At 48.7% G+C, this 221,976-nt stretch overlaps 9 protein-coding genes and 1 long non-coding RNA gene across 29 annotated transcripts; 5 read left to right on the top strand and 5 right to left on the bottom strand.

Annotated features, from left to right (window-relative positions):
* Nucleotides 1-4,198: 4,198 nt before the first annotated feature.
* Nucleotides 4,199-21,076, bottom strand: GMEB2 (glucocorticoid modulatory element binding protein 2). 4 transcript variants are annotated; one of them, XM_032704823.1, is made up of 10 exons: nt 20,989-21,076; nt 18,122-18,289; nt 13,223-13,320; nt 12,302-12,432; nt 10,746-10,849; nt 9,348-9,505; nt 7,605-7,676; nt 6,902-7,039; nt 6,246-6,368; nt 4,199-6,062 (listed from the first exon to the last, which is right to left on the bottom strand). In XM_032704823.1, the coding sequence occupies exons 2-10, from the start codon at nt 18,250-18,252 to the stop codon at nt 5,416-5,418; spliced, it is 1,602 nt and encodes a 533-aa protein (XP_032560714.1). In that variant the 5' UTR covers nt 18,253-18,289; nt 20,989-21,076; the 3' UTR covers nt 4,199-5,415. The 4 variants fall into 4 exon arrangements, with proteins under 4 accessions (XP_032560714.1, XP_032560713.1, XP_032560710.1 ...); XM_032704822.1 differs by lacking the exon at nt 20,989-21,076 and adding an exon at nt 19,669-20,555; XM_032704819.1 differs by lacking the exon at nt 20,989-21,076 and adding an exon at nt 18,618-19,168.
* Nucleotides 21,077-25,628: 4,552 nt separating this feature from the next.
* Nucleotides 25,629-41,237, bottom strand: STMN3 (stathmin 3). The gene is made up of 5 exons (XM_032704824.1): nt 40,875-41,237; nt 31,799-31,894; nt 31,277-31,452; nt 30,598-30,789; nt 25,629-30,082 (listed from the first exon to the last, which is right to left on the bottom strand). The coding sequence occupies exons 1-5, from the start codon at nt 40,891-40,893 to the stop codon at nt 30,023-30,025; spliced, it is 543 nt and encodes a 180-aa protein (XP_032560715.1). The 5' UTR covers nt 40,894-41,237; the 3' UTR covers nt 25,629-30,022.
* Nucleotides 41,238-43,625: 2,388 nt separating this feature from the next.
* Nucleotides 43,626-45,035, bottom strand: LOC116795408. Its single transcript, XR_004360044.1, has 2 exons — nt 44,848-45,035; nt 43,626-44,473 (listed from the first exon to the last, which is right to left on the bottom strand). It is a non-coding gene; the product is annotated as an uncharacterized LOC116795408 (long non-coding RNA).
* Nucleotides 45,036-45,082: 47 nt separating this feature from the next.
* RTEL1 (regulator of telomere elongation helicase 1) lies at nt 45,083-90,568 on the top strand. 7 transcript variants are annotated; one of them, XM_032705104.1, is made up of 36 exons: nt 45,083-45,154; nt 45,883-45,998; nt 46,539-46,737; nt 47,095-47,188; nt 48,128-48,209; nt 48,822-48,882; nt 49,120-49,195; nt 49,362-49,446; nt 50,545-50,610; nt 52,339-52,492; nt 52,818-52,856; nt 53,497-53,575; nt 54,221-54,318; nt 55,583-55,638; nt 58,286-58,363; nt 59,185-59,266; nt 62,456-62,588; nt 62,905-63,018; nt 64,477-64,517; nt 64,978-65,063; nt 65,875-65,952; nt 66,670-66,747; nt 67,959-68,102; nt 68,860-68,975; nt 69,940-70,063; nt 71,228-71,381; nt 72,933-73,087; nt 75,803-75,898; nt 77,030-77,240; nt 78,483-78,620; nt 79,291-79,410; nt 81,255-81,497; nt 82,851-83,024; nt 83,813-83,998; nt 84,503-84,606; nt 89,164-90,557. In XM_032705104.1, the coding sequence occupies exons 2-36, from the start codon at nt 45,897-45,899 to the stop codon at nt 89,233-89,235; spliced, it is 3,918 nt and encodes a 1,305-aa protein (XP_032560995.1). In that variant the 5' UTR covers nt 45,083-45,154; nt 45,883-45,896; the 3' UTR covers nt 89,236-90,557. The 7 variants fall into 7 exon arrangements, with proteins under 7 accessions (XP_032560995.1, XP_032561000.1, XP_032560998.1 ...); XM_032705107.1 differs by having other exon boundaries at nt 45,152-45,210; nt 77,033-77,240; nt 79,294-79,410; XM_032705106.1 differs by having other exon boundaries at nt 45,152-45,210; nt 77,033-77,240.
* Nucleotides 90,569-92,438: 1,870 nt separating this feature from the next.
* TNFRSF6B (TNF receptor superfamily member 6b) lies at nt 92,439-99,434 on the top strand. Of its 4 annotated transcripts, XM_032704938.1 has the most exons (6): nt 92,439-92,593; nt 93,068-93,195; nt 93,728-93,805; nt 94,343-94,721; nt 96,828-97,022; nt 98,809-99,434. In XM_032704938.1, exons 3-6 carry the CDS (start codon nt 93,764-93,766, stop codon nt 99,084-99,086), a joined length of 894 nt encoding a protein of 297 aa, XP_032560829.1. In that variant the 5' UTR covers nt 92,439-92,593; nt 93,068-93,195; nt 93,728-93,763; the 3' UTR covers nt 99,087-99,434. The 4 variants fall into 4 exon arrangements, with proteins under 4 accessions (XP_032560829.1, XP_032560828.1, XP_032560830.1 ...); XM_032704937.1 differs by lacking the exon at nt 93,068-93,195; XM_032704939.1 differs by lacking the exons at nt 92,439-92,593; nt 93,068-93,195 and adding an exon at nt 93,226-93,244.
* An 11,198-nt stretch (nt 99,435-110,632) lies between these two features.
* ARFRP1 (ADP ribosylation factor related protein 1) lies at nt 110,633-121,922 on the bottom strand. Of its 2 annotated transcripts, XM_032705202.1 has the most exons (8): nt 121,836-121,895; nt 120,443-120,543; nt 119,971-120,058; nt 119,419-119,501; nt 118,685-118,766; nt 118,451-118,521; nt 113,041-113,141; nt 110,633-111,599 (listed from the first exon to the last, which is right to left on the bottom strand). In XM_032705202.1, exons 2-8 carry the CDS (start codon nt 120,533-120,535, stop codon nt 111,512-111,514), a joined length of 606 nt encoding a protein of 201 aa, XP_032561093.1. In that variant the 5' UTR covers nt 120,536-120,543; nt 121,836-121,895; the 3' UTR covers nt 110,633-111,511. The 2 variants fall into 2 exon arrangements, with proteins under 2 accessions (XP_032561093.1, XP_032561094.1); XM_032705203.1 differs by lacking the exon at nt 110,633-111,599 and having other exon boundaries at nt 113,037-113,141; nt 120,443-120,545; nt 121,838-121,922.
* A 211-nt stretch (nt 121,923-122,133) lies between these two features.
* On the top strand, nt 122,134-129,522 carry ZGPAT (zinc finger CCCH-type and G-patch domain containing). The gene is made up of 6 exons (XM_032705129.1): nt 122,134-123,044; nt 123,686-123,819; nt 124,568-124,726; nt 125,661-125,792; nt 126,522-126,933; nt 127,369-129,522. Exons 1-6 carry the CDS (start codon nt 122,401-122,403, stop codon nt 127,505-127,507), a joined length of 1,620 nt encoding a protein of 539 aa, XP_032561020.1. The 5' UTR covers nt 122,134-122,400; the 3' UTR covers nt 127,508-129,522.
* Nucleotides 129,523-133,975: 4,453 nt separating this feature from the next.
* LIME1 (Lck interacting transmembrane adaptor 1) lies at nt 133,976-136,609 on the top strand. Its single transcript, XM_032705131.1, has 5 exons — nt 133,976-134,091; nt 134,576-134,624; nt 134,723-134,810; nt 134,997-135,409; nt 135,772-136,609. The coding sequence occupies exons 1-5, from the start codon at nt 133,976-133,978 to the stop codon at nt 136,174-136,176; spliced, it is 1,071 nt and encodes a 356-aa protein (XP_032561022.1). The 3' UTR covers nt 136,177-136,609.
* Nucleotides 136,610-141,712: 5,103 nt separating this feature from the next.
* Nucleotides 141,713-145,640, top strand: SLC2A4RG (SLC2A4 regulator). The gene is made up of 8 exons (XM_032705130.1): nt 141,713-141,950; nt 142,244-142,395; nt 143,116-143,225; nt 143,308-143,552; nt 143,950-144,050; nt 144,158-144,425; nt 144,513-144,592; nt 144,680-145,640. The coding sequence occupies exons 1-8, from the start codon at nt 141,846-141,848 to the stop codon at nt 144,789-144,791; spliced, it is 1,173 nt and encodes a 390-aa protein (XP_032561021.1). The 5' UTR covers nt 141,713-141,845; the 3' UTR covers nt 144,792-145,640.
* A 723-nt stretch (nt 145,641-146,363) lies between these two features.
* On the bottom strand, nt 146,364-199,432 carry ZBTB46 (zinc finger and BTB domain containing 46). Of its 7 annotated transcripts, none has more exons than XM_032704914.1 (11): nt 199,314-199,432; nt 198,663-198,843; nt 192,275-192,402; nt 190,409-190,548; nt 183,331-184,300; nt 168,253-168,534; nt 162,197-162,369; nt 161,002-161,053; nt 160,599-160,910; nt 154,621-154,796; nt 146,364-151,297 (listed from the first exon to the last, which is right to left on the bottom strand). In XM_032704914.1, exons 4-11 carry the CDS (start codon nt 190,460-190,462, stop codon nt 150,911-150,913), a joined length of 2,406 nt encoding a protein of 801 aa, XP_032560805.1. In that variant the 5' UTR covers nt 190,463-190,548; nt 192,275-192,402; nt 198,663-198,843; nt 199,314-199,432; the 3' UTR covers nt 146,364-150,910. The 7 variants fall into 7 exon arrangements, with proteins under 7 accessions (XP_032560805.1, XP_032560806.1, XP_032560804.1 ...); XM_032704915.1 differs by lacking the exon at nt 199,314-199,432 and adding an exon at nt 199,003-199,286 and having other exon boundaries at nt 198,663-198,872; XM_032704913.1 differs by lacking the exon at nt 199,314-199,432 and adding an exon at nt 199,003-199,286.
* Between the last annotated feature and the right edge of the window lie 22,544 nt (nt 199,433-221,976).

The following is a 221,976-nucleotide window of genomic DNA, read 5'->3' as shown; positions in this document are numbered from 1 at the left end:
CGCACCCCGGGTTGTGGGCACATGCCACTGCACAAGCACCATCGCCTGATGCTCAGCACCCAGGTGTGGGGCTCCTCAGAACCTGAGGAGCGGGGGATCCTCAGCACTCGGGATGTGGAGGTTCCTCAGCCCCCCAGCATTGCCCCCTGCCACCTCACCAAACCTACCCCACAGCAGCTCAGCACCTCATCCCACCATGAGGCAGCATCCTCCCCTTGTGTGTTCTGGTGCTGCTGTGAATTTGCGGGTGGTACTCACACATAACTGACAACCCCCTCAAAACACAAACACACACACCCAAGCAAAAACCCCAGGAAGTCCCTGTAACCCACCTCCAGCCCCAGGAACCCACCACAGCAGCAGCATCTCACCAGCCTGGGCATGAGGCTTCAGAAATCCTCAGCCCGCGAAGCAGGTGTTGCGCTGGGCCCAGCGCTACAATTGTGCTTCAGCATTCCCACCTAATGGAATTATCTTCATGCCAGAAGCCAGCTGCAAGCCCTGGAAACAACCAGGGAAAACGAACACACCTCCAGCTACAGGTGGCTGTAAAGATAGCAGGCACCAGAGGCAAAGTCTCCCTGCTGACAGCACCGCTGTTCAATCCCTCTGTCAAGCGATGGGCACGTCGTGCTTGGTGGTGCCACCTCAACACAAAGCCAGCCTCAGGCACAGAAAGAGAAGTTTTTCCTCAACCAAGTGGGAGGAGGAAACACAGCCCGTGGGTCACGCTGGTGGCAGCAGAGCAGGGAGGAAGGAGGGACAGGGACTGTTTTCTGGCGTGTTTGTCAACACAGATGGAAGGAGGAAGAAAAACAATGGTTTTGACCTTCCAGCCACTGGGGGCCTCAGGGAGAACCCCTGCCCTGCTCCCATCCAGCAGCACCCTGTGGAGCCCTGAGGGAAAGGGGCTTTCCCACCACTGAGGGGAGTGGGACAGCCCAGGCCTGTGGGCTCTGAACAGATCCCACTGGAACAGTGGGCTGCCATGGGAACGGGGCATTCCTGGGTGGCAAACCCACCCAGTCCGTGCACCAATGCTCTGGTCACTGCTGGACCCGTGGTGGGACAGCCACTCGAACAATGCCAGGCTCTGCTCCATGTACTGTCAGCAGGGAGCACTGGGTGGCACAGCCCCGCAGCAGGAACTGACCCCCACGGAGCCCCCACACTCTGTGTTCCTGCCCAGGAAAGGGCTTCCCAGCTGACATGAGACTGTTACAGTTTGGGCAGCATCAGGGCTCCATCCCTGGCTGGGAAGGAGCAATCCTTTCCCCTGTGAGGAGGCATTCCTGGAGCCAAGCGAGGCCCAGCCCCGGTATCAGGGTGTTCCACAGAGATACAGCCTGTCCCTGCTTGGTATTACTTGTGGGTGGAAATCGTCCCCCTCTGCAGCCCTGACTCTAAACCACAACAAGGGGCTGTACCACAGCTCAGGCGGGATCAGTGAAAAACAAACAAAACACCTGAAACAACCCTCCCAGTGTGCCCGATCCAGGACAGGCAGTGCCCAGCTCACCCAGGTGGAGCAGCCTTGGCACTGGGGCTTCACTCTGGTTTTACAGGTGGGAACAAACAGTTCTCACTCTGTTACATAAAGCTTCCGGCCCTGCTCAACACATGCAAAGGCGCGAGAAGCCGCGGAGCAGCGCGGGCAGAAGCCGGGTCTGCTGCCCCTCCATCGCTGGCCGCGGGGCGCAGGAAGCCACCGCCGGAGCAGGGAGGAGGCAAAGCTGCGTCACCACATCCACAGCATTAGGGCGGGGGAGAACCGAAACCCAGGATTTGCCGATTTTAGACAAACAAACACCCAACCCGAAAGCGCTGAGTTTCGGTTTCCATTCCTGCGGCGGCACGGCTGACTGTCACGGAGTGGTTTCTCCACGAAGTCATCGCTGCTGCCCCCTCCGCCCCAGATACGCTGCCCTTTGTGTGCTGCACACACAGGGCTTGTCCGAGGACAATCTGGGAGGTGGGAGAGCCTTCCCGCGAGGATGCTGGAGCACCTCCTACCCTGGTAACAGCCCGCACCAGCCCAGAGAGACGCAGTGACTGAGTGGACACTGGTGATTTCTCACAGCCCTCCACTCCCTGGCACCCCCCAAGCATCTGCTAGGCAGGACCACGGCACAGCTCTGCTCCCAACGCTGCCGGTCGGATACCTGGGAAGCAGGAGACTCTGCTTTTTCCCAAATATTACAGGCTGCTTCCGTGGATACCTGGAGGAGGAAACGCAAGCAGCCGAGTCTCCATCACCACACAATCCAGGAAAAAACAGGGACTTGGCATGAGTCATCCGCAGCTCTTATGTAATTTGTCTCTGGATGCGAGTAGTCCACAGCCGGCTGTGAGTGGAGCAGCCCCGGGCTCCCAACGGGAGGAGAGGGGAGCACGGCTGAGCACCCAAGGACCCCAGGAAGGCAGCTGCTGGCAGCAGCAGGCTGGCAGGGTGGGTTCTGAGGGGTCCAGCCCTGCTGCAGGGACCCCAGGCTCCCACCACAGGTGGACACACTGGGATCCACTGCAATGATCCAGCTGTGGAGTGCACGACACTCACTGCAGCCCTGGGAGCCCCCTCTGGTGAGTGCAGCCCCCCTGGAGAGGGCAGGGCTTGAGGGCTCCCCACTGCAGAGCCTCAGATCTCAGTGCTGTGGGAAGAGCTGATCCACAGGTGGGACGGGCCCCCCACGGCCGATGCTTTACTGCCCCTGCTGAAACCAGAGCTGCAGGACCAGGAGCTACTGCCACACTCGCACGGGACTGTCCCCACGGCCAGGGCATGTTGCTCAAGTCCCCACGGCCGCATCCAGCCCAAGGCCACTCATCCGGACACTAATTTATAATCTCTGCTTACAGCTTGCTGCAGACAACTTCCTTCTTTGCCTTTCCTTTTCAGCCCTCATCCTCCCACGAGTTTCTGACTCTGCAAGCCCCCAGCTGCCCTCGGCAGGGCGAGGAAGCACCACGGCACTCCCAGGAGCAGCACAACCATCCCGGGAGTGGAGCACGTCACCAGGGCATCCCTCAACACCCCAGGTAGTCTCTCGAGAAAAACAGGGCTGCCCCACCAGCACCTTTCTGACTGGCTGCCCCGAGAGCTGCTCAAAGGGAGGGGAGGATTGCACCAGCCCAAATCTGCCTGCAGAGCTCTTATTGCTTGGGGAGCTGTTTACATCCCAAGGAAGTGCCGCTTAGCAGAGCAAAGTACGCCCACGCTGGGAATGCTTTGCCGGTGAGGTGATCTATAGTCTCTAGGGCAGGTAAAGGTGCACGTAGCCAGGGAGGAGCTGCTGCCTCCTGCCTGCTCTGCCCTGGCACTTGCTGCCCGCTGCCACATCCCCAGCACTGTCATACCAACACAGAGCTGCCACAAACCCTGTCCCACTCCCCAGTCTGATGCCACCTCTCAGATACCATTAAAGAGGAGCCAGGAGATCCCTCCAGCTGTCCCCTTTCTGCCTGGATGTCCCCTCTCCCTCAGTCCCTGAATAACCTGGATGAGTTTGTCCAAAGCACAGATGGCTGGAGCAGGATGCTCAGCCCACAGCTCTTCATGGCTGGACAAAGGCACCATGGCTTTCCAGCCCCAGCACTGCTGGAGAAAGTTGTCCCTGTGGTGCAGATGGACCTTCACTCACCATCACAGCACGGGAGCAGGAGGATTTGGGCTGGAAACACACCCCAGGTGTGGCTCAGCAATGCTGCTCACGCTGGAGAGGCAAAAGGCAGCTCAGGGTGATCACAAACCTTTATATTTCCTTGGTCTGACATGCTACTGCTGTCCCAAGTACACAGATAAGACTTCAATATCTTAACAGCAGGCAGCTGGGAGGGAAAAGCCTCTGATAAGGCAGGACTCCTCCTCAGTTGCAGCCTCTGCTGAAACGAAACAAAATCTAATGCCTCAGAGGAATAGATCACTTTTCCCCATGATTACGTGTCAGAACTCTTCTAAACACAGCTTGGGGACCAGTGATTATCAGCACTGGGTGCAGCCAGTCCGGCCCAGCCATGCCATGGACAACCAGACTTTGGAGCCACGTTTCAGGCTCCTTACACACCCACAGCCAGAGAGAGCACAGAGGACACATACACTTATATCTAATAAAGAGTGTTCCTGTCCTGCCTTAGCCCCCGCTTTGCAACCCCAGCTGTCACACCCAGACGCAGAAACACAATAAACCAGCAACACTCTTTCAAAAAAATATTTATTAACTCATTAAAGTGACCTGTCGCTGCTGCTGTTGCCAGATAAAGTTTGGAGAAACCCCAGCACTCCAAGCACCCGACTCCTTCCAGCTGGAGACAGCTCGAGCATCACTGCGGCCACAGGGCACACGGGGCCCTGGGATGGGACCTGGTGGGAGCCGCAGCGGGTAGGGCAGCTGAAGGAATCCTGGGGGGAAGGGGCTTGAACACCCCACCACGGAACAGCTGCTCAGATTCGGCAGGGAGGGACCGGCAGCGCCCGCCTCCCGCGGGATGAGGCGCCCGGCGGGACGTGGGGACCGGGGACACCGGGGTCCCCCCTCGTGAGGAAGTGTGAGCTCCTTGGAGCGTGGCTGCTGGGCTCAGCTCTGCACGTTCAGCAGTACGGCTCTGCCATGCAGAATGAGCTTCCCAACCAGGGCTTTGCTTAAAAATCGCCGTTGGCTTAAAAAAAAAATCCCAAAGAATGGATTTTTTTTTTTTTTTTTTGAGAAAACTAAAAAAGGACCCTAAATCCTCAGAAGTCACAGCTCTTCCTGGCCCTCTGGGTTTCTCTCTTCCCACTCCTTCCCCCAGCAGACCTGGGCAACCACCATGACTGCTGTCACAACAGCTCCTACTTGTTTCTGCCACCCAAAAATGCCAGTGTCACACACAGAACCCAACCTCCCGGGGCCTGCACCCGCACTGCCACAGAGCCCTTCCTGGTGTCGATGATTGTACATATCCATGGAATTCTTGCTCTTGGCATCCCCTCTCCATCCCTGCAGCCCCTGGGGATGGGGAGCAGCAAGCTCCCCTTATGCCAGACCGCTTGGCAGCTTCACTTGCTCTTCCTCTTGCTCCTGCCCACTCCTCCAGCGGACATTGCTCTGGCTGAGCCTGCCTATGAGGCAGGGTTGATGAGCCAGAGCAGGATAACTATTCCAAGAGAACAGGGGAGGAAAGCTTTATAAAAAAATAAGCTCTTTTTTTCTTCTCTCCTCCATACAGGGCAGAGCACTTTTGCCTTTCCCTTCTCTGGGCATCCTTCCTCCCCCTTCCTTTCCTCTGACCTGAACCTCCTCACTCCCAACACGAGCCGTTCTGAGTCTTGTCAGCCCGTGCCCCTCATGACACCACTCTTTGTCCCACAGTGCAGCCAGAGAAGAGGCAGTTCCCCCCAGAGTGGCACAGCCAGCGTCCCTCCAGGCAAGTCCCCCCCTCTCACTTCTGCTCCGCCTCGTCAGCCACTGCAGTCACCTCGATGGCGGCGGCAGCGTGCTCGTCCCCGGTGGCCTCGGCGGCACCAGACGGGACAGTCACAACCGTGCTCCCACCAGGAGCTATTTGTGTCACATTCTGGATGGTCGTGCCGAGTCCTGGCAGCGTCAGGAGCTGGAAGGGGCTCACCACCTTCACCACTGTGCTGCCGTCCTGGACCGCGGCCGTGCTCAGCACCGTCAGGTTGGAAGCGTCCGGGTGGATCTCCACCGTGCTGGGGAAGGTGGAGCCGGCGGAGGCCAGCACCGTGTACCCCCCCAGCAGTGGGGAGGCCGGGGAGCTGGCAGCAGGGGGCTGGGTCGGGCTCTTCCCCAGCACTGAGGGCGGGAGGGCCGAGACCACTTTGCCGAGAGGGAGGTTGGCAATCTGGGAGACTGGCACGCCAGGGGTGACGGCGAGCTGTGCTGGCTGGGACAGGACCTGGGAGGTGATGGCAGCTGGTCCGGAGGTGGCCCTGGTCAGCCTGGGACGTTTCAGAGGTGTGGGGACGGAGACAGGAGTGAGGGTCATCAGGACGTTGTTGAGATGCTGCGATTTGTGCTTCAGCTCCTTCGCTCGCTTGCGGTGCTCGTCACACTGCTGCTCCAGAGCTGGAGAGAGAAGAGGTTTGGCTCAGCCTGGATCCTGGACAAGCTTCCCAGGGACTGTGGCAATGCCTGGAGCCAGTCCCACCATGGCTGGTTTAGCAAATACCAGCTTTAAGATAAACCCCACTTTCTTAGCCCAAAAGAGAAGGCAGTGATGACCAGTGTCACACTGGTCTGAGGACATACCTGCCAAATCCCGTGTGTACTGCTCCCTCGAGCGATCCATCTGGCACTTGTGGCTGGCCAGGACCTTCTTGACCAGATCCAGCATACCAAAGTTCTGGACTACGTTGTTGAGTAAAACAGCATCTTAAAAAACAAGACACAGACCTTTGAGGAAGCAAAATTCCCCATGCAAGCTACTTACGGCTTGGAAAAAGCCACACGACAGCAAACGCGTCCAGCTGAGACAGCCAAAATCTGCAGGAGGGTAACCCAAGAGGCTGGGGAAGAGGAGAAGGCAGAAGCCATGAGAAAGGGCAAGAGGTCTCCAGCAAGTAAACAGTCCTCTCCTGCCTAGCAGGGGTGATAAGAAATCTGCTGGCACAGTAGTTGCTTGCTGTATCGTTATTCCAATGGCCCAGATTCCACCTCAGTTCCCAAGCCAAGCATTTGTCCAGACCCAAAGCCAGCAGAGAGGAAGCCCCAGGCACAGGGAATTGGAGAACTGAGGTCACCTGAAGTGTCCCTGAGCACAGCCAAGAGCCTGCCCAGGGAGCAGCCAGAAATAGGATTTTTTATGATGAGCTATGTTCCTATAGTGCCACCCATATACCCCCGAGGAGAAATAAACCCACAAGCCCCTCTCCCAAGATGACTGAGCCCTGTGCCCAGGTCCTTACCCCCGAGCTGCAGTGGGGGATCCTGCGCTCGCTGCTGCAAGCCCTTCATGGTCTCCACCAACTCCTGGTGGAACTCATGGATCACTTCTTCCAGGAGACCTGTGTCCTTCAGACCTTGCCAAAAAGCAAAGGTGTCATCTGCAGGAAGAGAAAGCAAGGAGAACCTCAAAATCCTCGGCAGGGATTTAATGGCCATCTGCTGTGGGTTCACTGCAGACACCTCCTGCAGGGGTGCAGTCCTGCTGGGCTGGAGGTCAGGGGGCTGGGGCAAGGCCCCTGGGCCCAAAGGAAGGGCAGCCAGGGAAGGACATGCTCTCTCAATCTCTGTCCCACACAAACAGGTCACTGATGCTACAGAAAAGCCCAGTGCTCAGAGCACACCGAGGAAAAAATGATTTTATGACCACTCTGATAGATTTTTATTTTTTTCTTAACCCCTAGAGCCACATTTGGCCGTGGCTTTGACATCTTAATGCTTGGAAACAACTTCTTCCCCAGGTGATGCTGTAGCCAAGGCCACACACCGGTGGGATATAACACCACGCTTTGCTCCATAAGCAGCAAAGGAATAATCCCAGTGGAGATTCATGCAAGGCTGATCTGGCAAGAGGGTCCTTCCTGCTCCTCATCCCTCCTATTTCCCTGTTTCCCCATACCTCCTTCACCCAGCTGGGCCAAGCCTGGCAGGATTCTCAAGCCATACCTCCGATGCTGGTGCTCCAATCACTGGCATCCTCACATGTTTCTATGGTTATTGTAGCCGGGGATCCGTTCACTGCAACCAATAGCAAAAAAGAAAAGAAAAAAAAATTCCCAAGTCCTGATTTTTCCCTGTATTTTCACGGGCTGTTTCCAAGGGAAGCACTCCCTTGCTGCACTTCCGTGACTGCTCCTTTTTATTGGACGGGATCACTTTTGTTTGAATCCAACACCAAACAGAGGGAGACGCCCAAGTGGTTGCTGTGCCAGCTGTACTTATTTTTCCAAATTGGAGTGCAATCCCCAGGGATTACTCCTGCAACTCTTGCAGCACAAGAACACATGCTCAAGAGCAGCATTTCCCTCCCACTTTCCCCTGCAAACACACCAGTACCGCTAAGGGCAAAAGTCAAACAGATTTAGTCTGATTTTTCTGGCAGCCCTTTTTACCCAGCCACCGTTTGTCTGGAGGGTTTCTAAAGCCTCGAAGGGGAGAGCAGCCCCCCAGCTGTGCAGGGATGCAGGAGGGCTCCCTCCCTCCCTCCAGTTCTGCCAAATCTCAGCGGTTTTGTTACCATAGAGCCAAGGAACCGGCGTCATTCAAGCCGTGCGCAGGAGCAGGATGGATGGGAATCTGGCCAGAGCCCCACGGAGCTGTGCAGAGTGTTTGGAATGCTCAGCTGCTGCCATTAAATCCAATCACTCTGCTCCTTTACTCCACAGCCCTCAGGGCTCTGGTTATTCCAGCACAGCTCAGTGGCGTGGGAAGTGTCTCCCATCGGTGAGCTGATGTCCATGTTTATCAGGAGGGCTTGGAGCAGGCTGTGCTGTGCATTGGCATCACCTTCCCCACCTCAACACCACGATGTGGTGCCATGGGAACTCTGAAGAGCCAGACAAGGGGCTTATCCTGTCCCACAGCACCACTAGGAGCTTGAGATGTGGGGAAATTTGGGGGCTGTTCTTCATGCTCAGATGGAAAAGTTGTTATAAAATACAGAAGTATTTCAAAATTAGAAAGCTTTCCAATAAAACAGCCTCCTGTAACTACAGGTCAAGTTCATAAAACCAGGGAATGGTTTGGGTTGGGAGTGACCTCAAAGCTCATCTCATTCCACCTCTCTGCCATGGGCAGGGACACCTTCCACTAGACCAGGTTGCTCCAAGCCCCGTCCAACTTGGCCTTGAACACTTCCAGGGACAGGGCACCCACAGCTTCTCTGGCCAACCTGTGCCAGGGCCTCACCACCCTCACGGGGAAGAATTTCTTCCCAACAGCCAATCTAAACCTACCCTCTTTCAGCTCAAAGCCATTAAGTTCAGGGCTACAGCTATATAGCCCCATCACTTTTAAGATCTACATTCACAAGTGCAGATAAAAACGTCATCTGCTGTGTCCCCCAGTTCTCTTTAATCTTTCATCAGACCAACCTGATAAGTGAGCCTTAAATAAAATCCCCTAAATTATTCCAGAAGAAGTCAGGTTAGAGCTGAGAGGAGAAGGGACTCCTACCCAGGCACCCTGTGCAGCAGAAGAAGCCAAGCTGATCCCTATGGACACAGCCCGACCAGCAGTGAGGACAGAAGGGAACTTCATCAAGCAACAACTACAGATTAATTGCAGTCCTCTGCTTCAGCTGCCTGGTTTTGGGAAAGGCAGGAGGTCAGAAGGGAAGCTCCAGCCCTAAGGGACCTTGGTTACGCAGCACGGTTCCTGTGCTTTGATGTGAGGAATGGCTGGACGTACCATCGGCAGAGGCGGGAGTCAGAGGGATGTATTCCGTCGATGTCTGGCTGGTCAGGGACACCCTGGCTCCAGTCAGGTCGATTTTGGTGCTCCGGCACGTGTTGGAACACACCTTCGTGTGCTGGTAGAAATCCAGCTCTCCTGAGTCCATGATCTTCCTGAAAGAGGGGGAGCAAGCACAGGGACAGGCACGTCAGCAAGAGCCAAGAGCTCCGAGATGCAGCTCCTGGCAGCCTTCACACCAAACTTCTCAGAGGCAACAGGAGCCCTTACTGGAGCTGATGAACTCGTTTGTTGTGGGAGGAAGGGGAGGAGAAAGTCCCTCTCTGGTTGCACCAGCACATCCCCTCAGAAGCTGCAGCTTCCAGCAGAAGGGTCAGCTTGAGTCTCAGTTCAGGGTGAGACCGCAGGGAGCCTCTTCCTTCCTTCCCTTTCTGACTCTACACCTCAAAAAAAGATGGGGCATAACCCTATTCATAAACTAAAATCAGATCTCAAGCAAAGGGGATGGCAACACTGGCGTTTGGGATCTTCCCAGTCTAAGCACATTGTCTCCGAAGCATCCCCAGGCCTTGCTGGCCAACAATCCCCTGAGATTCCCAAGGATTCTCAGCTCCCATGGGCTGCTGGGCTTGCCTTCACACATTCCTCCTGAAGTTGGTTTTTTTTTTCCCCCCCTCAAAGCCCTGCCTTGTCATAGCCTAAGCCTATTATGCAAAATCTACGTGGAGGAAAAGCTGCTTAAGAGGAATATGGGAGAGGCCTGCATTGAAGCAGAAGAATACAGGGAGAGGCAATGTCACCCTGTGAAAAGAGCACAAAGCCACTGACAATTCCTGGAGAAAGAGGTGATGCTTTTTTATCCTGCCCAAAGGCATAGACAGACTTTAATTAAATCACAGTCTCAGGCTGGTGTTCAGGAAGACCATAGAAGAATTGAATTACTGTAGTTAAGACTAGACAAGATAAATGCTTGCATAAAGAATCTCTTTTTTTTTTTTTTTGCCAAGTGATGTCAAGCAGACGTGCTGCAGCCAGAGCATTAGTGATGACCAGACCAATTCCATCTGGTGGGTCATACTGGGAACCCACAGACAGCATGGCCTGACCACCAGTGACCATTAAAATTTCCAGTGTCCTTACACCAGCTGGGATCTCAGTGTGGTTCAAGTCCTAAAATGACCAGAGAAATATTTCTTGCCCCAAATTATTCCCTAGGCACAAGGACAGAGCAAAGCCATTGGACTGACCACATTTGGGGCCAGGCTGTCATTAAAACAAATGTTTAGTGGTTCATTTGCTCCCTCAGCAGGAAAACAACTGTGCCAAAGGCTCTGTTCTGCCCCGCCACTATTCCCCGAGAAAGAAGAGTCCACAGATAAAAAGGAAGAGACTCACCGGAGCATGATCCCGTTCATCCGGATCGCCCGCTTCCAATCCTTCAGGGTGGACTTGCCTGCCAAGTGGACAAACTCCTTGGGGCTAATTAGGTGGTCATCGAACTGCAGAAGGCAGAGGTGCAACATCACTGCCACAAGCTGTAAATAACCCAGGGGTGCCCTGCCAGCAGGGTTCAGCCGTGGAGCCCGGCGGCATTTCCCGGCGCCCAGCAGTGGGTGCAGCTGCACCGCAGCCTCCACGTGCCATTTAACACCACCAAACCAGATGGCTGGCACATACTTCCCACCCCAGAGAACCCTGGCCAAGTTAAAAAGATTAAAGCCAAACATGGATGGTTAGTTAACAGCTGCTCAGAGCCAAGGGCTTGGGGTCTGTGTGAGTTCGGAAGTGCCCAGCCCAGGCAGGACAGCTGGGAAAAAACACCCGGAGCTTGTGCAAAGTATCATTAACAGCAGGGAGCTGCTCACACTCCCACTAACGGTGGACTCAGTAAAAACTGGGCTGCACCAGTAACATTTGGGTCCAGGGACATGTTAAGGCCCACAGGAGAGAGGGAAGAAGCCCATTTGTGGGATCAAAGACCATCTGGTCTTTGGACCTCCTGCTCCCGAGTCCAACCATTGGTATCAGTGGAACCTCTGGCCTCTCTCGCAGCACACGCCCACTCCTACTGAAAACCAGCTTCAGGCAGCTGGCACACACCTTGCCAACTCTTTCCCTTTCTTTTATTGCCCTACACACCCAGCCATGACTGAACACACATGCTGACCTAACAGCAAACTGCAGAATCACAGAATTATAAAATCGTTAAGGTTGGCAAAGACCTCCAAGTTCCTCAAGTCCAGCTGTGAACAGGCAGCTCTCTAAAACATTACCTTACAGCCCATCTCAAAGGATTTCCCAAACCCAGGGCTCGTCCTCTCCATGCCCACATTGACCAACACAGAGCAACACTACCATGAGTGCATGAGAAACTGCTTCTCTTAACAAGGACATGGGTTTCAGTGCAGAGGATGGATTTTAGGTGGCAGCAACATTACTTGCAGCAGTAGCTGTCCTCTGCCTTGGGGATGGAGAAGACCATCTCTCCTAGGAAAGGCAAGGACCATCCTTTGGGAGCCCTCTTGCAGCAGAGCCCAAGGACACTCTCCCTTAGCAGGGTATTGTTTAGGCCATGTACAAATGCCAGCAATGACTCACTCACAGTGCATTAGTGAATTCATGCAAATTTTAACCATGAGCTACCCAGGACACAGTAGCAGCTCTTCAGTAGGTCCCCACTTCTCAAACTATCAACTTTCCAACTGAGCAGATACTGGAAGTGTCCAAGTTTCTCAAAATTTTCAATAACACATTTAGTTGAGGCAGGGTCTCTCCAGCCAGAACTGCTCGACTTGGCCAAGACAAATATCAGGTACCACAGTACCAGGAAAATTTCCTCCTTTCCCAGCATGATGTGTTCTGATGCAGCTACCACAGCTCATCACAACCAGGACAGGCCAGATGAGCCCACAACACGGGCATGAGCCCAGAGCTGGGCTCTCTGCTCTCACCTGCACACACTTCACATTGATCCCAGGGCACACAAACTTCCTCCAGATGAGGTTGGCTTTGCTGTCCCCGCAGGTGATGGGGTAGACAATCTCTGCCTCCAAACTGTCCTCATCTTCAGCCATCTTCACTTCTCACAGGGATCAGAGGAAGGGACAGATCAAAAAGAAACATGAGCCACAGCCCTCCATTCACCTCCCTGAGGCACACATGCAGTGAAAGGCAGTTTTGAAACTCAGGAATGAAAAAAGAGTAGATGTTGCATGGTGGAGTGTATTGGGGTTTGTGGCCACCACTCACTTGCACTTTGCTACTAAAGCATCCAACCACCCAAACTTCTCAGGCAAAACAGCCCAGGTAGATTTATGCCAACTGAGCTGCAGCTGAACACATGGAATCTAAGAAGTCAGTGGTCTCACTCTTGATAAAAAAGAAAGGAATGATGCTATTTGGGTGGAGACACCCTTAGTTTTAGACTAAACCTGGCTTTAAGTCAACTCCAGCCCAGCTGGTCACAGTTTTTGCTCCCCAAATTCACTTTTACCTGTAACCAAAGCCAGTGAGTTTGCTGCAAAACTGACATCCCCATGGCAGGCTGGAAGGGCAGAAGCCAGGGATGGCCAGGCACAGGGACTCATCCCGCACCAGGAGAGGGCAGCAGCAGCCCAGCCAGGCACTGCCAGCTCCCTCCTGATCACCCAACCCCCTGATGCCCACTGAGCTCCCCTGGGTGCTGTGAGAGCATCCCTGGTACCCCTGGGAGAGCATCCCCAAGGCCAACAGGAGAACATCCCTGGTACCTCGGTGGCTCTGCACAGCAGTGCCCGGACTTTCTCAGCCAGCACCAGAGCAGGGTTGTGCCACATTTGGGGTAGTGGAGCTGGCACAGCTCAACCAAGGGGATATGGAAGGAGCTGACCTACCTAGAACTGCTTCCTTCAGGTGTGTGGAGGCCGTGAAAGCAGCAGCAGCTGCAGCAGCTGCATTTTCAGTCTCCAGAGTGTCTTCGTTTATGTCACCACTGGAAAGGGAATCAGAGACATCCTTAAGCCATGTGGCTGTGCCACCCCCACACCCAATGCCCCGTGGAGACATTGCCTCAGAAGTCCCTCGGACCACATTTTCCCACAAGAGCTAAAAGGCAGCTCTGGGTTTGGGAGGCTCAACTCCGTTTTTCCATGTGGAGATGAAGAGCCCCACAGCAGGCAGGCCCCTGTCAGCAGCCTGGCTGGCTCTGCCTTGCCTCTCCTTTAATCCCAGCCCCATGGAGTTGCCTCTGGCCCAGCCCATGCTGGAGAGCTGGCGTGGAGGGATGCTGTCAGCACAGCCCCTTGCTCAGAAGTCACTGCCAGCTTCTGGCAGCTCTGCCTGAGATTTCCCCAGGAAAAACATGTGTGAAACATGCTGCTGCTGTCTGGGCAAAGGACGGCTGAATCCCTTGGTACGCAGGATGCTCGGGGGAGCAGAGCCTCAAGGAGCCACAGAGACACTGTAAAGAAGTTTGACAAATCCCAACAGCAGATCTGTGAGCAGAGATGACATGAGCTACAGACCCTCACAATCCGATCTCTGAGCCTCTTAGAACCTGATATACCCATGATATCCACTAATAGCTAGATATCCAGCTGCTTCCAACCTTCTCACACTGGAGATCTCTGCCTTCTCTTAGTGTTTTGCCCGCAGAGTCACAAAGTGGGTCCTGCACAACACCCACATCCTCGTTGTTCTCATGTCCCAGCTCTCACTGTGGCATACAGAGCCTCAAGCCCCTTCAGTGAGCTTTGGTGCACACTCTCAGGGAACAGGCATTTGGAGCTGTGATCAGGGACATGTTCCTCACCCCCTCAACTGGTACCCCCATCTAGTACCCCTACAGATCTGACCTGTGCATCACAGCCAGTGCTCAGCAGGGACCATTCCTAATGGGTTTTCATTAAACCACAAAATGGTTTGGGTTGGAAGACATCTTAAAGACCATCTCATTCCAACCTCCCTGCCACGGGCAGGGACACCTTCCACTAGACCAAGTTGCTCCAAGCCTTGTCTGACCTGTGCTTGGACACTTCCAAGGATGGGGCAGCCACAGCTTCTCTGGGCAACCTGAGCCAGTGCCTCACCACCTTCACAGGGCAGGATTTCTTCCTAAAATCCCATCTAAATCTACCTTCCTTTTAAGATGTATGTTTGGTAGTGTTATTGAAGATGAGTATCAAGCATCAAGCTTGTCCTGCAGGGGAAGGCGGGGGGAAAATACAATTAGCTTTTCACTTAGGCATATAAATTTTCTAGGAAGACTGTATGGAGAAAACAAACTTGAAATCTACCCAGTTTGGTATCATGGGTGAATTAAAAGATGATCCTAATGACTCACTGCCAACCGCGTTTTCTACCTGCTGTGCCACGGGGACAAGGAAATTCAAGAGCAACTGGTTTTTCTATCCTGACTCCTAACACACAGCTCCAGGGTGGAACTGCAGCTTCAAAGCATCCCTCCCCTTGGCAGCTGCAGGGCAGGTACCTGTGGGGAGCAGCACAGAGATAAGGAAGGTGTGGTGCTCGGCCTCACCAGGTGAGTAACTTGGAGATGCTGCTCCAAAGAGAGAGATGGAGGCAGATCCAGCTGTGACAGAAAGGGGATGGATGTCACACTGCCTCTGCACCTCCCAGAGACCAACAGCCCAGAGTCCTGGGAGGGGAAGGAGATGGGTAACACTCGAAAAGGACTCGAAAAGGTAAACTCTTTGCTAAGGCATCTGCACACAGGTGAGTATTAGAGAAGTGGCAGTCTGACAGAAGAACAGAAGAACCGTAACCTGTTTATTTTTCATGAGTTTGCTGCTGGGTTCTTGCATTTCTCCAGGTACATTTGGAGAAAAGTATGTACCACTTCAGCAGGGTGCCAGAGGCAGCAGCCACCTCAGCCCAGCACCCCACAGCCCTGCCCTGCCTCCACCTGCCACCAGATCAATAACCAACACCAACTTACCCAGAAGAAACCCCTGCAGCAGAAAGTCAGCACCTGAAACAGAGCTTCCTCCTGGACTCCATCGCATTCGCACCACTCCGAAAAATGACCGAAAGGCACGACTGGATGGGGAGGAATAACCCAGCCCACGCCTTAAACCTCCAGAGGAAAACAAACCAACTCCAAGCTTGTACTAAAACTTCAAGCCACTAAAGTCTGTGTCTGCCATGGAGATACAACTGGGGAGGAGATAAAACCACAAGAAAAGGTGAGCGTCTCCACACTGCTTCTCCCATCCCATTCCAGGGGCAGATGCAAGAGAAAACACAAACACCTTCCAAGCCCCAGCAGTGCAACCCCCCAAGCCAGTCCTGCCTTTGCTGGTTGCCATGACGAAGCCCAGGGAGGATGGTTCTCATCTTCCTCCCCAGGAGGATCCATAAACCAGATGGGACGAAGAGAAGAAAGCACGTGTGGATAACACACCACGCTGGCGTCTCCTTTCTCCTCCCTCCTGCCTCGCCTGGAAACTTGAGAGAGAAAAGTCTCCCCCCAAAAACCTTGAGCTGGGGCTGCTGATCAGAAATACAAGTACCTTGTCAGAGCACCAAGCATAGACCCCTTCTAATCGCAGACCAAAGTGAAAAGCTTCTTGCTCATTATTATTTTCTCATTTCCCTCTGCCTTTTCCTTAAGAACACATGGACTAATTAAGCTCTTAACAATTGGTTGCATAGGGAGTTTTTTTAATAGCAAATCCATACCCAAAGGAGCACTAGAAAAAGGCACCAGCCCCCAAGCTGAGCTTGGTTTAAGTGCCACACAAGGCAAGTTGAAAGCTCCCTGTGTGAGCGGTGACCGAGCCAACACCGAGGGATCTCAGCCCATGCCTGCAGTCACTCTCCTGATGCCAACTGGGGCTACAGAGGGAAAGGGAGAGGAAGCCAGCACCCCTGTGGGAGTAGAGCCCCATGAAGGCAACCATCCAAAGCCATGAAGAGACTGTGGGTGGCTCATGCTGCCACCCTCCACCAGCCCCACTGCCCTGCTCGGCAAGGAGAGTCAGGCAGGTTTTGCTCCGTGACCCCAAAATCCACATCCTTTCCATGGACCCACTACCATCTCGAAGCAGGGGGGAGTCAGGAGCCTGCTCAGCAGCCCTTTTCCAGAGAGCTGCATGGAAAACCCTCAGGGAATCTTTTTGTGCCTGCCAAGGTATCTCTGCTCAGAGCTGCAACTAAATGAAAATGTTCCTCCCTCTGCTGTGCAGAGCTGTCCCACTCCTGACCATCCAGGGGACACTGGGAGGGTGAGAAAAGGTTTCCAAGCTAAAACAGGAGGGGAATTAAGAGCAAAAAGAAACCAAACTGACTGAGCCAAACTCTGCTGTGATCCATGTTCCCAGACAACATGCACGTGGATCTGCAGAGGCTCAGAGCCACTTTACAACCAGGAACCGTCCTGCATCCAAGAGCAGACATATCCCAGGTTTCACATCTGGCTGCTTCTCCACTGAGGGAGCCAAGGAAGTCACCATGGGACAGAAAGCAAGAGGAGTGGAACCCTTCTTCCCCACCATCACCCACTCTTCGGGGAATGGAGAAGGTTTTTGGAAGCACTCACAGACTCAGGATGTGGAGGAGCTGGGCAGATCCTGCCCATCCAAGCACTGACAGCTCTTGCCTCTGCCTGTGTCCCTGTCCATTGTCTACCAGAAATCATCTGTTAATGGGTTTTATCCCACTGGATTGGAGCAGCACAAAGGGAATGCACTGTCCCCTTCTGTCCTGCCCAAAGCCCCAGGGCACTGACATAAAGACATGTTTGAGAAAAGGAGACAAACACCTCCTTCTTATGGAGAGGAATAAACAGCCACTCACCACCTACTTATTTCAGGTACAAGGACTTCTGGATCAGACAAACCTGCCTGGATCCAGCTCCAGGTGTTAATCTGGATTTTCTGCCCACCAAAAGAGCAAAGCACAAAAATGGCTCTGGGCACCATCCCATGAAAAACATAAAGAAATAAAGCAAAGAGCCCATCACCACATGGGCCTTCAAGGTACCAGCCAGGCTCCTTGGCCATGGCCCACCTGCCACTGAATAGGCCAGATCTGAACCAACAGCCTCAAATTTGAAATTCCAACAAAAAAGGCAGAAATTAGGCAAAGCAACAGCACTTGGACAATCAGACACATTCACTCTGGGTTTTTTGAGCAGTGCCTCCCCATTCAGCACTGTGTGGTTTCAAGGCCACCTCTCTCACTCCCATTGCTGGCAGTGCAGGTTCCTGCAGAGCTTGGCTGAAAAACAGCCCCAAACCCACCCACCCTCAGGGAAGGGGAGCCCAGCTGCATCACCCTCACTGTGCTGCAGCCAGACTCATCCCTTGAAGGTATGCAGCTTAGTGAGGCAATAGTGAAATAAATAGCAGAAAAACATTGATTTAGCTACTGGTGTCCTGTTCCAACCGGATTTGTGCCCATTCCAACATCCACATCCACTCAGAAAAGGATATTTTGGGTTGGGGTTTTGGGGTTTTTTTTAGTTTTTTAATAAATAAATAAATAAATAAATAAAAAGGCTTTATTGCTTTTCACTCTGGGTAGCACCAGCTCAAAATCACCAGTGGTAACTCAGCTTTAACAGAAAAACAGTGGAGCCTGTTCTGCAAGTTCAGAGCTGCAGAGCCCTGGGTATGGTCCTGGAGTGTCAGCAAGGCCCTAACGAGGCACCGGGGACTCCCCAGTGAGCCGTGACGCAGGAGGGAGCAGTGGGGGATTAAATCCCAGGGCAGCTGACTACAGCCACAGGTTTCCAGCACATTCCCTCGGTGTGCACCAACCCCATCTCTTACCCGTGCTGGGACAGGTTGGTGGTGACCAGCACTGTCTTCACCTCCTCCATGCCCCCGCTGTCCACGGCGCCGTCGGGCGTCGTCACCACCACCACCTCCTCCATGTGGACGCTGACGTCCGGCGTCGCCATCCCAGCAGGAGTGGGAGAGCCCTGGGTCACCAGCTGCCTGTGAAGAAACGAGGGGAAGTCCTGTGTCAGAAGGTCTCCCTGATAGCCTTGGTCATGGAAGGAACATTGGTGTGGTGGGAAGAGGGGCTGCAAGGACCGCGCGTTCCTACAGAGAGTGGACGAGCAAATCCCCAAGTGATCCTTCCCAGGAGGAGGGATGAGGGGAGGCTCAACCCAACACACACCCTGCAGGCTGGGTGAGAGTGATGGGCATGGGTGGGACTGAGGTGCAGGAGATGAAGGGCAGAGTATGAGAGTGGTCAAAAAAAAAAAAAGCGGTCCTGGCATTCTCCGAAAACTCTATGAAGATACATTTAGCAACACACCTTAACATTGAGTATTTCAAACTATCTCAGAAGGATCTCATGCTGCCAGAGGAGATCATCACTGTCTCCTTCATGGCAATAACAGGGACTCTTCCTTCCTCCAAAGTCACACACACAAAATTCAAATTAAAAAAGCATGTCAAGCCCGCAGAAACAAAGTGACATCTGGAAACTATTTAAAAGTGTGCATTTCTAATAAATCAGCAATAGATGTAAGACAGCACTCCCTCTCCAGCTCTCTTGGAGCCCCTTTAGGCACTGGAAGGTTCTCTAAGGTCTCCCCAGAGCCTTCTCTTCTTCAAGCCAAACACTCCCAGCTCTCCCAGCTTGTCTCCATAACAGAGATGCTCCGGCACTCAGAGCATGTCCATGGCCTCCTGCGGACTCACTCCAGCAGCTCCACATCCTTCTGATGTTGGGGGCCCTAGAGCTGGAGGCAGCACTGCAGGAGAGGTCACAGCAGAGCAGAGGGAGAGAATCCCCTCCGTTGCCCTGCTGCCCACAGTGCTGGAGATCAGCCCACGTCCAGGTATGGAGAAGTCAGTGCCAACAAAGCATTTCCCATAGCACTAGTGCAGCCCACACAGAGACAGGTAAGGGTACACCTTATCCAGGCCTGGCTGTTCAAGCTCAGACCCCCATGAAGTCCTTCAAGTAGTGGCAGAGAGCACGGCAGAGATGCCACTTGGCTCCCACCACTTCCCCAGGACGTGGCCGGAGCAGTGCCCCGACCCAACGCGTCCGATGTGACTTCACAACCAGGTTCACACCCTGCAGAAACACCTGCCTGACCCACAGAGACCCCACAACTTGATCTTCACCTCCACGGAGCCCTTGGATTCATCCAAGGTAGACTGGCCCTTCCATGCCAGTCCAGCACAAAGCCACCGACAGAAGCACTTTAATTTTCACAGCAGTGCAATCGCTCAGCTGCATTCGGCTCGACTATTCCCATTTTTGTTGTCACTCTATCTCCACACTTGTCCTTCATTTCAGGGTAAAACCCCTCCTGCAGCATTAGCATCACCCACAATGGCCTCTGCACCAGCACGTGGCTTTGGGATGCTCCAGACATCCTGCCCAGCATCATGGGATTGAACTCCACATGTGCTTCTCAAATGCCTTCAGGGAGGAACCAGCATGGAATGGAGAAAAACTGAGCTGAAAACACAATTAATCTAAAAAGTGACTAAAATCACAGCAGCAGTGGGGTGCAGTGGGGTGGTGGAGGGGGATGAGTGGCATAGGGGAGCACCCCAGCTCTGCCAGGGCTCAGGGTGCCCATGGACATCCCTCCTGGTGCACCTCACAGGGTGATGAGGGTGCATCAAGGGCTGCGGGAAAGATTTGGGGTGAGGTGGGGAAAAAAATACAAAAAGGAAAAAGAAAAAAGCATTGCACAACTGGGAGGGCAGGAAAGGATTTTTTAGGTGCAGCATCGGGACGGTAGAGAGCAGGGAGAGGGTTGCACGGGGGGAGACCACTGGGGACAGCAATCAAGGGGGTGCACAGAGAGAGGGGGTGAAGGTGGGGATGCAGGGAGGGTACTTGGGGGTGCACAGTGAGGGAGGTGCATGAGGTGGGCTGCAGGAGAGCACAGAGAGAGGGGGAGCACGGGGAGGGGGCTTCAAGGGGGTTGCAAAAGGGTACGCGAGGGGTGCACGGAGAGGTGGCTTCAGGGAGGGGCGATATGCAATGAGGCACCAGGGGTACTACGGGAGGTGGGCTGCATGGAGACGGGGGCACAGGGGGCTGCGGCTGCAGGGGGTTGGGGGGTACACGCGGGAGGGGGGGCTGCGCAGAGGAGGTGCACGGAGAGGGGCTGCCCGGAAGAGGGTTGCAGGAGGGTGGAGAGCGGCTTCCCAGAAAGCAGGGGAGACACTGAACGCAGCACGGGGGGGGGGGGGGGGAAAGAGGGGGCTGGAGAGGGGGTGCAGGGAGGGGGCTGCGGCTGCACAGCGTGGGGGGACAGGATGCACGCGGGGGAGGCTGTGCCGAGTGGGGTGCACCGGGGAGGCGCTGCCGGGGGGTGCACGGGGTCCCCCTGCAGCGGGTCGGGCGGGGGGTCACGGGCGGGCAGGGGGTGCCCCGTGTGTCCCGCCCCAACCCCCCGATGCGGGCGCGGGGCGGGGGGGGGGGCGGGGGGGCGCGTGGGCGCGCTCCCGCTGGCAGGGAGGAGGAGGAGGAGGAGGAAGAGGAGGAGGAGGAGGAGGAGGAGGAGGCGGGGGGGCCGCGGGGCGGGCGGGCGGCCGGGCGCTGCCGCCGCCGCCGCCGCTGCCGTAACGTCCTGACGCTCCGCAGGGACCCGGGCGGCGCGTGCGGCGGAGGCCCCGCGGCGGGCGAGGGCGGAGGCCGCGCCGGGGCCGCTTACCTCGGGCCGGGGGTGCCGCGGCCCCCCCCGGTGGGGCTCGGGGCGCGGGCGGTGCGGGGCGCGGCGGTGGGCGCGGGCAGGGCGGCGGCGGGGCCGGGGGGGAGCGGGGTCCGCCGCGCGGCTCCGGGGCCCGCGCGCAGGCGCACGGCCCGCACCGGCTGCCGAGACTTATTTGGCGCGGGCGCCGCGGCCCGCGCTCCCCGTGAAATAGGGACCGGGCGAGGCGCCCGTGCGCCTGCGCGGCCGACCGGGCCCGGGGGGAGGGAGGGAAGGAAGGCGGGGGGAGGTCGGTGCGCGCCACCGGTGGGGCCCGTGCGCGTGGGGTCCTGAGGGGGATCCCCCGTGTGTCCTCTGTGCCCCTGTCCCCCCCGGGTGACCCCAGTGCCCCGTGTGCCTCCGCGTGTGTCCCCTGTGTGTCCCCTGTGACCCCTGCGTCCTCCGTGTGACCCCAGTGACCCGTGTCCCACCTGTGTGTCCCCTCTGTATGTCCCCTGTGCCTGGTGACCCCAGTGACTTGTGTTCCCCTGTGTGTCCCCCGTGTGTCCCCTGTGTGTCCCCCGCGTGTCCCCAGTGCCCCATGTCCCCTGTGTGTGTGCGCCCTGTGTGCCCCTCCGTGTCTCCTGTCTGTCCCCTGCCCCATACCCTGCATGTCCTTTTCCCAGATCCTGTGTGTTCCCCCAACCATGCCTCCTGTGTATGCTCCTTGTCCCCTGAGTGTCCCCCTCCGGGGCCCTGCATGACCGACCCCTTGTCTCCTGCATGTCCTTTTCTCAGGTCCTGCGTCCCCCCTGTGTCCTCTGTGCCCTGCTTAGCCCCTGTGTCCCCTGTCTGTCCCCTGCCCCATGCCCTGCGTGTCCCCCTCTGAGGTCCTGTGTGCCCCCCGTGTCCCCTCTCAAGCCCTGCATGCCCTCCATGCCTCCTCCATGTCCCCTCTGGGTTTTGTGCCCCCCGAGTGTCCCCCCACCATGCCTCATGTGTGTGTCCCTTATGCCTCCTGCGTGCCACCCGTATCTCCTGTGTCCTCCCCGAGCCCTTTGTCCCTCTCCTGGCTCCCCACGTGCATTCCAGGGTTTGTGCAAGCCCTCAGCTGTTCATGGCTGGTTTTCATGCACCTCAGGAACACTCTGCACAGGTTTGCTCCATCATGGCAGAGGCCTCCACCTACCTGAGGTGTCTCCGAGCTCTTCGGTGGTGTCCTGTGCAAAGGCCATTCACAGAATCACAGAATGGTTTGGATTGGAAGGAACCTTAAAGATCATCTCGTTCCAAACCCCATGCCATGGGCAGAGACACTTTCCACCACACCAGGTTGCTCCAGGCCCTGTCCAACCAGGCCCTGAACACTTCCAAGGATGGGGCAACCGCAGCTTCTCTGGGCAACCTGTAGGGGTTCACCACCCCCACAGGGAAGAATTCCTTCCTAATATCCAATCTAACCCTGCCCTCTGGCAGTGTGAAGCCATTCCCCCTTGTCCTATCACTCCATACCCTCGTCCAAGGTCTCTCTCCAGCTCTCCTGGAGCCCCTTTAGGTGCTGGAAGGGGCTCTAAGGTCTCCCTGGATCCTTCTCCAGTGTTTGAGAAGTGCCCTTGTCCTTGCCAGTGATTTTCTGTCCGTTGCCCAGGAGCCATCCCTGAGCTGCTGATGGTCCATATGAACACTAAGGATTGTGCTGTAACTCTGCTCTCTGTGTTTCCCTGGCCACCACAAGCTTTCACAGATTTTGGTGTCATTTCTGCTGTTTCTGTGCCCGTGCTGCCCAGGGTTTGGGAGGCACAAGGGATTTCTCAGGGAGGGCTTTTCACATGATCTTGCCACATTGTACTTTTTCCACAAGTAGGTGGTTAATGCACTCTGAAAAGGGACGAACCAGGCCAGAGGCCCCAAAAGATGTGAACCCCTTTTGGAAACACTTACTATGTTTCCATTTGTTGCATTTTCACAGCAGCCGGGTGAGTGGCTTTTCCTGCCAGGTGTTCAGGTGGTGTTTAGCCTGTTTAATATTTTTTACACGAATTTCTAATGCACCTGCCAGATACATTTGTGGTGGTTTATTTAATGCTTTTTTTTTCCCCCAAGGCTCTTCCTTTTTCTGTCCTCCCCATCCAAACCAACCATGCCCAATAACCAGCTGCCAGCTCTATTTCCCTCATGTTCTTTCTCATCAGTTTACCCAAGCTAATACAATTAAAGTGACATTTTGCAAGGAATTGTATTTCTTTTCCTTCTCCAAGATAACCAGCAGTAACCAGCAAGGTTAAATCACCCACTGGAAATGGTGACTCCATTTTCCTTGGAAGCCTGTCTATATCTCTACAGGTGCTGCTGCTGATGTCTCCTCTGGCATTGGCATCCTCAGAATCACACTGGGGCTGGATGGGGCAGAAAAAAGGTCCCTTTTCTCACTACAACCAGCTCCTGGCAGTGCCCAAGGGCAGAGGCCTTATAAAGAGGGTAAGAAGGCAGCAAACCCCCAGCAATGCTGCCCTGTGCCAGTTTTCCCAGCAGTCAGTGGCCTCTTAAAAAGCAAAACCTGACTTTTGCTGTCAGATCCCAGGACCTGGGAAGATCTTTGGGCTCCTCTTAGCACCCAGGGTGGGATGATTTCACCTCCTGGCACCTTATCTGCTCCCTGCTCTGCCCCTTTATCAGTGGGCAGACTCACTCCAGCCACGGTGCCAAGAGAGGCTGCTGAGAAAGGATGAGCTGTTATTTTTCAAACCCAATTACTCTGCAAAATCTCTATTTTTTGGTTGCCCAGGTGAGCTTCTGCATTTACGGTGGCAGGGTTGGTGTTCCCTTCCCCTCACTCAGGCACAGCTTGAACACTTTGTAGGGATCCCTCCAAGAATTATGTAGATATTTTGCTTTCTTGACCTGCTGTTGATTTTTTCAGAAGGGACTTTTGACATGGGCGTGGAGTGACAGGACAAGGGTGAATGGTTTAAAACTGACAGAGGGCAGGGTTAGCTTGGATATTGGGAAGAAATTCTTCCCTGTGAGGGTGGTGAGGCCCTGGCACGGGTTGCCCAGAGAAGCTGTGGCTGCCCAACCCTTGGAAGTGTCCACAGCCAGGTTGGACAGGGCTTGGAGCGACCTGTTCTAGTGGAAGGTGCCCCTGCCACAGCAGGGGGGTTGTTAAGGAGAAGAGCCTTAAGGTCCCTTCCAATCCCAAACATTCCTTGATACTATGATTTTGTGGGTGCTACAGTCTGGTCCAAGACTTCAGTATCGTATCTTCAGCACTCAGCCCTGGAGGGCTCCATGGTGGGCAGGGCAGGAGGGTGGTGGGAGCCTCTCCACGATGCCTCCTGCTCCTCCCACCCCCCTGCCCCAATTGATCCCATCCCTCCACAATTTCCTCCTTCAGATGACAAAAGGATGAAGGATGTGACTTGAATTAACTAGTTAGAGGGTGGCCATGCTTGGTCTCTAATATATCTTGAATTGTGTGGCACTAAGGACTGCTCCTGTTTTCCCAAGACTACTGCAGAGGTTTACTTTTCTACATCCACATTTTTTAAGAGCCCGTGTTAGTGATCTGTAGGAAACCTCAGAGGAGAAGTGAGCAATGCTGTGTTTGCAGCCAGGTCATTATCTCCAAAACCAGGAAGGTCACGCTGCAAAAATAGAATTCCTGTTTGTGCAGGAGGCAGCATCCTGAGCACACATGGGAAGAGCATCAAGCATGGGCTGCTCAGCCACTGCCACTGCTGTGATGGCCCCAGCACTGCCCTGGCACTGTCCTCCCTGCTCTTACAGAACACTGCCCTGTGAATTAAATTTAACCCCCTCTGCCTTCCCTCAGTTTCCTGTACACAGGGTTCTGCTGAGATCTGTGGGAAGACTCCCACATTGGTTATTTTGATGGGAACACAAGATGTGGGACAGCCCATGAGGGTGCTGCTGTTTCAATATCACTTCAAAGACAGGGAAGGCAGTGGGCAGTGATGTTGGGCACCCCTCATGTGGCAAAAGCCTCCCCCAAAAAGGCGAGTGGGGGATACTTTCCTCAGCAGCTGGAACAGTGGCCAGGCACCCTCCCTGCCCCATGTCCCTGTGGATTACAAACTTCCCTGTTTTCAGTTGCAGCTTTGGGGGCATTTTTGTGTACCTGGCCCCAGGGGTGGGTTTTGGAGTGTTGGCCATGCAGGGTCCCATGGGTTAGGGTCCCCTCTCCCTGGTAACCATGGTCCTGCTCCCTTCCACTGTGTCCAGTCCAAGCTAGATCCTTTCCCAGGAAAAGCTCATGAAGGAAGCATTGGATTTTTTAATAAAGAAGCTCGTGTGTTTTCCAGAGCTGCATTTATTGTATTTTTTTTTTATTGTATATTTATTGTATTGTATTGTATCTTTTTCGATCTTCCTCTGTGCACACCCTCACTCCCAGCCACAGGGGGTATCAGCAGGACCCTCATTCAAGCATTTATTACTTTTTCCCTCTGACAATTGCCATAAACTGTCGTTTTCTGCCTCTTCTGTGCTGGATGCAAAGTACTTGTTGGGCATTCAGATGCTTAGAGTCTATTTCGTTAAATCTTTAGGTCAATTTTCTGTTTAATGCAATTTATTAGTATTCTCACAATACAAAGAGAAGCCTTAGAACTGAACCAACCCGTTTATGGGGAGAGACGGACACATACAGTTTCATACCAACTTTATTTCTTTTTTTTTCCTTTATTATTTTTTTTTTCATAATCACTTCTTTTGCACAACAACAACCTCAAGTTGACAATGAAATGCACGTGGTAGACCGAAGGGAACCGGACAAGGCTCTGTTAGGGATGGAAAGTCCTTCCATGACACTGCACCAGCTTCCCACCCGGCGCCAGGGACGGTGGCCCCGGCTGCAGCGGGAGGAGCGGATCCTGCCCGGGGAGCAGCCGGGATGCTGAGCCCTGGGGTCACGGCTCAGCCCCGTGCCCACACAGTCATCTTCCAACCCTCTGCCTGCAGCCACGGGCCGGGCTGTTCCTCCCGGGATGCACAGCTGCCTATCCCAACTCGATGCTTTGGTACTTTCCATTTCAGAGCGCTTTGGAGGCGTGGAGTTGTTGGCTCTCCTGCGGTCCCTGTGGGCAGGGAGTGTCCGTGTCCCCTTGTTTCGGGGTGTGGGAAACTGAGGTACAGGGGATGCTGGGGCAGGGATCCCCTGCACTCAGGTCCCATGCCCCCCAGGCTGTATCCCTGCACCCCGGGGACCACGGAGCGCCCACACTCAGGCGTGGGCCAGTGCCCCTCTTCTGCTTTACTTAACGACAATTGACTACAAAGGTGGAGTTTATTGGTCTTGCTATGTCATCTTGTCCCTAGCATGGAGAGTAAGAAATCTCTAGCACCGTAAACAGCCATTCCCTGACTCATTTCAAGTGGTATCAGAGTGTATGTGCATATATTGTTTCCACGGATGCATTTCTGTGCGCGTGTGCACAGCCGAGTGCACAGCCACTGCAAGGAGGACAGGAATGCCATGGCAGGGATATAACGGACCCCATGAGACAGGATTGCAGAGCCAGGGCCAGAGAGCCACGCCGGGCTAAGCTAAAGCAAGCAAGCTGAAGTTTACATTTGAAAAGGGACCAGCAAGACCGACCTACCCCCGAGGTAGGATGCATGCAATCGTGAACTCCCACCGGCCCTGGAAGGTCAACTCAAAGGGGACCCCACATCTGGGTTAGAGCAAGATTTTTTAATGACTCAGAAATAGTAAGACAAGGAACAGGCTCAGTCCAGAAGAAGTTGGAAGCGCCTATTTACGGACAGAGCTGAGCTCTGCTGGGAGGGATAACATGGGCACAGAGCTGTAATTTGGGCTACAAGGCCAGTTTTCCCAGCTCTTCTGCGGCTTCACCCAGCACCCAGCTGTTGGTGCCAGCTGGGAGCTCATTTCGCTTCAGCTCCTAGATCTTGCCCAAGTCAGAGGCCCTTCCCCAGGAGGGCTCTTTGGGAGGCATATACATGCACAGAATAATGTCACCATCTCGTCCTTCCTTCCTCACACAGCTGCCACACTCATGGTCTGGGCAGGGGTGCTGTGTGTGCCCTGAGGATGCTCTCCCTACCAGGCACAGTCCTGTGTCCTTGTGCTGCTGCAAAAATGGGGCTGAAAACTGTCTGTACAGAGCTTGATTCATACACACCCACAGGAATCAATGGACCTCAAGCCCCACCAGAAGGAAGGTGACCGCGGGAGTTGGGAGTTGCATGCCATGTCCATGACTGCAGTACATGGGAACAGTCCAGGAATGAGGGAGGCTGGAGCAATATGGATGTTAATGAGGGTACTTGATTAGTCTCAATTGAGGCATGAAATATGCAGCTGCACACAGCCATTAGCATGAAGGGACATGGAAAGGCATGGAATAACCACGATCCCGGCCCGTGCCACGTGCTGCCGGTCGGGCATGGCTCCTGGCCACGATGGGTTTGGAGCAGTGGGTGGACGCCCCTCATCCAGCCAACACCGCGCAGCCAAAGCAATCACACATTTCCCTGATAGTGCCCAGTGGCACTGGACAAGCATCGAGCTCCTGAACATCCCTACTACATCCATCCGCACCAGGCAAACACGGCTCTGCGACACCTGAAGCCTCCGGCCCCACCAACGAGGCTGTTTCCTTGGCAGAACGTGTCTTGGCAGCAGCTGCCTGATGTTACTGATGCAAAACTCCCCCTGCACATCCCTGGTCCTCTGAGGCAGGAGCTCACCCTGCAGTAACACATTTTCCAGCCACATCCACTGTCCCTCACCTCACTGGCCCGACGGAGGGAAGAAAAATGAGTTTCCCAGTGCTCACACCTGCACAAGCACCATCTGCCAGGCCATTCTGTGTTTCCCAGGGGATGTTTTTGCCAGGGAAAGATATTGCAAGAGTAAGTCCCCACCTGAGACCCAGCTGGGCTACAGAGAGGGGGAGGAGAGAGGCGCAAGGCAGCACAAGGGACTGAGAGGGAAGATTCAGGCAGGAACTGAGCCCAGAGACTCAGGAGCTGTCTGGGAGGATGAATCTGGCACAATCTGCCACTGACCACCTCTCCTCCAGCACACGCCAAACCTGACGGTCCTCTGGCTTCCCTGGGGCTGCAGGGAGTCACCTGGAACCCCCACACAGGGAGGTTTGGGTCAACACTAAATAATATGTACTAGAACTGAAGCATCACCTCTATTTCACCTCTCAGCCCTTCCTTCTCCTCCCAGCACGAGGAGCAGCCGTCCCTGCTCTCACTGCCCTGCCTGCAGGACTCAGCTGCCTCCAGCTCCCAATTCCATAATTTTCCAGCTGCTCCCTGGTCCAGCATCCCACCAACAGCCTGCCTTCACTTGGCCCAGCCTCCTGACTCCTTCTGAGCCCCCAGGAGAGAGTGAAAATGGCCATTTCTCTTGTTTTCAACTCCTGCTCATGAGCACAACGTTTCTGATAATAATAATCATAATAATCATAGTACTAAAAACAGTATTTACAACAAGCTCCAGGTCAGAATTACACACCAAGCAAACACTCAGCACCACAGAGAGTAGGACAGGGTTAATATCTCGCAGATACCTTCTCAGATCCCACCAACGCGGGACACAGACATTTGACAGTTTCAACCATTTCTTACACACAAACATTTCATTTAAATTACTTTTTAAATTTTTTTTTTTTTAAACTTTTTAAAATTTCTCGCCACTATATGGATGAGGTGATGCTGGCGGTGATGCCGCGCTCTACACAGATGCTTATCTAAGACAGCTGCTACTATAAACTGATCATTAGCTACTGGTAAGAAATTCAACCCTCAGTTTCCTTCTTTGCCCTAAATCTTATTTTATTTTTGTTGCTGACAGCACAGGAGCTTTCTAACAGCCCTGTCCTGCCCCCAGCCCAGGTCGAGGGGTTCGGGAGTAAGGTAGCCCTTTCTTTTAGGAGCAGAGTCCCCTGATGTCAAGACACGGCCATTGAGAGATCCCTCCCATATCCAGCTGGGACTTTTGGGGAGATCAACAAAGAGCTCCAGGATTTCATCTCCAGCAGTTTGCTCTGTAATGGCGCCGAAGAGCCACATCCACCTCTGGAAAGAGGGAAGGGTGATTATTCTGTTCACTAAGAGGTTATTTCACAACGATGCCCCGTCTCTACTGGATCTGCTTTCCTAACAGAGTGAAATCCTGTGTTGTGGGAGTGCTGGAGAGCCTGCAGACCAAGTGCCCTCTCCCAGGGCTCCCACAGAGCCAGGGGTGCAATCACCATCCATGGTTCTCCTGGGCTGAATGTCCAAGACCTTTCAGTCCCTGCTTGGGTAGGGAGAGGGCTCCTTCAGTCCACAGGTAACCAGGGTGTCAGGCAGTGCACGATGGGGCACCCAGCACCAAGCTTGGGGTGAAAACCCTCACCTGCTTCCAAAGGATCACTCTACTCTCAAAGAATCACCCAAAGATGAGGACTTTGGGTCACTGCCTGCCTGGACTGGCCCTGGATACAGCCAAGAGATGGGAGTTCTGCATGCTGCGACTTCTGAGCCACCCATCCCTCTGCTTCCTCTTCCCTACCACTGGAAAACAAGGGGTTGCTCCCTATTTAACTTCACATACAGAAATAATCACTTTCTTCCCATTATTCTGAAGCTGATTTTTGGCTCGGAGCAAAAACCAAGAGGAGGAAAAGCCCCGGATAAGAAATCTGTACCTCCGTGACACTGCTGGTTGAATTTATTAATACCTTAATTTTTTTTTTTTACATCGGTTTAAGAAATATTTTTTTTTAAAAAAGGACAAAACCCTCCAAAGAAGCTGTTTGATTGACTGATCGACTGATTGATTCTCTATTTCATGTGAACTAGTTGCTATTCTGCTTAGAGGTCCCTATGATCTGTGAATCCCCACAAGCACTGACGATTAGGGATGCAGAGAGAAGCGTGTAGCTGGGGGACGAACACCAGGGAATGGGGATGGAGAACTGAATGCTGCATCTAGACAAACAAAATGAAATGTGTTGGTCGGTCGATTGGTTGGTTTGTTAACAGGAATCAGGTGCTAGATGTGTAGAAAAGCCCTTTATCCAGAGATCTCCTCCCGCTGTTCCTTGTTCCTGCGGACTTCGGCTGCGTGCAGCTCCTGCAAAAATGGGAGAGGTGACACCAGGCTAACACTGCCTGCTCTTGTGCTCTCTATTTTCCTCCTGCACCCAGGATTTACATCAGACATAAAAAAAGAGACCAGTTTCCCATCCAACACCCCCTGAGGACAGAGAGTTACACCTGCAAGGAGTGAAGCATCATTTGTGGGAGCCCGGAGGTGACAGAACCCACAGGGAACTCATGGATCCCCTCTCATGCAAAGCCCTTTGGCCATGCAGCCCATGGACATGGGGTGGGCCTGATCCTGCGGCTCTGAACTTGCACTTATCAAGATTACCCAGACAATGCTCTCTACTGACCTTTAAGGACACATTTCCCCTCCTCGTGCTGCTCCAGAGAAGAGCTGCTTCACAGCCCCATTTTCACCAGCAATAAAACACCCGCTCCCCAGTGTCCATCTCACTGGGATGACCCCACAGGGGCCAGACCCCAACCCCTCCACGAGGATCAGCACTCCGAGCCCTCAGCCCTTTCCCGGGGCTCTGCACTCGCCTTCTCGCGCAGCCGCTCCCTCAAGGCAGCGAGATGTGCTTCACGGATCTCCCTGCTCAGCTCCATCTTGTAGTTGAGCTTCTCCTCAGCCAGGCGGCTGAAGTTGTTGTTCTCCTCCAGCGCCTTGTGCAGCACCTCCCGCTCGTGTTCCCGCTTCTCCGCCAGCTGCTTCAGCACCTGCGCCTCCTGGGTCTGCCGAGGGAGAGGTGGGAGGTGACTGGAGAGAGAGGCTCTTCCAGCCCTCAGCTCCCCAGAGGGGCTTTATGACCATCTCCTCTGGTCAAGCCTCTCTGTCACCACCCTACATCCCGTAACGCTCTTGCTCAGAAGATGTTTTGGCGCCTTTTTTCTGCTATCATAGAATCACTTAGGTTGGAAAAGCCCTCTGAGATCATTGAATCCAACAGTTCCCCCAGCACTGCCAAGCCCACCACTAACCCCTGTCCCCAAGCGCCACATCTACATGGTGATGATGATGGAATCCAATTCCCTGGCTAAATCAGGCTGCAGAACCTCACTCCGTGGTATCTCACCTGACAATTTACAGTGGAATATAATAACAAGTGCCAGAATGCTCTTCCCAGCTGTTGCAGATTGCTGCTGCTAAGCCAGTTTTAGAGTTTGGTGCAATTAGTGCCTGTCACAAAAAAGTCACTGCTTCTATAGGACATTTCCTTACCTTCCTCCTCTCTTCTGCAGCCTCCAGCCTCCTCTGCAGCTCCTCCAGGGACAGATCCTTCTTCTTGGGAGGGGAGGAAAGGATTGGGCTCTCAGGAGATAAATCTGAAGGGGACTTCAGAATTACTTCAAAGCTCTGGCCTGATGCCCTCTTATCCAGCTGCTTCACCTCCATATCTTTGTGAGGGGAAAAAAAAAAAGTGACTCTGTGGACCTGTCACTCAGGAGAGTGTTCACCTGAGAGTACCAAGCTCTTCACACAGGAATTAGGGTCCTGTGTGTCCTGACCTGGGTGATTTTGTTTTATCTCCAGAATTTTGCAATTAGTGATCACCTCCATCCCTCCCCCACGTCAATGCAATTAATTTAAAGTCACAGCATAATTACAGAAAGGCCACATTGCTGCTAATGTATTGTATGTCACCCTGACACAAAGCAGAGAGACTGACTCTCAAGCTCCCATGTTGCCAGTGGGAGCATCATCCAAACACTGCTGGAGCTCCTGTGGGAGCAGGTTACCTACCTCCATACTGGTAGATGGTATTGGGATGGGGCTGGGTGTGGAAACAGGAGCAGATGAGGGAGAGCAGAGACAGCTCCTTCATTTTCTCCTTGTAGGCTGAAAAATATGAAATAGAAGTAAGAAGAGATTATAATAACAATGGCAGCTCTTTTTTCACAGAGAAATGAAGCAAGTACACAAGGAACCCCTTTTGCAGCTACCAGAGACTTCATGGAGGCTTTTCCAGACTCCCATGGCCTGCCAAAAGGTCCCCAAGGAGTGTCTGCCCTAGAGCAAGCTAAATTAGATGCCCGTGTGGCAAATGTCATGGGAAGACACAGAGCAGGAATTTACCACATCTAGAGGTATAAGTTTCTGTGCAGGATTTTCCCTCCAAAGGAGCTGGGACACTGCAGCCCGTGTCATTAACCATGTTGGGACAGCTGCCCACACCCTTTCTCCACTGGAATGATAATTTCCAGTCTGGAGGATGCACTGCAGAGTCCTCGGTGATCACAAGGGCACGAGCTGCTGCCCTCGTGACAGATTGCAGCAGGTCTGTTTCTGGGGCAATCTGCACCTGTATTTTTGGAGTTTAGCACATTTAAGGCAGTGAACTGTTAGCACACTCTTGACAAAGGGCCTCAGAATAGATGGACTTGAAACCAGGGAGGTGCTCTGTCAGGCTGTCAGGCTCTTGATCACATCAGTGTAACCCTCACAGCATCACTCCCATGTCTCAGATCAGCAGCTGGGGCTCAGCTCCCAGGTCTCACAGGTGCTTTGAGGCTTTGCCCTGGACTGGTTCCTCAGGGGACACCCAGGCATGTGGGGACAGAGTCTTCATGGCTGCATGTGCTGCCAAACCTGCCCTGAACCTCCTTGTGCTGCCCTTGCTCCTGCCTCTGCCACAGGCACAGACATTCTGGTGTCCTGCCTTGACTCTGCCTCTGGATTTCCCACATGCCCTGGTGCTTCTGGCCTTGGTTTGTCCCTTCTCTACTGAGCTCACATTTTGACCTCCAGCCAGAGGCGACTCTGCAGCTCAGCTGCCAATGCCACCTTCAGAGTAAGACCCTCCCCTGGGCCAGGACAGGAGAACCCCCAGAACTCTGTGATATGAAGAAGCACTAGATGCAGAACAATTTTGAGAAAGGTAGCATCTTGTGTACCACATGTTCTCAGGAACATCTTTCAGGTCTTCTCCTCTGCCTTCCCAGAGCTAATTGAGTGGGAAAACTTATGCCTGCTTCATATACGCACTTATTTTTTCTCCTAGGTACAGAACTTCATCCTAATTAGCACCCTCCTTTGCTAACCAACCATCCCTGAAGCTCAGATATTTATTGAACAATTTCTTAGCTTGCTCCATATTTTGATTTGAACACCCTGCCCAGTCCTGCTGTTAAATGTAAACCAAATAGGAACAGTTCACATCAGCAGTGCCAGCCAGACATCTTTGATTTTGTTTTAAATGAAAAAAACCTCTGGAAAGCCTCTGAGAGGCCAGAAGTCATGGCATGCAGCAGTAAGCTAATTCATCTCCTAATGTGCTGTCAAGAGCCCTGAGGAAGCTCCCCGGGAATAAACGAGAGACATTATCATTTATTATCATTTAGACATTATCATTTAATACAAACAAACCAGGCAACGAGGTCGTTGCTCCACCATTATGTCTGGGCCGGGGTGAAACCAAGACATGAAGCAGATGTGCCACACCCCCGACCCGCTCATTTAATTCAATTTAACGGTCTCCCAGCACTTGTTACAGAGCACAGGGCTTTGTGTTTCATTGCTTGAGCTTCAGTGCTGGCACTCTGTGCAGATGATTCCATGCTGCACTCCCTGCCTTTCAGGAGGTTTGTCGTGGTGGTTTCACAGCTGCCTCCATTCCACCGGGATCTTCCCTGTCCCGTTTTCCCCGCTGTAGAGCAAACTGACCGTCAATTAAAATGAAGAGGAGGGAGAAGACAAAAGGGCCCTGGGCTGCGGCAGGGCTGTGATGAGCGCTGGAAGTGCTCCGCGTCCTTCTCCCGTCCCGGACGCTGCAGCTGCAGCCCGGCGCCAGCCGTCATGTGCAATTAGCGGCACACGGGTCGGGGGAGCGGGGCTGGAGCTGCCGCGGCCCCGGGGACCGGCGGGGGGACGGTCCCGATGGGCCCCGATCGGCCCCTGCTGCCGGGGTGGAGCGGGGGAAGCAGCGGGAAGGGGGCAGCGGACCGAGCCCCCCTCCCGGACCTTTCCCGGAGCGGCAGCACCGCCCCCCGCCCGGAGCTGTCCCTTCAGGACCATCGCCACCCCCGGGACCCCGCGCCGGGAGCTGTCCGCCCAGCACCGCCCGCGGGGCCGGGGGCTTCGGCGTGGCGAGGGGGAAGGACCGACTCCCGAAGGAATTACAGGATCATGGGTTTACTAAATCGTTTGGGTTGGAAAAGCCCTCTAAGATCATCGAGCCCAGCCGTTCCCCCAGCACTGCCACGCCCACCACTAACCCATGTCCCCAAGAGTCACATCCACATGGAATTTAAATCCCTTCAAGGACGGGGACTCCATCACTTCTCTGGACACCGTGTGCCAAGGCTGGACAATCCTTTCAGTGAAAAATTTTTCCCTAATGTCCAATCTAAACCTCCCCTGGCTCAGCTTGAGGCAGTTTCCTCTTGCCCTGTCATTTGTTATTTGGGAGAAAAGACTGACTCCTGCCTCACTACACCCTCCTTTCAGGGAGTTGTAGAGAGCAAGAAGGTCCCCCCTGAGCCTCCTTTTCTCCAGACTGAGCCCCCCCAGCTCCCTCAGCCGCTCCTCATCACACTTGTGCTCCAGACCTTCCCCAGCTCCGTTGCCGCAGCTGCATCAGAAAGGACATGCCCAGAACTCAGCGGTAAAAGATCAGCATTTCAAACCTCAGGACTCAAATTTGCTTCAGAAGTATCTGCACTCCCATCTTCCAGTAGATATAAGGGTTTGAGAACATATTTATGCCGGTGTCCCTTGAACCAGGATAAAACACCTGGCTGGCCACAATATGACATGGCCAATGAGCCCCTTCCCAGAAAGGCTGCATCCAGTGCACAAATGTACATGTTTTAAGAACAATTAGACAGGAAATGCTGAACATTTTATTTGAGGATCTATTAGCATTTTTACTTCTGCTAAGTCAGCAAAAATAAATTCAGCTTACCCTGAAAAAATATTTCATTTCTGCATAGATTAATCTGACTCACGTCCTCAGAGACTTCATCCCAAAGCATCACTTCAGTCTCAGAGGCGAAGCAAGAGCTCTGTCTCACTGGTGGGTAGAGGATTAGGACAGGCTGCTCACTCAGGTATGAATTACTGATATTTTATATCTCTTTTTAGGCAAACCCTGCAGTAGAAAGATCAGCAGCAAATTCATTCACTCTGGTATATCTTCAACACTAAGTCATAACACTTCACTGCTGTCAGAACTGGGGTGAAACATAGCAAATAACTGAGTTGTGTAAACTAACAAGTGAATAAACTGTAGAAGTAATAAAAAATATATCAGAGTCCCATCCTGTAAAGTGGGGTAAACTCGTGTTTTGTTTGCTTCAGAGGGCCCTGGGTAGTGATTAAGCTACAATGTAAAAAGGTGCAGTCAGTTCCTCAATGCCTCTGAACATCTATTCCCTGCCATCAACACAGGCTGACTCTGGTTTGGTTGTATTCCCTCGGACACCCCATGAAGCAATCAATATTTATTAAAATTTTTCATCTACATGTATACAATGCCTGGGGAAAATTACTTTCTCCTTGCTGTAAGGAGAAGAAGGGAGATGACCTGGGCCTTCACCAAGGCACCAGGAGGCTCAGGAGGCTCCCAGCTGCCTCTGGCGACTCCTTCCCTGTGCTCCCTCTAGTGCCGTAGGGAACATCCTGCAGTTCCAAATCCCCTCTGCTTTGCATGAGCAGGAGCGCTACATGCACCATCGATCCTTGTAAAGTGTTTATCTCCAACTCAACCCCCGGAGACATTATCCAGCTGCTCCCCGAGTGGCTGCAGCGCCGGAGATGGAGGAACAGCTGGGGATGGTGCTGTGCACGAGCAATGGGAACTGTCTTCCTGCTCGACACGTGCCTGGAGGGTGGGGTTCAACACCTATTATTCATCAAAAACTTTTGCTCTTGGCTTGCTAACCAGGTTTTGGTTTGGTGTTTAAATGACATCCAGCAAAACAGAGCGAGACCATCTATGCACAACACTGATATGGCGCCATTCATAATGAACCAGAGGCACGGCAAGGCTAATTTATGTGGATTCAGGCAATTTAAATGGATGAAACTGGATGTGCTCTGTCTGATAGCAAGGTCAAAGGAAGGTTATTACAAGAAAATAATTTGGTTTGTGAAGATAACTTCGGAGAAGTAAAAATTGCTTCCATAAAGAATATTATCTCATGCAAAAAAATGAGAACAGGCCAATTATAAACATAGTCAAAGCTTAAACAGAAGGTAGAGAAGCCAGAGAGCAGGTTACCAAGACCTCCAGCACAAAGACTGCAATGCCACACACACAACAAAGCAACCACAGTCCTTGATAAGCCTTGAGAGTACAGCAGGCTCCAGATATTCTCCCCCACTATGAATCCTGTCATAAAAATCATGGCCAGACCTTCACTTCAGTCTAACTCATTTCCATCTTCTTGGTCCCCAGCTTCCACAAACAGGTCAGCAGCAGATCTCACACAATGAGAAGCATTTTGTTTGTTTGTTTGGGGTTTTGTTTGGGTTTTTCTGGTTGTTTTATTTTTTGTCAGCTCAGCAGCTGCACCCCACACTGACACCCTACACCATCTCAGCTGCTCACCATGAGACTTCACGCCCAGGAGTTACCATGGGCTCATGTGGGATCATCCATGAGAACAGGCAGATGTGAGGGTTACTCTGCCTTCTGTCAAACATCTGCCAAACACTCACCCAGGGATGGTTTCTCATCACCTGGCTCCTTCCCCCCAGGTTTTATTGGCAGCTCATGAATGTCACATCAACCCACGGCCAATGGATCAGCAAATCACTCGAGCTGTAGAACTGGAACATGTGGGTTGCTCCCAGGAAAATAACCAGGGGAATCTCCTCTTCTATGGGCTCAGCAGGAGAGAAGGGCCAAAGCTGTGCAGCAGAGCCCTGGCAGCCTGAGATGGGAGTGACTGACTGTCAGGGAGGAGAGAACCATGGCCTGGGCTGCTCGATAAAGCAAAGGAAGGAGCCAAATAGAAGCAGCTGACTCAGAATGTTTGTGGATTTGGGGCAAACACAGGTTTGGATGGTCAGGTTTGGGTGAGACAAAGGGCTACAAAGGAGTTGGGGACCTGATGAGGCAGCAGCTCATGAGACAAAGACAGGAACCCAGTGCCATGATGGGTCAGGTACAGACATACTGTGTGACCACAGACAGTCATTTGGCCTCTTTGCATCTTGGTTTCCCGTGCATCGACCAAGGATTACTGTACTTGCCCATTATACAGTGTTATTATTCGTATAAACACATTCAGAGGGTATAAGATTCTCTAGTAAGGCACTAAAAATGTAGAGGTACCTTTAAAGAACAAAAGAATTTTTTGGAAATACGCTGAGCAGCTCTTTACCAGTTGGGATGTACCAAAGTGCCTTAGCACAAGCCCATGGTCTTTGGTTGCTCTCTGGCTCTTTTTTATTTCTAAATCACAGATTTGGCCATTGGTTTAACTCCCCTCTGGATAGGAGATTTTTGGTTTTGAAACATAAACTCCCACCTGGAAGAGTAAAGCCCATGTCACTAGGACAACTGGGAGGGATTAGCCAGGTGTGTTGTTTCCAGTTAATTTAGGGGTACAGAAGTTTCAGTGAGCTTCAGGTCCCTCCAAGGATTATCACCAAGAATCATCAGCCCTGTTCACCCTAATAAAGCTTGAAGTTGCAATCCCCCCTGCTGCCCACACTGCTGTCACAACAGGCTTATCCACAGCCTTCTGGTTGCCACATCCAGCCTCTGAATCCCAACTTTTCCTTTGCAGAAGGAAAACATGTTCATTGGATAAAACAGTGCCTTTACCAAATCTGAACAAACATTGACAGGCTCTCTTGAGATATCTAAGGCAATCTCCGAGAGCCTACGTGGTGCCATTAAATAAGATATGATTTGTATTTTATATTTTAGAAAGAACAAATATTTTCCAATGATTTAGGTCCCTCAATTCCTCATTTGGATACACTGGTAAAAAAAAAAAGAACATATATATATATATGTAAACACACACACACATATATATATAAATGCCTACAGTAGATTCTTTTGGCTTGTAAACCTTAAGTCCCAATAAAAGTATCATACATTTCTAAGGCCATGTAGACTCCATCAACACCTGAAGAAAAAGCAAATGGTGATTTCTTGAGAACACAGAGAGATGGAGAGCTTGACAGAAAGGCCTCTGAGCAGTGGGCAGTAAAAGTGTCAGGACAGGGTAACACCATATGGTGTCCACCAATACCATCCAGAAAAGGGGATAACCTGGAGCTACATGAAGTCACACAGCTCTCACATTTCAATACAGGAGGGGAAAACCTCGGGGTCTGCCAAGGCCCTTTTACCATGCCCAGTCATGACAACCTGGTGTTTCCTCTTGGCTCCACCTTCTCAGACACGCTGAGAGAAAAGCCAGCGAGGCTGTCACCTCACTGCATCATTTCATAACCTCAGGTCCCTTTATTCAACCCAGGTGCTGCAAACGGCGGGGGGATCTTCCGTAAGCCCTGCAGAGCCCAGCCAGACCCCCCGTCCGCGGTGCACAAAAGCACAAAGCCCTGCGCGGATGCTGCGGGAGGAGGTGCGGGGGCTCTGCCCCTGCAAGGGCTGCCCGGCAGCGGGGCCGGCACCGCAGCTGAGCCGGCACTGAGCATGTGCCGCCCATCCCGCGGCTCCAGCTCCGAAAACAACCCCCGGGGCCGGGGAAAAACGCCTGGGGTGGCAGGGAGAAAAGAGAGAGGGCTGCCGGGCTGGGGGAAGCGAGCCCTGTTTCTTTTCATCCCAAGGATTTGGTTGTTTGTTTAATCTTCCCAAGGGGGGCGATGAGCCCCCGGGGCATCAGCTGCAGAGGATGCAGCTGCTCTGCCTTCAGCACGGATCGGCTTTTGCTGAGAATAAAGAAGGAAATAATGAAGGAAGCAATCAAGACTCATTCCTGAATTAAAGGATTTACTTGTCCTTTTCCTCCTGCCTTTCCAGGCTACTCTCCGTTCCTGCTGCACGTGCTGTAGGCGATGGGGAGATGAGGAGCTCCTCCTGCACAGGCGGCTGGGCGAGGCTCAGCCCCGACCATCCCTTGGCACACAGCGCCCTGTTCTCCTCCCTCCTGCCACAGCACTGCTTTCCCGTGACTTTTTACCCCCCGAAATCGTTTCTCTGCTTGATCTGAGCCACAAGGAAGCACGGTTTCACGCTTCTTCACGATCCCAATCCTCCCTTGACAGCAAAACCGCATCTTTGGGAAGAGGAAATATGCTACGGGCATGTGGTGGGTTGGGAGGGCGAGAATGCACCAGCTGGAAAACGCATGTTCTGCCCACGCGTGTTTCATGCTCGTCCATCTCAAGTTCGATGCAACCTTGGTTTAGATGGCCGGTAAGTCTGAGCCTCCCCTCCCACCCCCACTCTGCAAACGAGGTCCAATCCTGCTCAGTAGGGAAGGCAGGAGATGGGTGGCACCTCCCAGGAGTGCACTGCTGCAGACGTTCATTGAGACAGGGATACTCACAGGAATATACACAATAGCTGGAGGTTTTTCTGTCACAGAGACACATTTTTACAATGCTGCTTGACTTCTTTAATTGCATGCAAAGCCCACTCAGGATCAGCTGCGCCCTCATGGTCTCCCCCCACACACACCCCTCCATCTCTCTGCCCTTCTCCCCCCTGCATCTACTGGTCTTTTAAAAGGAGAAAGGAATAGAAAATGCACAGCAGAAAACCCAGGCAAAGGACAGCAAAAGCAGCAAGAAGTGTTTTGCCTGGTCTCCTTCGGGCTGGTTCCTTGCCTGGGGGGCACAAAGCACTGCCTGCTCTTTTTTTGTCTGTCGCTCCTGCTCAGCCCTCCATCCCAGCCCTCCAGGCTCTCGCTTTCCCCACCCAAGCCCCTCTTTATGGGCTGCAGAATCCAGAGCCATTTCGAGAGAAAACTTGTTTTTCTAAAAGCAAAAGACTCCCTAAACACACCCACTGTTCATTGTACCATTTCAGGCTTTTCTCCTTCACCCACGCTCCCGGTTTCAGCCATTAGAATCCCTCCTCCCGAGAAAAAAAGGGGAGACAAGTCTTTAGGAAGCTGGACCGAGGCAGCACAGCATCCTCGGGGCAGGCTGCCATCCTGCAGCCAAACCCGACCAGGCTCCCGGGATGTGATTCCCGGCACTGCTGCAGGAGGGAGGAAGGGCTTCCCTTGCAGCATCTCATTTCACCCAACGCCATCAAAGGGCCGCTCCCTTGTACCATCTTCTAACCAAGAAATGCGAGCTGTGGAAGAAATCCAGGGCTGGGAAGCCCTGAGAATACACAGAAACCCCTCCAGGTCCTTTTGGTTGGCATTGGGGGATTTTATAGGGCATTACTGTCTCTCATCCCTGTCTCCCTTTCCACTACCCATTTAGCCAATGCATGATCTCCACAAAACAAAATGTAATTCCTGATTTCTTTACATCCTGCTACACAGCATGCACATTTTTCTTAGGGGGAAAAAACCCCCTGTAACATATTACAAAAACAATATTTAATTGGCATGTAGCAGAATCTTCTAATGGCACAAGGTAACGGCAGCAATATTTTAAATTGGCAAGTTTATCACCTGTGTATTCATATTAAAATAAAAAGCCCACCTGCTATCTTGCATCAGAAGGGTGTGTGTACGGGGGAGGAAGGGGAAGGAAGGGGAACAATGCTGCCATACCAACTGCCTCCTCAGCGCAGAACTCCCCTGAAACCCACGAAGTAAAAAGAAAAAATGGAAAAAACCAACCCAAACCTTCAGAATAATGATAAAAAAAATAAACCCCGATGGTTTTAGGAGTGCGTTGATGTCGAGCCCCCCCCAGAAGGCGCCTGTCCTACCTGAGACGGTGCTGGCCATGCTGCGGCGGGAGCGGAGCGGGTGCTGCAGGAGCGCAGGAGCTGCGGAGGTGCTGCAATGCTGCGGGGAGGGAGGACTGACTCAGCTGGAGGGGGCTGCAGCCATCCGCGGCGGGGAGAGGCTGGAGCGCCCAGAGAAAGGCGAGGGGTGGAAAGAAAGAGAAGGGTCACTAGTTCAGAATATTAATGAGCGAATCAGGCCTCCTTTCCTGGGTGGCTTTGACGGCAGATCCCTCCCAGGCAAGCCTGGCTGCCAGGAACACAGCCCCACGGGGGAGGGGGGGAGACACACCCAGCCGGGCGCTGGCAAAAGAGGATTTTTCCTCCTCTTCCTCCCTTTCTTGTCTGATTGAGGTGGGCTAAACTGCTTTTTCTCTCCTTGCTGAAAGCAGAGATAAGCAAATTCATTGTTTGTTCCAAGGCAGCCTCACCTGCAGGGCCAGGTCAGGGGGTCGGGCTTAGCTGGGCTGAGATGTAAAACCCAGACCCCAACCCTTGCAGCAGCTTTAGGCAAACAGCAAAGGGAGGAAGGATCCCAGATAGGTCTTTAGGAATGGGTTTAGCTTTTTTATTTTTGCACCAGCACTGAGGCACTAAAGGAGCTGCAGTTTGGGGAAGAAACTGCTGTAAAAGTAGAGGAGGAAGAGCAGAATGGAGCCTTCTCACTTCAGTGAGAATTCTCCAGGTTTCTCCCCCACCCCAGGCAACAGGACCTCTCTTCTTGTCATTTGCTCTCTGTTCTCTATCATTTCTTTCATTTCCATTTGTGGCTCTTGTTAGGGGCCAATGCTTCTGTGATTTTAGAGCATCACACACACATTTGGGAGCAGGGAACCCTCCCAAACCCACACATCTCCCAGCACGCTGCAATGCAGACACTCCCAAACAATTCCAGCTGCTGCAGGGAACTACAGGTTGTTGGAGTAGCTGCCAGTGCTATGGCTTGGTCAGGGGCAGAAGCCACACGCAGTGCCTATTAAATTCAGATAAAAAACCCAGAGATTTTCCTTTTTTCCTAATTTTTTCCCCCCAATCTCCAAGTGTCCTATTCCTTCAGCATTACATTTAAAAACAAAAACAAAAATTATAGAAAATAAGTCTAATTCAGAATAAAATTAACACTACCCACACATTTTCAAAGCGTGTTTGCAACAGGAGCTTTTTTATGACCTTTAACTGCTTCTTGTTCTGTCCAAGGCTTGTTTTGTAGTTTCAACTCCCTCTACTTTCTCCTTGGATTGAATCTCTAGGACTTTATCTGTTATCCTGTGTGTGTTTCAAAAACATCTCTGCCATGATCAGAGGAAGGCAGCCATCCCAGGCACCTGACTGCTGGAATAAGTTCCCAGCTCTGTTCAGGATGAGCTCTGGCTTTGATGTACCCAGCAGTCCCAAGAGGGTTTGGCTACCTCTTGTGACATTCTGCATCTTCTGGACATCAACCCTGTACACATTTTATTCCTTTTATTGAAGAAAGGGAAGAGAAGGCTTTCAAGGTGCCATGGCACGTGTCCCACTGGAATACACTGCGTGAGAAATGGGGAACAAACGATTTGGAGGATCAGGGTGGAAAGCTATTTCCCAACAGCAAGGAGACAGAAAGGCTCTGGATTACCAGGATTTAAATGAATCAAATAATTTTGGGACAAACAAAAATTTTAGCCTGTTGTTATGGGAACCATCACATCTCAGGACAACGACTGGTAACTTAATCCTCTCCTGTCTGAAAGGATGAAAATAACCTTCATGCCAACCACAGGAGTTTCACAGCAGGTCCTCATGGCTCTACGAATTCTTTTGTCCCATTCCCAAAGATTCCTGCTCATCTGGAAGCATCTGGATCTCATCTGGGAAGAGAGATCCTGCCTGGGCAGCCTCTGAACAAACAGGACCATTATTCCTTTTGCATTTCTTCACAGCACCAGTGTCCTCCTTTCCAGGTCTCCATGACGTGGTTCAGCTACTTCCCCACAGAGGTTAAGGATCATCTTTTCCAAGGTTTATATTTTGCACATTTTTTTTTTCCCTGAAAATGAAAAATAGTTCAGCCAAGATCTTCCCCATCCACTAATGAGAGGAGAAGGGCTGGTTCCCTCTGACTGAGCTGGCAGGGAGAGGCTGTTCCAGGTGAAGGTCTGGACTGTCACACAACCCACATTTTGCAAACCTCTCCTCCCTCTCCAAACTCCTGCTTTATAAGAACTCAGGGTTTACCCCAGGGAGCCAAACACCAGGATGATGATCCAGTGTAAGATAACACCTTTATTTACCATCCCTGTACCCCGACACAGGCACTGCAGCTGCACCAAACCCTCGCAATCCCTCCGCAACCTGAACAAGAAATAAATGTTTCTCTTTAAAATTACAAACCACCGCTCCCCCCCCTCCCCCCTCCGTTTCCTCTGCTCTGTTTTTAGAAGAACCTGGTGCAGCAGTGCTGGAGGCAGCCTGGCTGCAGCCTGGTCAGGTGGGGTCACTGGTGCAGAGGAGCAGCCCCAGGAGATGCGGAGCCAGCGCCAGCGGGAGCTGAGTCATGTTTGCTGTGGACACGGGCACCTGCTGACTCACACTCCTCCTCTGGGCTGGGAGCCTTCCAGCCCTTCTCTCCCAGCAGGTAACACTGCTGCAACCAACAGCTCTTAAACAAGGGAAAATAATCTCATTTGGCACACAGTTGACACTGCTCTTCCACGTAGGAAAGATGTGTTTACAGGAAATAATGATGACACGGTATTCCATGTATTTATGAAGAGACCTGAACCTTTATTGTCCCCACAGGTTATCCAACACTCTCATTTTACAATCTCTACAAAGTAATTTCTTTTGCAGCTTAACCTTGCATGACTGGTATCACGTTGAAGAGCTCACAGTCAGAAACAGGAGCAAAAACAGCTGTTACATTTTGTATGGGGTGCCATGAAGATCCAAAGGAATAACTCCGTGCTCTCCAGCCCATTCTCCACAAAGACAATTTATAATCCAGCCCACTCCCTACAATCAAAGACAGTTTATAATCCAGGGAAGTTCAGCTCATGGAGTTTAAAGGCTGGTGACCAAAACAGCAACACCCACGAGCTCCCCTAACCCAACACCAAGACAGAGAAGGTAACACATTTTGAGAACAGCACAGATAACACAATGTTTAATTCACAACAAGTTTTCCGTTCCTTTTAAAATCAGAACTTCTGCACACAAACCAATTGTGCAGCTGGCTAAGGATAGATAATTTTAAAGTTACAACAAAAGAAGACATATCCTGTTCTACATCTACACAGTGACCATCTGACAGCGTGAGATGCAGCAAAAAAGCAGAGAGATATGTGTAAAATATTTCGTTCCTGCCTTCTCCCTCATGTAACCGCATAAAACATTTTTTGCAAAATTTGGAGGTCCAGGTAAACCATGCCTTGTTAAAACACCTGGGTCTTAGAAACTGAGTAATTCATCAATCCAGAGCAGTTCGCTGCAATCACACACGTGTGGAACCAACCCTCGGCCTGAGCACCTGGAATGCTGATGGAGCCGTTCCATGAATACACTGACAGGGGGCTGAAGGGTGGGAGCATCGCGCCGAAGAAAAGCTGGGAACAAAGGAGCGGCACGTTCACCCCAAACAAAAGAGACCCGTCAGAATTCATTACTGCTCCTAAGGCAGGAGCCACAAGGCTCGACACAGAGCGGCAGAACCCCTCCCACCTTAAAGGCTGAGGGTTTCACAAAGCCTCCTGCCGTGTTCTGCCCTCTCCCTGCAGCACCGCCCAGCACAAAGCCCAGCGGGGTCCCGGACACCGCCCGGCCAAGGGCAGCGCTCATCACACGCTCCCGAATCCTTAAAAAGGGGAGAAACGCCAGTCCCGGGCGGCCCCGGCGCGGGGCACCCGCACACGGCTGGGAGGCCTTGGAAATGCAGTTTTTAGCGACCGGAGAGCCGATTTCTGCCTCTTCGGGGCCCCACCTCGGCCAACGCCCCGAGGGAAGCGGCTGCGGGACCCTCCGGCTGAACCACCTGTCGGAGGAGCGGGGCCTGCTTCCCTCAGGTGCGGCAGGGCCCAAACCCCACCGGGCTTGGACCGCTCCTGCCCGGGGCCCCTTAGAAGACACGGCACCAGCCCCCGGGCCGCGCTCGCTCCCCGAGCCCGGAATCCCCCGGGACCCGCCCCACGCCCGAGTCCGGGGCCGCCATGGCCACCGCCTCCCCTGGCCGTTACCAGGGCAACAGCGCCGCTCTCGCGAGAGCGCCCGCCGGAAGTCACGCGCGGAGCGTGAGTGGGGCGGCTACGTTACACGGGCGCGGGGATTGCGAACGGCGGAGCCGGAGGTGCGGGAATAGGGGAAGACCGGGACTCGGGAATGGGGGAGTGTGGGAATACCGGGACACGGGAGTACGGGAATGGGGAAGTGTGGGAATACCGGGACACGGGAGTATGGGAATGGGGGAATGTGTGAATACCAGGACTCGGGAATAGGGGGATATGGGAATACCGGAACGTGCGCCAGAGCGGGTGGAGGGGACCGGGAACATGGAAACCCGGGCCCCGAGTGCCCCTGAGCCTCCTGCCCGGCCCGCCGGTACCGCCCCGTCCCAGATTGCGTGTGACCTGATTGTCCCTTCGGTGCCAGGAGGGGCCGACAAGAAAGGTGGAGGGAGCCTGTTTAGAGGGGTCTGGAGTGACAGGACAAGGGGGAATGGATTCACACTGACAAAGAGTAGGGTTAGATTGGGTGTTAGGAAGGAATTCTTCCCTGTGAGGGTGGTGAGGCCCGAGCCCAGGTTGGCCAGGGAAGCTGTGGCTGCTCCATCCCTGGAAGTGTTCAACCAGGTTGGATGGGACTTGGAGCAACCTGGTCTAGTGGAAGGTGTCCCTACCCATGGCCGGGGGTTGAAACAAGATGATCTTTAAGGTCCCTTCCAACCCAAAACAGTCTGTGATTCTGTCACTCCGATAACACCGTGGCAACAGGATCAGTCACAGCCTGTGTTTCCTTGCAGGCACTGACAGGACCATGCCCAGGATCACTCTGAACGGCATCACAGTGGATTTTCCCTTCCAACCCTACCCATGCCAGGAAGCCTACATGGCCAAGGTGCTGGAGTGCCTGCAGAAGGTGGGTCCGTGCTGCCTCCCTGGGGGCAATTTGGCTCATTTGCCCACTGTACAAAATGATTTCTCTAAGAAGAAGTTGTCACAATTCAAGTTTCCTTTATGTTGTCTGTTTGCTACCTTTTCCAAGTTTTCTGTGACCTTTTGCTTCTATTTTTATTTTACTCTATGGTTATTGAAAACCGAGGTGGCAAGTGACAGTCAGTTGAAATATATATAGGATGTCCCTCCCTAATTAGGGAAAAGGAAATAAAACTGAGCAAGTAGTACTTGTATTCGTGCAGTCTGTCCTTGGCTGTCTGGGCTGTCATGGAATTGTGGATGATTTGGGTTGGAAGGGCCTCATTAAGTTGGTTAGAGGGTCCTACAGGTCGTGCATGGATGATGACCTCGTGTGTGTGTGTGTGTGTGTGTTCCTTGGCAGGGGCTGCCAGCTGGTGTTTGCTTTTTGCAGAGGACGTGCAGTACCGCACCAAGACCTGTTCTAGCTGAACCTCCAAATTACTCACTTATTCCCTTATTATTTTATTTCTGTCCAATAAAGAAGGTGAATGGCATTTTGGAGAGCCCTACAGGCACGGGGAAGACCCTCTGCCTGCTGTGTTCCACCCTGGCTTGGCGGGAGCACTTCAAGGACACCATCTCAGCCCGGAAAATCGCTCAGCGTCTGCACGGGGCGGAGCTGTTTCTCGACAGACCCCTGTCCTCCTGGGGCACTGCTGCCACAGATGGCGAGGTCCCGAGTGAGTACCACCACCTTTACCCTCAGGGATGTCAGTCAACACTTGCTTTTGTCTATCTTTTATGATAAATACATGATTATAGAAGTTACGGAGCTGTTGTTGAGCGGCTGAAGCACAGTTTCACCACTTTGTAGGTTTTTCAGGGGTGTTTCACATGGTTTTAATTTTTTCTTACAACGTTAGAAACTCATTTAGCTCGTCTGGTGGGTGTGAGTTGTTAGATGACAGAATTTCCTGCTGTCTCTACAAGGCAAACTGTTACCATAGTACCAGCTGGGAAAAGAGGCTAAGAATATCCCTAGTTCTTCTGTCCCTGCTCCTAATGTTTTTCTGCTTTTTTCCTCTTCTGTTTGGCAGCTTATTACACTGACATTCCGAAAATAATTTATGCCTCCAGAACTCACTCCCAACTTACACAAGTCATTAATGAGTTGAAGAACACAGTCTACAGGCAAGTATGATTTACAGTAGTGTTGCTATTCAAAGAAAAGGTGGACAAACCCATCTGATGTAGTTATCATTTGAAATTCTGTGGATGGATATAAAAAGCTATATCCAGAGAAATGTCATTCCCTTACTGTGCATGAATAGAACCTGGATTTCATTGTTGTTGGGTCTGGTTTATTTTAATACTCCACAGCTTCTCTTATCTTCTTCAATCATAGAATTTTCTGAATTTAGTATGGTTTTGGTTCTTCACTTGGCACATTTACTTACAGAATTACCTTTTTTAATTCCCTTTCTTTATATTCTCCCGGGGGCATTTCTTTAAGGCAGCAGGAAGCTGTTACCAAGCTGAATTCCTCAGGCTGATGTAAATCTATGAAGAACTTTGTGGGTTTGTTGTACCAATGCCTGTCACAGTTTTCAGCTGTTGACCTGCCAGTGTGTGGCCGAGCTCTTTGGACAGGCAGTAGTTATTTGTTTATATAGTTCTTGTAAAGATACAACCTTGTGATAAGCAAAAAAAAAAAAATATTGTGAATGTTTGTAGAGCATCAGTTCTGTCACAAGCTTACTCTGAACATCTCCACTAGCTCAAATTGTCTTGTAATGGATGACAGGCCCAGCTGACTGGGCTGAACTGTAATAACAGAACCCAGACTTTGTGGTGGATGGTGTAAAATACTGCTGTTACTCCTGCTGTGAGCTGCTGCTGCTGCTTATTAACGCGCTCTGCTGCCACAGAAATGCAGTGCCAGAAAGCCAAATAACATGTACAGCAGTTACAGACAGACTAATTTACTTGTTCTGGTTTTTACCCTTGTTTTGGGCTCATCTGTTTCTCCTGAATCTTTCGCTTTTGATACTTTGAATCTAGACACTTGCAACTCTGTTCTTCTTTCTTGCCTTGTTTTTAACATCGGGTTTGTGTATCCTGTTTGAACAGGCCGAAGATATGTGTGTTGGGATCCAGAGAGCAGCTTTGCATCAATCCTGAAGTGAAGAGACAGGAGAACAAACACATGCAGGTGAGATCAGAGCCTAGAGAGGATGTACAGGGAGAACACGGAGGCTTTTGTGTCACTTGTGTGTCATTCTTCACTCTGGCGTTGTTTAAACTACTGGGGGCAGTAGGGAAACACAAGATTTGTAAATGTGGTTCAAGGAACTTCTAGTTTCTAGTTTTGTGAGTGCAAAATATGATTCTGAGTCTCTGGTGACATTTTCCGTCCAGAGAAGGATCACAGAATCACAGATGTTGCTGTGTAGAACATGACAGTTAATATTTTGTGCTTCACTTTCTGACCTGCCTTTTAAGTGTTTGTCAAGAGCGATAATAATTTAAAAAGAAGTGCTTCAGTTATTGATTTACCTGTTATTAAGGATTAACAGTTTTGAAAAGTACTAATGACAAAACAGCAAAATTGTCTCAGAGCATCTGAGTGTTCTGTGCTGCAAAAAAGAGGGCCTGACTTGCAATGTGGACGGAGGGACACGTGATTTTAAAACTGAAGAATTGTAATTAGCCTTATTAATTATCTGGTACTAGAGAAAATTGGTATCTCCTCACCCCTTAACCTGCTTCTCTCAGTGCTTGACAAGCTGTGCCACTGTGGGCTAAACCAGACTTTGTTTTGCAGATCCACATGTGCCGAATGAAAGTGATGGCTCGTGCTTGTCACTTCTATAACAATGTGGAAGGTGAGTTGGGCTCACCTTTACTTCACCAGGAAGCAAAGCCACATTTTCTGGGGAGGGAGAGGTTTGCTAGGCACATAGAAAAGTTTGGAAGAGTTGGCAGAATCTATCTGTGTTTTGCTCTGTGTTACTGTCTTTCAAGAATGAGATGTTAGTGGGTGAGTGTGATGATCAGAGTAACAACAAGTCTTTGTGTGATACCTTTACCTAAGCTGATGGCTTTAATGTCATGTTTTACAGAAAAGAGTACAGAGAAAGAACTGATTGAACCAATCATGGATATTGAAGACTTGGTTAAAAATGGAAACAAGCACAGGTGAAGGATCCCCTCTGACCTTCCTCCCCATGACTTGTGAAAATAATGAACACTACTTTTCTGCTCGCTCTTATTATTACCTTTGTATATCATAGTTCATGAATGTTGAATGCAATCTTAATATTTCTGCAAGTATTATAGTTTGTATTACTTTTTTTTTCAACAGAGCTTGTCCTTATTATCTCTCTCGAAGCCTGAAGCAGCAAGCAGACATTATTTTTATGCCTTACAACTATTTACTAGACTCAAAGGTAATATATGTATTTGCTTTTAAATACAATTGTACTTCTGTTTGTTTTATATTAGCTTTTAGTGCATAAGCTATGAAGAATGATGCCTAGCAAGTGGATGCATTACGTGGATACTTCAAAACTGATCAAACCTCAGTTCAAGTTCAGAACCACAGAGAGTGACATTTTGAGGGTTCTCTGTAAATTCTTTCCTACAGTTAAGAAATTTTTTGTTTGTTTGAGATGTTTAGATTTCTGTAGAATTAGCTTTGTAGAATGTGGTGCCCTTCTGGTTGGGGATATTCACCTTCTGGACACAAACCTTCAGTCACACACTATGCAGTATTTTTGCATGTATCCTGAGACATTTTTGTTTCTGCAGCAGCTGCATGATTTCTAGAATAAGGAAACTTCAGTAGAGATTGGACATATCCCTTGGAAGTAATTATTTTTTACTACAACAAAAGTATTGTAGTAAGTTGTCCATATTTCATGGAAAATGAAACCTCTGAAAACTCTGTTGAGGAAACTAATGTGCTGACATCTTCATGCAACTTGGAGTAATTTATGAATTATAGCAAAATCCAGATTACGTTCCACTGCTGCAGAGGGACCAAATGTTTAATAAATTAAAAACTAAATTTAAAAAATATCCTAAACACCCTAAGCAAAGAAGCACTGTGAAATGAGGTGACATGGTGTGTGGTACTGGTGGGGATGTTTTCAGAGTATCCACTTCTTGCAAAGGCAACAAAATTTGTCAATACAAGGCAAATACCCTGCTTCCCACTCCACTCCTGTTGCCAAAAATAGTAGCTGAAATGAATTCTGTTAAACTTGTACATTCCAGTATGGTACATCTGAGTTTTTTTGTTTATAACAAGTCATAACCTCTGTAAACTTTCACATGATGCATTTTTAACAGAGAAAGTGATTCTGTGGTTTCTATATTGATTAGCCACAACCTTTACTTGCTGTTTTTTCAAAGGGAAAAACCAACCCAGCTTCAAAGTAGATGAAAACCCAAATGTATCTCATCATCCAATTTCCCAACCAATCAAATCCATACTTCTCAATGGCCTTTTTGTCCAGTCCCTTGTTCTCTTTTTTTGTCTTTAGAGTCGGAAAGCTCACAACTTAGACCTGAAGGGGGCTGTGGTAATACTTGATGAAGCTCACAATGTGGTAAGTTGTTCTGGTCTGTTGCCATTTTTCATCCACAGAGAAAATAGACTTGTGTCCAATTACAAACAGTCTGTAAAATCTGTACTCATATATATGGTTTTGATATTCATTATCACAAACATTTCTTGTTTCCATGACAGTTAAAGGTTTGTGATTTAAGTTACAGTCCTTTGACACTGCTTTTTTTTGACACTGATTTTTTTACAAGGTGATAGTTTCTTTCTGAAAGGTGCATCTCCAAATTTATGAGGTGCTTATTTTCTTGGAGACTTCTCTTCCAGGGTCTAAGAAATCATGAAAAATCCATTCTTGAAGCTCAGCTGCGTCAGCTCCCCCAAGTGCAATAGATGGCAAACATGGCTCTTGTAATATTTCCAAGTCTTCACTCATAGAGGAAAACAAGAAAAAACAAATAGTGCAGCGTTGTGAGTTCTTCTTTTAACTGGCTCAAAACTGCAGCCCTTTGCCTAAATGATGAATTGCAAAGGAACTTGAAATATGTCCCTTTTTTCTGCCACATGAAGAACCTCCTAGTGGGATTTCTGCTGAACAGCTGTGGTTTCTGGTCTGATTGCATGTGTCCTTTCAGTAAACAGCCACACCAAGGTCTATTGTGCTTCACTAGAAAGTGAAGTTGAATGCATGATTGCATTCAGTATTTGCTCCTTTCACCAGAATATCTGTTTTTCTGTTGAAAAATGAATGGAAATCCAGACATAGTTGTTTGGGGTTTGGATTTTTTTTTTTTTCCCTTTGTAGTGTTTAAAAAGTACTAGTTGATGTGCCTGCATGCAGAAGTTAACTAGAACAGCTGCTCTTTTTGCAATAGTTCTCTGATGGTATTGCCTGTTCCAGGTTAATATGTGGAAACTTAGTGATTACCCCAAAATAAAATGGATTTATTTCTGATTAGATTGTTTACATATGCAGCTAGCTCAGCTTTTTTTTTTTCTTTATAACTTGTTTCTTCATAGCTATTGCAGTCAAATTTTTGTGTAGGTTAGACCTTACAATTTATCTTTGTTCCTTGGGGAAAATGATTCTTTTTGTGAATGAAAATTTCTGGCAGAACTGTATGTGAATTAATTTTTCAAAGTCAGACAGAGTTTTGTCAAATTTGTTGGTTATGAGTGTTTAAACCATTGCTTCTTTTTTAATAGAAAGTTAGTGTGTTTCCTTCCTTTTCTTTAATAGTATTTATTTATCCTACCATATGTTTTGGCCCAAGTTTTACATAGGAATAATAAACATTTTACTGTGGTTTTTTGTTTTTGTTTTCTTTTTCACGCTGTCCTTTCCCTTTATTCTCCACATCCTCATCTCTGCAAAATGAAGAGGGGCAAGGATCATGTCTTCCTATGAGCGAATATAGGGATTACAAGTATTTTTTAAGAGTGTGAGAGGGACCAGAAGTAGCTTTTTTGAAGGATGAACTGATTCTCTAAGTAAAAAAATTTCCTGTTTGAACAGTTTGTCATCAAACAATTACTGTCTGTACTCTGTAGAATATTAATAATATGGATGAGGCAAAATCTGTTCTGCATTTCAGAAAAAAAGGATACTTAGTAAAAGTCAGAGTCTTCAGGTGCTTATAAAATGTCCTCTGGCCTGAGCTGGAGATCAGAAATGAAATCAAGCCCAGTCATCTGGACTTCATCATCTCTGAAGTTGCCCGAGCAAACAGCACACAGAGCAGTCAGAAAAATTCTTCCATGGCTTATGTTTTAGGAGAAGTTGTGTGAGGAGTCCTCTTCTTTTGACCTGACTCCCTGTGATTTGGCTTCGGCGATGGATGTGATAAACATCATCCTGGAGGAACAAGCCAAAGTCGTTCAACAGAATGAAATCAATGCTGAATTCAACATGGAGTTGGCCAGTTCAGGTTTGTTGGCAACCACAAATCGCTGTTCCTCTGGGATTATAGGGTGCCACTGGAAAATACTTCTAGGGAAAGTTTCTGGGAAGTTTACACTCTCGTTAGTAGATAAATTATTGTTAATTAGTAATTGCTGCCAGACACGGAAAGGTTTGATGAAACCAATGTGGCATGAGGGGTCATGGGAAATAAGAGGGAGGGGAACACAGAAGATGTCTTTCCATACACACAGTTCTAACCTTCATAGTTGTAATTTGTGAAAAGGCACAAAGAAACTGGGAATGAAATAGGTGTGAAACAACCTCTTTGAAATCTTTCCTTTCTTCAACAGGACTGAACATGGAACTCGAAGATATAGCAAAGATCAAGAGTAAGCTTCTGTCTTGTGTTGTTGAAAACCATTGTTGAAACAGGCTCAAAAAGTCAGGAACTATAAATCAAACTCATGTAGCATTTCTGTAGACCTTGCTTGTAACGCTGACATTCATGGAAGCTTAAGTTGTCTGGCTTCTTCCAAGAATTTTGTGAAGTGTTTAGTTAATTTTTTCTCAAGAAGAGAGATTTGGCAGATAAATGCATTGCTTCCTTCTTTGCTAGAAATTCCCTTGTTTTCCGATCTTGGAATTACATTAGTTGCATCATTCTGCTGGAACAGCATGATGCTACCTGAAGTTAACAGAAAGAGCTTGAGATGTCTCATGTTTACAAAGCATTTCCAAACCTAACTTTCCCTGTCTATAAAGAAGAGTTTAACATTTATCTTGTGACTTAAGCTTCATCTAGGAATTGAGATCATGGAAGTTCTTAGAGTCGAATATGAATATTTAAAGACGATACCTAGGAAATTGGTTCTGATCATTTTGATTTGTTTACAGACTGAAGAGAACAGCTGGGCTGCTGTCTTTGGTAACAGCCTTTGTAATAAAGTACATTTGAAAAAGAGGCTTAGATATGTACCAGAAGTTAGTTTCTGTGCACCCTGACTTTTTCCCCTCTCGATTCTCTTGAAGAAATTCTTCTTCAACTAGAAAGTGCTATTGATGCAGTGGAGCTGCCACTGAATGGTAATGGAGTCACCAAAGAGGGAAGGTAAATTTCTTCTCATTAATAAGTTTACATGTTAAATGTACAGCGAATTCTAGACCCAGGTGGAGCTGGGTGAGCTGTTGGGCTCTAGCACTATTCTAGTGTCTGGAAATAGTATTTATTCACAGCTTTGGGTTTCTTTAAATCCCCTGTCTGTGGTAATCATCATTTCTGGTGGATCTTACTGGTGTTTCAGGAGTGGATGTGTGTGTATGCCTTGGGTATTCTGAGCTGGAAGAAAGCTCCTTTCAATCTTGTGTCATGATTTAGGCACAGGTACCAATGCTGCAGTGAGCTGTTTGAGGCACCTCAGAGCTCTGCAAGTCTGTTCCCACCTAAACTAATGCCTGTTGCACATTGTAAAAATAATCACGGAAATTGCATGCAAATCTGCTTCTAAATTAATATGTTGGAGAGAAATCATGGAAAATGGGAGTGTTGTAATCAATGTGCTTTCTGTCATGTCAATATTATCCGCTCTATTTATAAGCAAACACTTAATCCCTGTAAAATTTTCTTTCTCATGGAGACAGAAACATGTTTTGCTGCTTGATGGTGAAATTGTTGTTATGAAAGAGTAACAGTAATTGTGTCCATGTGATTCTCTACAGTGTTTACCCATTTCTTCTTTTTCTTTGTAAATTGCAGCTACATCTTTGATCTGTTTGCAGAGGCTCAAATAACATTCCAGACCAAATCCTCCCTCTTGGAGTCACTGGAGCAAATTTTACAGTATCTTTCAGGCCGTAAGTGTATAAACTTGTTAGTTGTTTCACTCAGGCTTTTCTCTTTAGTGCAGGTGACTGGAAGTTTGCATTGTTAAGGGAGAGGAGGAGAAAGGCTTCTTTGTTTGGAATTAAATTGTAAAACTTTTAAAAACTAAAATCTGACTGTGAGAACCTGTGTCTCTTTATTAAGACTTGCAGCAGGGTCCTCTGCTTGGAAACATGTTTTTTGTCTGTCCATGCAACCAGAACTAATTTTAAGAAACACTTTGTGTCAAAACCTGGGTGTGTGCCAGCATGTGCGTGTGCATCCATAGAGGATTTTTGCACAGACACTATTTTTCTCCAAAACCAGGTGGATTGTGGAGTGAAGCTTGTTCACATTTTGCTGATGGCCCCTTTAGTGTTTCGAGTTCTTCCCTGGTAATGGAGTCAAGAAATAGAAATGTTGGGAATCACATAATGTGGGGTTTTTTTCCTTGATTTAACAAGCTTCTGTTCTGCTGTCTGCCAGCATCTTGTTCTTAGTTTGCCCTTCTGGAAAGAAAATTCTCCAACTTCTACACGTGTTAAGAAAATGATTTAGTTCTTACTGGCAGACTCTTCAGAAAAAAACATTGAAGGGACTAGAATAGACTGTCAGTTCTGCAAGTGCATCCTAGGACAACACATCTATCCTTCCTTTTTCTTTCCCCAGCATCTTTGTCCTTTTAGGCTGTTTGACAGGTGCATCTGTTGATCGTTTCTGCTCTCAAATCTCCACCATCCATGTATTTCATATGTTCCTTTAGCTGCTCCTCTAATTACTGTTTCAAGCACACTAGAGGTGATTGGGAAGGGCTATTTATAGCTGGAGCAAAGGGGTTTAGCAAGATTTTATTAGCAAAGGTTAATTTTCTCTCTGCATAATGGACTAGTCAGTTTTCTCTTCTTTTTTCCATGACACTAATATAAGATATGTGAGCTTTTGAAAAAAGTAACCAACGTTTAAATGTGTTTATCTTGGTTTTGATTAACTCCTATCCAATTTTTAGTTTAGAGAAGTTTATGTAATTTTCTCAGATGACAGTTTTCCAGTGTGTTACAATTTTCCTGGCGTGCAATGCCAATTTTTTGTTTCTCCTTGCATCTTGAATAATGATGAAAAACTTGAAATCATTGGTTTGTTCAGATAATAGTTTCAAGGCTTTGTATTCAGCATGTTGAGCTGCTCAGATAAGATGTGGATGTATACAAGAGGATGTATATTTGTATTGTAAGAGGAATTGTGTGTTTCTGTCTCCAGGTACTGGGGTATTTATCAATACATCTGGATTGCATAAACTCTCAGATATTATCCAGGTAAATAATTAATATGTCTTCTATAAACATCTGAAGGATAGAAGGGTTGGTTTAAAAGGTGTGGAAAGGCATTGGATCCGTTTTATTTTTGATGGTGTGTACACTTGTGCAGTGGTACAAGTCTATAGTTCTTGAGGAGAAAGCTGCTGCCTGATGGGATGGTCTAATGTGATTTTTGCACAGGTTGTTCTTTTGCATTTCTGGTCTCTCCTTTTGGAGATGCTGGATTTAAACTAGCCTGGATTTATCCTCCACCAGGTGGAGCTGGGTTATTGAGCTCTTTGCTTTTTAGCAGCAGCGTTTCAGAATACGAGACCTTCTCATGAAATAACAGGACAGGCTAAGGATAAAAAGCAAACAAAAGATAACTTAACTGCTTTTTTTTTTCATTTAATTATTAACTTAAGAGGTCTCTAAAACAAAAGTCTTTTCAGTGCTGCAGGAACCAAATGTGACACCTGTGGGTACCCACCTAATGCTTTCAGTCCTCTCCCTAGTGTGCACTTCCAAAACTTTGATTATGAAAATTCTGAGCCCCATAAAATTAGGGGGTACAGTGGGCCAGTGGCCTGTCCAACATATGTGTCCAGAGGGGCACCAGAGAATAACACCCTGTTTAAAACTAAAAATGAAGAAATATATTCAAACTTTGCAGGCCTGCATGACAAAGACAAGCTACCTGTCTGTGTTTTAAATGGTCCTGGTAGGTTTGCAATACTGAACTCTGAATGGATGGATGTTTGTGAGGGTGTATTTACAGTGGCATACACAGGATTTAATTTTTTTATGAGTGGTTAAACAAAACCTTTATGTATGTTCTGATACAGTAATTGCAATTTGTGTATGCTGGTACCAAAATGATTTATAGTGGGTGGTGATGTCACTGTTCTGAGGGCAAGGTGAGGTTGTGCCTAATTTAAATTGGTTTCTCAGAGATTCAAAACTGAGAGAGGAGAAAATTCAGAAGTAGGAGCGAGGTCTCCTGATCCCGGTGACCTGTGCTACAGGCCTGGGGATAATTGTCTGTGTGTGCTCTTTTAAGCTGTGGGTAGTGACTTGAATTTGGAAGAGAAGGCTCAGATCCCTTTTCTGCTGCTGAGGACATGCACATGGACAGTCACTGCAAATTATCTGCTATGGGATAATTTGCTATCCTGAGATATTTTAAAGTAGGACCAGGACAGAATTTTCGTTGGTTAAACGCAGTGCTTGCTGCTTGCAGAGCCTTGTCTTTGAGTCTTAATTTATCATCAACTTGTTTCAATTAGTAGTCAATTTTTTTCTTCCTTTTTGAAGAACACTTACCAAATTCACCATGTCTTTGGCTATTTTTCAGAAGTAAGTATTTCCAGGAATTGTATTTTTTTTTTCCCGCTGGTGGAGAACATCTTTCTTGTTTCAAATAACTGATATTATTATGAGCGTGGGTAATTCCTTTTAAATGTCTGAAGAAATTTTGTTTAGAAAAATTAACAGGGGTTATAAATATTTGAGAACCACAGCTGTTGTCATTGAAGTTGAACTGGAATGTCATATGTTTGAAACAGCATCATCCGTTGTCCTGAGGCATCACATACGGGAAAGGGGAAAAAGCATAACTGTTGATAGAAACTTTTAATTTAATGGACAGTTAGATATGATTACTTGATTGTTTTTCTAAGCAGAGGGTTATTAGGGTTGAGTATCACAGATGACATTTTGGTCTGAAGGAATGGAAAGAGTTCTTTTATGCTCGGTTGTGACTGTGATCTTGTGAATGTGTTCGTTTATCCACAGCTAGAGCCATGAACAGTGTGAATGATAATACTGTCATTTGTGTAGTTTGAATATATTTAGATACTGGCTTGTATTTTTAGAACAACGAGACAGCCATGTGGTTAGCAGGAGTCGCCTGTGAAAACCTTATTTATTCAAGAATCTCTGTCTTATTAAATAACAGGAGCAAGGAGCTATATTTAAGGTTATCACAGCAGTAACTTTTGTGAAGGTACTTCTCAGTGCAAAAACACATTTGGGATTTTGCTGGAAGCAAAAATCAAAAATATATATGTATCAAAAATAGCGTGGCCAGCAGGACCAGGGAGGTGATTGTTCCTCTGTGCTGGGCAATGGTGAGACCTCACCTCAAGTGTTGTGTCCAGTTCTGGGCCTCCTTGTGGCAAGAAGGATATTGAGGGCCTGGAGGTCCAGAAGAGGGAACGAAGCTGGGAAGAGTCTGGAGCAGCTGGAGCAGCTGAGGGAGCTGGGGAGGCTCAGCCTGGAGAGAAGGAGGCTCAGGGGGGACGTTCTTGCTCTCTACAACTCCCTGACAGGAGGAGGGAGCTGGGTGGGGTTGGACTCTGCTCCCAGGGAACAAAGGACAGGACAAAAGGAAAGAGCCTTAAGCTGTGCCAGGGGAGGCTCAGGTTGGACATCAGGAAAAACTGAGGAATTTTTTCGCAGAAGGGGCAGTCATGCATTGGAACAGAGTGCCCAGGGAGGAGGTGGAGTCACCATCCCTGAGGGTGTTCAGGGGAAGGCTGGATGTGGCACTCGGTGCTCTGGTCTGGTTGGTGCTGTGGGGGTCGGTCACAGGTTTCTCTTGATGGTCTTGGAGGTGTTTCCCAACCTCAGTGATTCTGTGATTCTGTTCACCTCCATTTTGCAGACAGTGTTCAACATCGATCTCCCAGAAGGCAGCTCAACAGGTTTCCTGCCACATCAGGCAATATCTAAATATTACAAGGTATGGGATGCTCTGTGTGCTGCGTTTTTCCTCTCTGCTGTTTCATCCCTGTGCTTAGTGTGTCCAAGATTCAGAAGGATGTGGACAATGTAGCAAATGGTAATATTAATTACAGGAAGGGAAAAAAAAACAGAACAAAAAAACCCCACCAAAGGAACTGTATTTAGTTTAGATTCTGAGAAGAAAAGGGAGCTACACAGCAATTTTTGAAGAAACTAAAATGAAATTAGGAAAGTGCAACAGATGTGAATTTTTGAAAACTTTGATACTGCATATTATGCAAGAATTGTTGTGTTCTTCCAATAATGTGTTCTTTTTAGTTTAGCTCATTGCCAAGCAAGTTCAACAGAACCACTGAACCTCCTTCCCCGAAACCGTTACAGTTTATTCAGAGTTTAGAACTTATGGGCCGTGCTGCTATAATGAATGTAAGGAACAGATCTTTTTCTAGATATCATATTAAGTTTAAAACTTGATGCTATTTTGGTTGCCAAATGAAGCAAGTCCAGAATAGTATTTTATTTCTAGCCTGCATGTTTTATGCTGGTGGAAATACCCAAATAATGAGATCCTTTGTTTCTGCTCAAAGCCACTCTCATAATCTGACTCAGAATGACTGGTTGAATGAACTTTTTTGGTTCTTAGAAAGTTATGAAACACTGGAAGCAAAACAGGAAAGAGGAAATAATACAGCCTTAGTAACACTGTAAGAGTGACGCTAATTACGTTAATTACTCTTAAGATGGGCTAGCTTTTTTGAATGATGAACTGCAAGTTCCTTTCTGTAGCCATTTCTAGAAATGTTTTTTATTTTCTTTCAGGTACATATTCATGTGGATAATGGTAATCAAAAGAAGAAACAAAGGACAGATCTCTGGAATTCATCATCTTCAAAAAATCAAGGTACAGGACAGATCTTGGTGAGGTTCATGCAAAAGCTGAGTTGAAAACTCCTTAACTGCTCCTTTCTGGTTCAAATAAAAGAAAACAAGCACAGCTCCATTGTGGATATGATAAGCTGGGGTGGTACTTTTTACTTTTATGATTACTTCTAAAGGTGAGGTGACATAAACCATCTCAGTGTAAAAATTTCTTGGTGCTTCGTGAACTGCTGGAGTTCTTCTTGGGCAGTTATTCCAGTGAAAGAAAATAATGTTCATGATGGAATGGTTGGTTGTATTGGTGTAGAGAAAATCTTCAGAGCAGCCCAAGAATGGGAAACCCTCCTTCAGGATTGATTCTGAGGTTTATGACATGTTCTGTTCTCCTCATACCAGCTGTATTCCTCTGCATAGCTGCTGTGCTAAACACAAAATTAGTGTTGAATAAGGCCTGTAACCACGTTTTTACAAGAAGGAGACTCATGTATAGCTACGATGCTGAAAAAGTGTGCCAAAGGTATTAAAAGAGTAAACTCCATGAATGTTCTCTGTTGAAATGACTCATTGTGGAGGTGTTACAAATGGTTGGCTCATTCTGAAATCTGCGGTGATTTAACAGGGATCTTGGTCAGATCATGTGAATTCTTTGCCATAAAATGCCATGCCTTGGGGCACTGTTGCCTTCTCTGGGAAGACCTACTTTGAGCAACTTCCTAAGTTCTTCAGAGCATGTTGTCAGTTCTTGATAGTTTCAGCCTTAACTATACTTTTCAGTCCTTGTTCAGTTGAGATTTCTTCCCTCTCCTTATCTCTCTCTTCCCACCTGTTTTGTTCCTTATGCTCTGCAGAACTTGGGATCTGGAACAACCTCAATATAGCCATGCTTCAAAACAACGTATTTAGAAGAAAAGAAACTTGGCTTCTGAATCAAAGTTTATCCTAAGCCTCCTATAAAGCTGCACCGAGCTTGGCTTTGTTGAACTTCAGCATTCATTTTTTAATATATTTTTTTAATAATTAGATGGAAAACAAAAGGTTTTCTGATTAGAGAAGAGAAATACAGATCCCTTTACCTAAGCTTTCTTAACAGAACGCTCTCCAAGGATCTTTGCACATACTTTGCCTCATAACTATCAACTTAGTTAAGTGCTCAATAATGTAAGTATGTGTTTCACAGAAGTCCTTTTATTTTAAGGACAAAAGTAATGGTTTTCAAAGAATAAATTTCCACAAATTTAATGGTTTTACACGTAACATCCCCTTAAATGTTTCCACAAATTTAGTACTGTTTGGTTATCTGCAGATGTTTTCCTGAGATGTTGCTCAATTGGAGTTTAAAGTTACAGGAATAAATCTAAGTAGATTTAGTTAAAGATCTGCTCAGGAAAAGGCTACTACAAACACTTTGAGTTTATTGCATAATTTGGAGGATTTGTACACAAAAATACAAAGCAGTCAGAGAATTCTGTGACTCAGTAGATGCATTCTGATATATTTGCTTTTCAAATAAAAACCGTATTTACAAGTACATGTGCCACAGACCCGAGCTTGTTGAGACTTGTGCTATGTGCAAGGCTAGCAGGGGCCAGACATGACTGATCAAGCCTCTGGTTTCCTGTGATGGTATAGTTAATGGTATAGAAATAGTTTAAGCATTTAAGAATAGCTGTTTTCCGATGATTTGGTGGAAATTATCCACTCAAGCATCATTCTCTACAAACTGCAATTGGTGAGGAGAAGGGGCATAGCTTGGGATAGCTGATGAGATTCCTGCCCGAGCCATCTTTGCACAGATGCTGCCTTATGTCACCAGTATTGAACTGTTGGAGTTTTACATTAAGATAAAACACCCTTACTCTTGGTTTGCTCTAAATCACCGTGTTGCAAAGTATTAGCAAGCCATTTCTCCTTGGATTTAGCCAGGAATGGAAAGAGCTGCTGCAGGGATCTGCTTTGTGTGACACCCAACACTTCCTTCTGGCAAATGGGACCTTTAAAATGGATTTAATATTGTTAAATTTGAAGACATAATTGCAGCACAGCTGACTAAAATTGTACTGTAATCCCAAGCACTCCAGGAACTGGGTAACTGGTGTCTGGCAGTCATCATGCTGGGTTAGAGAAGTTTGTTTGCAGCTGAGCACTGATGAGGGAAATGTGAGGGGTTGGTGTCTTCTTCCAGGCCATCCCATATTGGCCCAGTTTGCTTTTATGCTGGAATTTCTTGGGCTCCTGATTTGAGTTTGCTCTTGTCTGTGGATGCTTTTTGGCCTGTCCACATACAGATCCAAGCTGATTTGCACCAATTCTTAGTGTGAGTTAGAGAGATACAAAACTCACTGAATTTTGGAATGTGATTTTTCTAGAATTTGGGCATTGTCTGTATGGGTTTGCCCAAATGAGTTGGAAGGGCAAAACTTTAGCTAAGGATAGATGTTCTCTTGTAATTCTAAGCAGTAAGTGACTCACTGGACAGATATTAATGGGGATTTCCTGAAAACGTCAGCTTTTTTTTTGGAAATACAGGCTTGGAGTGAAGTGTGTAAATTTAAAAGACATGCACAGATACTTGGATGTATAGGTATTTATTTTTTTTTCCACTGAAACTAATCATACAGAATGGAATCAGAAACAAAAACTCATGTTTTATTTGGCTGCTCTTGTTCTTGACCTAGATGTTTGTTTCCTTCCCCTGTTCCTGTGTCTCTGAGAAGCTGGTGCGAAGTTTTCAGCAAGGCCAACAGTGGTACAACTCCTAAGATGGGCAGTGATATAAATGATTGTTGTAATTTATCTGTGGTTCTTTATATTCTTTCTGTTGATAATTTATAGTATGCCAGATTTCCAGTGTCATACCATATCCACATCCCACAGAAGATTTGAGCTGAAAGGTTTGGCAGTCACCTGTGGGGAAAGTGGAAAGTTTAGATGGAAGGTTTATAGCCATTGGAAATTCCTCATGGAGAAAGGGTTCTTTTTCCCAAGTGCAGGGTTGGAGATATTTTCTTGTATTAGTATATTATGAGGGAGCAGTGACCTTTTAATGAATAGTAATTAAATCTGGGAAGGACCAAAGCAGAACATACCACAGATCTAGAATTTTACCTTCAAATGCTGCCCGTTTTGCTTTCAGAAGTTCCTGTGCAATGTGCCATATGCTAATTTTTCCACATAGACTTGCTTCCTAATGTTTTCTCTTTGTTTGATACAGGAAAGACTTTAAGCTATTGGTGTTTCAGCCCTGGCTACAGCATGCACGAGCTCGTTCGACAGGGAGTCAGGACAATTATCCTCACAAGTGGGACTCTCTCCCCCCTCTCATCATTTACAATGGAAATGCAGATGTGAGTACCTAGATGTGGGAACAGTGCCACTCCTGAAAGTGCAAATCTGCTCTCGTGATTTTAGGTTTTATCTCAGGGTTTTTGAGTGTTTGTCCAGAAAAGCTGTGGCTGCCCCATCCCTGGAAGTGTCCGCGGCGAGGTTGGAGCTTGGAGCAACCTGGGATAGTGGAAGGTGTCCCTGCCCATGGGAGGGGCTTGGAACGAGATGAGCTTTGAGGTCCCTTCCAACCCAAAACAGTCTGTGGTTCTGGAACTGGTAACCTGTAGGGAATCATACAATGAGTATGACTGGGATCTTCCTTTTGTGTTTCTTTAGCCCTTTTCCTGTTTGTTTGGAGAATCCTCATGTTATCGATAAACACCAGCTCTGGGTTGGGATCATTCCGAAAGGACCTGATGGAGCTCTGCTTACTTCTACCTATGAAAGAAGGTAATGAACTTCCATGTGGAATTCTACTTTGAAATTTTGGGGTCCGGCATTTCGGGTTCTGCTTACAGGAGGATGCTAGTGAAGTAAGGGGGTCTCTGTAGTGTTTTTCTTGGATAAACACTGTGCTGAATAACAACACCCTTTAACTGCTACTACTGAAAATTTAGAATTTAGAACTTTAGGTCTGGAATGGGTCAGATGTCGAGGCACTGATAGTCCCTAGTGGCCCTGGCCAACCTCAGCTTGGACCTCCACCCACAACCCTGTCTCTTACAGAGCAGTCCACCCTCACAGACAGGGAACCCCGTCCTAAATTTCTTAGCTGAAGACTTAATTGACTGAAACATGTTTGCCACAACTATTTTTTATATTTAAAGCTTCTCACCATAACCAGTCTCTTTCAGTTCTGTGTTGCCTTCTTAAGGAAAACATATCCAAATGTTTGTCAAGCTTTTATTCATAGTTTTTCTTGCTTTTCTCTGGTCTTCCATCATTCTGCCTCTGTCTTTGTGCTGTTCAGAGCAGACAGTGCTTCTGCTGCTGGCAGAGAAGGCCAGATTTCCACAGAACTGGAAGGGGACTCAGCATCTGTAATGGATCTTTACAGAGAAGCTGTAGTCCGAAAAAACCTCAGGCTGCATTTGTCATCTTCAGAAGTTTAATGTGCCATTTCAGTTCATTTTTGTTGAAGATATTGTCTTTTAAAAAGGATTCCACCCCCCCCCCCCAGGACTAGAACAAGGCTTTTTTTGGAAGAAGGGAATTCACAGAGTTCACTGTGTTTTGGCAACATCTGTATGGTGATACTGGTGTTTGAAGGTCTATAAAAATATCTATGTTAGGTTTTTTCCCTGCATGTATAATTTTTCTGGGAAAGCAGTACACAGAACTACAGGGCAGCAAAAGAAACCTAAAGACATGAGAGAACAGGTGAGTTTTCAGACAGGGCTGGAAGAACATAAATATGGCTCATTGGAGAACAGGGCTTTTCAGTTGAAGCTGAAGGGATTTACTATGAGTAAATAATAACCACAGTAACCAAATTCACGCTTTTTGCCCTGTAGCAACCACACCTAGTTGATCAACAATTATTTTAAATAGTTTTAACATTAGCAGGCTTGGCAGCATTGTAGACTTCTCTGGCAGAACTCTCACTTTTATGTTGTTAGTATTAATCATACAACTCATAGGGTTTCCCATTTCTATTTGTGCATTTTGAAAGTATTGAAGTTTAGATGATCCTCTGTGCTTAGTAATAGGAATATTTCATAGTATTAGTAAAGTGTAGTTAAGGTATTACTAATTTTTGTCCTTGGTATGGGTACCTGCCACAGGAAGGAGAGCAATTGGGAGTCTGGATATGCTGTTTTAGGTTTTAGATTATTATGATATTTAGATGTGTATGAAAAACATAGAAAAGGAACTACAGTGATGTTACTTGATTTTTCTTCTTTGTAGGTTTTCAGAGGATTATTTGTCTTCTTTGGGAAAAACAATTGGTAAGTGGAGTGTGTGGATTTCAGAAATGAGTTGATGACCACAGTTTTTAGAAATCTAAAAAGAGCAATACTAAAGAGGGTACAATAAGAGGAAGGTAAAAGATCACAGTGCAGACCTGAATGCTGTTTGGTTTCGTGTACTTCTGTTTGCTCAGGCAGCTGGCTGCTGTGATAGCACACAAAAATGAGTTTGAGTCCCTGGCTTAATGTTTCCAAGTCAAGAGTAAATTTTTATTGTTTGTGTTTGGGTCAAAAATGTGATTCCTAAACACAGTCAGAAGGTGACAGAAAACTAGAAAATTAGAGGTGATGCAGCCAAGGGCCATTTGCAGAGCAATTAAAGATCACATGAAATCAGTGCAATTTCTTGTCTTGTTTCTGTTGGTTTTCCTCTGCAGTCTGGGTTCTCCATCCCAGGATGAAAAAGTCCTCAGCTACACACTTGTTTTTCTCATTGCAGGTAACATTGTGCGAGTTGTACCACATGGGCTGTTGGTGTTCTTTCCATCGTATCCTGTCATGGATAAGAGCCTGGAATACTGGAGAGTATGTATATTGCTCTGCCTTTATTAGGTGGTTTGGTTACACACACTTGACAGTTTGTAGTTATGCTATTTAACCATGGTAATTAAAAACCTTTTAGTGGAAGGTTCCATGCTCGTGGCAGGGGGTTGGAACTCAAGGTGATCTTAAAGATCCTTTCCAACCCAAGCCTTTTTGGGATTGTATGAAAAATCCTTTGCTAATAACTAAGTTATAAAATCTAGTCAGGCTTCTTTTATTTTGATCACAGTATGCTGGAGTGCAGTGGTGTAGAAACCAAACCCAAAAGAATCTTAATATACAATCTTGTCTGATCTCACACTTCATTTAATTTCACCAGACTTCTTTTTATTAAACCTCCCAAATTAGAATTGTTCTGAGTGTTTCAACCCTTGGGGGGGGGGGAAATCCCAATATGAGCATTTCACTTTTAATTGTAACCATTGCAGCTGTAACTTTTGTGGATTCTATGCCCATAACTTGAGTGTCCTTGGTAAGACTTGCTAGAACAGTTAAATGCTCCTTCTTGAAAGTGGATGCAGGGGCAGAGTTGTCATGCTGTGGGATCTGGGAGGTGAGTGTTGGAACTCACCCACCTGGCTAATATCTGAGCTGCACCAACTGCAAGGAGTCACTGTTGGTGCTGTTGGGATTGCTTGTTTCTACTTCCATCTCTTGCTGTGTTTGGCAAGAGTGAAACAGGCTGTGGTGGGGAAGCAGTGACCACTTCTGAGTGTTTCTGTTCTCGTGGGCACTTCTGGTATGTGCTCACTTTGACGTGACATTTCTGATCTGTTTCTTGTCTGTTTAACAGGAGCATGATTTTGCTAAAAGAATAGAAGAAGTGAAACCAATGTTTGTGGAACCCAGGAACAAAGGAAGCTTTTCAGAGGTTGATTATTTGCATTACATACCTCTATCATCTTCAGAAACTGTATTTATGTTTAAATACCTCCTCTAAGATGTGTTTAGGTGTGAAACACCCAAATTTTTATCCTAGGATGAAATTAAAACTCTGAGGGCTTCTTTGAAGTATAATTCTTCTGTGCATCCTTCTTGTCCTCTCTTGGCTGGTTGTGCAGGGTACAGCCTTCATTTAAATCCGGTGATGTAACAGCAGCTAAAATACACATGTGCTGAGTAATCAAGCTGCTAGAAAGCTGTCACTTGAGTAGTCAGCATTTGTTAATGTTCTGCAGGACTTTTCCTCCCAGCTCATCATGCTTTCAGCATTGAAGAATTGTGCAGTGTCATCTGTTTATTTACAGCCCTTCTGTTTGCTTCTTAGAGTAAATAATATCTGTGAGTTGCTTTCCTGGTTTGCCAATTTTACTTAAGGATCTTCAGAAACACAAGACAGTCCACGTTTTACCTCCTTATCAGAAGTGTCTGACATTAATCTTTCATGCTTACCCAGATGTGTTCTAGATTTCACAGTGGTGTAAAGGTTTTGCTGAGAAAATGGCTCCTCACATTTGCAATTAGTTGAAAGCAAACACAATTGTACTAAGCCAAATTAATCACGTTCAAGATAATAGTGTACAAGTCAAATTTAGTTAGTACAGGATAATAACCTTCCTGCTCTTACTTAAACTTGTTTATACTTTAGGTGATTGATGCCTACTATGATAAAGTCATCTGTCCTAAGTCCAATGGAGCTGCATTTTTGGCAGTGTGTCGGGGGAAGGTAACTGGGAATTTGTTTCATCTGAGATGAGATTATAGAGTTGACAGAAGAAAACATCACTCTGGATTTCAATACATTTCTGTTATTTGACTGTAATTATATGTGGGGATAAAACCAAGTGCCCTGAAGCTTTTCCAAAATTAGGTCACGTTTATATCTGCCTCATTGCTGTTACTATTAAAGGGACACATATTTGATTTCTTTAAAATGGATGAGCATCATACTTATATTTCATGTTGGCTGCTCACCAAAAACGTAACACATTAGATGAGAATTGTTTTGGAGAATTGTAATTAAACATGTTAGAACAGCACTGCTGAAAACCAAAAGTATTCCTTAGCTTCAAAACACATTATCTTCATGTTCTCTGGACACATTCGATGGCCTTTCCTTTACGTTTTCCAATGCTGATAAATTGACTTATGTTTATCAGTAGAAACATTTGCAAAATCAGAAATTACTCTTAGAACCTTTTTGCTGCTGCTTACTGTGTAGCAAGAGAAGACCCAACTTGTTTTGAACCTTTGATCCCAGTCTCCAAAGAGGTTTTTGGATCAGTGAAGAAAAGACATAGCTCTCTCCAGTCTCATAGCTGAGATTGGAGAACTGATTCAGCTGCAAAACAAACCAACTTTTTTTCTCCTCTAATTATTTTTCAGTCTGTTTGATTCTCTGATTTTGTTAAGTGATTTGCCAGCACAGTGAGCGTGTACAGGGCACGTGAGTGACAAATACTTGATGGGATGTCAGCAGCACAGCTGGTGGACATGGCACTATAGTCTGAATTCTGAGCAGATTTCTGGCAGGTTTCTGTTATTGCTTTGGAATGATTCTGTTCATTTCTACTGTCAGAGAAGGTTTGTTGTGTTCTTACCATGTCTTGTTAACAAGTCAGGGTATGGATGGTTTAAACATAGGTGTTGACTGACATTTAAGATGTTCTCAATACAGCTGTAGTGCTTATCTGGGAATAAGACAGGCATTAACAGTGTTGGCTGAGCTATGCTTTGTCAGGGTCTGCTGGAAGAAAAAAACAAGTTTAAAGTCTTGGTAATAAAAGCAAAAAATGTAGCTGAAGCTATTCATAATGTATTCATAAACTACACTTGGCCAGGGAATTAATTGAATGGAGAAAAAAGGCCAACAACTGCTGAATTGCTCTGAAATGTCACTTCAGACCCTGTTGATAATGGAAAATTCTGTCTCTTCAGGCCAGTGAAGGCTTGGACTTTGCAGATATAAATGGACGAGGAGTCATCATTACTGGGCTTCCATTTCCCCCTCGTAAGGAGCCCAGAGTCATTTTGAAGATGCAGTTTCTGGATGAAATGAAGAGAAGTGGTGCAGGTTCACGGGTAAGACTGGGCAGCTTTTCCCTGGTGGCTGTTTGCAGGTTTGTGTTATTGTTTTTCCCTCTTGTCCCTGTGGGGTTTGGATTTTTTTCTCCTAGCCCTATGGAAGCATGGATATGAAAAAATCAGACAACCTTGGGAGTTTGTCACAAATGTAGTCACCTTGTTTTCAAATTCTGTCTCCAGTGGCACATTCTCAAACAAATATAGGCTCAAAAAAAGGGTGTAGTAAAGTTTAAGTCAAAAATCTTTGTATGTGTGTTACCCATCTCTCTCTGAGGGATTTATTTCATCCAGAGAGAGCATGAGCAGGAAGAATTGCCTGTGCTGGCTAGTTTGGGGATTGTGGGTTAGGGGGTGTGGTAGTGTGTGTTGGGGTTTTTGTGGTTTGGTTTGGGTTTGGTTTATTATTACTTCAGGCACAAAAATGGCATTATAATTTAGTTTGTTCTGCAGCACAGTCATTCTTAAATAATATGGTGAGCCTGTTGTACTGCCAAGGCTGTCAGTGCACCTTATATGAAATAGCCCCTCAAGCTGGACGTTGCTACTGGAGTTTTCTGTGCTCTGTAATTCAGGTGTGATATTTGAGTCAACCTGTATTTGGTTTTCTTTGGCTCTTCGAGATTTGTCAATACCTCTTGTCGAATGCCTCTTTTTTTTTTTTTTAAATATCTTTAGAAAAAAATAGTGACTGTACAGCACGGGGAAAACATTTTACCTGGTAAATAATATGAATTCTTCCTCCCACCTGTTGCAGTACCTGTCTGGGCGTGAGTGGTACAGTCAGCAGGCGTCCCGGGCTGTCAACCAGGCGATCGGCCGGGTCATCCGGCACCGCCAGGACTACGGTGCCATCTTCCTGTGTGACAAGAGGTAAACTTGGGCTCTAGAACACAAACAAACACCACAGAATCCCAGAATGGTTTGGGTTGGAAGGGATCTTAAAGCTCATCTCGTTCCAACCTGCTGCCATGGGCAGGGACACCTTCCATTAGACCAAGTTGCTCCAAGGCCCATCCAGGCTGGCCTTGGACACTTCCAGGGATATGTGGCGTCAGCAACATCAACAACTTTATATCCCAGCGTGGGTACTTTGTATATAAATGTGCTGATGTTGCTGTCTGGAGAAAGCTACAGTTCATAATAATTGAATTATTTAACATAGCAATTTATATAAATATTGCACCACTTTAAGAAAGTAACCAGATTGTTATCTTCTGCACCCAAATTATACAGTCTTGGAGCTGCAGAAGGAGATTAATGGTATTAATGGAAAAGGAACCAGTTTGCTGAATTCATGTTCCTAATGCCTCTGGACATTATATGGTAATAGTTTATGGGTTTGCATTTTCTCCATCTTTCACTTGAGAAGGCAGTCACCAGCACTGCATTGTTTTGAGGAGGATGGGAATGAGGACAGATTATATTAGAGAAACAATTCTGTGTTTATCAGTATACTATAGTAATATTATACTGCATTAATATCCTTTCATAAAATGTTAATTAATATAATAGGTATATTATAGGTAATAAGAGTTTGATAGGCATCAATGCTGAGGCTTGACTGGGGGCAGTCTGGGTTCAGTACTACTGTTCATGTTGCCCAGTTACAGATTTTGTGGACAAAAGATAGGAATTGCCTGATTGCCTGGTATGTGATATCAACAAAGCCCTTTTTTCTTGAGTGAAGACATCACCCCATTATATATACTGCACTGTTTCAAACTTCAGTTGTCTTGCTACCCCTCCCTTTTCCCTTTAGACACTGATCTAGAGTTTGTTTATTTAATTCAGCCCAACCTGGCAAATAATTCTCTTGTTTTCCAATCGTACACAGGTTCACAACTGGTGATGTAAGAGGCAAACTGCCCTCGTGGGTCCGTCCTTATGTGAGTGTTTATGACAACTTTGGCCACGCAGTCAGAAGTGTCTCCTTCTTCTTCCGTGTTGCTCAAGAAACTGTAAGTGTCTGTAAAAAAACCTCACAAAACACACAGCAGATTTCCTGAATAGTGTTGGAGACTGGGAATCCTAAGCCAGGTCAGAAGTGTTGGAGAATCACAGATGATGTCAGATTGGAAGGGACCCATAATAATCATTGAGTCCAGCTTGTCACTCCTCACAGGACTTAACACAGAATCACTTGTCACTTCTAAGCATTGGAAGATTTACAGGAAAGAAGATATGCCTCATCTTTCTCCAAGGGTGAGCTGGGACAGGATGTTGTTGTTATGCTGGGCAACTCATTAGGTTAGATCACAAAAATAACTTCCTCTTCCAGTTCCTCCTGAATAAACATGGCCTCTATTGGGTGTTATGCAAATCCTGGAACCGATGTTGGCATCCAAAAGCTTTTCACCTCAGGGAGAAGGCATGTGTGTGGAAGAATTGGTCATACCCTCACATTTAAATTGAAGCTGACTGGTATAAAGAGTAAGACAAACTATCAGTTGTTATTGCAGTTCATCACTGGGTCATCTTTACTAATACAGCTTCTCTCTTAGCATTAAGAAGCTAGTATTGTCTGTAATAGTTCCTTGATGCAAAAAGTAATATTGTAAAAAGACTTCCTAATTGACTGGAGGAAGTTACAGAAAGAAACAGGCTGGAAGCCAGAATGGAGAATTCTTTGTTCCCAAAACGGAGGTTAAGATTAAAATAAACACTTAAAATTTCACATACAGACTTGGATGAGTTCCTGGAAGACACTTTAGGCAAATACAAGTTGTTCAGACAAATAAGTTACAGATGGGTGATACTGAATGACTTGATCTTTTCTTATCATCAGTGAGAGTTTTGTGGTAAATGAGAACCCCAGTCTGATGTGCTTTGCCAGAAGAAGCTGCATTAGGAAGTGGTTGTTCTTTAGAAGGTCATGATCCTTTTTCTGGTACCAGCTCACTTAGTGCTGAGCCTGCTTACTGCACTTCATCTGTGTCACTTCCAAGCTGTTTGATCCTTTTCTTCAAAAGCCCATAAATCCAGAGTGTTTAACAATCATGCTATCGAGGGTTATTTGGGGAAAAGGAGATGTCTTTGGGTTGTTGCTGAGATTTTTGGTTGCAAAGGGAGCGGAGTAGAAAAATGGCTTTTGCCTGTTGTAACACTTTGCAAACTGCTTGCAGATGCCCCCACCCTTGCCCCAGTGCCCTCCTGGCCACGCTGGTTCCCTAAGTGACAGCAGTTCAGCACCATCTACTTCATCTGAGCAGATCCCTTCCGTCAAAAAAGCGAAAAACTTGGACGACCATGTCCCCAGTTTGAAGAGGAAAAGGAAAGGTAGGTTTGTGTCCTCGCAGATACATCTTTTTGTTTTGAGCTGAACCAAGAAAAGGGGGATCAAGAGACTAGAAAATTAAATGGGAAAGAAAGCAAGGAGAGTTCAAAGACTGATGGTAACATCTGATCAGAAGGGACATAGTTAGGCAATAGAAAATGGAGGAAAGCAGTTGTAATTACAGAGCAAAGAGCAGATGGGGCCTCACAGAACAGGAATTTGGTGTAATATCACAGGTAGTTTTGAAAATGAGAACTGGAAGTTTCTTACTAACACTGACTTCAATATGTTCTTCTTCCATCTTGTTGTATAAACGACTCTTACTCAGTAATCTGGCTAAGAAAACAAAAAAAAAGGACATTGGAACAAAACAGTGTTTTAAATTTTGTGGTTAGCTAATGCTGCAGGATAAAGCATTTCTCATGTCAGATATTTCAGCACTCTAGATTGCTTGCTGGTTTGGAACAGAACAATGCACTTGTGTTTAAAGCTCTGGTTTCAAACCAGTTATGAGCAAGTGTGAGGGTGATTTGACATTAAATTTAAACCAGTGTTGACTGCTGGTTGTTGTTGAAAGGGATTACTTTGGCTGCCACTTTTTTCCCCCCGTCAATTCCCAGCTGTGCAATTTTGCTCCTTCCTTTGATTTGAGTCCATCTCAAGTGCAACTGCAGAGTGAGCAGATGAGCTTTGCTGAAGCAATTTACCTTCCATCCCCTTGACTGGTAGATCCAGCTCAAAGGATGGGCTGGAATGTGGGACTGGAGGTGAAGGGAAGAAGCTGCATTGCCTGTTTTGAAAGGAATTTTCAGTTGCTTTGCATCGCCTGTAATCATAGTTTTGTCTAGAGTTTTTTGTACTGACTTTTCAATTTATATCACAATATGCTCCCATTCTTCTCAAAATGGTGACTTTTCTTAGTAACTGGCTGTTGAAGTAATTTCACAAAGTAGTGGAAATACACTTTTTAAGAGAATGACTTATAGAAGTATCGAAGCGATACTAATTTAACCCTACTTGCAGCTCTAAATCCTTATATTTAAAACCAAATATACCTGGATCCTGATTAGTGGAAATATGTATTCTTGCAACCTTGGTGACAGTGTCTTACAGGTACTGATACTGTGAGGACTGTAGGCTTTAAAAAAACTTGTTCTCTTTAAAAATAATAAATTATGTTTCATACCAAAATCTCTTAGAAACCCAGTTTTGGGGAAATCCACAAAGCTGAAGTAATTAAAGCAGTAAGACTTTTACCCATTGATCCTAAGCTATTTTGAGGTTAAATAGGACCATCACTTCAGGGAAAGTTTGAAAGCAATCTACCAGGTTGTGGTAACAAATGCTTGAGCAATTTTGGGCGTGATTTATCAAAGCAGTCTTCTTATGAAGTGATAAAGTGCAAGTTTGCAAGATGTGGAAGGTTGTTTAATCCACCGACACGTCTTTGTGGATTGCTTCGCAAGACTGGGAGGTATCACTCAGTCAAAGAAAATGCAAGAGATATAATGTGGAATGTTAATTTGTCTTCTGTGTTATGCTGTTGATGCCAGTAAATGGAGAGGGAACATCCAGCCTGTGTGTGGAATATGAACAAGAATTTGTCTCGCCCAGAAGACGGTGTGTTGGGCTCTTGGATGCCCTGGAGCGCAGTGAGAAGAGCAGTGAAGATGCAGAAGAGGAACCTGACTTGCCAGGAGAGGAAAAGGTAGTGGCAATGGTGTGCAGAATACTTGTTTATAAGTAAAAATCACAGGCTTTAAAGCAAAATGGGTTTAGCTTAGCATTAAGAGTTCCAGCTCAACCGTCTTTCAAAAAACTCACCATAATCAGCACTGGTAAGTGCAAGTTCTCATAATTAATTTAATCAAAGGGTTTCCTTGCCACATTCAAGTAGATGATCAACAGGTAGGTGCTTGTACTGTGCTCCAAGGCTGCTGACCAGGTGGATTCCTGGAAGTTAACCATGCTCTCTGGGAAGCAAAGAGCTCTCAGAGGAGAGGTTGTTAAATACAGTTTGTCTTGGATGGAATCTGTGTCAGCTCTTTGTGTGAGGCCAGATATTGAATTAAAAAAAGGGTGGGTGAGGGTTTATGAATTAGAAATTGCTCTTTGAGATTAAAATCTTTGATTTGCCTCAGAGAATGAATATTGCAGACTTGTGGAATATTTTATCTAAATCAAGAATCCACTATCGCATTAAGATCAACAAAGCTGCTTCTGTGCTGTTCATTTTCTTTCCTCTTAGATTGGTATTTTTAATGCATCAGTGGTTAGGCTGTATTCCTGCTTTCCCAAAATCCCTGTTTGCAGTTGTTGGAGGGGTGGCTCCCTTACCTGGCTGCCATCAGAGGAGTATTTTGGTGCTGGCTTGCAGACTAGCACATGGACTCCAGGAATGCCTATTGCAGCATACCCAAGTAGTTTGCTTAGGGGAAGAATGCCTGCAGGAAAATGTGGAGGTGTAGGAGTATCTGAGGAATATTTGAGGAGGCCTAAGGGAGATGGAGATGTGTACAGAACAGAGGGAATGAACCAAGGATAGCAAATATTTAACTTGTGTGCAGCCAAGTGGGAAATGGGCTCCACCACCCATGAGCCGCCATGGCACAGACACCAAAACTTATTCTTTGGAAAGCCTGGCACGTTTCCAGGGAGTTGGTAACTCAGCTACAGTGCCTTCCTAACACAGCTGCACTGCTTTTGGCAGAGCTCAGCGTTTCCTGGAGCTGATAGACCTGATGGCTTGGCAGTCCCTCAGCTGGTGTCCTCTTCCTCTGTTTGGCATTACTGCTTCTCTGAGGCTTGTGCAGAACTCTGGGGTCATCCTGTGCTGCTCCTAAATTGGTGATCTGAGTGTAGCCCTGAGACGTGCAGGGCCTCTGAGGGAGCCAACTTTCACTCTGAGTCAGCCTGGAGCTGATTTACTTAGCGCTGGATTTGGACTGAGGATGGGGTTGGTGTGATTTCCTGTATTTCTTCACTGTCCAGCATAGTATCTGTGTTACCATTTTTTATTTTATCAAGGTTATACTGCATCCTTGTTCCCTAAAAAATGGAAATTTAGCTGCTGTCATTCTGAAAGAATTTGCCTGCGGTGAAAAAGAATAAAAATCTTTGTCATCTCAAAAAATCAAAATGCAATAAATAGTCTCTCAATCCATGTAAATAATGACTTGGCAGTTCCCCATAATCAGATTTCCTTGTGAGATATGTCTCATGGAAACTTGTCTTGGAAGCCTTATTTCTGCTGGATCCTGCTGTTCAAGGTGGTGCTTTTACATAGCACAGGAGTAAAAGATGGTTTTGATCATTTTTCTGACTTACTGCGTGTATCATAAATATTTGACTTGCTGCTTATATTCCGATTCTTCATTCCCTTTCATGATGCTTAAATAAAATATATTTAAATGTGCACTTAAATCGTGGTCGGGTTTGTCTGGAATTAGGTGTCCTTGCAGTATTAAGAGTGTACTGAAGGTTGTATTTCTGAGTACAGCAACAGACTCCACAAATTGACTCATCTGAAATTATTGGCCAAAGGAGTTGTTTATTTTAGTGATGGTGTTTAGGTGCAGTTAGTTTAATTTGGCTCTGAAGCTTTGTGATCTGAATAGCCATGTTTGGAAGTCACAGTGGAATTTAGGGATATTCTTATGTTTCACTGGTTCCTCTCACAAGTGAACTTAAATGAACTGATAGTCACGTACTTGCCATGAAATTTTTATTGGGCAAGAGCAAAGAAGTAACTCATTCCACATTCCTGCTTTCTCAGCAGGTGTGTAGAGACCAGCTGGCAGTATGGGGCTGTCCTGCAGCTTCTTCTGTTCCTTGAAGGTGGTTGATACTGATCTAATATTGGAGCCTCTGCTTTTAAGCAATTCCAGTCCTCTTTCTTGAGAGCCATTCTTTGTTACTGGGAATGGGAGCTACTGAAGAGCTTGTTCACCCACAAGTGTTTCTGCTACTGTCTCATCCTACCTGCCTGATATTTTCTATTGCTTAGGCTTCCCTTCTCAGTATTCCAAAAGCGGTTTTCTTCACAAAAACAGGATTTCCAGGCAGGAAAGTGAAGGGTATCTGAGCCATCGGTTACACACAGGTCTGTGTACACTCCCAGACTGCCCTGGAATGTTCTGCTGTGAGTCCAGTTTTGCTTGATCAGGAATCAAGACCAGCTTTGTCTTTAATTTCCTCTGGTTTGATCTCTCTTTTTGACTTGTCCTGTAAATTGTTACCTTCTGGAAACAGATATGTGCCCACGTTCTGTTGCAATAATTTAGTTTGACTTGTTTCACTTTGTTGAATGGTGTCTCAAACTGAGTTAACAAGCTTTACTGCTGGAAATATCTCAATTAAAAAGACAATAGCTTTGAAAAGCATTTTTTTTTGTATGTTTCTTATTGTCTTTTTGTCTTCACAGGCACATCGTCTGTCTACACTTTCCCTTCAGTATGAGAAGAAGTTAACAGATGAGCAGAAAGGAGGAAGGAAGAAAATAAAGCTAGTCAGCAATACAGTATGTGTTTCCCTGTGTCGGTGCCATCCCTTTGATCCTGTAGATTGCTTTAATTTGAAATGGAAATTTCCAGGCAGACAGATGACTGATGCCAAAACAAGCATGTTTTTTCTCCAAATTGTAAATACTTAACAGTGCACATCTGAAATCTATTTCATGATCTTTCCCAAATCCAGACATCACAGACCAAATCAAGCACAGGTCCCAGTAGAGCTAATAGGTGAAAAGAATTGTTTTCTGGCATTGAATGCTTTGTGAACAGCTTCTCCCAGTGACCAGGTGTGGTGGGTAGTTTCATCTTTTTGAGTCGAATGGAATACTTCAGCTGGGAGGAACCTACAATGATCAGCTGGTCCAGCTGCTGGTAGAGCCTCAAATGGTTTAACTGACCCGTTTTGGGTAAGGGGTCACATCCAACCCCACCCTGAGGTGGGTCATCATTTTGTGTTAACTTCCCAGTAGTGCATTGTAGTTTTGCCCTGTCTCCAAACTCAGTTAACTCATTAGGCAGCTAATTGCTTAAGAGTTACTATAAATTCAGGAAAATTCCCTGGGTGACTGTGTGCAAGTAGTTGTCCAAGGTGCTGTCCTAACTGGATGTTACCTGTCTGTCAGTCTGTCAGTCACCTGGCAAACGAAACTGATCCTGAAGCCGATAATATCCAGGAGAAGGGGGAGAAGGAAGAGAACAGGTTCATGCAGAAGGTTGTGTTTGCAGTTTGTTGGTGTCTGATGCCATGATGAGTCAGCTCAGCCTCCAGGCTTGGAGTAAATATCATTTTATCAACCCTTCTCCTAAGAATATAATTGTGCAATGATTATTGGCTGCCTTCTCTAGGAATATTTCCATGAAGCAGAGAAGGTGAATAATACATGGATACAGGGGTGACTACCAAAACTACAACCTGTTAGGTGAAAGCATTCATAGTTTCGTGGTGAACATGGTGGTGGTGCTGGGTGGACGTTGGACTTGATGATCTTAGAGATCTTTTCTGACCCTGATGATTCTGTGATTCCATGATACCAGCACGTTCAACGTGCTGTCAGAATTGTAAACATACTGTTTCTACCTGAATTCCTGTGAAAGTAACTGAAATCATTCTGTACTGAAATTCCTTCCTGCCCTCCCAGCAGGCCCTTAGGAAAGCTGAGCTGCCAGAGCCAAAGAAGGCCCGAGCCACGTCATACATCAGCACAGTGAAGGAGACCCTGAGCGAGCAGAACTATGAGCTCTTCTCTAAGGCTCTGCAACAGTACAAGAAGACAAATGACTTCCATACCATGTTATCTGAAATGAGCTCCCTCTTCACAGAGGATGAGAAAAATCATGTCTTGTTACGAGGTACATTTGGTGTATTTTGTGTACCCCTGGTGTATTTTTGTCTTTTAAGTAAACTTGGGTATTTCGGTGATATTTTAGATTTGAAGTACAAATCAGTCAGGATGGTCATCCTGAACATTCATCACTTTATCTCCCCAGACCACACAGAAAATCTTCTCAGTGTAATTATCAATGTTAGCTTGCATCTTGACTTGAAGAAATTCACATTCCGTGGAAGTTTGTGTTATTTGAGACTTTGTCTAAAAGTAGTGTAGCTTATTCCCTGTGATTTATAAGTTCAAGAGTTTGGCTGGGTGAGTTGGATACATGCATTCATAAGGATTCAGTGTTGAAGCAGTAAATATAGACAGAATATCTAGAGAAATTTTCTATTTAAATAATGGTAAGTATAAAGCAAAGGGTCTGGGCAAACATGGATAGTTACTGGATTAGCTGGTATTTTCCTGACTTTTTAACAACTGCACTGACAAGAACTGAACTCCCATCAACATTTCTTCTAGTTTAACAGTGTTTTCTGTGTGACTTCTCATTTCTCTCTCAGCTTGTGAAGAAATGGGCAGGGTTTTCTCTGACTTTTTTCATCTTCTGAAATAATGAAGGCTTAGTTATGCATCTCGTAAAATGTGTGAGGTAAAGTCTAAAGTTAAGGAATGGGAAGCTCAGTATGAGCACTCAGTACTAATAGTAACCACAACTGGTTTCCCAATTTGCTGATGATCTATATAGATAAGAAAATATTTGATAATCAAATCAAGGTCTGAGTCTAGTTTTCAAGAGTGTCAGGCACCTGAAACCTAAAGCTGATTTGATGTTTAGGCTTCTGGTTGGCAAACGCTCTGTAGTAAGTAAGTAACGTGAGGTGTAAATTAACTATCAGTTATTTAAAGTATCAGCCTCGCAGATACTTGGACCTCATGGTTTGAGTCACATCATGTCCTGTTTCACTGGGAGGTGTTCCTTCATATTTACAGTGAAAAAATGACAGTTTTTACCTACTGATAATAATTTTGCTCAATATTTGCGTGGTAGCTGACCTCTGTGTAACTGATAAGTGTGCTTATTGTATGAATATTAGATAAGGACATTTAGATTTTCATTAATTTAGCTGCACCTTTTTATCTTCTTATTGCCTAACTTTGAAGTCCTGCTGTTGTAGGTTTCTGTAGCATTTGTGGATTGATTATTTTTTTCTTCTTCTTTTTTTTTCTTTTTTTCCTCCTTCTTCCCTCTCTCTAATGAAAGACTTTTACCAGTTTGTTCGACCTCAGCATAAAAAGCAGTTTGATGAAGCTTGCTGCAGCCTGACTGGAGTGGGCTGTGGCTACAAACCTGAGCACAGCCTCCTGCAGGAGGAGAGGAAGATCCTGGCCAAGAGAGCAGGTGAGGAGCTGGTTTCAGTTGTATTGTTTGAAGGATATTACCCAATCTTAGAGCAAGATGTGTCTAATACAGAAATACAAGGATGGAAGGCAATTTAATTTAATCAGTGCTGAGCTAAGTCTCTGCTCTTCATGATCGTCTTGCCTTCCCCTGAGCATTAGTTACCGCAGAGTTAGTAATGATGCCAATTTATTTCAAAAGGTGATTTTACCGAACTATTTAAATCATTAATCTAGTCTGGGGATTTAAAAAACTTGTTTGTCTTCTTTGCTGCCCACGTAGTGCCACCAGAATTGTGAATAGGCAGTGATAGTGTCCTCACAAAGCTTGTGAAATCTTCGAAACCGTGGAGCAATAAAGTTCTAAAAAAAGCAGGGTGTTGGCTCATCATCAGAGAAGTATCTCTGTGTGGAGTCCCAGAAGGGTTTGGGTTGGAAGAGACCTTAAAGCTCATGCAGATCCACCCCCCAGCCATGGGCAGGGACACCTTCCACTAGACCAGGTTGCTCCAAGCCCTGTCCAACCTGGCCTTGAACACTTGCAGTGATAGGGCAGCCACAGCTTCTCTGGGTTGTTCAGGTGTTTTCAGCATAGGATGACATACTATGAAATGCACCTTTCTTTGTTCATTCTTCCTTAAATTCACTGTTAATGGACTGGTTTTATTTAGCAGAAGGAAAACGGTGTCAGCGGAAAAGTGCATTCTCCAAGGCCTCACGTGCTCAGCTGAACCCTGGACTCCACCTGAACCAGGGAGGATTCCACTTGGCAACAGGACTGAATAGTGCAGGTACCCTTCATGTTTAATAAAGACACAGTCCCAAGGCAAGACCCGTTATGCCTCATTTCCCCACTGACTGTCAGTTCTCCTAGTGGGAACCAATGTTCTTTGTGCTCACCCAGCACAGTGGCTCACTCCCTGTAGGTAGAAGTGATGGTAATTCAGAATTTTCAGCAGGGATTGCACAAAACTAAGCACAAAAGCCAATAAATTAAATCAAGGTGGATATGAAAGAAACCAGCTGAAGCCAGACTTTTGCACTGAGAGACTGAGCTGGGAAAAGGGTGAGTTGAGCACGAGTCTGCTGGGCTTCCTGTTTGTCCAGGGTCTGTGAAAGAGAGCCAGTTAAATGATGTAGCTTTAGATTACGTCAGTCTGAATCCAGGTATGAAGACGAAACCGTTTCTGTTTTGTTCTGGGTGTAATGTGTGCATTCCTCCTGTGGACAGTCTGTTTTTTCTGCAGAAACAGAGAGTAGCAAACGTAATCTTTGTGTGCATCCCTCTAATCTCACTCTGCCCATTATTTATGTTTGAACTCAAAGGCTCAGTTATTATTTGATTACGGGTCTTCCTGAGAAGAGCTGGGAATTTTTTGTATTTCTCACAAGGAAATGAGTAGGATCGTTGGACAACTTTGAAGTCTTTCTTTGAAGGGTAAAGAATAGTCAAAGGTTAATCCCTTCTTTAAAAAAAAAAACAGTAAAAAAACCAGTTTCCTGGAAGGCTTTAAAAGCTTTTCTTGTGTGAAGCCATGTTGTTCTTTTGATTCGTTTTCCCTTTTGTTTTGTATTTTAAGAATATTCAAATATTTTAAGAATATTTGAATAAAACAGAATATTTGGTAATTATTTTGTCCTGAAACCATTAGAGTGGTTTCACAGAAACTTGTTTCCACTGAAATTAATTAAGAAAATAATAGCAATAAATGGATATGTTGTTTCTGTTGCTTACTTCTTAAGTAGAAAACATTCCCATGGAAGTGTCAGAAAGCTCTAGGATACTGATTATAAAATTCACACCCAGGTTTTTTCCTTTTCAGGAAATTGAACGAAGCCCATGTTTTGAAACTTAAATATCTTTATCCTTCTCTAAAGAACTTTTAAAGATCTAAATGCCAAAAGCTAAGGCAGGTTAATTAAATCAGTTTCTTACCATATCCTTCATCTGTATTTGCATGCCTGTAATATGCAAACCAGAACTTCCTCTGAAACATATCAGAAATTAAAGATTGAGATTTTGAACAAAGTCCACTTGGAGTTCAGCAGGATGTTCCAAGCTACTCCTACCTTCTGCTGCCCTCCTGCATTGCTCTTGTGCTCTCTTGAGTGTTATTTCAGATTAGATAGTCTTTTTGACATTATGTTTTCCTGTTGGAAAACACCCTACCCCACCTTTTCTCCTTCTATTGTCAGGGGGTGAATAATCTGTCCTTTAAAATTGCCCATATGTCAGGCCAGCAGAGTTGGCTGACCCATCTGTTTAAGATGCTTTTACTCCCTCAGTGGAGCACAAAGCCTGATTTATTGCTGACCTCCATGCACAGTCTTCTGTGTCACCTTTTGCTCATTCCTTAGTGACCTTCTGACACATTTCTCCATTTGAAAATATCAAAGAACTCTAGAAAATGCTAAAAGTGATCCCCAGAATTATTTTGCTCCATTGCCATTTCCAGGAGCAGGTCTGGCTCTGCCAAGGCCATGCTGAAGGGAAGTGTGTGGCTGGGCAGGTGGGGTTGGCTTTACCACTTTGAAGTAGTCCAGAAACCCCCTGTAAATGAAATGAGAAGTCAATATGATGGAGTGATCCGTTTGTTCCTCTTTGGGCTCTTCTCACGTGTTCTTTGTCTCTCAGGGCAGAATGCCAGTGGAACTCCAAGGAAAGAGGCTGAAAGGCCTGCAGGCTCCAGGAAAGACCATCACCAGGCCCTCAGGACTGCCTATCTCAGGGATATGCAAAGGGCTTTGGACAAAAGCACTTACAGCCAGTTCTACGAAGCGTTGCTGGCTTACAAGAAGACGGATAATTATGACGCGATGATATCGGTGATCGCAGACCTCACCACGGAGAGGCCACAGGACTTTCACCTCCTACAAAGTAAGGGATGGGGGTTTTTTTTAATCACTTTTATTTGGCTGGAAAGATGTTGGTGCTGTCATCTCGTGTGAGATCTCATCTCTCGGTTTAGCAATCCGGATAAATGGAGCAGCAGGAAAGAGGCGTTCAATGTACGTCATTCAGAGAGCAAAAAATGTCAAGGTTATAGAATGTTGTTTCTGTCTGTTCAGTTAGAAATTGTCCATTAAAAACGTTTGACAAGACCTCAGTAATTCCAGTCCTAACCTTCAGCTCTGCTAACTTCAGTCAGATGCTTTTGTGACCATTTTTTCTCCTCAATTACTACCTCTTTAGGAAGAACAGTGCTGACTATTGAACTGACTCAGTTTTGTTCTCATGGCCAAAGTGATTGCTATACTGGTGCTAAGCTCTTAGGTCACTTCCAGGTTTTAGGGTAAGCAATCACACTTTGGGGTCATTATTCTTTTACAGAGCTTTACCTGGAAATAGTTACGGATCTGTGTCATACTTTTATTTTCTCTGAAGTGGTTTGTTTTATTTTCCTTTCATGGGTTTAATGATGGGAGGATTTAGGAAGCTGCAGGTTTTCGAAATTTGAAATTGGACTTTATTGTTTTAAGAAGAAGAAGAAGGGGGCTTGTGTGATGTGACACTTCAGTTCCACCTTCTCCCATGTCTCTGAGGTGAACTCCTCTGCAGGAAATTACACATTTGGTGTATGCTAGGAAATGCTGATGGAGTTTTGTTTTGTTGTCTTTAGGAAATAACAGTAAGTATTAATTGACCTTAAATAGATATCATAGTCTGCAAATTGTCAGAAAATATCTTTTTTCTGGTGCATGAACCAGTTGGATGAGTCTTGGCACAGTGAAGAGTGGGAGGGAAATGAGTTGTGGGGTACTGAGTCATAACGTCCCCTTGAGCACTTGTCTTACGGAGCAAATATTTTGACCTCAGAGGACTTTGTGATAGAATTGTCTGTGCTTGGCAATAAATCAAAACTGGGGGTTTACAGAATTTGTGTGTATGTGTTGTGAATCCTTGTCAACCAAACAGTAGCAAGAAATTTCCTTTCTGAGAGTCTTTCCGGGTACTGTGTCAGGTTGAAGTGCAGGGTTGTAGAGAACAGAAGAATTTCAAGGTAAGTGGGGTTGTTCTCCATACTGAGTACTCATCTGCCTTCTGGCAAGGAAAACCCCATAATCATGAAGACCACAAAAAAAATCAAGTGTTGCACCAAGCTGAAGATACTCTGGGGAATATGGCTGATATTGTTCAGCTTCCAAAGAATTTCTCCACTCCAAAGAAAGGAGTGTTCCATGGTTGGATGTTGATTTTCATATGCATTTGACTGTGCTTTCCTTTGGCCAGGGTTTTACATGTTTGTGCGTCCTCACCACAAAGAGCATTTCAAAGAGATGTGTGAGAGTTTGACTGGAATGGTCTGTGGTGAGGGGAAGAAGCAACTGCAGGAGCCAGTGCAAAGTGGAGGGAAACCCCTGAGCTTGGAGAGCTGGTACACGAAAGGAAACAGCCACGTACAAGGTTGGTAATGAACAATTGCCTGAAGTTTAGAATCTAATTTGTTAATGATGGATAGTGCTCAACAGCCTTAGAATCACAGAATGATTTGGGTTGGAAGGGACCTTAAAGCTCATATCTCATCTCATCTCATTCCAACCCCTGCCATGGGCAGGGACAGCTTCCACTAGACCAGGTTGCTCCAGGTCCCATCCAACCTCACCTTGAACACTTCCAGGGATGGAGAAGGCACAGCTTCTCTGGGCAACCTGTGCCAGGGCCTCCCCACCCTCACAGGGAAGAATTTCTTCCTAATATCCAATCTAATCCTGCCCACTTTTAGTTTAAGGCCATTCCCCCTGTCTTATCACTCCACGCCCCTGTGAAAAGTCCATCTCATGCACTGGAGCCTCTGTGCCCAAGGCATGTAAAGGAGGATCAAATACATTGGTTGTGTCCAAACTGGGTTAAAAATACCCCACCCAAACAGGTGTAAGATAAAAGGTATTGTGAGATGGAGAAGTGTAAGGAAACAATGAAGAAATTAGTTACAGTTTTGCCATCTTTAGACTGTGAAGTGTGTTAAGGGTGAAGGCAGAATTTTTGCATCTAAATGGGGTGGGAACAGGAGTGGATCCACTCTGTCTAGGAAGAATTTCCACAGAACTAAAATGGCAAAAAAGTAGTTATTCAAATTTCTTTCTCTTCTTACACAATGACAGCTGAATTTACTGCTGGTTGTGTTCTGCAGAGTCTGTGTGTTGTGTTCTGCATGACACAAGTTTGTATGCTGGTTTTCTTTTTATCCCCAGATGCTTCCACTTCTAAGACTGACATGCCAGAGAAAATTCAGAGTAAGATTTGCTCGTTTTGCTTTAGCCAGAAAAGTGAACTTGAGCTGCCAAAGACTGAAATATCCAAAGGAACCGGTAAGATGAGAGCACCCACAGACTCTGGAGTCGTGCCCATCTTTCCCCTGGAGTTGGAACCAGAGTGTGGTAGGTGTAGCTGAGGTCTGAGGATGCCATTCTCCAATACTTGGGAATAAAGATAAGTTATAGAAATGAGAATTACGCTGATGGCCTGTGAGATGAGTGGTTTGTGCCTGTATTTGCTCAAGTGCAACGTGGTTTAGCGTGGTTTGCTGAGCAGCATTTGTACTCTGTGCACCTTCCACGTGCTCTCAAAGTGCTTTGTTGTCTTTATCACAGTGGTGCAATAGTTTCCCAGGAATTTACAGAATTTTTTCTCTACAACTTCCTGGTAAAGGAAGGATGTAATCTGAGTTTCTAAGTGGGATCTGAAGCACCGGGAGACTGAGTGACGTCTTGTGAGAGAAATTACGTAACAGGGCCAGGTATTGCAGTGTTAAGGTGGTTGTGGTCCTTGTTTTCTGGACTGCACTGGAGAGGTGGATGCATAAGAATTTCACAGGTGATTACTGGAATTTAGTCATTTCCTCTTTGTTTCTCCCCCTCTCCCCATCCTCCCCTCTGTTCTAGGAAGATTCTACTGCTCTAACTGCAAATCTGAGGATGATGTGCCCTTTAGATGTCCATTATGTGACTTCACTTGCTGCAAAACATGCTGGGAGCAGTTCTTAAAGGTTCTCTTGTTTACTGGTCTGATTTTTCCTGAAACTGCTGGAGAATTTTGTGCTTTTCATGAGAACCGTGTGAACAAGCCTAAAAACAGAATTTTGCTGTTTACAGAAAGAACACCCAAATCCCAATGGAAGATTTATCACCTGTTTCATTATTTTCCATGTTTTACAATGTGATTGGAAGCAGACCTCTGCTTTAAGCTGGGGATTTTACACATTTGCATCTTTCTGAGCTGCCTCCACGTGTTTTCCTGTCTAAAACTACAAAGGCGACAAGCTGTGGAGTCAGCTTGAAAAAAATGTGTCAGTTTTTTCATGTGTTAACCGTTATTTTCCCCATCAAAATCCTACTGTAAAGCACTATCATGAGATGAGGGAAATCAGGAACAGGCTTCCCGGGGAAGTGGTTGACTCACCATCCCTGAGGGGATTCAAGATGTGGCGACGTGGCACCAAAGGACGTGGTTTAATGGTGGCTTTGGCAACGCTGGGTCAGGCATTGGACGTGATGATTTTAAAGGGTCTTTCCCAGGCAAATGATTCCATGAGTCTGTGTTTCTACATTCCCGCTCAAGTGTCTCCTGTGTCATCCTGTCTGTTGGTTTTCCCATCTGAGTAAGTTGGTGGTTGAAATTCTTTGGGCAAGAGGATGTAGCCAGTCCCATGGTGCATGTGTTTGGGAGCATCTTACTCAACATTTGACGTGGCAGCCAGGGGTTAATAATAATCTGGGTTTGGAAGTCTGCTACAAGAGCTGAGGGGTTGCTGAACATTCAGTAGGCCTTGCTGATGAATATTTAATTTTTCCATTTTTGCCAAAGTGTAATGGGGATGAATATCTGACAGGCAGAATCCTCTGCTGCAGAAAGGGCCCCAACAAAGTCACAACAAGAATTTTACTAGTGTTTGTTTATATTCTCTGCTGCTTGAGATTTGAGTTGATTAAGGACAGAATGAGCTCCCTAGGGAGTTATTTTTAGCATTTTAGCATCCCACAGTGTAGTTATGTTGTCTCAGCCCATTAATTTTGACCTTAAAAATATCTGGGGAAAAACTCATTCCTTTTGCCAGTAAGATGGAACTTGTAGTTGTTGTTTCATCAGTTTAAGAATCCACAGGATTAGAACTATTGTATATTGAGCAATTGTACCACCTTCTTCTGTGGTTTTCATCTTGAAATTGGTCATTTTGAGGTCTGGATTTCTTCTTAATCCTCAAGTGAATGGGTGTTTTCATAGCTCATAGATAAATGACAACTTGCTCAGCCCGATTTTTTTTTAATAACTCTTTTATCTGACTGACATTTCTTAGACCAGAGATTAGAGTAATTTGACCTACTAGATTAGATTGTGTTTCAGACTCGGGTACTTGAGAGCATCCAGAGGAGGCAGCCAAGGTGGGAAAGGACTGGAAGGCACCTTCTAGGAGGGATGGCTGAGGACTCTGGGCTTGCCTAGTTTGGAGAAAGGAGGCTGAGGGATGAACTCGTGGATCTCTGCAGCTTCCCAAGGAGGGGACATGGAGAGGGAGGTGCTGAGCTCTTCTCCCTGGGATCAGTGTCAGGATGCATGGGAATGGTTCAAAGCTCTATCAGGGAGATTCAGACTGGATATTAGGAAACATTCTTTACCAAGAGGGTGATCAAACACTGGAAGAAGCTCCCTAGAGAGATGGTCATTTCCCCAGTGCCCTTTATGGTTTAACTTCTGTTGGACCCTGCAGTGGTCAGGCAGTTGGACTAGGGGATCACTGTAGGTCCCTTCCAACTGGAAGTGTTCCTTCTCTTCTATCCAGATATCCAGTGCAAAATCATGTTTGAAGAAACAAGTCATTCCCTGTGGGTCATTTATTATTAATGGATTTCAATCTTTGCCACTTACCTGAGTAATCTTACTTATGACATACCTTTTGGTGATGAGTGCTGTCTGTGTAGAGGAGTCTTAAGTGGCTCATGATGTGATTCAAGTGTCATTTGACTAATGAAAAGTCAAATAAGAGGGTCATAGAATGGTTAATGTTGGAAGAGACCTTTAAGATCAAGTTCAACCACCACCATCACTGTGTTCACCATTGAACCATGTCCTGAGGTGCCACATCCACGTGACTTTTGAACATTGCCAGGGATGGCGACCCCATCACTTCCCTGGGCAGCCTGTTCCAGTGCTTTCCAACCCTTTCCACAGAGAAATTCTCCCTAATATCTAAACCTGTTGTGGATTAGGATATTACTTGGACTGATGCAGAAATGGTTCTCCCAGTGCTGAGTCAGAACTGTTTTCTGCTGGTCATGGAGCTGAGAAGGAAGCACAGCCTCCTGGGAGAGCACAGGATTGCAAACAGGAAGACTATTCTGTGTTTCTCTGAAACCAGTCCCAGAGGAGCCACCTCCTAACACATCCATTCTTTGGGAGGTCAAACAGGCAATCGGCTCCATCCGTGACAGGGATGTGTTTGGGACAGAGTTACCTTTACCAGCAGGAAATGAGCAACCACATCTGAGCTCTGAGCTCTCGTCAGATGGCATTAGGCTTTGTCAGCTCTGACTGGGCTGCATTTAAAACTCCTTTTTGCTTTGCTAACAACTTACTCACTGTTTTTTCAGCTCAAAAGTCCCTTGGTGCGGATTGTCCCCCGAGGAAGTGACTAACAGCCTCATTCACAATGCAGGGTTTGCAAATTGTGATCTTTTCCAATTTGTTGTTGTAGCGAAATACTGGTGGGGAGAGGCAGTGAATGGTTTTGGAAGCTTTTAGAAGCTTTTGGAGGAGCAGTCAGAATTCCCTGCAGCTGCAGGGGTATTAGAGGGATTAGTGCTGGAGCATGTTGGGTGATTCACTGTGCTGGGGAAACCTTGCAGAAACTGGGCCAGGACACGCTGCTTTGGGGTGTAGCTTTTTCTCCAGAGCGCTGTTGCTGCTTTCCAGTGTTTAAATGCATCATTTATTCAAGCAGTTCTTCCAGAGAGAATGAGTTATTCTCATGTAGACTATCTGCAATATAGGCCAATAATACCAGATTTCACAGTTATATTTTACACTTAAAATTGTCTTTGGCAAATCACTGTCTGCTGGGAGGTAAAGTGAGTTTTCCTCTCCCCATCCATTTGTGGTATTTAAATTCATGTTTTTAGAACCAAAATCCTACTGCTAGAGCCTACCTTGCAGACTGCACCCTTTCTTGCAATGACTTCACACTGACAGAGGGCAGGGTTAGATTGGATATTAGGAAGAAATTCTTCCCTGGGGGGAGGCCCTGGCACAGGTTTCCCAGAGAAGCTGTGGCTGCCCCATCCCTGGAAGTGTTCAAAGCCAGGTTGGACAGGGCTTGGAGCAACCTGGGATAGTGGAAGATGTCCTTGCCCGTGGCAGAGGGTTGGAACGAGATGGGCTTTAAGGTCCCTTCCAGCCCAAACCATTCTGTGATTTTAATTATGAACTTGCACACTGCAGGGAAGCTTGTGCAGTGCCACTGATGTAGGTGACCATCATTTTAGCCTCCTGAGGTGGCAGTCTTCTCCCAGAGAATAATTTTTTAAATTTATTTTTTTTTTACTGTCTCCCCTTTGAAGTAAGCAGAGCATTTTAGTTTTACCGGTAATTTGCAAGCTACGAAAAGAGCAGGTGGGATTCACGTGCAGGTCAAATGACTTTAAAATTGAAGATTAGGGAAGAAGCAAACTGAAACCTGAGTGGAGAAATGGTGCCTCACATGCCCTCGTGTCTCCTGCTGAGAAAGGTGTGGGGTGCTATGAAGAAATAAATGTGCTTGGTTCCCCTACAAAGCTCTTGATCATGACCACGTGTGCCACCCATGTTCGGGTATGTCCAGGACACTCTTCATTCCCATCAGCGCAGGAGGAAGCAGGGATTCAGGGAACTCATGAGCCGCTTGAGGGGACTTTACTCAAAAGTACAGCTGTACTTCACAGCAGCTCTTGCAGCTCTGCATTTCCTTGTTCCTGTATTTTAGTTGTGCAGACGTGTCATAGCTGTAAATTAACCTGAGACAACTGCTGGAAAGTTTGGTGCCACTTTGCTGGGAGGCTTTTTTCTCTTCTTTTTGTTACTGGCAAAATAACACAAAATAACTGTGTGGGAACACTGAGGATGCAAATGGCAGATAGGATATCTGGGGGACTGACCCGTGAGTAGTGTGGCTTGTGATTCATGTTGGACAAAATGTGATAGAATGGAATCTATTCATGGAATCCTAGAGTGGTTTGGCTTGGAAGGGACCTAAAAGCTCATCTCGTTCCAACCCTCTGCCATGGACAGGAACACCTTCCACTATCCCACATTGCTCCAAGCCCTGTCCAACCTGGCCTTGAACACCTCCAGGGATGGGGCAGCCACAGCTTCTCTGGGCAACCTGTGCCAGGGCCTCCCCACCCTCACAGGGTAGAATTTCTCTGTAAAGTCTAATCTAACCCTGCCCTCTTTCCGTTTAAAACCACTACCCCTTGTCCCATCACTGTCTGCCCACATAAAAATTCCCTCCATTTATGGTGTATCCTCCATAAGAAATACATTATCCACGTGTTTTGTTCATTGCTTTCTACAGGTGGTGAAGAAGTGCCCAGAGTGCTGCAGTGACGTGAAGTGGAAGCAATTAATCCAGGTTTTCGTATGGTAATAATCCCACCCACAGGAAGGGCAACAAGCCCCCTGTGCCCAGCAGAAGGTGGTGGCTGTGCTCCAGCTCTGCCACTGAGCAGAAGCAGAATGGAGGTTCATGTAAATCCCTTTGATCCTTTCCTCTGGATTACGATGCACCAACACGTATCATTTTCCTACGGAGGGGATCGAGTCTGAAAGGTCTCGCTGCAGGAAACAAAGCAGGACATTATCTTCTGTTGGAACTAGGAAGGTTAACTTTTTACTTGTTTTAACCTGTGAATTCTCTTGTGGCCACTCTTAGGCTGAAATTTTATATCCTTAGGGGCATCTGTCATTTACGTGCCCTTCAAGTAATACCAGACCCTGGGAAAACCCCAGGAACGCTGTTACAGTGAAACTGAGCTGGCTAAGGAGGCCAGACTACCCATCCATACCACACCGGTGTTCCTGGAAGAGGTGATTCACAATCACTGTTTGGTGTTTGGCAGCAGCCACTGTCTCCAATAGCAAAAGATACTGAAAGGATCATTTTTTACAGAAATATTCCAGTGGTGGATGGTAAGCAGAAGCTCCCTCTCATCTGTGCACCCCAGAGCCTTATTCCATCTTCCATTGTGCTGGGATTTTTTTGAAATGTGCTTCTAAGGAACCTTTATTCTCTGCTCAGTGCTGCTGTTTCCATATGTCTGTGTTATCTGATGTTTGTTTTCCAAGAAGAAAAAGGAACTAATCAATCTAAAACTTAAAAATGTATCATGTTAGATGGGTTAAAAAAAATTCCTTAATACTTCCACTCTCTGTGAGTAGTGGGTATAAGTGGTAAACCTGGAAAATTTTATCCATTTTAAATCTAACATAGGTGCTGTAAATAAGATGGTACATAAAACCGTTGTCTTATTTGGGTTTGGTTTTATTAAAAAAAAAAAAAGTTTTAAAGAAATGACCAGATATAAAATTTACTAGGTATTGGGTCTCAATGGTCCTGGTAGGAACATGTAAAAAGGTTAAAATCACCCTGTTGGTGATTTTCACATCAATGGAATTTAGAAAATTTTATCCTAATAAAATTTTATTGTTAATAATTGATAAAACTGAAAACAGAGTTGAATTTTAGCAGAGGTTCTTATTTCCCTGGTTATAGAATTCAAAACTGGTGTCACCAAAGCAACTCCATACCTGAAATGTGCCTAATTTTATTTGTTGGTCAAGGTGTTGAACCTTCTCAAGTTGCGCCGAGTGCTTTTCATCATCCTTAGTTCTCCTTTGCTTTTGTAACAAGTAAAGCAACTCCTGCATTGTTGAAGGGATTTTTTTAAATAAATAAAAGATGCTCCCAGGAGCAGCAGATCAGGCTCATGTTTTGCCTTTTTGGGGTGATCCGGGTTTTCTGACTGGGGCAAAGTCCCTCAGCTGCTCCCAAGCAGGTCCCTGTCACTCCTTTTCAATGCCCATTTTTAATTCTGGATGTGTTCCCCTGGCCAGGATGAGCTGGGGAAAGGGTGAGGCTGGGAGCAGTGAGTGGTGAAATGTCATTTATTGGTGGATAGTTCAGTGCCTGTTTTGCTCTGAAGGTCTCTCCCAGGAAAGCTGCAGCTGACTGCTCGTGCCACTGGAGGGAAACCATAGCACAGCCATGAGCTCTGAGCATCTTCGGGGCAGTGCCACATAGTTTTGGTCAGTTTTGCTGATGGAAATTACCTGCTGTGGGCTCCAAAAATGCTGCCAGATCCAGCAAGACTAAAGGAAGCACTTTAAAAAATGCGTGGGATTGGCTGGGACAAATATTATGACACTTATTTTTTTCCCTTCAACTAAAATATACTTCTAGCTGTGCTTTTTCCTGGAGTTTAGTATGGAGACTGTTCTACCTGGGAGTGCTCCATTGTTAGTGACACAGGGCAGAGAAACAATGCTGTTCCGGTGCTCTGCCGCCCTCCATGGAAACTTATTCCTCATGCTGAGGTGAAACTTCTTTTGTTTTAGTTTGTGGCCATTGCTTCTCATCCTGTCACTGCACACCACTGACAAGAGTCTGGCACCATCCTCTGACACCCACCTTTGAAATATTTATATGCATTAATGAGACCCCCTCCCAGTCTTTTCTTCTCCAGACTGAACAAGCGCAGATCCCACAGTCTCTCCTCACAAGAGATGCTCCAGACCCCAAATCATCTTTTTAGCTTCCACTGGACCCTCTCCAGTAGCTCCTTGCCTTTCTTGTGCTGAGGAGCAAACTTGCTGAGGGTGCATTCTATCCCTTCATCCTGGAAATTCTTTCTCGTGGTCCTTGTCTGTGGCTTATCTGCCCTCACTGAAACTCTCCAGCCAGGTGGGCTCAGAGCTGGGCTTCCTGCTGGGTCCAGTCTAGTGAAGAGGTTCATCAAAAAAAAACATCCCTCAATGGGCTGTGCCTCAGTCTCTGGGGACTGCTGGGAGATTAGTTTACTAATTCCTGAGCTGATACATACTGACAAAGCAAAACCCTGACACTCTTCAGTTCCAGGATTATGTCAAAACAATTTACGAATCATCAGGATTACTTTGGAGAGCTACAGGGGATTAAGATAAACTAGCAGTAAAATTAAAAACCATTTTAGAGTGATGTATGAAACTCAGCCCATCACCTGTTCTGTGTAAAGTGTAAATAAACACAGCCCAGACCCTGCTGTCAGACCAGAGTTCTGACCCTCCTTGGCTCCTGCTGGAGCCTGAGAACTTTCTTTTACCTTGATGGATAGAAACTTAACTTACTGGAAGGAGCTTTGGATTCTTCCTGACCATCAAGGTTTCCTTCTCCTTCTGGGTAGCAGAGAACTGGGTTTGATTTTCTTGGTGAATGGTGTGTTTAGCTCTTGTAGGTTTGATCTTTAAGAGCGTTAAGAATGAAGTCCAGGAGATTCTCCATCCTCAGCCCTGGTGACTGACAGCTGGAGGTGAGAGGCTCCTTCGCCTCTTGCAAAAGGCAAATGCAGGATTGTTAATTCTCTGTACTGATCTGCAAAATCATGTGGCTGCTGGCTCCTGAGGAGAAAACCTCCACATCCTCTCAGGTCCTCACTGTGGTTCCCCCACATTTCCAGAGATTTTGCATTTGGTTTTTGAGCATGTGATCTGGTTTTGACTCTTCACCGATTCCTGTTCAGAGGGAATCTGGTGAGAAAGGGCAGAAGGACAAAGTGCAAGAGTCCTGTGTATTGAAGCAGTGGCAGTGCAGGGTGAGCAGGCAGCAGTACATGCTCTGCCCAGCCCTGTACCTGCAAGGCTGAGTTCAGTTTCCACTGAAATCCTTGAGGTCCAAGACTTATGACAGTGTCACCTGTAAGGGATTTAAGTGCTGACCCCCTCAGCTGCTGGATGTTGTGGTCCCACAAAAGGTACCTGTGAGTGTTCAGTGTTACAGCTGGACACAGCGTCATCCTCGGTGCTCCCGGAAGGACAGAGTTGAAGCTCTGAGCCGGCTTTAGGAATGCAGCGCCTAAGCACTGAGATCGGGGCTGTATGGCAGGGTCAGTGACCTCGGAGGGTGAGGGACTGGGATGGGGTCTCGCTCCAGAGCCCCTGGCAGAGCCGGGGGGATGATCCCCACAGAGCCGGTTCCACTGCCTCCAGCCAGGGCCAGAATCGGCCCCTCTGGGCTGCCTTTGGGGGGCAAACTGTGCCCTGACAGCGAGAGGCAACTGCTGTTACTGGGAAGTTATTTGGCATTTACGGCCGGAGAACGGGGCGCGCTCTCGGGGGAATCTCTCTGCCTTTGCCCTGCCAGAAAACAATTCCACACCGACACCCTGTAAAACCTACAGAGCTCTGAAAAACTGTGCGAATCCCACCTGCCTCCTTCCTCCGCGCAGGCAAACGCGCTTTATCGCCCCGAAAGCTTCACTTTCAGAGGCAAACGCAGAAACGAGAGCGAAAGCGGCGCTCAGGAAGAGGGGGAGCGTCGGGACGGGAAAGCGGAGCCGGTGCCGCCGCAACGGGGGTCCGAGAAGGCTTCGGGAGCCGGTGAGGAGTCACAGGGGGCGGGAGAGGTGGGGGGGCCGGGATGGAGCAGTCGCTTGCGCAAGAGGGGTCTCTCAACACGAGGGAGGGAAGGGGAGGAAAGGGAGACCCTGGCTGCTGCCTCGCCACTTCACCCGCTTCTGCTCCCCCTCTTCTGGGTGGGCTGGGGGTGACTTTCCCCCACCCCAGGCGATTGCGCGTGTCGGGCGCTGCGTGGGTGTGCGGTCAGAGCCTCCCGCCCGCAGCCGCTATAAGGCTCTGCTCCGTCCCTGGGCTGGGAAGAGCTGGCATCTCCCTCGGAGGAAGGGCTGACTCGGAGCAAAGCAGGCGAGGAAACGCAGTCCTTCCCAACAGCCCTTCCCTATATAAGCTCTTCCCAACAGCCCTTTACTATCTGCCCTTCCCATTCTCCCTCTTTCTACCTTATTGCTGGCTGGCTGGCCCCACTGCCGCCGAGAGGAGCTCCAGCCCAGCCAGCACCAGCCCCTGAGAAACCTTCTCTGTCTCCTCAGGTTTCTGATCCCGGCGCTCAGAAGCCCCATGCAGTGATGCCATCCTGCCACATGCCGAGTTTGAGGCATCCATCCAAGGTAAAATGCTGTCTGCTCGTCAGGTTGGGCACATGTGCTTTGAAAAAGGAAAGTGGGGGATAAACAAGCTCTGGGATTTTCCAGTACTATCCTGAGCAACTGGGTTTCCAAAAAAAGTCTTTGAGTTCCTATGGAGCATGCTATGTATTTGCTGGTTTGGAAAACTTCCCTTCTGCTTCTTGATCTGCCAGGGTCTCTCTTATGTCAGACAGGGGGAACTGACTGGGATGATAGAGGGGAATGTACTGGACCTGCTTTGAGTTCTGAAAGAGGGAAACGGGGTAATGAAGGCATCACAAATGGATTTGGGAAGGATGCTCTGTCACCTGGGATGGCAAGGGAAGGCAATGGGGAGGCACAGGGGGCAGCAGCTCCTCCCCGGTACCACCGATGCTTTACCCCTGGACAGCATAGGGAGGGAGGATGATTTCTTGTACCTACAACAATAACAAGTTCTGTAACAGCAGCAGCCGCGTTTGCTGCTCCCGCCTCTGCCAGAGGACGAGCTCAGGGCTCTTTGCGCTGTCTTTGCTGCAGTGGATGTTTCCCCCCCTCCTCCTGTTCCTGGCTGAACTCGGTTGCAAAGCCCAACCCACGTACCCATGGAAGGACCCGGTGACGAGCGAGAGGATCACGTGCGATCAGTGCCCGCCGGGGACATTCGTGTCACGACACTGCAGCAGGGACAGCCCGACCCTGTGCGAGCCCTGCCCGGAGCTGCACTACACGCAGTACTGGAACTACCTGGAGAAGTGCCGGTACTGCAACGTGATCTGCGGCGAGAAGCAGGTGGAGGTGCAGCAGTGCGATGCCACACACAACCGCGTCTGTCAGTGCCAGGAGGGATACTACTCGGACATGGAGCTCTGCATCAGGCACTCCGAGTGCCCGCCGGGCTCCGGCGTGGAGAAACCAGGTAAATACCCAAACAGGCAGTGCTGTGCGTGCTCACAAGGCTCTTGTCACATCCCAAAATCCCCGCTAAAGCTAAAAATCAAGGAGAAATACAGCAGCCAATGCTTGCTCATAGCCTGACCTACTCCCTTTTAGCTCACTATCACACTACCATCCTCGCTGGCAGGTGAAACTGCTCCTAATTTTTTTTTCCAAGGAGGAATTTGATTGGGTTTTCCCCCAGCTTTAACTTTGAAAGCCTGTGAAATCCCCAGCACCACACTTGGGTGGGACATGCCAATCCCAGTTGCCTCCCTCACCTGCTGCAACAGGCAGAGCCAGGCTGTGACTTGCCCATCCCTGGAGCAGCTGCTGGCCCTGTGTGGCTCTGGACAGGTGAGAAGGTCCAAGTTGCTCTTGCTCCTCCAAGAGTTCCTTTCTTTCTGCATCAGGTAGCCCAGGAGCTGAGAAGGCTGATTGTCTGGACTGAAAAAGGTGGCTGATGATGCAAGGGCAGGGCTGGTGGATGTGTGTAGCCCTGGGGCTGGGTTTTGTGGGTTTTTACTGAGCAATTAGGAGAACAATTTGTGTTGAAAATACACAGTGGATACATGGCCAGGTTCCAAACCCATAAAATCAGCCTTGTTTCGATTCATGAGTCTGACACTCCATCTTCTTGTGTGATGTAACTTCTGAGAGATTTTAGGGGGTTTATTTTCCCATTGTTTCCCCAGTACACATTTCTCTGCTCCCTTAGTTGCTCTATGTGTATGTGTGCAAACTTTCTGAAAATATAAGCTGCCTAGAAGTGGCTTTCCCTCTTTCTCCTTTTTCTTGCTCCCCTGAACCACCAAGGACCAGGGTCTGCCTGGAAACCACAGCTGGGTACAAACAAACCAGCGTGGGCAGCACCAGCAAACCCAGCAGTATTTTCCTTAATGCTTTGAAGTGTGGAGGCTTTTGAAGAGCAGAGGATTTTGAAGTCCTTCCATCCACGGCATTGAAGAGCTCCAGGCTCACCTGCCAGAGGAGAAATACCTGTTGTCTTCAGCTGATACTGAAGGCTGAGGTTTGGGGTTTAATTTTCTGTAGGACATGACAAAATGCAATAATACAGTGAAAGGGGAAGTAGGTCTCCAAGCAATACAGGGAAGCTCTTTGAAATTAAATGTGACATTTGTCCGGAGGGTTGGCTGTAGGACTGAGGAGCCGTGTGAGCAAGCTGAGGATTTGAGGAGAAGCCATTTTTTTGTTGTTATTATAATTTATTTTTTACAAATGGCTTCTTGTGTGGGGAGGACTGCACCCCAGCCCAGCCCAGACAGATGAACCCCACAGCAAGGACCCCAGGGCTGTCAGTGATGGTGTTGATGGGGATGATGTGGACTGGGGGCTTTGATTCCTCTGGGGGACATCAGCTTCTTTGGGATTTCCTGTTTACAAGGAGTGGCTCTGGTGTTGGGGTTATAGCTGGGCTGGCTGGGACTTAGAATCATAGAGTGGTTTGGATTGGGAGGGACCTGAAAGATCAGACTTCTCTTGGGAAAGCCAAAGCAACAGCCTAAAGTGGGGTGTGACAAGGTAGAAATTGTGTTTGCAATTAGATCCGTGAAAAGAAGGTGAAAGGAGTGTGAGATCTGCTGTATCAGGGCTCCTAGGGAACGTGCAAGATGCCTGGTGCAATCCTGGTTGCGTGGCACTGTCCCTGTGACACCACGGGCAGGGCTGGCCCGGAGCCGGGGTGGGAAGTGACGATGTGCTTTCATCTCCTCAGTGACTTTTACTTTCACTTGGCTGGGAGCCTCTGGCTCCACTGGGAACAAAAGGGCTGGTTTGGCAGCTCACCCACTGGCCCAGCTGCAGCTCCTACCTGGGAGGTGGCCCTTTTCATAGCAGATGAGGTGTCCTCTTGTGTCAGGGTGCTGGTGACGATTTACTGGCACGGGCTGGGAGAAGGCTGGGGAAAGCGTTGCTGTTTGCCCCACACAGGAACATGCAGTGCCCAGGGAAGTTACAGGCAGTGATCATTTCCAAAACATCACCCTCACGCTCCAGTGGTGTCTGGCATCAGCTCCTGCCTCTGCTCCCAGCTTGCCACCTGACAGGCCCCTTGTCTTTCCGTGCACAGGTACCCCCTTTGAGGACACCAAGTGCCACGAGTGTCCCCCCGGCTTCTTCTCCTCCAACTCCAGCACTGATCCTTGCCAGCCACACCAGGACTGTGAGCAGCAGGGGAAGGTGACCAACGTTCAGGGCAACCAGTTCCATGACACCCTCTGCACCTCCTGCAGACTGGGGAAAGGCAACACCACGCAGGGACCAGGTGAGCCGCAGATCTGTGGGCACAGGGGGTGCCAGGACCACGATGCTGCTGGGGCAAGAGCAAACTTTCTGGTGACTTTCTCCTACTTAGATGCAAAATGAAGTGAAATGGTTTGTAAAAGTATGTAATTAATAATAATTACAGGTAGAATACAGTCTGTCTGTCTGCCTGCCTTCCTCCCCCTCCAGTGTCAGTCCCATAGTGCAAAGACAGGTTGCTGGGCTTAAGCAATGGCCACCACTCAGTGAGAACAAAGAACTGGCAGTAAAATCCTGCTGGATCTTACCACGAACAACTGGGAATGCTAGGACAGGAGGACAGTTTTGGCAGCCTTTTGACTGTAGCTGATAACTGATATCTGATGGCCATGCAAACAGCCAAGGTGAGAAGGGCTGAGGGATCCAGCATGGCTCCTGGCATGGATCCTGTGCTCCCTTTTCCCAGGCTTCAGCCTGTTTTCCGGAAGCTTTTATTGCAGCATGGCCTGGTCTCGTGCAGGTTGAATGTAGCAGAGTCCAAGGTTAATCAGAGCTGAGCATAGGGTGGATTTTGACCTATCAGCTGAAAAAGTAGAGACGTGGTGCCAACTGTGTCACTGCGATGGTACAGATGAGCCTCAGTGGAGGTGGAAGGTCAGGCAGGAGCAGCCAGTGGGCACAGATCAGAGAATCCCAGAACTCTGGGTTGGAGGAGACCTCAAGGACCATCTGGTCCAACCTTTCTTGGCAAAAGAACAGGTGCAGGGCAGAGCAGAGGGCTGGCTCAGGGGTGATCTATGACAGCGGTGATCTGGGCTGTTTTCCCCAGCAGCTCTCGCCTTTCCATCCTCTCCTGGCACCACCAACCCAGGCATTTCTCCTTACCAATCCTGAATCACACCATGAGTTCCCTGCCAGGAGCACGATCCCTCTGCAGAGAGATGAAAAGCTCTGTCATCAGCAGGACATGGTCCTGGGAGTGGGGGGTGGTCAGGTGGGGGCAGCATCATCAGCACGTGCATCAGGAAACAGCCCCGCAGCCAGACTGGCCCCTTGCGGCTATTTATAGAGGAGAGGAGGCCCTGGCAATGGGAGTTGAAGGGTATTTTTAGCTCTGTTTTGTCATGATTTTGCTCAGGAGGCACACTGGGACCTGCTCATCATCAGCCTGAGCAGTGGAGCCCAATCCATCCCACTATAACCAGTGAAACCATTCCCAGTTTGCAACAGCACGAAACTGAGTTAATCTCTCTCTCCTTGATTGAGTAATCCTTTGGCCTTGGTCTCTTGAAAATTCTTTGTTTTCATTCCTTTTGCTGGATGCCCTCCAGGAGCTTCCACAAACTGGGGCCGGATCTGTCTCAGTGCCCTGATTTGGGCTGTGCTTGGGGCTTGTCCTGTCACGAGATGTACAAATCTGCATGGGAGAACAGAAACTTGCAGGAAAAATAATGTGTAAACACTTATTGCAATTACTCCAGATTTTTCTGAACTTTCCCTCTTCCTCTACTCCCTGACGGGGAGGAGCCTGGAACAGGTATAGTTAATTTTTTTCAGAATTACAGGAACTTTTACACATTGTTGTCCAACTGCCACACGTAGCATGGGTCACTGATGGGAAGTTCAACCCTCCACTAGAACAGGTTGCTCCGAGCCCCATCCAAGCTGGCCTTGAACACTTCCAGGGATGGGGCATCCACCACCTCCCGGGGCAGACATCCCACAGAGAGGCTTGGCAGGGCTGTGTCCTGCTCTCCAGTGTCCCAGGCTCACTTCCCTCTAACCTCCAGCTATTTTCCCCCCACCAGCTGTAGAGGACGACGACTGTGAACAAGCCATGATAGACTTTGTGGTGTATCAGAACATCCCCGTCAAGAAGCTGAAGCGTCTCCAGCAGATCCTGGAGCGCTCACCAAGGAAGCAGCAACCATGGACCAGGGCAGCCATCCAGGAGAAATTCCGGACTTTCCTCACTCACAAGAAAGAGGAGCACTACGAGGTCATCAAGAAGCTGCTGGATGCGCTGCGCCTTGTCAAGCTCCACTCCATCGAGGAGGAGGTCCGCAAGCGCTTCCTGCTGCTCTGAGAGCACGAACTGGACTTTTTGGGTGCTTTTTGGTTTGGTTTTTTCCTTCTGTGGCTTCATTAATTTATTCATCTTTCCAAGCATAACTTGAAAAGCAGTATGAGAGATGAGTGACGGGTTGGAGTGACACCGTGCCGTGGCAGCGGTGGGATGGGATGGGATGGGATGTGTGAACAGCAGTGTCCCTACACTGGCACAGCTCCTGGGACCTCTCCAGGTGTTGGCCACAGATTTTCCAGCCCTTGACAAGGCTCAATATTTTATCAGAAGAGAAACCTGCACCCAGGGTCATTATTTCTGTGAATAACCCAGTCCTCTTTAGAGAAAACTGTCTGGCTTTGTTTTAAACTGTGTAAGTTTGGTTTCGTTGGAGGGTTTAGTTATGTAACGGTATTTCCTACAGAGGATTCACTTGCATTTGTTTGTCGCGCTTTAGTTTGAGAAGGCAGTTGCTGCTGAGGCACAGGGTGGGGGTAGATGTCCCAAAATCAGTGGTACATCCAGCTTGAAATGTATTTCTTAACTACCTATTTTTATACCTTTTGTGAAAGTTGTTTTCTAAAGAAAGAAACCAAAGTTATTTTATTATACAATTCTCTGTCACCAGAGTCCTTTCCTAGTCTCATTTGGAGGTGATGTTGGGAGTCCCAGACTGTCATATCTGATCCTGCTTACCCTTGCCTGCTTTTTGCACCTACTTCTCAGCATGCTGGCACCCCTGCTCATGGCATGGGGTTGGAACAAGATGAACTTTAAGGTCCCTTCCAGCCCAAACCATTCTGTGATTTGGTGATCACACAATACCAGCCACCCCACAGCCCACCAGTTCCAGCCCCTGTGAGCCATGGTAAGGCCATGTGCCAGTGGGATGCAGTCTGTCTGCGCTGGCCAGGGTGAAGCTCAGGTCTCTTGGCTCAACCCAACCATGTCCCCTCTGAGCCCCAGATTTGTTCCCAGACCCAACCAGATACTGCAGCAAGTGAAGAGTTGCTCAGTCAGCCAAGGACCAGGCTTGGGGCACTTGTGCTGACTGCAGAAGGGTTTTTTAAGCGGATGTTGCTTAGGAAAGTCAACAAGAGTGACCCCCTCGGGCATTTTCCAGCCTGTAACAATGATGACGGCAGAGCTACGTTTGCCTTGAATGAGTTGGACTTTTTATAGCTCTTTTTTAACTAAGCAGTTGCCAGGAATAGTTTGTGGTTCGAAAGAGGAATATTTTCCCCCAACTTGGAGCTATTTAAAGCTCTCTGAAGCATGTGCTATGTGGAAGTGCCCCCACACTCAGTTTTCTCTGAGGCAGAGTGCAAGGCAGGACACCCAGAGCTGATGGATTGAAGGCAGGAGCAGCCAGAGCCTCCAGCATTGGCTGCAGCTCCTTGAAGGATTCCCATCCTGCTGCATTGCAGTTAGTCCTGACTCAGCACAAAGGATTCGGTGTCCTTAGTCTGACATGGAGCAAGAATGGAGGGTTGTAAGTGCAGAAACCACCTCCTGTTCTTCATCCACACCACTGTGGCTTCTTCAAATATGTGGAAGTTGAGGAGGAGGGAAAATGGGAATGTTGTTGGCAAGAAGCTGATAATCATTATCTTAGATCCTGGTTTAGTTGGGTGACTTTTGAAGAGAAAGAGGTGCCTTCTCTGTGCATTTTTTTGTGATAGAAGACCTCAGTGCTGAGATGGAAGTGCCTATAGGGCCTGGTGGCTGAGCTCAGGGTCCTGGGACACTTTGTGTGGTCCTTGGAGCTTGCTGCCCTTCTCACCAGCAAGGCAAAAGCTGGGGTGTGGGCTGAAGGCTTCCAGCAGCTACACAGGCAGCCAGCTCTGGTCCCTGAACTCCTGGATGAGCTGTGGTTGTTCTGGCAATGCCTCATGACTGGGGGCTCCGTGGGGGTCTGGATCTGACCAGGCGCTGGCAGAGGTGGAAGCAGAGTGGCCATGGAGAAGAGCCCAGGAAATGTTTTTTTCTGCTGAATGTTGGTGCAGAGGAAGGAAGTTTTAGGTCTTTTTTATTATTTTGGGGGTTTTACCAACCATCGTGAGTGCTCTGTCCCACCTGGACACCAGTCTGCACAGACCCTTTGCCCCTTCAGATAGAGCAGATGCAGCAGATGCTTTGACAAGCTTGCTCTCACCCAGAGGTTTGCCAAAGTTCGTGGCCCACAGCTGTGACTCCAAGGGGTTAAACACCCCATGTAGGTGTGGAAGGGAGGGAGTATCTCAGGAAGATACTCCCCATCTTCCTGAGAAGTGATGCCTTGCTGAGCCTCGTGGCCCTCCCAGCACGAACTGTGGGCCCACCATGTCTGACCCCTCCTTGGAGGGGGATGATGAATGTCTGGCACCCATGTGCTGTGCCAGGTTGCAGTGGGAACCACAGACCTCAGCTTGCCAGGGCAGGAGAGGGTGATTAATTAACTGGGCATGGCCCAGATCGTGTCAAAGAGCTCTGCACTCCCAGGTTGCCCCTGCTGCCCTCAGCCAATGCAGCACTGAGGGGCTGGGGAGGGGGTGATGCCCTGGGCCAGCAGCAGCTCCCTGGCTTGTTGCCACCAGTGTGACTTGCTCTGCCAGGGTGTCTCCTGATGCTGAGGTGGTTTGGAGCCTCTCCCCAGGTCTCTCCCTGACCTAAGTCCCCTCATTGCTGAGTTAGTTGGAATTTCTGCTCCAGGAAGTTTTCTCACAGACAGGATGACTGGGAAGGTTCTGGTAAATACTGACCGTTTTAACAGCGGCCAAACACCCCGGCACGTGAGTCCTGCTCAGCCTCCAGGAAAAAGGCTTTGCTGGAAAAGCCAGGATGAGCACTGCATGGTGCCAGCCCCAGGTCCCCCCACGTCTGCTCCCACCACCTGATACCCGGACCAAGGCAAGCACTCCCAAACCACCCTCGAGCTGATCATGAGATATTTCACCTTTTCAGCTAATTGAAGTTAAGAGGATGAAAATCCCTTTTGGTTTCCACTGAAGTTTCCAAAGCCTGGAGAGAGAAGAGGAAGGGTCAGCATCGTGAGCTGTTTCCCTGATGGTTTAAATGACTCTTTACTCATAAGCTGTGGCTGAGGACAGCACATGGTAACATCTAAAAGTGGATGCAGCGCTCTCCCGGGATGACTCAGATATTCAGTGCACAGAAGATAATTCTCCAAATGCTTACAAGCACTACATAGAAAGCCCAAGCCCATGCTGCTCTCCACAGTCAGGCTGTTAAATGCTTAAAACGGGATAAACTCCCACAAAATTATTTAGTTGGTTTAAAGTGCTGAAGTGGGTTAGGTCGGTGCCGTGGGCTCCTCGGCCACCTCTCACCACAACCAGGTGTGGTAGTGACTCAGGTTGGTGGTGATGCCTCCTGGTGATCAGCAGGAGCTGACGTGCTCCTGGCCTGCTCGTCGCAGGAGCCGCCGGGACACGTTCCTCTTTTGTGGGAGGAGAGCGCCGCAAGTGCTGGTCCAGCTCCAAGGGCTTGGAACAGGTTTAGGTGAATGATTAATGTGAGTGGAAGGAGTCAGCGGGAGTTTCTCTGGTGAGGTCACGCCTTGACCTCGCAAGCAGGTAGAGCCAGGATTGCTGGAGGAAAGCAAGGGCGGGGGTTTTCTGAGGTGTGCAGAGGGATGCAGAGGGGATGGAACCAATGCAAGCACATAATCCCGCTTGTCGAAGCAGCCTGCGGCCCTCTCGGCTGCCACCTTTTTACAAGATGAGTAAATTCATTCTCCTGCCTGCAGATTTCCCCTTGTCCCCACTCTCCTGTGTCACTCAGCAGTGACAGTGGGCTGAGCCCCCCCAACACTGTGGGACAGTACTCAGGGAGTGCTGGTACACACCAAACTTGTTTAAATTCTCCCATCACTATTCCAGAGGCGCTGATTTTATCGTGTTTGGAAGCACACTTCTAACCTTCTGACTGTAGCATTTTCCCTTCCAGCTGTAATCCCCTGACCCTGCTGAGACTTGTCCCTCACTGCTGCTTCTGCAGTGACCAAATGATGGGATCGAACTCCCCCGTGCCACTCCTGGAGGGGGACAGTGCCAGCTGTGTTGGAGAAGCAGAGGTGATCCTGAGAAAGTCCATCCTGTCCTAGAGCAGGAGCAGGGATGGCTGAGGTGTGCAGGGCAGCCCAACCTGTGGGACACAGAACGTGGACGTTGGGAGCTGCTCTTCTCCCACTGGGTCTCACTTCAGTCCCTGCCCTCATTTCTTCCCCTTCTGCATTTATAACTTCTGTTCCCTTCTGTGTTCAAGGAGTGCCCAGAGAGTGGGGAGTCTCCAAGAGAGAGCAAGAGGAGGCACAGCAGGTGACTGGGTCCCAGCTGGGTCTGGGTGGACACAGGGAAACCAAGAGGTGAGGGAGCCCCGTGACAAGTCAGTGACCAGGTGAGGACATGGACCAGGTGCTCTTGGGCTGAGTGTGGCTCATACCACCGATCTGCATTCAGCCAGGGCTGGGTGGAACTCTGCCCCCTGAGCATTTCTCCTCCTATCTCTTTTAATGAAATGTGAATTTTTGCCTCAGGTTAACCAAAACAAGAATCTGACTGATAAATTAATGAAACTGTGAAGACCTCAATGAAAAACTCTGCAAGTATCACCAAAGGGTTTCCACCTCAGAGCTGTGTCTGGCCTCGGGGTGCAGCAGGGGGTGGGAGGTCACCCCTCCTCTCACTGCCTGCATTGATCCCCAAAGGGCCCTTCCTTCCCCCTGTAAAATGGCAGGGAGTTGGAACTAGATGGTCTTCTATGATCTTCTATGAAATGGTGTTGGGAGGTCTTTGGAGTAATCATGTTTCAAAAAAAGCAAATTATTGCTGTCTGCTGCTGAGTAAGGCAAGAACAAATAACAGTACCTTTCATCGCCATCACCCTGAGTAGATTCAATTACTCGAGAATATTTAGTACTCAGCAGACTTGTTCAGACATTCCTGTATCACTGAGTCAACAATTTTAAAAGGTAGCTAAAGAAATACTAACATGAAATTGACTTTTTTAAACAAAACTTTAGATCTGTTTTCTTGTGGCAGTTACAGAGCACAACAGTGTAGTTTTCACTCATTCCCAGTGTTTGCTTCCAAACAAGTGTTGGGAGTCCAGTTGTCCTTCGCAGGACAGCTTAGTTTTGCACTGAGAGGCTTAAAATATCACTTACAGGGATTCATCCAGCAAAGAGTCATGTCTGATGCACATTTCTTCTATTTAGATACATATTCTAAACAGAGGGGCAGCACCAATCTCTGCTTTCTGGTGAGCACTGACAGACAGGGAATGGCTGGAGCTGTGTCAGGGAAGGTTTAGGTTGGATATTAGGAAAAGGACCCAAAGGGTGGTTGGGCACTGAACAGGCTCCCCAGCCTCCTCTGATCACAGCCCCAGGGCTGCCAGAGTTCAGCAGCCATTTGGACAATGTTCTCAGGTACATGCTGGGATTGTGGGGTGTCCTGTGCGGGGCCAGGAGTTGGACTCGATGATCCTTGTGGTTCCCTTCCAACTCGGGATATTCTCTGATTCTATTTGATCAGACACATTTTGGTTCCCCTGACCTGGCTCCCAAGGTACTCAGACTGTAATGCTCAGGTTCTGGGCACTGTCCGCCCTTAGCTTGAATAAAATCAGAACATATTAGTAAACCTTCTGATGCCCTTTAACTTACAGGAGTTCTCTGGGTAACACAGTCATGGCCACAGCTACAATATCTGTACACAACACCCTTGCTGCTTAGAACAACAAGCCCTTGATGTGTTATTGTCTGAGTCAAGAGGAGACTTCCCTGAGCAACTGTTTGCTTGACCTTGAAAACAAAGGCTTTTTCCAATTACACAATGTCTAGGGAGGGAGGACAGAAAACCTGCTGTATCTAAGTGACTAAGCAGTATTGGGGATTCCAGACCTCACAGTGCCATGAGGATGTGGGGAGAACTGTGGTCCCCATTGTGGTATCTTGTCATTGCTCACCCAGGAAGAGCACTGAGCACTCAGTGCATCAGGATCCTGTGCTCTCCCACGTGCTCTGAACACAGAGGAGCTCCAGAAGTGTGGTGGCTTAGCTGTGACATGGGAGTGGAGCCAGGAGACTTGATCATTTTCCTATGGAAACACATGGAATGATGACTTCCCAGCTATTGCTGTGAAGACATGAGCTCAGCAAGGATGTGCACTGGGTGGTCAGTGCTGCTGAGTCTCAGGCATATGGGCTTCAGGGTGTTTTTGACTGGGAAGCATAAGGGACCAGATAAAGGTCTGGAGAGTCCAGATTGGCATCAGAGACTTGCTCCATTCAGCCTCAGTCAGATCACACAGATTCCCTGCTGCTGGTTTTCATTTCTGTCTCTCTCTGCTTCCTTCTGTGATACTGGAGCTTGGGAGGTGATGTATTGGACTTGGTCTTCCCGTAAGTTAAGACTAGAATTCTTTAGCTGGGAAATTTGGGGGGTAATAACAGGACTGTACATTCCCCATTCCATGACTCTGAATCTGAAAGGACAAATTAGCTCTGACAAGATCAACCCCAAGTTCTTCTTTTGCTCAGTTTCATGTGTTGTTTGCTCTCACGTCAGGGAGGAACAACCTTGCCTGTGATTCAGCACCTCTTGTTTACAGAGATCCCCTTTGATACACCAGGTGCACTCACGAGACAGTTACTAGTCTTTCACAGCCTGTGGTATGAGCTGTCCCATGATCCTGCCTCTTCTCGTGGCATGGAGATGAGCTGTCAAAATTTCCACCACCCTGAGGACGTGGGTGCAGACCTGGGAGATCTTAATCCTCGCTGTGTGGGATCAGTTGGTTTTGGTTCAGCTGTTGTCCTTCTCCAGGAAGCCACAGCTGCCTTCACCCTACTGCTGTCCTGTCCAGGGCAAAGCTCCCCTGCCACAGCATGGTGGCTGATACTGGGGTTATGACATGTAACCACAAATATTTCATGTAGAAACAAGTCTTGTTTGTGTCAGAGGAGCAAAATCTTTCAACAGGGCAGGACACTCCTCCATATCCCCCAGGTCCTCTTGTTCCCCTGGCAGAAGAACCCATCTGAAGGGCTTTGGTCACAAAACCCAGCAAAAGCTCAGCATGGAGTAGGACTTGGTGATCTTTGTGGATTCCTTCCAACTCAAGATATTTTATGATTCTACAAAATGACCCTACATTCCTTTGCCTGTTACTGTTACGGGAGGTGCTGTTCATAATATACCAGCTTCTGGGAACAACAAATTCGTTATTCCTCCTTACGAATGCCTTGTGGAACCCTTTTACTCTTTGTGGGAGCATAACTCAGAAAAAAAAAAAAAAATTCTGAAGGAAATCTCCAATGAGACAGTATCAGGTTCTTTGACTTCTGAGAACTGGCAGTGGAGTTCCTGGCTATGACCTGAACTGGAACACAACAGAAACAACTCCAGAGGTTTCTGTTTCAGGAAAGCACTTAAAGATACACTTAATTTCACACTGAATTTAGTTTTACCCTCAGAGCAGTTTTTTTGCTATGTACTGAATACAGATGGCTTAAGGCTGCACTGGGTCAGAGACTTGGATTAGTTTCTCCAAATGTTTAGCATGAAATGCATTCAGCTGAAGGATGTACACTTCAAAGGATGGAGAACCATATAATCACAGAATCCCAGGTTGGAAGGCACCTCCTGGATCACCTGGTCCAAACTTTCTTGGCAAAAGCACAGCCTAGACAAGATGGCCCGAACACAGAAAGAAGTTACTACTCATGAGTTAGTAGTGTTAGTAAAGTACTGGTCCAGCAAGGATTTTGTCTCAAGGCAAGTACACCAGGTAACATGTGGGAAAGGTGAGACTGTGCAAGGACATCCTCAAAAAAGCACGTGAACAATGTGGTATTCAAGAGGACACTGATGACAACATGGAAATTTTGAAACTCATTTGCCATCAGCAGCTGTAAGTAAAGAGTGCAACCGAGAAGGAATGAGGAGATTCCTGCCTCCAGAAAGTGATTGTACGTGTTTAAAAACAAATGTCAGGCAGAATTCCAGCACAGTGTAAACTACCAATGTTTCTCCTCTCCTTGTTTCCACTTAACAAGCACCTAGGTTATGGAAAAACTTTAGCTAATTTTTTCCCTAGTAATGTTGCGTATTGTGCTGTCCATGTTTTCTGTGCCAGATCTCTGTCATTTTCCATGAAGTCTGATTCTTTACAGTACCAACTTGTTGCTTTACCAGGAATTTTAAGCATCACTCCCTTCTGAGGTAATGGTTGTCAGGAGTGAAGGTTTGTGATCAGATGTAAGTTGTACAGACGAAGTTGTACAAGAGCAGACACTACTGACAGCTGGGACTAAAGCCTGTTGAAGGGGGTTTGGGAATAAAAAAGGGCAAAGTGCATGTAAAGAAACTAATGGAAAGCCCCCAGGAGTTTTCACAAAAGCTGGTTCTACCAGAGGAGCAGAAAAACAACTCTTAAGGGATTTCAGAAGCACAAGGAACAAAACCCAAGGGCAATGCTACAGGAAACGATCAAAGTCCAGAAAAAAAATAACTGTGTTATCCACCAGGAATGTTTTACATGGGATTTCCAATGGGTGTAAAATTCCATTGTGAAAAAGCACCTGCTCTAGTTTCTCTGACATCATTGGTCCTGATAAGAGCTCAGCAGAGGGCGATGGCTCTTCCCACCTCCCCATTGCCTCTTATCTCCCTGGAGAGAGATTTCAGACACATTTGAATAGAAATCTGTACCCGAAGGGAATTTTGAGAGGGCACCTGACCTAGAAACCGTCTGCATGGCGGGGTCAGTTCACTCTGTCTTTCTTGATTGTCTGAATTGCTTTTGGGAAACCTACAAATACTCAGGAGTTTGAAAACAACCCCAAGGTTGAAGGCAACTCAGCTTGTGGTGCTGCTTTGGGTAAAAGGTGAAGACCAGCGGCAGAGCTGCATGCAGAGCCCTGACGTTTCATGTCCTCCACGTGTTGATACCACTGGCTGTGGCTGCCAGGAATTACCATCCCCATTAATCAGATTTTTTTAATTTGAAGGGATAACTGCCAAGAGCAATGACAGTACCACTCATTACCTTCCTTAGCAGACCTCTCTAGAAGTTCTCTCTTTGAATTAATACCACTTGCCAGCAGGGACATCCCAGGATACTGTCCCAAAATACAGTGAAATGCCTATATCAATTCAGAATCCTTTGAATACTTTAATGCAGTTTTTTAGCTGAGCAATGCTGCAACTTTACATTTTCCAAATGTGCACTGGTATCTCAGTGAATCACGAGCACTTCTGGAAATCATGACTAACCCAACAGGCTCATGCTCAGCTGAGGAGACTCGCTCGAGATTGTGATCTTTATGTGTAACAGCAGATCCCTTCCCTAAACAAACTGATGGATGTGCTGGATGTGTCAGCAGTACAGAATTAGGATCTTAATGAAGAAAAGACTAAAAATAGCTCAATTAGGAACAAAGCCACCCTGCAGCACTGCATATTAGGTCCACTTCTCTATGATGGGCTGATTTAAGTTCGGCAGAGTAGGAAGGATGGCCAGGGTACAGTCCCCAAACAGCCTCTGTTTGCTTCACCTTCACTAGATGTTACTGGTCAGAGCCTGGGCTAGGATGTTGGACTTAACATGAAGCTGTGTCTGACTTGTCCTGGTATTTTTCCCCTGGTTCTGTGGGACAGGATGTCCTGGGAAGTGGGATAAGCTCTGACATCAGCACCCCCCAGACGTCAGGTCCCATGTCACTGCTGCCTCGTTTGAGGACGGGACAGGATTAGGTTGTGCCAGCCAAAATGCTGCAACTCAGTTACTCTGTGTCTTCTCAGAGTTCCAAACAAAGATGGGATTGCCAGCACACAGACAGTGCTGGGATTCGCAGATTCACTGGGATTCTAAAAACCTTAGAAGTGTTTTTTTAGTTCTTGCCTCCCGCTGCTCCCGGACCATAAATCTTTGTGTAGGAAATTCCAGATGGGTGAGAGAAATGTAACCATCTGCCAATGCTCAAATATGGCAAGAGGAATCACTGCCTAGCTTATTAGACACTTACCTTTATCTCATGTACGACAACATGGGATTACTGAGTGGATGTTTCACCTTGGGAAGACAAAGCAGCTCTTCAGAGAAGTACGTTGCTGTGAGCTGGCACGGGCAAAATAGGTCCAATGCAAATGTATCAAAAATCTGAAAATTTGATTTCATTTGAACTGTTCAGAAATATCCTTGCTTTGGTTGAGGTCTGGTGGGGGGGGGTGTCACTTAAGCATTTTAAATAAGTCTGTGGTTCCTGTAAGTCTAAAACGGGATAAATTACTAAAGTTATGATCAAAATATAAAAAATGGCCCACCTGGTACCTGCTGGGATACTGCTCTGGAAGCTGTGAATTAGAGTGACCTTTTCACTGCTGGTTTCAGAGAAATCCTCCCTGGTTTGTTATGACCATCACATACCTACCATATATGGTTCATACAAACCTACCACAGCCCAGGCATGTCTGTGGGAGAAAGGCTCTCCCACGCCTGAGAACTTGGAATCCTGAGCTCAAAACATTTGTTTTAATTTAAGACCCCTTGCTGATATGGGCAACAAAGCAATCTGTGTCTAGAAACTGGTTTTTTCCTTCCTGGTCTCCCAGGGAATAGGGAGATCAAGAGATCTGAAAAGAGTATGTGGAAAGCTTGGAAAACCCCTGGTATCCCACAACACAGACTAATTGACAACACAAGCTAATTGACTGAGGCAATTTGTCTCTCAGCAAGGTATCTTTGTTCACTAGTTACCACTTTACATCTTAATTGTCAGTACCAACCCTATCAACCAAACCAGCCAGGGCCACAAAGTCACCTGGAAAACAGTCAGGCTTTCCAAGGCAGCCCAGTGAGAGAGATTTCCCTGACGATCAGTGGCCACTGGGTCTCCAAAACTTTTGTACTCTTGAAAATCTCGGCGCTATATCACGTGCAGCACCCAGAGAAAGTGCCACTTCCTACAGCAGGTGAGTGATTTCCAGGGGATCCTCCACATTTGCAGGGCACACCAAGACACCTGACCGGGTCAGTAGGTCTGCAGGAGCTTTACTTAAGCAAGGAAAAGCAAGATTCTGCTTCCCAGTTTGCAACTATTTCCACTGACTTCATGTGTTTATTAATGACACAGCCCAGCTGCCCCTTTGACCCAAATGTGAGTGAATGAATGTTCCCTCTCCAAAAAAAAATCTGCAGTGAGTTGCACGCGAAAAATCCAGCAGAAAGTTCTTTGACACACACCAACCCACAGACTTTAAACAAATACTGCTGACATGCTCAAGTACACCTTGATTAACGGCCCCTTCATTTTGTAAGCAAACAGTACCAGGAGTAACTAAACCAGGTCAGGAGCAACAGCCACTGCCAAACCACCATCAAATTCATGTAAAATGAGATACTCAGGGAAATGTTAGTGATACATCAGCAGATCCAGCTGAGTAGGTGAGGTAAGAACCGAGCACTGTTCGAGTGCTGCCTGTCTGTTCTTTCTTACATTTCAAAAAACTAGAGGGCTAAGTTCTACTGTTCCCAAACATCACTTGTTTCAGCCGGAGAAGTTCAAAGAAGTAGGAAGCTTTATTGCATACTGATTTCTCCCTGCCTAGAGGTTCTGCTTTTGGCCAAGAAGGATCACGGAGAGGGCCTCGATTCATTCCAGTTACAGAAGATCCCAGTTACTCTTAGGATTAAAGAGAATGCACAAAGAGATTGGCAGTCAGAGCAGGGCAGTGCTTTTGGAGTCCATGTCCTGGTAGGAATACCCATTTCAACCAGCGTACAACCATGCACTTGGATTTGATGGTCTTCGAGGTCTTTTCCAATCTTAACAATTCCATGATCCTATGACCATTGTGCAGTTGCTGGCTTCCATGTCTGAATTTACCACAGGTCAAAGTTACAAGTCCTCACGCCGACTGAAAATCCAAGTTCTAATCAACACTGTCTCTCCCCACTACACAAACAGCAGCATAACGGGGCCAGTGACACCCTGCAGACACCACGGGGCTGGAGCAGCAAGGGATCTTCTCAGTTAGGAGGGACAGCCATTCCCCAGGCTGCTCCTCCCCTCCCACATTCACCTACACAGTTCCTTCAGGAGTTCCTTCATGTCACTGGCCTCCAGCCTGTTAGACTAACAAATCAGGAATCACAAAGTAAAACAGTAGAAAATTAAGTCCTTTGCATCTGCAACAATGTGTAGGTTGCTACATAGGATGCTCTCAAGCCAAAGACTTAATACTTAATGTAAGAGATTCCCACCCCCCCACCCAGTTGGAATCCTTGGCTCAAGTTTTTTTAGACACAGAAAGAGAATATTTGTCTCCAAACTTAGGGAAGAATCAGGCGTAATAGGAATCCAGTGGATCACCTTCTTTAAAGGGAACACAAAACTGTGTGGAAAAAGACTGTCTGCTCCTTGGCTGACTTGGAACTCCTTACGTGATGTCCTTCTTTCTTGGGGGCCGGTGGATATTCCTCACCACGCACTTCACCATCCATTCAATTCCTTCGTTCACCCCTTTGCTAAGGAAGTAAGATAAGCAGATAAGGTTTTAAAATAAATCACCAACAAGTGGCAAACAAGAACAGAAACGTGGTTCAGGCAGGCCCTGAGCCCTTACAAGAGAAAGGGAAGGGCTCTGCCCTGCAGTTATTTATTGCCATTATTGTGTTATTTCTCATACAGGCACACAATAGGGATCTGATTTCTTCTAACTCAGCATATAAACTCCATCCTTTATTTTTCTGGTGTCTGTACGTGTCTACATCCAATTTAGTCACCGACTCTGTGGAAACCTTGGGATGAACAAGCATCAAACAAACCTGACAGCTGGTCTGAGGTTATTTTGCCACAAACCCCACATCAGTTGCATCAGATCTTCCAGTCGTGGTTCCATCTTTCTGTTAACTGCCTGTGCTGGGGCTGCCAAGCAAGTCACCACCTCGCTGGTCTGCACAGCTCCCCAGCCAGGACTTCCACAAGTTATTTATTGTTTTAGTGCAAGCTCAAACTGGAATTTTGAAAGGAAATTCCACACAGACCAAAATTTGAAGTGTTTTAAAAGGTTGCTTTTCACCTAATACTTCTCTTCCAGTCAATGCTTAACCATTGTTCTTCTGGTCACTCAGTTGCTTAATGGCACGTGTTTTTTTGTAGCAATGCAGACAACAGATTTTTTCCATGGTTTAAGAGGTTTTTTAAGAGGGTTTTTTTCGCAGTTGCTTGTATGACAACACAGATTTCTTGCTAGATTTAGAAGAAATCTCAAAGCTCTGGATTTAGCACAGGCAGAAATTCAGCCAGGAGCATTTCTGCCATCTGGAACAGAACTTTCAACTTGCAACAAATAGCACTTTTCACTCAAAGAACTGAAAGTGTAACCAGAGTATTGCAAGATTCGAGGAGCAGTAGTGACGCTGAGATGTCAGGAATCCAGTGGGTTGGTCAAGGTCATGGCGTGCAGCTGTGTACAGCCAGACTTTGGTCTGTTTTACTCATCAAATTTCAAACCAGCGGGTGTCCCTTTGTGAGAACTCTCTTGGAGACTGTTACATTACCCACATCACAAAGCTCATCTGCACACCAAAGAATATGAAAGCAAGAGCATAATTACAGCAGTGGTAGCAGAGCACCCCCCATTTCTCTGGCAGTGGCATCAACAGCTGCATTTTCAACTGACTCCTTAACTTAAAAGCCAGGAGCTGCAGCAAGCCAGCATCTGCAAGGATTATTGTGTGGACAAGTCCCGTTGCTCTCAGCCAGCAGTACATTTCCATGTGGTTTCATAGGCAGGATTTACAGATGAAGTTACTGACCTGGTGCACATCCAAGGTTCACACACAAGTCAGTGCTGGGAGGAAGCCCAGCTCCCTTTCAGGGGTTAGTAAATCCTGTAATGCTGCTCTGTGTGTGACACCCCACAGCTGCTCAGTCAACCAAAACTCCATCCATTCTCATACTCACCCAGTCAAGGCTGAGCAGGCTTGAGTCAGGCAGTCTCTCTTCCCAATTTTGTTAATGCAGTCACTAAATGCTGTCTTGATGTCAGGTATTGACAGACAAGTCTGCAAAGGGAACCAAAGAAGAGCTTGCTTTCTGTGCTGCAAGAGATGGTGACCTTCTTCCACAACAAATCCTACTGTGTCTGCAGTCCTGCTTCAGTCAGGATGGCAATGCTGGGAGGTTAAACCCCCTCACCCACCAATACAGCAAATTCACCTCTTTACATTCCAAAAAAATTAACATATTCCTTTTTTCACTAAAGAGAATGCTGTTTGCAGACAGTACACAGACACATTTGTGCACTTCTAAGCAAACAGAATCCTGAAAATGAGCACAACCTGCACTCCCTCAGGATGCTCCTTCCAACCCACCCCATCATCACACACAGCTTCTGTCCACCAGGGCACTACAAGAGCTTTACTATTTACAAAGGCTTTTGAAACACTGGACCTGCTGCAAGCCCAGTGGACTGTTTGCCAGCAGCCTGGGCACTCTCACAAAATGGCTTGGATGCGATTTTTTTCAAGTTCTCAGCACATTCCTTGCCACTACAGGCACAGCCACCCTGCACCTGTCTGTCTGCATTCAGAGGAACGCTGGCACCACTGAATGCAGCATGTTTTCTGATGCCTGATGTCACTGTGCTCTTGACCCTCTGCAGGTCTTGCACTTCTGTGAGGTTGCCAGAAGGCTGCTGGGAAGTGTCTTTACAACACAAATCATAAACCCCCTGATAAAGAAGTGCATTACTGACACAAATCGCAGTGTTACCACAAAAATCTGATTCTTAGAGCTACAAACACAACAAAAGCAAACCTGCCCTAGTGAAGTCTGGACTTGCACCTCCCTGAGCACACAAAGCAGCTACAAGAGAAATCACCAGCCTCTAGATCCTTCCCTGATCTCAGTGCTTGCTTTTTCCTCAGAAGTCCTGGATGAGCCATTTAAGCACTTCAGCTGGCCACGAGCCCACCTTTCCTCCTCTCTCTGCAAGGACATTCTGTACCTTCAACACGGCTCAAATATGTGCTTTGACCCGTCCATGAGGCCCAAATACATGCTTTGGACAAGTTTACAAATTTACACAAATGCCAAATCGGACCCTTGTGGGTCCTGAGGATCAGCCAAGCAGATGTGAACTCTGAGAGAACAGAAATACGGAAATTAATGATAGCGGCCATTTTTTTTGCAAATCACTGGTTCTGGAGAAATTAAATACAAGAAACTTCCATGGAGATAACCATTCAACAAGTAAGCAGGTTTCATTGCTTATAAATAAGAAGGGTTCTTAAGAAATGCCTTGAGAGGAGTTTAACTACACCCAGTTCACCCACTGTCCTCGACTCCATCGGTTGTGCAACTTTTGATGACTGTACTTTCTTATGACCTCAAGCTGCATTTCAAACTTGCCCTTTCAATGAATGACCTGGAAACCATATCCAAAAATGTTACTGACACCACTGCACCAAATTCCTAACAATTTAGTTCAGGGTTTCTGCCAAGTGAAAAAGGCTCAGTTGATATGAATGAACTGTCAGTCACAGGAAAAATAGCTAATTTTAAAAAAAAACAAATACTGATTTTAGAGGGAGTCAGACTGGACTTGGGAGTTGGAATTCATACCAGTAGGTCTGGGAGATGGGCAAGAGACAAAAACCAACCAACCATTCTCTATGGGTTTGTAAAACATGCTGCTTTAGTCTGGTATGGCATTCACTGCCCAGTAAGAAAGGCAGGTCCAAGTGCCTCCTGGTTTAAGCCAGAGTTCTGGACAAATCAATTACCCAACAAATGGGAAGGTGGAAGAGCTGCATGTCAGTAATTTGAACTATTTTTTATGTCTTTGTTTCTTTTCAGTCACTGAGAACTTAGCAGCAGGAAGACTAACTCTCAAGGCAGCTGAAATTGAGCAAATGTTTTCTGAAATACAGTTTAAGCTTTAAGTTTAATATCATTGTATAACAACTTCCCCTTTTCTGAATGACCATACATTTTAAAATATTTCTAAAATAAATATAAAAGTGTTCAAGGTAGGAAATAACAATAGACAGTACTCATACTGTCCTTGATTTCTACTTGCACAGGCAAAGCAAACAGGCAACGAACATCCCAAAAGCAGCTGGCAGACCAGCACACCTGCAAACACCCAGGAGCACAGAGAACCCACATCCTTCAGCTCACCCATCCTTGGGGCCTTTGAGAGTCCACTTTTCCCAGTGCAGCTTACAATTATTGCCATTTTTTCCTCCCAGTATAATCCACTGTCATCACTTCCCTTTCCCCCCCTCTGGTATAACCATGGCCTGCCCCACTTCCCACAGAACTGCCCAGCCATGGCTCTCTCCATGGAAACTTGCATCAGAGTTTTGCTCCTGAGGAGACTTTGCACCTTTCACATTGTTGCAGCAGGGTGCCACTGCATCACAACTCCACTCTTGTGCTGTGGAATAACTTTTTCCCCTCTAGATGCAGGAGAGCAGCACAGCAGAGGGACAACACCAATGTGGACAAGCCTTGTTTTAGTCCTTGAGGGGAAGCCACAAACTGGAATCTCATCTTACAGCAGAGGATGAGGCAGATTATCTGTCACTCCAGCAAGGGGCACCTGAGCTTCTCATGCTCAGGGGAAAATGTCAGTTGTGGCTTCCAAGTTCCCCTTGTCTCCCAAGAGAGATCTCCCCAGACACATTACAAAATATTTATTTACAGATGTGTTTTGTTTCTCAGCTAAAACCACATAACTCAAAAGCTTGACCTGTGACCACATCAACAGTGCCCATTAAAATAACACAATCCACAGTGACCTTTCAGGAGCTGGTTTGGAGGAACCTCACACAACACATGACAAACCATATTTCCATCTCAACTTCCCCAAAATAACACTGTAAAACATCTCTTCATGAAGGCCCCTCAAGGTATAATATAGCCAGGACTAAAGCTAATTCTTTTTATGAACTGGGTTCAGAACAGCATTACCCAAATTAAGACTCATCAATTGCTCACCTAAAAATCTATCAAGCAGCAAGGCAAGTTTTAGCCAAAAAAGGGTAGAGTCTATCCATTCACCAAAGACAATGCTGCTGCTTGGTCTCCTGTCAGGATAAAACCTTACAGGATAAAACCTCAAGTGCAGCCTCTTCAGCCATCTCAAGAGTAATCAATCACCAGAATGGAACTAAAAGAGAAACAACAGGAATGTGAACAGCCTATTCCATAAAGAGTCTGAATTGGTATTTTGCAGTCTGTGAATGTATTTCATCCCCTGATATGATCAAATACCACTTGTGTTTGGCAGTGCTGAGAGGACACAATGAACCTTGGGGTAGTGGTGCCTGTTCACAGCAGAATTCTTACACCTCGTGCAAATTCAGGTATTGAGTCAGAACTTTTGTTATCTTACTGGGAGGTATGCAAACTTCACAAAAAGCCCCAAGTATGTCAGATGTTCTACTTCTGATGTATTTGCTGGCCTCTCTATAAGTCATCATCCAGAATTATCATTCACCTGCAAATCCCAGCAAGATTAACATACCACTTATCTTCCCTTATCGTGGTCCAGGATAGAGGAATGCTGGTGAGAATTCCCTACTACAGTTACATGTCTGGAGATCCAGAGCAGAAAAATCTCTATCAATGATAATCCCTTAATGTTCAGTTTTATTCCAGAGGTCTTCCATTCTGCTATACTGGAAGAAGAGAACCAGGCCACCAAGTTTTCTAACCCTTGCTTAAGTGAATCTGAATAGCTACTGAAAAATAAGCTATATCCCCTCAATGATTTGCTAACAGCATTGATGTCTCCTCTGTGTGCATATCCAAGATCAGACTGCAGGAGTGAACCTCAAAATATCCAATTTAGGTATTTGTTACAAACAGGGAAAGCCCCATTGGGTTTAGCTTTGCTAATCTCTTGTTGCAGTTCTATACTGCATAAAGGCACTAAGTCAGTGGGCTGGTCTTGGACCCTCCAGAAGGGGCAGGAAGTCAATTAGTTTTTATCTTGAGAGCCTGCTCCAAATACCTCTTTCTAATCATTTAAAGAAGTCCACTTGTTCAGTTATTTGTCTTTAGTCTGACTAGAGTGCCAGAATAGCCATGGTCTGCAGTGTGCCCATAACAAAACCTGCATATACAGCCACAAGGAAAACAGGAACAACTTTCCAGCTCTAAAGGCAAGAGTGCAGGCTGCTCCCTGCAGCACAGCTCTAGTGTTGCATGGAAATATGAGAGTTAATATTCTGGTTTCCACACAGAAAAGACAATTTTCCCACATCCCAGAGACCACAGCGAAGTCAGGACCACAAATCAGGAGTTCTGTCTCAATCTCGTGCTGTGTTTTACATGGAACTATATTTCTCTTAATTCCATCACTAGATAATCCCTTAGACAATCTCATGATCATCCAAAACTCAATCTGTTGTGTTGTACATGTGAAGTGTAACCAAATCCTCCTGTAAAGCCGAAGTGATGTCTATGGAAGTCTCAAGTACTTCCCACAAGTGCAATCACTTGGACAAGTGTAAAGTCCAGGGGAAGAAGGTGAGAAGTATTTGCATACTTTGGAACAGACACTGATCCCAACTGCCAGGGTTGGTGCTCCAAATCCTACTGGAAGCCTCTGGCTCCATCTAGAGATGAATCACTGGAGCTGCAGTCATGGAATTCACCATGACCACTTTAGGCACTCTCTTCCCTTTTTTCCATTCCGGAGGAGAGGAGGATGGCCCTGGATGGGTCACCTAAAAATTGTACCACCCACGAACCTGGCAAATCCAAACCATGACCTTTGCAGTTCTGGATATGCTGGAAATAATTTAAATCATATTGCAAATCCAAACCAAGACCTTTGCAGTTTTGGATACGCTGGAAAGAATTTAAATTATGTTACCAGAAAAGAGCATTCCTCGTCATTCCCTGCTGACATAGATGGAATGCCTTAGGACAAACAAATGTTTCATTGTACAGATCTTATCAAGCTGTGGGAGAAGGATGATAATGCTTCACATGCATTTGTTGTGCTGTTCCTGGGTTTTAAAAAAGCAGCATAAACAAAGTGCACTAAACACTTTTTTTTTTTTTTTCTGAATAAACAGGAAAAACCAGTATCAATATACCCAGTCACGGTATGAGAAAGACCAACCATAGCGATGCAGTTTGTTCTGTTTACATAAAGAGTTCAGAACTATGTGCCTGTAGGATGCTCATTTATGCCACTGGAAAAAAAAACCAACCTAAATTCAAAGCAAGTATTTCCCATGGCAGCAAAATCCCATAGGATCAGCCCAGGAATGCAGCACAAATTTAACGTGAATGCAGAGCTCACCTTTCCAAGGCTTATTTGCTCATTTATGAAAATCTGCAAGAATCTTACCTCTACATCCTGCTTGTTGGCCAACACCAGAATGGGAACACCTTCCAGAGCTTCGCTGGTAATCATCTTCTCTACAAAGCACAGAAATAACACCAGAGGTTTAGCCAGTTCTGAAGTTGTACAGACACATGGCACAGACTATCTGGACAGAGGGATGAAGCCAGAGGCTCCTTCTTGCATTACAATTTCATTTGATACAACCTTTTGGGTCGATTTTCTTCACACTGTACTCACCAAAAGCTCTTTTAGACTCTGAGAGCCTCTCCTCATCCGTGGAGTCAATAACATAGATCACCCCGTGAGATTCAGCGTAGTACTGCAAGGAGAACACAGAGCCTGGTGTCGATCCACTGCGACCATTTGTTCCTCTTCCTGATTTTATTTGAATTTGGTAAAATTTTGGTACACAGGGAAGAGATCAGCCAGTTAGAGCCAGCTGTTTCCACGGTGTGTCTCTGGGAGAGAAGGGAGGCAAACAGAATGTGCTGCCTGTTCTGTTTGCTCAATACACCAGGTGAGAAAGCTCACCTGTGTACTCCCAAAGCTTATCTCTATGGCACAAGCCCCAGATATGGGTTGGTAATTGCCTTTGTAACAATAATGCAAGTATTAAGTATTATCTTGGCTCATCTTGCACAGATATAGTTGAATCTCTGAAAAAGTGTTGATGCTAAATACTGGGGTTACAAATAAGTCTGTGTGATTACCAAATGATAGTACTGGTTCAGTTCTAAAACAGACAAAACCATGTCTAAAATAAACCACAGAATGGTTTGGGCTGGAAGGGACATTAAAACTCATCCAGTTCCAACCTCTGCCAGGGGCAAGGACACCTTCCACTAGACCAGGTTGCTCCCTACCCTTTCCAACCTGACCTTGAACACTTCCAGGGATGGGGCAGTCACAGCTTCTCTGGACAAGTTGCATAAATAAAATAAATTAAAATAAAATAAACCCACATCTCTAACCTTGTCCCAAAGTGACTGCAGTTCCTCCTGCCCGCCAAGATCCCAGAACATCAGCCGAGTTTTGCCAACATCAATAGTACCAACTAGAGGGAAAGAAGGAAAGACAATCCAGTGAAAACTGGAGGTGTTGTAAAGCACAAACACCTGCAAACCCCACTGAGAAATCTGAGGCAGGATAGGTTTGTAGGGGAACAAATCACAGGAAGTGGTTATTTGCAACAGAACAAAATCTGCACAGTGACCACAAATATAAAGTTTTGTAATAACACCATGTAATAACACCATGTAAATAACACCAGAATTGGACCAAAGAATGAACTCCAGTAAAATTTAGCTTGAGCATAGCACTGAAACGGGATTCATGGGTTTTTTACACTCCTAAGCTAAGAAAGCTTATTTTATTCTCTACAAAAAGACCTGGGCAGTTGAGAGGTACAGCCTCTGCTTCCAGGAACTATTCTGCCCTTTTCAATTCTTAAATACTTCAAACAACAATCAGCTGTTGTCCAGCTGTGCAGGAAAGCTGAAAAAATTCCAGATGGATTTACTTACTGTTTAAGCCTACAGTGGTTGTGATTTTGGACAAACTCATCCCTTTGTAGTTCTTGTTAAATCGGGTTTTAGTTTGTTCAAGGAAGGTCTGAAAAGGAATGAGACAAAGTATTTACTGCCAAATATTTTACTTGCTGAGACAATCCTACCCCAAACCTGCCCTTTAATTTCTGCAGAATCCTGCTAAAGCAGATACTGTCCTACCTAATTCTGGACAAACCACTCTCCTTGCTCCCTATTTCAGCAAGGAAAGAAGGGATCATAGGTGATTATGGGATTACCAAAGCCTCAGCCACATCCCTGAAAGCTTGTGCTAAATTTAAGTACTGAGGGAAAGTTGACTGTTTGGTGTGACAGCACTAAAATAACTCATGATACAGCTGAAGAAAGATTGACCTGTGATGGAAGATTTATCTCTGGAGGCTGTTTAGGACTGTGTGCACCCTCCACAGGGTGATAAAACAGCACTTACAGTTTTACCAGCATTGTCCAAACCCAGGATCAGGACACAGTACTCATCCCTCTGGAACATGTATTTATAGAGCCCTGACAGCAGTGTATACATCCTGCTCCTGCAAAAAAATACCAGGAATTCATTAACAAACAGGTCATTCCCAAAAGCCTCTCATTCCACAGCGTGAGTTCTTCCCAACCCCAGACAAATAAATGACACTGCTCTTTTATCAGGAACTCTCACATTTGGGCAACCCCAGGAAAAGTCACAGATTCGAGAGAGACCATGAAAATGGCTCAAGATCAAGTTTTCAAATGCACACGAGGGAGGGATTATCTTCCAAAGGGCTGAAGCTCTGTGCCTGCACACAGTGCCCAGCACCTGCTGCAAACTCAGCTCTCACTTGACAACTTTGTCTGCTCAAAGGGGAGCTGAGGAAGACTTTGAACACCCCTTGCAGTAAATGTAAGACCCACAGAAAACGAAGTGAACTTCATACAAATACACAGAGCAGGTATTTTTAAGAAAGAATGCACAGGCCAGTCTCCCCTCCTTGTTCCCAATCCCTACAAAAGCACCTTGGGGTCTCTATTGGTTGAAGTGAGTGCAGAGCATCCTAAAGGCACATAATTCCTCTTCTTATCTTAATTTCAGCCTTATCCAGCAACAGCCTTGTGTAGCGGCACCCACCAAACAGTGCTTTGTCATCTCACAGACCAGCTACATGAGCTGCCCAGCAAAAAACCACAAAGCTGAGAATCAAAGCAACACCAGCACCTGCAGAAGCCCACACTTGTTGTGTTTTCAGTGGCTGGATTTGCACACACAGGGCAGAGAGGCTTTGCAGGAAGCACTGGCACCAAGTGCTCCAGCTGACTCACATGCCATTGCAACAACTCCCCTGTTCAAACATAGATAAAGGGAACCTCAAGGCAGAGACTCTGAGAGGCAGCTGCCTCTGAGCAAGTGCGTGGTTAAGCGATCACTTTGAAGTCAAACACCATCACCTAAAGGGAAATAAAAGCGCTCCAGGGCAGGAATCGGGAGTTTCATGGTAAGGGCACCTCAGGGCGGGGGGGCTTCATCCGCACAGGTGGGATCGTGACCCTTCACCTTCAGCTGTGCGAGGGGGGAGCTCCTGCCGTCCCCGACGTGATCCCGTGTGTGCCCGACCTCCAGCCCGCTCCTCTGGGACCCGGGAGATCCCCCCATATCCAGGAGATCCCTCTCCTCCTTTCCTGTCACAGCCTGACACGGGCCCTCACCGCCATTTCCCCCTGACGGCCCAGCGCCAGGTCCCGGCCCGGCAGGTCCGCCCCAAGCCCAGCCGTACCCCCGTCGCAGCCGCTGCCGCCGCCGAGCGCGGCGGGTGGGGCTCAGAACCCAGAACCCGAAGCTCCTCACCCGGCACCGGCACCGGAGCCGCCGCCACCGCCTCTCACGACTGCCCAGCACCGCCGACCGCCGCCATCCCGCGCGCGGAGCTCTGGGGATTGTAGTCCCGGTGCCTATGTCGGGCCGGGGTGTGGATTGTCGGTGTACTACAACTCCCAGAATGCACAGCGACATCATCCTCCCCAACTCTGACGGAATGACGCGTTAGCGGAAGTGGGCACGCCGTAGCCGGAAGTGGCGAGTGCCGTGGCTGGTGTCATGGCGGCGGCTTGCAGGGCTCGGCGCCGCTGAGGGCGGAGCGGGGCCGCCGGAGCGGTGCTGCAGCCCCCGGGAGCCGGGGGAGCGCCTGGGCTGCGGGAGGAGCGGCGCCGTGGCGGGGGAAGGCAGGGCCGGGCCCGGCCTCTCCTCGGGCGCTCCCGTCTCCTGTTTCCAGTGGGGCCATCGCCCTGGCGAATTCCGAGGGAAGGAGCAGGACAGCGTGTGGATGTCGCTTCTGCGGAGTCGTTATCTAGAGAGTTCTTAAGTAAACGCTGAATGTGTTGTGAGTTCCCGCGGGTAAAGGCGCCTTTGTTGTGCCCATAATGGATGAGGAGAGTCTGGAAGCGGCGATCCAGACCTACAATGCGCAGCTGGAGCAGGTGGAGCTGGCACTGGGGGCCGGCCAGGACCCGTCGCAGCACTCGGACCTGGTGCAGCTGCAGGAGGATCTGAAGCAGCTGATAGAACTGACCGAGTCCAGCCTGGTGGCTGTGAAAAAGAGCAAACTCCTGTCCGCTCTGGACACAGATGCCTCCTCCTCCTCCCCGGCAGGTCTCCCGGGGCAGGATCCCAACCTGGAGAGCTCTGCCCAGGATGAGGAATACGCTGCTTTTAAGGAAGCCATTGCTGGACTTGGAGCAGACGAGGAGCCTCCAGGGAATAACAGCGAGATCTCCTCGGAGAGAGGGGGAGAAACTGGTGATAAAAACGAATCCAAGTGCAGCGAAGAGGAGGAGGAGTCAGAGAGGGAGGAGGAGGAGGAGGAGCTAAGTGGGATGAAGGTTAAAGCACCCTACTACAGCTCCTGGGGGACCCTGGAGTACCACAATGCCATGATTGTGGGGACAGAGGAGCTGGAGGATGGCAGTGCAGGGGTCAGGGTGCTCTACCTGTACCCGACCCACAAGTCCCTGAAGCCCTGCCCGTTCTTCCTGGACGACAAGTGCAGATTTAAGGAGAACTGTCGGTAAAGACAGGGGGGTGGGAGGGATGAATATCCTCCTAAAGTGCCCTGTGTTGCTCCTTTTACCCAGTGAAATTATGCCTTTATGTTTTTAAAACTCACTGTGGTGAGCAGTGGCATCAGTTTGGCTGTTTTCTTTTAGCTGATGCAGAGTTGAAATGGAAAATCCCATGGGAAAGCTGCAGAGATATTGCATGATGGAGTGGGTAAATTAATAGGTGATAAGTATTTTAAATAGAACACCCAAGTGTGTGGTTAGTGCACACATTCCAGTTGCACGGGGAGGTTGTAGAGGCTCCATTTTTGGGGATCCTCACCAGGAATGGCCTGGAGAAGCCTGAGGGGATGGTGAAGATGGATGGGCTGGAGCCCTGCCTGCCTCTGATCCTCTTCAGGATCTCCAAGGACATGAACTTTTTTACTGGATGTGTCACTAGCAAGAAAGTTTAATTCTCCAGGGTGGGGTGCTTGCTTTGTTACATGGCATAAATGACATGTTTGAAGTGAAACGTGAACAACTTGTGGAATTGCAACAACACATGGTCAAACCTCCCCAGTGCCCAGGGGAGGTTCATCACTGGGACATTTCCTTTAGAGAGGGAAGTGGTTTTTATTTAAACATTCCTGTTCCTCCTTCCCTGCAGGTTTTCCCATGGCCAGGTGGTGTCTGTGGAGGAGCTCCAGCCTTTCCAGGAGCCCGACCTGAGCTCGCTGGGGGTGGGCTCATCCTGCCTGGCAAAGCACAGCGATGGGATATGGTACACGGCCAAAATCACTGGTGAGGGGGGCGAGGCGGCTGCCCTGCAGCTCTTGGGGGAGGGTGGAGGCTGATGGTTACCTGGATATAAAACTTGGCTGTTGTGGTTAGCGACAGAAAAATGTTAAACTGTGTGGCTGCAGCCCTGAACTGAAAATCTTGATGTAGCTGAGACACCAGTCTGAGTGGTGTCAGACTTGGGAAAGAGAGTGTAGGACGAAAAGGAGACATAAAGGGCAGGAATGTGGAAAGGAGATTAGTGCAAGGTCATTAACTGCTCTGAAAGGGAAGAGGCAGGTCCTGCAGGAATTTGCATACATATTAGGTGAGAATTGCAATAATCTGCTCTTGTTTAAACAAAAAGCAGAGGAGCTGGCCCTGCCCTGCAGCTGCTCATACAGGCTTCCCTGTGTCCTGGGAAGAGGGAGGGCTTATTCCCTCTTTCCATCTTTCTTTTAACTATTATTAATTCAGAAGGGAGCAAGTCTAACTTCTCTTTAATTCCAGTTCTCAACAGCCCATCTCTCTTCATTTGTAGAAATAAACTTTCAGGTATCAACACAGTCATTGTGGAAGTGGCTTTTCATTGCAGTGGGTGCTTCTCCCTCCCAGACAGAAGTGAAAAACACAATTTATGCCCAGAATTTTTAAAAATACGTTCCTTGGGCCTTCCCCTGCTCCCGTGTTGTTCTGCTGGAGCTGAGTCTGGCTTAGCCCCCTCTGTGCTGGGGACTGACTGGAGCTCCTGTCCTTGCTGTTACTTCTGCAGACGTGGACAGTGGCTACTACACTGTGAAGTTTGACTCCCTGCTGCTCAAGGAGGCTGTGCTGGAAGGGGACAGTGTCATTCCCCCACTGAGAAGTGAAGATGCTGCCGAGTCTGATGAGTCTGATGAGGACAGTGTCGATGATTCCGGTTATGCCAAAGGTAAGAGAGAGAGGAGGGCATGAGCAAAAGCTTCTTGGTCTGCCTTTCTCTGGGACTGGATGACTGTTCTGGAGCTCTCACTGTGAGTGTCTCACCTCTGATGAAAGAGCAGTTAATCTCTTTATGTGTTCCTGAAAGGCAGAGAACAATAATTAGCTGTTGTGGTACAACTGCCAACTAAAATCTTTGCTTTATGCAAATCACTGGGCTAATGAAGGCTGGAGGTTTCCATGGGAACTTCCACAAGGCTGTGATGTTTTAGAGTTCCAAGCTCAGAGCCTGTTTCTTATCTAGCTGCCTCAGTTGAGCTAATTAAGTGAATCAGGAGATTCCCTTATCCCTGGGGTCTCTGTGCAGCTTCGTGACCCAGGAGTATGAGATCCCAGTAACTGAGTGTTGAGTCCTTCCAAATGACTTCTTGGAGGTTACACAGGCACAGCAGTGTCACAGGGACAGAGTCATGTCCTAGAGCTCTTAACATTTAACCTAACAGAGGTTTCTGGATCCTGATAACACAGAATTAACACTGTGGCTTAGAGGAGCCTCGGACCAGAGGCAGGAGGCAGGAGCTGGAGGCACAGGATAAGTATTATGTGCCACTGTGCTAGATTTTACTCTGATGTGTGTGTCACCATCCTGGATGGATGGAAAGGAAGCATTAAACTCCTAGGTGACTGTGCCTGGATCTAGGAGGTGGTATGTGCATTAAATTGAGATCTCTCATTTCAGTCACTCCCTGTGCAGTGGTCATGGAAGGTGACAACTCAGTAGGAACTAGGTAGGGCTGGAGGAATGGCCAAGTGATTTTAGGATGGGAGAAGTGAATTGTACTGCCCCGTGAAGGGGTTTCATGCTGTGTGAGTGCCCCCCCATGAGGGTTTTGCAGAGCAGCTTTGTTCCTGTGTTTCACTGATTTTTCTCTCCTGTGCCACAGTGATAGATTCAGGAGTTCCAGAGAACGGGGAATGGACTCCTGCATGCAGCTCCTCTTTCGGTGGCTGGGAAGCCCATACTCGTGGCATTGGCTCCAAACTGCTTGTTCAGATGGGATATGAGTTTGGAAAAGGTAAGGGGAGGAGGAGGTGGTCCTGGGGCTGTTAAGGAAAAATACAAGATTTTGGATGAAGCCAGAGCTGAGGCTCAAGCGATGTGATAGATCACAGGTGTTGGAGGGAAGAGGGATGACTTATTTCATGGAAGTACAGGCATGTGGGGCACCAAGCCCTGTATGGTAATGGCAAACATTGGAGGCACTTGGAACCTCGGTCAAGTTCATGATCAAAGCCGTGAGAACTGCTGTGTGAGCGTCAAGAGCCTGTAGGTGGAAGGGAGCTGATCTGCAAAGCTTCTGATGTCTGTGTTAACACATCTGGCTCTGGACACAGACTTCAAAGCCTGCTGAACTCGCTGCTCCCCACCCAAATTGCATCGAGCCTTGGGGGCTCTGGGAGGGTGGCCCTGCTCCCTGTGTGTCTCCGGTTGTCTCAGAGGAACCAAACCAGTTTAAGCAGAACTTGGCTGGAGAAGCTGAGAATGTGAGGCTGAACCTGGTTTCACAGAAACCGGCCCGGCGGATGGCCCCGGGCTTGGAATCACAAATCTCCTGCTGTGAAAGGCTCCAGGCCTGGCCTTTGCTGCTGCTCCCCTTGCTTGGACAGTAGTTACAACTTTTGGTACCTCAAAAGCCTGTGTGCTTGTTCCAAGCTTGTGACTTTGTCAACGTGATCCTGTGGTGGGAGGTGACTCGGAGAGGGGATGTCCTCACTTGCCGTAATCACTTGGTGTCTCTCCTCAGGGTTAGGGAAGAATTCTCAGGGCAGAGTGGAGCCAGTGCAGGCTGTGGTGCTTCCTCGAGGGAAGTCCCTGGACCAGTGTGCTGAGGTGCTTCAGAAGAAGAAGCAGGGGAAGCTGGACCCGGGCAAATCGAGGAAATGCCGAGCAAAGGGAAACAGCTCCGGACAGTCTGGCGGCCGGAAGCCCCCACGGAACGTGTTTGACTTTTTGAACGAGAAGCTGCGTGGGAAGAGCGCTGGGGACAAGGCTGGAGGGATGGCACTGCCCCAGAGGAACAGCAAGGAGATCTACCATGCCAGCAAGAGCACCAGGAAAGCCCTGAGTGTCCACCTCTTCCAGACGGCGGAGAAGATCGAACAAACGCTGAGGGATATCAGGGGAATCCAGCAGGCCCTGGAACGCAACACTGGGCGGTAGGAAAACGTTCCCTTTGGGACCGAGTTCTTGGTGCTTCTGGGAAGGGGTGGGCTTGAAATGGGGTGTGGGAGGAACAAGTGAAACATGTGGATGAGACCTAAGGGGAAGCGGAGGAGAGAGTTCAGTGTGTGCTTCAGACCATGCTGGGCACTGGCAGATGTGTCTGTGGTCCTTTGGCTGGAATTCAGGCTGTGGGAAAGAGAGGAGCTCTCTGAGGGAAGGTGTTGGAGTCCTTTCTCATACCCACCACTGCAACGTTGCTGTTGAGCATCCCAGGAGGACATTTTCTAGCCCAAATTGTGCTAAGCATGGGGTTCTTCAGCGGGTCCCTTGTGCTAATCCTACAGGAAAGGGCAAACCCTCCTGGGATGAGGACAAGCCTGTGATGTTGCTATGCAGGATGACATTGCCACCGTGCTTTTTGCTTTCAGGCACAGCATTGCTGCAGCCAAGCTGGAGGAGAAGCTGGCAAACGCTCACAAGCAGCTGGGGCAACTGCAGGCCCAGGAAGCCAGGCTGCAGCGGGAGCAGAAGAAAGCAGACACCCACAAGAAGATGACTGAGTTCTAGGTGCTGATGAAGGCATTGGACTGCAGGGATTGTCCTTCTAGTGCTCCTGGCTTCAGAGCCTGGGTGAGCCATCCTGCTCCTCTGGGCCTCAGGCTGCCCAGCCTGAAACTGGGCAGAAAAGGAGCAGTTTCTGGATGCTTCTGAGCTCTGCTGGGACTGGGGGGGGGGGAAGTACACATCCGTCCAGCCCCAAAAGCATTCCCTGAGCTGGGCCTTGGGTGAGGACTGGCTACACAAAATATGATTCTCTGCTCTCTTGCACACTTTTTTCCTTCAGTTTTCCCTGCGGTAGCACCTCCATCCAGAGTCTGTGGCTGCTCAGGTGATAACACTGCTGGCTGCAAAGCAGCTGAGGGGGCTTGGACAGCCCCACATCCTGCCATGAGCTGTGGCTTCTGTCTGCAGCCCCCCCAACAAGCACAGGTGCAGGCAGGGTCCTGAGCACGGCCTGGCAAAGCAGAAAAGGCTTGTGCTGGGAGAAAACATCAAAGGCAAAGTGCTTCAGCTGCTCTCTGCCTTCTGTTTTTTACTATGGGATTTATCTGAGGATTCCATTTTTTGAGGGAGCAGTTCTTTGTAGCCTTAGTGTAAGGAATAGACAGAAAACTGGCAGCTCAGAGGTGGGAACTAGCAGCCTCAAGGATCAGATTTCAGCAGTTTGACTGTAAGAGTATCCCAGGACATGCTGTAGCCTAACTCATTTGGCTTGGCATGGAAGGCTGTGTGGTTCCACAAGTAGAGTGCCAACACTGGGGGAATAAACCAGCAGTGTAATGGGATTCCCAAACCCTAGGAACAACTCCACAGGGAGCCTTGTGATTTTTGCCACCATTAGTTGGGTTTTTCTGTCCAAGGTGGCTCACTGAACACAGGTCCTTTTACTAAAAAACCTCAGGACCCAGGTCCAGGTTGGACTGGGCCCCGGATGAGCACAAAGAGCAGAATCTGTATGTGCCCAGTGTGCAGCCCTCCAGTGGGAGAGCTTGGGGCTGGGCTGGGAGCAGGCCAGGCAAGCCAAGTGCCCTTCCCTGCACCATGGAGAGTCTTTGGACAGGAAGGATGTTCTCTCCCCTCTGTTACATTCTGCGTTGTTGGCAGCCAATCCTTGCCCCAGAGGAGATGGTGGTTTCATCAGACTGTTTCTGGTGGGATTTGTGCATTGTAAAGGCTTTTTTTTAAAAAAAAAAATTTGCAATTCATGCCAGTATCTTAAGGACAGAGTTTTTTCTTAGTTTAAGAAACTGATTTCCTTTTATTCTGTGAGTCACTTTTCTCACGAAGAGGTTTGCTCCTTTAGTACCCCCTTTTTTTGTCTGTGCCTAAGAAGCCTGTGAAGCTGTCAGCCTGGGCAGGGCTGTGCCTGCTTGCAGGGCCAGGCTGCCAAACTAACCAGAAGATCTGAGGCTGGAGAAGATACGATCAGAGCTGTTCAAGTCATGAGGGATTTCGCATTGCTGCAGACACACCTCTGAAAACACAGCAAGAGTGGGAGTGGGAGTGGGTCTCTGCTCCTGAAGAGCACCTGGATCATGCTGTGGATGTGGAACTGGCAGGGGCTGCCTTGGGCACTTCAGCATCCATCAGTTCCTAATGGAATTGGCTGTACTATCCTCATTGTTCTGAATTTGTGTTCTCCACGCACGGGGCTCAGTTCTAGGGTTTAACAATGGCTGCTCAGAGCCCTTCCCTCACGAATAACTGTTTGTTTCCCACACTTGAGCGTCGAGTGGTGACAAGGGCTGATGTGCCCAGCTTAGCATGGGTGCTCGCTCAAGTGGCCCGTGACTGGGGAGCTGAGCTGGACAGAGAAATTTTTTGGGGTTGTTTTGTGCTCTGAGACTGTTTAACATCATCCTTTTAGGAACTGGGTGCATTAGCCCCGTGTCTCAGCTCAGTGGCGTTGTGCCCTTCCTTGGGATTTCCACAGCCTGCCTTGTCAGACTCCCAGTGGCTGCCACCTCCCACCCAACACATCCACATCCCTGATGAATAAAGTTGGTGTTTATTTTCCCCTCTCTCCTTGTAAGGCATTGCTCATTTGCAAGGTAATGATGATCTGGGGCACCCCATTCTTTCCTTGTATTCCCCTGAGCACCCAGACCGGCCAGGCGGGGAGCGGAGGGCGGCAGAGGGTGCTGGTGTGTGCCGGGAGCCTGCGAGCACAGACCCAGCCTACCCTGGGGTGAAGCCACCACCTCCGAGGCCAGGAAGCTGTGGTGTGTGTGCTCCGTGTGTGCTCACAGCTGGCTGCTCCTCACGGAGCTCGGGAGTGGGAGAGCTCAGCGTGTTTGAAATGCGCAGGAACCCCTAATTGGGATTAACTCGGCGGGATAAAAGAAATTAAATTCTCCGGGCTGGCTGGCAAAGAGGAGAGCATGACTGAATCCCTGTGCTCTACCGTCCTCTGAGTTCCTGCAAAGTAAGTGGTGTTGGCTTTCCAGTCTTGGGAATCTGCAGCTAAATGGGGAGGGGGGAATACTTTAAGACCCTACAAGAGTATATAGAAGTCACGTGTTGTTGGAGGTGCTGTTGCAGCTGGCTAGACTGGAAAGGCAGGATTCCTGCTCTGCTCTGGGGAAGCACCAGCTGCGTTAAACCTTGTGAGTTGGGCTGGAAGCTGTGTGCCACTCCTGGAGGATGTGTGCCACTCCTGGAGGCTGTGTGCCGCTCCTGGAGGCTGTGTGCTGCCCCTGGAGGATGTGTCCCACTCCGTGCTTTGTGCTCTGCTGCTGGGCTTTAAGGGAAGAAAAGGTGCTGGGGGTCGGCAGCGCTGCTGGGATGTCGTGGCTGAAGGCTGAGTGGGAGCCGATTGGTTTTGGGATGAATGAGTTGAGTTCGGAAGTGTGGGGCGTTGTGGGGTTTGTTTTCAATAGGAAAATTTCCAGTTGTGTTGTGGAAAGGGGGACTGGAGTTTTGCTTGTGTTGAGCTGTGGGTGAGGAGGCTTGAGAGTGTGGTTGCTGAAACACTGTCCTCTCTAAACCTGAGGTTATTCACAACTACAGAATGTGTGGCAAGAAAACCACTGTGGTAGGCAGGTGGTTCTCAAAAAGACACGTATCACCTTAATACATCCTGTAGTTTGGAATCTGCCTTCCCATAACAGCAGATCCGAGCTCTCCACTGGTGTCCTCCTGTAGCTCAGCTCTGCAGAAAATCTCTCCAGCAGGTTTTTGCCTTAGAAGAGCATTTCTCTGCCCAAGTGAGTGAGTGTCCTGTGATCAGGGAAGGGCAGGAAGAAAGAAACGCACAGAAACTGTGTCAGCCTGGAGAAAAGCCCCACGGTGTGGGCGGGTGATCACTTAGCTGGAGGTTTTAAAGTTGTATCTTCTCAAACGCTACTCCAGCACTTGAGCAGCCACCAGAACTGCAGCTGGAAGCGTGCATCCAAGTTCGGGGACATCTGGGTTTGGCATTTAGAAATACAGTTGGTCTTTTCTAAATTAAATGCCTCCAGAGATGTTTGACCATGAAATCCCTCTTTCCTGCTGCAGAGATGAGTGAAGTGGGTGAGATCTCGTGCCTGCTCCGTGTTAGAAATTGTCTTAAAAATCACTAATTGCAGCCCACGGTCTAGGGCAGATTCGGTGTTGTGACTAACTGTAACAGGGCTTTCATTTTTCATAATTAAAAAGAAAAAACTCCATCTACTTCTGCTTCTTGGGCCTTTTTTGCAGCACAACTCCCCAGGGTCCCCGAGAGGAGTTTGCTGCAGCCGTGTGCACAGTCGCTGATTGAAATCAGCTCAGAATGTTCCCCCTGGTTTCTTGCAAAAACAGGCTTTGAGTAGCTTCACAGACCTTCTGCTCATCACCCTGCACTGAAAACTGTGTGGTTTTATCTGGGGAGATGAATCAGAGGTCGGGCAGAATCAGCAGCAGCACTGAGTTTTGCAGTGAAATTGATCTTGTTTTCATGAAACCCGGCTGAGGAACTCGAGCTTTTTGTAGGAGTCACAAAAAACTCCCACATCCTGGAGCTAACAAACCATCTGCCCTTTAGGGTGCCTGTGCTGGGGTGTCACAGAGGGGAGTTATCCCTCCTGGGCCGTGGGTGTGTGTCGCACGTACGCAACGGCCGTGGCCGTCCTTGCCTTCAAAGCCATCCAGGCTTGCGGAGCCAGCACGTTGTGAAACCTCATCTGCTGAGTCTCCTGCCCCAGGGAACAGCCCCAGGACTGGGAGATCGATAACTTTATTGGCAGGAAATTCAGGTGTAGGTTTTGGAAGGTCTGGTTGAGACTTTGCCTTGCAAACCTGCTTGGTCCTACCCGAGCGGCTTCAGTCGGGCACTGAGTTTTGCTCGCAAATACGTAGTTTTGGGAGGCCCAACGAGTTGTCCAAAGTGGCTTTTCCCAGTGACTGCTGAGCCTGCAATAGACAGTTTCACTGGTCAGAAATCCAGGAGCAACCACCCACCTGCACAACCGAGTAGGTCGGAAGAATTCCTCTGTATTCATTTCCACTCAGGAAGCCTGTCCCTTCTTCAATCTTAAAAATTCAGGGATGGAAAATCCCCCCGCTGTGGGATAAGCTGCCCCATGTGTGCCTGCCTCAGCATGCTGAAAGCTCCCACCTCGATTCCGACATCACACCAGTTCCTGACTGTCGTTCCTCGTTAGAACTTTGTCTGCTGAACCCCAGAGCCTGCTCGGCTCTGCCCTGAGCGCGGCCGCTCCTGCAGCCTGTGATCCCATCACTCTAATGAGCTGAGCGAGTCCAGCGAGGAGCTCCAGGCTCTGTCAAACACGACAGCCCTGTTGCAGGTAATCCATGTAATTAATGTATGCTCAGACAGAAAAGCTGTGTTGTCTAATTAAAACGTCGTTGGAGAGGGAACAGCCTTCCCTTCCCAGCTCTGATCTAAGCCAGTCTGTCCAGCCTGGTTAGTCCCTAAAAACTCTCTGTCTCACTTTCTACCTTGAACTAATTGGTCTCCAGGGTTCAGGCTTCAGTCAGGGCAGTTTCCAAAGGCATGGGAAGTTCTCAGATAAAAGGGTGCTCTCGGATAGAATGGCGCTGTGAGTGGGCAGAGACCTGCCAGTTATAGGGGTAAAGATGTTCCAAAGATGCTGCAGTGTGACATGGAGGTCAGGGCAGTGGGGACAGTGGGCACAGACTGCCCCGCTCACCGTGGAGCTGCTGTAGCTTCTGAGATTCACATGAGGCAGGATGGCTTCTCATCAGAGCTCGTCCAGTCTTTGTCATCCGGATGCTGATATGTATGAGGGTGAGTAAGAGGTGCTCGGTTTGCCCTGCAGCCTTTCTGCGTGCCCAGCCGTGCTAGTGGAAGCTGTCCTGCTCAGCTCTGCCCGGGGACCCTGCTGGCCCCGTCTGGATCGGCTTCCGTGGCTTCTTGGAGCCGGGCTTTACTCCCGGGCTGGGAACCGCCTCCGCCTCCTTTTGGCGTTTCCCGGGTGCGGGTCACAGGCCAGCCTTTTTGGAGCGCAGGGTGCACAGAGCTGAGCTCTGCAGAGCCGGGAGCCGCAGCCGCCGTCGACGCTGGGGGAGGTGAAGCGGTGTCAGCTTTTGCTTTGGGTTTGCAGCGCGCTGACGGCTGAGCAGGGACGGGGATGGTGGGACGGGGGTCACCAAGAGCCTCCCGGGAATGATCCTGACAGGCTGGGGAGCATCTGCACTTTGTGTCGGGCTTCCCAGCACCTTCGTGCCTCTGCACCACTTGCTCTGGCCCAGCCACTGCTGCGGTTTACAGGGGAGGACTCTTCCCTTGAGGAAGGTGCAGGGACAAGGGCTGGATTTGGGCAAAGCATGGCTTCAGGCAGAGGGAAGTGGTGGAAAGGTTGGGCGTTGTCTGTTCCCATGTCACAGCAGAGAGCAGCTGCAGACCTGGGGCTGTAGTGGCGGAGGAGAGGTGGGGTCTGTGTGAGACCTGCTGCAGTCAGAGGGTGTCTCGTGGTGTGACAAGAGAGAGGAGGGAGAGATGGCTGTGAGGCCAAAGCTCTCTCCATTTCTGGGAAGCTGAATCATCTGCCTGTCCTGTCTGGCCTCCCCTATGCTCGGGAGTGGTGTCACCTCCATCCCACAGCCCAGGTGGTGTCCCGGTGTCCCCAGAAAGCACCCTGTCACTTTTTGAGTGACTCCAGAGGTTTTCTGGGCCCCTGGCAATCTTCTTTTCAGCATCTCAGTGGTAACTTGGGAGCTTGAATCTCGTTGGGTTTTCTGGGTTGATTTTTTTCAAAAGGAACCAAAAGTTTTCCTGGGAGGTGGCAGAGCACCTGCTGCTGGGTGTCCACACTGGGTGGGGCACTGGACGCGTCCTGGTCACCCTGGGGAGGGCAACCACTGGCCAGAAAGTGGGACACCCAGTGCATGTCGCCCTCCAGAGGGGCCTCTCAAGTCATGGAGCACCATTTCATGCTGTGGTGAGCCTGGCAGTGCCTGGCTGCACCCCAGCTCATGTTCTCTCTCCCCAGAGCTCAGTCCCACAGTGGTGTTGGAAGCAGATCCCCCATGGCTGCAGCTGGTGGCGAGGGGCCAGTGGGGACCCCGCTCCTGCCGACCGGCGCTGCCCTGGCCCTGCTCGGTGGCCTGGTCTACCTGGGTGCCCTGTGCACTGCCTGCAGACGGTACGTGCTGCCTGCAGTCCCTCTGCTTTCCCTCCTGGCACTGGGATGGGGCTGGGGGCCCCTTGGTGGCATTTGGTGGCCACATGTGGAGACCCCGCGTGTGCCCATCCTGAGCTGGCACCGCTGGGATCTGTTTCTCTACTCGCCTTGAACCCCAGTGCCCTGTACCCCAGTGCCCAGGGACACCCCCTGCACCCAAAAATCTCACAGGAGCAACCCAGAGAGGGCTGAGCTGTGAGCAGGATGGGCAGGGTGGGTGATGCCAGGGGCAATGCCAAGGGTGGTGCCAGTGGTGCCCGGCACAGCTCAGTTGCAGGATGCAACTGAGATCTCTCCAGCCAGCACAGATCCTGCTGCAGGGCAGGATCCGATGTGGGTTTGGAGCAGTGAGATGTGGGTTTGGGCGATGCCAGGTTGGGGTCCTGGGGCACCTCACCCCCGGCTTGGCCACCCACCTCAAGCTCAGCTCCACTTCTCCCCCCAGCAAGGGCAGGAAGAAGGTCGCTCCGGATGGGGTGAAACTGGTGGATGAGGTAAGCACATGTTGGGGGGCAGGATCAGCCCCAGGGGGGAGCTCTGGGGCCCCCAGCTCCCAGACACGAAGCTGAGGGTGTGTGTTGCCCCACTGCAGACCCTGCTCCGGCAGACACAGCTGCGGTCACTCAGCAAGTCAGACACGAAGCTGCATGAACTGTACCGGCTGAAGGCCAGAGACAGCGGTGAGTGGCCATGGAGCCGGGGGAGCCGAGGGGCTGGTGGCCCTTGGCAAGTGCCTGCGGTCCCCACGCTGCCTGGGGAGCACACCACGACATGCACACCCGTGCTGCAGTGCCGGCGTGGTGCTGGCACAGGGGTTGGTGCTGCTGCCTCCCCCATGTCCCCTCTTCTCCTCTCCTCTCCCGCAGCCCAGCGCCCGGCCAGCCTGGATCTCCCCTGTCCTGCAGCCCCCGGAGCTGAGTCCCTGCCCAGCTCTGGCCTCCTGCACCGTGAGCTGCCCCGGATCCCTGTCCCCGAGCCACCAGCTGCCTCCCCGGCCCCTGACCAGACCTACTCCAACCTGCTCTTCACCCCACTGAGGAAACCAGCAGCAGACACCGTCTATGAGTCCCTGGCAGTGGGGGGGGAGGACACCCCGGTGTCCCTCACACCCTCTGGCACCCAGGTGTCCCCCCCGCGGGTGGGGCACGGGGCGGCCGATTATGCCTGTGTCCATAAGGTGAAGAAGGCGGTGCCTGTGGAGGTGCAGGATGGGGCCATGGCGGGACCCTCTGGAGCACAGCAATGCTGGGCTGGCACAGGCAATGCCCCCCGGGCCAAGGTACGATTCTGGGGGGCATCAGGGATGGGGTACAGAGCAAGTCATGTAACTCCCTGCCTCCCTGTAGCACCTGTGTTTGGAGCAGGGTATAAATTAGGCTACTGCATTTTCATTGGGGCTTTTTGAGGGGGCAGAATGAAACCAAAACCTCAAGGGGCAGGCGATGCCCACAATGCTGCTCTCTATGCCCCACAGAAGGCTCCCTGGGGTGTGCAAAAAGTGGGATCCCCAACAGTTAATCCACTGCCAGGATCCTCTTGTGGGGCTGTGAGGATCTGGGGGGGGGGGTCACAGGCACAGGGATACCCTGCAGTGGGCAGGGATCACCCCCAAGCCCCCACCCAAAAAAGTTCCTTTTGCAGCTGGAAGAGATGTACTCGACAGTGTGCAAAGCCACCAAGAAGAAATCCCAGGTCCCTGCATCGACCCCGAGGGCCTCAAGGGAGGCAGGTTCTGGGTGGCCACCCCCCTGCCAGCAGGAGGGTGCCCCAGCTGGGTGCTGGACCCCATCAGCCCAAGGCTCCCCGGACCCCTGCTATGAATCCATCAATGACAGAGTCTGGACTGCTCAGGGCCATGGCCCCGACCCCGACTACGAGGCTGTGGACATTAACTGGAAGAAGGCAGCAAAACGGGACAAGCTGGGGAAGACCTGTGTCCCTGAGAACCTGTACGAGAGTGTTGGGGACATTTGGGCAGGGGAGCCCCGGAGAGCCTCCACCCGGACGACAGCCAACGGGCTGGAGGTGTACATCACCAACCTATAGCCCCCCAGGAGCAGGATTGGTGCCACAGTGGGGTCCCACCATGGCTGGACACTGTCAGTGCCCACAGACAGGCACCTGCAGCCCTGGGGCATCCCTGTATATATCCCTGGGGCATGCTCTCTGTATATATTTCTGTTACTTTCCTTTAACTGTCTTTGTCCCATCCTATCCCAGCTGGTGCCAGCAGGTTGATGGTGGGATGCCCCAGGATGGGCAGTTTGGGGGGGCTGGGTGCCGTGTGGGACCCCAATGGGACAGGGCTGGTGGTACCACCAAGACGAGAACAGGGTGGGGACCAGTCTTTTTTTGGGGCAGGGGGTGGCAGGACTCTGATCAGCCCTGTCAGGGGCTGCAGGATCAGACCCCCATCAGGGGTTTTATGCCATGAGTGAGGGTCTCTGTCCTCCTCCTGCTGCCTGGGGTAGACCAGGGCCCCCTCTAGCCCCCAGGAAGCCCTGAGTGACTTTGCTCCCATCACGGAATGTCCCTTGTTATGGGGAGATGGAGTCATCCCCGTGCTTTTATGGAATCATAGAATACCCTGAATTGGAAAGGACCCACAAGGGATCCTTGAGTCCAACCCCTGGCCCCGCACGAGGCAACCCAGAAATCCCACCTTGTGGACTGTGGCAGTGTGGACTGCGGGCTCTGCTCCATCCTCCATCTCCCACTCCCACCCTTTCAGACCCACGCAAGGGTGTCTCCGTGGGCAGCTATCACCCGAACACCATTAAAAGGTTGAGAGGGTGTTAACACTCCTAAACTGGATCTAAATCTGTGATTCTGGGGGCTGGTGCTGCTGCTGCAGCGACGCAGCGATGCTGGTGCTGGGAAAGCCCCTTTGGGCACAGTGTGACTGTGGGTGCACCCGTCCTGCATGGATGGTTTGGCACCTCTGAAATGGGGACATGCAGCCACCAAGAGCTGCCAAAATGGGACAGCCTTTGCCAGAGCAGTGACTTGCTCAGGAGCTTTGCATGGGGTTTGGGCAGGAACCAGGGCGTATTTGCACAGCACTTGCTGCCTGCTCACCTCCCGTCACCCCCGTGGGTCCTGCAGCCTCAGTGTGACAAAAATTGAGTGCTTTGGAGAGTTGGACATGCACCTGGACCCTCAGACCCCAGAGCTTAAGCTTTCCTCCTCTTCTCCCTACTGGGAATTGGGCATCCCTGCCCCAAGGGATGCCCAGTATCTTCCAGGCAATGCCATGATGGTGCTCCAGGTGTAGCCCAGCTGGCCAGGGGCTACCTAACATGGTGGCACAGTGGCCTGGTGCTCGCTGGAGCCGGGAGGAACCTGTAGCCCCTGTGCCATGCCGTGCCGTGCCATGCTGTGCAGCAGGAAGCCACACGCCTTCCTTCAGCAGCTTTGCCCCCACACCGCGGCAGGTGAAGAGATTAAAACCGAAAACGCGGCGCTCAGCAAACCCCGCCGCAGGCGTTAGAGCCGGAGGCACCCCAGCCTTCGTCAACCCCGTGCTCGACGCCAAACCACAGCGCCCGCTCTAGAGCTGCTCCCATCCCCCTGCCAGATAAGGGCCCCGATAGAACTCGGCTGGTGCCGGTGCTGCCGCGCTCTTCCTGCTGCCAGCCCGGCAACGGTGCCTGGGCTCCCCCCGCGCTGCCCCCGGCCGCATCCTTCCCCTGCTCCCCCTCTCCGTCATCCCACCCCACAGGGCTGGGTCCCCCCTGTGCCACCTGACCCCCCTGCGAGCTGGTTTGGGCTGCGTGGCCCCACACAGGAGCATCGCGTCCATGTGGGATCAGAGCGGCTTCGCTCTGGGGCAAAGTGGGCCCTGTGCTGCCCCAGGGGCCAGCATGTGGGTACCGCTGTGCCACCTCCATGGGGAAAGGAAGGCTTGGCATGGCACCTGGGGAGGGAAAGCTCCTGTTCTGGCAGAGATGAGGTGGCCAATGCATCTTCCCAACCTGCCTCAGCAGCAGCAGAAGCAGCCCACTGTGCAGGGCTGCCTGCTTGCCAGTAATTCCTGTGGGACTTGGGAGAGCCAGACTCAAATAAAAGAACAACTGCTCAGTCCTCAGGGCAATGGAAAATGTGCCTGGAGCCCTGCAGGCTCGAAATCTGGCTAGTGAATGAAGAATCCACCCTGAAACGTCTCTTGGAGTCTTGGGATCTGGTCGGGAAGGTTGAGGTCAGAGCGAGGGCAACGGGTAGGGCTGGGAGCACCCCTTCTCGGGCCCGGGGACAGACCTGTATGGGGCTCTAAGTCACGCTGCGAGGGGATGGTGCTGTGAGGGGATGGTGTTGCAAGGGACAGTGCTGAACGGTGCTGTTCCCACAAGAGGGAGCGAGCAGGAGCCCAGAGCACGCTGTACGGTGCAGAACGGGGCTGCCGTGTAGTCCTGCACTCTGTAGGACATTGCACGGTGCTGCAAGATGCGGTACACACCGCACGGTGTGGCACCGCACGTAGCTGTACTGGGCGCCGTGCGGGGCTCTGTACCGTCAGTATCCACATCTCGTATGTCCCTGAACCCCGCAGGGCTCGGTGGCTGCGCGGCGGCACACGGCTCTGCACCCAAACCAGCTCCACACCTAAGCAGCTCCGCACCCTGCCCAGCCCCACATCCCTGCAGCTCACTCCCGCACCCCGGCAGCCCTGCACCCCCCAGCAGGCAGCCAGGGGAGATGGGAACTGTGGGCACGACCCCGGCTCCCTCTGCAAGACCACCTGTGAGAGAGTCAGCACCACCTGTGAGAGAGTCAGCACAGCCCAGTCCAGAGCCAACCCGGCCCTGGCAAGAACATCCAGGTACCAAAGGGGCGTGTCCCAGGAATGCCAGTGCCGGGAAGGTGATTCTTGAGGGTGTCCTGTGCAGGGGCCATGAGTTGGACTCAATGATCTTTGTGTGTCCCTTCCAACTCAGGAGATTCTGTGGCTCTAGGGTTCTATTTTGGGATGGCACCTTGCCGACCCCCCCCGCCGCCCGGGCCGGGAGTCGGGCTGGTGGCACCGGGGCCCTGTGCAAGGGCTGGCGATGCCCGTGGAGTTGCACAACAGCGAACGGAGCTGTCGGAGCCGCCAGCTCAGCGCTTCGGCCGCCGTTAACCATTAAACCAGAGCGGGGGTGGCGGTGGAGCCTCCCCCGGGCCCCCCGGGCTCCTCCCGGGCCGCGCTAAAGGGGGCTGCGGGGCCGGACAGGATGGGGATGAAGGCTGCTGCGCTTCTCCTCCCGTTCTCCCCGGGTAGGTTTGGGGCTCCGCGGGCGTCCCGGACGCTGCTGGTCCCCCCCTTCCATGCAGGAGAACCCCGCGGGCGGCAGTCCCGGGGTGATACCGGGGCTCTTGGCTGGGCCCGTGGGGGCTTTACCGGTTTGCTGCTTTATTTCACATTTAGGAAAGCACCTGGACATGGTGCAGGGTAGAAGCGGCACCTCCAGCCACCCCGCTCCCTTCCCACCAGAGCAGGGAATGAGGCGTAGCCAAAGCCCCTCTGGAAGCAAGCTGGGAACATTGCCTTCCCGGGCAGGGCGTCCCCGGGATGCCGCCCCAGCACCCCCAAAGTCCCTGAGCCGCGGGCTGCTGGGGGACAGGCAGGGAGACAGGGTGGGGATAGGCGGGGGCCACCGTCTGGGACACACACACGGACTCTGTCCCGGCCTCCAGAATGCGGGTTGGTCAATCCGGCAGCAGCAGGACCTGGTGGCCCCTCGCCGGCCCTCCCGGCCCGGGGGCAGTCGGGGTAGGTGAGGAAAAGCATGGATGGGAGGCAGCTCGGACTGCCCAAAGCACTCGGAACCCCAATACCCAGTATACCCAGTACACTACAAGTACCCGATGCACCCCACACACCCAGGGCACCCCAGAATCCAGTGCATTCCATGCACCCCACGTACCCCCTGCACTGCAGGTACTCCATGCACCCCACATAACCTCGGGCACCCCAGCGCCCCCTGTACACTACACAACCCACACACCCAGGGCATCCCACATGCCCAGGACACCCCATGCACCCTATGAAGCCCATGTACTCCGGTACTTCAAGCACCCCCAGTACCCCAAGCACCCCGGGCATGCCACACCCAGCCCTGCCATTCTGGGTGGGTTTGGGCAGCGATTCTTCGTGGTGAGCAGGACTGACCCAAATCGATTGGGATTGGGGACCGCCCTCCCACCCCAAAAATGCAGACCACACCTCCTTCCCAGCACAAAGACACTGTAACTTTTGGGGGAGCCCTGTAGCCAACTTCCAGTGGGTCTAAAACTTCGGAGGGAACTTTGGGGGGACCCTATAATTTTTGGGGGAGTATCACTTTCTGGGGAGCCCCGCAACTTCTGGAGAACCCCTCTAACTCATCGGCAGCCCTATAATTTGGGGGGGGGGGGCGGCATAACCTTTGGGGGAGAAACTCCCCAAGTTTGAACGCCGGAAAGCTTCACCCCGGGAAGTCTGAAGGAGCTGCCGGGAGTTGGAGGGGGGCTATTTTTGTGGGGGTGCCCCGAATTCCTCGCCGTAACAACAAAATCGGAGAGACTTTCGGGCGGGAGGGGTTCCTCCGCAACTTTTTGGGGTGCGCCGCGACTTTGGCGGGAAAGCGCGGGGCGGCTTCACGGTGGCCCCAGGCGTGCCAGGAGATGTCCCAGGGGTGCCGGGACGTGGTGGGGCACGGGGTGACGTTGGTTGGAGCTGGTGGGTGGGATGGGGGGGATGTGGCGTATTTTTGGGGGGGTCCCGCGGGCAGCGCCCGGCGGGAGGGCGGAGCCCGCGAACATGGCCGCGGCCGTTGGGGGCGTGGCCGAGGCGCGGAGGGGGCGTGACAGCGGTGGGCGGGGCGAGGGGGCGCGGCCGCGGCGGGAAGGGGGGGCGGAGTGACAGCGGGCCACCGCCAATCAGAAGCTCTGAAAGCGGCGGCCGCGCTCCAGCGCGCGCGGTCCGGCCAATGGCGAGGCGCGGGGGGGGCGTGGCCAAGAGGCCGGCGCCCGACCCCGGGCCGCGCGCGGCGGAGCGCGCTCCCCCCCGCCCTCGCCCACCCCCCCCGCCGGGCCGCGGCCGCTCCGCGCATGGACCCTCCGCGCCCGCCCGCGGTCCTAATGCCCGCCCGCCGCCGCCGCCGCCCGCCACCGCCGCCCACCGGGGCCACCGCCAAGGTACCGCGGGGGGGGCGGCGGCGGCGGACATGGGGGTGGGATCCGGGGGAGGCGGCGGCGGCGGCGGCGGGGGGGGGGCGGTGACAGCTGACAGCGGCCCGCCCGAAAGTTTCCCCGCCGGTAAAATGGCGCCGCGATGGGATAAACTTTGGCGGGGGGGGTGTGTGGCGTCGGGGAGCCGGGGGGTAGTGGGTCACACACACACCGCACCCCCCCCCCCCCGGTGGGATCATCTCTCCTGGATCCCAGCCCTGTGTGATATTCCAGGGATCTGCCCTGGGAGGGATCCGCCCAGCGACGCCCTTCGGAGATCAGCTAGGATCCGCTTGGAGCGGGATCCGCTTGGAGCGGGATCAGCTTGGTGCTGGACCACCTGGGATCTCCCTGGAGCGGGATCCCCTTGGCGCCGCAGCTCAGGCTGGGGATGGTGTCTGGGACTGGTCTGGCAGAGACAAGTGTGCTCCCAGCGCTGGGATAGCTGCTGGATCCTGAGGGATCATCTCAGAGAGTGATAAACTTGGGATGTGGATCCCTAGGAGGGATCTGTGCTGACATGTGGGATGTGTGTGCTGCCATCCTGGAGCTGCCTTGCAGAAGGGTGTCAGGTCATCTGCTGGCTCTCGAGATCCCTGCTGGATCCCTGCTGGATCCCTGCTCATGGTCCTGTGAGTCTGTCTGTGGAGGGATCCACTGGCTGCTGATGCTCAGCCAGCAGGTGTTGGCACTGTCAGCCTCCCAGGACCATCTGGGGAGTGCCAAGAAGATCCTGGCTGGATGCCACTGTGACCTAGTGGGATCCACATGGGATCTACCCCAGCAGGTAGCCGGCAGGGTCCCTGCACGACCGTGCCTGGAGGCACCGATCCAGCTCCCCAAACCCAACCCAAAGTCGTGGGGGGATCCCTGCGGCATCCACTGCTCAGGGACTCTTGTCTTCCCACCTCTGTCTCTCCCACAGGCTCCACTGGGATCCGAGGGCTGGCTGGGGGAGCCGCCGCCACACCAGGATCCGGCCAGCCGGGAGGCCGTGCTGCGGGTGCTGGACGCGGGGCTGGAGCAGTACCTGGCGCTGCACTCGGCCATGCAGTGCATCCCCGTGCCCTGGCACAGGTAGGGCCACCGGCACAGCCACCGGCACGGCCACCGCCCTCCTGCCGGCATCGGCCTCACCGGGGCAGATGGGATTTTGTCCGCCGGCCACAGGAGGACTTTGCCCGCTGTCGGCCGCGCTGGGGTGTCCTGCAGTGACCGACCATCCCGCTGGGACAGCTCTGGGGAATCCCACTGTGCCGTGTGCTGGGCTGGAAGATCACTGCCCTCCTACACTGGGTTATCCCTTTGCAAAATGGTTTCTGGTGCTCCTGACCTCTTGCTTCTTTTTTTCTTAATCTAAATTTTTTATAGTTTTTTTCCCACCTCAGGGCGTTGTCTGGCCCAAGCTGAGCTATCCCCACGTTTCTGGGCAGGATGTGGATGCTGGTACCCTCCAGCACAGTGCTGCCCACTGGCATGGAGGGTTTTCCCCCGGGGTGGGAGGCAGCAGTGTTTTTGGCCGGCTGCCTGCACTTCTGCCATGCCACGCCAGGGAGGATTCCAGCCAGCTGCTGGGATGATCCCTGCGGGGATCAGCGGCATTTTGGGGTGCTGCAGGGCACCCACTTTGCACCTGGTGATACCCCCAGCACAGTGTGGCCACCGTGGCCTTGTGCCACTCACACAAGCAGACCACTGTGTCCCCCAGTCCCAGCAGCTCATGGGGGGATGGAGAGGGATGGAGTGGCTCAGGAGGCCCCATCCATCCTGACACAGCCCCCCTGCTCTCGCTGGCAGGAAGCTCTCGGGCAAGGCGGGCATCGATGAGGTGATGGCAGCCGCGGTGCTCACCAGCCTCTCCGCCAGCCCGCTGGTGCTCGGGCAGCCACCGGCCACTCATGCCCCAGGTAAGAGCGTGTCCCTGTTCCCCTGTACCTGGACACGTGTCCCATGGCAGGACCTGACCTTCCTCCTCCTTCTCCTCACCAGAGCCGGGCAGTGAAATCTGGAAGGAGGCTCCTGCCATGTCCTCCAGCTGCAGCAGCAGCAGCAACACCAGCGGGGACTGGAGCTGGGACCCCCCCAGCGACCGCTCCACCCCCTCCACCCCCTCGCCCCCCCTCTCCAGCCACGTCCCCAGCACCTTCCTGCCCACCCCGCTGCTGGATGAGGGCCCTGATGAGCCCAACGGCACCCACTTCATCTTTGGAGAGCCCATCCCACGGAAGAGGAAGGTGGGATGAAGCTGGGGATGATTCTGGGGGTGAGGCTGGGGTTGGGGATGGAGAATAGCGGGGACAAGGATGAAGAGGAGGATGAGGTTAGGATGAGGTTGAGGATGCAGCTGGTGCTGAGGATGAGGTTGGACATGGGGATTGTGAGGGTGGGAATGAAGAGGAGAATGAGGGTGAAGAGGAGGATGAGGATGAAGAGGAGGATGAGGTTAAGGGTGGGAATGAAGAAGAGGATGACTTTGGAATGGGGATAACAATTTGGATGGGGTTGGGGATGGGAATAATGCTAGGGATGACAGTGGGGCTGGAGATGAGGTTGGGGATGGGGATGACAGTGCAGATAGGGATGAGGATGTGATGGAGATAGGGCTGCCAGCCTGACACCTCTCTCCTGCAGAACTCCACCAAGGTGATGTTCAAGTGCTTGTGGAAGAGCTGCGGCAAAGTCCTCAGCAGCTCCTCAGGGATGCAGAAGCACATCCGAACTGTGCACCTTGGGTAAGCACGTGGGGTCCCCCTGGACACCCCCAGGTCCCCTGGTGCCCCCTGTGGGGTCCTGCCGTGGAGGGGGAGAGTGTTGCAGCCAGACCCTGCTGTCCCTGCAGCCGGAAAGCTGACCCCGAGCAGAGCGATGGCGAGGAGGATTTCTACTACACGGAGCTGGACGTGGACGTGGATGTGCTGACGGACGGGCTCTCCAGCCTGACTCCTGTCTCACCCACATCCTCGGTGCCTCCCGCCTTTCCTGGCCCTGAGGCTCCGGCTCCGCCGCTGCCGCTGGCACTGCCGATCCCCGACCTGGCACTGGCCTCCCCCTGCAGCCCTCGGGGCCCCCCCAGCCGCTGCCACGTCCACACGGACCACGCGTACCAGGTGAGGGGGGACAGGGATGGAGGGGGACAGGGATGGAGGGGGACAGGGACCCCGTGTCTGACAGGGGCTGTGTCCTCTCTCTTCCAGGGCTGCCGGACCCCCCCACGGCCACCGGTGTCCCCTTCCTCACCCACCCCACCGCCACCCAAGCCACCCGCCGTCCCCAGGTGAGCCACAGCCGTCGCGCCCCGCCCTGTCCCCTCCCGCCCGCGTGTCCCCCCTCCCGGTGACCTGTCTGTGCCCTGTTCCCGCAGGAGGCCGCGGGGCGATGCCAAGAAGTGCCGCAAGGTGTACGGCATGGAGCACCGGGAGATGTGGTGCACGGCGTGCCGCTGGAAGAAGGCCTGCCAGCGCTTCCTCGACTGACGGGGGGCCCCCCCGGCTCCCTCCTTCTTGCACATTTTGCACTCGAGGTGCCTTCGCGCCCCCCCGGCCGCCCCCCCGGACTCAGGGAACGGCCCCCCGAAAGCTTTATGCACACACACACAGCCCCCCCTTGCCCCCACCCCAGCCAAGGAGCTTCTCCCCCTTCCCTCTCTTTTTCCTTCAAAAATAAGCTAAATCCAACCCCGCTCCTGGCAGGTGGGGGCTGTGGGGGGGGTGGCCGGTTGCTCCTGGCCCCCTCCCCACTCTGGTTTGGGGACCCCCCAAATAAGCTGTGCCTGTGGCCGGTGGGGGCTCGGCAAAGGGGGTGTCTGTTCCTCCCGGGGGGCAGCCCCAGTGCCCAGGGCAGAAGTGGGCGCCTGCCCCCCCCCCTTTTTACCCCCCCAGGGGGTTTTTACTCTTTGTATTGTCATTTCTCTCTCTTGTTCCGGGGAGCAGCAGCTCCCTCCGGGGCGATGCCCCGGGAAGTGCCTGCAGGAATGCGCCCATTTGCACTAAGCCAAACTGCACAAAGAGGGGTCTTTTTGTTTTCCTTTTTTTTTTTCTTTTTTTTTTTTTTTTCTCCTTCGTGTGGTTTTTATTTTTTAAATAAAATATACGAAAATTCGTCATTTTAACCACTCCCACAGCACGAGAGCGCGCGGGCCGCAGGACACCTCCAGCCCTGGGTGGGTTTTAAGGGAATTAATTCACTTTAAACCCTCTTTTTACCCAAAAAAAACCCCTTTTCCACCCTCCCCCAAAACCGTTTCTCCCCTCTTGTCCTGTCACTTTCCAGCCCAGGCAGTGGCTCAGGACTGGGTTTGGCCAGGCCATGCCACCCTGCTCCTCTCCCCATGCAGGGAGGGGACAGGGAGGGCTGGTGGCCCTGCCACCTTCCTGCCCTGTGGGAAGGTTTCCTTTTTGTCAGGGACCCCCCCCCATTGCTTTGGCCCCATGGGACGGGCTGGTGCTGTGCCCCCTACTTGTCCCCTCTGGGGACGTGATGCGTCAGATCTAGAAGGAAAAAACCCCAACAAGTATTTGGATTTTCTTTTTGATGGTTCCTGTTCTTTAGTTACTGTTAAGACAGGCAGGGTGGGCACCCTGGGCCCCTTGGCACCCCCAGACCTGCTGCCACCCCCCTCCTGCATCCCCTGGCAATGGCATCGCCCTGTGCGTCCTCCTGGGAGTTGTTTTAATTTCAGATAAAGCCCTAAAAATAAGGAAATTGCCAGCAACACGCAGCAGGGAGGGGGGGGAATGAGCCACAAGGTGCCTGTTTGGGATAGAGATGGGAAAGGGGAAGGGTGAGGGAGCAGCACCCCCAGCCTGAGGGTGAGCAGAGCTCCCTGCTGGGGTGAAGGGAGGTTTTGGGGAGTGGGGACCCCCATCCCAGCATCCAGGAGCAGGGGGGATGCAGGGCCCTGCAGCACCACAGGGCTGCAGCTGGGTGGTGCCCACGGTCCCCCACATCACGCCATCCTTAAACACAGGGCAAGGAGGAAAATAATAATAACAACTAGGTATTACAAACCAAAAAAAAAAAAAAAAAAGAAAAACCAAACAAAATTGTAGCAGCAATTTCCCAATTTATTGAAACTGATTGATTTTTGCAGGTATGTCTAAGCTAAATCCCATCACAAAGGTTCTATCCGAGGGGCAGCCCCCGGCAGGCAAGGAACCGGGCAGCAACTAGAAAATAAAATCAGATTTACCTGAACTACATCGACAGAAAATCAGTACAACACAGCATGTTCTCCCACTGACTTCTGGTTACGAAATCTCCTCAACCTCCCCAAAATATTAAACACATCTTCAATACAAACACAGGTTTATAATAATTAATATAAAGTCAGTATAATATAGAATATTCCCAGAAAAAAAAAAAAATCAACAATCTTCAAACACCGTCCTTTTTGTGTTTGTTCAGCTTTATTTTTGTAGACAGGTTTAAAGCACGTTGAAAAATAAATATATATGAAAGCATACACACAGCACTCTGACTAGGGGGGACTAAAAAAAAAAATAGGCTGAAATTCAAAACACAATTCAGGATCTACAAAAATCAAAGGAACCATTAATTATGGCTTTTGTAGGAGTCGCACGTGTCACAGAATGAGCGAAAATTAAGATTATCTTTCAGAATATTGCAAAAAATTCCAGTTTTTGCATTGTTTTCATGGAGTTTCTTTCCTCAAGGGCAATGTGCAAAAGGGGGAGCATTGGGGGGGTGCTTGGAGACAGGGACAGAGCCATCAGTCCCAAAACACACCCACCCACCCCAAAGCCACACGGCTTCGCTTCGGGAAAGCAGAGTGTTTAAAGGCAGGAGTGGGAGAGGATATAAAAGGGGAAGTAATGCTGGAGTGGGTTTCCTTTCATACAAAAAAAAAATACTCATTTTGTTGTCCAAAACATTGATTTTTGATTAAAAAAAAAAGAAGGAAAAAGGGAAAGGACAGTCATTTTGCAAACCTTCCTCAGGGATGTCCCCCTCCGCCTCCACACAGAGGCTTTGGGGTGACCTTCAAACACACAAAGCTGGGGAATGAACAATTTTTAAATAGTATTTTTGGAAATTCTGAATTGACAGACACCAAGGACCTCGTTTGTCTCCACTCTTTAAGATACTGTCCAAGTCCATGGATCCCTGGGGTGTTTTCCAGAGGGCACAGGCAGGACAATGCCTTCAGCCCCTGTTCCATGCCGTGGCCAAAATGCTCTGTACTCCTGGCACTCATGTTTTAAATAAAAAATTAGGATAATCAAGGAATTCAAGGAGGAACATTTACATGTATAAATGCTTAAAAAAATGAGTTGCAAGTTCTGGAGGCCGAGTGTATCCATGTTTTACCTCTATGGGGGTTATTTGTTTCGGGACTAAGTCTGTATATATATACACACACATATATATATATATTTAGAAAAAATTAAAAAAAGGGAACCTCAGTGAAGTATACAAAGCCCTGAAGGGAAGTAGAAAGAAGAGATGCAGAACAGGCAGAATTAGTGGGGTTTTGTTTAAATCTCCAAGAGCAGAAGTTTGCATAGGCAGTAGATCCGAGAGATCCCGGAGAGAAGCTGGAGGGATGCGATGACCTGGAGCAACTGACGAAGTTTATTATAAAGTTTCAGCATACAAAAAAAAGCGCCCAAATTCCTGTTTTTGAACCCAAGTCGGAGCACGGAAGGTTGAAGATTAATTCCTGCATTCCCAACCCTGCACACCTCCATCAAAACAAAGCACTTCACTAGACATCAGGTGTTAGAAGGGGTTTATTTGGTACATGGTGTTAGTGGGACAGAAGCTCGTGTGAGGTTATAACGGTAACCTGGGAGAAGTTAGTTTTTATGTGGATTTTCCGTTTTTCTCTCCTTTTTATTTTTTTTTTTCCAATTTGCTTTTATTTTTTGCATCCTCAGCTCGAAGAGCCTCGAAGTGGCACAATTAGGGAACACTCCTGAGCGCTGCCTGGCTCTCTGCCCACCCTTAATAAAATTAAGGAAAGACAAGAAAATAATACAGCATTTCCAAAGGAATTGTGAAGTCAAGCTCAGCACCCCTAACTCCAATTACAAAATCGAGTCACCCAAGGGCGAGGGCAGGAGGAAGAGGGGGGACTCAGGCCACACCTGCTCCTCCTTGGAAGGTGGATGCACACACTGGAATCAGAGGGGATGGGCGATCGGAATGTCACACAAACCCAGGGGTTTGAACTGTTTGGGTCTTAAAATTCTTTTTTTAAATAGATTTTTACATATAAAAAGCAAAACTACAGATAAATCTTTAAGTACTGTATGTATTTGTCTACACAGAACAGGTGAGGCTGCACGTTCAGGACCTCAGGCACCCCCACCCCCTCCATATTTACAGGGTTAATGACAATAAATACAGAGCCCGCACACTGGGGGGCCAAAAGTGGGATAAGGGAACATCCTCATTCTGGAACCCCCCCCCAAAACCGCTGGGAAAAGGTATATAAAGGTCCAGTCGTGACATACTGGGTGGGTTTTTACAGCTTTTTAAATAGGGGAAGAGAAGGAAAAGAAGCTAAAATGCAAAATGAGATTTTTACAGGTTAATCAAAATGTTCCTGCACGACCCACTCTGCTCTTCCCATATTTAAGGAAGAGGGTTATCCATGCTCACTGGCTAAAGCAACAAGTCCCACTAACTCCTCCAGTCCAAGGAGCAGCGATGCTGGCGTGGCCTCACAGAGGATTTTAGGAAAGACCCGTGTTCCCACACTGCTGAGGCACCCCTCAGACCAACCCAGCAGGAGTCTGGGAGCTGGGAGGCTCCCAGCGTGAACTGGGATGGTGGATGCAGAGAGAATGTGGTGAATGAATGTCTGCAAGAAACTGAGGAGCAGAGAGAAAAGGATTGAATGCCATAAACCCAGGATGCAAATGGAATCAGGGAATGAACAGAGAACCAGCTCCTGCAAGTGCCAGGACAGAAGCTCCCACTGCACTCCACCAAATCCCAGCACCAAGGGCCTTAAATCCTTCCAGATGATTTTCTTTATGGGGGTTTATGCACAATATGCTTTTAATTCCTTTGCTGGGTGGAACCATGCTTTTCCTTAGGGACCACCAGGCCTGCAGGAATGCTCTCTGGCCCACAGGGAGGAAAATAGCACCTTGAGTCATTTGGCTTCTGGGTTGTCTTTTGTGGCAGGTTTCAAGGTACCACTGTCACAGACATCATAGAAAACTGCTCGATGGCAAGGAAGGAGTGAGGTCTTCAGCTTTTTTTTTATTATTATTATTTTAAAAAAAGCACCAGAAGCAAAGTAGTGAAGGTAGAACAAGCTGCGTCTCAGGAACAAGACACTTCCAATACACGTTGTTACTGTTATTTAGGTGTAGCTGGAAGAAGGCAACAGTGGCCGGATATGAACAGGGAGAATCCAACTACCTGGAGCGGCCCCACACAGTCTGAGGAGACTCAGAGAGAAACCTGCTTCTTATTTAAAGAAAAAAACGGTTTATTTGAAAATTTACAAGGAACCAGCACAGCTAACGCTGAAGGTTTTTGTCATGAATTAAGGAGGTGTTTGTTACACCTACCAGTGATGAATGTTTAGATTGGCAAGGAAGAATGAGGTACCCAGGTGAAATCCTGGCCCCCACCACAGTCCATGGGACAGGAGCAGCAAGATTCCACCCCGCTGGGATCTCCTCACCTTGGCTTCTCGCCTTTCCCAGCTCATCCTGCACTTGGCCGAATGCCTCGTTTTTGCTACGGTTTGCATATATTTACGAAAAAGGCAGCTGAGCAAAGGGGGAGAAGTGGAGATATCTCTGGAGAAGAATGACAGGCACAGAACTACCTGTGTTCCTCTAGAGCAAAAGGTGCTTCCGGAAGCACCAACACGCTTTTCAGCGCCCGCGGATAACCAAGGCTGGAAGACAGGATGTGGGTAAGATAGATGCCAGTAGGCCCAAGAAAAGTCACAATCTGTCTTTGATGGTGATTCTTTTGGAAGCTGAGAATCTCAGAGAAGTATTCATAAGGCTGTAGTCTGACTTGCCTTTTGATCTATTTGGCTCCATAAAAAATAATAAAAACCTCTTTAAATAACTTTGCAAAAGGCTTGTGTCATCAGGGGAAGCCCTCCAACGCATGCATCCATCTGCTTTCACAACATTAGCTTGGAATTCCACTGCTGCTGGGATTTTAGCACAGATTAAGGTGTTAAAAAAACCCCCAACCAACCAACCAACCAACCTGCTTTGGACACAAAAACCTCCGTGGTGCTCGGTTCAGGGTGGGAAGGGGAGGAGGACTCATGCTTCACCCAGCCTCCTCACACCTGCAGAAATTCCACCTCCCTCACATGCATCCTGGCTGGCTCGGCCGGAGGGGCGGGTGGGGGCTCCCAGGGGAGAAGGAGGAAAAGGGAAGGCGAAGTCAGTTGTGCCGCTGGAAGCGACACTGCTAAGACAGTGTCTGAGTGGAACAGAGAAGGACTTGTTTAGAAAACACGAGAGTTATTTCGCACACATGGACGACAACAAGGCTACTTAAGTTTTTTCCAACATACTCCTTCCTCCCCACCCTCCCTCCCCCTACAAACAACAGAGTGAAACAAAAACCAAACAAAAAGTAATCCCTAAGAAATCCAGGTAAAATCCTTGTCGTTCTCCCCAGAGTTGTCCGGCTCCTGCGGGGAGTCAACATCTTTGTCGTCATCTAAAATCACATCATCTTGTGACATCCCCACGTCATCCTTCCACTTGATGTCGTCGTCGTCTCCCATCTCCTCGTCTCCTTCCACTTTGATGTCATCCGGGTCTTCCATGTACTGCCCTTCCCCAGGGTAACACTCGTCTGGAGACCCTTCTCCCCCGTTGTGGTCCAGGTGCCCGGCGATGCCGCGGCCGGAGCAGTCGGCGCAGACGCCGTGGCGGCGGGAGCCGTGTTTGATCCCCACGCTGGCCGCCGACATGAACACCCGGTTGCACACCTTGCAGACGTACTTTTTGTCTTTGCTGTGGACCTGGAAAAGGAGAACGACCAGAAAGGTTAATGCCAACGGAGGTGGAATGAGAGCTGCAGGGAAGGACACGCTCCCACGTCCTCTGCGAAGGCAAATCCACTGCTGCAACCCGAGATCACAACTGGCTTTGCTGTGAACTCAAACCCACCACCATTAATTCAACCCTGCAATGGTGACACACAACGGAAAATCCTTTGGGATTGCCCATTCATCATCAAGTAGTTCTGAGAGGAACTTTTAACACTTGCACTTGTTTTCCTCCCCTTTTTTTTCTGTTTTTCTGGGTGCAAGAGCTGCATTGCACCACCATGAGGAAAAACTTAATAAGGGAAAAAACCCCACCCTCAAGCACTGGTTCTGTGCAGATCAGAGCAGAACCAGCCTGACCAAAACAGTGTTAATGTCATGGTGATTTAGTGGTCTTCATCCTGATCCTACTGCTGCCCAGAACCAAAGAGAAGGAGAACTGGGAATGCATCCTGTATTTCCAAAAAAAAAAAAAAAAAAAAGCATCAGGCTGCACTTCTGACTTTATTTCTGACTACTTTGGTTTGTCACAAATGTTTCTGTTCCATAACTCAGGCTGCACTCTATGACCAAGAATCTCAGGCAAACAGAGCTATCACAGAACAAGTGGCAAGTGGGAAAATGCTCTGCAGGAAACCAGAAATCACTTTAAAAGTCAAACACTTCACGACTCAGTGAGCAAAGTTACACACTCTGAGAAGAACAAATCACCCAATTAAAAGTGAAATCTGTCCTTGGGCACTTTTGCCCTGCATGGTAGGCAAGGAGCTTGTCAAACCACTCACCTGCTCCTCTGCCACAGGAAACCAGTGCAGGGAGAACCCCTGAATTCCATCACAAGGAGCCCCATCAGGCATCTTCATTTTTTATGTGTGTATATACATGTATATAGACACACATAAAACATATATTAATTTTATTTATATATAGAACAGTTCGGTCAGAACGGACCTAGGCCAACCTAGTCCAACTGCCTGACTATTTTAGGGTTGCCTAATATATATTATAAATTTTATATATATATTCCTTCTTTTATATATTGACACCACATGGGGACAGCCCAGGTACTTGCCTTGGCTGATGCCCTGTGGCTGGAACTGATCCTCAGGGACACTTTAGGAAGTGGTGTAGAAGTAGATAAGGATCCAGCAGCCAATGATTTGGGGTCAGCCCATCAGCCACCAGAGCCTTGGGGCACATATCACCAGTCCCTAATCCTTCTTTAACTCATTTCTTTCCATGCTCCCAACAGCTTGTGGGAAAAGTTTTGCCGGTTAAAGCCCTTCCTTGTATTTTAAAGCAGCTGCCTGGATGTCAGTTCCCTGCTCCTGCCTCAGCATGGGATCGACAGCTCTAACCTGATTCTCCATAACCCTGTGCTCTGGAATACTCAGCTGAGCTAAAGCTGTTTGGGAAGAGGACAAATTGACCCATCGTAGCCCCTTCAGCCCTCACTGCTGCAGGACACTGGCTCAGGCTCTGTGTTACACCAGCCCCAGCCGTGTTCAAAGCCTGGGAGTGCCTCTGATGTGCTCTGGCTGCAGGTTCCTCTGCTCTGAGCTAGTCCCCACAACATTCTTCTACTGCATCAAGCAAAGGCATTGGGTTTTATTATTTTTTTCAAAAGCAGTTGGACAGGGCTGGTCAGAGTCATCCAGCTGGATCTATAGGTATCATTCACTTTTAACTCGTAGAAGAATGATTTTCAGGCATCAAAAGCTGAATAGGAGAACAGAAAGTGGTCAGGGGTGCAGAATAAGGGCTAAACGAGCCATAAAAAGAAGGAATTATAAAACGGGTACTAAAGCAATTTGTAATTATCACAGAATCACTGACTGGTTTTGGTTGGAAGGGACCTAAAAAGCTCATCTTGTTCCAACTCCCTGCCATGGGCAGGGACACCTTCCACTAGAGCAGGCTGAATATCTGTTAAAAACCTGATCACTTCTCTCCCTCTTTTCCAACTGTTCAGTCAGCTGCTTCAAAGAGAACCATATTCCCGGATGCAGCTGAGCAGAAATTAATCTTATTTCCCTTACTGCCAAATTAGTAAGTATTAAACACAGAAACAGCATCTGACCCTCAGTATCAGACCATGCCATTAGCAAGATCATATTCTGACTAAAACCCAATATTCCAATGAAGAGGGGGGGTAGATGTGCTGACAACATCCTAAGTTTATGAAAAAAGAATTGCAAAAAGGGAAAGTTCTCAGAAATAAAATGCTGGAGGCAACCAGCTGGCACGACAAGGTGTTCCCTGCTGCAAAACCAGTAACTGATCCTGAAACCTGTGTGCTTGCAGCAGGACTGAGCTCACTGTTGGATCTGCCTCCGGAACACCAGAGCCGCAGGGCCCCAAGGAAATAGGGAAGGGACATCTCGGGGAGCAGCCAGTCCCCCAAGCAGATGGCTGGGCACTCATCCGAACGGACACACACGTGCAGGGAAGGAAGGGAAGGAGGTGGTGGGGGTTTGTGGCAAATTGTCACGCAGGCCCCCGATGATCCCGGTGCTGGGGCACTGCTGTTGGTGAGCTGTGCCCACTGCCGGCACCTGCTGCCGAAATAATCACCTAGAAACTATCTGCTCTCCCACAACAGCACCTGTGCACCAAGCCTGGAGAACCTCTTTAGAATGGGGAATTAATTCTACCCTAAAAAGAAAAATAAGCAAGGTTTGGCTTAAAATTTTGTTTCTGAGGAAGCTGTGAAGAGCCAGACTCCAGCACCAGCCTTGCAGCCGGAGGTGAGCAGCCCTCCTTTAATAAGGTGTAACAGTATTTCTGATAACTAAGCATGGCCAGACCAGAGCAGCTTTGCCTTGAATTCTGGCTGAGCAATGTATTTTAAAGCTTTCCACACAGAATCATAGAATTATGGAATTGTTAAGGTTGGGAAGACCCTCCAAGATCATGTCCAATCATTCCACCAGCACTGCCAAGCCCACCACTAAACCATGTCCCCCAAGTGCCACATCTATATATCTGTTAAACCCCTCCAGGAAAGGTGATTCCAGCCTGTGTCAGGGTTTGTCAGCCCTTTCCATGAAGAATTGTTTGCTAATATCCAGTCTAAACCTTGGAAACCCTCTGGCTGAGCTTGGAGAGCAGGAGGAGCTTAGCTCTGGATGAACAGGCAGCCAATCACAAGGCCTTTGAAAGGCAGGGAAAAAAGATACAGGAGAAGCCTTCAGTCGAGCCCCAGGAGGGGAAACAAAACCCAGACTTAAATCAAGTGAAGCCCCTCTTCTTTTTAACCCCAACAAACGGGCTGATTCCCCCAGCACTGCCCTCACCAAGGTGTGTCGCTTCATGTGCTCCCGGCGGGTGAACTTCTTCCCACAGATCTCGCAGGGATAGGGCCTCTCTCCTGTGTGGGATCGCATGTGTCTCTTCAGGATGCACTGATGCATGGCTGAAAAGCTGCAGTACGGGCACTTGAACTTCTTCCTGATGACTGTGAACTCGTTGACTGTAAGAGAGCAAGCAGAACACACAGGTTCGTCTCAGAATGTCTCAAAACACTCTTCTGGGTGACTATTTCGCTATTAAATTAGTTCACTGTGAAATCACACTCTCACCCCTTAACCACCTATATATTTTAATCATTACATTACATTATTGCCCTTCTGTTATTGAAGCTAAGAGGTTAAGTACCTTTATCAGAGCAGCTTTTGAACGAGGCAACACATAAACATTTAGCAACAGGCTGTTACAGACATTGCCCAACACTTGCTGAAGGGGAAATAAAGAGGGCTGGCAACCTGCTACAGTTCTGATTTATTATAAAGAATTATCCTAAATATCAAGACATAAAATTTTAACCCTATTACTTGTGGAGGAAGCAGGGAGCCAGGAAGAGAAGCCTACAGAGGTAACACCCCAACAGCATTATGTGCTTTACTGCTATTTACGCAGCAGTGCAAGAACATCATCACACACCCCAGGAGCATTTTGGTGAAGGAGCAGAGACTGAGGATAACCCAGAAGAAAGAGAACAATTAAAACCACCACTCTCTATGCTATCCAACCCTGGTTCCTCCCCCAAACACAGCAACAGTGTCACACACAGAATACAGCAGGTGAAAACAGAGTATTTGCTGCTCCCTGAGGACATCCCCCCAGTACAAGTTTGGAAGTGACTGTCCACACGGAGATGATTTTAAATCTCCAGCTTCTCATTATTCTATTGCTTCCCATTATTATGTTAATTTTCACCCACTTTTCTCCTAATTATTGTTATTTCTCAAAGCAATATATTAACATAAGGAGGGGGAAAAAGAGCAAGTTCTGGTTAATGATCCCAACTTCCTTATGTGTATGCAAATGGTTCTTGGTAAATGAAAGTCTGTGGAAGAGAGCTGAGAGAATCAGGGAATACCAGACCTACTACCTGGCTCCTAAAAGAGGCAGTACTTGGCAGTATTTTTAGATGCTTAATGAAATATTACCTCCTATAAATGCCCTACTAGGTGTGTGTACAGTGCATCTCCTCAGTATGTCACAGGTGATGCCCAGGAGTTATACTGTACACTGAAAAATAGCCTTTTTAAGGAAAAACAGTAAGCCCATGTACTTGGTGTCATTTCATGCCCAATTCGTGGGCTGGTTTTTTTTTTTTCTTCTGCTTTTAAAATTTACTTTGTCTTGTATTCCAATAGAAACACTGTGAAAAGTAGCTACATTTGTCACTCATGCAGAAGTGCAAAACCACCTGACACTATTAAAAGACACCTTTAAATAAGGTAACACCCCCCTTGCACAATCAGAGTAAACATTTCAACATTTCATCTTAGAAAAAAGTATTCTAAGAAGTTTTCTATTGTTCTAATACACACTAAAAGCATTATTCAAGATCTTAAAAGCTGCCATAATACAAAGTTTAATCTCAGCATTTGTTCTGGCTACTCAGAATTAAACACATCCTACACACAGGCAACTCTGTGGAAAAAAAACTTCCTCTGATTATCAGTTTGCATTGTATTTAATATTCTTATATTCTGTTCTTGGGCTTCTAACTTGGTGGCTTGGGCTGCTCAGCACCTGTGGTAGTCCAGCCCACAGCTGCTTTTCTTAGGTGGTTTGCTGTTTTCTCAGCACATTTTTAAAGCTCTCAAGAGAATTTTCTAGCCCAAGGGAAAGGAAAAAAAAAAAAAAAGAGAAGTGCCAACTCACCTGGCCATGGCTGCAACACTGACACCAGGGAAAGCCAAGGCTAAGGAATATTTTATTCACCTGTCAGCAAATCTCACCCACTGCAACGGGGCAGAGTGTTCAAGAGACTCTGAACTTGCTTTGGGAACCTCCCAGAGGAGATGCCTGAGCATGGCCTGATGCCCAGAGCCTTGTGCAAGCTCTGGCTGGTGACCTAAACATCAGCCCTTCTCCTACTCCACACTGATCTTCTAATTTAAAACATTTTAAGATTTTTTTTTTAACACCCAGAATATGAAAACTTTCTCTTTTATATTATAGGAAAATTACTTTTTGCTTTATCTTCTTTGGTTTTGACACCCCCCTCCTCATCTACACACTCAGAGGCAAGGAGCCCACGTTTTCCTACAGCAGGTGGCAATTTTATGATTTTAGAATACAAAGCTATTTATGATAAATATGTTTCCAGTCTGATCTCGTAACCACTCGATCATTAGTGACAGGCCACACACAGACTTCTAATAACCCTGTTACTATGGAGTCCACACAAGGTAAGCAAGCTGGGTGGAACCACTGGAAAACACTGACACAGAGATCCTGACGGCAACCAGATCCTGGGATCACGAAGCAAAGGTACTTTAAGGGAATAATACCACAAAATCCCTTATTTCCTACATCACCAGGCTGTACCTGATCCTCTCAATTCCCGGGTGACCAGGTGCCTGCTCTCCCTGCCCACACCTCTCCTGTTACTTCATGGTTGAGCTGCTGCAAAGCTGAAAAGGCAACACCCAATGTCATATGCACAACCTGCACCCCCAGCACCCTCCTCCACACACCAACAACCACCTGCTTCCAGCACATCCATGTATTTTCAAGACTATTCCTAACACTGTCCGATCCCGAGATCCCTCACACCTGCATTTAGCTTAAATCATTCAAGAAAAACATTTCAGCTTCTAGTACACTTCTATTTAAAAATACTCACAGAACACTGTTTGCAGCTATATTTTTATTTTTTCACCAAATAGCCACATATTTAGTTCTCGTATCTACAAAAGGAAACACCTGAAAACCAGCAGCATTGTCAGAAAAGTAACTGTATTGCAGAGTTAACATTTTCACAGTCCTGTTAAATATATGCACCCACAGTACATCTATTTAATGAGCAACATACCAGCTTTGGTATGAGCATCATCTTTGTCTAAATGACAGTACTTTATAGAGCAGCATTAAATATAGCAGCATTAAGGTCCTAAGAAATCATCTTTAACATGATCATCGAGGTGATTAACAGCAGCACCGTAGATGATGAGCTACTGGACACAGCGCCAAGGAATGGAGAAGGAAATAAAAACAGTGCCACAGTAAAAATTTGTGTACTTAATGTCACTAAGATATTTACGGAAATGTGTGTTTTTAAAACCAACACAACAGTGCTTGGGAAAAAGCCTTTGGTATTGTCATTTCAAGTAACTTATTTCAGTGAGGCTGTTAAAGGAAACAGGCTCCTACATCCCTGAGAGAGAAAAAAAAGCACTAGTGACGCCCTGCCTGGTAGAGCTGCTGAGGATTAACTCTGTAAACTGATACCTAGTTAATAATCACTAAAATACTGCACTCATTGGGTTATTATGAAGAATTCACAAACTTTAGGAGAATTCTTGTCCACTTAATGCCCATCATACTTAAGGTTATAAATAGTGAGGTGTAATTTAATTGTCAGACTCACACTTCCCATCATCCTCCCATGCCATTTCCTAGCAAAAAAATCCTGCTTCTAACACCTGTTCTACACAAGCCCAGTAAGGCTCTGCTCTGCTATATCCTATGGTTCTAACAGCTTAAAAAACCTAGTCCTGATCCTGAAGGGAAACACTGGAAGTTCCCAGTGCCGATGTTGGGAAGCACTCTGATGTACAGGCCAAGGAAAATACTACTTAAACTTCTATTAGAGACAGTGAATTGACCTGACTACAGAAAAAAAAAGTTAATGTTAAATTGAACTCTCAAACATGAGAAAAATGAACAAACATGAAATATCATGAACTATCACACGAATTAAGCCTTTCAAATGTTGCTGAAATTGCTTTTGCTGGCATCTTACTTTCCAATTTCAGACAAATCCTACCCCACTGCTCCCAGATTTCCAGATAAGACTCGTTTGGTCACAACTTTGTCTCCTGGCTCAGCTTTCTCCTCCCTTACTTGCTGGTTATTTAAGAGCAAAATAAATCACAAGGCAATTACTCTGACATCTGTCACAAGGGAAGCTGACAGACTAAAAACTACACACATTCACAGACAGCTGAGACCCCCGATGCCAAAGATGTCAATAGCAACAAGAGTAGAAAAAATAAACATGACTTCGCAAAACCCGTAAAATTTAAGCCTAAATTATTAAAGTATAATATACTACCCTGATTACATATGAACTTCTTCTCAATCCTGACTGCAGCCTGCTCAAAGGAAGAGTAAGAACCAAGCCAAGCAGGGAAACCCCAGCTTCCCAGCCCTGGCATGGCACAGAGATGTCTCCCTGAAGCTCCGACTCGCAGCAGGAACAGGCAGAGCAGTGCTGCACCAGAATATACCTGTTCCCTCTTTACAAGCCCAAGGGCAGCAGGAATTGAGGGGCTCTCTCATCTTTCCACAGGAAACAGCTCTGGAAGAAGCTCCTCACCGGAGTCTCCAGGCTGCTCAAGTCCACTTTGTGCACAACTAAAATATTTCTCATTTTTGTCTCCCTGAGATGCAACAGTACAAGAAGAAAGAACTTTCCTGATGAACTCTAAAGAACGTTTGTAGAAGCTTTTTCCTCCTCAGCTGTCTCTCACCCACTGAGGAAAGCAACCCCACATACTGCCAAGCTGTGCTGCACACAGAGCAGCTGGGAAGCACTGCACTTAATTATGCTACTTTCATTTCACAGTCACCATAATCTGGTTTAGTATGTAAATATACAGCGAGAGACACAGAAATATTTAATCTTTTTAAAAAGTAAGTGAATTTCACAGAATAAAACAGGAATTACAGTAAGATTTCTACCCAGCAGGAACAGCCACTACTGATTCTGTGTGCACATCCCAAGTCAGAGTTAGATCTATGTGAAGATCCCCTTCCTGTGCTTCAATACCACACACTCAGCCTGGCTATTAATTACAGTATATAAAACAAACGAGTCACAAAAATTTACAGAATTCCTGAGAACCACAGCCATACTCCAGGATTCTTAAAAAGAAGTCCTAAAAGTACTCAAATATAATACCAATAAAACATACAAGCTTTGAGACAACTTTCAAGCCCAAATAACATCCCCTGTTGCACATACGAACGAGCAGCATGTTTTTCTCCTTTAAAAGACATAGAAAACCAGACTGTACAAACAGCTTACAGGGCTGAGTAACCCAGTGCTTCCACAGCTCCTAAATCCACACTGAAAAGCCCAAATTGTCTAAAGGCACAGTACTAGAGCAGAACTTGGAACTGAATTCTCTTATTAGCTCTATTACTAATACTTTCAACGACCTGAGATGTGTTATTTTCCGAAAAAAATAGGAGGAAAACATCACCATTTCTTTTATAAAGCACTTTGAGATCTACTGATAAAGTTGAAGGTAGTGTAAGAACACAGTATGAGCACACCAATAAAACAGCCAAAGTGCCCATTGTGTGGACTGACAAAAGTTGTCTCTGCACAAAAACTGCACCGAGGCTGCAGTGACACAGGATCTGGAACCACCACAGTATCAACTGATCAGCTTTGGGGAGTTACTCTCTGAAATGACACCCGTGGAACGTTTATTTGCAGCGCGACAGCCGCGGAACGATTTGCTTTTCCTAGTTTAAGGAAGCGTCTCATAATAACACAACAGCAGCTACGCATCCTCAGGATCCTCGCTTGGTCCTACACTGTCCAAAAGCTCCAACCCAGCCAGGTGGGCAGAGCCCAGGTAACACGTTTTCACGTGGCTACTGAGGTTCTTCTGGGTACCGAAGCCCTTCCCACAGCAGAGACAGACAAAGGTGCGCTCGCTCGAGTGCACGGACAGAAGGTGCCGGTTTAAGTCTGTCTTGTCGCGGAACAGCTTGGCACAGTTAGGACACTGCATCTTCTTACAGTGGAAGTGGATGGTCTTTTCGTGCCGATCCATGTTGGATTTCAGAGTGAAGCTCGCGGGGCACTTGGAGCACTGGAAGCGGCCGAGCTGGCCGGCAGGAACGCTGTCGGCGAGGCCGGGCCGGGAGCAGTCAACCACATCCAGCGGGAGGAGCATGGAGAAGGCGTGCTCGTGGATGTGCTCCTTCAGCTCCTCAGCACACTGGAACACCCTCCTGCAGAAACCACAGGTCAGCCTCTTGGCCAGGGCCGAATCCAGGAACGTCCCGTCGGCGGCGACGTCCGTGTCTTCGGGCCTCGAGAAACTCGTATCTAAAACAGAACCACGGATGCACGTGCAGAGATCAGTGCCTTCAGGTGTAAAATAATGACAGTTTAAAGAAATATATTTCTCTCTGCTTACCTGAGTCAGAGTTATCAAACTGCCAAAGTGCCAACACTCTGTCATAAGCAGTCTGCAAAGGAAAAGCATGTGGAGGTTAAGGCAGGCATTTGCAAGGATCTGTCCTTGCAGGCAGAGCTCCCACTCCCACTGCTGGCACTGCCTTCCCCCTTTCTCTAAAGGAGGCTCAATCACTTGACCTGGCAACCCTACGTGCCTTCACAAAGCTTTCACTGCCAAAGCAGTGAACTGGGATGTGTTTTGCAGGATCTGGTGTTTTGAAGACAGTAACCAACATTCCTGTTTAGGTCCTGGGTAACCACTCAGTTTCCAGTCTCACTAAGCATCCGTAGCTCCCACTCAGGCCAACGGGAAACGCTGGGTGGAAAATTTACAGCAGATACAACAGAACTGGAAAATTCTCCCTTAGCCCTCCACAGCTACTTTTCCTTTCCACATAGAGAAGCCCGTAGAAGACAAACACCTTCTGTGTAGCTCCCTTTATGCAATGCTCTCTGGCACTGCTGGGCCAAATTCTAAATAAAAGCTGATTTTATTCTTTTTTTTTCATAAATCCTTCACGATATGCCAGCGTGTGGCAGATGGCAACCCTGTATGAGGCAGAGGCACGTTGCAGCCTCGGCAGGTCTGTGCAGACCAGCTCACTTCACCCTACAGGGACTGCAGAGGAAAATCTGTGTTTCCACCCATTTGTTTAATAGAATTAAAGCATCACTTAAAAACATTAGGACATGCCACAGAAAATTACGGATTTTAGGTCAAACTCCTGACTTCTGTTAATAGAGCCAGCCCACTTCTGTCCAAATTTAGGCAGTTACAAGAAATCCCAATGCAGAACACCAGAAGTGAGCAATGGGTAGCTGAGGTCTCAGCTACCTTCATGCCATTATTATATGCTTGTGTGCAGTATTGTGCAAATGAAGGGATTTACAACAAAAAGGGCAGGTATATCTAAAAAAAACCCAGAGGTTTTTGAATGGAAATTTTGTTCAGCTAAGGGAAAAAGGCTAAAACTGGGACAGCACTAGCCCTGACCTCAACAGACTTCTAGCTTTAAAATAACCTGTATTTCTTTTAAAAAAACTAACAGACTAAAGTAGAAGGTATTAGGTCTTTCAGACTCCTAACTGAGAAGGATTTGATCAAACAGACACCTTTGCATTTCAATTTCTTTGTGCTTCCCCCCTGATCTTACCTGGGTTGAGGAAGGCACCTCTCCTTTTATCACAGTTTCTGGTGACAATTCACCAGAAGAGCAGATCCCGGGGGGGCTCTGAGTGGCAAGGTGTGCTGAAGGCAGCGGGGGAGATGGTGCTTCCACTTTGCCATCACATTCGCCCCTTGAAGGATTCGAGTTGGTGCCAGGCCCTGGGGAACACAGGAAACGAGTCTCACCCACGTGAACGAGCACCAGCTGGTGGCTTTAAAAACGGCCTCGCAAAGGCAGCGCCCCAGCACTCGCAGCTCATCTTCTGTCAGTGGGAGGGAAGGCAGCAGGACAGGGATGCCAGGCTTTTGGTCTTTCTGGTTGGTTCCTTGTTTTTTTTAAAACCAGCCTCCCCACCCAAACGCATGTGCTGGAGTTACATGGCACGGCACGGGCACTACAGAGTCCGTCGGGAGAGAGAAGCACAGTGCAGCACAAATATCCAGAGCAATCACATTTCTCTTGGAGAAGCACCATTCCAAACACATACATTTCCATCTTTAAGGAACGTACACACAGACTTCATTTTGCTAACTTGAAAGTTTATGTCAAAGGTTCAGATTTCAAGATCTGTCCGTGGTGGTTTATTTAATATCTGGCTGTCAGTCCTTGATCTCAAAGTGCTTTACAAAAGATGGGAAAAAGGATTCCTGTCATTCTACAGTTAGCAAGCATGGAAGTTCAAATATTTGTACAAAACTCTTCAAAATTACACCTAACAGTCATTACAGTCTAAAAATCTCCCTTAGTTCAAAAGGAAATCACTCTGTGTCCGGCCCAAGCAGAGTTGCACGCTCTCGCCTGCGCTGTAGCAACAACCAAGTGGAAAACAATATTCCAGAAACTGTCCTGAAAATCAATGACAAAACTAAATACAAATAAAGACTGTGTCATCAAAATCAGTGTACATTATAAATTGTTAAACAAACTTTAGCACACGCCTTGAATGAATATTGGAATGACATATTGAGCCGGTGGTTCTTTTTGAAAAGCAAGGAGGCAAAACCAGAAGCAAATACGGTATAAAATAAACAAATTCATATTTAAAGCACTCTATGGCCTAAAGACTTTTCCATTTCCAGCACGAAACCTTCAGGGATACAAAAAAACACACTCTCCAATGCGACTACAAATAACAAGTCACAGTTTACACTGTGTCTGAATACAAAGCGCTGTGATCTGGGTGACAACAAAGCACTCGAGTGAAACCACACCAAGAAACGTGAACAATCCCAAACCTTACTTTTTTTTATCAGCTATCAAAGGAAATTCTGCTCTTGTGCCACAAGCTGGATGTTTGATTTACCTTCCTCTGCTTTGATCCCAGATTGAAATCTTTCACAACTTAGTTAACTCTATTCAGCTGGGACAACAATGCTCCAGAGTTTCACTCAGGTGGTCCTCATCTGTTGCTGTTGCAATTTAAGGGTAGGACAACAAAATGGCAAAGTCCCATAAATTGAAGATAGGAAAAAAATCAGAAAAACCAGGAATTCACCAGCATTTCTTGTTAGAAACCGTTACCAGGAATCCAGCTCTCTCCAAGTCCATAGCAGAATTCCTGCTCAGACAGCCACACATTCCTTTTTTTTCCTCCCTGAACATCTCAAACTGATTCAAACTGCCCCAGAGGCATCTCTGGCTTGCACTTCCTTTAACTAATGGTACTTCAGCACACAGTAAAGATAAGCCAGTGGGGCCTGGCTTGATTAATTCTTTTTTAGCACCTCTCCAGAGTTCCACAGGCTCCCAAGAAACTCTGCACTTCTTAAAGCAAAAGTTAAAGCTCATGAGTGAGCAGTGAAATAGAGCACAGAGAAACAATACACTATCATCCAACTGAGCCACGAAGATGTACAACACAAAAAAATACAAAGATGAGTTTTCAAACAATAATTAATATTTATTTGGTTTCAACAACTGCAAGTAACACAAGAAAAGAAACCCATATCAATGACCCACACTTTGTACACAAGAACCCAGACAGCACCTGGATTTGTGTTTTGTCCCATTATGACTAGTGCTGTGAGAAACCCTTTTCCCTCCTAAATTTGTGCAGAAATGAATTTTAATCAAAAGTATTTTAGCTTCCTAAATCAGAAATCAAAAGCATTTTCCTTCATACAGAGGATGAAGCAGGGGGTTAGCAGTATTTATATGAATGCAGCATTCTCTGACAGCTGGACAGCAAATTATTGTAGAAAAGTGAAAGGCAAAGTTATTATATCTCATTTAAAATTGCATCCATTCTCCCCTAAATGTTTGTTTACCATGTACAAAAATTCCACGCCAAACTGGATACCTTTAACTTCCTCTTGGGAAAAGTTGACCACTGTGTAAAATGTGTTCCCTAACATCCAGCGCAAGAATAAATTATTGGCTCCAATGAACCACTAACTAAAAATAACCTATTAGTTGGTTTGCCCAAAAGAAAAGGGCTCTGTGTACCATGTAATCACTTGGACTGGAAGCTTCATAGGAATTGCTTCTATAAACAGTTTCAGTTGCAAAAGGGTAAACAGGAAAAGCCAAACTTAGACATATAAAAAAGCATGCAATGTGCTATTCTGAAACGTGGAAGTTGCCCTTTAAGGGAACCAGTCATCCCACGGTCTTAAAATTCTCTCTTTTTTTTTTTTTTTTCTTAATAAGAAAACAAGGATGTGAACTAACCACCTCATTTTCTAATGAATATTAAAATTCCCATTCTCTTGATTATACTTGGTAAAAAACCAGCTCGAAACATTCGACCAAAGCCTTTGAGACTTCTGGCCACGTGACGTAACCGTGTGGAACAATGCTACCAAAGTTCAGGCTCATAAATGGAATAAGACACACGTTATTAAACCAAGGAGCTCCCCAGAAACGCTCCGCTGAGGTCAGAAATCACAGAACCACCACCTGCTTTTACAGACAGACCAAGAAAACACATAAAAGACCAGGAAAACTGAATTTCTCACGACGCCTCATCGGAAAGACCCCCCCCCAGCAGCAAACCATGCAGGTCAATAGCCAGCAGCTCCCCAGGTGACGTCGGCGTTACCCATGAGTAACTCACACGCACTTTGTTCCCTGCAAAACCTGCATGTTCCAGGTTTCTGACAAGCATATGAACAACGTCAGTCTTGATCACACATCGTGAACGTCAAACTCGCAGAGCCCTTCAGCTGCAGGTTATCTGGCAACGGTGCCACCGAAATGGCAAGATGTTTAAATTTTTCCTACTGATTTTAAATTAGTTTGAACTGGTTAACAGTGATACAACAGACCCCCACACGCATCCTGCGCTTCGTTTTCCACCAGCAGAATGTCAAATAGCTTCATACCTCATATGATCATGACATATACAGTGAATCAGGAAAAAAGAACACGGGGTAAAATGAAAACCTTGGGTGTCCTCTAACTTCTACAACAGCATGAAGTACTCAGAAGAACAAATAAAACCTTTTAATGTATGTAGTGACTTGGAGAGTAATATCCCCTTTAGAAATGGCTTGTCCAAGTTTTAAACATTTTTATTATCCTCTTTGCATCTGTCCACCTCCATTAAGTCTTTTTTCCTCCAGAAAGTAAAATAAACCTGGATGCTGCTCCTTGAGCCAGTTATGTACTGCAGTGCTTCATAAGAGAACAAAAAGACATCCAGTGACAGCAGCCAAGATTAAAAAACACTTCACAGTTTTCAAAGTCAGGAGAGACTGATCACTTATAATCCTGCAAATTACTGCATTTCTTTTTCATATCAGATAGATGAAAACTGCTGGGTTTGGTTGTTTTGTTAAATACAATCTTTTTCACTGTGTTCTGGCCTACTCCTCCCTCATCTATTTTTTTTTTTTTTAATATAATCCAGGACTTAAAATGACTCAACATCCTCAAATTGTTTTTGAAGAAAAAACGTCAAAAACATCTACAAAGCCAGCACCAGCCTAGACTGTGCTTTTAGATCTCCACAATCTTCTTACCACTCACCTCACTGTCATTTTATACACTGAAAATTCTCGTTAGACTTGATGCCCTATTGTATTCAGTAATGACCACTTAAAAGTGAATCGTTTATCAGAAGATCTTTTTCAAGTGATTAAAATAAATTGATACCTGTGAATCTGAATAAGATGAAAGAAAAATACGTCCCTTAACTCCCTGCTTCTGTAAAAATCCTCTTACCAGGCCACAGCGACATCCCCGACTGGTGTGAGAGCTACAGATCAAGTGGGCAGCCTTCTTTTTGACGTGGGCATTTCACTTTGCTTTCATAAAGACGAGATAATTGAAGCTCAGCTGAGTGAAATTCAAGTAACAGTGAGAATACTGGAGAGTAGGGACCTCAAATACATGCTGGAAGGACCTCCTGAGCCATGGTACCCCTCAGTGAGCTATCAACCACCCCCTTTTCTAATGGATCCAGCTTTATTTTAGTTTATTTTAGTAGGTCTTCTGCCTACACCATGACTGTCCCCAAGTTTCACTTCTCAGCTGGTTGGGCAATCTCTAATTCCCAGCCCGGATTTATGACTGCCTTATACTCATTTGTCTTTATGCCAAGTGGTGCTTCAATTTTTAAGTAAAACCTAAAATCCTCCAACCAAGAGAAGGATGATGGATAGAGGGCAGCCCCATCATTACTCCAGTTTATCATGACAGAAGATGACAGTGCTGATTCCACCTGTCACGAGTCACGGATCGGAACCCGCGGTGCATCAATCACCCGCGGTCACCATCGATCCAGGCTCGCCCTGTCCCGGTGCCAGCCGAGGGCACCCTGCTCCCTGCACGCAAACCCAGCCACTCAACTGAGGCAGAATCTGTGCTATTCCATTGCCATGGAGGGATTTCCAACCCTGGAGCACAGCCTGAACCATCTAAATCTGGTTTAACTGGAGATCATTCAGTAAGTGAGTTACTGCGAGAGAAACCAGAACGTGGCATCGGCCACTCCCCACAAACACTTGAGCTGCAAAACAAGGTACAGAAACTTGAGATTCTTTAGAAACATTTTTTAAAAAAATAATACCACCGTTTAGACATGAGAAGTGAAAGGAGACACTAAGTCTGCCACTACCTTGTCCTACAACTGCAGTGACCAGTTGGCCACTTGGACAGAGCTTGGAGCAACCTGGTCACGTGGAAAGTGTGCCTGCCCATGGCAGGGGGGTGGAATAAGATGGTCTTCAAGGTCCCTTCCACCCCAAACTACTCTGTGATTCTTTGATTCATTCTCTGATTCTGTGACCATTAAAGTTATTTATCTTTTGCCATTGAGGAAACTGAAGGAAAACAGAATAATGGATACATTAAGTAAACTTTTCACTCTTTTTAACTGGTCAGTTTTCTCAGCACAGATGAAAATAAACATTTTCTCCTGGAAATTTACATGTAGTCCTCACAAAGCTGCTGCTTGTCCTATTCAGTGGCACAAATGACATCCCCACCTTCTGAGAGTATTATTAAAATACAGCACTAATCATTTCTCTCTCTTTATGCACTAGAGAATCAAACTGCAATGAAGAAAACACAGGAGTATGCTGAAAAATCAGCTCTCCACACCTAATGGTTCACATCAGCTGTCTCCAACAGATCACCAGCAGAAAAACATTCATTTCCATGTGCACGTATAACGAAACAATCAATTGCTGCTCATTACTTACAGGTCCAAAATTAAACTGCTCGAAATAAAGAACATGCAATCTGCAACACCCCAACTGTTTCCACAGACACAGGAGCAACAGTAAAGCTGTTCAACATCGATCAAGTTTGGATTCGAAACCTTTGGAGCTACTCCTTTACCACAAACATTCTGTATTTTGTTTGCAAAGTACCACTTTGCAAAGCAGTGAAACAGAAATTTGAGGACAACCGCTACAAGACTGAGTATTTTCTTCCATGGATCAATATCACACACAGGTTTCCAAATTTTACAGAAAAAAAAAAAACTGGATACAAACATATCGGCAGTAAGAAACGAGGCGGTGACCTGTGTTGTCTTCTCACTAAAGATTTCCCTTAAACGAAACAAAAATAAAAATATAAGAACACCAACTTACGAGAGAGCGAGTGGGTGCCTTTGGGTAGGTACTCGAAGAGCAGGGAGCTGTCCTCGCCCAGCATGTCGGCCTTCAGGGACAGCAAACTGTTCTTACTCATGAGAGCCGCGCGCAGGTTGGCGACTGTGGCGGCCTGGAGCGCGTCCTCCTTCTCCGGAGTCAGGGGCTGGTGGATGTAGCTGGATTCCCCGCCCAGGAGAGCTTCCTCCACGTTGGAGTAGGGGTCCGGCCGCTCCCCCCTGCTGTCAGAGCTGCTGGGCTCTGTCCCTGTCACCTCAGCACCTGCAGGATGGAAGAGATGTCAGAGACACGGGAAAACACGCGGCTGCGGGACCACGCGCCTGCCCCACCGGGGATACAAACAGCAGGAGCAGGAATGGAGCAACGCTTATTTTGGCTTTGTTTTTCACATGAGAGTGTTGTTTCTCATCCCTCTTCTCCCAAAGTCGCTGAGACTTGGCCATTCAAAGGCTCAGTGAGAAGTGCTTCCCTCCAAATCTGGGAGTTCTGTTCTTCCAGCCCGTGCCCATCTGCTCCCTTCACTCCTACCCCACCAACTGGGCTTAACCACAGCACCACACACTCTGAAGGCAAAGCAGAGGGAGGGAGAAAGGTATTGCCTCCTTCACAACCAGTACTTGATTAAAATTAAGATTTCAAGGTAATCTGCTAGTAGTGAAATTACATTCAAAGGTTTAAGCTCTATTTTCTTCCTAATTTTACTCCAGTAGTTCAAATTTTCATTCTTTCATTTCTTCCCTGTGATGAAGATTTAGAAAAATCCAGTAATAGACAGCCTCTAATAGTGGGCTCCTAAGTAGTATAAATCCCTTGGGGTCACTTATCTAGAAAACACACAGCAATCAGTGGTTCCCAGCATCTATCAGAGAGTGGGTTTTATACAGAACTGATACAGTTAAAAACCCCCAAAGATACACATCAGCCACTTCACAACAACAGGTAGCTACAAAGAAACTGTGTGAAAATGTAATGAATTATTAATAAAAATATCAATTACTGAACCCAAACAAAACCAAAAAAGCTATGATAAGGTAAATTCCTCCCTGTGAAAGCACAGTTTATTTTTGTATTTCTTGGGAGGTCTAACTGAAGATTCTCTTTTGTTTGAACTTTGACTCTCTCATAATCTTAAATAATTTATGTATTTTTATGCAAAGACTCCTCTCTATTCTTCACATGAAACAACAAAAATGATGTACAAAAAGGGCTGTTAGCCCGTTTATAAAGTGCATAAACCAAACTGCAATTACCTACTCCACAATCTGCAGCAGCAAACACAGATGACACACTCAAAACCCAGCTGAGCACCTGGCAAAGGGAGCCGAAGCCTCCCAAACTTATGCCTTTGTAGCATTTCTCCTATCAAGATGTAGAGGGGATAAATCCAACTCCAAAGAGAAGGCACAGATAATGAGCAATCGGATGGAAAAGGAAGCTGTTTTGTGGATCCTGAACATTTTATTGCCTCCTCGTTTAAAACAGATTTAAATCTACTTAAAGCAAGAGGGAACTATTACAGCTCAAAGCAGTGGGACAACACGTACAAAATCAATACACAGATCCACCCTGTGCTCCTCAGGGCAAGGAATTCAGGTGTTGTCCACACACAGCACTGCAATAAACTTACCCCTGCCCAGGTTTCAGGGCAGCAGAGCCCAGGAGAGGGGAGGAGGCAGAGTGTGACACACCAGCACTCGGCTTCCGCAACTTCAATCCAGGGCAAGGCATTAATCTGCAGAGCCTTATTAAAAAATGCTAATGAGGACACTGGTACCGTGCCCACCTCCTGGAGCCTGGAAAACAGCTGAAGGAATATCATTATTTTTATCTCCATTTTACAGGTGGTGGCTGCCAGAGAAAGGCTCAGTGACTTGCTCGAGGTGTCCAGCCCGCAGAGCCAGGAGCAGCCAGTGGACTTCCCAGTCCCAGCCCAGGGCATGTCAGATTCCACAACACATCCAGATTGGCTTTACTAAGCTGCACTGTTCTGCCAATACCTCTTACTCTTAAGTTTTTTCACTTCTTGCAAAAAACAAACAGCCTCAAAGCAAATAATAAGGAAAAAGCAATCATAGGCAGAGTGCTCCCACGCCCCGGAGACGTAGGGAATACTCACGACTGGGGGCTACCAACACAGCAGGCAGTTCATAAATGTGAACTATCAGAGATGCTCTCTGTTTAAAACAAACCATTTTCCCCCCTCCATCTGTGTTTTGCCTGTACAGTATCATATTATCAGCTTTATTAAATCTTAGCCAAGAAGAATTCAAATTTTTTATGTATTTTGTCACCCCTCTGTTAATGGCTCACAGGGATAGATATTATTCTAGACGATAATTAAGGGTTTTTTAAAACAAACCAGCATGTCCACATAAAGGGAAGTTACAAGACATTAAGAACCAGCAGCTGTTGGAAAAGGTGGTGAAGAAAGTAAATTAAACTTTAGCCCATTAAACTGGGAAGGTAACAGAGAGCTTCAGCACATCAAAGCCATGATAATACCACAATTCCTCTGGTCCTCACTGTCTACATGGGGAATCACAGTGCATAACTCGAGCCAGAAAGGGTGTTTGTCCACAAAACTGTGTTCCCAAATAACCAGGCAGGCAGGAAAGCACCTTGTGTTTTCTGCCATCCTTTCTCAGAGCCTGTTACAGCTGCTGATTGACAGTTGCCAGAATCCGCTGCTGCACATAAACACTAATTGCTAAAACACACGCAGATTAATTGTAACCACAACAAGACATTAAATGTTCCTCAAAAGCCAAGATTAGAGACAGACAGTGAAATAGATGCTTCAGAGCTTCCAGTATTTATAGCTGATGTAATATAATCAAATACACATTAAGGCAAAATAAATACCCACTTAGTCACACAAGTACTAAAATACTCCCGGCACACCAAAACCCAAAAAAATGCACCAAGTTCCTCTCCACGGCGCCTCCAAAACCACTTCTCTTTTCTCTAGAATGCAGCTCCTTTTAAAAAGATTTAGCCAAAGAATTACATGAATCGAAAGCATCCGTCACTTCCCAGTAATCTAAACTGTTTACTACAGCTCCAGCCCCACGTAAACCAGGCTTTAGTCAATGAGCTCCTATTCTGCAATTATTCACTGCCACGGGTCCCGCGGCCGCCCGAGAGCTCCATCCAAGCCCTCCACATCTCATTTTTCACAGCGCTGGGACAGCCCCTGTGACTGCAGAGATCCGGGTTCCGCGCGCTGGAAATCCCGAGCTAAACACGGGATTAATCCTGCTCGGAAAACTGAGCTCATTAGTCTCTTTAGCGAATCATTATTTCGCAGTTATTCTATTACACCAGCCTGCTTTCCAAACACAGAAGCTTTAGAAAAGCTTTCTTAGTTGGTGACTGGAAAGCATATTTTATTATTATTGGGGTTTGGTTTTGCATAAAACACAGGGTCTACTTTTTGACAATTCTGGCAACAGTATTCCCACGCAGCCCTGAAACTCTGAAAGCGATGTTTAACTGGTAAAGTCCTTACTCATGAAAGCCTCATGTAACAGGGATACAGGGGGCCTGACTGTGAGCACCTTCTCACAGAGGTCACACATCCCAGCTGATCTCAAAACACGCTTCTCAACCACGCTGACCAGGCAGGCTTTAACAGATCCATAACAAAACTCGTGCCAGGACAGCGGGAGCAGTACAATATTCCCAACACACCCAAGGAGGCTCCTGCAAAAGCCCTGAAAGTCCCATAAACCGAGCTCCTGTCACACAAACCCAGCTATGGGAACACCAAGCTGCGCTAGTCAAAAAAAATCAAGCACTACAGACACCTGGTAGCCCCTTGGAGAGGGCTGTGGCACATATAAAAGTGATGGAAGCTACTAAAAGTACCCACATTATATGATAATGTGATAATTTATTTTCCAAGATCTAGGTGGAAACTGACAGTAAAAAGGCATTAAACCTAGTCCAACAACTGAGCAAGGCACACATGCCACTCCAGAAACAGCAAGGAAAAGTTTCTCTATTTTAAAGACTCCATTTGACTACCCTAATTAATTACTTTAATACAGAAAACGATTTTTTCCTTGTATTTCTTTTCGCTGCTTCTGTCGTTTTTCCTCATTACAGCTTAAACTCATCTGTTACCAAACTACCTGCTCAGTGTCTGCTTCTCTCACACCATTTATTTCTTGTTTGTACTGTGTTTTAACCTTCTCAGTAAACCCCCAGTGGGGTTTCCCAGACTCCCAACGCTATTATTCTCTTTCATCATTCTTTTTTTTCTAATAATTTTTCCTCTTTTCATCTCTCATGCAGACAGCTGAACATCTAGAAATCTGTAGCTGGAGGACTAAACCCATGAGAACAGAGAAAGGTGTGAAGGAAAACCACACAAGGTTACATCTGCTGCTGGAAAAATTCAAAGCAGAAACAAGCTTTTTCCCTAAGAACTAAAGGCAACGTTTTGCCAGGTCCATCTTCTGCAATACTGCTTGTTTCATCAGAGTCTCGAGGTAAGAGGAGATCCAAGGAGTCTGTCATCTCTTCAAAGCCCAGTTCTGTTTGGCAGGAACACAAAGCAGTGACGTTCATCCCTTGGTTTTCCGAGTCTCCGGGATGCCGAGGCCGTGCGATGGAGGTGACGCCAGCCATGAACAGGGCAGTCCTTCAAAGGAGGGCAGCTGTCCCCCACTCATCATTTACAGAGCTTTAACCCGGTTTCTGTGTTTCTCCACCACCCTGGCAAACTTCAGGAATCTCTGAGGAGCCCTTCCAATCCCTCAACGCTCCTGGAATTCAGCGCTGTTCGACACTCCCCAGCACACCTTTCTGAACCAGAGGTTATCCCTGCTCAGCACCTGGAGTAAACCCTCTCCAAGTCTCACAGCCTCCAAAGACAATGGCAATTCAAGCCACCTCCTGCCACAAAACACCCCTTACCCTTTCCCACAGCTCACCCAACCTGCAGGATCCATTTTGGCAGAATTTTTAAGCCTTTAGGTGCCAGAGTCCTGCTGGTCTCACCCGCATCCTTTCAACCCAGTACCAGTATCACCATCAGCTAAACCCAGCCAAAGCCTCTGGCTGCCTGTGTTTTGTGGACACTTGCCAAATCCAGGGGTGACAGCAAGATCCCACAACTATCTGGAGCTAATTAAAGAAACATTGGATAATCTTATATCCTACTCTTGCTTATAAAGCACATTGACAGTCACAAACAGTGGAACTCCCAGCCAAGTCCACCAAATACTTTCCCTCCCCCAGGCAAACATGAAACAAGTCATATTGCTTGTTTTCTTTTCACCACCTCTAAGAACAAAGCACATACAACCCCACAGCTGACCCTAAAGGTGGTGAGAATGTTCTCTCTTTACAACAGTTAGGGTGGAAAGGTGAACTGAAGGGAAGACGCTTCTGGGTACAGGAGTCCTGCTGTCAGCCACAGCAAAGCAAGCACCAGGGAAAGTACAGTCTGGAAGCACCAGCAATTGGAATTACATCTGGAGTGGTGTCACCATCAGACAGCAAGAGAAAATTCACTCTGACCTGGGACAGCTTCACTGCTCTGTTACCTGGAGTCATCTAAGAATTGCAGAATAAATCAGGTTGAAAGTGACTTCAGGGCTACTTTTGGAGCTAGATACTGATGCTCAGCCGCTTGTACAGCCCAGTCAAGAATATCTGCAGGGGAGAGAGAGCACAGCTGCTCCACAGCTCCACCATTTGACCACTCTGTCAGGAATTTCCTCCTTTCATCCCATGAGAATCTCCCTTCCTGTAACTTGTGTCCATTACTTCTCATCCTTTCTCCATCCAGATTCTCAGATGAGTCTGGCTCTGGGCAATCCATCTACCTCCCTCCTCTTCTCCAGGGTTAAATCAAACCATTTCAGCCTCTCCTCATACACATCATCTTGATGGCTGGGACTGTCAAAGTCCTTCTTGGCCTGGAGATCCCCAAACTGGATCCTGTCCTCCAGATGCTCTTCCTAAGGCAGGCAGCCAGCTTTCACTGCTGCAAGGGCACACAGGCCCCTCTTCAGCTCCTTACTCACCAAAAGATTTTCTGCAAAGCTGCTTTCTCTCCCCTTGGCTGCCAACCCAAACTGCTGCACAGGGTTTTTCTGTCCCACACGCAGGACTTCTCACTTGCCTTGGTGGAATTCATGCTGTGCCTGGCACCACTGGCTTCCAGCAACTCATCCCTCCCAGCCTGGTGCCATCCAATGACTTGCCGAGGGTTCACAACATCCCACCACTTAGTGAACAAAGTCAACAGCATCAGCCCTGGAAGCAGCCTGTCATGGATGCAGGCATCCCACTTTCTGGGGCAGATGTTTAGGATCTCCTGTACACAGCTGGATAATTTTTAGTGCGATGGCAAATGTAATTTTTTTCTGTTTACAACACGACAAGTGGAAAGGGCGACAGGAAGAGGTTCCAACGTCAGCAACTTCTCCCACCCCAAATTCCTGCGTCCTCCCCTGCTACTCCTTCAGTGGTACCAAGACCACAAGTGTAGCTGTGAAGTAAACTCGAGACAGGAACTAATATGTTAAAAATAAATTGATTTATTAAAAAAAGCTATTTTTAAACCCAGATCAGTTCCCCAATCTGGTTCTCTACATGGGTGCACAGACATTTTCACCGGAACAACTGCAGGAGGGCGTGGGGGTGCAATTAAGCACCAAAGGAAAGTGGGAGCCACTTAAACTCAGCTTTTGTTTCAAGGACGCAGTCAAATTGTGACCCGAGCCGAACTCTTTTGGAAAAAACGCAGGTGAAATCAAAAACTTAATTTTCTGAGGTTCTTCTGCCTATTTGTGTCAAGCATCTGCCCGACAGCAGATTTCATCTAGAATTCCAGGGATGATGTTTCTTGCATAAGTTTAGAAAGATTCTGCTCGATCTCCTTCTGTACAAAAGACAATTAATTTTTAAAGTCTCAGGAAAAAAAGAAAAGAAAAAGAGCTTTCATTTCATAGTGATTTTTTTCTTGTGACTGAAAAAAAAAAGGAGCACACAGAAAAATGACGATCTTTTACCAGCTGCTAAAAATATCCTTGAAGCTTGTGTTTCAGATACCTCGTCCTTTCTAACAGAAGTCCCTCAAAAGTGTTTCACAACTTACTGTTTGTTAAACAAACCCCAGTGTTCTCACTCATTGCAATATTTACACGGGAAAGTGATGCCATGAGTTATATTGGGTTTGATTTGCACTGTTTTACAAACAAAACAGTAGACATGTGGATATAATAAATGTGCACAGCATTCAAAATAAGTTCCAATTTCCTAGTGCAGGAGACTATCAAGCCAATATAGACATTTAACCACAACATATACGATTGTTAAAAACTGCCTTTATGTTAAAGACTGCAAGATATCTTAAGTGAATCCTTATGGAACCAAAAACACTGTCTCCTTCAGGCTCTTCTTCCAGATTTGAGTCCTACTACAGCTTCTCCATCATGACTCAAAGCAGGGTGATCTGGGACTGTCAGGATCTGGGTTCTGAAAAACCCCATCCTGTATGAAACTCTCAGTTTCCAATGCTGTTCCTGTTTCTGGAAGGCTCAGGAGGAGCACAGAGGCTTCAATACAATTTTCAAGCCTACAGCCACAGGATGTTCACTATCTGTGTTTTGCCAACAGAAATATTCTCCTCAACACCTCGACAATAACGTTGCTAAAATAAATCAGGCTTGTTCTACACAAATACCACCTGGTTCTATGTTGCTACTTCTGCAGTGTATTCCAAAAGCACAAATGTATCTCCATCTTTGTCTTCCTCAAAACAGTAACCAGTATACAAATAACAGGAAAATTCCCTCCAGAACTCTGGAAAAAAATAATCAATTTTCAACTCTTTCCCATAATATTTGTTTTTCTACCATTGAAACAAAGTTCTGCAGATACTTTTCCATGGTCTGTGTTAGCAAAAGGATCTCCTGCCCCAATCCTGCTGCTTTTTGCTGCTCCCCCACTGCCTGTTAATGACCTCAACTCAACTGTTTGTGAGGCTACAGAGAAAACCTGCTCGGCTACTTATCTTCCTAAACCAAGATAAAACAGAACTCCTAAATCCAAATAAAAGAGAGAAATTGTTAAACTGGATGATTTTATTCTTTCTGAAACTATTCTAAAATGGAATAAAGTGTCTTTGAAGGAGCAGGAATGACTGGGCAGTGCAGAAATACCTTAAGCCACTTTTGTTTCCCTAAAATACGCAGAGAATTGTACAGTAACTTGAGACTATCACTTTAAAAATACTAAGGTGGACTGCAAGCTTAACATCTTTTTCCAAGTCTCATAACTCAAGCAGTTAAAGGACTGACACTGTTCCCTGTGCTCCTCAGGACAGAGGGAACCTCTTGCTGCTCATCAGCACAGGAACAGACACAAACGTGAAGGGACAGAAATGAAACATTCAAGTACCACATTAAATATGAACACTCATGATATGACAATGCTGAGTTATAAATTCTAAAAACCCTCAGAACAAATATTTACCTTTTGAAACAGTGCCTGTAAGAATTTTTTTTTTTTTTTTAAAAAAGAAATATAAAATAAATCAATCTGAGACCAGTACAGCAAAGTTTGGGTTTGATTCCTATCACTGCATCTAAAGAATTAACTCCTACCATGTTTTAATGCAAAACCACTGCAAACAGGGAAGTTAAAGTCCTGAACAGTGCTGATTGCAAAGGAGGAGTAGGATTTATGTTAAAATACTGAAAGCTTCTTGATTTCTCACTTGTAATTTCAGTGAAGAAACAAAAAAAAAAAAAAGGAGGGGGAAACGGTTTTTGAAAAGTTGAGATCTCTTAAGATGAGCCCAGTGTAACCTTGGCACAAGGAACAAATAAAACAATGAGAAGGGCACTCAAGAGAGGGAAAATGCCTCTGATCTCTGGAGTTAAAGCAGATTAGCAGAATCAGGGCTGCTACCACGGGGAGGAGGAAGAGGAGGAGGAGGGTTTGGGAGCCTGGGGAAAAAGGAATGTAGGGTGGGGAAAGGAAACAGACACTGAGCTTTGAGCTAAAGCTGGTTTAGGGTGGAACCATTTTAAAGCCAGGGTGTAGCCAGGGAGTGAGTGTCTGGGTTTAAAGGGATGATTTTAGTTTCCAAACTTGAAAATAACCTGACCTAACCCTTCAATAACAGAAACTCCAAAGTCACTCCCACACAGATTGTATCCTAATAATTTCGTTAGCTTGTAACTGTGGCGATACAGAGAACCTGAATTATTCACTGAGCACCCTCTGCATAATTCACCATATGGTCACAGAGGTCAGTGGGGCTCGGGGTGGGGTTTTTTTGCTTGGTTTTGCATTTTGATGCAGCTCACAGCCACCTCCACACAGTGCACTGGTGCTTCGTGCACACCAAGAGTTCCAAGGAGGGTCCAGAAACCTGGGCAGCTCCATAAGCCCAAGGAATGCAGGCTAAGCCGATTTGGGGCTAAGAAAGAATTCAGGGGGTGGCATTAAAGCACAAAGCTGTAACCCCTCCAGGTCTGGCTGAGAAAGCAAGGCTGGCATCGCTGACCACCACTGCTTATGGCATTGAAGTATCTCCCCAAGAAAAACATCATTAAAACCCTCTTGTAGCAAAGGAAATTTTAATACCTTGCACCATAAATGCAACTTCATGAAAAGAAGGGGGGAAAATGCAGTAATGAACTTAATTTTCCAAGTGGCAGGCAATTTGAACTTTACTATTACCTACCCTCAAAAATACTCCCAACACCTTTCCAATAAGCTGAATGCTTTGATCCAAAACGCCTATCCTCCTTAAAAAGTGATCTTTCCAAAATGAGGCATGAAAGAATCACAGAATACACTGAGTTATGATCTAAGTAACAAACTAACAGTGGGAAACCATTAAAATTTCGAGCCTGTATCAGTTTAGGACATCAGATATTTATCTGACAACTGAAATTTTAACCATTCCAGTTTTCGGTCACGGCTGTGACAAACACTCCAACCCGAACTTTTCATACTGCAACCAGGACTCAGACCATGGTAGGTGGATTGGACACTGCATCTCTTCAAAGCAAAGTCCATTTAAAGGGAGAACAACTGACTGTATTCTGTCCCAGGGAGTTTTCTGGCTCCCACACCGCATGGATCATTTCAACACCACATGCTTCCAAGAGTTTCCTTAACACCTCCTTCAATACATTTGTTTCTGTCTCATAAAACAGAACAAAAATCTTTAAGAGTTCCTTGAAAACCTGGATCTTGAGTACAAACACCACACTCATTTCCCCCCCCTCCTTTTCTCATTTTGCAGAATCTGTATTCTTCTACTTGGACTGATAGGTTTGCCAAATATCACAACAGAAACAATGGAATTTTCAATGGAATTATTAATAATAATTTGAAAATTATTGAAAGATCTGCATTGACAGAGGGACAGAGTTACAGGAAGCCTTGGTACCTTGATGAGAAAAAGACTTTTTTTTCAAGAATAAAATCATTCACCTGCCTGCACTCAGACAGGTCCAGAGACCTCACCTGCACAAAACAGTTGGGAGTTCATCTAGAATGGGCTTTCTTGCCTTCCTCTGAAGCCTTCTGCAATGTAAGCTCACTATATGATCCAACTGTTAAGCATCTGTGCTCACCAACAGCTCCTGTAATCATAATTTGCTCTCTAGAAACCAAGACAGGAAAAGGGCTGGGGAAAGGCTGACGACAGCAGCTGCCTCCAGGCTTCCCGGGGAGCTGCCACCACAGCTCCCTGCAGCAGGCACTGCCATCACATGTGTGTCATTGGAAAATGAGGAACTCCAAGGTCTCCTCACCAGGAGGGAGGAAACTTGTGCATAATTAAAGATTTTGAGAGGGAAAATGTTAAAGGGACTGTGAACTCTGCAAAGTCAGGAGGACACAACGCAGTCCTGCCCGTCCTTCTCACAGAGGTCACTGCTCTGGGCTTAATCAAGTCCTGAAGCTCCTCTTACAGAATACAGAAATTCCACTGCATGTAACCAAATGAAGGCAAAGAGTTCCCAAAGTGCAGAGTCTTTAAAAAGGACTTTTCTAGTTTTAAAATAATTAGCTTCATTTCACAGTCAACTGGCACACAGAAATCCACTTGCAGCTTTTGGGTGCAAACAATCAGAAGATGCGTGGGAGTATTTCCTCAGAAATAAAATTCCTGAATCATAATTACTATGCTTGAACTAACACATTAATAAAGCCATCAATAAATTCTTCAAAAGACACCCTCCAAGTGACAGTTTTCCATTACATGAAGAAGCAAATCCAGCAACATTTTGCTATGTGGCTTGGTGAGGAAAACATACATATGAATGTTTCATACAAGGAATGACAGGCTGACATCCTGAACAACCCAAACAGGATGAGAAAGAGAAAACCCTATGTGTTTGATGCTAAACAGACAATCCAAACTAATAAATTGAAATTAGCATGAAAAGATGGTCCTCATGAAGCTTTGTGCTTGACTGACACCACCCTGGGAAACTGTGAGCTGAGTCACAGTCTCAATCCAGCACCTCAACTTCGTTTGCAGTCTTTTGCAAATCCTATTTAATCATCCTTTCTTGGATGAAGAAGACTCTTCATGGCATATATGAACAATTTCTTGCTATTTCCATGATGTTTGATTACCATTAATACGATTACTCCAGACACTCCTTTTTATTTTCATCTGTAATGCTGTAAAATTCAAAGACTCTCAGCAGCACCCCACTCACCAGCATCTGGGAAAGAATCAACTGATTCACAAGGAATTTTTTTACCCTTTCAATTTAAAAAAAATCTTTGTCTTTTTCAGACCTCATTGATTAGTAATTAAATACAGTCTGCTTAAATATCTGAGACACTTTAGTACACCTGCCTGCATTGATAAGAACATTTCCCACTGAAAGAAGCACCACTGCTGAGTGTGAATGAGCTGTGAGCTGTTTGAAAAGCAGTTTCAATGACTGCAATGTGCTTCTTTGTAATACAACTGGAATGAAGTAATCCTGTGTAATACAGGAGCAGGAGCAGCATTTTCAGTCTGTGAAGTATACTGCCCCAAATAATCAAAGGGTGATGCAATGGTTACTTGCAAGATTCCCCTTCCAAAATGTTGCTGAAATGCAATGCTGTTTGCAACCAAGACCAAATGAGTACCTTGCTCAATTTTGGGAAGGCTCAACTTTGAAGCTGGATCCTCCTAAATCAACTTCTGCATTGCCAGAGGGTCTGTGTTAGTCCTCCAGCACAGAGGCATTCACAAACGGTACCCAAATTATCCCACAACGAGGGCTTTCAGCCTTAGCAACCAGCATCTTAAAATAACTGATTAGATCAGAAAAGTGAAGGAGCCTCAAGGAACAAAGAGTTCTAGGTAACTTTCTTTCCTCTTAGTTACTTATGAAAGAACATTCAACACCCATTTCCTCAGCAAATGAGTAGCTTTTCATCTTAGCTGTGAACAATGGGACACTTCTAAATAAATGAGGTGAAAAAGAGCCCTAGACTGTGAAGTGTGTTTTAAAGAATGAAACCTGACACGACTAAATCAAAGACAACTTCAAGCTGAAAGTTAAACACATCCCAATTATTTGTTAAAAGTGTCTGCACGGTGTCATTTGCACACAAGAAAATCAATTATTCTTCATGTTTAGGAGTCAAGTTTGCAACGCCCCTACACTACTGCTGAATTCTAACAGGAGAGGGAAGAGCCTGGGGCACCAAAACTCACACCAAGCTGAACCCCGTAGCTTGGCAACTTGGGAGATGGAGCAGCTTGCAGGAAAGTTGCTTCCACCTGCTGGATATGGGAAATAATCACGTGAGACCAGAACACTTTGCTGCTCGCAGGGCCCCAGACCGGGCTGGTTTGGGGGAGCAGGAGTGCTCTCACTTCACACTGAAAGAGCTGCAGTCTCACCTCAGTGACCAACTGATTTCACCCAAACCACACATCCACCACACAAGTGCACGAGAGGCTGCTGGCAAGGTGTCCAAGGTTAACTGAAACTGAACATTTGCATCTCGAATCCTTTGAAATTATACCAAAAAATCCCCCAGAGACAAGACAATTTGACCCAAGACACACGCAGGGCTCACAGAGAATCCCTGCTGTTAAGCCCACACGCACCCATCCCACAGTTTTAGGCCCCACAGTGCAGAGAAAGCTCCTTTTCCAGCAGGGCAGGAAGGAGAACTTCACTTCCACTCATCTCTCCAGATGGTCAATATGGGGAACCCACAAGAGCTCAGCCTCCACACATCCTCCTTGTTCCTCATGGACCCTTGGCACACACTGCTCTTGGAGCAGCAGCCCCTGTGCCTGTTTGTTTTGGACAGAGAGAAGTGTTGCCATTCATTTTTAACTTTTGTTTTACCAGCACTAGTGGAATATTGACATCTTCCCCCAACCACTATCACTCAGCTTCCCCCTTCCCACCACTGGAACCACCTCTTTTATTGGAAACCGCATTTAAGACAAGATTTGGAACAAATAATTGGATGTGCCTGCTGACGTGCTGCCTCAGCACTGTGCTGAGTCAAGCCCCTGAGCCATCTTCCTCTCATCTGCAAACAGCCACTGCAACTTAATTCCTTAACAATTAGGAATTAAATAATCTATGCTTCATTCAGCTTCCAGTAATACAGTATGTTCTATCTTGCACTGTTTTCAGTAAAGATGTCCAATCTGTAACCAGTTTTCCAGGAGGATCAGAGCTGCAGTTCTGTTTCTGCAGTCACTCCATGTCTGGTTCATTCCAGGTACTGTCCCAAGCCCACACCCCTCAGACAGTACAAGTGATTGAGTTGTTTTTATGGGATGCCATGAAAAATGAAAAACAGTTGCATGGGAACAGCACACCAGGCAATCCAGGCTGAGTCTTAAAACAAGCCTAAAATGCATGCATTATAAAAACAAGATTCATCATAAATCACTGTTATCCTAAATTATCTTGCATTTTTCTTCTAACTGACGTTGTTTAGATTTTATCATCAGCTAATTAGAATAATTACATGCAAGCTTGCTGCAGCAGATAACCATAAAACACAATAAATCTCAAGACATTTGCAGAGAGTTACCCGTTCAATGAAAACCACATTTAAACTCCAGAATATAAGCATCTTAAACCTCTTTTTTCAGCCCATAAAGACTCTTAAGACTTTCAGTACTCTTTATATTGCATTTTTAATCCAAATTTGGCAACATAAAAGTCTACAATCTCACACACCCTTCTTTCTCCTGGCTGACTTGGGTGCTGGTATGCAATGAAACATAGGCTACCTCACAGCATGGACTAAGTTCTTCAAGTCAACTTGAGAGAGTTTAATCCCACATTTCCTCAAAGTCCTTAGGAAAAACACCAGTAGCATTCCAGGATCTATTAATTGCAACTATCAATGAATCAAGTAGGATAATTATCATGAGACAGAAAAATAACTGCTGAAGATTCAAAGGAAGTCAAGAAAACATTTTTCTCACTGGCTACACACTTTAAAGCAGCCACTGATCTCAGACCACAAGTGGTCACACATCAAAATACATTTGAAGCCACAGCAGTGCCTCAGAAAAAGCACATTATTCTTAAGAGTTACCAAACACTGACCCTGCCATTACCAGCAATGAGCTATGGTGGTTTTCTCACCCGAGAGAAAGTGACACCTGAACATCAGGAAGTTCTGGAGATGGTATCAGGAGGACTAAATTACACCTGTGTGTGGTGTAATTACATCATCAACACACTGCGTGAAGGAAAATTCTTCAACCCTGACATCAGTTTGCACACCTGCTAAAATAAATTTCAACCTTTCCTCTCACTAATTCCAACAATCATAGAGGTGTTTTGGGGGTGATTTAGGCCGTTCAAGGCCAGAACAAAACCAAACTTCTGGTTTTACAGGAGAACCAGCCTGTGACACTGAGGCTCCTGACTGAACCGTGCAGCACTTGGTGCTTCTGAATTGCTGGCAACGCAAGTTTCTACTGCCAGGCTTGTAATTCAAAGACTGATAAGATCACACCATAAACAGATCTAATGAACTCAACACTTTTTAATTTCAGCCCCAAAAGCTGGAAGAATGACTTACTTGGGTCTCGACTGCTGTACGGCCATCCCGAGGCAGGTGAAAAAGGCAGCACTGGGGAGTTTGCCCTGCTGTCGTCCTCCACTTGCTGCGTAATGTGCCGCACAGTTTCTTTGTTTTTCCTGTTCTTCCTGCGCCCCGTGGGCTGCCAGCCATCCCCCACTCCTTGCTCCGAGAACCCAGTCTGTATTGCACTATCCTTGGCAGAATGAAGCTCACCCCCTCCATAATGTGACGGTGAAACCTGTTCCTCTTTGATACGTAAAGACCCATAGCCCATGTCACTGGCCCAGAGAGACTGGGACGAAATGTCCTCGTGGCTGTCTGTTTTTGGTTCTTGATCCTCTTTTCCATAACTACTCCCTCCTTCGTGGCAGCTGGCAATAGCTGAATCTCCTGAGGAGTTTGCCGGGCTGGTTCTCCGAGCCAACCACGGAGATATGCTCCTGCCAGCCACCACCGCCGAAATCAAAGCGTCCGTGCTGCTGCTGGAAGGGGCTCCCAGCTCATAATCAACGAGGTCCTCCGAGGCATCAGACTTTATGCTGATGTCCAGAGCAGCTTTGATGAAGTTGTGACAGGCCTGCACGATGTCTGTCATCTGCAGGTAGCTGGCAGCCGACATCACCTCGATGACGTTGCGGCTGGTGAGCGCCAGGTGCGCGGAATACATGAAGTCAATGATTGCCTTGAAGCCCTGTGCGGTGACAATGTCCAGGTGGGTGACTGTGGCCTGGTCAGAGGTTTTCTGCACCTGGCAGTAGAGAGTCTTGAAGTAGCGGCTGCTGCCCAGGAGGACGTTTTTGTGAGCCTTGAAGATCTTGCCCTCCACGATGATGCAGACGTCGCAGAGGATGCCGTGCTGCCGCTGCTCGTTCAGCTCCCGCAGCAGGTGACGGTAGTGGGAAGCAATCTCCATATCTTCCTTTCGGTTATTCATCTGGAAATCTTTATGTTTCCTCTTCCACAAGTCCTGCACGGGGAAGGAAATGACAGTATTACAAAAATCCACGATGAGCTCACAGATGTGTTTTCCGAAGGCTGAGACAAACCCCGAGCGGTGCCAAATTAAGCAACAGGTTCATGGGGAAAGAATGTCACAAATACAGCTACTGCCTGCAACTGCACATCCACTGACATGATGCAGCTCACTCTGACCAGACTACAAGTAACTTATGTTAAGAAGAAAGGACCAACATAACAAAGCTGAGAAAAATTCACAGGGTCTTTGATCACCTTTCATAAAATTTGGCAGTATTATCCAAAAAAAAAAAAAAAAAAAAAGTATTAGTGTCAGCAGCAATGGATCTTGTAAGTTACGCTCCAAATTATCCTCTTACACACCAAAACAGAAAAAAAGGTCCTAAATGTGTATATATTGACAGTAATAAGCACTGTTAGGATTTTCAGACTGAATGTTACCAAGTTATTACCTCTGCAACTCCATACTTTGCTGCCACAGCTTTACAAATTCCTTGGCATTCAATTCTGCCATTTTCTCTATCTTACACCACTTTTTTGGAAATTATTATCTAGATTTATACACCGTGTCACAGTGGTTTAATGGTCCAACTAATTAAGAACACCGAGGTGAAAGATATCTTACCCCTTTCTCTCAAAAACTTACATTTGTTCCAATACAAAAAGTTTCAACTGTAGAATTGATATGAGGGTCCACATGTCAACACACAACTGTAAAATTGGACCCAGTTCCAAATGTTATTATGGGCAGGCACACACATCCAGAAGCCTGGATTTAGGCTACTGGTTGTTACTTATAAAACTGAAATCTCTGAGGTCTTAAGAGTCTTGAAGCAGACACGGTTCAATATAAACACTGGTATTAAGGAGGCTGATGAGAGCCTGGAGCACATTTCTAACATCCATCGAGTTCACACACAAATTCAGTCCCATCTGCTCGAATTGGCTCACAATTCTAGGACAGCCGTGATTAAGGAAGTATCCTGACAGATGTAAGTGTGTTTCCTGTACTGTGGAATACAGATCCATAAGCCCCCTGCCCCCTTCTCCTACCCTGTCCTATGATTATCATCACCAGGAGCAAAACAGCTGCAGTTTAGTCAACACTCTTGGCCAGAAAAGCACCTCCCAGCCCACAGAACAAACGTGAGATGGGACCTTCGAGAGAGTCACCTGATGACTCAAAAGTTCAAGTTATGCAAGACTGCTCCAAGCTTCCCCCAGTTCTGCAAGGATGGAGCTGCCTCTCTGCAGCCTTGGAAATGCTGATTTGCATGACCAGCTGGTCCCTGATCACTCAGAAGCATTTGCTTCCCGAGAGAGAGGAAGGACCATCTTCCTGCAACACAAACAGTCTGAACCGGTGTTCACCAAATACAAAACAGTGCAGCTTTTCTGCAGAATTAAGCACAGAATGCACAGAGAAACCAATTTTTATTTTTTTTTTATTTGAACTGGAAGAGGTCAATAACATTACAGCTGTACACTGAGCAACACCTATTTACCACAGAAATCTTCCTGGAGACCTCAAACCAAATCCTCACACAGACACCATCTCCATCTCAAATAATTGAAATAAATCAATGAAAAACAAACAAAGAATCAGAGTCAGGGAGCATGGGGGGGAAAAAAAACACAACGGATTTTTCAGGTGTTTGACCTGAAAAGGTAGTGATGGCACCAGCCAGCACAGCAGTTCTCTAACCCAGGCTCTGGAGGTGGCTGCCACAGCTTCCCAACATCTCCGTGTTGGAGAGAACCGCCTCGTAAGGCAGAATGACAGCTCAGTTTTGTCTTTATTCCAGAAACCACTACTGCATCTACTTTTAGGAGTTGAAGAGTCAGCTTTGTCCCCTCAGGAAATACGAATTGCCACATAGGATAAAGTGAGTTGTCCATCATCAGTCCTGTCTCCAACAGCTGCCATATCCACACCATTCAGAGGGAGACGCAAGAAAACCTCACACAGGATACAATCAGGAGGCCATCAGAATATTCTGGATACGGAATTTCCTTTTACCGTACCTTCGTGGATACCAAAATCCATATTCCAAAACAGCAACTCCCTGGAACTGGGGAAGGGGAGGGGGGGGAAGGGAAATCTCCTGCAAGGATAGTTTTCTCTTCCTCAATTTCATACAGAATAGCATCAGGAGTATTTGTCAACATCTCCACCTGCTCTTGGGAATTTATGCAACAAGAGCTTTTCTTCTTAAATTTCTTCACCTGGAAATTATATAAATTCCTTGAGATTTTATTTCTTTGCTATTTCATACATTTATTGAGCTTAGTGCCGTGGGTTGGGTTCCCATCTCATTGATAACAGTCCACTTCAGATACACCTTATCCTTTTTTCAAGCTGCCTACGACAGAAACACAGATTTTAAAATATTTGTCCCTTGCTACCTTTGGTTTAGACTGGACCAGCTTGAAGTTCAGGGATTGACTAATTTAGTGCTACTTATGGATGAAGCACTTGCTCATCTCTTTAGGAAGCAGGAGATAAAGTCAGAGAAAAGATATCAGGGAAATTTTACCAGACACACACAAATCTATGCAAGATTCCCTACTGGCCAGTGAGGTGGGCACATCACAACACTTTCAAGTAAGCAAGTGATGATGTGGATTCTCCCATGTTCAGTGTAATCAATAAAGTTTAACATTTTCCAAGTCAGGAATTATTCTTGTAGATGTCTTGATTTTCCCCTGATGGAAGGTCTGCCACCTTACACACATCACTCCACATTCAGCATCTGTCACAGGCATTGTACCTTTTAAATGAGAGGTCTTTGAGGGAGAAAATTAAATATGCCTCAAATTCAGAGGAATTAATTAGTTTTCTGTCCACCCATGTCAAACCAGAACATCCATTTAATGTCAAGGATCACCAGGGAATTAATCCAAGTTAAATTTAAGGCAATTTGCTAGTAGTTAAAAATTCAGGAAGCTTTGAAACCCTGTGCTCTTGTGTTCCAATTTTACATGCTGTTTTGTGGCTTGTTGCTGGTTTAGGGGTTTTTTTTCCCCTTTTCCTGGTAATGATATTTATCTCCACTTAAAAAATCTTGTGGAAAGATTTCTTCAGAAAAGCTCTACCCTTCAAATTTCTAGTGGAAGCACAGCTAAGAAGGAATAAGCTGTGGAGCCTTCTTAGAAACAGACCTCAAAGACCAATGATGTATTTTTTGTTTTATCTCAGGTCTTTTTACTACACTGAAGGGTTTCAAAGTTGAGCACCTACTAGAGTTCTTTAGGGCTGGTCCTGCCATGGCAGCACATGGCCACAACACAGCTCTCCAGGAAGCCAGTGAACCATGAAAGCTCATCTGAAGGTTTTCCACAACATAAATTATACCATATCAGGCTTTCTTCATAAGCCAATGGATAGACTATACAGTAATTCAAGTTTATTGCTTTCCCAAAAACGACAACAAAAAAAATTGTCCCTAAACAAACCCTTGCATTTAACAGCAAAAAGAACACAGTGTGAACAGATTTAATAGCCACTGCCATTACATTTCTGTCAGGATACAGGCCTGCCTTTTATTTTTCACATCAAAGAAGCTGGTCTTAAATAAACCATTAATAATTTGCATAATTTTTAACCCTAGCTAGAATGAATCTAGTTCTACAAATAGAGCATCTATGAAAGTGCCTTATTTTGCACTATCAGTACAGTTACTTAAGCATGAAAGTATCACCTGATGACACAGCTGAGTTTAAATAGACACAAACCTCACTTCCCATTGGAAAGGTTTTAAGAAAAGTAACCAGCAATACTTACAAGGCCATACCTCTCAGCATAATCAGAATAAGTCTCTAGATCAAAATCTTAACACCAGTAAAATTAAGGGGTACAAATCTGTTGCATCTAAATCTCAGTCTATTACTTTAATTTTGACAAAAAGTCACAGTCAAGAAATGAAGTACACACAAAGTCCTCTACAGAGCAGTCCCCTGGGCAACAGTGGGGCCAAAAATAAACTTCCTTCACTCAGAAAGAAAACGGGAAAAGAAAAAAAAAAAAAAAAAGAGAGGCCTGGAGAGTTTTTGGGGGGGGGTTGCTGCTGTTAGGATTTAGTTGTTTGTTTACTTTTTCCTCTCTCAGAATATAAGTGAGCTGAAGATTTAAACTACATGACAGTTTGTCCATTACAATTTTCTAAATGTGTTTCTACCCTTAATACCAAGGACCCAAGTTACAGAGTACCAAAATACTCACTAGTGCACTCCTCCACCACACTGCTCCCTGGAGAAAACATGCCAACTGGAATTTAACCAAAAATGTGTTGTTTCTTCCCCCCTCTCCCTTCAGAGAAAAGTAAAAACAGATTAAGGAAGAACTCAAACTCACTCCAATGGTTTATTATGTAAAAAAACCAACAAACACACCCCACTTCTCTGCCTCCCCTGTGTCCTGTCCCTGTATCCACTCCCAAGACATTCCAACATTTTTTAAATTCCTCTGCAAAGGAGCTCTGTAAGGTGAGATTGGGCTTGAAATGCTTCCTTGCACAACAAGACACAGTGTGCATGGAAGTTTCACTTTTATCCAGTTAAAGACAACAGAAACACACGGGATTCCTCCTCTCCACATGTCCCATGCTGAAAAGAATGGGAACAAAACCCCTCAAGGTAACCTTAGCAACTGCAAAGGACAGTACCTACCACTTATTCTGGTAAATGAGAGGAAAAGAAGACTCAGGGTATTAATGGATGGTCACTGCCTGCAAAGACTCTGCTCGTGAGCTTTACAAGCACAAATCTCCACAAGTGCAGAGTTTTCTCGCAAGTGCGTTCGAGGAAGCACACAATTCTAGAGGACTTTTAATTTCTTGACACTAGATAACCCCAGATTATACTCGTATGTTCAGCTTTGTTCAAAATAGATGTAAGTAACATCTTATGAAAACGAACAGCTGCCAAAAAAGCAACTCCTCTGCCCTACTCCGATTCCCGAAACCCATCGCCCGTTGTTTAAGTTGGTCATTCCAACCACAACTCTGAATTCAAAGAGAAACAGGCAGATGTTTGTAAATAGACCAAAGCAGACCCTTGGGCCAGAGAGGTTACTCACAGCTCAGGGTTTCATGCAAACAACAGTTACCACTTTTCCCCAATGACCAGGGATGAGAACGTTTAATTACAGCCCAACAGTGCACGTTCAGCCCTATGGGTTAGGAGTCACAGGAAGAAAAAAAGAAAAAAAATAGTTTCATCATTCAGCTTGAGAAATACTACAGAGGTACAGAAAAGGCAAGAATTTGGGAAGCAAATGATTTTCAGTAAACTTAAAGGAAAATACTAATTCAATTTTTATTATGAAATTTGAACCAGCCCACTCAACTGTCACTGCACACGTATTATTTAATTAACATCAGCCTGATGAGGGTTCACTAAAATTTTTCCAACTTCAAGCCAACACTACCCCATCATCCAGAGCATTAAAACAACATTTCTCTTTAGAATCTCTGCATAGATATAATCCAGAAAGCCCAAAAGTAAAGTTCAAACAGCAGGATAAAACACTACACACTTCTAGTATTTCATTAAAGCACAGTCCAAACACGAACCACAAGCAAAATCTAACTACTCCAGTAGCACAGCTTAAAATAACAGGGAGCCATCATTAAACATTTCACTCTCTACTCCAAAACTCTAAACCAGAGCCTTTTGACAAAAGGCCTTTGACCTGTCAAACCATCCACCTGAAGTTACAGGGCCAACCTGTGCAGTAGCTGGCACCACAAAAATGCAACCAAAACACAGGATTTCTGCAGGTATCGAAGACAAATCCACTTATTAACCTTCATTGGCTCTGACAGAGCATGAAGAATTTCAAGAGAAAACCAGGACTGAAAATGAGATCAAAATGAAAACGGTTAACCTCTGTATTGTGGATGGAGGGAAATTAGAAACTTGGAAACTGTAAAGTTAAAAATATTAGGGGAAAAAAAAAAAAAGACCAGAGATGCATATTTTGCTATAGTTGTTCTTAAAAGTAAAAAGCAGTGGAGAGATATTTACTGATTTTGTTAGAGAAAACATATGAACCGTAACATTAAATAAATAAATAAAATCCAAAACAATTACTTCTTACCAGTAACAAACTGGGTTCCAGGTCTAGTGTTTCTCCTACAACAGCTGAGGACATCAACAGCCCCAGGGCAGCACAGGTAGTGCCCTGTTCCGTGACCTTCTGACAGCACTGGTGTGAACTCTTGTAGGAGAAAGACAGAACTATGACAAAAAGCAAAACCAGAGGAAATTATTAGCATTAAACAACAAGATTACTGAACAGTGAGGCATTTTGAGGTCCCTTCCCTCCAAACTCACAGTTATAACATCCCTATTTATGACTCCATGAACCCCAGAAAAGTTAACTCCAATCATATCAATACACTGTAGGTAATTAAAGCCTGGATACCATTTAGTAAGAATATAAGCAAGAGTTATTTCTTAAATGTATGGGAACAAAAAGTCTAATTTTAGCTACTAAAACTTCAAACAGATCTTGAACAACAGGGTTTCCTGTTTGGGAGCTTTTCAAAACATTCTCACTTTAATGACTCTTTAAAGAGACTCACCTTACCTGACCTATGAAATACTGAGGTTAAAAAGCTACACTACAGCTCCTGAAAGAAGTTAGCAATGGAATACTCGGGAGAATTTCCTCTTGTAATGTTCTACTGGTTGACACCATTCTGGGATAAGAGACCAAACCATCCCAAGATTTTTAAAATTCTGTGTAAAATACACGTACTTCAGTATATGTGAAAGGTACAGTCACAGAGAGACTTCTCAGATAAATCCTATTTACAGTTACAAGTTACAAGGAATAGGAATAGTTCATCTACACCAAGGCTTTTGTCCGTGAGGACACATCCACTAACATTATCATCTTGTACACCTATTTTTCTTATACAAAACAAACTTTATTTTCTTCAGAATAGCACATACCGGCAATATTTAACTTCCAACTTAAACTTCTGAGTATGTTTTATTTAAAGTTTTATGCTGATAGCCATGACAAAGACTTTTTTGATCTCTGCATTTCAAACATCTTCAATACACAGATTAGCTCTCTTAATGAAAATAAGCTATAAATCAATGCTGCTGATTTCAAAACTGACCTTCTGTAGTAACAGATTGTGAAAGAAAACATCAGAAGATAAAAATTAAGAACGCTTTTCCAACACAAACTAGCGTCATTATAGAAGGTGAAATAAAATATCTAATAAACAAATGAAGCAATAAGGAAAATCCAAGCATTCTTATGGCAAACAGAACCGAAAATCCTGAAAACAAATATGACCCAATTGAAGCAAACACCAGTGACTTTGTTCTCAATTTCTATTTCAGACAGCCAAGTCTTGCCTTTCTCTAATTCTGATTGCTTCTCCATAGCAATTGTTTTGGCCAGCTCTTCTTAGTCCTGTTATTTAGACAGTTAAGAAAAAATAAAGTGGGGCAGTGAGGGAGCCAGACCAACCCAGACACTTGGGAAATCACTCTGTTAGCAAAGGGTAACAGGAATACGTATTTTCACTTGGACTTAGGGCTGTTACTGTTAAAATTCTCATTTACACCTCTGTCCCAGGGCACAGGGGGAGCCAGAACAGACTGGCAAGAATGGCAAAGCTGAGCCTACACTACTCTGAACTGCTCTGCAGTTTTTCTCCTTGCTTTGAGCTCTGCACCTGTTTTCCTCTTCTGATCAAACAGATGAGAACCGAGTGACCACGATTAATGGAGGCACCTCTGCCACAGGGAAGGAGCAGAAGAACAGCCAGAGGTATTTCTTCCAACTTTTGCAGTTGGCTAAGATTTCTACATGACCCCTTGTTATGAATGTAAAGCCAAGCTTTATAAAGAACTGTCAGCCCCCACGACAACGTTATCTCCAGCTCCTCTTTCTCTTTCCCACACCACATGTCAAAAATATCTTTAAATGCTGAGAACTTACCGATATTTAAAAGTGTTTCCTGTTAGCAAAAATAAATGTCGTGATGTTTCACAGCTGGGCAGTGCATGTTTCAATGAAGAGAGGAGAATGGTCTCTGGTAACAAGCTCCAAAAGGTTCATCAGATGTCCTGTGTTTGGAAATGGAAAGAATAGGAGGCAAAAATTAGAATCCCAACTTTAACTCAATACAAAGCCCTTGAGTGTCACATAATTACGAGCAACAGTTAAAATAATTGCCCATTTACAACACTGTTTGCCATTTCAACAAGAAATATTCTGATGTATTTCTATAATGAAGCATACAGGGAAAATGATTTAGCCCTTGTGTTAACTTAAAGAGTTTAACACACCAATTTGAAGATTATTAACAACTTCTGACTATGCTTCCGGACAGAAGTGCTTTGAAAAAGTCAATCTTAAAAACTGGTACTTTATGTAACGATTTCAAACCATTTTAATATTGTCTCAGATGACATCAAAGTTTCAGTTAATGTTTCTGTGACCCCTGCCACCCACACTCTTGAAATGGGGTTAGTATTAATCTCACCTCATGGTTACAGTGATTCCCCTCCAAACCAAAATATTTGCCTAAGGTTACAGAAAAACCATGTGCCCACATACAAAAGTAAAAGATTTGAGTTTTATTCCCACCCAACTCTACTGAACTACAGTATTCAAAGGCCAGCATGACCTGCATGTTACAGAGCATCCACAAAGGTGGCAAGGAAAGCACTTTGCTCCTCTTACAAACATGTACAGGCTTCGAAAGAAGAAAATCCTCAAAGATGTAAATACCTAATAGAATGCAGAAGGAAGTTTTATTTTCCATGCCTGTAAAAGCTGTGCAGCCTGAAATACAATATTCCTATGGGTAACAACTTGCTAATATGCCAGGATGCACCTTTCCCACAGGGCACAGGTGTGTGCTCCTACTTCCAGCTGCTTGCTTGCAGTAATATTTTCACTGCACTTTGCATTCCCCTTATTCATTTCCCCATAACTTCCAACTCTGTCCACGTGCCTGACTGTCCATCCCCTCTCCATCACAGCACAACAACACTTGCTCAAATCATTCCCCTATTTTTGATGTCCATTCTCTCTCATCTCGTTGCACCAAGAGAAGGACAGATCCAACACTACCCACGCCACAGACTCTGCAGAACACAAAAGGAACATGGCACAGCTATCCAGGGCTTAAAAAGCAAGTGCTTTACAGGGAACCAGCTTTGAAAAGTCTGGTAAAATAAAAAAAAAAAAAAAAAGAATCTAGCTACAGATATATCTGCTACTCTAACAGTGAAAATTAAAAAACAACCTGAAAAAAAATCCCAGTGTCTGTGTCTCACATGACACTTACCTGTCCAAGTGCCATTAACTCCTAAGATCCTAAGTTTCTACTTTTAAGGTCACAAAAGAAATCTAACTAAAAGACTCTGCCCTTGTGCATCTATTACTCAAAAAGCAACATTAAAAGGACCTTAAAAAAAAAAAAAAAGAGGTTTAGAGAACTCTAAACTTATCACACTGGGAATTGCCCTGAAGAATGGTTTCCCCTAAACTTTCTCTTTGGTTTTTGGCTTTTTAATTAGGGGATCTTTGCCAAAGTTCCCAAACTCAGTACGTAAAAACAGAGGGAGCCAAAGGAGAAAGAATCATGAGGTGATTTTTAAAGAGAAGTAAAGCAGCAGGAGGAACTGAAAGATCACCTAAAAGACACAAAAGGAGTCACGAATAATCTAAGAGTAAAAAAAATCAACCAGTGCAAACCCAAAGATAACATACGAGGTGCTTTGAGAACAACCCACTCCTGTTCGTGTAATTTGTGGTACAAGCCCTCAGGGCCTTGGGTAAGGATCCTGTTTTACTTTTTAGCACAAATCTCATAATCCAGATTTGATCAACTACTATTAAAAAAGAAATAAAAAAAAAAGAAGTGGAGTGAAGCCAAGAAGGACGCAGTGGTAACAAGGAGGAAGTCAAAAAGCTGGTTTTATATTTAGCCACCACCTCATTCTCCAACACTATAGTGGCAGGATTGTTAGGAGCAACTGCACCCTGACTACTTCGTTCATTGGTACTTAAATTAGTTGGGTTTGGGTATTTTAAGTAACTGATGGCTAATACAGACCATTGATTCTTCTGTTTCAGGGCATGATCTGAGCAGTAGTCAGGAAGGTATTTCCTCTGATGCTGTATTAGCACAAAAGGTGCAAATTTTGTTTAACTCTTTCCTCAGAGAGAACAAGTCAACCGCCTGAAACATCAACTTTATGCAGAGCTCTTCTCTAGAAGTGAGAAATGCCAGGAAGCAAACTTACTTGGATGGAATAAGCAGTTTGTTCAACATACGATGGGGAAATAATCAGGAAAGATGACAGGGTATTTCAGTATACAGAGGTACAAACACATTCCTTAATATGCAAAACCCTACTCACTCAGATTCTAAGTAGGGTCCTTGGTCAAGGTAAGGTCCTGACACACACCAACATTCTCATTACCGGGTTTATTTTATTCCACACACAAGCTCGTAGATGTGTCTGTAGAGTATTTCTGATGCCTCAGTGCCTCCCTCCATTGCAGGAGACCCCAGCTCAGGTTTACAATAAAGCAAATGCAGGGCAACTTCCAGCATTTGCAGGATGTTTTTCTTCCCCAGCACATACACGAGCCAAGTGAGCAACAGGCCAGGATCACCACTGTGTGGGCTGGAACAGAAGTCAGCCACATCCCCAAAAAGCAAGGCAAAAAGGTGAGTTTCAGCTCTAACCTGAGCACTGCCAAGTGGGACACATTTCCATCTCATTAGAATGGCTGTCAAGGATCTCACCCTGCCTGCAGAGCACTCGGAAACTATTTCAAGCCAATGTCTCAACAGCAGTCTGATGTTTCCTAAATGTATGGGTATGAAAGAAAGTTAAAGCAACTGTTCAGAAAATAACTGCGCCACAGCTGACTTGGTAAGGGACGTCAAACCCCAACCATGGGCCTCTGGACTCCACTACATCCCAGAGGGAATCCAGTGAGGATTCACACTGGTTTGCCTTTATGAAGAATAAGCACTTCTAGCACAATTATGATTTTTCAACAATAAAATAGAACATGTTTTGGGAGAGCTGAGTAAACCCTGGCACCCCTGTTTCACAGGAGGTGAGACTGATAACAAGCAGTTCCACACCAGCATGTTCAATCAACAGCTACAGGATGGGGAATGAGTCCCAAGGGGAGAAGCCATTCCTCCAAACTGGGCATTCTAGTGCATCCAAATACACCAAGGCAGCACAAACCAGAAAACTATTGAACTGTTTAGGGAAGTTGAGATTCTCCCCTCCTGCATCTCAAGTGAAAGTCCCACACGAAGCGATACAGGCTTTTGTTTCTCATCCAGATCCAGAGGGAACTGAGAAAACCAACCACTGAAGGATGTATTTAAGGGGGCTGCAACACAAACATACAAAAAGTCCTCAGGAGGGAATAAGTGAAGTTTTGAAGCAACAAATTTTAACACTGGAGTCCTGACTGCCATTGTGCTTGACCAAATATCAGAAAACCTTTCACGGAGATGTTTTAGGCGTGGAGGGGGATCACAGGACTTCCCACAGACTGAATTCCTCCCTCTGCCTCTCAGCCGCAGTCAGTCCTCGTGCTCTCTCCTAACGTGACCCCTGGTATCTGCAGACAGCCCACGGCACGCTCCCTTTAACTATTAATACATTTTAAGTTTCAAATATCTCCCACAGAAAACACAGGTGAGCTCCACACTTCAGAATATTCGAGCCAGACATGAAATATAAACAGGGAATTAATCCTTCTGTGCGAAGCGTTAGAATTTTCCAGGGTAATGCTCACAGCCAGGAATGGACAGAAACCACTGGCTCCTGGGAATTATAAGGGACATGTGGGATAACCATTACAACTGCAGGTAGCTCTTCAAAGACTTAAACTAAGCCCTCTCTCTGCCCTTCTGTTTGCCCATTAAACTGAGCACACAGGACCATGGAAAACCCCTGTGAATGGTTTTTACCAATTTAGGGGGAGTCTGGAGAGCGTTACAGAGTTCTCTGGAGCAGCCAGTAAAACCGGCAAGAACACGAAGGGAAACATGTCCTGGGAAAGGTTGAGCTGTTTATGAAATAATTCCTGCCCTGAAAGCAGGCAGTGGCAGTTTGGATTGGGTGTCAGCCTGCTCTGAGCTGCTCTGGGAGGACAGGAAACTTTGCTTAGAAACTTCAAAAACACGGATCTAAAAAAAAAAAAAAAAAAAAATCCACACAAGTGGATAGCAAAGACGAAAAGAATTTGCTCAACCTCACAGCAACACAACACATCACCGGAGGAAACGCAGGCAAATAACAGACCTTCCAAACATGAGGCATTTTTCCTTTTGACAGAAAGGGCTGCTGGGGTAGAGGGGGGGTTGCTAAACTGGTTTCCCTCTAAGCACTTCCAGATATTGAAATTAAAAAAAAAAAAAAAAAAAAATCCTCTTGCGAGGAACATTTCCACTGTTGTACAACTGTCCCAGAAAACAAAGACCACGGGGAGAAAGTGGCCCATTTTCTCCAGCCTCCAAGAACCCCAAGTACAGGTCATGTTTTCAAAGGCTCAGTCCTACACACTCCAGAATGAAGCAGCATTTAAAGCCCATGAATAAACATCTTAACGCTAAGAGTTACTAGAATACCCCGGGTTTGGTACCACGCTGAAATTGACTCAGTTCCATCAGGGTGAACACACAGTCTATGAAAACAACCGCGAGAGAAGTTTCACTGTGAGTGAGTTTCCCCCTCCTGGACACGCTGCATCAAAACCAAAAGATTCGTTTTCTATTTCAGTTGCAGTTATCCCATGAACGTAGCAAACCACAGAATATTCTTCAGCAGTGTGTGTTTAGGAGCCCCCTGAAATCCTGTCCCCTGGTTCTCCCTCCAGCTCCTCTGCCCGTTCCCTCTCGGCTCCCAAAAAACACCTCAAAGCAGCAATTCCTCACCGCATGTTGAAAATATTGTGACTAATAATACACTCCACCCATTTTTTTCCATCACTGAGGATTTCAAAATATAAAACAAACAGCGAGAGAAGCTAGATGGAGTTTAGAAGGGGAAAGTGAAATTTTATTTTCAATTAAAAGGGGCTACAAAACCACACAATGTTCAAGGAAGGTATTGATTAAAGTGAAAGAGCTATCCAGTCACAGCAAGCTTCCTCCTCAAAATTGTGTTTTTCCCACTCTTCTTGGACAGCACTGCTTTTTCTTTGAATCCCCACAGGAAAATAAAAATAAAAAAAGAAAAAATACTCCCTGTCCCTTTTGAGAAAACACATTTAATGCATTAGTAGCAGGGCTGCTCTGTGCACACAGAGAACCCACACTTGTAATAAACACTCGATCGAGTCCATGAACTGAGACCTAGATCTGTATTACAGTGACTAAATGCTAAAAATGATACCAGTGATGCAATTAAAATGCACGCAAGAACTTTGGTACAGGTGTCTACAATACCACTGTTTGCTAAACACATCTCCTAATTAGCATGGCTTTAAACAATGCTGATAATAATCCGGTCCTGCAAGGCTTGCCAAATGAATCATTGGGATTGCAAAATAAAAAGCATGAGGAATTCATTAAAGAGCTGTTAAACTCTCCTTTGTTTATCTTTCCCCGGTCAGGTGTAAAAACAAATAAATACGGGTTTACGTCTCCGGATTCCATCCGAACGCTCCGCTTCACAATAACGCGCCGGGGAAGAACCTCCTCAGGAGGTACCAACATTTTTTTTCCCCTCCGTTTCAAAAGAGAAATCCTCCCACTATTACAGTCCTGAAAATCTGCTCCATTCTCTATTTGTCATCTGGGATTGAGTTATCAGACACTACTTGTATTACTTTGGGAACTGACACGTCTATTTACAGAGACACAAAGGCAATCCAGCAGCACAACCCCTGCTTTTCCCAGCACCTCTCCTTCTCCCCTCCGCCAAATTTTACCAGCACTTTTTTCTGGGGAGGGGAGAGGACACCTCACTAGTTTCCCAGCATGACAGAAAACATTTCCAGCCACTTTTGCACTTGTTACAGCCTTATAAAAAATAACCTATATCCCCCCAAAGGAACAGCATTATTTTTTTTCCAAGGTTTTTTTTTCGTTTGTTTGTTGGGGTTTTTTGTATTTCTTTTTTCTGAAGAGGGTCACTTCCCCCATTTCAGCCTGCAATTAAAATGGAGGCAAGGCCAGGCGATCTATGTCTGGCTTTAGGGGGAGACAATAACCCAAAACAGGCCTGGCTTAAAAAAAAAAAAAAAAAAAAAAAAAAAGAGCGGGGCGGGGGAGAAAGAGAAGGGTAGACAGGCAGAAAGAGAGAAATACAACATGCTTCACCAGTATTATTACCTCATCCCTTTTTCCAAGCAGTTTTGAACCACACTCCTGACAAACTCTTGGTCCAACTTGCACGGATGCTGGTTTTTAGGGGGCGGAAAGGGTTTTAATGCTGGAGCCGGGATTGAGGCTGGCTATCCGCAAGTGGAGCTGCTGTTAAAATGCCCCCTTGTCTCTTCTCCTCTCCCTTGAGCTGGGTGTTGACGCAGCAGAAATTACCAGCTGGAAAATTCCCCTTTTGGAGGTTACGGGGAGGGGGGGGGGGGGGGGGGGGGGGGGGAAGGGAGGGGGGGCGGGCGGAGGAGCGAGGGGAGGGGAGGGCCGGGGGAGGGGGGTTAAACCCGGCACTTACCAAGTTAAGCCATCCACCCACACCAAATAGGACACCGCGTCCCAAAGAAGGCTCCGTGCCCCCCTCGCCGGGGCAGGGCGCGACCGGGGAGGAGGAGGAGGAGGAGGGGGCGGGTGGGAATAACGGGGATGGAAACGGGGATAAGGATAAAAAAACGGGGATAACCAGTGGGGATAATAACGGGGATAACACCGGGGGCGGCGGTGCGGGAGCGGCGGGGGGGGCTCCCCGCCGCCCCTCCGTGTGTAGGGGTGTGGGGGCGGCCATGGCGACCCCCGCTCGCCCCGGGGGGCGGGGGGCGGCGCGCTTACCTGAGCCCCATGGAGGAGAGCGGGGTGTCGGAGCGGCCGGAGCGGTGGCTCCGTCGGTCACTCCGTGCCTCTCCTCCCGGGTGGGGAGGGGAAGGGGAAGGGGGGGAGAGGGGGGCGGAGGGCGGAGGAGGGGGGTGGTGTGGGGGGGGAGAACCCGGCGCAGGGGGGGGAAGAGTGGGGGGGGCGCCCGGGCGCGCTCACGACGCTCCCTCGGGCGCGCGGGGCGCGAGCCCGCGGCGGGAGGAGGGGGGAGAGAGCGGGGAGGGGGGGCGGAGCCACGCGGCGCGTGCCGGTGCTGTCCCCGCCCACTCCCGCCCGGCGGCGGGCGGTGATTGGGCGGTCGCGGGGCTCTAAGCCCCGCCCAGCAGCCACGCCCCCCTCCCCTTGCGCCGGGGGAGCGGGGGCGCCGCCGGCGGCGCTGCCACTGCCGGACACCGGAAGTGAGGGAGGGCGGGGGCGCGCGGCGCGCGGGGCACGCCGGGACGGCGCGGGGGCCGCGCTGAGGCGGGGGCGACGGGACTCCGGGAGCGCTCCCGCTGCCCCTTCCCATCTCTGCCCTCATCCCGCTCCCCATCCCGCCCCTGCCCCTGCCACGGCCCTTCTGCGGCTCCACGGGCGTCCCGTGCCGCCGGCAGGTGCGCCCAACCCCGGGAGAGCCGGCTGTGCCCCCCCCTCTTTCCCCCAGCGGGGCGCGTCCCCTCAGCCCCAACGGCGCGCGTGGGAGCGGGGCCGCCTCGGCACCTTGCAGGGGGGAAACCAAACCAAACCACTTTTCCCCTCTTTTACACGCTGAGGTGTGTTTCACACAACGCCGCCCCGAAATAAAATCATATAAAACAATACGAAATCAAGTGCTGCCCCTGCGGCGCTCGGAGCCTCCCCCCCCAGACCCGTAATGGCCGGTGGCTGGGGAGGACGGAGATCACAGCGGATGGAGATGAGAGATCCGCGCTGGAGAAACCTCCCGGTGCGACAAAGGGCAGGGTTTTTTGCCCTTTTGACTGCCGCGCTGAAGGATCTGACAGAAACTGCCCTATATTTCAAAGGACGGAGCTTAACAGGGCAGGATAGGTCTGGAGCGCGGAGGAGGTCGGCGCGTTGGCTGCGGCGAGCGGGGGAATCGCTCGTGTGCGGTCGCTGGGTTGTGAAAGCAGGAGCTGGTCCAGGCAGATAAAACGTTTGCAAACTGTTTATCGGCATCTGCGAGCTGTGATTGCGCCCAAAATTGGGGAAATACGTGTCCGGCCAGCCGGGGCTGGCCGCTTGCATAGATAACTGGCTTAGGTGTGTAATCACAGTCATTTGCCCCGGGTAATTGCGTGACGAAGGTTTAAAAATTTCCTCCGTGGTTTCCTTTCCCTCGTCCTATATGTTTCCTTCATCTCTGGCTTTCAAGCAGGCAGACCTGCTTTTGGAACCTTTGTCTTGACTCCTATACTTACTCTTTATTCAAATCCATTCCTGCAAGGTGCTTTTAATCTCCAGGATGTCCCCTCACAGAAAGTGTATTTTTCACTTTTTAATCTGTAATTTAAAGAAACGGATGTTCCATCGTGTGTTTTCCTTCCCCCCCCCCCGTTTCCTCCCACATACCCTAAATACCTTTAATTTTGAAAAGATCATGAATAAACCCGATTAATGAAAACAAAATGCCTTTTAACTTCAGCATGTTTTTAATTACCTCTTCATTTTACACTGCAACAGAGTCCAGGCAGCACCTTCCTAGAAAGAGTTCCATTAAAATGCAAATGAAGACTTTGCAGAAGTTGTTAATGCAACGAAGGACACAATTTCTTAGGCTTGAGCAACGCAGGATCGGCACTGGGCGGGTGTTCCTGCTGCCACCTGCTCTCTCTGCACACACAGTCCTGTGTGTTCACCTTGTACACAAATTTTCCAGCCTCTGTCACCTGTGGGTGAGGAGCATCAGAACCAAAGAGCCAAAATCCCTTTTCCACCCTAAATGCTCCAGCTGGTTTTCACGTGAATCTGTCCCCCTCCACACCTTCAGGTATTAAATCCTTCCGTGCTTTAAGTCTAAGTCTGCCCTTTTTTTTAGGCTGAAATGTGACGGTTGGAGGGGCTGATTGAAAATGGAGGTGTATCTTTATGCAAATCTGTCTATTTTGCGTGACATCTGTGTCATACCTGGTTGCATATAAAAGCATTCCTGCCTTTCCTCACTCCTCTGTGTTAGAGACCGAGCTTCCCCCATTATCCCAAAGCTCTTCAGGTGCAAAGCATGTACATTCCCTTCCTCTCCTCATATCCAGGGTTTCTTCCCAAGGTCTTTGCTGGAAGAAAGCATTTCCTCCTGTGGTATTTATTTGTGTGTCAGGCTGGGCTGACTCCCCCGGAGCAGCAGCAGCTGCTGCCCGGGCACTGCCCTGGGGAATGCTCCCAAGAGGGGGAGGGTGGCAGCAGGCCCCGTTTCCCAGAGCTGTTCCACACAAAGGATTTCAGGAGACTTGAAAAGCTTTAATATTCTTTTGCCAATCCCCTCCCTCCTTTAATTAGAAGTTTGTATTGTATTTTAGGCAAATACTGCAATAGCTCAGCCTGCCCAGGGAAGAGAGGTGCTTTCTCCTCATGAAGAAGAAAAGGACATGCATGGAAAAAAAAAAAAAAGAGAATAGGAAAAAAGAGGAGCTGGAGGAAAAATCAGAGTATTTAATGTGATTTTTGGTGTGCGAAGCACCATAAGCAAGATGTACAAAGGAGAGATTAAGGGTGTAACGATGCACCTCCTTGGAGAAATGTCAGGGGTTACAGACCGTGTGTTTCCAGCCCGAATCCACATCTCTCGCACGCCACCGCACCACAGGTTTCACCCAGGCAGAGACTGGTGATCTCACACCACTGATGGGTTTTAGCCACTGGAAAAACAGGTAAAAGTCATATTCCTGTAGCACAAGAGCGCTTGTAATTGCTCTGAGCTTCCTTTTGCTCTGCAAAGATCATGAGAGCTCTCAGACCACAGTCACAGCCACGCTGACACCATGTGCCAATGCTCTGTGCCTGATCATTGTCACTGTCTGTGCAAATTTGCACACATGGACTTCCACATGTGTTGTGGAATTCCACTGCATTTTTGGTGTCCTTGTGCCTCTGTGATTGCTCCCTGCAAATCTCTGAGACCTCACCGGTGTGAATGAGTCAGCGCCATCCTCCCGCTGTCCCCTGTGCTAGGGTAAGGTGGGAACAGACCAGGGAACAACAGCAGAGGAGAGCTGGCTGTGTGCTGTGTGTCCCATTTGCAAAATCATGGGATTATTTAGGTTGGAAAAGACCTCCAAGATCATCAAGTCAAACCATTAACCCCAGCTCTACCAAACTCACCACTAAACCGTGTCCCTGAGCACCACATCCAGACGTTATTTGAACACTTCCAGGGATGGTGATTCCACCACTTCCCCCGGCCAATATGGGCAAATAAATTCCTGTCCAGAAATGCCAGATCATCAGTAACACTCATTTCAACTTCTCTCTCCAGCTCTACTCTACCTATAGTCATTGCAGTTGTAGGAGATTCTACATTTGATAAATTAAAATGATTTCCCATCTGCACTTTTCATGTGGGCAGTTTGGGAACACATTGACGAAATCCAAATGGCCTAATTATTGTTTTTTTTCTACTAAAGTTTTGTGCTTTGAAATAGGGGTGCCAAAGTAATCCTGAGCAATCTGTGATCTGTGAGCTATGCTCACAGAAATTCCCCTTTTGTTTCCATGTTCTGTACATGGTAGACATGGCTCTCCGTCACCAGATCCTGTGCCTCCCTGGGTACAGCAAGAAGAAAGCTGTTTTGCAGAGCTCTGGTCCTGCCCTTCACAGCATCTCTGGATCTCTGAAAATCCCGGGACCATCAGCTTTGTGAACCGCATGGAGAGCAGCTGGCGGATGTTGGAGGAAAGGGTTAAAGGACCCACATTCCTGTCCCCACTGCTCCGACCAAAGGTCAGAGGTTCCTTAGGTGAAGGAAGGGAGGGAGGTGGTGCAGCCCTGACCAGGTCATTTGAGGAGTAAACCACATCTGAGGGGAGCTAATGAAGCAGTATTTGTCTCTCTCACAGGCTCATACTCCCAGTCTGTGCTGGGCAAGTCGGAATTCCTTCTCTAGTGGGAGTGAAGATGTCGATTGTATTTTTTCCATGATGTGTATTGAGGCATTTGCTAGGTTGTGGGAGTAAACACTTGGGGGAATTCTCCATGATCTAGCAAGGGCAAGTCACAAGCCTACTAAATATGGTGAGTGAAGATTACAAAAAAACCCCTGGAGAATAAACCTCCCTCTTTCCACCCCATCTCCCCGCCACCACCACCCCCACAGATTTGTTCTCATTATCATGGCTGTGTTTCACTGCTGGCTGGGTAAACCCTCTGCTGTTTGTGTGACTAAACACATTGTGCTGATTTAGTTTTGTTTTCTGCACCCAAGGGCAGCGCCGGGGTGGTCCTTCAAGGCCTCACCGCGCTCTGGGACGCACTGCACTGTCCTGCTGGAGCAAACAGAGACACCAGATACTCAACGGGGGGGAACAGCAGGAAATGCTCTCAGGTCTGTAAATACTTGAGGGGGTGAGAGATGATGGTCATGTACAAAATATTTGACCAGCCGCATCCCACTGACCTCCTTTGGTGCTGCTCTTGAAAGGGATTGGCCGGAGTCAGAAACAGTTGATCTTGAATGCTCCAAAAATACATTCCCTTTCAAAGCCTCTCAAGTGGAGAAGCATCCAGGCTGCCAAATCCAGTCCCCCACTCCCAACCTCTCATGGCCTGGGCGAGCTCAGCTCCAGGGTATCCATTTGGGTTCCCCCAAGGCTGTAGGTGATGGTAAGGATGAAGGGTGCTGGGCCCAGGGCACAGAGGGTGCAGGAGGGTGCAGCAAGCTCTGTTCCCACCTTCTCCTGGCTGCTCCATCCTCACTGTCCTTGACTTGCTGCCCTGGCTCTGTCTCATCCCTCCCCTGTTCTCCTCCCCTGAGTGGCCCTGCAGTAGCCAAATGCTGCTTCTTGAAGACCCCGTTGGGAGCCCAGAAAAAACCTGGGGCCCCTCCAACTCCCACCCAGAAGCCTCAGGTCATTTGGGTGTTGGTCCAACCTCAAGCAGATCCCTGTGCCCTGATGAAGTCACCCGTAAAGTAAAGGATCTCTGCTTTCCTTTCTCTGAGCTTGGGTTCTTCCTGGAGTTGCTTCCTGCTGTATTTTACATCACAGTGTTTTGGTACTTCATCCCTTCCCAGGTTTCCTCCTTTCCCAGGTATGGATTGGGAGCAGCTCACCACTGTGCACATTGGACAGTGCTCTTTAGCTGGATCTCCTTCTGCAGCTCCTCACTGACTGTCACCCCCATAGAAGAGGAAGAGCTGACGCCTGAGCCAGGCTTTCTCCTGGCACCCCCAGCACCACATCGGCACATTCTGAATAAATTTTCATCCTTCCTCCTCTGCTATCACCATCCTTCACTTCTGCAATCTTTCCTGGCCACTACCAAGGCCTCACAGCATTCCTTTAGAAACAGTAGACACACCAGGGACATCCCTGTGGTCCCGCATCCTTCAAAGTCTGATTTGGCTCTTAGTTAAGCTCAACCCTTTTTACTACAGCACCTCAAACTACTCAGTGTTTAAGAGAGACTTCACTGAAATAAGACCCTCTGTTTGCAAAGGTTTGGTTTTCTCCACAACCCAACAAAATTGCAGGGCTGCACACGAGGCCTTGGCTTCGTGCAATCCATGTCAGCCGTGCGTGTCACGGAGCCGCGCTGGCAACGGGCAGAGGCAACAGTTAAAATATATATAGATATAACTTCTGGACTCTGGGAAGTGTGGTTTGGGGTTTCAGCAGGCAATTGCTGGTTTGCCTAACGACTCAGGCCACAGCTGAGGTTTAGATGGGTTAAACACTGAGTCAAGTTTTGCTCTGGTTGATACGGAGCTTGGGCTGACATTCCACTCCGGGAGCATTAAGCCACCTCCGTTCCTCTCCCCCTCAGCTCAGAGGGGATGGAGAGCTTGTCTTCATTTTGCTCCTGCCCTGATGCTTCCCTGTGTTTTTATCTCCAGTGTCACAGATCTGCTCAGACAGCCCCAGTTTTGGGGTTCCCCGCAGGGCCGTGCTGGAGCTTTTGCACAATATTTGAATTCATATTAAATTGCTCGTCTGGAGGAGGGATGAGGCTGTCAATAATTAATCTATATTTGGAGCTATTCAAAGGCTGTTAATGGTATTTTGCATAACCACTGCCTTCTGTGAGCACCCACCTGGTTCCTGCACCCCTGGTTCCTGCCAGGGTCATGCTGGTGGCCGCACATCCCACTGGGCAGTACCTTCCTGCTCTGATGCCCTCTCCTCCTGCCATTCCCAACGGGAAAGCGGCTCATTTAAGTGCAAAACCCCTCTTGTTGGTATAAATGGCACATTTACGTGGTGGGTGTCCACCATGGTTACTTCGTGGTGGTCTCCATGCCCTTCCTGGCTTTCTCCCTGCTCACCCCAGCTTTTCCCAGGGAAGCTTAGCCGGCTGGCGCGACCCGTAGCTGAAATGCCGGTGCTGCCAAGCCCCAGGGAGGACTCAGCCGCTGTTCCCAGGCTTCAGCTCCCGCAGGATTTCCTATCTGGGCAGAGCCGGGGTCAGCAGGGAGGGGTCCGTCCAGGCACCCCGCAGCCCCCAGCCCTCGCCCTGCTGCAGGAAGCTCTGCCGGGTGCACGGGGTGGGGTGGGGAAAGGAGGGGAGAGGAGGAAAATGGGGAGTCATAGGGGGAGCTGCCAGATAAGGCTGGGCTGGAAACGTCGGGCGGATGCAGCTCCGGGCCGGGGCTCGGACCTGCGCCCCGGTCACTTCCCTCGTGCCGCCCAGCCAGAGCCGTCACAGGAGCCCAGGGATGAAATTACAGCCAGGGAGATCCAGCACCTGAGCTGGCTCCGGCAGCACGTGGCCAACAGGCAGCGGAAAATCCCTCCCGGAGCCAGCCTCTGCTGGGAAGATGTTTCCTCTTCTCCACCAGGCAGGACAAAACCCATCATCGCCTGGGGCCATGGCTGGGGGGTTGGCCCGGAGGGGTGTGGGGTTCCAGGGCAGACAGGGCTCCATGTCCCCTAGCCCCTGTCTGGATGAGCCCTGGAGCCTGTCCCAGCCAGAGCTGTGCTAGTGGGGCCAGTACCCACACCCAGGCTCAGGGATGCTCCCAAGCAGAGGCAGAACCATCAGTTCCTGAAGCCCAGGAGAGCCCCTGCTTTCTGGGAAGTAGCACGGGGATATGGGCAAAGAAGACAGATGCTTTCTTTAATTTTTTTCCCCCTGAATTTAGTAGTTCCAACCCCCTCCAGAAATGTCTGTGCTCTCTTTTCAGCTCTTTCCTAAACCCAACCCACTCGTTTTTACTATCCCTCTGGGAGTTTGTTCCCTGTAATACATTATCTGCTCCTGCATTGTCACACCAAACCCTGAGCTCCAAATCCTGCTGGATCCAGCACTGGTTCAAGCAGCCCTGTTGTGCTTCCCCTCTGTCTTGCTCAGATCCCACTCTGTCCTTGCTTTTCCAAGAGGAGCCAGCGCTGGAGCTGCTAACATAACCTCCCCCAGCACCTGCAGCCACATCCTTGCACCATGCTCCTGCATCTCCAACCTCCAAGGCTTTTTTTGGGTAAGGGGAGCAGAGCTGTCCCCCAGACATGGCCTCCTGGCCTCCACAGCATCATACAACCCCCCAGGTAGGGTGAAAACACTGTGGCCCTGAGCACCCCTGACATCCCGCAGGCAGGGCTGGGAACTGAGGAGAGCTGAGGGGAGCTGGGGGGTCCTCCCCGTGCCAGATCAGAACCCCAGACTCCAACCCTGCTGTTTTCCCTGCTCAGGCTTGGCTCAACAAGCAGCAGAACAGTGTGGGTTTGATTTAATCTGCAGGGAGATCTTCACACCTTCCTTTGCTCTTTTTCTTGCCAGCCCCTCCACCTTCCAGTGCGGCACCTTGGCGGGGGCAGTGCCCATCTGCTGGCAATTGCGGGGTCTTTTAAATGTTTTCCCTCCCTCTCTCTTCCTACTCCATCCTCTGCTCCTCCTCTGCTCACCCTTTGCTTTGTCCCTGCATTTATTGCTGGTGCAGCATGGGTACAGCTCAGCGGGATGAGGGAGGATGGAGAGATGCTGTGCCCGGTGCTGGTTGGGAATTGATCCTCCCAGCCTCCAGTGAGGGCAGTTACACAAGGGAGAGCAGCTCCCAGCCTTGCACACGTGTGTGCAATCCCTGCTGTGCTGCCTGGGGGTGGAGGTGTCTCTCCTAAGGACAGGGATGGGGCAGCAGAGGCTGTGGGGTTAGCGGGGGTACAGCGCCTGCATCCGTGCAGATGCAGCGTGTTTATTCTCACCAGATAGTTTGATGGCTTTATCTGATCACAGGTTTTCCTGAGGAAGGAAGGGTGAGTCTGAGTCACTTGAAAATGGGGGCCCTTCATCTCTGGGTATGACTGGTGGGGCTGTGGATATCAGCAGAGCCCCGGGGCGAGACGCGCTCCCAACGCTGGTGTCATTCCAGCTTCTTTCCGCTGTGCTGGGTGGGCAATGCCATGGTCAGCAATGACTGTGAATCCAACGTGAGCACCCATGGGTGGGGAGATGATGCAGTGTGGTGTTGGAGGAAGCACCCAGGACCCGATGCCATGGAGGAAAGAGAGAGATCATTTACTGTGTCTGTGCTGTGCGAGGAGGGAGCTGCTGACATGGTGCCCCCGGTGCAGAAAACACCGCCACAAGCAAATTGAAAGCTAGAGATAAAATCTGGCAGCAATTGATAAATTCAAGAGACAGACAGGTTCATGCCCTCCTAGAAGAAAACCCAGATAATTAAACTCCCTTGTTCTGCTAATGCCTTCTGTGAGGGGCTGGGGAAACGAGCTGTGGGAGAGCCATGGCTGCTGCTCCTGGAGAGCTGGGAGGCAGAGGGGTGATGGGGGGCACTATCCAGGGGGAAGGGCAGCGGGTGGAAACAGCTCTGGCTCCTTGAAACCAGGGAGCTGGGCTGGGGGCTGCAGCAAACTGGAGCTGTCCTCTGCTGCTTGACCCACCCACACACCAGCATCCTTCCCAGCTCTCTCTGTGCCTGAGAAAACAAATGGATTTTCCATAAAGTGCCCTCAGAGCACTCACACTCAGTGTTTTGTGGAAACCAAGGGGTTTCAAGCCTTCCTGAGCCCAGCCAGGCTCTGGAGAGGGGAGTGGAGCAGGCGACACTGAGCTGCTGAATGCACACAGAGCCAGGCCCCTGGGGTCCAGAATTAATAGGACAGAGCAGGGGCTGTTCCCTGCATGTTTTATTTATGGGAATCAGGCCAGTGAAGTTCCCTCAGCTCACCGAAATAGTCACATTGCCTCTGCTTTGCGCTGCCCACGGCCGTGACCTTGATAAATGGGTCACTGCCCGGCCCCCCCTGTGCACCCGGGAGGATGTTTTGCCCCACGGTTGGCTGGTTGGGCTCCCTCCCCAGACCCCAAAACTCAGCCTTGACCTGTCCAATGGTGCTCCTGCCACGGGCAGCCTGCCTGTGCTGCCTGGAGTGCTGGCTCTGCCCACAGCAGGAGCAAGCCGTGAGAAAGGACCCACGGGAACTCCACCAAAAATCCCCCAAACACCGACAGAGCTCCGGGCATCCCCCACTCCCCCTTTCCGAGAACGGCGCACACCAGGAGTCGTGTCCCCAGCACCAAGGTGACATTGGCCTCTCTCACCACACCAGAGCCCCTGGGCAGTGGCTGATGGTGGAGATGGAGACCCCAAAACAGGAAGCAGAAGTGGACCTCCGCTTGGTTTCTGTATTTTTTTCTTAACCTCCATTTTTCAGCTGTCTCCTGATGCCGGGTCACAGGTGTGGCCTCACCACCACCCCCAGGGCCACCAGAGCATCCCTGGAGTGGTACCCAGGGGGGAGGGATGCTGATCCCAGGGTCAGATCGCTCTGGTGTGATTGCCAAAGGGCGTTATGGATGTCTGTGTTTGGTAACCATGGAGCAAGGTGGCTTTCCCAGGGCTGCCACTGACTCAGTGGCGGAGCTGGGAGCAGTTCGGTTCCTCTCCCCACCCTCCAGCCCCAGCACAGCATCTCCCTCCCCACTTCCTTCCCTTGCCGATAATTAGCTGGGTTTTTTCTCCTGCAGCCGTCGGCTTTGTGGTTCCCAGTGATTTCTCCCAGCGTGGCATTTCCCCAGCTGGGTGCTGGGAGGGAGTTGTGAACCCCACACCCACGCCAGCTCCCACCACGGGAAATGACCACGGGTGGCCCCAGGAGTGGGGAACTGGGGAGGCATTTCCCGAAAATCCCGTGGCCAGGAGCAGTCCAGGCCAAGGGACAGCAGTGCCCTTTGCAGGCAGGAAATCCTCCCCGGTGTTTCAAAGCCCAGGGGGTCCGTGGAGCATCTCAGCAGCTCCGAGCTCAGCCCAGGGCAGTGACGGTGGGTGCAGGTGGGGGACCCACGGTGCATCCTGCTCTGGTGGGGACCAGCAGCTGGAGGAGGCTGCACACCTACCCCCTGTTTGCTCTGAAAGCTGCCAGTCCCCAGGGGTGTGTGGGGATGGGGCCATGCAGGGCCTGTCAAGGACCTTTGTGGGGTTGCCGCCAGCCGAGGCCGACAAAAGGCTCCAGCCGCCCTTCCTGCTGCTTCCAAACCCACGACCCCACCCTGCCCCCGACCTTGGCTGCTCCAGGTCCTTCATGGCTCAGGGTCCTGTGTGGTGCCAGGACCGTGGGGCTTGGTTTGCTGGGGTGGCTGAGGCTGGAGCAGGGTGGCAGGATGCCATCAGCAATGACATTTTGTTAGTGGCCAACTCAGGCCGCTTCCCCTGGCTCCGATGTGAGGGTTTGCCATACAAACCCTTCTCCATCCCGAGGAGAGGTTTGCTGTCCTACTGCATGCAGAAGGTTTTGCTCTTGGAAGGGCACAGACCTGGAAGCACTGCAGAGATGTGTGTCCACACAGAAGGGATTTCTCCTCTGCTCATCCTTCCCTGCTGCCTCCCCAGAGAGGTTTTACCCAGAGGTCCGTGTTCTCCGGCAGCATCTCAGGGGCTGGCAGTGAAATCAATAATAAAAATGATGCTCAGCTCCTGTACAGAGCATTACGTCTTCAAAGCCCTTTGCTGGCATAAACTCATTAACGGCGAGGAATCGAATTCCTCATCACACAGGTCCCAGGGATGCAGATCTGGGGGGCGATGGACCGGAACATATTTGTAATAAGAAATCGCTGCTATCAGTGGCCCTGTGCAGGAGGGCCCCGAGGAGCCGGCAGGAGCAGATGGAGAAGGGAGGGCTGTGGTGGAAATGGTGCCCAGGATGGGCTGGCAGCATCCTGGCAGCGGAGATGCTTCCCCTCCCTGCGGCAGCCGGTGGTCCAGGATCAGGGAGCCGGTCTCCCGTGCTCCCCATGGCCCCCCTGGGGCTCCCAATGCAGAGGAAATGAGTCTGGTACCATCTCTGCATCTCCACTTCCCTTTGGGAGCATCCCACCCCTGCTGAGCCCCTTCATGCCATTCCCACTGGACCATCCCAGGCTGCTCCAGCCCAGACTGCCTACCCTGAAAGATTTGTTTAACACAAGCCAGGGAGAATGGAAAATTGGGGATGTTCATCCTGAATGGACTGTGGGTCAGGGATGGAGTGGGCAGGGGGCTACGAGCAAGGGGGTTGGGGAGGTGAGTGGGGGGCTGCAATCCCCATCTGTGCTGAATGGCTCAGTGCTGCTGTACTGGCCCAGGGCACAGTGGAGACCAGAGAGATGGTCCTGACCCCCCAGGATTTATCCCAGCTGGCTCCCAGCCTGGCCAGTTTCCTCCCAGCATGTCCCAGCTAGGACAGCACCCTTGTGTCCCTCACCCCATCTGTCTTCTCCCCACGATGGGACTCCCAGTGACTCCTGGCACCCACCACACTGCCTGCTTGGCCCATCCTGCCCAGGCAGGGGGTGCTCGGGTGGGACTTCATCCAGGGTGTCCCAGGGGACTTGGGGCGCACTCCCACCCACGGCCATGGCTTCATGCCCAGGGTTGGGTGGGGAACCACAGATCCTATTTCTGGTTTTCTGCCTGGGAGGTGCTCCAGGAGGGAGGACAGGAACACCCTGACCTGGTCCCCGAGGTCCTCGAGGTCTTGTGTCTGGAATAGGTTGAACACACCCGTGCCCAGGGGATGGCTGTGCTGGGAATGGGGAAGGGAGGGATGTTCTGCACCTCTCCACTTCCCCATCCCTCCTCCCTGCGGTCGGTACCCTCCCTGTCCCCATCCCTGTGCCGGTGCCTGGCTGAAGGAGCCAAGGCCCTGCAGCACTGGGAGGCTCCTTGGTGCGGGGGCATGGAGGGATGCAGGGGCACAGAGGGATGTGGAGGCCGAGCTCATCCAGGGTTACCTTGGAAACAGCGCCCGAGCCACACATCCCTGTCACCACTGAGCCACCGCAGTGGTGAGGCCAAACCCCACTCACCAGCTCGGGATGACGGCAGGGATTTCAGGAATTGTGCTCCCCATCCCACTCGACGGCCGGTGCCAGACAGGGGGAGAGGTGGCTGCAAAGGGGGCTGTACCCTCCCCCAGGGCAGGGGAAAATGAAGGGACAAAAGCCCCCACAAGGGTGTCTGGTGGCCAGTGTCCCTCCTGGCAGCTGGATTCCTCCCCAGCAGCCGGATCCCACCCTGGCAGGTGGATCCCTCCTGCAGGACAGGCTCTCCCCGCAAAGATGGAGCTTTAAATAAATAACGAGTTGCCGACATCTCCTGGCTCTGCTGGCAGCACCATGCTGGGAGCACTCCCTGGCAGCCACCACACTCCAGAACACAACAGGAATGAGGACAGCGCTGCTGGAAGCTCGGCCTGGGGTGGGGTTGGTGGAGAGGATCTAGGGAAAGGGGCTGGGGGTGTCCTGGGGTGTCCCTGGCGGGGTCAACACTGGCTGATGGCTCTCCCAACCCTCTCCTCAAAGCCTCCTGTGATGGAGCATCACAGTCTTGCAGTGGGAATGCGATTTAACAACTGAGAGTTGGCTGAGGGAGAGGCCCTTGGTGCTTCCCGGGGTGCTGGGATGGATGATGTGGGGATGCAGGCAGGATGCAGTGATGCACCAGTCAGGGTGTAGGAATTCGGGCAGGGCACAGACAGGGCAAGGGGATGTGACCCATCAGTTTTTCCTTGGTGGAAGATGCTTCCTTGCAAACTGGTTTGCAGGGTGGAGTGTTCCAGAAGGCACTGCCAGCTGGGGGAGGCAGGCCAGGCACAGGCAGAGCCCGCAGGCAGGGTTCAGGCAGAGGCCAGGCAGTGCAGGCAGCGCGGGGAGGGAGCGGCCAACGAGCCAGGGAGCCTGGCAGGGCAGCGCAGGCTGCAATTAGCCGAGGAGCGACAGCAGATCCTGCCTTAATTAGAGCCTCCATGCCCCACCAGTGGGCAGGGAACTGTGCCCATGGGCAGCACGTCCTGGCACCCCACGCTGCCCACACCCAGCACCCGGCACTCGGCATCGCCCGCCGGGCCCCGATCAGGGTGTTGAGGGGACACTGGGGATGTGAGTGGGCAGGGGGTGGCGTGGCTGGGGTGGGGGCTGCCAGGGGGCAGCGGGGCCGGACTCTGCTCCCAAAGCAGCTGAGAGGAAGGAAGAAGCAGCTAAAATAAGCAGGTGGGTGGACAGGGAGGAAATGATAGTGAGGCTGATAACGAATGGGCTGGGGAAGGGGGACAAAAACTGAAAGGTCCCCAGGAAACGGGAACCGGTCCCTGGGTAGCAGAGGGAGGTCACAACGGGCAGCAGCACAGAGGAGGCATCCTGGGGGAGGAGGAATTGAGGGAAACTGGGGGAACTGGTGGGTCTGTGCTCCAAGGTGGTGTGTGTGGGCAGGGGATGGGCAGGATCCTTCAGCAGCATGGGGAGTGCCAGTTAGGAGTGGGGTCAGTCCTGTCCCCCCATCCTGCTTTAGGCAGGAGGACAGCATCCTGGGTGTTGCAACATTCCAGGGCTCCTGCAGCATCCCAGACACTCTTACAGCATCCCAGGGCTCTCACAGAATCCTGGGGCTCCCATGGCATCCTGGGGGATCCCACAGCATCCCACCTCCCTCTGTGTAGTGCAGGTGGGGAGGATGGTGCTGTGGAGGGTGTGGGGACATGGGGCTGGGGTCAGGGCAAACCCAGGGGCTTGGGCAGAGGGGTCAGGGTGCTGTGGGCAGTCTGGGGGAGGCTGTAGCCCTGCTGTATATTCATGGAATGCTTTGGGTTTGACAGTAAAGTCACCTCATTCCAAATCCCTGCCATGGGCAGAGACACCTTCCACTAGACCAGGTTGCTCCAAGTCCTGTCCGACCTTGGCCATGGGGAGCAGGCAGAGGCAGTTGGCCAGAGCTGTGGCTGCTGTCCTGGGAGTTTCCACATGAACCACACACTGTTCGCATCTGAGCCTTCTCCCCGTCCAGGGCAGCCGCTGCCGGGGGTTATTTCCTGCCCTCCGCACTCTCCCCCCGCCGCCCCAGCCTGCCCCAGCCCGCCCCAGCCCGGCTGCTTCCTCTCGGCCGCCCCGGGGGCTTTCCATGCTGCCAGAAAATAAATCTCAGGCTATTTTTAACAGAGGGGAAAACGCCAAGGTCTCCTCCAGCCTGGGCTGCCGCGGCGCTGAGCGCGGACGGGCACCCCCGGAGAGATGAAGGAGGGAGAGGAATGTGCGGGAAGGATGTGGGCAGGCAGGGCAGCATGACCCCGCTTTCATCTCCGTGCCTTCAGGCTGGATTTTGGGGAAGGCAGAGAGGAGGGCGCTGGGAAGGGGGCACTGGCTGGGTGCTGTGGGACCCCTTTCCCCCCTTTGAAGCAGAGAGCAGCCCCCACCATGCCCCCCACCAGACCAGCACCCATAAATATCACCATCACCCATGAAGGGAGGGAGAGGGTGATGGGGGGAGTTATCTACTTCCACTGTCCCAGCTGGGAGGGATGGGGTGACCAAGAGCAACTGGAATGCAGTGGGACACACACGCACGTGGGGGGATGGCCACAGTGCCCACCCTGCTTCAGGTCAGTGCCAGCCCCGCGGGAGCTGGGTACTCAGAGGGTCCCCTGGGGTCAGGGCTGGGGCAGTTGCTGTTTTTAACCCCTGTAAGTGCCTTAGGGAGGCTGCGAGCGGGATCAGCTGGATAATGCTGGCGGGGGCAGAGGGGGGCTGTGGAACGGATGGAACTGATGATAACGGGGGGCACAGAGAGGTCCCCCCACCCTGCTGTGCCCCGAGGGCAGCTGTCCCCACTAAAGACTGGGACACTGCCATTCCCTGCCAGCTGTCCCCACTGTCACTCCACACGCATCTTTCTGGCTGCAGTGACATGATCCAGGTGACTCGCCCTCTCCTGGGACTCCAGGAGCTGAGGATTTATTCTTTGCACGGCTTCTGCTAAAATCTCTCCACCTGAGGGACTCTCACCAGCCCCTGCACCCCCAACCCTCCCATTGGAGTGGGAGGAATTCTCTGCTCTCCTTCTCCCACCGGGAGATGTGCAAAGACCACAGCCAGCGGAAATGCAGGAAGAAAAGCAGGGAGAGAAAGAGGAGCCGTTTCCAAGCACTGGGTGGGAGGAGAGCAGAAAACAGGAGGCGGAGGTGAAAATGTCAAGCCAGCCTCCACTCCTCCCCACAGGACTGGCTGTGTGGGGACACGATGCTTGTCGGTGGCTTTTGGTCCTTGTCCCTCGTCACCGAGACCAGCTTTGCCTCCTGTCCCCAACGTGGTGGCGATGCCGGCGGCTGCCTCCCTGCCAGCACTGCGGCACGGCCATAGCTGCCAGCACCCAGGGCTCAGCCTGAGCCGGAGCTTTCAGGGAAAACCTGAGCACCACATTCCCAGCTCAGGTGCTGCTGAACACCTTTGATGCCGCTTTCCTGTGACACAGAGTAGAAACCCCCCGGGATGGCTGGGATTTGGGGGGCCTGGCCATGTCCCAGCATCACCCCAGCCTCGCGGTTTCCAGTGCCAGGGATCTGGGGCAGTGGGGCAGTCCCCATGCCGTGGGACACCCACAGAACTCTAAACTGGACTTCACCTTTACCTGCCCCCGTCCAGCCCACAGGGAAAACCCTGCTCTGTGCTGTGGGACTGCTCAAAACATGCCTAGGGACTTCACAGAATCACAGAATGGTTTGGCTTGGAAGAGACCTTAAAGCTCATCTTGTTCCAACCCCCTGCCATGGGCAGGGACACCTTCCACTACACCAGGTTGCTCCAAGCCTCATCCAGCCTGACCTTGAACACTTCCAGGCAGCCACAGGTTCTCTGGGCAACCTGTGCCAGGGCCTCACCACCCTCACAGGGAATAATTTCTTCTTAATATCCAATCTAACATTGTCCTCTGTCAGTGTGAAGCCATTCCCCCTTGTCCTGTCACTCCAGGCCCTTGTCCAAAGTCCCTCTCCAGCTCTCTTGGAGCCCCTTTAGGTACTGGAAAGGGCTCTGAGGTCTTCCTGGAGCCTTCTCTTCCCCAGGCTGAACAGCCTCAACTCTCTCAGCCTCTCTCCATAGCAGAGGGGCTCCACTCTTTGGAGCATCTCCGTGACCTCCTCTGGACTCACTCCAGAAGTTCCATGTACTTCTGATGTTGGGAGCCCCAGAGCTGGAGGCAGTACTGCAGGTGGGGTCTGGTCAGAGTGGAGCAGGGGGGTAGAATCCTCCCCTCTTCTGCTCATGGTGCTGGGGATGCAGCCCAGGACATGGTTGTTTTCTGGGCTGCCAGTGCCCAGAGCTGGGGCATGTCCAGCTTCTCACCCACTGACACCCCTAAGTCCTTCTCCCCAGGGCTGCCCTCGATCCATTGTTTGCCCAGCCTGTATTTGTGCTTGGGATTGCCCTGACCCAGGGCAGCACCTTGCACTTGTCCTTGTTGAACTCCATGAGGTTCACACAGGCCACCCTCTCCAGCCTGTCGAGGTCCCTCTGGGTGCCATCCCTTCCCTCCAGCATGTCATCTGCATCACACAGCTTGTCCTGGGAAGGGGATAACCATGATTTAGGGGCCATCCCCACCACGGGACTTGCTGGGATCACCTGGAGGGGCCTGACCCTGCCACAGGGACGGTGCTGAGGGGCTCTGTCTGTGGCCAGATGGCTCTGAGCAGCCCTAAGCTCCCCCTAATGCCCCTAATTGTCCCCTGGCGGGGGAGCAGGCAGCTCGGCCCAGCTGGTGCCTGTGTCCCCCTGCAGCCACGGCTCTGGGACCTCTGGCTATTTTTAATCCCAGGAAGCTATTTTTGAAGGGAGAGGCTATTTTCCCTGCCCGCGGCTAATCCTGTCTTGCTGTTCAACTTTACCCAGCTATTTGCCGGGGCCAGGCAATGGGCAGCTCCCTGCCCCGGGCAGTCTGCATCCAGAGGGATTGAGGGCAGGAGGGATTGGGTGGGAATTGCTGACCAGGATGGGGTGGTCCTGCACCCTGTGCCCTGCTCTACCGGGGCCGGGGCTGCTGGGCACCCGGTCTGGCTCTGGGCAAGGGCACCACAGTCCCCCCACCACGGAGGGGGGACGTTTGGGGACACACACACTGACAGTCCCCCCCAGCCCGCCCCGCGGGAGCCAGGAAGGCCATCAGAGGATGGGGATGCCAGAGGTGACGGGGCCGCGTGTCCCCTGGGCGTTACGGGGACCGCGGGGTCCTGGGAGCGCCGGCGAACTGGGACTGAACTGGAAGCAGGTGTTGGGGACGTCCCGGAGGGGAGGAAGGGAGGGGGTGCAGGGCCAGGGGGAGCGGGGTGCACATCTGGCAGCGGGGGGGTGGCAGGAAGCGTCGCGCTGGCTCGGCCCCCCCGTGCTCGGCTGCCTCGGGGTCCCGGGGGGCCGCGCCGCTGCCAGATGTTGTGCAGCTGTCTCCGGCGCTTCCTCTCCCCCCATGCCCTGCATCCTCCGGGAAGCTCTCCCCTGCGCTTCCTCGGCGGGGTGAGCGGGGGGAGACCCCCCCCGACCCCCCGCTCCTCCGGTCCCGGCTTCCTGAGCCGCCGGGTCTCTCTGCTCCCGCGTTCGGCTCTTTCACTCCCGGGCTCACCCCCCACATCTCCCCTCCCACCTCTCCCTGGCTCCTCGCTCCCTTTCTTCTCCTGCCAGCTGACCCCCAGCTCCCGATCCCCGGGGATCTCTCCCCTCTGCTGCCTCCCGATCCCAGGCTGCATCCTGCGCTCCAGCCTCCTGCCCTGGCTCAGAGATCGCTCCGCTCCCAGGGGAGGGAAGGGCAGGAGGCAGCAGTGTCGAGCATCACATACTGCTTTTCTTCTCATTTCTCCCAGCATTTCCCATTTTCCCGCAGCGCAGGGACTGGGCTGGGCCGGATCCTACCCAACGCCCAACCAGCCTCAGGATCATGGGCAGGGAAAAGCCGGGAGAGCCGCAGGGAGCGTGGCCGGGGGCTGCGGGAGCGGGGGCTGCGGATGCCGGGGAGATGCTCGTTGCCGGCAGCTCACACCGACTGCGGGGCGTAGATAGGATTCGGGGATTAGAACAGCTTAGGGAACAGGGCTCTTCCAAGCGGCAGATGGTGCTGGATGGATCCCAGGGCAGGGTTAGCGGGGTGGGAAGCAGGTCTCCGAGCAGCCTTGGGCAGGGCAGCGGGAATCAGGCAGAAGGAGGAGGAGAGGGAGGGGTTTTGCCCAGCCCGTTTCCGGAGTGCGAGGGAGGGCTGGAGGGACGGATCCTTCCCCCGGCTCCCAGGAATGCCAGCTGACGCCCAGAGCCGGTCACAGCCTCAGCGGCAGCAGCGTGGATGTTGCACCCCATGTCCCCGGGAAGCATCTCAGTGTGTCCCAGACAGGCTGTAGGGCTCAAGGTCCCGGTTTTGGGACGTGGCTCTGTCACCCACTGGGTCCTTCAGCTGCCCACGTCCCTTGACCCCATGAGTGCACGTGTCCCCATGAGAGTGCAGGCTCCTGGGTGTGCACATCATTCCGGGGAGTGAGTGGAAAGCCCTGGGACAAGCAGCTCCACCCCACAGCCCCCCATGTCCCCTGCATCCCCCTGGGGAGTTCTTGGCCACAGGGATGGGGTTCATAGGCCACAGGGTGCTAGAGTGGGACAATCCCTCCTTCCCCACAGCGCTGGTGGCTCCCTGGGCTCTGCTGCAACTGCGGAGATGAGCAACCTCACCCTAACTGCTGCTGGGGGAATTCCCTGTGACGAAGTGGAAACAAGAGGTGACGAGGTGGGGACTGGAGAGAAACCCCACAATCAGCGGGTCAGTGCAGGCACCTGGCACAGGCAGAGGGGTGTGATGAGAGGCTCCAGAACTGGCCTCAAAGGAGAAGAGTCTGACTTGCTCCTGCTGGAACTGGTCTCATGGCTTCTGAAGGCATTTTGGGGTGGGAGCAGGGGGACTCCAGCTGCCAGCAGGGAAGCCCAGCCTTTGGCTGGGGAATCACCAATACTTTCCAGGAAAGAGAGGGACCTGGGCGGGAACCCCTTGGGCAGCCCATGGGTGTGTGGAGTTTTCTGTTCAGGGTAGGAAGGTGGGTATGGGGAACCCCAGGGGATGCTGTGGCTCCAGCTCAGCCCGGGCTGCTCCATGGGATGCAGCCGTGTGGCCCGAGTGTCTGCACCAAGCCCCCCACACCGGCAGGGGGATGGCAAGGTGGGTGGGGGATGTTGGGGTGGTCATGGCAATGAGCCAGGCATCTGCAGGGGATGCTCTGGACCCACACCTGCTGTCAGCCCCGGCAGCTGCACCCACGTCCCCTCAGCTCATCCCCGCTCGGGAGTCCCTGTACCTTCCCCAGCAGCCGCAGTGGCGTCTCAGAAAGAGGAAGTGTCACCACCGGCGTCCCCCCACCGGCGTCCGGGGGCTATTTTGGGTCTGGAGAAAAGCGGAAGGCAGCACTGGGGGGGCAGGGGGTGATGCCCCACAGCATGCAGGATCCAGTGGTGGACGGGGAAAGAGGAACCCCCCGTTCCCACCTGTGGGACTGAGAAAGAGGATTTGTCTCACCTGAAGCATAAAAGGGCTTTTTGGGGGCACACAAGGGGGTCTTGGGCAGCAGGGGATCCCCTGCTCCCGGCTCCTAACTCCTGCCTTTGTTTCCCAGGGTGCAGGAGTGGGTGGGGGGCTGGTGCACACACTGGTTTTTAATACTGCTTTGTGCTCTCAAGTGTGTGCTCTGCCAGTGCCCAGGTAAATGCTATCCCGTGCAGCTGCTGGTGCAGGTCACAGGGAGCAGTGGCAGTTCCCCAAGGAAGGGTTGGAGACACAACCACCAGTGGGGATTGACTCTGATGGGGAGATTTGGATGGATGGATGGAAGGAAGGAGGGATGGACAAATGGGTGGATGGATGGATGGATGGATGGACAGACAGATAGATGCACTAATGGACAGATAGATGGACAGAGTCCTGCTGCACGCACACTCTGATGAAGGTCATCTAGCTGTGCTCTCTTCCCATTGCACCCCCCGTGTCAGCCCAGGCCAGGGCCGAGGGGTGGGACATGCCAGGGGTCCAATGGGAACGGGGGGCACTGTCCTGGGGGGAACGGGCAGAGCTGAGGGCTGGCCGTGGGCCATCAGCGCTGCATCTGGGCACCCATCTGCAGAGCAGAGATATCCCCACCGCCCGCCCCTCCTGCACGGGGGATGCTCCGTTAGCGCCTGGGAATCGCGGAGGGCCGGGAAAAGGGCGATAGGGCTCTATCAGCCGGCACAGGCTCGCTCCCTGCTCCCGCCGGGGCGGATGCCGCTGGCGTGTGGAGCAGGAGCCCAGAGCGGATCCGAAAGCTCCACTGGGCCCCTTCCAGCCGCAGGGAGGAGCGGCGGGGGAGCAGAGCCCAGTGGCTGTGCACGGGCAGGGAAATCTAGGTCAGGGCTTGCTTTAAAAGGGGGCACCGAGCCCAGATCGCGGCGGTTTCCAGCGAAGCCACGGAGCAGCAGCGCCTGCCCGAGCCCGGCGCGGACACCGGGAACGGGCAACTGAGGAATGTCGGTACTGGCTGGAGCATCCCCATCCCGGGAGCTGCGGCGGCCGAGGGCGCCCACGGGTGCTGCTTCCCGTCTGCGTGGCCCTTCACGCAATTCCTTGCTTTGCTGGGAAACAGTTATTTGCAGCTTTGGCTCTGCCAGGGCTGAAAAACAACGTGGTGCCCGGGGACATGCGCTTTCCAGAGACACGGATACCCGGGCACAGGGAGATGCCACTCACATCACAAATGAGACATCCCCCCGCCCACCAAAGCTGGCCCCTTCCCTCACCTCCGCCTCCACACGCCTGGAAGGGCATCAGCGAAGGGAACTGGCCCCAGGTCTGACATTTCAGCTTTCGCCAGCAAATGGCCAAAAAAAAAAGTCCCAACCGAGCGAAAATCCCGGCGGCAGCAAAAGGGGAACCGAGGGGACATGGAGGGTGAAGAACTGCGGCTGTCAGGCCGAGAAAACGCCTCTGTAGACATTTTGCCCCCGAATTACTGCCCAGCCCCAGCAGAGCCACAGCAAATCTTAAAGAAATGGACCTCCATAAAAAGGATTTTATTTTTTCCCCCTCCCCAAACGCATGATTGCCCTGCACTTCCCAACACCCTTCAAGGGCTTAAGATGGGGAATGATTAAGTTGGCAGCATGATGCATTTAATTAAAAGGCAGTGCCTGAAGGTAGAGGGAAATCAGCTGCTGGAGCAGTGGATCTTTGGAGGGCGATCCTGCGAGGCACAGCCTGATCCCTGGCTGTTCAGGGAGGTTGGACTTGGCAGTGGGCTTTGTGCCTGGCAGAGCTGGCAGAGGCCACAGCAGTCCCTGCAAGCCGCAGCCCTCCTGGCTCCTCCTGCTGCAGCCACCTCTCGGGGCCAGATTTTCAGGAATCTGGGCTCTGGTGAGCTTGGAAAAATCCAGATTTTTCACATGGGCTCAGCATTTGGCCATTCCCTGGGTTTCCACTGAGCTCAGCTTCGAAATGAGACATGCATCGAAGCTCCATACTTCACAGTAACCCCTCAAAAAATCCCCCAATAAAAAGTTGAGCTGTTAAAGGGCTCCCTGTCCTTCCCAGGCCAACCAGCCAAGCAGGCAGATGTTGGTCATGTGCTGTGCTCCAGGAAGGGCATTTCCAGCAGTGCTTGTGGGTGCAATCCCTCTGCTTGGGTGGCCGAGGTGCTGACGGGAAGGGCTCTGAGAAATTCCATTTCCCCATCTATATTCGCTTCCCTTTTCACGCCTCATCCTGGGCAACTCAAAGAGACAGAAGGGAAAAGGCTCTGAAAATGAAACAAGACCCCAGCCCAGGGGGGTTTTCAGGGAGGGAGCGGTTGCAAAACAAATGAAAATGGAGCAGCCCAGGGCTTCCCCGTGCCCAGATGCAGGTCTCAAACGTCGAATCACAGCTGCGCTGCCAGGGAGTTTGGGCTCCTGCTCCACTCCCAGTCCCTCCAAAGAGAATGTCAGCCGGGCTGAGCTCTGCCTGCAGCAGGGACAGGTCAGACTCGCCCTCTCCTGCCACTGCTTCCCCTTCTGTGCTGCTGCAGGTGGCACCGGGGCGGGGGCAGGCAGGGCAGTCACCAGTACCCCCATGCCTGATGTCCCCGGTGTTCCATGCCGGTGCTGCCCAGAGGCTCGGGCTGTGCCTGCTGTCCCAGTGACCCTGGTATCCCATGCCGGTGCTGCCCGGTGCCCCGGGCCGTGCCCGGTGATCCCGGTGTCCCG

Source organism: Chiroxiphia lanceolata, chromosome 17 (genome assembly GCF_009829145.1).
Source record: "Chiroxiphia lanceolata isolate bChiLan1 chromosome 17, bChiLan1.pri, whole genome shotgun sequence".
Taxonomy (NCBI): Eukaryota; Metazoa; Chordata; class Aves; order Passeriformes; family Pipridae; genus Chiroxiphia; species Chiroxiphia lanceolata.
Note: the sequence above shows the minus strand (reverse complement) of the source record. Positions and strands in the feature narration are given on the sequence as shown.

Bases quoted from the DNA above. Each gene is read 5' to 3' on its own strand.
- GMEB2 (XM_032704819.1), bottom strand. The intron at 10,850-12,301 runs GTGAGAGCAGAG...TGCCTTCTGCAG, and splicing joins TCAATGTGAAGTGTGTGCAG to TTCGATGACCACCTAATTAG. The intron at 6,369-6,901 runs GTAAGGACCTGG...TTGTTTTTTAAG, and splicing joins TCCCCCACTGCAGCTCGGGG to ATGCTGTTTTACTCAACAAC.
- STMN3 (XM_032704824.1), bottom strand. The intron at 31,453-31,798 runs GTAGGTAACCTG...CCCCTCACAAAG, and splicing joins TACCATCTACCAGTATGGAG to ATATGGAGGTGAAGCAGCTG. The intron at 30,790-31,276 runs GTAAGGAAATGT...CTCCCTCGGCAG, and splicing joins CTGCAGAAGAGAGGAGGAAG to ACCCAGGAGGCGCAGGTGCT.
- RTEL1 (XM_032705104.1), top strand. From the start codon at position 45,897: ATGCCCAGGATCACTCTGAACGGCATCACAGTGGATTTTCCCTTCCAA. The intron at 46,738-47,094 runs GTGAGTACCACC...TCTGTTTGGCAG, and splicing joins CACAGATGGCGAGGTCCCGA to CTTATTACACTGACATTCCG. The intron at 52,857-53,496 runs GTAAGCTTCTGT...ATTCTCTTGAAG, and splicing joins AGATATAGCAAAGATCAAGA to AAATTCTTCTTCAACTAGAA.
- TNFRSF6B (XM_032704937.1), top strand. From the start codon at position 93,764: ATGCCATCCTGCCACATGCCGAGTTTGAGGCATCCATCCAAG. The intron at 93,806-94,342 runs GTAAAATGCTGT...TCTTTGCTGCAG, and splicing joins GTTTGAGGCATCCATCCAAG to TGGATGTTTCCCCCCCTCCT. The intron at 97,023-98,808 runs GTGAGCCGCAGA...TCCCCCCACCAG, and splicing joins CAACACCACGCAGGGACCAG to CTGTAGAGGACGACGACTGT.
- ARFRP1 (XM_032705202.1), bottom strand. From the start codon at position 120,535: ATGTATACACTGCTGTCAGGGCTCTATAAATACATGTTCCAGAGGGAT. The intron at 118,767-119,418 runs GTTAGAGATGTG...TTCTCCTTGCAG, and splicing joins TGCAGTCACTTTGGGACAAG to TACTACGCTGAATCTCACGG. The intron at 118,522-118,684 runs GTGAGTACAGTG...TGTGCTTTGTAG, and splicing joins AGAGTCTAAAAGAGCTTTTG to AGAAGATGATTACCAGCGAA.
- ZGPAT (XM_032705129.1), top strand. From the start codon at position 122,401: ATGGATGAGGAGAGTCTGGAAGCGGCGATCCAGACCTACAATGCGCAG. The intron at 124,727-125,660 runs GTAAGAGAGAGA...CCTGTGCCACAG, and splicing joins TGATTCCGGTTATGCCAAAG to TGATAGATTCAGGAGTTCCA. The intron at 126,934-127,368 runs GTAGGAAAACGT...TTTTGCTTTCAG, and splicing joins CTGGAACGCAACACTGGGCG to GCACAGCATTGCTGCAGCCA.
- LIME1 (XM_032705131.1), top strand. From the start codon at position 133,976: ATGGCTGCAGCTGGTGGCGAGGGGCCAGTGGGGACCCCGCTCCTGCCG. The intron at 134,092-134,575 runs GTACGTGCTGCC...TTCTCCCCCCAG, and splicing joins CTGTGCACTGCCTGCAGACG to CAAGGGCAGGAAGAAGGTCG. The intron at 134,625-134,722 runs GTAAGCACATGT...GCCCCACTGCAG, and splicing joins GGGTGAAACTGGTGGATGAG to ACCCTGCTCCGGCAGACACA.
- SLC2A4RG (XM_032705130.1), top strand. From the start codon at position 141,846: ATGTGTGTGCTGCCATCCTGGAGCTGCCTTGCAGAAGGGTGTCAGGTC. The intron at 141,951-142,243 runs GTGAGTCTGTCT...TCTCTCCCACAG, and splicing joins GGATCCCTGCTCATGGTCCT to GCTCCACTGGGATCCGAGGG. The intron at 143,553-143,949 runs GTGGGATGAAGC...TCTCTCCTGCAG, and splicing joins CCATCCCACGGAAGAGGAAG to AACTCCACCAAGGTGATGTT.
- ZBTB46 (XM_032704914.1), bottom strand. From the start codon at position 190,462: ATGTCCTCAGCTGTTGTAGGAGAAACACTAGACCTGGAACCCAGTTTG. The intron at 160,911-161,001 runs GTAAGCAGAGAG...GTTCTGTTTTAG, and splicing joins GTTTGATAACTCTGACTCAG to ATACGAGTTTCTCGAGGCCC. The intron at 151,298-154,620 runs GTGAGGGCAGTG...CTCCTTTTCCAG, and splicing joins ACATGAAGCGACACACCTTG to GTCCACAGCAAAGACAAAAA.